General features: G+C 43.3%; 6 protein-coding genes, 1 long non-coding RNA gene and 1 pseudogene across 19 annotated transcripts; 2 read left to right on the top strand and 6 right to left on the bottom strand.

The window, feature by feature from the left end:
- Nucleotides 1-29,957: 29,957 nt before the first annotated feature.
- Nucleotides 29,958-30,318, bottom strand: LOC108392156 (transmembrane protein 230 pseudogene; annotated as a pseudogene).
- Nucleotides 30,319-40,082: 9,764 nt separating this feature from the next.
- On the top strand, nucleotides 40,083-55,442 carry GAREM2 (GRB2 associated regulator of MAPK1 subtype 2). 2 transcript variants are annotated; one of them, XM_036990631.2, is made up of 6 exons: nucleotides 40,083-40,307; nucleotides 43,213-43,353; nucleotides 48,246-48,376; nucleotides 49,165-50,190; nucleotides 51,165-51,334; nucleotides 51,860-55,442. In XM_036990631.2, exons 1-6 carry the CDS (start codon nucleotides 40,196-40,198, stop codon nucleotides 52,869-52,871), a joined length of 2,592 nt encoding a protein of 863 aa, XP_036846526.2. In that variant the 5' UTR covers nucleotides 40,083-40,195; the 3' UTR covers nucleotides 52,872-55,442. The 2 variants fall into 2 exon arrangements, with proteins under 2 accessions (XP_036846526.2, XP_073071714.1); XM_073215613.1 differs by lacking the exon at nucleotides 40,083-40,307 and having other exon boundaries at nucleotides 43,217-43,355.
- A 139-nt stretch (nucleotides 55,443-55,581) lies between these two features.
- On the bottom strand, nucleotides 55,582-115,723 carry HADHA (hydroxyacyl-CoA dehydrogenase trifunctional multienzyme complex subunit alpha). The gene is made up of 20 exons (XM_036990632.2): nucleotides 115,433-115,723; nucleotides 103,628-103,669; nucleotides 103,465-103,535; nucleotides 101,806-101,939; nucleotides 98,301-98,439; nucleotides 97,203-97,322; nucleotides 95,768-95,870; nucleotides 74,453-74,575; nucleotides 73,879-73,997; nucleotides 71,736-71,792; nucleotides 69,912-70,021; nucleotides 66,020-66,154; nucleotides 63,825-63,996; nucleotides 61,695-61,781; nucleotides 58,879-59,019; nucleotides 58,390-58,458; nucleotides 57,471-57,666; nucleotides 56,659-56,773; nucleotides 55,983-56,128; nucleotides 55,582-55,888 (listed from the first exon to the last, which is right to left on the bottom strand). Exons 1-20 carry the CDS (start codon nucleotides 115,497-115,499, stop codon nucleotides 55,743-55,745), a joined length of 2,292 nt encoding a protein of 763 aa, XP_036846527.2. The 5' UTR covers nucleotides 115,500-115,723; the 3' UTR covers nucleotides 55,582-55,742.
- A 151-nt stretch (nucleotides 115,724-115,874) lies between these two features.
- HADHB (hydroxyacyl-CoA dehydrogenase trifunctional multienzyme complex subunit beta) lies at nucleotides 115,875-212,079 on the top strand. Of its 3 annotated transcripts, none has more exons than XM_073215623.1 (16): nucleotides 115,875-115,897; nucleotides 185,015-185,089; nucleotides 185,195-185,239; nucleotides 194,190-194,289; nucleotides 196,554-196,598; nucleotides 198,389-198,488; nucleotides 201,625-201,712; nucleotides 202,675-202,862; nucleotides 203,195-203,375; nucleotides 203,926-204,047; nucleotides 206,183-206,262; nucleotides 206,341-206,388; nucleotides 207,091-207,178; nucleotides 207,531-207,605; nucleotides 207,999-208,163; nucleotides 211,519-212,079. In XM_073215623.1, exons 2-16 carry the CDS (start codon nucleotides 185,023-185,025, stop codon nucleotides 211,552-211,554), a joined length of 1,428 nt encoding a protein of 475 aa, XP_073071724.1. In that variant the 5' UTR covers nucleotides 115,875-115,897; nucleotides 185,015-185,022; the 3' UTR covers nucleotides 211,555-212,079. The 3 variants fall into 3 exon arrangements, with proteins under 3 accessions (XP_073071724.1, XP_036846529.2, XP_073071723.1); XM_036990634.2 differs by lacking the exon at nucleotides 115,875-115,897 and adding an exon at nucleotides 171,715-171,852; XM_073215622.1 differs by lacking the exon at nucleotides 115,875-115,897 and adding an exon at nucleotides 172,148-172,326.
- Nucleotides 134,803-171,549, bottom strand: LOC118966969 (adhesion G-protein coupled receptor F3-like). 10 transcript variants are annotated; one of them, XM_073215627.1, is made up of 11 exons: nucleotides 171,387-171,549; nucleotides 143,330-143,550; nucleotides 142,350-142,410; nucleotides 141,811-141,951; nucleotides 141,270-141,488; nucleotides 139,473-140,938; nucleotides 139,007-139,175; nucleotides 137,904-138,150; nucleotides 136,307-136,348; nucleotides 136,155-136,217; nucleotides 134,803-135,388 (listed from the first exon to the last, which is right to left on the bottom strand). In XM_073215627.1, the coding sequence occupies exons 2-6, from the start codon at nucleotides 143,342-143,344 to the stop codon at nucleotides 140,490-140,492; spliced, it is 885 nt and encodes a 294-aa protein (XP_073071728.1). In that variant the 5' UTR covers nucleotides 143,345-143,550; nucleotides 171,387-171,549; the 3' UTR covers nucleotides 134,803-135,388; nucleotides 136,155-136,217; nucleotides 136,307-136,348; nucleotides 137,904-138,150; nucleotides 139,007-139,175; nucleotides 139,473-140,489. The 10 variants fall into 10 exon arrangements, with proteins under 10 accessions (XP_073071728.1, XP_073071738.1, XP_073071725.1 ...); XM_073215648.1 differs by lacking the exon at nucleotides 139,007-139,175 and having other exon boundaries at nucleotides 134,849-135,388; nucleotides 139,473-139,778; nucleotides 139,956-140,099; XM_073215637.1 differs by lacking the exon at nucleotides 139,007-139,175 and having other exon boundaries at nucleotides 142,350-142,550.
- LOC140844168 (adhesion G-protein coupled receptor F3-like) lies at nucleotides 136,355-137,886 on the bottom strand. The gene has a single exon (XM_073215655.1). The coding sequence runs from the start codon at nucleotides 137,695-137,697 to the stop codon at nucleotides 137,110-137,112; it is 588 nt and encodes a 195-aa protein (XP_073071756.1). The 5' UTR covers nucleotides 137,698-137,886; the 3' UTR covers nucleotides 136,355-137,109.
- A 671-nt stretch (nucleotides 212,080-212,750) lies between the features above and the next one.
- LOC140844174 (adhesion G-protein coupled receptor F3-like) lies at nucleotides 212,751-219,830 on the bottom strand. Its single transcript, XM_073215661.1, is given in 4 exon segments — nucleotides 212,751-215,162; nucleotides 215,252-215,293; nucleotides 215,751-216,700; nucleotides 216,703-219,830. Coding segments are annotated over 4 exon segments (1,623 nt in total). The 5' UTR covers nucleotides 217,178-219,830; the 3' UTR covers nucleotides 212,751-215,006.
- Nucleotides 219,831-226,478: 6,648 nt separating this feature from the next.
- LOC118966966 (uncharacterized) lies at nucleotides 226,479-227,771 on the bottom strand. The gene is made up of 3 exons (XR_012122387.1): nucleotides 227,707-227,771; nucleotides 227,169-227,309; nucleotides 226,479-226,649 (listed from the first exon to the last, which is right to left on the bottom strand). It is a non-coding gene; the product is annotated as an uncharacterized lncRNA (long non-coding RNA).
- Nucleotides 227,772-243,690: the final 15,919 nt, after the last annotated feature.

The following is a 243,690-nucleotide window of genomic DNA, read 5'->3' as shown; positions in this document are numbered from 1 at the left end:
TTTGTTGAAAGGATGTATGTAGGTTTTCTCATACTCTACTGCAGGAATCACCTGGGTTGGTTTTTTTTTTTTTAATGTTTCCCCATTCACTCCAATGTATTTCTATTTTGTGTGTCTAGGGTGGGGCTTATGATCTTGCTTTTGAGATTGGTATAGGAAAATAGAACATGTTATTGCCCTTAAATTTGTTTAGAAGGCAAAAGCAGTTAATAATCAGCTAAGCAGATAGAAGAGCCAAATAGTTGTGATCCAGATTTTAAACGCTGAATTTAATAGACGAGCAAGTTCAGTTGGTGAGAATAGTTCGGGTGGCTTCTTGAGGGTGGAGGGACCTGAATTGGTTCTTAGGCTTGTAGATGATTGGCTAAAACTGGAGAGGGTAAGAAGGGACCATGGACAAATCAGAACTAGCTTTGCTATGTGAGAAACCAGAAGTCTAACTGGAGATTGTGAGAGACAGTGGGGTGTGCTGGTAGCCCCTTAAGAGTGGTGAGAGCCATGTGAGGACGAGTCTAGAAGGATGGAAGAGGAGAAACTGAGGAAGTTAGAGATCCCGTAGGAGGCTGTGTTGAGATTTGAATTGGACCCAGCTAAAATGATAGCAGAGGGCAGCACGGTTAAATTTCAAATATGTAAATGGGGAAGAATGTTGCCAACTAGGAAGTCTGCCAGGTGCCCGTAGTGGTGTGTCCTTCTGGTTATGTCATCACCCTGGTAAAATAGTACCCACTTTACAAAAACTGCAGAGTCGTACTGTGCTTATGGTTGCACAGCCAGTTGGTGCTGGGGTTGGATCTCGAAACCAAACCCGGTACCAGTGCCCATTCTATTTTTACTTTCACCATGTAGCTCTTTCACAGGATAAGGTCCTAAGGTTTGGTTGTAATGACTATAATGGCGGTAATAAACATGTGCCAGAGCCAACAGAAAGAGAATGCTACAGTGTAGTCTTGTCTAGTTAATGTAACCATTTAGTCTAGTTTTGGTACTGTCTTGCCGATGGGTTTCAGCCCCGGGCAAGTTCGCTATGGATTCAGTGTGACCAAAGGAATCGACAGCGAAACGTTCTTGGGGTGAAAGGATTTATTTACCCGGCTTGTTCTGCGGTAGGTCAAGCACTAGCGTCTGCCTCCGCCCAGAGCACTGGGCCGAGCTCTATATATAGCGCAATAATAGCTTACTGCCTCCAGGTGTGGAAGCGGCAGCCCAGCAACAGGCCAGTTACATCATCAGGTGGTTTAAGTTCAGTGAGGATCCTGGCCCTAGGAACCCCAACTTCCCCACAGGTACCTTCTAACAGAGGAGTACCCTTGAAAAGTACTTATTTCAGTTTACTAGTTTTTACTTTAAACCCCTATTACCTCTACTACCCTGCTAATTTTGTATCCTACGTGAAACCATCTTTTGGCTGAAAGTAAGGCAGTTGCTTTTCACAATTCTCTTAATTGGCTTTCTGAGGCTAGACTTTGAGGGGGACTTTGTTGCTTATGAATGGCTACAACAATGAGTGATACTGATGAAATAACTCAAAATGTAAGGGAGAGGAATGAAGGTTGGATATAGTTTAGGAGAATTTGAGATATTTATTATAAAAAAAATTACAGTGTAGGTGTGTAAGATCAAGAGCCATGCAGGGGGTAGAGTGCTCCAAGCTTTTCTGGAACACTAAATTTAGGTCTGAGATTTCCAGTACTGAAGAAGGTAGTGTATTCTTGTTGCATCTAAAGAGAGCATAACAGTTGCTAAGGAAGGAAAATACCTAGCAGAAAATTCAGTAATTTTGCATAAATTTGTTTGCTGCTTACCACTATAATTTCAATAAAATGAGCAAATTGTAAATTGATGGTGACATTACTACAGGGAGCGTAAGTAATATCTAGATTTGTAGCTATCTAGATTTGTAGCTTTCTGATGATTTGCTAGAAAGTGTAATTAGCATTCTTAAAAGACTCTGAAATGGTCTCAATTGATCTTTTAACTGGAGCTAGAGAGCAGGCAATCTGAGCTAAGCTCTTTAGTGAGTGCTTAAAGGGCAGGGTTTGTGTTAAGTGAAATGGCCCTTTTGCCTCAGACCCCAGATGGTTGGGTAGCAGCTGATACTGCTTTGAAAATGATAGGACTCAAAGGAGAGGCCATTTCACCTGTGCCTCTTCTGAAGTGCCTGAAGATTCCATTAAAGCCTCTTAAATCTCACATGGTCAATCATAGGAACATCTGAAGGCAGGAAGATTTTGAAGGCAGGTGCTGCCATGGAATGGGAATGACCTGTGTAATAAAGATGCTAGCGGGTTGTACCTCCTCCAGGTGAGCTCACTGGGACGAGTGAGACCAATCTCAAGTAACTATCAAGTGCCAGCTGCTGTCTGTGCCTGCCTGTGCAGCTGCCAGGACACTGGAGCATGGACCAGTCACCCACCCCTTTTACCACAGGCTGGGCTCTGTTTTTCTTAACAGGCCACTTAAGTATTACCTAGGAAATACTAAATGTTTGAAGAGGATTGTTCAAAGAGAAAATCCCTAAGATAGGAATCACTTTTCCAGTTTAGGGCACTCGGTGGGAGGTACGTTAGCATGCTTTAACTTGTCTTACTTTCTAATACTGCTCTGATCCCCACTGCTGATGGCTTGTTCCTCACTGTCACCTAGCACCGTTCAGTTTTCTTACACCATCTCCCATCCTCTCCTTCACGTTCCCACTGCTCTAGGTTGGGTACTTGTACCTCTCTTCTGGACAACTGCATGAGTTTCCTAACTTACCACCTCTGTTGGTCTCCCTCACACATGCCTAGACCATCTGGTACAGATCAGAAGGTTAGTCTGAATGCCCCACTTTGCTGCTCAAGAATCTACTGTTGACCCCATTGTCGACAGCAAGGATCTGTCAAGGTCTGATCATAGCTTGTTACTGTCCAAGCTTCCAGGGAAATCAAACGGGTGACCTGACCCAACAGTCCAAGACCTTCTCTAGACCCCAATCCACTGTTACAGCCTTAACTTTGAACCAAAGTGCTACACAGATCTACTCAGCTATTTGTAGGCCTTAAAAAGGGTCAGACAAATTCATTGCTTCTGCCACCCCTTTGCTTAATTAACACCCCTCTGTATCAATTTTGGTTCTTCACTGCAAATGGTAAAAACCAACTATGGCTAATTTAAGAAGTAGAGGCCAGTTTATGAAAAGGATATGAAAGTGGTATTTTTATAAGGTGGTAACAGTGGCATGGTTTCTCATTTTCCACAATTCCTTCATGAAATCACAACAACTGGGAGAGCAAAACCCACAAACAAAATATATAGCAAAACTAGCCAGCAATATCCCCACAGCCCCCAAACAGTAAGTGGGTGGGGGCAAACCTTGATGGAAACAGGAGCTGCATAACATCAGCACTTGTGCAGAAGAAAACAGAAGTAATTGGGCATCTGAGGGACCTGAGAACCCAAAAGAACCAGCATATTCTTGAAGGCTGTGCAAGCCAGCTTCAGAGCAGTGACTGAACCTCAAGAGGTTCCCATACTCTAATAGCAAGTGAACGCAGGGGATAGCTACAAACTCTGAGACCGCAACAGTCCAGGCCCAAAGAAACTCCCTTTTCCACTAGAAGAAACCAGGGCTTTTTGAAGAAATGGCAGATTCTCATTTGCAGCAGGAAATGTTTAAGATGAGCTAGAAATACCTTGTCACATCAGACAAATTCTCCAAATATTACGTGTCTGTACAGCTTAGGCGCCAGCCAACTTAAAAGCAGCTCACTCTGGCCAAAGAGGACGTTTTGAACACATCAAATATATTTAAATCCACAAGTCCGTAATGATGCCACATGTACACCTCTAATAGGTCACTGCTGGGGGATGCCTGGAAAACATCTCCCCATCCCAACCCCACCCCCCTCCCATTGGTAAATAAAAGAATCAAGAATTTATCTTGACTTCCCTATACAGACTGTACCACTGGATAACTAAATAGTGAAGGAGGCCCGAATAAGCCACGTGGCATGAAAATTATCTTGAACTAAAGGCATCTGAGTTCCTGAAATTCTTTATCTGACTAAAAGCAATACAAACTGAGACTGCAACAGTCGAGGCCCAAGAAATTCCCTTTTCCCATAAAAGAACTCGTGTCATAATACTCACTAGGGAGTAACTCGAATCTCTTCTTGGAGAGATTTGTACCACACCCAAACACATTGTCACAAAACTAGCTTATATCCTTCCTCTCCTCTTAAGGGTCCATTCATCTTTACAAAATGTCATTTAAGTACCCTTTCCCTCCCTCCACCTTGTCAGAAGTCATTTGTTCTCTCAGAAGTGCCTCTCTAGCCTCCCCCATCCCCATTAAGGTGGTACATTAATCCCAAATTCCAGGAGGCACATTCTTCTGTTAACTCCCAGATACATAGTGAATAAAAATCTACTTTTCTATTGCTAATCTAATTTGCAAGCCTCTGAACAGTGAATGTAAGAGGCTAGAGGAAGTTTTTTCCCCAATAGTAAATGAGGTGAAGTTTTTCTATAGAGAAGCATTCCAACAAAGAAAGAAAAAGGATAGAATCTTACTATTTTGCAACTACTAATTTAATGGATCGTTAACAAAATTAATCTCAGTAAATTTGAAGATCTAATCGGCTTTATTATGTGATTCATGATTCGGGCAGCATCCCATCCGGCAAGCAGAGAGATGCTCTGAAGGGCAACAGAAGGGGAGGTTTTTAAAGGTAGGACAAAGAAGTCATAAATATAAAAAGGATTATTTCGGGTGAGGTCGCCTTCATCTGAGCACAAAGGGGTCTTACTTTGGGGGAATGGATAAGGCCCATGTGATGTTTTCTCACTGATAGCTTCTGCTTGCCCAGAAAATTCCTGAGTGGCTACATTTCTGGGGGAGGTTGAAAGTGCAGTGGAGGTTAGGCATTAAGCCCGGGTTTGCTGACTTGGCCTAGCAGAGGTGCTTGCCCGTGGGACCTGTGTCTATCTTTTTAACAGGGTCCAGGAATGATAAAGGCTACTAACATCACTAAGACAGAGCCAATAAAGTAGGGACATCCTGACATACACATCCATTCTCACCAAAAACATAAGACCTGGTCTAAATCCATCTACCAGTTTACAGGAAATTTGAGGACAAAAGGATATATACTAAACTACAACAACAGAATCCAGACTGGTCAATTTTATAGGACAATGGATCCAGTCTCTTTAACAATTAAATTTCAATGAGGAAAGAGAGAGATTGAAAATTAACAAAAGACAAAGAAAACAAAAAGGCTAAACCCTATCTTTAGGGACACGTAGAAGTAATATAAAGAAAATTAGGAAATGGTTTCCCTAAGAGTCAGGAGTACTCTTAACAGGGAGGGAGTGAGGAAGGAACTATAAATGGTGAGGGCACATGGAGAGTTTCTGGGATAGAAAAGTCCTATCTTCTGGCATGGATGCTGTTACAAGGGTGTTTGCCTCAGCAATTCATTTATCTACACATTAATTTTATGCGGGTTTTAACTTGTATTATATTTAACCGTGAAGGGCTGTGTGTGTGCAGGTAAATTACAGTGGGTGGCTCACAATCTCCAGGACAAAGAACCAGTTTCAAAGGCTGTATAGCCAAGACCAACGCCTAAAATCAGGCTTAGCAGGATTGGTCTAGCGCTCTGTGGGCCTGCCGTGGAACATCGTGCCCCTAGAACTGTTGCTGCTGCCTCTGTAAACAATAGAGCTGCCACCAGTGCCAAATCCTTGCTAAGGCTGATACTGTGGAGGCTCCACTTCTTTGTTTCAGTAGCTGCTTCTGCAAAGTCTGGGGTGGTTAAGTTAGTTGGGGAAGCCCAGAGTACATGCCTGTGCCCAGATGCCAGGGGATTGAGGGACAGAGAGCATCTCTCATCTTCATCTTCAACTGGGGGGCGGGGGGCTCTAACTCTGACATGGAGCATTCAGGTGATAGGTGGATAAAAAGAGTGACAAATGTGCCCTGCGGGGAAAACGGAAGTTCCTATGGCTAGGAGCCTCACTGGACCCTAAACTACTTGGTGATGTATTGTGACTGGCCTACTGCTAGGCTAATGCTTCCCCATCTGCAGGCAATAAGCGATATTGACTGAGCCACTACATAAAGAGCTCTGCCCAGTGCTCTGACAGAGACAGAGAGGGTTTCAGACCTGTGGACTGGTGGATGCAGATGCAATTCTAGTAGTCGACCTACTGCCGTGAGAATAAAGCCAGGTAATAAATCATTTTACCCCAAGAACATTCCATTGCCATTTCTGGTCTCACTGAATCCATAGCGAACTTGCCTGTGGCTGAAACCCATTGACAAGACATCCCCTATGCCAGAGATGCTCAAACCTTATTTACTGTGCTTAGAATCACTTGGGAAGTTGTCTTGCCAGTGGGTTTCAGCCCCGGGCAAGTTCACTATGGATTCAATGACACTAAAAAAATGACAATGGAACGTTCTTGAGGTGAAAGGGCTTATACCCAACTTTATTTCCACAGTGGCAGGTCAATCACTAGAATGTTGTCTACTCAGAGCAAGTCTGTGTGCAGCAAGCCAGTCTCTGCCTCCTGGCCTCTCTGCCCACACAGCCATCTCAGTCTCTGTCCTCAGCGCTGCCACCACTCCAGTCTCTGCTCTCCTGCAGCCGTGCCACTGTGTCACCCAGAGCACTGGGCAGGGCTCTTTAATATATAGAGTCAATAGCAACATATTGCCCACATGTGTGTAGTGAGCTAGCCAACCAGGGCCAGGTGAGAACCCTGGCCACAGGAACCTTCATTTTATCCATAATCCACCCCTCCAGGATTCTTGCCTCTCAATCTGTGTGCCCTCAATCCTCTGCAATGGTCCCTGTGCGAGGAAGCTGGAACATTGTAACCACATTCCATAATAACTTAATACAATATACAAATAAAAATTATAATAATCCTCAAGCCTGAGGAGATCCATTGCCACCAAGTGGTCATCATGGCTGTAGTCAAACCAGCTCTACTCAGATGAGTTAACCAAAAGGACCATGGGTGGGCCTTACACTACCCACCTTCTCCAGCCTCTCCAGCAGAAAGTCTTGCAGACACACAGGCTGATCTTGTTGCTTTGTCTCTGGATTCTGCTGCTTCGTTCTCAGCGGCTGGAACTGCTGCTCTGGTTTCAGTTGTTGCCACAGCTCCAGTAAGAGTCTATTTGTCTTTCCATCCAATTTCTTCCTGTGTGCTCCCGCCTTTATCAAATCAACCCACATCTGGGTGCTCGAGACCTTCATGGGACTCTTTAAATTCTTCCTTCAAGTAGCAGACATGCTCCACGACCTGGGGAGGGGGCTGCACCTCTCCTGGAGGAACCCGCCATTGCCGAGTCTTTTCGGGCTTCCCACCAGCTTTCAACCAGACGGGGTTTCAACTGAGGAGGGGCTGATGCCTCCGACACTGGCAGGGCCTCCCCACTGACCTGTTAATCAAACCTCCGCTCCTCCATTTCCCGGGCTGATGGCTCCACCACATCCTTCACCTGCCCCGCTGCTCCTTCTCGGGCTGCTTCCTCTTGGCTACCACAACATCCTTTACCATTTCCATGGCACCTTGTAATAATGCCATTTCAGTCACCAACAAATATTTTACCTCCTCAGTGGCACCTCACAGCTCACGTTCTCATGCTGCCTCTTCTCGTGCTTCCTGCAGGAGGGCGCCTTTCTCAATATTGTAAGAAAAACCTTCCCACGGCTCCCGCTGCCTCACAGGCACTGTTTTTCTATGGAATACCCTGTTTTGCTGAGGGCCAACTTTACTGCCTCAGGTGTGGCCTCCACCCCTTCCCAGTCTTGGATGGGGCCCAGTCCTCTAGGAGGCAAGCCACTTAGGACCACACTCCACTGGGGGACACTCCAAGGTCTCCCTGTCCATTGGGGCAGCCCGCTGAAACACTCCTCCCATGAGGGCAGCCTGTGCTTTTCCTTGGTCAACAGTGAATCCTGCCCACATCGCCAATTGTCTTCCCAGTGGGTTTCAGCCCCAGAGAAGTTCACTCTGGATTCAATGAGACTGAGAAATGACAATGGAACGTTCTTAGGGTGAAAGGGTTATACCCAACTTTATTCCTGTGGTGGCAGGTCAGTCACTAGAGTGCCATCCACTCAGAGTGAGTCTGCACACAGCATGCCAGTCTCTGCCTCTGGACTCCTCTGCCTGCACAGCCATCCTCTGGGCCTCTCTCCTTGGTGCTGCCACCACTCCAGCCTCTGCTCTGCCCTACTGAAGCCTTGCAGCCTCCTTACCACCGTGTAGCCCACAGAGCTTTGGGTGGAGCTCTTTATATAGAGTCAGTAGCAACATATTGCCCACACGTGTGTAGTGAGCTAACTGGCCAGGGCCAGGTGAGAATCCTGGCCACAGGAACCTTCCCTTTATCCACAGAAGTACTCTTAAAAACACCAACATCAAGGTTGTCCCCCAGCCCAATAAACACAGAATCTCTAGGGTAAAACTGGAGAGTTAGTGGGTTTGTTTGTTTTAACTTTTCTATGTGATGTGCATGTGCAGCCAAGTTCATGAACCAATGCCCACACCCTTGCTATTCAAGTGGGATTTTCAAATCAGCTGCACTGGAATCACCTGGAAACTTGTTAGAACTGCAGCCGCTCAGCACACACTCACCGCACACACCCTACCGGACTAAAATCTGCCTTTAAACAAGAGCCGTAGTTGAGCTTATTATGCACATTCCAATTTAAGAAGGGCTGATCTACACCGTTCTTCCGAAGCCAGCCCAAATCAAATCCTACCAGCAAGGCTATTTATTCCCCACTCCTAAGAGCGAAGTGACCTTTACCTTCTCCATACTAGGAAGAGCACTTCTGACCTACTTTCTGTTGGGCATTTTCTCAGACTTCCTTGGCTGTGATTTGTCTCCTGTTGGCTGTCTCCTTACCAGCTGTAAACTCTGGTGGGCAGGGACTCTGTCTTTGTGTCTTCACAGCACCTCATGCACTACTGCCAAGTAGTGGAAGCTCAGGACCTGTGATAAGTGAGCCAGTGACCTTTCCTCCCACCATGTTCAGCACGGGCTGCATGGACCTCGTTGTTCCCACCTGCTTTCATACACTCACATATGTATTCCAATGTAAAGGCAACTTCAAATACAGCTTAAAAAACTTTTTAATACAAGCCCAAGTCTGTTTTACTATCCACCTCCAGATATAGGATAAATTGTAGACACCTGTGGCTCTCTATACCTGGTCTGCAAAGGGAGGTAATGTAATCAGCACTCCGAGACTCAGGCCAGAGTAAATATTCTGATTCTGTGGGTCCCCTCTGCCCGATTAGTCAAGACTCACCTTACTCCTAACTTGCAGATTGGCAGAGGTGGTACTGAGAAACTGTAAATTAAAGATAGAGTCACTGAGCCACCTTGTGACCATTCCTGGGAACTGCACTTCCTCAGTGCGTCACAAGAAACCTCCCAGGACCAATGAATCTGAGACCCCATCATCAAGCTGCACAAAATTAAATTCTCTCCCAACCCCACTAAGATGGAAGAAAAGGAATTCAAGAAGTGTTAAAAGAGTTTTTTTTTAAATCTCTTCTTTTATCCGTGGAGTGTTTGCTTACAAAAAAAACAGGAAAAAGGCAAGAGATGTCTGTGATAATTAAAATTTTTATTCATGTAAATAATGAATTAAGTCTTTTAAAAATGGAAGACAGTAAGCAGAGTTACCTTCCTAGAGCAGAAGTTATAACCTAAATGTTTTCAAAGGGGAATGCTGATAAAAAGTGGGCAGATTTTTCCTGAATCCCAAGAGTTGCAGAATTTAGAGGCCCCAGGTACCATGGAGAAGTCCGGCCTGTGGCAGTAAGTTAAAAATGGGGATGGGTAGAAAGACTGTGTAAGAAATGGGATACCCAGGTGTCCCTTCCCACCCCTTGCAGGCAGGAGTTGCTACCACCCCTCTTAGAGGTTTATTATCCACAGAAAAGGAACGATAGAACCTCTAGGCTTGAAGGCACCAGGTACAGGGCAAGGTGGAGATGAGTCATCAGATCAAAAACACAGAATTTAGTGAATGGTTGCACCTTGAATGATGGGTCCCTCAGATTTCCTCCTTCCTTCTCCTATCCCTCCCCTGAATTTTGGCAGCCAGACATATATGTCCAGGTAGAAGATTAGGAGAGTCTTCTCTGGAAAACCTGGCCAAAGGGAAAAGACTCAGATACTGTCACTTGGAGGTTCATCAACCGAAAAGGCCAGGTCAGTGCAGGTTACCCTATGCTGAGAGTCTCCTGTCATCAAGACAAGACGAACGCACATAAAGCTTCCAATATACCTAAAACATGCACATGAAATCACTTAAACATATCAAAAAGTATAGGAAAATGAATAAAATCCCCTACCTGAAACACAGATTGAAGAGATATTTGCATTCATGTAAACATAGAATAAAGCAACCAACTAACACACACAAACAGAAAACAGAAATAAGAAAAAATGCAAAAAAAAAAAAAGAAACCAACAAAGAAAAACCCCAAACTCACTTTAATTAATATTCTTGGATGTGATGTAATACTACATCCATAAAGCAAGAATAGGATGCTCTAAAAAAAGAATGAGAGAGAACTCACTCAAATAAAAACTGTCAACTAAAATGAAAGATTCAAGAGAAGGGTGAGAAGATAAAAGCCAAAGGAAATCTAGACAGTAGAAGACACAAACCAACAAGAGAGAGATGAGAAAGAGGAGGAAATGATGTGAAATTTAGAGGGCCAATCCAAGGCCAAAGTTGGTTAGAGGTCTGGAAAAAGAAAACAAAGGAGAATAGAAGGTGATTTCAGAGAATACTGGACAACTTCCCAGAACTGAGAGATATTAATCTCCACCTGAAAGAGTCCGGCACAAAAGAACAAGAAATTATTACCTGCACCAAGAAAGGTCATCAAGGTGTTTCAGAGCTCCACGGATAAAAGAAGAGATTTTTTAAAAAAGCATATATAGAGAAAAAAATGGATCATACACAAAGAATCAAGGCCCTGAACAATATACATTTTCTTAAAGTAACACAGAGATCTATAAAATAGCTTCAAAATCCTGAATGAAAAGGATGTTTGTGTAGAATTGTATACTTGTTCAATTACCTGTCAAATATGAAATGATGTATTTGGATATGGAAAGAGCTCAGTTTTTTCTTCCCTGGCTTGCCTTCTCAGGAATCTATTAGAGGATATACTCCAGCAAGATGAAAAAGTACACCAGGAAAGAGGGATACCTGAGCTCCAGGAAACCAGCCCAGGAAGGCTGTGCAGCTGGCCTAGAAGCAGTCATTCCGAGTGGAACCAGAGCACACGGCCTCTGCGAGGACCAGTGGGAGAAATCTTATTGGCAGGCATGTTGTATTGCCGTTAGACCATCTGACAAGAATGAAGAAAGCCTTCCTATGAACTGGGCAGCAGGCTTTCTGAGAGCAGCGATAAAACCTGCCTTCTTCATGACTTGCTCCCCAGTGCCTAACTCTTCCTGGCACATAGTAGGTGCCCAGTAAATCATGTTGAGTGAGTGAATGCATGCACAACTGTGAGTTGATCAAGCTTCCCGTACATGCTTTAAGCCAGGCTATAAAGCAGACCAGGCCCCCTTCCTCACTGCAGACACCTAGAAATAAATGATAAATATCATTTTAAATGCATGGCCAAATTCTCAAGAAAGCAAGGACAGTCTGATAAGACTCTTAGAAATCATATTACCCTGCTTAATGTACAGACTCCCAGAAATGCACGATGACATGCTTCTGGTCACGTAGCTCAGAGTAATGGAGTTGGTGGGTGGGGAGCCCTGTTCTCTGGCCTCCCCATCAAGACTGTTTTCACTTTCTCCTGGTGCCTCTGCACTTACTTGAGAATTGTGCAAAGTACTGGCATTGGTGATAAAACCTTCACTTTGGGACCTTGCTAAATCCTTACACTCAGTGATATGCACAAAGCAGGAGTGAAAGAGTCCCTTGAGTTTCCCTTTTTAAACCTGCTACATCAGCTAAAGAGGAACTTGTTACTGTGGGCAGATTTCACTATTGACAAAACTGATAGAGGAATTCTGAAAGAAAACGTTTTCCAAGGCAGTGGTTCCAAACCTATTTCTAGATCGGGGAAATCTCTCCTGAAGGCACACTGTCTCACGGGACAGCAGGCGAAACAAGTTGAAACCTTCTGAAATACCTTTACTACTTTACCAAAACAGAAAACCTCCTCCATGATTCCGGCTCCACATCCTCCAGCTCCCACCCATTTCCCTGCTCCCCTTTATGGCAAAACCCCCGGCACGAGCTGTCTGTCCGTCTGCAGGCCTTCTTGCCTTCCCCCTTGAGCCAGCCTGAACCCGGGCTTCGTGCCCGCGCCCGTCAGGGGAGCCCTCGCCGAGGCGCGGGCGCCGCCCGCCTGGGACGGTGACTCGGCCGCTCCGTCCTGCACCTGCTTCCCGGCCGCCGGGCCCCCGCGCTCCCCGCCGCGGCTTCCCGCATCTTCCCGACCTCCAAGTGTTGGCTGTCTCAGAACTCGGTCCTTAGACCACTTCTCTCCCCTTCCTCCGCACTCAGGCCCCAGGGAACTCCAAGCTCGGCGCTTTAGACTCCATGTCTGTCCCGATGACTCCCGAGGGACATCTCCACACCTGATCTCATCCACCTGCTTCCCCACCCCACTGCTGTAATTGTCTGAAAACACAACCTCTTCTCCCACCCGCCGCTCGCCATGGCCTTCCCCAGCTCAGAAAATGGCAGCGCCAGCCTTCCTGTTGCTCCAGCCACCCCAGATCCTCTTTGCCTCGCACTCACACCCAGCCCTTCAGCAGATCCCCCTGGTCGCACCTTCGCAGGACACCCAGAACCCACATCTCAGCACCGCCGCAGCTCTAACGAGTCCCACACCACCCATCCTTTCCAGCAAATAGGAACAGAAGTGACCTGCCAGGTCTGCTTCCCCGTTTGTCCACAGGCTTTTCTCAGCACAGCAGACAGAATGACCTCTGACAACATTTAGATCATGTCACGGTTCTTCTGAATATACTTTGAAGGCTTCCCATCTCACTCTGAATAAAGACTTTAATCCTTAGAATGTTCCCATTGGCCCTGCTCCCATTCTGACCCCAAACAGGTCATGCTTTGCTTCAGGACCTTTGCACTTACTGTTCCTTCTGTTTGAAATCTCCTCCATATATCAGAATAGTTCATACTGTCACTTCCTTTGGCTCTGTGCCCAAATGCCACGTCATCATCAGGCCTGCCTTGGCCATTCTACATACAACAGGAGCGATACACCCACCCTGGATTCCCTATCCTTCTCCCCTGCTTTCTTTTCTCTCTGTAATTCTTCCCACCACCTGACATATAAAAACTTAATTGTTCAGTAATTCATTGCCTGCCTTCCCACTGGGATAGAAGCTCCATATGGGCAGGGCCTCTGTTTGTCTACGTCACAGCTGTGTCTCCATCCTCTACAACAGCACAAGAACATGGCAGGCACTCAGTAAGTATTTGTCGAATTAATGAACCTGATCTCTCATGTCTTTACTTCCTACATGGAAATTCTCAATGGGGAAAGGGGAGAGCAAAACAGCATTTTCCCAGGGACCTGGAGGGGTTCCTTTTATTCTTGGTACAATTTATTTCTGGTTTTATACCTTTGTGGTCTGAAAAGTTGGTTGGTAGGATTTCAATCTTTTGGAATTTACTGAGGCTCTTTTTGTGGCCTAGTATGTGGTCTATTCTGGAGAATGTTCCATGTGCAGAGTTCTATAGATGTCTATTAGGTCCATCTGTTCTAGTGTGTTGTTCAGTGCCTCTGTGTCCTTACTTATTTTCTGTCTGGTGGATCTGTCCTTTGGAGTGAATGGTGTGTTGAAGTTTTCTAAAATGAATGCATTGCATTCTATTTCCTCCTTTAGTTCTGTTAGTATTTGTTTCACATATGCTGGTGCTTCTGTGTTGGGTGCATATATATATTTATAATGGTTATATCCTCTTGTTGGACTGAGCCCTTTATCATTATGTAATGTCCTTCTTTATCTCGTTACTTTCTTTGTTTTGAAGTCTATTTTTTTTTTTTTTGAGAGGGCATCTCTCATATTTATTGATCAAATGGTTGTTAACAACAATAAAATTCAGTATAGGGGGGACAACGCTCAATGTACAATCATTAATCCATCTCAAGCCTAATTCTCGTCAGTCTCCAATCTTCTGAAGCATAACAAACAAGTTCTTACATGGTGAACGAATTCTTACATAGTGAATAAATTCTTACATGGTGAACCATACAAGGGCATTCATCACAGAAACTTTCGGTTTTGATCATGCATTATGACCTATAAACAATCAGGTCAAATATGAATATTCGTTTGATTTTTGTACTTGATTTATATGTTGATCCCACATTTCTCCTATTATTATTATTATTTTTATTTTTAATAAAATGCTGAAGTGGTAGGTAGATGCAAGATAAAGGTAGAAAACATAGTTTAGTGCTGTAAGAAGGCAAATGTAGATGATCAGATGATCAGGTGTGTGCCTATGGACTAAGTATTAATCCAGGATAGACAAGGGCAGCAAGACATCCACGGATGCAGAAGATTTCTCTCAAAGTAGGGGGGGTGAGGTTCTGAGCCTCACCTCTGTTGATCCCCAAATTCTCACCGTATGGCCCCCCTGCGACTGTGCCTGTCTTAGGTTGTTCCTCCCTTGAGGAATCTTACCCGTCTCTGGCTAACCAGTCATCTTCCAGGGCCATACAGGGAAATGTAAAGTTGGTAAGTGAGAGAGAAGCCATATTGTTTGCAAAGGTTAGCTTTTTACTTCTTTGCAGATTTATGCCCTGTGGCTTCTATGCCCAGCACTTGTCTCCAGGTATCTTTACCACCTGGAGGAATTATGATACTCGGTAAATTCGATATGAGGCACGAATTCTATTTAAGGGTTGTAATTAGGAAGGAAGAAGAAAAGCTATAGATGTAGCATATGAAGGAAACATGGGAGGATTGATTATTTCTTTGACATATCTTCTTGTATAGTACCTTAAGTATGTATAGGTTTTAAACTACTAACTAATTTGCACACACATATTAACATAATAGGAATACGGTGACATAAACAAAGCAAATCTATAATTACCATCCATCTCCAGTGAAGCCAAGAAAACCATTTAGGCACCCTAGGCATTTGTGAAAAATTTTCTATGATATGATGGATATTGTCCAACTGTACTTGAACCATCAGACAAATTAAAGCAGCCCATTTCTGGGATCTGTTCACATCCCATATGTTCTTTTAACCATAGATAGTCTATAGTCATGAGATTTTGGAGTGCTACAACTTGCACCCCTCCCAACTCCTGGTTGAGTTCCAACAGTACAGATCTGGTCAAATTCGTTGTCTCATTGTATGCACATGCCAGCCTAGACATCTCCCTCCTCATTCCTATGGCAAGTCCAGGAGACGGTGGGCTGGATGCAGCCACAACCGCAGCATCGTCCGGATCCCTGTGGAGGCTTTTTGATGATCATCCCCCTGCACAAGTCCTCCAGAGAGTGCTGATGCCGGAAGCTCCTCCTCATATCGTATCTTAGTTCATTTTCTGGGTATCCAAGCTAGGCCTTGATCTTGAAGTCTATTTTGTCTGATACTAGTACTGCAACTCCTGCTTTTTTCTCCCTATTGTTTGCATGAAATATCTTTTTCCATCCCTTGACTTTTAGTCTGTGCATGTCTTTGGGTTTGAGGTGAGTCTCTTGTAAGCAGCGTATAGATGGGTCTTGTTTTTTTATCCATTCAGTGACTCTGTGTCTTTTGATTGGTGCATTCAGTCCATTTATATTTAGGGTGATTATTGATAGGTATGTACTTATTGCCATTTCAGGCTTTAGATTCGTGGTTACCAAAGGTTCCAGGTTATTTTTCTTACTATCTAAAAGTCTAACTTAACCCACTTAGTATGTTGTTACAAACACAATCTAAAGGTTCTTTTCTATTTCTCCTTCTTTTTCTTCCTCCTTTCTTCTTTATATATTAGGTATCAGATTCGATACTTTTTCTCTATCCCTTAATTGGCTTTGGGGATAGTCAATTTAATTTTGCATTTGCCTTGCAATTAGTTGCTCCACCCTCCCTACCGTGATTTTACTACCTCTGGTGACAGCTATCCAACCCTAGGAACACTTCCATCTATAGCAGTCCCTCCAAAATAAACTGCAGAGATTTTTTGTAGGAGGTAAACTCTCTCAGCTTTTGCTTATCTGGAAATTGTTTAATCCCTCCTTCAAATTTAAATGATAATATCGCTGGATAAAGTAATATTGGTTCCAGGCCCTTCTGCTTCATGGCATTAAATACATTATGCCACTCCCTTCTGTCCTGTAAGGTTTCTGCTCAGAAGTCTGATGTTAGCCTGGTGGGCTTTCCTTTGCATGTGATCTTATTTCTGCCTCTGGCTGCTTTTAACAGTCTGTCCTTATCCTTGATCTTTCCCATTTTAATTACTATGTGTCTTGGTGTTGTCTTCCTTGGGTCCCTTGTGTAGGGGGATTTGTGGATCTCCATTGCCTGAGAGACTATCTCCTTCCCCAGATTGGGGAAGTTTTCAGCAACTACCTCCTCAAAGACACTTTCTATCCCTTTTTCCTCTCTCTTCTTCTTCTGGTATCCCTGTAATGCAAATATTGTTCCGCTTAGATTGGTCACACAATTCTCTCAATATTCTTTCATTTTTAGAGATCCTTTTTTCTCTCTGTGCTTCAGCTTCTTTGTATTCCTCTTCTCTAGTTTCTATTTCATTTATTGTCTCCTCCACTGTATCCAACCTGCTTTTAATACCCTCCATCGTGTTCTTTAATGATTGGATCTCTGACCTGAATTCATTCCTGAGTTCTTGGATGTCTTTCTATACCTCCATTAGGATGTTGATGATTTTTATTTTGAACTCCCTTTCAGGAAGAGTCACGAGGTCCGTATCATTTAAATCTTTCTCGGGAGTTGTATTAACAATTTTACTCTGGACAAGGTTCCTTTGGTGTTTCATGTTTGTATATGGCGCCCTCTAGTGTCCAGAAGCTCTATTCTGGAGCTGCTGAGCCCCTGAAGCAATGTCAGGAGTCGCAGGGGAGCAGTACTGCGGGTAGGAAAGAGCTGTTCCCTGCCTCCTGGCTCCTGTGCCTGTCTCCACTGCCTGAGCCAGTAGGCCAGGCACACAGGTATAAGTTTTTGTCCCAGAGCAGCCAGATATGGATCCCTGCTTTCCACAAGCAGCCAGAATCCCAGTCTCCCCAGGAACTCCGCCTGTATTAACTTTCCAACCCAGTAGTCATGCGAGTCTCATGAAAGCACCATGAAGTGTAGGTTTGTGCTCCCAGAGCAGATCTCCGGAGCTAGGTATTCAGCAGTCCCAAGCCTTCCACTCCCTCCCTGCTCCGTTTCTCTTCCTCCCACTGGTGAGCTGGGGTTGGGGAGGGGCTCAGGTCCCACAGAGCCACAGCTCTGGTACGTTACCCCATTCGCTGAGGTCTGCTCTTTTCTCCAGGTGTGTGCAGTCTGACGCATCCTCTTTCCTGTTGCTCTCTCAGGAGTAGTTGCGCCAATTAAATTTTCTAATTGTATCCAGTTTTAGGAGGAAGCCTCTGTCTCTCCTCTCACACCCCCATCTTTAATCCTCCTCGAGGGGTTCCTTTTTCACCAGAGATGCTTGCCTGACCTCTCAAAGGGAAGGGGCTAGGCAAAATGGAGTGTAATTCCCTATTATGGCACCTACTTTTTATAGTCTGATTTCAGTGAATCCTGACCTAGGATACATCCTCCATGAGATATGTGACATTGTCCCCAGTTGGCAAATGAATAAATACAATCTGAGGAAAGTCCTGTGACTCACCAGGCTCATGCAGGTGGGAGGGAGAGAAGACCAGGTGCAGTCCCATGTGGCTCTGACTCCCAGACCCAGGCACTCACTTCCCCTCTGAAGTCTGTGCCTTACCCAAGGGCCCCTTTTCCTCTTTGATATTTGTAGTAAAAACAAAGCAGTACTTTAGAAAATAATGTAAGAAATGTATATACTACAACATTATCACTGAACATGGGACTTGACTTTGCATTACACAGAGATATTTTATACAACTGATTAGAGTCTATAATTCCTTTTTTCAGGACTGTCTTTATTAATATGTAATTTCTAATAATATCATATGTTCACATAAAAAACCACACTCTCATCATTTATAAAATAACATTAGATGAAACAAATCTCAATAAATTTTAAAAGATTGAAATCATAACAAGAATCTTTTCAAAATTACAATCAGAATTCACTTCATACACATTAAGATGGCTATAACAAAAATAAACAAAAACAATAAAACACCCCAGAACATAAGTGTATATAAGGATGTGGAGAACCTGGAGCCCAAATGCCTTCTGGCAGGAATGTCCAATGGTCTAGCCATTGTGGGAAACTTTGGTGGTCATCACTAAGTTAAACAGAGTTACCATATGGCCCAGCAATTCCACTCCCAGGTAGATACCTAAGGGAATTAAAAGCAAGGGTTCAAACAAAAACTTGTATAGGATTGTTCATAGCACTTTCACAATAGCCAAAAAATAGAAACAATCCAAATGTCCATCAATAGATGAATGGATAAACAAAATATGGTATATCTATACATTAGAATATTATTCAGCCATTAAAAGTAATGTAGTGATAACATGCTACAATGTGGATGATCTTAGAAAACATCATAGTAAGTGAATGAAACCAGACACAAAAGACCACATTTAGTATGATTCATTTATATGAACTATTCCAAATAGAAAACTCCAAAACTCCATAGAGATACTGAGTAGATTAGTGGTTAGCAGGGGCTGGAGGAAGAGGGAATGGGGAGGGATGCTTAATGGGTCTGGAGTTTCCTTTTGGGGTGGGTGATGAAATGTTCTGGAACTAGATAGCAGTGATGCTAGCACACCACTGTGAATGTATTGAACGCCACAGAGTTGTACATTTTAAATGTTGAATTTTATATATGTGAATGTTACCACAATTGAAAAAAATAACATTACATTATTTTGTCAATGGTTCAGTAGTAAATCAACCACTTTTAACTTAGTAGAATTCCATTCCACAAACACAAATAAATTGAAATATATAATTTGCCAAAAACATAGAAATTCTCAAGTTATGGAACAGCCAGTGATTTCAAAGTGAGTTTTAAGTTTCTGCATTGAATCTGCTTGTGAGGTCAAGATCATAACCTCCAAGATAATTTTAAGTCACCAAGAAAGCCATTCACTCACTGTGTAGGCAACTGGGTGGGAATTCCCCCACAGGTTCCAAAAACTTTGTGGCTTGAGGAGGTCAGTCAGCACAGAGCTCTCAGTTGCTGTTTTCCAACCCTGTTGTCCAGAAGGCTGTGCAAACAGCTGCAAAGCAGGTGGTAATGGTGAATTGGCAGTTATCAAGGAAATAACTCCCCTTTTTCTGTACTGATTCAGATGGTATTCCAGTACGTTAACTCCTGTAGTTAACGTACTGGAATAACAAGATTTGTTGCTGTCTTCAAAATGTCAGATATTGAATCTGGAGAAGGAAGTTGATGCTCTTTTGGAACCATGAATATTATCTGGGTTCTATCTATTTGCTCAGATGGGTAGAACAAACGTCTTTTGAAATGAAACCCAACTTAGCAGTTTTTTCTCTCATGGACTGTGTTTTTTAGTGTTGTATCTAAAAAAATCATCACCCAACCCCAGGTCACTTGATTTTCTCCTATGTGATCTTCTACAAGTTCTATAGTTTTGTATTTTACATTTATGTCTATGGTCTGTTTTGAATTAATTTTTGTAAAGGATGTAAGTTTTGTGTCTACAATCTTTTCTTTTTTCCTTTTTCTTTTTGCAAGTGGATGTCCTGTTGTTCCAGCACCATTTGTTGAAAAGACTATTTTTTCTCTCACCATTGAATTGTCCTCGCTCCTTTGTGAAAGGTCAGCTGACTGTATTTGTGTGTCTATTTCTAGACTCTCTATTTTCTTCCATTGATTTATTTGTCTTACTACTCAGATTGGAATTTCAGTGGGATTATTGGATGATCTGTCTCAGCAGACAAAAGCAAAGCTGTTAAAACCTCAGCCAATTCATCGATTTGATTCACACAAAAGATGTTGGGCAATTTCTACAGCTTTGCCTCATTATTTGCTGTTACTTGGGCCCAGATGATGCCAAGTCCATCTGAAATGTTTATTCAGGCAATGGTGCTTCTGAATGGTATGAAAGACAACTAGCAAAAATCTCTCTTTTGGAAAACAATTTGAATAAAGTCATTTTTAAAGGATCCTGAAACTCATCATGTTGTGAAAATGAATGCCACCATTTAAAAGCAAGAGATAAAAAGGATAATGAAGCTTCAGTTTAAAAACATCTTAGTGATGGTGAAGCTTAGAAGAAATTTTACAAAATAGAAAATATAGAATAATGAACTATTTATTACATTTTTTTTCTTAAGCTTAAGATACTCTTTAGGGTCAAAACATTTTATTTGTTTTGAGTAAACATGCCTTATTTACTTGAAAAGAAGTTGGTGGTGGGGAAGCATATCACTAAAAAAATACACAACTTATAAGAGGCACAGTCTGATTTACCATGTTCAGTGCTATTGATCAAAACTTTAAATTCTGGCTTCCTAGAATAAATATTTTATGAATTAATTCATTTTTACGAAGGAGCATTTCAGGAACAACTGCAGATAAGGATTGGGTTGCCAGTCCTCTTTATCCCTGTAACATTCTCTTTTTTATGATAAAATATAAACATGCAAAAAAAATCCCCTTGGATAGGCTCCTTGCTACATTTTCTTGCATAATGAACTACATCAGATAAATTACAAAGGCAGCAGTCAAATTGTGATTCCTTCCTACTTTTCAGAATTCTAAGACATTTTATAATTCACACCACAGAAATAGGAAAGAAAATCTTAAATGAACTGCTCTTAATTGTAGAGGACTAATTGAAGGCAACTACCCCTATATTATACCCTGATTTTAGTGAGGGCTGAATGTCAACAAATTGAACTCATTTTTTTTAATGGCTTTATGAAATGTGTCAGCCCTTTATAAGAAGGCATGACAAAATAGACTTCAAAATAAAGAAACAAGAGACAGAGAAGAACATTACATAATGATAAAGGGGTGAGTCCAACAAGAGGATATAACCATTATAAATATCTATGAACCCAACACAGGGTTCACATATGTGAAACAAATAACAACAGAATTAAAAGGGAAATAGAATGCAATGCATTCATTTTAGGAGACTTCAACCCTTCACTCACTCCAAAGGACAGATCAATGAGAGAGTATATAAGTAAGGAGACAGAGGCACTGAACAACACATCAGAATAGATGGACCTAACAGACATCTATAGAACACTCCACCCAAAAGCAGTAGGATATACATTCTTCGCAAGTGCACATGGAACATTTTCCAGAATAGGCCACATACTAGGCCATGAAAAGAGACTCAGTAAATTCAAAAAGATTGAAATTCTACCAACCAACTTCTCAGATCACAAAGGAATGAAACTATAAATAAATTGTACAAAGAAAACAAAAAGGCTCACAAACACACGGAGGCTTAAGAACATGTTCCTAAATAATCAATGCATCAATGACCAAATTAAAGCAAAGATCAAGCTACATATGGAGACAAATGACAACAACAACACAAAGCCCCAACTTCTGTGGGACACAGCGAAGGCAGTTCTAAGAGGAAAGTATGTAGCAATCCAGGCCTATTTAAAGAAGGAAGAACAATCCCAAGTGAATAGTCTAAATTCACAATTATTGAAACTGGAAAAAGAAGAATAAATGAGGCCCAGAGTCAGTAGAAGAAGGGACATAATAAAGATGAGAGAAGAAATAAATAAAATTGAGAAGAATAAAACAATAGAAAGAATCAATGAAAGCAGGAGCTGGTTCTTTAAGAAAATAAACAAAACATATAAACCCCTAGCCAGACTTATCAAGAAAAAAAGAGTATCTACACACATAAACAGAATCAGAAATGAGAAAGGAAAAATCACTACAGACACCATAGAAATACAAAGCATTATTAAAGAATACTATGAAAAATTATATACTAACAAACTGGATAACCTAGAAGAAATGGACAATTTCTAGAAAAATACAACCTTCCAAGACTGACCCAGGAAGAAGCAGAATATCTGAACAGACCAATTACCAACAATGAAATTGAATTGGTAATCAAAAAAGTACTCAAGAACAAAACCCCTGGACCAGATGGCTTCACTGCTGAATTTTGTCAGACATTTAGAGAAGACATGATACCCATTCTCTTAAAGTTTTCCAAAAAATGGAAGAGGAGGGAATACTTCCAAACTCATTCTATGAAGCCAACATAACTCTAATACCAAAACTAGGCAAAGACACCACCAAAAACGAAAATTACAGACCAATATCCCTGATGAACATAGATGCAAAAATACTCAACAAAATATTAGCAAACCAAATTTAAAAATACATCAAGAGGATCATACATCATGATCAACTGAGATTAATCTCAGGGATGCAAGGATGATACAGCATTTGAAAATCCATCAATATTATCCACTATATCAATAAAAAGAAGGACAAAAATCACATGATCATCTCCATAGATGATGAAAAAGCATTTGACAAAATTCAACACACATTCATCACAAAAACTCTCAACGAAATAGGTATAGAGGGCAAGTACCTCAACATAATAAAGGCCATATATGACAGACCCACAGCCAACATCATATGTAACAGTGAGAAGCTGAAATCTTTTCCTTTAAGATCCAGAACAAGACAAGGATGCCCACTCTCTCCACTTTTATTCAACATAGTTCTGGAGGTCCTAGCCATGGCAATCAGACAATACAAAGAAATAAAAGGCATCCAGATTGGTAAGGAAGAAGTCAAACTGTCATTATTTGCAGATAACATGATACTGTACATAAAAAACCCCTTAAGAATTCACTCCAAAACTATTAGATCTAATATCTGAATTCAGCAAAGTTGCAGGATATAAAATTAATACACAGAAATCTGTTGCATTCCTACACACTAACGATGAACTAGCAGAAAGAGAAATCAGGAAAACAATCCATTCACAATTGCATCAAAAAGAATAAAATACCTAGGAATAAACCTAACCAAGGAAGTGAAACACCTATACCCTGAAAACTACAAGGCACTCTTGAGAGAAATTAAAAAGGACACTAATAAATGGAAACTCATCCCATGCTCCTGGCTAGGAAGAATTAATATTGTCAAAATGGCCATCCTGCCCAAAGCAATATACAGATTCGATGCAATCCTTATCAAAATACTGACAGCATTCTTCAACGAACTGGAACAAATAGTTCTAAAATTCATATGGAACCACAAAAGACCCCGAATAGCCAAGGCAATCCTGAGAAGGAAGAATAAAGCAGGGGCATCTCACTCCCCAACTTCAAGCTCTACTACAAAGCCACAGTAATCAAGACAATCTGGTACTGGCACCACAACCCACAGACCAATGGAACAGACTAGAGAGTTCAGATATTAATCTAAGCATGTACAGTCAGTTAATATACGATAAAGGAGCCATAGATATACAATGGGGAAATGGCAGCCTCTTCAACAACTGGGGTTGGCAAAACTGGACAGCTACATGTAAGAGAATGAAACTGGATTACTGTCTAACCCCATACACAAAAGTAAATTCTAAATGGATCAAAGACCTGAATGTAAGTTATGAAACCATAAAACTCTTAGAAAAAAACATAGGCAAAAATCTCTTGGACATAAACATGAGTGACTTCTTCATGAACATATCTCCCCAGGCAAGGGAAACAAAAGCAAAAATGAACAAGTGGGACTATATCAAGCTGAAAAGCTTCTGTAGAGCAAACAACAACAAATGTGGAGATGTGGAGAAGAATGTAAATTAGTTCAACCATAGTGGAAAACACTATGGAGTTTCCTCAACAAACTCAAAATAGAAATACAATTTGACTCAGGAATTCCACTCCTAGGAATTTACCCTAAGAATACAGGATCCCAGATTCAAAAGGACATATGTACCCTTATGTTTATCGCAGCATTATTTATAATAGCCAAGAAATGGAAGCAACCTAAGTGTCCATCAGTAGATGAATGGATGAAGAAGAGATGTACATATACACAATGGAATATTATTCAGCCATAAGAAGAAAACAAATCCTACCATTTGCAACGTAGATGGGGCTAGAGGATATTATGCTCAGTGAAATAAGCCAAGCAGAGAAAGAAATACCAAATGATTTCACTCATCTGTAGAGTATAACAACAAAGCAAAAACTGAAGGAACAAAACAGCAGCAGACTCACAGAACCCAAGAATGGACTAACAGTTACCAAAGGGAAAGGGACTGTGGAGTGTGGATTGGAAGGGAGGGATAAGTGTATTAAGGGGAATTATGATTAGCACACATAATGTAGTGGGGAAAAGGGGAAGGAAATATAGCACAGAGAAGACAAGTAGTGACTCTATAGTATCTTACTATGCTGATGGACAGTGACTGTAATGGGGTATGTGGTGGGGACTTGATAATGGGGGGAATCTAGTAACCATAATGTTGCTCATGTGATTGTATATCAATGATACCTTAATTAAAAAAAGAGAATGCATGATGACAGTATCTATGAACATGGTGCTTCAAACATTAGGAGTAAGAGAGACTTCCAGACCCCAACTTCAAGTTCTACTACAAAGCCACAGTAATCAAGACAATTTGGTACTGGCACAACAACAGACCCATAGACCAATGGAACAGACTAGAGAGCCCAGATATAAACCCAACCATATATGGTCAATTAATATATGATAAAGGAGCCATAGATATAAAATGGGGAAATGGCAGCCTCTTCAACAACTGGCATTGGCAAAACTGGACAGCTACATGCAAGAGAATGAAACTGGATTTTTGTCTAACCCCATACACAAAAGTAAACTCAAAATGGATGAAAGACCTGAATACAAGTCATGAAACCATAAAACTCTTAGAAGAAAACATAGGCAAAAATATCTTGAATATAAACATCAACAACTTTCTCCTGAACACATCTCCTTGGGCTAGGGAAACAAATAAAAAATGAATAAATGGGACTACATCAAGCTAAAAAGCTTCTGTACAGCAAAGGACACTATCAGCAGAACAAAAAAGCATCCTACAATATGGGAGAATATATTTGTAAATGACACATCCGACAAGGGGATAACATCCAAAATATATAAAGAACTCACACACCTCAACACCCAAAAAGCAAATAACCCTTTAAAAAAATGGGTGGAGGATATGAATAGACACTTCTCCAAAGAAGAAATTCAGATGGCTAACAGGCACATGAAAAGATGCTCCACATTGCTAGTTATCAGAGAAATGCAAATTAAAACCAAAATGAGATATCATCTCACACCAGTAAGGATGGCCAACATAGAAAAGACTAGGAACAATAAATGCTGGTGAGGATGTAGAGAAAGGAGAACCCTCCTACACTGCTGGTGGGAATGTAGACTAGTTCAACCATTGTGGAAAGCAGTATGGAGGTTCCTCAAAAAACTAAAAATAGGAATACCATTTGACCCAGGAATTCCACTCCTAGGAATTTACTCTAAGAATGCAGGAGCCCAGATTCAAAAAAGACATATGCACTCCTATGTTTATCACAGCACTATTTACAATAGCCAAGATATGGAAACAACCTAAGTGTCCATCAGTAGATGAATGGATAAAGAAGAGGTGGTACATATACACAATGGAATACTATTCAGCCATAAGAAAGAAACAAATCCTACCATTTGCAACAACATGGATGGAGCTAGAGGGTATTATGCTCAGTGAAAGAAGTCAGGCAGAGAAGGACAAATGCCAAATGATTTCTCTCACTTGTGGAGTATAACAACAAAGCAAAATTGAAGGAACAAAATTGCAGCAGACTCACAGACTCCAAGAAGGGACTAGCGGTTACCAAAGGGGAGGGGTTGGGGAGGGTGGATGGAGAGGGAGGGAGAAGGGGATTGTGGGGTATCATGATTAGTTCACATGGTGTGGGGGTCATGGGGAAGACAGTGTAGCACAGAGAAGACAAATAGGGACTCTGTGTCATCTTACTACATTGATGGACTGTGACTGCAATGGGGTATGGGGGGGACTTTATAATAAGGGTGAATGTAATAACCACATTGTTTCTCTTATGAAACCTTCATAAGAGTGTATATCAATGATACCTTAATAAAATAAATAAATAAATAATAGACGTGCAAAAAAAAGAAAAAAGACTTCCAGACTATTCTCTGGGCTGTTCATCCTGCTTGCAGAAAGAGCAGTGGTTATGGGGTCCCATCCGGAGATATGCAGCAAGTGGACAGAATTATGGACATGTTTCCCTCAGGCAATACAAACTTGTTCCTTGTTTTCCGCTCTGACAGGCATGTATCACATGGACTTGACAGATGGTGCTGCCAGAGTACAGTCCACAAACCACTAAAAGGAAGCAAAAGAAATGGTGGATCCCAGGGCTGGGCAGGGAAAGTGCAGAACAAACCAGGAATATCCTATTGCTCCAGGAAGTAAGGAAAATTCCAAAGAATCATGGGGCTGTGCCAATCGGACATAGGAACTAGCTGAAAGATGCTCCCATTGGTCCAATATAGGACAGTTTGAGCATGAAAACAAATATAAGGAATTTAAAGGAATTCATTAATTGAACAGGGAGGCAAGCCCCTCTTTACAGTAGAATGCCATCTGTTACACATATCAGCAATGAGAGAATTAGAAAATCGGCATTTTGCTATCATCAGAGTAATAACTGACTCAGGCAAGAATCAGCAATGGATGCTATCACCAGATGCAAGTGTGCTGGGGAGCAGGATGCTTACCCAGCAGCAAACATCTTCCCACCCATTCTTTATTACTCACAAAGGGAAAAAGAGTGCCTTTACAGTGGAGACATGTGGCAGACGCCACCTGAACCAGGTGATCCAAGTTAACATGACCAAAAATGGGACAATCTGATGCCATGTGTCTCCTGATGTGAAGAGCTGAGTATTCCTGACCTAGAAATGCATCAGTCCAGACTGATCATTCCACAGAACAAATGGTCTCCTCTTCAAACACATCAACCTCTTAAAAGACAAAAAGACAAAAGACAAAAAATGGCTGAAAACCTGTCCTAGATTAGACTAAATGAGAGACATAACAACAAAATACAATGCACTATCCTAGATCCCAAATTAAATTTTGTAAAAGATGATAAAAGGAAATGCTGCAGAATAAAAAATTGAATATGGACTGAATATTCTGTATAGATATTAAATTCCCTGAATTTAATATTGAACTCCAACTCTGTAAGAGAATGTCCTAGTTCTTAGGAACCACATACTGAAGTATTTATGAGCAAAGCGACATGATGCCTGGACCCTGCTTTCAAAAATCGTCCAGCAAAAGGAAGAATAAAATATATCAAATTGTGAATCTAGGTGAAGGACATATGGGAGTTTGTTGTAATATTCTTCCAACTTCTCTATAGATTGAGTTTTTTTTAAAAAAAATAGGTTTATTTGAGAAATAAATTTGGGGCCCTTCTACTTCTGGTAATGGTTGATTTAGATCTCCCCAGAGCACATCTGCAGGGGGAAAAGAAAAAGATAAACTCTGGACTTAATACAAAAAAAGCAGCTAAGTAGAGCCCCTAGAGAGAGAACTATAGATACCAAATAAAAGTGAAATGATATCTTTAAAGGCTGGAAGAGAAGAAGTGTCAACCCAGAATTCTATATTAAGTGAAAACATCCTGCAAGAATAAAGGTAAAATAGACATTTTCAGATAAAAGAGAAGGAAGAGAATTCAGCACCAGCAGATTTACAGTACAACAAATGCTACAGGCAGTCCTACAGGCTGAAGGGATATATGCCAGATGGAAACTTGAATCCTCAGAGAGGAACAGAGACCATCAGTAATGGTAAATATGGGGTAAATATAAAGGTCTATGTTTCCCTCTTCATTTCATTACAGTATGTATGGCTTTTTAAAGTAAAAATGACAACACTGTCCTGCGGGGTTAATAAAATATATGTAGATATAATACATATAACACTGTGGTATATTGGAGAGGGGATAAATGGACCACATGAAGACTTCTACACTGAACACGAAGCAGTACACCAGGTGAAAACTTAAGAATGCACAATGTGAACCTTAAAGCAACGCAAGGGAGAGAAAAGAAAGAGTGGAAAGGAGTTTAGCTAACAAACCAATAGAAAAAATAAAATAGATTTCTTTAGAAAGAAAAAAAGTTCAGGAAAGAAAGAACCAGAGGAACAAAAGACAGCAGAGATGAACAGAAAACAATAAAGTACTAGGAATAGCAACTTCCTCAGCCTGATAAAGTTTATCTACAAAACCCTACAGCTAACATCATATTCAATGGTGAAAGGCCGAAGACTTTTCCTCTAGGATCAGGAAAAGGCCAGGATGTCCACCTTCACCTCTCCTCTTCAAGGTAGGACGGGAGCTCCTAGCCAGTGGAGTTAACACAAAAATCAAACGCTTACAGGCTGGAAAGGATCAAATAACACTGTCTTTATATGTAAACAACATGATCATATATCTATAAAATCCTGGGGAATCTGTAAAAATTAGTAAGTGAATTTAAGAAGATTGAAGGTCAATATATAAATATCAACTATATTTCTATACAGTAGTAATAAGCAATTGGGAAAAAATTTAAACTACAGTTGTCATTGCACAATCAAACATTTAGAAGAAAATTTAGTGAAAGATAAGCAGGACCTTTAAACTGAAAACTACAAAACATTGCTGTTGGAAATTAAAGACCAATGTAAATAGATATATCATATTCGTGGGTTACAAGAATCAATATTGTTAAAATACGAGTTCACCCCAAATTGATTTATGGATTCTGTGCAATTTCAGTCAAAATCCTAGCAGGATTTGTTTTTAGATTTTATCATTTTAATTTCTTTTGACTATAGGACACCTCTTGCAAGCTAGGCAAGGAATCAAACTAAAGCAGTCAGTCCTCCAGAGATCCGGATTAAATCTTGAGATCTTTAGCAGAATGGCATCATAGTGCAAGGTGCTAACGATGGGGTTATTAACAAACACTTATCTGTATTTTTCCTTAGAAAACAGCCACAAGTCCAGTCCTTAAAGGCACGATATATAGAACATCTTGATCCATAAAGGACAGAATCACCCAAATTATATGCTGGCCAACCTACTAGTGAATCAGATCAGAGTTGGCAAACGACTGGTGAACAGAGAAAGTGTTGACTTTTAAAACAACTTGCTCTGAGGTTTAAAAAAGTCCTAGCTGCTATGAATGATAAGACAGCAAGCAAAAAAATATTAACAGATATACCCACACTGATACTTAACTTGCCAAGGTCTTCCACTAGAACATAAAGTTAGAGATGCATGTAGGGGATAAGATACTTAAGCATTTTCAAAATAAATTCCTTAGTATATGAAATTTGACACTACATTCTTCTATTTGCCATGAGAACAAATTACAATGTGGATTACTGACAAGAAATGCTCAGCTGTAAAAAGGCTGGTGGCAGCAATGCTTTCCACTGTAGAAAGAACTGGCTTTCCCATATCATTAGCATCGGTACTCTTTCATGATTCGTATTCATGTGGAAAAACTTGTCAAGAGCTTTTGCCAGGGCCAGGAGATGAAAAATAGAGCATGTCCTAATTAGCTAATTGTAAGCTCAGTTAATGTCTTGAGGATGGACCCATAAACTCTGGCCATTGTTTTAACATCTGCAAACTGCAAACATCCTTAGCCCTAAGCTACAGTTTCTGCTCGGTGTCTTAAAGCTGGGCTCAGTCCCACCTGTGACTCTCCTCCTCGGGGCTGAGGGTGGGTGCTAGTCATCAAAGTCTGGAAGGTCATTGAAGGAGGAACCTCGGTAGCCTTTGCATGCATAGCCGGCGATGCGCAGGTGGTGAAACCCTGGCAGACACACCAGAATGCCGAGATCAGGAGGAGAACAGCCCGGTCTGCCCCCACCTTTGCTGATATGGCCCGCCAGCAGGAGGGAGCCTATGCTAACGAGAAAGGCGCCAGTCAAAAACAGCACTGCAGCAAGCGCAGTGCTGGGATCTTAGGAGGGATCTTAGGAGGGCTTTTCTTGAACTGAATGTAGCCATCGCCTGTGCTGGGGAACCTTGGGTATTTCACTTTACTTCTGGGATTCCAGTAGCCAGGGTGGTATGGGACGGCATCATAACACTCTGACAGGGCGCCTGCGTGCCGACACCTTGCTCACGGCTAGAGGCAGAGCTACCTGAGGCCTCATGGCAAGCCTCACCTAACTCCACGATTAAAAAAAAAATTTTTTTATTAAGGTATGATTGTTATACACTCTTATGAAGGTTTCACATGAAAAAACAATGTGGTTACTACATTTACCCATATTATCAAGTCCCCACGCATACCCCAATGCAGTCACTGTCCAGTGCAGCAAGGTGCCACAGATCCACTATGTGCCTTCTCTGTGCTACACTGTTCTCCCCGTGATCCCCCACACCATGTGTACTAAACATAATACCTCTCAATCCCCTTCTCCCTCCGTCCCCACCCAGCCTCCCACACCCCTCCCCTTTGGTAACCACTAGTTCATTCTTGGAGCCTCTGCTAACTCCAGGATTTTTTTTTTTTTTTTTGGTATCATTAATCTACAAGTACATGAAGGACATTATGTTAACTAGGCTCCCACCTTCACCAAGTCCCCCCCACATAACCCTTCACAGTCACTGTCCTAACTCCAGGATTTTTAAACAAAATTGACATGCTGATTCTCAAATTTCTGTAGAAAATACAGATAAGCAAAATTTTGGTGTGTCTCCTTTAGTCTTGTGTGTGTGTGCACGCGTGCATGCGCATGCATGTGCATAAAATCATACTGTTCAGTAAATTTCTCTTTTTACTTAAGTATGGTGAAAAAAATTTTTTTAACAGGGCTAGGACTTAAACTCAGATTTACTACTTACAATAATATAAACAGCTGCATAGTATTCCATTGAATGGATGTATTACAACCATTTCCCTGTTGAACAACACATAGATTGTTTCTGAATTTCAGTTATCACAAGCAACACTGTTATCAACATCACTTAATGATATCTTTGAGCAAATTCATGATTACATACTCAAGAAAAATTCCTGGGTTTTTTGGGAGGGTGGGTTCAGAGGCCAAACCCATTACAGTAGTCATTAATGCTGTTCACTGACAGTTCCAGTTCTTCTGCCAACACGTGATAGAGTTGATATCAACACGTGATATCCCTGCTTGATAGGAATCCCATGCCCACATTCCTACTGCACCCTGATGAAGATGTTCTAGGCTGAAGTTCTTCTATTAGCCTGGGAGTGAAGATGTCTGAGGTCAGATCCCCAGGTGACTTGCAGTGAGCATGTAGTATAAGTGAGAAATAAAACTCTGTTGATTTAAGCCACTGAGTTTTTTATGTTGTTTGCAACTCCACCACAGTGAGGCTCATTCTAAATTATGCACATGTTTTAAAGGCTACATTATATATTATTACACTGCCCAATGGGGAATAAATAGATGATGTCCTCTATATGGGTACTAATGCCACTGGAATAAATAACCATGATGTCAGTTAACTGATGTCCACATATGATTCCTTATAAAACTGGTACATTTTCTGTTGTACATTGCAGGCAACTGCCATGGGAATGGTGTGACCACAAGCCTTGGCTGCTGACCCCAAGAATATTCAGCTGATACACATCTGAAGTCACAGTCACAATCCTGAGTCTGTATAATGCATAGCCAGAGTTGCTTGTTGAGACAAATAGTTATTATGTTATTTAAATCACATACTTCATAAATTGTCTGGCTCTTGATATTGCAAAAGACCACCTGAAGAATGGTAAACACAGTTTGAACAACAGATTGGAACTGTATCCATGGAAATGACTTAGTGAGTATGAGTGAATGGAAGACAAAGGGTTATGTATGCTTAATGCAAGTAATAAATGCCTGAATTTGAATAAAGAGGGAGTGAAAGAATTTCTGTTGTCAAAGAAATAGTTTGGATGCGGACACAGGGTGGTAATCCTCCCTATGAGGAGGGAAGTTGGCTGTGGCTGGCTGTGGAAGACCTGCTCCCCAGAACCCCTCACTTTGACCTGTCCCTCTCTCCCAGGGCTGGCAGCCCAGAGGGGACTAGCTTTGCTGAGAGCTGCTCCCTCTGGTGGGCAGCAAAATGCCTGCTGGGAGAACATTGAAATATTACAATGTTGGAGGCCCATAGGGCCTCAGACACCATCAACTCCCATTCCCTCATTTGTAAAGTTTGCACTGTCTTCTAATTATCAAATAAATGCCTCTTCACTACATAAAACTTTGGAAAATACTTAAAAAGTAGAGAAACAGTGACTGTATTGGGGTATGTGAGGGGTACTTGATAATAGGGGGAGTCTAGTAACCATAATATTGTTCAAGTAATTGTACATTAATGATACCAAAATAAAAAATAAAAAATAAAGTAGAGAAACGATATCACTATTCCATGACCCAGACACAAACAGTTTTAACATTAGAGCATGTTTCTTTTGGTTGTTCCTTTTTTTTATTGTTCATTCATTCACGAAATGTTACCTGACTTTTCACATAACACTGTACTGTGAGAATTTCCCCAAGTCATTACAGTTCTTCTGTAAGTATCATTTCTAATGGGTGTGTAGTATTCCATGGTGCATTTGCCTTAGAAATGCCTCGTGACAGTACAGCCACCCTCAGCTGCCTGGTCCAGAGATGAGGAGATACCAATAATCATAATGATCACTATTTATTTAGATGTGTACCTGACACTGTGCTTTATGTACATCCTACATGAAGTGGGCACTATTTTTATCCCATTTAGCAGTGAAACACAATGGTGTACTGGTAAATGTTTACAACCACTCTCCAGGAAAAAGAAAAATCCTGATTCAAAGCATTTGCCAAATTCTGTGGTGTAAATATTCCCACCGTGGCTGATTTGAAGCTATCAACATGACGTTACTGCACACAGAGCAGGGAGAAGCTGAACAGTCACAGCACACCATTATAGTTTTCCACCATACAGATGTACTAGACATAACTTCAAGGACATTAAGAAATAGTAAAATGTAATAAAATAATGAGGAAGTGATAAGTTTTAAGTTTTATTAGGGTTGTTTAATATAATTTATTTGTAACTGTTTACAATTTAATTTTTAATAAAAGCTGTGTTTAATAACCCACTTGCAGACCCAGTAATTCCATTTCTAAGAATTACCTGAAAAAAACAAAATCTTTGATTTGAAAAGATATATGGACCCCTATATTTATTGCTCCTTCATTTGCAGTAACCAAGATATGGAAGCAACCAAAGTGCCCATCAATAGATGAATGGATAAAGAAGAGGTGGTACATATACACAATGGAATATTCAGCCATAAAAAGAAAGAAATCCTGCCATTTGAAACAACATGGATGGACTTAGAGGGTGTTATGCTATGTGAAATAAGCCAGGTGGAGAAAGAAAAATACCATATGATTTCACTTATATATGGAATCTGAAACCAAACAAAACAAAATGTGCAAAACATCAGTGGCCTCATGGACACTAAGAAGTGACTGGTGGCTACCATGGCGGGGGTTAGGGTGGGTGGGTGATATAGGTGAAGGGGATAAAGAAGCACAAAATCTCAGTCATAATATAAATTAGTCACAGGGATGAAACTACAGCACAGGGAATGTAGTGAATAGTTTTGGAACATCTTTCTATGTTGACAGTAACTACACCAGCTGGGGTAAGGATTTAATAATGTATATAACTGTTGATCACTATATGTATACTTGAAACCAATATAATATTATGTATCGATTATATTTGAGCTAAAAACCAATAACAAAAAAAGAAATAACCCACTTGTATAATTTCTGAAATTTTAAAGTTGGCTCTTAACTACCAATGGAAAAATGTTTAAGTAACTTGCACAGCCACTGGATTTCAAATGCATCCTTCTAGCCCTAGGGCCATTTTGCTTTATCTGTTGATGCCTACTATAAGCTAGACACCATGTTAGTCCCTGTGGGAAATAAAATGTGATAGATACAATGGGGGAGGTGTATATCAGTAAATGTCTACAGGACAATTTAATAAACTCTATGGCAGTGGTGTGGTGTGCCAGAAATTAAGTGTTTTAAAGGAAAATGACACTTAAGCAATGATCACAATGGACTGCTGCCATCATTAAAATAGAGACAACCTGGCATTATGTGCCTCTTGATGGAAGAACCACCATCTCCTATAATACAGCTATGCCAAAAAACAAACCTCAATTGGAATTTGACTTACTACCTACATTCTACTACCAATTTAGAGAAAATTAGAAGACAAAACAACATGTTAAGTTGCCCTAAGGAACTGGACCAACAAAATCCAGACTTGGGAAACACTACAGAACAATTAATCCAGTTTTTTCTATAAATAAATGGCAAGAAAAAAAATGTATGGATCTTATTGGGACCTTGGTGCAAGTAAATTGTTAATAAATTCCTCAACAAGATAGTTAGGGAAATATGAACACTGACTAAATATTTATGATATTAAGAAAATATTGTTAGTTTTATGGTTGTGTAATATTATTGCCATTTTATATATATATATATATATATATATTTGGGGGTGTATCATTAATCAACAATTACATGAAGAACATTATGTTTACTAGGCTCCCCCCTTCACCAAGTCCCCCCCACATACCCCTTCACAGTCACTGTCCATCAGCGTAGTAAGATGCTGTAAAATCACTACTTGTCTTCTCTGTGTTGTAGAGCCTGCCTCATACCCCCCCACATTATACATGCTAATTGTAATGCCCCCTTTCTTTTCCCCCCCTTATCCCTCCCTTCCCACCCATCCTCCTCAGTCCCTTTCCCTTTGGTAACTGTTAGTCCATTCGTGGGTTCTGTGATTCTGCTGCTGTTTTGTTCCTTCAGTTTTCCTTTGTTCTTATACTCCACATGTGAGTGAAATCATTTGGTACTTGTCTTTCTCTGCCTGCCTTATTTCACTGAGCATAATACCCTCTAGCTCCATCCATGTTGTTCCAAATGGTAGAATTTGTTTTCTTCTTATGGCTGAATAATATTCCATTGTGTATATGTACCACATCTTCTTCATCCATTCATCTACTGATGGATATTTAGGTTGCTTCCATTTCTTGGCTATTGTAAATAGTGCTGCGATAAACATAGGGGTGCATCTGTCTTTTTCAAACTGGGCTGCTGCATTCTTAGGGTAAATTCCTAGAAGTGGAATTCCTGGGTTAAATGGTATTTCTATTTTAAGCATTTTGAGGAACCTCCATACTGTTTTCCACAATGGTTGAACTAATTTACATTCCCACCAACAGTGTAGGAGGGTTCCCCTTTCTCCACAACCTCGCCAACATTTGTTGTTTGTCTTTTGGATGGTATAGTGCCATTATATTTTGTAAAAAAAAAAAAAAAAAAGCAGTTCCTATCTTTAAAGATACATGTTTGAATACTTACAGATGAAATTATGTCTAAGATATGTTTCAGAGTTCTATGAAGACATTTATGTTTAACTGATCTTTGATAAGGGTGCCAAGACAGTTAAGTGGGGGGGAAAGAATAGCTTTTTCAACAAATGGTGGTGGGATAACTGGATATCCACATGCAAAAGATTGAAACTGGACTCCTACCCCATACCATACACAAAAATGAACTCAAAGTGGATCAGAGACCTAAATGTAAGCACTAAAACTATAAAATTCATAGAAGAAAACAGGAGTAAATCTCTGTAATCTTGAGTTAGACCATGGTTTCTTAGGTATGACAACAAAAACACAAGCAACAAAAGAAAAAAGAAATTGGACTTCATCAAAATAAAAAACTTTTGTGCTGCAAACCATCAAGTAAAAAGACAACTCATAGAAGGGGAGAAAACATTTGGAAATCATATCTCTGATAAAGGACTTATACCCACAATATAAAAAAGGGCTTTTGCAACTCAACAATAAAAAAACAAAGGATTTAGGTATTTCTCCAAAGAAAGTATACAAATGTCAATAAGCACATGAGAAGATACTTAACATCATTACTCATGAAGAAAAATCAAAAGCACAATGAGAAACCACTTCATACTACTAGAGTGGTACAATTAGAAAGACAGACAGTAAGTGTTGACAAGGATGTGGAGAAATTGGAACTGTCATACACTGCTGGTGGGAATGTTAGATGGTACACTCACTTTGGAAGACAGTTTGGCAGTTCTTCAAAAAGTTAAAAGATAGAGTTACCATATGGCCCTGCAATTCCACCACTAGGTAGAGAAATGAAAACATGTCCACACAAAAACTTGTATACAAATCTTCATAGCAACATTATTCATGATGTCAAAAAAGTGGAAACAACCCGAATATCTGTCAACTGATGAATGGATAAACAAAATGTATGTCTGTACACTGGAATGTTATTTATCCATTAAAAGTAATTACATACTGATACATGGTACAACATTCATGAACCTTTAAACTTATGCCACTGAAAATGATATATTTTATTATTCCATTTATATGAAAATGTACAGAATCAGCTAGGGACAGAAAATAGATTCATGGTTGTATAGGGAAAGGGGGATGGCTGAAGAAAGGGACTGACTGATAATGGGTAGGGGTTTTCTTTTTATTGTTTATTGTTTTTTTATGTTTTTTGGGGGAGATAAACATGTTTGAAAAGTAGATCGTGGTGATGGTTGTACAATATGGTGAATATACTAAAAACTTTGAATTATACACTTTAAATGGATGAATTGTGTAGTATGTGAATAGAAATAAGATCAACCATGGGATGGTAAGTGTTGAAGCTGGAAGATGAGTACAAGAAGGAGGATTCATAAGACTATTACCTCTACTTCTGTGTACATTTGGAATTTTCTGACCTATAAAGTTGGACACAATATTTTCTAGAATTTCTGGAGGTGCTTACCCAAATGTTCCCTGGCCTCCCCTAGTAGTTCACTGGCTCAGAGAAGGCCATCTGTCTACTAGATGGGGTGGAGTTGATTTACACATAACCTGAGCCACTGCTGGCCTCTTCTGCAGTCTTTCTACTGCACTGACCACTCTATCCACTCACGGGAAGCTTGGCCAACCTCTGCTATGGCTGGACGTCTGGGCTAACAGTGGGCCTCTGCCAGGGCTATGACCCCTCCCTGGCCCCTTCCCCAGACCACTGACCTCTCATGTGTCCTCCCCTACAGCCGGTAGGGAACCGTCTGCTATTTGTGTTCCAGTGACCCCGTTCTTCCTCAGCCCCTCAGCTCTTTTTGCCCCTCACAGACTTCCAGAGGGTGAAGCTCAAGTATGGTGTTGGACAGCACCTAGGCCCCCAGCTCTCTCTCTTCCAGACTTAGCTGCTCAGTCTGGCCTCTGCTGAACATCTTCCTCCCTTAGGGTGCTTCCTGGCACTCCGGCTTGCCAGCTGTCTTCCAGCAATCTCAGTCTAAGATCTAAGATCAAAGCAGTTCTGACTCTAAGCGAAGCTGAGTTCCTGCTTACATGGCTCCTGAGCCCCAAGCAAATCAAGGGATGTATGTGTCTGGGCAATTTCACCACTTGTATCAGGTCATTGGAGTTGTGCCAACAACTAAGAAGCCCTGGAGAAGCTCTGGAACATTCTGCAATAGTTAGGAGGTGGGTCCAGCAGTTGGAGGGTCTCTGCCTGATACCTCACACCTGTGTGGTCCCTGACTCAGCAGGAATCCAGAGTTACAGGGGCTGTGGTGTGAAATATGAAAGGTGGTTTGGGGAGAGAAGATGGGAGGAGGAACTGAAGTCAGGCTGGACAGCTGCCTAGGAAAGGAGGAAGGGCTACACCACATCTGGTGGAGGCAGAATTACCAGGGCTTGGTGACCAGTGTGGATGTAAGTGCTAAGGAGATTTCCAGGTTGAGGGACTAGGTGAAAGGTGATGTGCTTATCTAGGGTAGGAAATAAAAGATGGACAAGTTCAAGTGTGCTTGTTGAAATGGAATGCCTGTGAATGTTTGATTGTGGTGGAGAGGCACATCTGGAAACTGAGGTCTTGAGCTGAGGTGAGCCGGTGATGATGAGCATGCGAAATCCCTGTAGATGAGGTGTCCCTTGGAGAGAGGTTGGCCACTTGGCCCTAGGCCCTGTTTACACCTGCTGTCCCAGAGTCTGGTTTATGCCTGTTGTCTCAGCACCTCCTTGACTCTCCACAGCATCCCAGTTTGGATGACAAATTGTATGGTCACCAAGTAGAGCAGTCCTGCAGGGCAGGAAAAGAAAAGTGACTCTAAGTAGGCCCCTTTTCATTCACTTGCTCCTCTTGGCACCCTCATCCTCCTACCTGAGACCTTCTGTTATTGGACTCCTGCACTTTCTTTCTTCTATTTTCTTCCTCCCTTCTACCATGTTTCTCTTACCTACTTCTTAGGGAAGAACCCCCAACCTTCACAGACCCAAGAGGGCTTCTATCCATCTGAATTACCCCCAAGTCCCACCTGTGTGCTGGCTGAAGGAAGGGAAAGCCTGAGTGGCCTCGCCTTCCCCGGGGGACGTGGGGTAGGGGGCTCCCTGTGCTGGGCCAGAGGGTCTTTGGAGTGGGCACTGGCTGGGAGGCAGGACGCCTACCTTCTATTCACAGCTCCTTTTCTGTCATGCGGTGTGGCCTGGAGCAAAGCATTTCTGCTCTTGGAGTCTCCCTTCCTTTCCTCTGCAAAAGATGGCAATCAAACAAGTAATCTCAAATGTCTCTTCCTGCTGAGCTGTGCTCATCTTACCGGGTGCCGTTTCTCTTGGGGTTCAGATCCGATGATGCGGATGTCACCCACCTTGGAAGAGAGGGTTTGTGCGTGGGCGTCTCTCTAGAGTACCAGGCTGAGGACCGGGCCCATAGAGCCCTTTAAGCCCCAGCCTGGGAGCTAAGGCCCAATTGTTGGTTTATGCACTGCCCCTCGGCAGAACTGCGCCAGCCCCTGATCACCTGCAGGGGGGCGCTGCAGACATATTGAGGGCAAAGGAAGCCCTCTGGCGGGGTGGCCCGGTTGAAGCCACCACAGCTTCCGGGCAGGGCTTCCCAAGAAGAGCTTCGGAGCTGTAGCCAAGAGGCGTTGGAAGGAGGAGATGAGGGAGCAGAAAAGGAAGAGCAAATTAAGAGAAGGGAACGAGAGGTCCGGTAGCCCCCGGAGACAGAGGGAACTCCACTACCCGCTACACGTCTGAACCTGTCTCATTTAGCGTGAGGGAGCGTTCACACAGCTGTGAACGTGGGGAGCTATCTGGCTCTCGGGACTTGTGAAAATCGGTAAGAGGGCGCCGGGATCTTGGAAAGAGGCAAGGTCTGAGAGGGCGATGATAGGCTGCGGCGACAACCAGGCAGGGCAACAGGATTCGCAGTCAAACCCGGGTTCAGGTCCAAGCTGCCACGTGACCTCTCTGAGCCTCAGTTTGCTCATCAGTAAAATGTGGCTAATGAGGCGGCCCCGCCGAATTGCGTGAAGCTGGAGGTGATAAATGTCCTGGAGGCAGCGACGCTCCTGGGATGCAACGGCTGACTCGGGGCAGGAGCTTTGGGAAGCGCAGCAGACCCAGCGCGGGGTGGGCGGTGGCTCCGGGAGGCCGGCGCACGAGCAGGCGAGGAGAGGCGCCGCTCCCGGGGGACCAGGAGGAGTCCAGACACGTTCGGCGGGGAGGCGAGGTTGATTCCACCCCCGAGCCCGCAGATGCCGCCTCGCGTCTTCCATTCCCCCCAGGCCCCCGCCCGGGCTCCTCGGTCCCCGGCTGTCACCTGGGCGCTCCGGGAGGGGCGGGCGAGCGGCTGGGCGGGAAGGCGGGACTTGGCGGCGACTGGGGCGGGGGCGCGGGCCGGGAGGTGGGGCGGGGGCGGGGTTCGGCGCCCCGCCGGGAGGCCGGCCACGTGACTCCCGCAGCCGGCCCGGCCTCCAGGCTAGGAGCGCGCGGCGGCCCCGGGAGGTGGTGGCGGCCGCGGGAGCCCGGGCCGCGCGGGACTGGCCGTCGGGGCCCCGGGACGGCGGCCCCGAGGGCGCCCATGCCATGGAGAAGCTGGCGGCCGGGCTGGCCGGCCTGCGCTGGAGCATGGGCGCCTTCCCGCTCGACCTCATCGTCAGCCGCTGCCGCCTGCCCACGCTCGCCTGTCTCGGGCCAGGTACCGGGGGTGCCGGGAAGGGCGACTGGGGTCTGTGGGGAAAGCAGGGACTCTCCAGGCAGGTGCTAGCAGGGCCGTGAGCATGCGGCCCCTGCCTCCCGCTCCCGGCGGCTCCTGGAGCGCCTCCCCAGAGACCGGGGACCCACGAAACCAGGGTGCGCGTCCTCCTGGGTCCCGAGAACAGGCATAGGGACAGAAACTTGGGACAGGGACTGAGGCCGGGCCCAGGACAAAATTTCCGGCTCCGCTGGCGCCCCGAGCGCGGCCGAGCCACGGCGCCCGCCCCGTCGGTGCACGCCTGCTCTCCTCTGCCCTCCTCTGCCCTGAGACCCCCGCCCGGGCCGCACCCCTCGCTGTCCTTTTGTTTCACTCTTCTCACCTCGGTGCTCCCGCATCCCTTGGGCCTCGGACTCTGTCTCCCCCCATGCCCCTTGGCCCCTCTTGGGACTCGTCTCGCACCCTCCTTTCGCGTCCCCAGGAGCAGCCTCGGCTTCGGGCGGACCAGCCACCTCGGGGAGAGGCCGGAACGAGCGGGCCCTCCCGCCGGGCGTGCCCCAAGCCCCCGGCCCTCCCCCGCGTCTCGCCCCACTTCTGCTTCGGGCCCGGGAGCCCGGGCCGCTCTGCCGATGAGACCATGCGTGGAGGCCCGACAAGGGACGCCTGGTGGCTGCGTGAAGCGAGGGGACCATTTGGGGGAAGAGGGGGCTGCTTGACTGGGGGAGGGGCGGGAGCCGGGGCTGGCAGCCAGGCCGGGGGTTTTGTGTGTGAGAAGAATAGGGGTTTGGCCTGAGTTGGCACACTCGCTTCCCAGAATGCTAATGGGGCCCGCGGCCACAGGCTCCTCTCCTCTCCCTGGGGCCCGGCAGCCCCTCCTCCGACCCGCCGCGGCGAGGAGTGAGCGCAGTGAACGTCAGCGTGTCCTAGGAGCCTGGCTCTGTGGTAGCCTCCAAGCACCGGGCGTCGGGCAGGGGTGCCTGGCTGCTCAGCGTCCTGTTCCTGACATTGTCCGCGTCAGCAGCAAGGCTGTACGTGTCTGCGTGTGAATGGGATATGCTGGCCCTAGGTTCAGCCCGGCCACTTCGTACACATCTCTTTCGGCATCCCCCGTCCTGAGGGCTCTTCTCTGAGCTCAGTCAGGGCAGCGCCCCTTTAAGCTCCCTTAACACCTCTGGCACCCCTGTTTTGTCTCCTACTCTGCACCTGTTTTAATAGTTTGTTGTCTCAAGGCTGGGCCGCAGGATGCTTGAAGGAGGGCTTCCTGCTTAACAAAGATTATGGATTGAGTAAATAAATGAGTGAATGAGCAACTGGTGTGATGGCCGAGCTCTCTGTGTTATGGTGGATATGACGGTGGTCACTTTGAGTGTGAATATGTAATCAAAAGTGTGTCCTGAAGTCTCAAAGCTCCCTGTGTGCCTATGCATTTGGAAGGAGCCCCTTAGGGGGCCATGGGACTGAGTTGTATCATTTGGGTAACAAACCCCTGTCACTGGGCGAGGTGGCTGTGCTGACTCAACTGCTGGTGACCATGGCCCATGGCTGTCGGTGTGTGCCCTGAGAGGCTGTGGCCTGGGTCCCTGTAGGAAGGGGGCTCGGGCTTAGGAGAGCCCTAAGAGGAGGCTGCAGAGTGAGGGTGCTTCCTCTGCTCCAGGAGGTGAGGGGGTGGGAGGAAAACTCAGACTACCCCTTACCCCTCAAAGACAGTGGGAGCCAGGCCCTCCCTCAAGTTCCCCCCACCCCCCACATACATACACAAGCACACACTTCATGGAGCCCCCTGTCATCAGAATAATCGGAATAAACCATTTCCCGTTTGGTTAGGTGCAAGAAATTAAGTTGTGTGTGAGACGGCTGGGAAAGAGGCTTCTTTCCCCCACCCCCACTCTGCCCACCAGCTGCAGCCAGGAGACGTTCCACTGGCCTCCTGGAAGCTGGGCCAGCCCCTCCTGCTCCCCTGGAAACCGTTGCTGGGGTTGGAGCCTCCAGGGCCCAGGGCCCTCCCAATATCTCTGCCCTAGCGCTGCTTCCCCCAGGACGAGGCCCCCACTTTTAAATCCACCCCCTCCTCCAGCCATCATTAGTGTGTTCCAGAGCCTGGGCGGATGAAGGGCTGATGGAAGGAGAGCCAGGAAACAACTTCTGTGAGATAGGGTATGGGGGTGTCTGAGACCTTCTCCCCTCTCCTTCCAGGTCCCCTGAATTCAGGAGAGGGCCCGTGGCAGTGGGTGAAAAGGGGCTGCCCGTGACAGCCAGGAATCAGCTCCTCTAAGCCCTGCCATTCCCCTGCCCTGAGTGATCAGTGGCTCTGGGGGAGCCCTCCAAGCTGGGACCCACAAAGGACAACCCCATCTCAGCCTTCTCTGGGCCCCCCACAAGGCCCTCCTTGCCTGTTTTAGGTACTGACTTGGAGGCTGGGAATTCTGCTGGTGGTCCTGAGGCCCAGCTCAGTGTAACACTCCACCACCCTCCAGTTTGTAGCTCCCCTGTGTGAGTGCCCAGACACCCTGCATTTCGGGCCTCACAGACAGCCTGTATTCTCTGTTCATATCTCTCCCCACCTCCCCATGTGCTAAGGGCTCCTGGAGGGCAGGGGCTGGGCTCATCCCCTGGGAGCCCTCAGCCCCAGCACAGGGCCTGGGACAGGGCCTCCAACCGAATGATGAATGAAGGGCAGTGGCTGGGCTGGTTGCTGGGTAGCAGAGCCCTGAGAGATGGGACATGACTCCCTGCCCTGAGGTCACAGCTGGCATCCTGTCTGCCCCTTGAGCATTGCTGACCTGGACAGGAATCATGGGAGCTGTCCCCTGGGCAGGGTTTTGGTGAGGAGGTAAGCCTGCCTATTCTTTCTATCCCTACTAATGTTCTCCTTGCCTTCCCCTCCTCCTTTCCTCCCTTTGCCTTCCAGGGGAGTATGCTGAGGGCGTCAGTGAGAGAGACATCCTGCTCATTCACTCCTGCCGCCAGTGGACAACAGTGACAGCCCACACCCTGGAGGAGGGCCACTATGTCATTGGTCCCAAGATCGACATCCCTCTGCAGTACCCAGGTGTGCTCAGCTAGGGACAGATGGCATAAAGCCAGCAGTGGGCGTAGGCTGGATGGAAGGGGTGGGGAAAGCTGTTGGTGACCAACCTTTCCTTGGAATGGCAGGGGTGTGCAAGGACATGGCTAGCAGGGTGGTGATTGGGGTTAGGGACCAGTGGGTTTCATCCTGTTCTGTGAGTCCTCATTTCTGGGGGAAAACCTTCAATTCATATTTTATTTTAAGATGGATTGTAAACTAATGATTAAAAAAATAGCTACACCCTCAAATTGATGCACATCAAATGTTAACCCAAACTACAGATCGGTGTGTACCTTGAGTGGTCTGATTAACCAACCCTGTTTTGCATTGACCCTCAAAGAACATCTGCCAGAACCTCCTCCATAGTGTGCAACCAGAAAGCTTCAGGAACAGAGAGGTGCTGCATATGTCAGCTCTAATTCTGTGCTTCCCAATTTTTGTGTTAAACTCATTATTTTCATTGATTGACTTTATGAGTGAATGTTTAAATTTTAGACTTTAAATTACGCTAATGAGCTACTTTTATCAGTTGTATATATGATGTTAAGGTCCTATATAAGATTTTGTTTGAAAAAAGAAAGTACAGTCCTTTCATTTGTTTTGCACATGATGAAACAGAGGGCATAAGAGGGTAAGTGACTTGCCCAGGGTCACACAGCTAATAAGTAGCAGAGGAGAGCTAGAACCCAGGTGTCTTCATTCCTGGGCTCGTGCTGGGCTTGCTGTGCTACACCAGGAATGCAGAATCATCCCCTGTGTGGGAGGGGTGGGAGTCTGCGGGCCCCATCCCAGGGATGCCCCCATGTGGGCCAAGCTCCCACAGCTCTTGCATGTTGACCAGGTGCTCTGTTCGAGATACTGAGCTGAGCAGTTTCATCATTTCATATGCCCAGTGACCCTGTCAGAAAGTCCTACCAACTCTTTAACTCACAAGAAAACCGAGGCTCCAGGTGCTCCAGTAGCCTGCCCAGTTCTGTGTTTTTATTGCTAACACCCACCCTCCCCTCTGAGGTGGGAAGGCTCACAGCCTCTTCCTCACAGGTACAGCCTTGGCCCTGCCAGGGTCTCCTCTGAGTCAGCACAACAGGACTAAGGCCTTTCCATGGCTTCTGCTCTTTACAGCAACCTGTGATGTTGGTGCCCCTACACCCCATTTAAAAGATGAGGAAATGCTCTCAAGTATCTCTTAAGATGGGGCTCTGTCCTGGGCCTTGTGCCCCTGAGGGGCCCACCCAAGCAAGAGGCCTCCCAGCCTGGGTATCTGGCAGTGGTCCAGGAAGAGGTCGCAGGGATTCTTCCGGGGATAAAAAAGCAGATTGGAAAAAGCCCTCACTGATGGAAATGTGACTTCAGGGCCTGTGCCACTTCAGTTGTGTGATTAAAAATCTGGGAAACCAAGGTCCAGAGCCTCCGAGGGAACTGCGGGTCCAGGAGGCTCCTAGCCCTTTCCCCATCTCTGTTAGTGCCCCCTGAGTGCCCGTGCATGGTGGTGATGGTGGTCACAGGAGGCAGCTGGCCTGCAGGAGTGTGGCCTCCCCAGCCCCAACCCCATCTTTCCGGTGGGCGGCTCCGGCCTGCCTGGATCGGGCGAGGAGGCCGAGGCCCCGAAGGAAGCTGAGTGCACAGCCCTACGCTGGTTTCTCCTGATGAATTAATAATAGCGCAGGCGCAGGCGGCTGCGGACCTCCGAGAGAGCCGCCGGACCTGCGAAGGCCGAGGGCAGCAGGGCGGCCATGCAGAGTGCGTTGGGGGCCCAACCCGTGACTCGGGGGACAGGCGTGGCCCACCACCTGACGTCCGGAGAGCTGCTGCCCTGAGCCCCGCTCCTCCTGCCCGAGGGGGCAACGGCTGGTCAGCGCGGGGTGGCTGCCCAGCGTTGGCCGCGGGCCCTGCGGAGCAGTGGGCAGACGCGCCCTGTGTACTCAGTAGTGTGTTTCCATTTTACAGATGGGAAAACCGAAGCCCAGAGAGACGAAATAATTTGCCCAAGGTCACACAGCTGGTTTGGTGCCAGAGCTTGGAGTCAACCAGGTCCGGCAGACTCCAGGCTGTGCATGTGCCCCCAGTCTTTTTGGAGTGCCGGCCATGGGTCAGGGGCTGGGAGCACGTGATAAACGCGACTGCTGGCGCTGGGGGGGCGTGCAGGACGGCGCCTGAGTGACCTGGGAGGGAGGGCAGGCCGGAGAGGCAGGCCGGGGTGGGGCAGGTCCCTGGAGCCGCAGGGGACCTCGGGTCTCACGTAGGGAGGGCAGGAGAGGACCGGGCTTGCAGGGGGGAGGAAAGGGCTTCCAGCGGCCGGAGCATCACTCCCGGGAGGTCTCCCTTCCTTCCTCCCGGCAGTAATGACCGGCGCTGGGCTCAGGCTGCAGCGGAGGGGGTGGTGCTGGCTACCATGGTTACATCGATCTTCCCCACCGCATCCTCCCCGGGCTTCAGTCCTGCCTCGGCTCCAGCCCTCCGCACAGGGGGCGGCCGGCATTTCTCCCCTCGCTGTTGCATGTGCCTGGGGCTCGTGTGTGGATATGAGGAGGAGACGGGGTGAGGGAGGCGGCCGCTTACTGTTGGATGGTAGCAGACCTGCAGCTGCTGCTTCCTGACCCCCAGACGACTGCTCTTGCCAGACCTCCTCCCCAGTTTATCCCTGCTGCTAGGGCTGTGGCACATCTGAGACCTCTTTCTTCTAGGGGCTCACCTCTGAGCTTTCTCCTGGGCATTTTCCCTTCTCTTTCCTGGCTCTCATTTCTCCTTCTGCTCCTAGAGGGTGATGGGCTCTGCCCTTGGCCCTCTGTTCTTCATACCCTGCACTGGGGGAAGGGGGAGATTCTCACTCCGGGTTTCTGCTGGGCTTTGGGGGCTACAGGCCCCTCAGCACTGTGTACAGACTGGTGTGTGTTTTCATACTACGAGTACACTGTGGACATTTTTCTGGGAAGAAGGTCCCCAAAGGACTAAGATCCTCTGCTCTTCCTTTCCCTTGAGCCGTTTACCTGCCTCACAGCGCTCCTCTGGGCGGCGCTGTTCAGCCTGTACTTCTGACTAGGTGCCTCCTGGCCCCTCACCCACATGCTCACCTGCCCTAGGAGCACCACCTGGAGGGCCTTGGCCTCTCCAGCATCGCTCCTGTTCCAAAATGTGTTACTTCTAGGTTCCCAGTTTAACCCCTCTGCCATCTCCATTTCTGACCAGGCTGGTGGCTAGAGTCTCTTCCTTCCCCCTTCTCCCCCTCTGCTGCCATACCAGCCTGATGAGTCAGTCTTGCTTCCACATAGTGCCTCCTCTGGCCACTGCACCCCAGACTGTTCCTGGGTTGTTATTGAGAGGCCTCCCTGTTATCTCTAGAGAGGTCCACTTGGGATCTTGCTATTTCCTTGCTCACAACTCTCCAGCGGGTTTCATTTCTCACAGATCAGAGTCCTGCTGCCTGGGCTTGGCATGTGGGCCTTTCATAACCTGCTCACCGTCCGCTTCCTTTCTGGTCATCACCCTCCCCAAGTCCCACCCCCAGGCACTCGCCATTTGGGTGGACACTCTGCTTTGGTGGCTCTGCGTCTTTAGGTTCATGCTGTTCTTCCATGTGGAGTGTCTGTTCTGTAAATTCTTTCCATTCTTAAGATCCCCTCAGACTACCAGGCGGGATTCCTCTAACTCAGTGGTCCTCTAGCTCTTTCCATGAGTCTGTTGTAGCACCTGTCTCATCCTGTCATCACTGGGTGCCCACTGTCACACCTACTATATCTGGATTTCCTTGAGGGCAGACTGTTTTACCCAGGTTTACACCCTCTGTTGGGTCTAGCCCTGTGTCTGGCATGCAGTGGGTGCTCCACAAATGTTTGTGTCGTGAAAGTTGTGTGGACTGTGACCGGAGCAGCCACCAGGAAGACCAAGGTTGTTAAGCAGTCACTGTGTCTTCTCTTGGTGTGTCGTCCCTTCACCTAGACAAGACTCTCTTCTTTCTCTGTGAAGCCTGAGAAGAGGCCATCCTTCCCAATGCTGGCGAGGTTCTCAACCTGTTATTGTGCTCATGTAGGTGGGCACATAAAAGGTGTGCGGTTGGTGAGGTGAGATGGTTTACACGGGAGTGTCAGCACCAAGAACTGTCATCATTCTTTAAAGTCTGTGTCTGCTGGGAGCATCTGCTGTGCCCAGCAGAGCCCTGGACAGCAGGCTGGGAGGTCTTATCTGAGGAAGGCGCCTCTGCTGGGCTTAGGTCACAGGCCTGGGGGGCTTTAGGGCTTGATGTTGGACCAGGGCAGGGTCTGGGAACAAAGCTGGTATCTGAGTGGCCCTCCCAGGGCCTCCAAGGTGTGGGGCTGAGCCCCTGGTCCACCAGTGCATTCAGTGTGGATCAAAACAACCCAAGGCAGAAGCACTGGGTGCCAGATCCAGGCAGGGCCAAGGTTGTCTGGTCCAGCCCCCGCAGATGAAGACCCAGAGAGCAAAAGAGACTTGTTTAGGGTCACAGCAAGTCAGAGTCGGTCTGGAACCAAGCCAGGAGACAATATCTCCAAAGCCACTCTGATACTTGGTTAGAGGCCTCTTGTACGTCCAAGTGTTTGGGTGCCAGTTTGCACCTGAGTTTCTCTGGGCAGGCAGCGAGTAGCCTCATCACACACCCACAAGCTCTCCAGAGGGGGAGGGCTGGGCCCTGGTGCTAGGGATCTGTGCCCACCTCCCTACTGAGACGAGGTAGATGAGGAGCCCCTTTCACCCCATATTAGTACAGACCTGCCCTTATCCTCCCGAGTTCTAGAAGGGACAGCTGAGATGAGAGTAGCAAATAGTAGGGACCATGAAGCTTCTCAGTATGCAGGTTAGGCTCCCGGCAAGCAGGCCCTCCACAGTAGCCCTAGCAGCCTCTGTTCCCTCCTGTGCAGGGAAGTTCAAGCTCCTGGAGCAGGCCCGAGATGTGCGGGAGCCAGTGAGGTACTTCAGCAGTGTGGAGGAGGTGGCCAGCGTCTTCCCTGACCGCATCTTTGTGATGGAAGCCATCACCTTCAGTGTCAAGGTCAGTTCTTCTGGCACCAGGCATGGTGCCCCCACACTACCCCTTCCCCTAAGGGCAACTCTGACCCTGGTTGGAGCATTGCCCTTAGGGTTCAGGAGGCAGAAGGTGTCCCAGTGTGGCTTTTGGAAGCCCCTTGAGGGCCTTTGGCACAATTGGTCCATGTCAGAAGAGCTGGGTGTATGAGCTACTGGATTGACGAACTTCCTGGAAAAGGTGTTCAAGCAGGAGGAAGTGTGTTTGGAAGGTCATGCCCTGACTTGGAGACCTTCCAAGGTAGTCTGTCCTGGCATCCGCTGAGAAGGGTGGTGGTTGGGTGGGGTATACAGTGCAAACACCCTCCACTTGTCTACAGATCTTTGCCGTTTACAACCCTTTTTTAATCCACCAATTCATTTATCTCCACAGTAGCCTTGTTGAATGGATAGAACATTATTATCACCTAAATTGTAAAGATAATGATAATAAAAGTTGCCATTTATTGAATATTGTCAAAGTATGTCTACTTAATCTTTACAGAAACTCTTGCAAATAGAGGTGACTAAGGACCCAGAGGTAACTTGTTAAGGTTGCACAACCACCACCATGTGGCTTCTCCAGAATGGAACGAGGGTTTCCTGACTCCACCCCATCCCCAACCCAACTAGTCCAATGAGTTCAGCTCTTGAACTGGTCTCAGTCCCGGGAAGTACCCAGGAGGAGGGCTGTCCTCCCAGACCCCAGAAGGCCTCACAGGGATGACTTTCCCTGGAGCCTTGGCTAAGGCCTTGCCTTGTTTCTGGGCTCCCTAGGTGGTGTCGGGCGAGTTCAGCGAGGACAGCGAGGTGTACAACTTCACACTGCACGCGGGCGACGAACTCACCCTCATGGGCCAGGCGGAAATCCTGTGCGCCAAGACTACCAAGGAGCGTTCACGCTTCACCTCCCTGTTGCGCAAGCTGGGCCGCGCCGGGGCTCTGGCCGGGGTGGGCGGCAGCAGCCCGGGGGGCGCGGGGGCCGCGGGCGGCGGCGGGGGCGGCAGACCCACCAAAGGCAAGATGCCCTGCCTCATCTGCATGAACCACCGCACCAACGAGAGCCTGAGCCTGCCCTTCCAGTGCCAGGGCCGCTTCAGCACGCGCAGCCCGCTGGAGCTGCAGATGCAGGAGGGCGAGCACACGGTGCGCACCATCATCGAACGTGTGCGGCTCCCCGTGAACGTGCTGGTGCCCAGCCGGCCACCGCGCAACCCCTATGACCTGCACCCGGTGCGGGAGGGTCACTGCTACAAGCTTGTCAGCATCATCTCCAAGACGGTGGTGCTGGGGCTGGCACTGCGCCGCGAGGGCCCGGAGCCGCTGCACTTCCTGCTGCTCACAGACACGCCGCGCTTCGCGCTCCCGCAGGGCCTGCTGGCCGGGGACCCGCGCGTCGAGCGCCTGGTACGCGACAGCGCCTCCTACTGCCGCGAGCGCTTCGACCCCGACGAGTACTCCACCGCCGTGCGCGAGGCGCCCGCCGAGCTGGCCGACGACTGCGCCAGCCCGCGCCGCGCGCGCCTCTGCCTGCCTGCGCCCCCGCGCGGCCCCAGGCCCGCCCGCGCTCCCGGCCCGCCCGGCGACGGCGACCAGGAGTACGTGAGCCCCGACTGGGCCGGCACGCCCGAGCCCGCCGCGCTGCCCGCTGAGATCCCTTACGAGGAGCTGTGGACGCACCAGGCAGCCGAGGGCCGGGCCCGGCAGCCCCCGGGGCCCGACCTCATCTCCTTCGGGGCCGCCGGGCCGCCCCGCCAGGAGCCCGAGGCGCCGCCGCCTCCCGTCCCTCCCAAATCCGAGGCGGTGAGTGGACGCGGTGGGCGAGAAGGGTGGGAGGCCGGGGACCGGGCTCTATCGACTCTGTGCTCCAAGGCCACAGGGCACGGTTGGGCCTGAAAACAAAGTTCTGCCCCCCAGCCTTGGCATCTCAGCCTCCAGCCCCGGGAGTGTGTGACAGATGGGGGCTGAGGTGTGGGGGAAGGGGAGAAGAAAAAGGGGAAAGAGCATTTGTACTAAGGGATACGAGGACGGTGACATTGGGAATCGGGACAGAAATGCCAGTAGGTCTCCATCCTCAGAATCTGAGGTGAGCCTAGATAGAACAGCGTTACCCAGAAAGTTCCACAGAACAGGAGTCCTTTAAGTTGTCCAGTGAAAACGTTTCATGGTGAAATAAGTTTAGAAAATGTGGTGATTCCCAGCCCTCCCTTTCCTCAGTCTGGAGCCACAGAGCGTTGGTCTATTAAAGGCTTTGAGAAGTCCTGCAGTAAGGAAACCCATTTATCTGTATTTAACACAGTTTCCCAACCGTACTTGTGCACGAATGTGCATCACACCTATTAACATGCTATGTGGGAGGCTGCTTTAAGTATGTGCCCAACAAGGGATACTGATGGCAGATATTTTTCCTTCCCTTTCTTCTTCCTGTTGCACCTTTATTTTCTCCATCATTCCTTTTCCTTGAGGAGGGAATATATTTACTTAGTGTTTTTTTTAATCTACTTATGTATTCTTTTTCTTACACTCATAGGGGATTTCCAAGGTCATGGGGGACAGTGTATGTGTTGTGGGCTCTGGATGAGAAAGGGCTGGAGAGACTAGAAGGGGTGGGGGGGGTGGCTGGGTGTGTAGCTGGGGTGTAAAGCAAGGTAGCCTCTTGGTGAAATGGGGCAAAATGTCATTCCCAGACACCCCCCTGGCCCAGCTTCTGTCGAAAGGGAAGCTAAGGGCATTGGCTGCCTGGGGACGGAGGGTGGAGTCACGGCTTCTGCTTGCAGGTGAAGGAGGAGTGTCGCCTGCTCAATGCCCCGCCTGTGCCTCCCCGGGGAGGCAGTGACAGCAGCAGGCTCCCGGGCAGCCCCCCGGTGCCCCCACGCTTCCCTAAGCTGCAGCCTGTCCATTCGCCCAGCTCCAGCCTCTCCTACTATTCCTCTGGCCTCCAGGATGGGTGAGCCCCCTCCTTCCCTTGGTCCTGGGGCCTCCTGAGGTGAACTGAGGCTGGGGAGGGCAGGGCAGGGAGCCAGTGCTGAGGAGGAGGAACACTTCAGGCCTGGGATTCAGAGGGTGCAGCTTCCCTCCAGGGGAGAGGGCCTGGGACCCAGCCCTTTGTGCTACATCTTCCTGCTGCTTTGCTCCTTTCCTGAAGGAGGAGCATTGAATGGGAGCAGTGCTCTCGTTCCTTCCAGACTGGGATCTGCCACAGGATGGAGTGCTCCTTGCTATTTTAAACTTTTTTATGTAATTCGGTTCAGTTTAATTTTTCCTGGCATGGGGGACGCCGGATGAAAAGACAGTCAGAGAGGGTCTCAGGCCTTTGAGGGCTGGGGTGCCTGCCAAGTGTTGCTGAGGTCAGAGCGGTGGCCTCTGTGACCTGGCAGAGCAGCGGTTTGCTGTGTCATGTGTGTGACTGGTGCGTTTCCCTCCTGCTCTGCCTTACCCTTTCGTCTATGTCTGTCTATCTCTCTGCCCACAGGGCGGGCTGCCGCAGTGGCAGTGGCTCTCCGTCCCCAGATGCCTACTCCCTCTATTGCTACCCTTGCACCTGGGGGGACTGCAAGGTGGGCGAGTCCTCCAGCCGCCCACCCTCAGGATCCCTGCCCTCGACCACACAGCCCAGCCAGGCCTCCCGGTCCCTGGCAGAGCCCCTGAGCAGTCGGGCTGCCCCCGCTGTCAAGGCCTACCACAGCTGCCCACCTCTCCTCAAGCCCTCTCACCCCCAGAAACGCTGTGCTCCGTTTGGAACTCTCAACCCCTTTTCTGGGCCTGCCTACCCCTCAGGCCATTCAGTGACCTCCTCTTCTGGGCCCACAGCCACTTCTGCTCTCCTGGCTACCTCCAGCCCTGCTTATTCCCCAGGCCCGGGCTCACCAGGCCAGGCCTATTCAGCAGCTCCCACCTCCTCCTGTCCCACCTCCTCCTCCTCTTCCTCTGAGTGGCAGGAACCAGCCCAGGAGCCCTTTGATCCCTTTGAGCTGGGGCAGTGTGGTTCTCCGGAGCCTGAGCTGCTGCGCTGTCAGGAACCCAGAGCTGTGGGGGCACCTGGGCCTGGACCCTGCCTTTCGCCACTTGGACCCCCCAAGGCCTTTGAGCCTGAAGGTTTGGTGCTGCGGCAGGTCCCCTCTCCACTGTCACCAGGGGTCCTGCAGGGGCCAGAGGCAGGTGGGGCACGAGTCCTTCTGACCCAAGGGCGCCTGGAAGGGCCTCCTGCTAGTCCCCGGGATGGGGCCACAGGCTGGGGAGGCCGGGAAGCCTCCTCCTGGCAGCCCCCTGCTGACCTGTCTGCGCTCTCCCTGGAGGAGGTCTCTCGAAGTCTGCGTTTCATTGGGCTCTCAGAGGACGTGGTGAGCTTCTTTGCCCGAGAACGCATTGATGGCAGCATCTTTGTGCAGCTCAGTGAGGACATCCTAGCAGACGACTTCCACCTCACTAAGCTGCAGGTCAAGAAGATCATGCAGTTCATCAAAGGCTGGAGGCCCAAGATCTGAATTTCATAGCTTATAGCTGCACAACTGGAATGCTGGGGCAAAGGCCCTGGGGGCCAGCTGTGGGTCTGCAGGGGGACAGCACTCCTAGGGGGTAGGTCCTGCCTGCAGGGACCATCTATGGCAACACTAAGGCAGCCAGGCAGCCCCTCCAGGGGAGGGGTGTGGAGTCCAGGGAGTTAACACTTGGAAATGGGGTCCTCTAGGGTCAGATCCCTGCTTAGAGATGTCTTGCCTTTGAGTATATGGGGTGGGGGTGGGGGGCTGGGCCTGGTGACACACTGCTGCAGTCCCATGGGGTGCCAAAAGCTGGGCTTCATGGCCTTCACATCTTCCCATGTCCTGCTGCAGAGCTTCACAGATGTCTCATGCTTCTCAAGCTTGTGGCTCAGGTTAGAGACAAAGGTAGAAGATGGTCTATCTTAAGCACAAATTCCCCAAGTGCCCTCTCTGCTCTGTAGGCTTTTGGTCTAAGCTGCCCCAGAGTCAGGGTGCCAATTTCTGTACCTGTGGAACGCTCTTCCTTTCCTCTTCTGCTCATGAGTTAGGTCTCTGGCCCTGAGCACAGGTTTATTATCCAGCATGTGCTGTACCACTGCACCTCAGGGGTTCTGGTTCATGGGTGACAACTTTTGAAGAGCACAGCTCTGCTGTTGACTTACTTACCTGGATAGGGAAGCCGACACTCCCCGGACGTCCCTAGTACCCTGGCTTCTGCCCTGAGCTCACTGCAACTAGCCCCCCATCCTTCAGGGTTGGGTCCAGTCTGAAGACTGACTCCATGAAAGGGCAGGTAGATTGAGGTCAGCCACTCCTTTATTTTAGAGGCACGTGGCCTTCAATCACTCATGCTTCTGTCCATCCCCTGCCCTATCATTGGACTCTGGTGAGCACATGGCATCCTGCCCTGGTCTTCTGTCACTGGCACAGATGGGGTGGGTGAGAAAGGGGAAGCACAGTAGCTTGGGAGACCGGCCTTTTTCCTTTCTCTTCAAGCTCAGGCTTCCTGTCCTTGTTCCCAGGCTTCACGTCTTTGTGTCCTGGACCTTAAGCAGTGACCTGCTTGGCACCCAGAGCACCTTAGCCACTGTGGACCACCACCTGTCCCCTCGTGCTCTTCCCTAGCTCACCCACCTGGAACCACACTGATTCTTTTTCTCCTGATCTGTGTCAGGCCCCAGAGGTACCAGCCTTCTCTTCTGCCTTTTCTAGCCTACCTATTTATTTCTTCCATTTTTTTGTTTTTTACCTTAAAAGCATCAGAACCATGTTGGTACTCATGCCCCAAGCAAGCTGCCTCAGCCCTGCAGGGAGGGGAGCCAGGAAGTAGAGCACAGAAAGTGTGATGCTGAAGCATTTGGTTTCCTTGCCAATCATGTGGTGAATCCTGAAGAACTAGTGGAATAAATGCTAGTCCACTGAAGAACAGTGTGAGTGGATTTCTGGCAGTCACTTGCTTTTTTTGAGAGCCATGGGGACCAACAGGCACAGTGAATATATATGCCTCTGGGCAGAAGACTTTGGAATGATGCGTGCATGTGGCCCATTCATCTGTGCCCCAGGCAGCTAGTAATGCCAGCCCTCACTCCCTTCTGAAAGCCCCTACCCTTCAAGAACATTCCAGCTCCTGCTATTTCACCATAATTTACACCTACCTAATGCTGCTAAGTGGAAAACCCGGGTTTCAAAGCTCCATGTCACCAGCCAAGGCCCAAGTTTAATTCTCTGTGCTAGCCAATTTTAAGGGTTCTCCCAGAGCCTGCATGCAGAAGCCTGTGGGTGGCCTTGGTGGAAGAATCAGTTCTCTACCTTCTACTGGTCATCTGAAAACCCCAACTCAGAAGTCACTTGGTTTTAGCTTCCTAGCAACCAACTGTGTTCAGTAAAGCCAGAGCTCATCTTCCTTCCTGCCAGTCCCAACAACAGGGCTGGGGCCGGGGGAACAGTGCAGCACTCAACTGGAACTGAAGCAGAATTGGTAGTATCTCAAAAACTTCAGAAGGCTTGATGTGGTGGGATGTGAATTATGACCACATACTCAGGGTGGATCCTTCTGCCAGACCACTAGGAGCCCCCAAACTGTTTACCCAAACAGGAGACTGCTGCTGCCAGACCAGGAGTGGAAGGCTTCCCCATGGAGGGTGGGAGCTGAGGCCAAGTTGGGTGGACTGTCCGCTGCAGCCCTTCCACAACCCTGCTCCTGCGTGGCTTCTGATCACTGTGGGTGTATCTGCCATCTTCCATGCTCTGGGGCAGCCAGGACATGCAGGATATGCTGAGCAGAAGGCAGAAGCCCAGCCACAGCAGTTAAGCACCGTCAGGAAAAGGCTTTAGGCTTATCAAGCCCACTTTCTATCCTTACAGTCTTGCTGCCTGCCTAGAGCTCTCCCAACACAGTCCTTCCCTAGAAGCACAGGGCTTTATTTAGCTCAGCTCACTCCTAGAAGGAAGGGTTTAAACCTGAAGGGAAAAGACAGAAGAAAAAGGAAGAGGCAGGCAGAGAGGCTGACAGTTTGGTTTTCATTGTTACCATGTATTTGGCTGGCTGCAGAACTGCTCGCACCACACTGGCTGCCACTGGCCCCCAGGAGGAACAGGCAACAAAGACGCCTCCAGAGATGCTGCCACTTTGGACCTTGAGGCTTCGTGACCAGTGAGTGTTCCATCAGCCAATATGAAGTGCAAACTAATTCACAGCCAGACTTCACCAAGAGACAGTCGTAGCTGAAGGCACTTTAATCAAGGCACACACCCAAAGCCAGAGTTTGTGTTCCTTCTGGCCACTCTGATAAACCTAGATGCCACTTTGTGGGGAGAACCAGCATAGCCAGCAGCTGGAGTTAGTGTGTGGGTGAGCAGGATGTGAGGGCCTTCTCACTGGTAGAACTTCTTGTTGGGGCTGTTAGCATGGTCAATTAGCAGCTGGCATGGGGTGAACGCTTTTCCATAGGTAGCCTCATACTTTCTGAGCCGGTCCACTGTCTTCTGAGCACCATACAGATCCACAAAGCGGAAGGGCCCTAAATGAAGAAATAGGACTTTGCTGAAGAAGACAGCAAAACAAATCCTGTAAGATAAAGGGAGCTAGCTGCCTTCCCGACGTGCAAGACCAACCTCCAAGACAAGCAGGGAAGCCGAGCCCAAAGACCGCTCCGATGTCTCCCTCTGCAGGTGTGGCCAAGATCCCTTCCTGCAGGCACATGATGGCTTCATTCACAAATCTTGTTAGCAGGCGGTACTGGAGGTCTTCATCAGAGGAGCTGCCAATGGGGAAAAATACTTGGGTGGAGGACAAGTAATGGGAGAGCTGCAGGTGCAGGACGTGAATGAGCGCCAGCCAGTACTGAGCCTCCAGCTCTGCAGAGGTGGTGCGGCCAGGAGACCAGCCTCTCTCAGGAAGACCGTGAACGACTGGCCCTAACTAATCAGAAACTGAGCACCAGGAACAGGATTGGGCAGAATGGATGATCTCTTGACATCAGCAGCTGTCAATTACAAATGATGACCAAGCGTTTGGGGGTTGAAGGGGTTTAGGATAACCGTCTTTCTAGTTGCTCTCTGGGACCTTCAGAGTGAAGGCTGGAGCAGGGGTCTCCCGAGGCTTGGCTACAGTGCTAACCCTGATGCTCAGCAGGGAATGAAGGGGCACATGGTAGGGCAAAAAGTATGAAGCCTTAGGAGTTCTTTCTGGTCAAGTATGGTGATCATAACAAAGATGGAAGAGGGGCAAGAAGCTTTGGGCTGATGAGAAACATGTTTCCATGCTTAACAGCCACTCAAATTAACTCACACATCAGACTTAGGAGGCACCTTCAGGCTTGCCAAAATACTATCCATGTCAGAATTCAAATTCTTACTCTTCACACCCTCTTGGTAGATGTAAAAGCCCTTCCCAGACTTGCGACCTAAAAGAAGCCAGAAAGGGGAGAGTTACAAATTTCCAGAGCCCTGGCCTGAGAGGTCTCTTCTCTGCTCACCTGCTGTAAAGCTCTGGCCTGTCAGCTATATTCCTCATTTTGTACACCTAGTAACCCTAGAAATTCAGTGTTTGTCCGAAGAGTTGGCAGAGAAGGAAAAAAGATCTTGTGTTTCCTGGAGCTTGGGAATCTGTGTATCTGATGGAAAAGGATATTTGGGTGACTTTTAATGTCCAGACATGCGACAGCGGCCCTAGGCTGCCCAGGTCCTAGCGCTGACTCTGCTGTTCCTGCTCCGGGAGTACGCAGCTGGCCAGCTCAGCTATATACTCTGTATTCAGAAGTTTCACCTTCTCCACACAGGTGAGCAGACAATATGGTAAAGCTTGGGTGCAGAGCTCACTCCTGCAGTATCACAGATGTAGTGGAGGCCTTGGGTGGGATGAAAATGCCTGTCAATCTTGCATAACATGGACAATGTCAGAGCCTCAGAAGGCCCGAGCTCTGTCGTTTGTCCATAATCTGCAGACTCAGCCTAAGAAGAGGTTGTTATGAAGTCATTTTCGAAAATCCCTAAGATATGGGCTGTTTAGGAAATAGTCCTTTACATGGGCCTTCTGTAACTTTTTGGTCTCAGGGAACTTTTAACTAATGGTGCTGGTTACATTTCTTTGAGGCAGCTCACCCAGGAAGCCCTTGGACACCATCTGCTTCAGCAGTTCTAGGCTTCCACCTTCAAACCGCTCCCCAAAGGCTTTGCCTAGATCTTCTGCCACGTGTTTTGCTACGTCCACGCCAACTTCATCCACCAGTGTGGCCGCACCCACAGGAAAGCCAAAGCTTGTGGTGAGGGAGTCCAGCTTCTTAGGGTCAACTCCTTCCTGAATGGGAGGTAAAGCAAGGACTTCAGGGGAAGGACATCCCACATTCCCCACAAGGGGTCCTTGTACTGGCCCTCAGAAATTGCCTGTGCAACGCACACCTTTCTTCTGGTGCCTTCTGGCCAGGCCCAGACTTGGGACTAATTCACTCAGGGAAGCACAAAGAGGTCTGGGAGCCACACGGGTAAAGTCTGAACCTTCCCTAATCTATGAACAGATTATCCATTTCCTTCATGGTTGCAATTCTGAACCTCAATAATAACAAGATCCCGCAGAAGGCAGGGCTAAGTTTCCCATGACTAAGAAAAAAAATACCACCAAGGCACAGTGCTGCTGAGCCCCATGGTTCCTGTGTCAGTTAAGTGTCTGGTAAAGAGGGGCCACCCACTTTCCAAGTGGTGAATAGCCTGCACAGCCACTGCAGGGGTCTCCATGCAGCAGAAGCAGATGCAGCAGTCAGACCAGGTGGGCTCTGTTCTGGATGGTCCCTGCCTCAAAGGGGATGCAGAAACAGCACAGAAAAGCATGTCGGGAGACCTTGGGCCTAAGGAAGCAGAGCTAAAATCCGCCCACAACTTCCCACCACTGTACAGAAAGGGAGAGCACAAAAGTGCCTTCTTGGAGAAGAGCCAGAAGTTAGTATATTAGAAGAAAGCTTGTTCATTACCAGTTTGGAAAACAAGGAGCAGAGGATGCCTCAAAGATTCCGAGAGCAATACCAACCTGGAGAATTCTGATGACTTCAGACATCATGGGTGCAAGACACCTGGTAGTATAGAAGCCAGGTCCGTCCTGCCAAGGGAGAGAATGTGAACTCACTGGCCCCTCCGCTGAAGGTCCCAGACAGAGCAGTCTCCCCTCCCCAGGCATCATTTCAAAGTTCAAGGAGATTTATAATCCCAATCAGAATCCTTGTAATTAAATTGCAGGGGAAGCTACAGCCAGGGGCAGCGTGGCTTGAGCCGACGAGTGCAGCAGAGTTTCAGTCACCCAGAAGGTCTGGAAAGGCTGGGAGAGCTGCCATGTCACAGATATGCCCCACTCTGACACTGACTCAGCAGAACAGCCCATACTCCTGTCCACTCTGCAAACAACCATGGGATATCACCTTGGGTATGCTGGTGTGCCTGCCCCACAGCAGTTACAAGCCTGGAGGCATAAAGAGTTTTAATAGAACTTTCCCAGATCTGCCCCTTTTATACAGCTCCTTACCTTAACGACAATGATGATCTTCCCCTGCTTGAGACCAACTGCTACAGCGGAAGCACTTGTGTCCGTGGAAGTTTTCTCGGTTGTGATAATCTCCAGCAGCTGCATCTTGTCCACAGGGGAGAAGTAGTGCATGCCGATCACCTGGCAAGGGGAACAAAATGCCAAAAGCTTTAAGCAGGCCGAGGAGAGCCCTCAGAGCACCCCTAATTTGCTAGGAAAGCAGTGAAGAGAAGGGCAGCTGTGATGCAGGAGTACTGCTGGATACAGTTGAGTGGTTTGGTTCATGGTTCCTTGATAAAAAGTTCATAGTATGTTCAGGGACAGCTTATGGAATCCTTGTTCATCTGCTTCTCAGGCTTTTCACTAAGGGCAACTGATTCTACCAAAAGTTAGTGCCAAAATCACAGCTAAAGGCTAAATTAGATTTATCAGGGAAGAATGGAGGGCCCACTTATATTAAGGATGCTGATGGTTTAGGTGAGAGATCCACTTTTCTGCGGGGAGGTGGGGTAGGCAGAAGAATTGGTTTTTATGTTGGATTGTCACAGATGTATCTCTCGCTGGCAGATGGGTCTCGCTGGCAGGATTCTGGGTTTAAATACTGTTTTCAACACTCAAGTGCTCCTGAAGACTCATAAAACCAATGATCCTCAAAACAACGTACTCAGACCAGCATCATTAGCATTGCCTGAGAATCTTAGAACTGCAGATTCTCAGGCCCGTCCCAGAGCCACTGAATGAGAAACTCTGGGGGAGGGCCCAGATCTGTGTTTAAGAGGCCTTCCAAATGATTCTGATATATGCTATGGTTTGAGAACCACCTCATTAGCTAACACAATTAGAGCCTTCACAATTGACTTGTGAAAGAAGTTTAATTCATTCATTAGTTCTGCTCCCCGCTAGCTATAACTAATACCTATCATTTATTATTGACTACTTATGATCCACTCTTTAATGTATTTATCATTTATGCCTTACTTTAGTCTGTTAATACTCTGTGAACTAGTCTAAGATGAGGACAAAAGACATCAGGAGGTTAAAATTAGTAACTCAGAGCCAGTAAATGGTAGAGTGGGATTTCCAACAAAGTGGGAATTCCAACACAGGTTAGCCTATCTCCAAAGCCTGCCTACTTACCATTATGTGATACCCACACAGGCCACTTAAATGTGCCGTAATTTATTAATCCAAAAGTTGCTTCTAAACCCCTAAGTTATCCTTTAATTTATGTCTAAGATATTTAAAAAGACAGGACCTGATTCAGACTCAGTATTTCTGAGCAAAAGGAATTAACCTTTATTAACATGTAATATATATATATACAATAAAATGCACAGACCTTAAAGTGTTTATTTCATTGAGTTTTGACAATTGTGTATGCACCAACGTAATCACCACCTCAAGTAAAATCTATTTACATCACTCAAGAAAGTTGTGCCAAAGGTGACCAACCTATGCTGGAATTCTGGGACTTTCTCAATTGTAGCACTGAATGCCCTGTGTCCGGGAAAGCCTCAGTCCTAGACAAACTGAGAAGGTTGGTTACCCCACTTGTGTCCCTTTGGCCCTACTTTTATATGAATGATATAAAGCAAGCAGGTGAGAGAAGCTATCCCAGACAACTGGAGGCTACAGCTGCCTGTTCCACTCCACTGGGGAGAATGAGAGGTCAGCATCAGCCCAACAACAGACTCTCCTTTGCTGACTTTATTTTTTTATTTTTATTTTTTTTAATTTAAAATTTTTTATTAAGGTATGATTGATATACACTCTTATGAAGGTTTCACATGAAAAAACAATGTGGTTACTACATTTACCCATATTATCAAGTCCCCACCCATACCCTGAAGCAGTCACTGTCCATCAGTGCAGCAAGTTGCCTCCTTTACTGACTCTAAATGCTGCAGAAGTGTTTCAAGTAATGTGACATGGCCACGCTGTCTGCCTGACTGTGTCTTCCCTCAGGGTCACACTATCAGCTGCCACTTCTCTGTATAACCTTTTCCTGCTGTCACTGAACCTGCCTCTATCAGGCCCCACATACTTCTAATCTGCTGTGTGCCACGAAACAAGACTACCCTGCATTGGAAAGCTATTAGAAAAGGAATAAATAGGCTTTTGTGTTTTTAGTACATAGACTTTGTATTAACAATTTCAGTTGCCTAAAGATCTTTTATATTTCCTGCCTACCTTTGTCTGGTTCTGGTTAGTCAAAGCTAACTGGTATTCTCTGGAGAGGTGAGGTGTTTTATTTTTCCTTCGGTGACCTCACTTCCCCTTGATTACTCTAGTAGAGGCCCAAAGATATATTTCTAGGCATCATTCCAAATACTGAACGTGCTTTAACACCCACCCATCTATTTCATGTCTGGGGCGGGTCTAAGGGAACCCACAGGTGGACACATCCCACCACACCCCCGTCTGCCATTCTTGGATCTGGAGTTGGAACCAAATCTATCCTAGGCAGTCACCAGTATCTGCTCTGGAGCTGACATGGTATTCGGGAGTATCCCTTCTTATTTTAGGGCCTATCTTTCATACCTAACTGCAATAAAGTTATGTTTTATAGTCTGAATTTAGAAAATAATACCCATTAGAAATGCAAATCACCTTTAAAAGGTATATGCTCATTGTATTTCACTTATTCTTGTATCCAATAGTGGTTGTGGGATTACTTTCCTGTGCCCAGTTTTAGGGACTACATCATCACCCCGATCCACTTCATAATCCACAGCAGCCCTTCTCATGTTCTAAGCCTTCATCAGTGAGCCTGAAGGAGTAGAACATTTCAGGGTTTTCCTCTGTTCAGGATTTACCTTCTCAGGCCTTTTGCTAACAGCAGCAATTCTACTGATCGGGAGAGCAGATGTGTTACTGGCAAAGACACAGTGATCCGGAATCACCTGCAGGGAGAAAAGCATTGAAGAACGTGTCGTGTACGCCTGGGCGATGACTAGAGTCCAAAGGGAAGCTAATGAGTGACACCCGCACCCAGCCTGCCCTCTCACTGAGAGCTGCTCAGATAGTAGATACCGTTCTCTCAGACCTTTATGATCACTTTGGGCTTTTTTGTGAGGAATGTGTTGGCCTTGTTCTCTTTCCCATTTAGCCTTTTTCTGGTTGTGCCCAGCATAAGGTCCTCTTAACCTGGGGACATCTAACCTGGAGACTGTACCTCAGTAGTTAGGTAAATAAGACACCTCAGATAAATACTGAGAAAATGGCTTTGAATCAAGTCTCGTTCATGTTCGGCATGGGTGTCAGTCCTCTTCATGTCTAGATCTGCCCTCAGGTCAGAAAGCTTATGATAACCCAACCCTTCACCTTTGTGAGAAAACAAGCTATAACACATGCCATGTCATTTTCTACAGTGTGCTTCTAGGAAATGGTACACCACTGTGATTTCATCTGCACTACATGAACACCATTAGCTTTCTCTCTCCAGGTTGAGCTTTCACAACCTGGAGAATAGTCTCTGATGTAGACTATCTCAGGATTCTGTCCATGAGCCCAAGTTTTTCATGTTTTTATTCAGATGCTTGCATGAAAAATGTGGAAGGCACACCTGTCAAGTCAGGGCAAACCTGGGACAGGCAGAATCCTAACATCAGAGGTGAGAATCAAGATAGATTCAACACACTGAAAAGCAGAGTGTAAAATAAGATCAATTGCAATGGAAATAAAGGTAAACTACTGCATTAACTTTTTTCTAAAAAGACGAAAAGAAAAAGGAACTGGAGAGGCACCTGGTGTGAACAAGATCTGACTTGGCAGTAAACTTGTGACTTCTAAATGTGAGTTGATAGTAGAGCTGTCAGAATGCTCGCAGAGTCCTCAGTTGCATTGTCAGTGGAAAACAGCGAAAGTGACTGGCAATTCCAGGCCTGGCCTTGAGCAGCCTGGCAGCTTGGCCTTTGCCCTGGTGGCAGCAGAGTCTGCACTTCCCATGACCTAAGCTCTCCTCTTCTTTTCCTTCGTCACTGGCTTCCCAACTGCTAAAGCCAACACACTCTTTTCCATTCTGACACTCCTCAACCCAGATTTTCTGAGAGCAAATACTGTCACCTAGCCAGTTCGTAAATGCTCTTCTCTCCACTCTGGCTGTGTCTGCTTTTGCTGCTCCTCAGAATTCACCTCTGCACAACCTGCAAGGCCTACAAAGCCCAGGGAGCATCACCTACGTATGTAAGCTGAAGTGCCACCAGGCCCAGATGGAATACAAGCTTTTGTCTTTGGTTCCTAAACCTACCTAGGTTCGGTCTGCAGTACGGCAGAGATTGCCCCCACATGGGAGGATATCTTAAGAGGAAAGCCCACCACTCAAGATACTGGGAGTGTTGCCAAGTCAGTGCCATTTCATTTGCACCATTTACTATCCCACATTCTGTTCATTTAACTGTAGGCTGTCAAGGCCTTGGTTCTATCTCATCCCTGCATTACTGCCACTTCTTTTCTGGGCTCTTTCTTTATATCACCCACTTCAAGTAGTTGTTTTGTTCACATCATCCCATTCCAAGAATTGGCTATTTGGAGTATCTGGATCATGACCAAAGCAGCACTTCCACATACCGGGCATCTGACACCTGCCTGGAGAAACTTTCTCCCCTATTTTCTTTGCTGCCTAGACCTGAAATTTAGTTACAGCTGTGGCCAACCAAAAATGTGAAGACTTCTAGCTGAACTCTCTGAGGTTATCTCTACGTGTGGGTGGCTGAACTCCCACAGGAGGCTAACGAACCCTATGCTTAGGTTAATAATCTGCTTGATTTTCTTCCCTTAGAACTTAGATTTGACCTGTAACATGTACATTGCGCATGAGCTCACCTAAAAACTTACGGTTAGAAACAAAGTTCTATAAAAACAGCCATGACTTTCCTATAGCTCCTTAAAGAAGCCCATGCCTGTGCCCTCCACTTGCTGCAGTAGGGCGCAGGCCTCATACTCACCGCCTCTGCTTCCTCCAGCACTCGATGCTTGAGACTAAGGTCCTCAAAAACAGCCTCAATCACCATGTCAGCCTTCTCAAAACCCTGGTAATCGAGCTGCCCAGTCAAGTTGCTGAAAATGGAGTCCCTTTCAAATGATGTTATAGCTTTCTTCTTCACTTTATCGTTCAATCTAGAAAAAACACATTCCTAGTCAGAAAGGAACAGAAAACAACCATTTATCGAGTGTCCATGGGTGGGCAGTATGCTACGTTTTTCTCACCAACTCTGTGATATCGTCTGTTACTCCCATTTTGAGGGAGCTGAGTTGCCCAAAGACTCAGAGCAACTCTAAGTACAAGGGTACCCAGAGTACTAAGATCCAATGACAGGTTGAGCCCCAAGTCCACATTCTTTCTGCAAGATGCCTCTAAATGCCCAATTTATATAAACTACCATTCATAAAACAGTTAAGTTTGCCAAGAGGGCATGAATAGAATGGCAAAACAAAAGAGAAGCTCTGGTAACTCTCTACCTACAGCAAAGGAAACCCAACACGTGTCCCAGACCACACGATTTACACTTGCTTACATATCATTCTGTTAACCTGTAATTGTAATCTTCTGGAGGACAGAGACCAAGTGGTATTTCTTATATTCTTAATCCACTTCTTAGCACCTCAAAGCATATTGTATTGAACACATAAATATTAACTCAAGGTTTCTTCTTTCCCATAGACAGCTCAAAAGATTCCTGCTAATCAGACATTTAACTGATTATTTTTTATTGCCAAGGAAAACAGGCTTCCTTAGATTTTAAGCTGGCCCCATTTTCAGAATAAGTAACCTAGAGTTTTCCTTTGAAGAATGAAGCTAAACCCCATTCACTAATTTCCTTAACCAAAAGAAATTTAGACCTGCAAGTTCAAAATATTCAATTATATGGGTTCTAACCTTCTGGTTTCTGGTAGACATTACTGACATGTCAGCAGTTGGCACAACAAGATGTTTGCCAGCATTCAAGATATTATATGCTGCTCTAATTCTAATGCCTAATGGAACTATTTCCAAGAGAGGACGGGAAACATGCATGTCCCAAGTCAGCTGTGTGGTAAGGGGCACTCACCAGAGCCCGATGTTTCTCAGGCACAAAGGGGAACGTGGGACACCCGTGTTCAGACTGAGGGGAGGAAGCTGTTTTAGAGCAAGGGCAGCAATTTCTCTTCTGGTGACTGTATGAAATGCTGATGGAGATGCTTGCATGCTCTCCTTGGGGTGATGCTGTCCTCTAGCACATGGCTTTTTTTTTTTTGGTCAGAATCTTTTACTGCAACTCTGGTATTATGTAATTATTATTATAATAATCTGTCAAAATTACTGAACCTGCCAGACCCTAGAGAGCATTATGATAGCAATATATGAGCTTCTCTTCAGAAAAGAGGTAAAAACATGTGTAAGCTACATAACCCATTTAAGAAACAAAAAAGAAGCTCACTCAGCTCAAAGTCACATGCAGGACAGTCTAAGTACAGCCAGCTTATCCATTACACTGAAGAGGAGAGCTGAGCTGAAAACACTTCTCCATTTGGCCAGTCGGCTGCTCCATTTTTCCCTCTGCAAAAACAGGCAGATATGTGTGCAGGGAAGGGGAGCAAGCAGGCAGGAGGGAGACTAATATCTACCCTTTATTCATTCAGAGGTAGAATGGAGACACAGTCTCTAAAGCCTCAGACACTGTGGAACCAAATCAGTTAGCTGCTTCTCTGCAGCACTGCCATTCAAGAAATACAAGGTTCAGGACCTCTGAGGCCAGCTGCCTTCAACCTGCACGTGCTGCACAACTCCTCACACCCTACATTCAGTTCTCTCCACAAAGACACAAAGCCATGCCATCTCAATGTTCCATAACAATACAGCAACTAATGGAAATTACCAAATTCACAGTCTGATGCCCAAACCTAAAATAAACAGCATTTACAAATACCTAATAAAGTTTTCTCTTCTGTACTCAAAAGATTATAGATTCCAGTGATGTCAATGGTTTATAATATCTGTAACAAAATGAAGTGAAGGAAGCAATTAGTATTCCTAAAAATCAAAGGAGATGTGGTTTAACTAAGGAGTGTCTAGTACTCATCACATTCAGGAGAAAAGGAACCTGTAAAGGCTAAAAGCAAAACGATTCTAACTCCTGGCAGAGGCGGAGTGCAGGCTTACCCTCTGAACACCTGCTGCTGTCCTCGGCCCAGTCCGGCTAGTGTAGTATCTTTAAGTATAGTTTGCAGGCCCTTATCCACGGAGACTTGGGCAATGCCGGCTCCCATCAGCCCAGCACCAAGAACAGCTAGGTGCCTGAAAGGAAAGGATGAAATGACTTTTGGTGGATAACTCCTAATCATTTCAGTAAAAGGGGGAGATCACCCAAGTTATCATCCAATAAACCAACTAAAGCAGGCACAACAATAAGGTGTTTCAAGTAATTTTTTATTTTTTTAATTTTGTTATCAAGTAATTTTTATCTATAAAAATGCACCTTTTAATAAGTGAGAGATTTTTCAAAGTTAAATGCAAAAATCCATCAGGTATAAGAACTGCTCTACCCAAGAAGAATTACAGTGATCTTCAGTTGTGCTTAGAGATCACTGAGAACAAACCAACAAATTTATACGTAAGTCAACATGAATATTTGTTTTCCAAACACAAGTCAACTTACAGTGATATACCTGAAGGTAACCTCTCATCTTCCAACTACTTACTAGCAAATTTACCAACTTCAAGTCACCCCTTCATTTCTCCTGAAATCTGTGCCATTATTTCTCTTTATGTGGATTAGATCCGAAGTCTCCTAGGGAGGAGCTTTCAGACCACACTCCTCCCTCACAGTGCCTCCAGGCCTGCACATCCTGCCTCTTCCGCCTCTGAATTCCTCTGGAACTTGTCAGGACCATTTGCCTTATCCTACAGTATTCTGCAGCAGCTTCACATACAGCATTTTTGTCTAAATTGGAGTCAAAGCTTAGAGGACCAGAGATCATATCTGATTACCCTTTTTTAGTTTTCCAGAGTTCTGGAACAATATGCTATATTCACATAGTAAATAACTAAAAAAAATTTTTTCAGAACAACTTCTTTTATAAAAGAAGCTCAAGTTTACAGCATTGTAGATCTAAATTAGAGCTGTAATGCAAGATAAGGTTTCATTCCTAACAATTCTGATTATAATGTTTAAAAATCATATTCAAAATCTGGTAAGGAAACCTCATAATTTCAAGTCCTGGGAACATCTTTCAAATGGAGCTTTGTAGTAATATCCATATTTATATGGTGCGTGTTATGGAATTAGAGAACAATAAGAAAATAGGGTGGAGAAATACAACGAATAGGAAAATTGACCAAAGACTGATACATTTATTGCATGAAAATCAAGTTTCTTTTTGACAAATGACCACACAAAATTAGGACAAACATTGCATAGGAAGAAATCTGTAACATACATAGCAGCAAAGGATGATGACTATTGGGGAAATATGAAGAACACATATGTATAATTAAAAGAAAACAATAAAATGGGTGAGGATTTATATAAAGCAATTCACAAAAGAAGAGAATACATTGCCAATAAAGATGCTCAACTTCCCTAATAATCTGAGAATTGCAACTTAAAATGAGGTATTCTCTCCTTATCAGAATGGCAAAAAATTTTCAAGTATCAGCAAGGATGCACAAAAATTGTCCCTTTCATATATAGCTGATGGAAGCATACTTTGCATTCCACAGGAGGGCAAACTTATTAAAACCCCAAATCACATACTCCAGGACCCAGTAATTCTACTTCTCATTATCTACTCTAGAGAAATGCACATATGCACAGGATGACACACTGTGATGAACAGTCGTACAATGTAATAACGAAAAACTAGAAACAGCCACCAGTCTATCAGTAGAAGATGAAAAGGAATGAGTTAACTGATATGTACCAACACAAAGTCTCTTAGCCGTATTGAATAAAAAGAGCAAGTTACAAGATTCATATGGAAGGATTGCTTTTATATTACAACATTCAAACAATAAACACAAAACAGGATCACCTAGTATAACAGCTTTTTAAAAAGAATAAGAATGCATCCTTTGTATAAAAAATTAATTTATAAAAAGAGAAAATAAAGAATTCAAATTACTATCCAAAGCAAAGAGGAAGAGGCCTAGTGAGACAGATGTGGAGGCACCACTGACAACTGAACATGTAGGAAGGGGGACCTCTTCCATCAATGATCTTTACGCAGTTTTGGTTCAACCTATTCAAGCCTTGGTTATCTTATAACACTTATTTCTAAGATGATGTTACCTTTTTCATCAATTTATTTCCCAAGTTAGGTCAACTCTTAAATCATTCTGTTTTTCTGTCCCTTTAGTTTTTGAATTTTTGATTCAAGGTGATTCTTATCTACAAATATTTATTTAAGGATATTTAACTCAAGTTTGGAGGTGTTCTGTTTTCTTCTGCACTGTGGTTGTTTTCTGGGGTGGGGGGGGAATTTTCATAAGCTCAAGTATTTTGATTCTCATTTTCTTTTTTCTTGCATGAGCTTTACGTGGATGTTGCCAGTCTTTTTTGTGCATTTGGTTGGTATACAGAAAATCCTTCTCCAGGAAATAGTATCAACTATCTGCATATAATAGTAAGAGGTATTTGCAGACCAGAGGAGGAGTCCAGAGTGGCTACTTAGGTTTCTTAATTTAAGAGTACCATCTTCCACTGCAAAGTACAGTCTCTTTAACTGACAGCATTTCTTTGTAGGTAGAGGGATGGTAGTGAAGAGATTGGATGGGATAGGAGTTGGTATGTCTTACGGTTCTGTGATTTTGTAGGACTCTTAGTATTTTTCTCTCTTGCTTCCTTTCTTTCCTATTACAACAAAGTTTTCCTCTTACAGTTAGAAGTTAGAAGCATCATCTGCCTTCTATTTATGCTGTACATGGGACGGTGGCTTTTTGTCCTTGTTAAGCTGTGATTTTTGTAGAATGTGTGAAGAGATGAAGATTTAAGTGGCCATCATTATTCTTCTGCAATACGGAGGTGCCTTACTTCACTCACTGAATTCAAGACACTCAGTATCAGGTGGAACAATGCAGTTGGACTGATGCTGATCATTACTGTGCTGGAAAAGTAGCTATGGATGTATTTCACATTTTATTAGGAAACCGGCCCTCTTGGTTAGAATCTTATCTGTCTCACACAGATTTCCCATTTTATATTCTACTTTGGATTATAATTTCATTAAAGGTGAAGGAAAGGAGAAGGTAGTAACAGTAGCTTCTCTTAAATTCATCACAGTAGTTCACCTAGAGCTGTTTCTCAACCTTGGCACTACTGACGTTATGGATCAGACAGCGCTTTGTGGGGGGCCTGCCCTCTGCACTGTAGGATGCTTAGCAGCAGCCCTGTCTCCACCTACCAGAAGCCAGGAGCAGCCTTCCCTCGCAGTTGTGCTAACCAAAAATGTTCCCAGATATCCTCAAATGTCCCGTGGGGGGCAACAGTGGCTAGACTGAGAACCACTAAGCTAAAAGGTGAGCTTCAGGGCCTTATTAAACTTAAGATGCAGAACAGTGACTTAGGTGGTGTAACATGGAAAGGCTTGCTGGAGAGAAGAGGTATGAAAACAGGAAAGTAGAATCTCAAATGCTTAGGTTGTAAGCTTCAGGACAATGAAGCTTTATGATTTTAAATGAGGAAGAAGTGTGAGTTCCCAGAGATGGTATCTTAAGTTACAGGGAGAGACAAGATCACTGAAGAGTGCACAGTGCGTATGTTTGCTTTAGGAAGAGAGGACCTAAACCAGTTGTCTGGGGGATGTCAGCAGCGAGACAGGAAAGCCTCATAGGAGCCATTGGTGAAGTCTGGAGAAATCTCAGTACATGCAGAACTCTGAAAGCCAAGGAGTTCTTGGTAGGAATAGGGATCTAACGGGCTCAGGACAGAAGAGATTTATGGCAAGAGTGAGGGTATAAATCTAGCTCTGCAGATCTTCAAAGACATCTACAAAGCATCTTACAACCTTAGCTTGTATGAAATCCACAAAGACTTCCTAGGTAGAGCTTAACTTACTTAACTTCCTTCTGTGGAGCTCCAAATTTATTCTTCTTGCACAGGATCTGACCATGGTAAAGTCCCATCAAGGCCTTTGATTCTTTGGTCATTGCTAGCTCTCCAAATTTCTGAAATGTAAAGGGGGACATGAACAGGTAGAACTGCACAGTCTCGGTGATGCGGATTTCTTCAGTTCAATTTCTCTGCAGAGCAGAGATAACACATGCAAAAGCCTCAGGTCCTCGGGGTCTCCGTGGTGCCTACGCTGCAGAAGTCTGTCTCCAACTGGTCTGTCCTCTCTTTACTCTTCTTATCTGCAGCACTTTCCAACTGCTGCTTTGAAAAAAGGTTTTGGATATAACTGAGCTCTCAGATTCTTTACACCAGAGCTTGTGGTAGGTAACCTTTTTCATGGAATTAGTGTCAGAGCCAAAATGGACCTGCACAATCTCAACCAACCCTCTTATTTTAAAGATTGGGAAGAAGAGGCTCAGAGAAATGAAGTTACTTGCTCAAAGCCACACTGCTTCAAAGTGGCAAAAATGGACCTTGAGCCCAGGCAGTTTGATGCCCAACTCTAATTCTCTGTTCACTATAGCAGGCTGTCCCCCAGGATACCTACAACTTTAAAAGTACTTTAACACTTTTGGAGAACAAGTCTCAACTTAGTGGTTAACAGCATGAGAGTTAGAGTCGGGGGTTGACAGAACTGGGTTTGAATTCTGGCTCTGCCATTTCCCAGTTGTGAAGCTTTCTTCACCCTTAAAATGGGTAAAATAATACCTGTTTTACAATATTGCTGTGGGAATTAAGTGAGAATAATAGTAAAATAACTAGGGTCTCAATATTAGCTATTAATAATATCAACATTACTAGAATTTACTGGAACAATTAGATAAGGAGCATTTCAAAGAAGGAATCCCTCTTCTAAAGTTGCTTTCATGTCCCAATAGAACTTGAAACAATGCTCTACTAATCTTGATACATAGGTTCTACTCAATAAACCAGTGATTTTCAAACCATGGGTAGAGACTCAGCAGTGGTCATGGATTTACTGGGTTATGATAAGGAGAAAAGACAGAAAATACTGGGTATAATGTACACAGTGAGGACAATGATTTGTGAAACTTATGCTTCAATTTTTCTGTACATGTGTATGTGTATATCTGGTTAAGACATAAAAGAAAAAATCAGAAGTGCACTGCGATAAGCAACCCAGTATAACAAATGTTTTCTCTGGAATGTGTCCCGAGAAAAGGGACTTTTGTCCTGTTATCAAAAAACAATCATGATTGCTTAAAACTTAAAAGCAACCCAATCTGCTTAAATCTGTAATACCACTAGCTCATTAGAAAATGGGAAGAGAGGAGTCTGGTTCATGCGTCCCTTCTGTCTTCTTTTAGTGGGTACAAAACATTCCCTTTCATCTTCTAATTTGCCAAGGAGAGGCTGGGCTTCAAAATCTTATCTCTAGGCCCTAGCAAGTGAGAAACATTACTTTTCTATTGGTGCTTTCATTTTATCACAACACAGTCAGCCCAACTACAGAATAATGTCCAGGTGATTCATTTTGAAAGGACTGTATAATTCTACCCCTGCTTTTCCTCTTTATACCCTCATTATTGACAGCAAGTTCAAGTATTTGGGGATATTCAGGGTTTTCTTAGTATCTACTCTCTCACTGAGGTTAATCATAAGAAATGAAAGAAAATTTCATTAATTCACTAGAAGAAAAATTTTACTAGGCTTTGGATACTTTTTCTTTTTCTATCTTTATACAGAGTTTTTTAAATCTTGGTTTTCCTGTATCTAATAATAAAAACTGAAAGGACATAACTTTACCTGAGATTCAGAGAGATAGCCAGCGTCATTCCCTTGCTCGATTCCAGTCTTTACCACCTAAAAAACGTATTAATGCACCTGTTCATTGTTGGAATGGATTGGCAAACTGTACAATAATGCTGAGTAAAACCACTAGCACTGTTAGTGTTCTGCGAGGAAGTCAGAAGTCTAGACTGAAGTAAGGAAAAGAAGGGCACTGAGTGCCTGGTTGTGTAAGACTGACTGAGTTCTCTCATCTTTGAGACTACTGCGATAGCTAGCATGAACTGGGAGGAAATAAAATACAATGAAAAAGTCAGAAGAGGAAAAGAACAGCGTTCACAGCTCAAACTCCACTTCCTTATCCACCTCTGAATCCTATTATTTGTCAGAGAAAGAATTCTCATCACACATTTCCAAGTCTAGTAATAGGTTTACTTTTTCCTCTTCATTACCTTCTCTCCTGCTTAAATTACTCTTCCAACTTCTCTTCTGTTCTCCAAATGTGGGCAGATCCCCAAAGTTCCACTTTCAGCCCCTCTCTCCCTCAGGCACATCATCTACTTTATCACATTAATCATGAACTCTGTGAAATTCAATTTAACATTGGGGTACTAAGTACATGACAAGTATAAAAGATGAAAAAATGGTCCTACATTTAATCACCATAATTTATGGAAATGATGAATTAAAAAAAAAATCAAACAAATCTACATCCTTAATTGAATTCTCTATCTAGACCACAGTTGCTTTAATTTCCTGAAATACCTAAACTCAACACTTCTATAGCTCAACTCAAAATCTTTCCATGGCAAGTTTCTCAGTATCTTCATATTTTTAGTTTTCCTATTCTATCTCAGGGTCTTACTCAAACTTAACAAGAAAACTTCCTAAGTCATTGCTCTACTTTGTTTTCTAATCCATTTTTACTCTCATGAAAACGGTTCTCTGTCATGACCTATACAGGACAAAGGTCCAATTTCTTATTACTGTCAACCTTTTGAAATCTAGCTTCAATCTGCCTTTCTTTAGGCATTTCATTGTCTGATCTCATTAAATGTTCCTTCAAGAGCCTCATGCCTACCAGCTTCTATACCTATGCTCAAAATGCTCATCCTACCTAGCACCACTTTTTCTTTACCTAGTCTTCACCCACTTTTTCATGGCTCAGGTCAAATGCCACAAGGCTCTTCCTAATCCCTCTGTTCTCTGCTCTTGTACTTAGCAATTTTCCTGTGCCCCAATTATCTGGCATTAATCCTATGTGGCTCTACAATGTCTCTCATACTGTTATCTGTGTTACCACATATATATCTAACCTCCCCAGCCCAGACTGAGATGGACGGAGGCAGGTGATCATATTTCGTATTTTATGTATTTTGGTTTCTTCTGCTTAAAATATATTTGTTGCCTAATTAATTCTCCACTTTTGAAGTCTTTAACTATTATGCTTTTCCTCCCCAACTTTATTGAGATATAACTGACATATAACATTGCATGATTTAGGGTGCACACTGTGATGATTTGATACACATATGTACTGTGACATGATTAGTTAACACATCCTTTACCTCACATAATTACTGTTTTGTTGTTGATGTTATGGCGAGATGATTATATGCTATCTCAATCTTGGACTTTTCAGAATGAAGAGTTTCTCAGTTTTAAAGTCTATCTTTAGAGAGAAGTTTCTTCAACTTTGTGATCATTTTAATTATCCTCCTTGATCTTTTTTTGAACTTTTCTATATCATTACATCTTTTTCTAATTATGGCTATGGGGAAGCAAATCAGACAGCTTAGTATGGACAATGGTTTTGACTGAGGATAGAATACAACACAAATTCTGTTTCAACCACCTCTTAATTAATGCCCAATTTTACTGGCCTTATTATACTGATATGACATAGGTTCCTTTCCTGGTTTTTAACTGTTAGTTTTATACTCACCAACTATTAAGTACGCCTGGCACTAATTTCCCCAAATGTATCATTATATGAGTCCCTATAGCTTGATATATGCTCTTCCTTTATTTTTCTTTAAGTACTTTGATGGCAGAATTAACTTTGGTACTGGCATACATGGTTCAGAATGGCAATAAAGAGTCCTGCTGTATACAAAGGGAAGAAATGTTAGAAATGTGGGCATATAGGGTGAAGACTCACATCAATTATTTTCAGAGGTGCAGGATAAAGGCCTTTGGTCTGCTTTCGTACTTTTTCTTCCACCTTTTTGTAAATCTGTTGCCTGACAAATGGAATACTCATGGCGAATGATGTCAATTCTGTAAGGTAAAATGTTTTTAGAAACTTACTGGAAAAAGCCTAGCTTCCCTTGTGAGTTTGCTCTGTAAACTCCATAACAGTGCAGTAACCCTAGCTATCTGAAAGAACTGCTCTTTATTCTGATATACAAAAATCTGAATTTCAAGTTGAACACTTCTCTAAACATGGTTTCCTTAACTGATAAATGCTAAAGCTGGGTATTGGCTACATACCTGCTTATTACACTATTGTACTTTTGTATAAATGTCTAAAATTTTCCAAAATAAAATGGCTTTAACTAACCAGTGTAAGGTTCAGGACTTGATCCTACATCAGAGTTGTTGCACCACTTAAGACTGACTTTATGGTTACAGAAATTCATGCATATACCTCTTCCTCACTTCACATTTATAGCAAGTAAAATTGAACTCCCTGGAAAGAAGCTTTGCCTTTGTTCTTTAAGAATGGCACTCACTTTCCACCAATCCCTTGTCTCTCTTTGGAGAGATTTTCTTATCAGCTAGTCCTTTGGCAAAAGTAATCGCAACTTCCTCTAGGTATTCAACTGTCTGTTCCTCTGGAGGTTTTAATCCTGGTCCTGTAAAAATGAACACAATAGACTAGAATGAAAATCAGGTAGATCAGTCATAGGTAGGCAAAAACCTAGGCATGTCAAAGCCAAAGGTTCTGTGCGCCCACTTTCAGCACAGCTTTCCATGTCAGACTAGAGACTGGTAGGTGGCAGAGCTATGAACTTGAAGAAGAGAAGTAATACTGAGCAAAGGTGCAACAACGTTCTCCAGACAGAAAACAAGGACTTAAACCATATCAGTTTGGCTTCCACTTCTGAGTAGGATATAATGTCTCATGAGGCCTGCACAGTTGCTGCAAAGCTGAGGAGAAAATGAATAAATTGAAAACCACATTTGTAAAGACAGTGGAGAGCTGTCAAAGCTATGAGGACTATAGGAACTTAAATTCCAGAGAGAGAAGAGACTGTCCAGGTGAGCTGACCGCTGGACATTTTCTCTTCTGGGAGTATATGATGCTTTTGGGCATGAGGCTAAAGACTGGCCTTGGCCCAAGCAGAAGGATACTATTGGGGGAAAGCAAAATGATTAGTTTTTGTTGGTCACATACAACAGATCAGAAGCTAGAAGAAACCAAATGCAAAGCTAGTTCTCCCCATTGAAGATTTGTGGAGTTCTAAGGCAGTAGAGGAGGCTGGAGGGGATGGGTCAGAAAGCTCGAGTGAAATCTCTCTAGTGTCATGATGTTTAGTACATGAAGTACTTCCCTATAGAGAAAGGGGCATGTCAAAAACATGAAGATGATTTTCTACCTAAGGCACTGCCTGGTATTGAACTTGCTTAAGGCAGGGGACTAAAAAGCTACACTCAAAAAATCCAAAGGCTGTCTTTTTTTTAGGGCTGTGAAAGGATACCTACCAGGTTCTCAATCAAAAGCCTGAAGAGCCACACTGGAGGAGGAGGAGGTGGTTGGGGCTGAAAGGCAATCTTGTGTAGTCTTATGGTACATAGGAAACAAAATCCCAAAGGAAGGAGGGGCCCACAATGAATATGCAACTAATCTCTCCCTTAAGACATCTGCCTTATTTTGAACCTGTGTGGAGGAAGAACTAAGCCCCAAACTTCCGAATGGCAAAAATGCATAGGGCTCTTGAAAGTCATCATACTTCCTACATGACCTGTAGGAAGGCCAAGGAAGCTGGATTTTGTCAAGTAGAAAACTGAACAGCAGTTCCTACACAAAAGGAGAGCCCTAGAATCTAGAGAGGCTTCTTGAAACTCTGGCTGAGTATCCACTGCACATGCATGAGAGGAAAGTATCTGAAGCCAAGGAGAGAACTATCATAAATGCATGAAAAGAAGAAAAAATAGCCAAGAGCCAGGAGATAAACTGACTGATAGAAACACCTGCAGAAATGAAAAGGCAGAATTAGAAGACATGATGTTAGAAAGGCTGTTGTAAATTCATGCCTTATGTTCAAGAAGGTAGAGTAAAACAGAGGCATAATGAAGAGAAATTTAAGACATGTAAGTGAATCAAATGTTACTTCTGGATACAAAAACCCACCAATATCTGGAATGAAAACTACATAGGATTGGATTAATAGCAGATTATATACTGAAGAAGAAAAGACCAGGAAACTTGAATACATGGCAATAAATACAGGCTTTAAAAGAATAACAGACCTACAATCAGTTACTAAAGGTAAAAGTTACCAGTGAAATTTAAATGGCAGTAGGCCCAACTCCTAAGGAGTTGGCCCACTGGATGTGTAAGGAAATGCAAACTATTAAGAAGCAGGCTAACCATACCGTTCCTGGTTATTATTATCTGAAAATAAAAGAAAGCACTGGGTCAGGGTTTGATGCTGAACTTGGCTCATTTGGTTGGATCGGTATCACCAGCTTCCTGAAGAACCTTTATTAAAATGGATTGTGAGAGTAACTTAGGGGCTTTGTCTTTGGTTTTGAATGCTTCAGAGTAGAAGAGCATGCTTGGACTGATGATGTAAGACCCACAGCTCACTACTGAACAATCACAGATGGCTGCAAGTGATCCACACTAGAACTGCCTGAGCCCACATGGGCGGTTAACTTGAAGCAACAGAGAATACCTAGTGGAAAAAAAGAGCTCACTTTGTGATATGCTAGAGGCTGGAGGGCTGGTGCCCATGAATTCGCTGCACAGTGGTCCTGTGTGACAGGCAGATGGCTCATGGAGACTAACACTAGACTATTGAGGTTTAAAGTTATACGGCCCATAGCCTCAGCAGTCCCAGACCTGGTCTCAACGATACAGAAAATACAGCAGGCTGAAGGAGGCTGGTGCTCACGGATGGACCTTGCAAATGTTTTCTTCTGTCTTTCCATCTCTGAGAAGAGCCAACCACAATCTGCCTTCACATGGGAAGGACACCAATTTATTTTTACTGTGCTGCCCACTGGATCATCTGAACTCACCAGCTTATCATCACAACTTGGTCAGGAGGGATTTGGACCCGATGCAGGTTTCAAGTGTAATAATACACTATACTGATGATTTTATGATAATGTCAGAGACAGAAGAGCAGGCTAGGACTGATTTTAATGGGATAGTGACACACATGACCAACCTGGACTGGTTAATAAACCCAGCAAAGGCCCAAGCGCCTGTTCCTACAGTGAGATTCTTAGGCATAACGCAGGCAAGAGCTACCTGGGATATTCCGCAGGTGACGAAGAATAAACTGCTGTCACTGCCCAACCTTAGAACCAAACAAGATGCCCAGCATCTGGTTGGTTTATTTGGATATTGGAGGATGCATATTCCACAGCTGGGAATATTGTCGGGTCCCATCTCTGACTACAGGGAAGAAAGCTACATTTAAGTAGAGACCAGAACAAAAGCAGGCCATATCTAAATGAAAAAAGGCAGTCACACTCTTGGCACCTTTGGGCCCTTCTGACCCCCCACTCAGATGTGATTTTGGAAGCATCTGCCTCCCGGACCCATGCAGACCGGAGCTTGTGGAGCTTGTGGCAAAAGCCCATGAGTGCCTCCCAGCAGTGCCCATAGAGATTTTGGCCCAGAAAATGCCCAGATGCTGCTGCCCAGTACACACCATTTGAGAGACAATTATTAGCATGCTATTGGGCATTAATTGAGACTGCCTAGATGACTGAGAGACATAAAGTAATCTTGAAACCTGATACCCATAATGTCATGGGTGATGTCAGAGAAACACTCTAATAAGAAGGCGGTGCCCAGAAGAGCTCCCTAATAAAATGGAAGTGGTTCTGACAGGAGCAGGCTGTGGCGGAGGGGGGGAGGCGCGGGGAGGGTTATGCACAGAGGCCTACATGGTATCCATGAGCAGGTGACCTCTTTTCCTGTAGGACTGGCTGTGGAGCCATCTGAAGAGCTGCCAGAACCGATCACTATGTGGGCTGTGCCCTGTGAAGAGCCCTCAGCTGAGCAGCCAAGAGCTGCTTGGTTTACTTCCAGGTGGCAGCTCCCAGGTGAATGGACAGTGTCCTGTACGGAAAGCTGCTGCATTAAGACCCACGGATGACAAGAGTCTGGTTGAGGAAGGCAAGAACAAACCAGCCCAGTGGGCTGCAGTGCATGCTGTGTTCCAGGCAGTGATGGAACAACTGAATTATGATAAAAGGCTCTATGGTTGGATTTTACTGACTTGTGGGATGTAGCCAATGGCCTGGCTGTCTAGTCAAATAAATGGGCAGTGGAGAAGTGGATTATTAAAGGAATGCCCATGTGGGGTTCAGCCCTATAGAAATCACTCTAAGAATTTAAGGGGCACATTAAAGTAGGACATTGATGCCCATCAGAAGAACCTGCTTCCGGGATCAGAAGGTCATTGGAACCACCAAGCAGCCCAGCTGATGTGCTCCCTTGAGGAGGCCACCTGTGTCCATGACGTGAGTGGACATGGGGGAGCTGCAGCAACGCAGAGATGGGCTGAATCTGAACATCTTCCTCTTGCATCCTGTGAGGCACACAATGTCAACAAGAACTATTCTGTCTGTCAGCGGGAGAGACAAAGACTGCAGGTAGCTATGGGGAAAATTCCCTTGGGGGGAAGGCCCCCCACATAGCTGGCAAGTGGATTACACTGGACCAATGCCAGTAGCCCCTGGGGGTCCTAACTGGAATAGACACTTATTCTGGACTGGGCTTGCACACCCGGTGGTAGATGCAAATGCTCAAAATACCATAAAAAGATTAGAACAAGAGATACTGTACTAGTTTGCACCACCAAGTTACATCTCTTCAGACCAAGGGACACATTTTACAGTCCATGACGTCCACCAGTGGGCTGAGAAACATCCCATCAGACGGTGTGCCATGCTGCATGTCATCCTCAGAGCAATGGTTTAACAGAATTGGAATGGGCAGTTGAAACATTTGCTGTCTAAAATTGGGGGAGATAAAGGCATGAGGGGCTGGCTTACATACCTTCAAGAGTGTCTCCTCACACTTAACATGAGGGGGCTAAGGTAGGGCCCCCACTGGATAGATTCCTCCACTTTTCAGGGGACCTGGGGGAGAGGGGGTGGCAGAGTATGCTGGTGTGACTATACAGTTCTTCCCCACATCACTGCAACTTTCCTGTTTCCAACCGGATGCAGTGGTTCCAGGACCAGGGCTGCAACTGTGGGTGCCAGAAGCAGGGATGGTTGCCAAGCAAGAAACTGTAACCATGCCCTCAAGCCTTTAGGTCAGAATTCCCAAGGGCCTGATGGAGTGGATTGTGCCTTCCCCCAATTTGGCCAAGTGGGGGCTGACAGGAAGCGCTGCTGGGCCGCCTAGCGACAGGGACAGCCCGCTCGCTCTGCAACCGTGTAACCCTGCCCTCCATGAGTGGGAGTGGACTGGGGGGAAGGCACTTGCTAGACTGGTAGTGCTGCCAGCAATCTGGACTAGCACAGCAGCCAAACCTCATGTCCCTTCCACAGGTGGGGAAAGTCTGGGTAAAGATAAATGACAAATGGAGGGAAGGAGAAATATAGCTGAGGATAAAGGGATGAATAAGTGGGTTAAACAATGAGGGAAATACAACATTTTATAAATGTCTTGAGAGAGGCTCAGAGTAGGAGAATAATATCTCTTAGGAAAAGCATGCCAGATGTTCTGAAGGTGAAGCTATATGTTTGCCAAGAACTCCTCCATTTTTGGAACCTGACAAGGTTGAATGACAGCCTGTAAGGCAGATTTATATTGCTCTGAGAGAAACTCTTGTCATGACGCTTTATAGGACTAATGAGTTGTCTCTTTAAGTCTGTCCCCACCCCACACTGGCTTCTCCAAATGTTAGGCCTATTTGCATTAATACTATTGTTCTGTTGTATAAATGTCATACCAGATGTAAGTAATGTGATAGGTAGATTGTTTTGCTGTAAGGAATCTGTGTTTGAAGACCAGCGGGTAGACTGAGATATATATAATGAGTCATAAGAGATATTCATATGACCAAATAAATATTTCCCAGGTATCTTTGTTCTTCATCCACAGTTCCTGAAAACACTGCTGAGTCTTAAAGGTGAAATGGGTGTCTTGTCATGTTAATGAGACTTCTGGACCTCCACCCAAGGGCAGGGGCTGGAGTCTGAATCAGCCAATGGCCAATAATTTAGTCAGTCATGACTATGCAACAAAGCCCTCACAAAATCCGGAGAAAAGCTTATCCCTCTCTGCTCTCCTGGATCCTGCTTCTTAGTAGTAGAGAGCTTTTACGAAGCATAACCAGAATGCCTCCACTTGCCACCAAGCCAGGCTCCAAGTTCTACCAGGATAGAAGTTCCTTTATATGGGGACCTTGCTCTATGTGTCCTTTACAGTATCCTTTACTAAACTGGTCACTGTAAGTGTTTTGTTGAGTTCTGTTGAGCCACTCTAGCAAATTAATCAAACCTAAGGGGGAGGTCGTTGGAATTTCCAATCTGTAGCGCAGAGGTCAGAAGCACAGGTAACAGCTTGATCGGTGTCTGGAGTTGGGGCATGGAAGGCAGTCTTGTTGGGTGGAGCCCTAAACCTGGGGAGTCTGCTGCTGTCTCTGGGCAGATCGCATCAGAATTGACTTGGGTTCTTGGACACCCTGATGCTGTTCGAGAATTGCTTGATGTTGTGTGTGGGAAGAAATGCGCCCCCTGCCCCCAACACACATTGGAATCAGGTCTGGGAACCTGAAAGGAGTTAAGCGCACCATTGCAGAAGACAAATGGAAAATTAGTGACAAGGTGTTATGGGCAGAATTGTGACCCCTAAAATTCCTATGTTAAAGCTCCAATCACCAGTACCTCAAAGTATGACTATATTGGAAACATGAATTTTGCGTGTGCACAAAGACCACACGAGAGCAGTGAGAAGGCGCAATCTGTAAACCAAGAAGAAAGGCCACAGAAGAAACAAACTTGCTAACATCTTGATCTTGGACTTTTAGTCTCTAGAACTATGAGAAAATTAATTTCTGTGGTTTAAGCCCCCCAGTCTGTGGCATTCTGTTATGGCAGCCCTAGCACACTAACACATAATACTAATACCTGGGGAATGTGTATGTGGACAGGCCTCTCTGAACAGGCAAAGAATGTGAAATACTTTCACCACAGGGTCATCTCAGTAGAGAATTTTAATGATCAAGTGGAAAAAACAACTCATTCTGTGGATATCACTCAACTTCTTTCCCCAGTCACTCCTGTCACTGCCCAAACGGCTCATGAGCACAGTGGCCACAATGGAGGGATGAAGGTTTGCATGGGCTTAGCATGATGAGCCACTACAACTCATCAAGGCCAAGCCGGCTCCAGTCACTGCTGAATGCCCAGTCAGTTAACAGCAGAGAGCAATACTGAGTCCCTCATATGGGGAGTCCCCGAAGGCAGCTACCTTGTGTCAGGTTGATTATACTGCACTGCTTTTGCCACAGGAAGGGCAGTGCTTTGTTTGAGGGAATAGGCACTTGTTGTAGGTAAGAATTTGCCTTCCTGGCATGCAATGCTTCTGCCAAAACCACCATCTGTGGATTTACGGAATGCCTTACCCACCATTACAGTATTCCACACAGCACTGCTTCTGATCAACGAACTCACTTCACAGTAAATGAGGTGTGGCAAAGGGCCATGCTCATGAAATGCACTGATCTTACCATATGCTCCATCATCATGAAGGAGTCGGCGGGACAGAAGGTGGAGTGGACTTTCAAAGACTCTGTAATAGCACGCGTCATCCAGGATGCTGTGTATATTGTAAATTAGCCTCCAATATATGACATTCCTTCTTCCAAAGTGAGGATTCATTGGTCCAGGAATCAAGAAGTACAAACAGAAACGGCTCTGCTATTACCTCTAGTTATCTAACACCAAAAATTTTACTTCCTTTCCCTGCAACTCTAGGCACTGTTGGTCTAGAAGATTTAGTTCCAAAGAGAATAATGCTTCCATTAGGAGATATAACAATGACTTATCAAACCAAACCACTGGAAGTTAAGATTACCATATGGCCAGTTTGGGCTCCCCATGTCTCTGTAATACAGGCAGAGAAGGGAGTTACTGTACAGGCTGGGGGGATTAACCCTGATTACCAAGGGAGAGCTGTGTTTAGACCACACAATGGAGGTAAGGGAAAGTATGTCTTGAATATGGAAGATCTCTAAGAGTGTCTTTTAGTGACACCATGCCTTGTAACTTAAGTCAATAGAAACCTGTAACAACACAATTCATGTAGGACAGTTAATGGCCCAGACCATTTAGGAATGAAGGTCACCCCACCAGGCAAAGAACTATGACCAGCTGAGGTACATTCTGAAACCAAAGGGAATATGGACTGGGTAATAAAAAAGGTAATTTATAAACACTTGCTATGGCCACATGACCATTTGCAGAAATTGAGGAGTCCAGCCCCTCGCCAAAAATCAATGTGTCATTTATCAGGCCTAACCATAGGAAATTACAAAGGCTTTTTACCTTACAGGCCACATGGGGAAGGTGTCCTTCCCACACTAAATTTGGAGCACAGCCAGTGCACTGCAGTCCCTAATAGGAGCTGTAGTCGAGGACTCAGGTCTTCCTGGCTGCCTTTATGCTCTTACACACAGTCTAGCTTTGGTACCTTCATTCTTGTCTGTCTATATGGGACCTTCAGCCAAGGTCATCTTCCGGTGCCTCTGGTGAGGCCTCCTTATTGGGAGAGGAAGGGGAACCTTGAAGACAATCTCCCAACCCTGATTCTGTACTTTTCCACTCCTAGTTTTTGCCATTTTGAATGGTTGAAATCACAAACAAACAGCACAAAAATGAGAAAAATGTGGCACTAAATAGATCATGAAAGGATATTTGTTGGCTGTATGAGAGCTGAAATAGGAAGGCAGACCACTCAGGATAGAGAGTCCAGATATTAACCAAAACATATATGGTCAATTAATGTATGATAAGGAGCCATGGACATACAATGGGGAAATGACAACCTCTTCAACAGCTAGTGATGGCAAAACTGGACAGCTACATGTAAGAGAATGAAACTGGATCACTGTCTAACCCCATACACAAAAGTAAATTCGAAATGGATCAAAGACCTGAATGTAAGTCATGAAACCATAAAACTCTTGGAAAAAAACATAGGCAAAAATCTCTTAGACATAAACATGAGCAACTTCTTCATGAACATATCTCCCCGGGCAAGGTAGACAAAAGCAAAAATGAACAAGTGGGATTATATCAAGCTGAAAAGCTTCTGTACAGCAAAGGACACCATCAGAAGAACAAAAAGACATCCTACAGTATGGGAGAATATATTCATAAATGACAGATCCGATAAAGGGCGGACATCCAAAATATATAAAGAGCTAACGCATCTTAACAAACAAAAAGCAACTAATCCAATAAAAAAATGGTCAGAGGAACTGAACAAACAGTTCTCCAAAGAAATTCAGATGGCCAACAGACACATGAAAAGATGCTCCACATTGCTAGTCATCAGAGAAATGCAAATTAAAACCACAATGAGATATCACCTCACACCAGTAAGGATCGCCACCATCCAAAAGACAAACAACAACAAATGTTGGGGAGGTTGTGGAGAAAGGGGAAACCTCCTACACTGCTGGTGGGAATGTAAATTAGTTCAACCATTGTGGAAAGCAGTCTGGAGGTTCCTCAAAAAACTAAACATAGAAATACCATTTGACTCAGGAATTCCACTCCTAGGAATTTACCCTAAGAATGCAGCAGCCCACTGTAAAAAGACAGATGCACTATTTACAATAGCCAAGATATGGAAGCAACCTAAGTGTCCATCAGTAGATGAATGGATGAAGAAGAGGTGGTACATATACACAATGGAATATTATTCAGCCATAAGAAGAAAACAAATCCTACCATTTGCAACAACATGGATGGAGCTAGAGAGTATTATGCTCAGTGAAATAAGCCGGGTGGAGAAAGACAAGTACCATATGATATCACTCATATGTGGAGTATAAGAACAGGAAAAAGTGAAGGAACAAAACAGCAGCAGAATCACAGAACCCAAGAAAGGACTAAGAGTTATCAAAGGGAAAGGACTGGGGAGGATGGGTGGGAAGGGAGGGAGAAGAGGGGGGAAGAAGAAAGGGGGCCTTATGATTAGCATGTATAATGTGGTGGGGGCATGGAGAGGGCTGTGCAACACAGAGAAGACAAGTAGTGATTTTACAGCATCTCACTATGCTGATGGACAGTGACTAATGGGGTATGTGGGGGGGACTTGGTGAAGGGGGGAGTCTAGTAAACATAAGGTTCCTCATGTAATTGTAGATTAATGATACCAAAATTTAAAAAAAATTAAAAAAAGGGGGCATTATGATTAGCATGTATAATGGGGGGGCACGGGTGGCGGTCCAACACAGAGAAGACAAGTAGTAACTCTATAGCATCTTACTACACTGATAGACAGAGACTGTAATGGGGTATGTGGGGGGTACTTGGTGATGGGGGGAGTCTAGTAAACATGTCCCTTAAAAAAAAAAAAAAAAAAGAAATACAATAAAATGTCATTTTAATACTAAAAAAAAAGAAGGCAGACTACTGCCCTGTCTGACCTCAGCTAGGAACATGTGGAGAATTAAATTTTTTGTCATTGTGTACATGTCTATGAATGGCTATTAAAGTATGACAAATATTTTTGGGGTTACAATACATTTTAGTTGAGTAGGTGAATTCACAAGTAGGGAAACCACAACTACACAAATACTAAGGATCTACTGTACTCTGGTCATAACAGTAGAAATCAGTAACAGAAAAACATGTGACACATCCCCAAATATCTGGAGATTAAACAACACACTTCTAAATTACACATGGGTCAAAGAAGAAATTGCAAAAGAAATCTGAAAATATTTTGACTTTCATGGAAGTGAAAATATAACATTAATATGCAGATAAGGCAATGCTAAGAGGTAAATTTACAGCTTTAAATGCTTATGTTAGAAAAAAGAAAGGCCTAAAATCAATGATCTAAGCTTCCACCATAAGAAACTAGAAAAAGAGCAAATTAAACCCAAAAGCAAAGGTAAGGAAATGATAGCCAAAATCAAGAAAATAGCAAACAAATAAAACCAAAGAAAATCAATGAAACTAAAAGCTGGTTCTTAGAAAAGAGCAATAAAATTGATAAATTTCTAGCCAGACTGGTCAAGGGAAGGAAGAGGGAAGACACAGAATATTAATATCAGGAATGAAAAAGGAGACATCATTACAGGGAATCAAGACATTAAAATAATAATAATGAAGTATCAACAACTTGATTGTAATAAACGTGGCAAGTTAAATGAAATGGACAAAATCTTTGAAAAACAAACTGTTATAGCTCACCCAAGAAATGGAGAACCTGAATAGTCCTATATCTATTAAGGGAATTAAATTTGTAAGTAAAAACCTTTCCAACAATGAAAACTCCAAATCCATATGACTTCACTGGTGATTTCTATCAAGTATTTAAGAAAAAAACAAAAATTCTTTACAAAATATTCCAGAAAATAGAAGAGAAGGGAATATTTTCCAACTCATTTTATGAAGCCAGCACTGCCCCAATACCAACATGGGGCAAAAATATCACAAAAAAATGAAATTATCCCTGAGAGACCATTATCTCTCATGACAAGACATAAAAATCCTTTACAAAAGTTTATCTGATCAGCAAGCAATTTATAAATAGGATAATACATCATGACCAAGAGGAATTTATTCCAGGAATGAAAGTCTTGTTCAACAGTCAGAAATCAGTATAAATGATGTCACTAATAGACGAAAACGACAAAGATACACAATCGTCTCATTGGATGCAGAAAAAGCATATGACAAAATTTAACATCTGTTGTCAGCAAACTTTAAGTAAAAGAATAATTTCAATCTGATCAAGGACACATATGAAAAACCTACAGCTAACGTCATACAACTTATTGCATCAGAGTGAATGCTCTTCTCCTAAGATTGGAACAAGTTATTGTCTGCTTTCACCACTTTTACCCAATATTGTACTAAAGAGCTTAGCCATTGCAGTTAGTCAAGAAAAAGACAGAAACACCAACCAGAAGGGAAAGGAGACAAAATACCTTTATTTGTAAATAACATATTTATTTATGTAGAAAATCCTTAGGAATCTACAGAAAAAGCTCATAGAACTAATAATTATTTAGTAAAATCACAAAATAAAAATTCCATGTACAAAAATCAACTGTATTTATATACACTAGTAATAAGAAATTTAAAAATGTACTGGCCTATAAATATAAAATACTTAGGTATAAGTTTAACAAAATTTGTGCAAGGTATGTTCAATGAAAAGTATAAAACACTGATAAGAGAAATTAAAGATCAGCTAGACAAACAGTTATACCATGTTCATGATGAAGACACAGTACTTGAAAGATGTCAATTCTTCACAAACTGATACATTGATTCAATGCAATTCCAAGCAAAATCCTAGCAGATATTTTTGTAGATATGAATGATTATAAAATTTACATGTAAATGCAAAGAAATCAGTATAGGCAAAAAAATTTTTAAAGAAGAGAACCAAGTTGGAGGGGGTCACACTAACCTGATCTCAAAATTTACTACAAAAACACAATAATTGAAACAGTGTGCTATTAGCTTAAAATACACAACTAACAGGAAATGAGAATTCCAGATACAGACCCAAACACATAGGGTCAATGAATTTTCAAATAAGGTGTCAAGGTAGTTCAATAGGTAAAACAACTTCTCAATAAACTATGCAATGAACAACATTTGGATATTCATATGACAAAACAAAAAGTCTCAATTTTTACCTCACAAAAGTTAACTTGAAATGGATCATAGACCAACTATAATAGCTACACTATAAAACTTCCAGAACAAAACATAGTAGAAAATTTTTGTGATCTTCTTAGGAAAAGATTTCTTAGATACAACACTAACAGCTGATTCATACATATAAAGAGGATCTTGATACACAGTAGACTTCATCAAAATTAAGAATTTCTCCTCTTAGTATGTAATAAAAAGACAAGCCACAGACAGGGAGAAAATATTTGCAAATCACAAATCTCATGAATGACTCATACCTGATTTATAAAGAACTCTGAAAATCCAACAAGAAAAAATACCTCAATCAAACAGAATGGCAAAACACCCGAAGAGACTCTTAGCCAGAAGATATACATAAGGCAAATAAAAATGTGAAAGAAACTCAATACTTTTTGGTCATTAGGGAAATACAAATTAAAACCAGAATGAGGCACTACTACATTCCCCTTAGGATATCTAAAATTAAAAAGACTGTCCATGCAAAGTGGTAACCAGAACTGTTATATACTGCTGGCAGGAATGCAAAATGGTGTAACCTCTCTGGGAAAACAGTTTGACAGTTTCTTAAAAGCTAAATACACACCTATCATATGGTCCAGTCAATCCACTACTAAGTATCTGTCCAACAGAAATGAAATATATGTCCACATAAAGACTTGTGGATGAATGTTCACAGCAACTTTATGCAGAACAGGCCCAAATTGGGAACAACTCAAATAACCATCATTTGGTGAGTGGATAAACAAATTATGGTATCTATATGATGGAGTAACACTCAATAAGGAGGAAGAACAAACTACACTGCTGATATATGTAACAATAAGGATCAATTAAGCTGAATGAACGATGGCACAAAAAGCTACATACTAGAAATGTTCTTTGTATCTTTAGGTGCTCTTCACACAGCTATATGCCTTTGTCAAAACCCAACCTGTACATTAAAAACTGGTAAATTTCTTATGCACATAACATCTCAATAATGCTGATTCTTAAGAAATACAAGAGAGTAATGAACACTTATTCTAGAAGAGTGAATTCCTTGAGTGAGGGGAGGCAGAGACAAGAGGGTGATGAACACCTGATCCACAACCATGCTCCCCTTCAGCAGGGAAGGCAGAGAAGTTGAATGGGGAAGAGTAGTGTATCAGTAGGTGTCAGTTACTGTTATACTTTCAGGTTGGTTGGTTCACAAGTTTATTGTATTATTAAAACAGACACAAAAAATTAAAGGAAAAACAGCTTAAAGGTGGTGGCGTGAGAGGTGAGACAGAAACCTCCTCCCAAAACCACATATAATATGAAAATACAGCAAATCTAATCCTGAAAGAGTAATAGGAAAGAAAGCTGCAGCTCACTGCCTACACCTGGGGAAAACAGCAGACCTCAAGGAAAAGGGTAAAGTACAAAAGCTGTGATCTGGAGGGACCTAAGCCCTTCCCCCACCCCAGTTCACTGGCAGGAGGAAGAGAAATGGAGCAGGGAGAGGGTGGAAGCCTAGGACTGCTGAACACCCAGCCCTGGAGATCTGCTCTGGAAGCACAAACCTACATTACATGGTGCTCTGGAGATTAGTGGGGTTGGAAAGCTAAGACAGGCAGAAGATGTGGAGAGATCAAGATTCTAGCTGCTTGTGGAAAATAGGTATCCACAACTGGCCACTCTGGGACAAAAGTAAGTTGGGCAGTCTGAGAGACTTCTTAACAGCAAGAGGGTTGCTAAAGGGGCAAGGATTGCACAGAGCTTGCTGCTCAGGAGAAAAGACAAGTGGACATAATTGTCCGGTGCACTCTGCCCAGCAGACTGGGAACTTTCAGGAAGTTCAGGTGCTCCATCCCCCTGACTGACGAGACCTTCCACCATGATATGTAGCCTGCAATGCCTTCCTCCTGGCGGGCACCAGCTCACAAACCTGCTGCCCCAGCCATTGTGCCAGGTCAGCTAGATGGTGGCCCTGCCTCACCTACAGCAGCTACAAGTGTAAAACATAGAGGCTTCTCCCTGCATACTTGGATCACTAGCCCTGGCAGTAGAGGCAGGTACTGCAACCAGGAAGCAGGGAAGAGTTCTTTCCTCCCAAAAGGCACCAGCGTTGCTCACCTGCAACCCCCGTAATCAGTCCAGGGGCTGAGCAGCTCCAGAGAGTAGAGCTTCTGGGCACTAGAGGGTGTTACCTGCAAATATGAAACATCAAAGGAACCGGTTTAAACCACAACTACAGAAAATATTCAAGACCTCAGGGAGGAATTCAAGAATGAGATATGAACGTTGAAAGATACAGTATTTGAAATGAAACAATAGAGGGATTTAAAAAGCAGATTAGATGAAGTTGAGGAGGCTGTAAATGGAAGAGAAATTAGAGAAGAGGAATACTGAGGCACAGAGGGGAAAAAAGGATCTCAAAAGAGAAAGAACATTGAGAGAACTGTGTGACCAATCCCAACAGAACAATATTTGCACTATAGGGGTACCAGAAGAAGTAGAGAGAGAAAAAGGGATAGAAAGTGTCTTTGAGAAGGTCATTGCTGAAAACTTCCCCAATCTGGGGAAGGAAATAGTCTCTCAGGCCATGGAGGTGCACAGATCTGCCAACACAAGGGACCCAAGGAAGACAACACCAAGACATATAATAATTAAAATAGCAAAGATCAAGGATAAGGACAGAGTATTAAAAGGAGCCAGAAAGAGAAAAAAGATCACATACAAAGGAAAGCCATCAGGCTATTATCAGACTTCTCAAAAAAATCTTACAGGCCAGAAAGGAGTGGAATGATATATTTAATGCAATGAAACAGAAGGAGCTCAAACTAAGAATACTCTACCTGGCAAGATTATCATTTAAATTTGAAGGAGGGATTAAACAATTTTCAGATAAGCAAAAGCTGAGAGAATTTACTTCCCACAAACCATCTTGACAGTGTATTTTGGAGGGATTGCTCTAGATGGAAGTGTTCCAAAGGCTAAGTAGCTGTCAACAGAGGTAATAAAACCACAGTAAGTAAAGTAGAACAATTAATTACTAAGCATATGCAAAATTAAATCAACAATCCCCAAAGTCAGTCAAGGGATAGACAAAGAGTACAGAATATGATACCTAATATATAAAGAATGGAGAAGGAAGAAAAAGGAGGAGAAATAAAAAAAAAAGAACCTTTAGACTGTGTCTGTAATAGCATACTAAGTGAGTTAAGTTAGACTCTTAGATAGTAAGGAAATTAACTTTGAACCTTTGGTAACCACAAATCTAAAGCCTGCAATGGCAATAAGTACATACCTATCGATAATCACCCTAAATGTAAATGGTCTCAATGCACCAATCAAAAGACACAGAGTCATTGAATGGATAAAAAAACCAGACCTGTCTATATGCTGCCTACAAGAGACTCACTTCAAACCCAAAGACATACACAGACTAAAAGTGAAGGAATGAAAAAAGATATTTCATGCAACTAATAGGGAGAAAAAAGCAGGAGTTGCAGTACTTGTATCAGACAAAATAGACTTCAAAACAAAGAAAATAACAAGAGACAAAGAAGGGCATTACACAATGAAAAGGGGTCAGTCCAACAAGAGGACATAACCATTATAAATATCTATGTACCCAACACAGGAGCATCTACATATGTGAAACAAATAGTAACAGAATTAAAGGGTGAAATAGAATGCAATGCATGCATTGTAGGAGACTTCAATATACCACTCACTCCAAAGGACAGATCAACCAGACAGAAAATAAGTAAGGACACAGAGGTACTGAACAACACATTCGAACAGATGGACCTAATACACATCTACAGAACACTCCACCCAAAAGCAGCAGGATACACATTCTTCTACACGGAACATTTTCAAGAACAGATCACATACTAGGCCACAAAAACAGCCTCAGTAAATTAAAAGACTGAAATTGTACCAACCCACTTCTCAGAGCACAGAGGTATGAAGCTAGAAATAAATTATGCAAAGAAAATGAAAAAGCCCACAAACACATGGAGCCTTAACAACATACTCCTAAATAATCAATGGATTGATGAACAAATAAAAACAGAGATCAAACAATATATGGAGACAAATGACAACAAAAACTCAACACCACAAAATCTGTGGGACGCAGAGAAGGCCATGTTAAGAGGGAAGTATACTGCAATACAAGCCAACCTCAGGAAAGAAGAACAAAACCATATGAATAGTCTAAGCTCACAGTTAGCGAAACTAGAAAAAGAAGAACAAATGAGGCCCAAAGTCAGTAGAAGGAGGGACATAAAGATCAGAGCAGAAATGAATAAAATCGAGAAGAATAAAACAATAGAAAGAATCATTGAAAGCAGTAGCTGGTTCTTTAAGAAAATAAACAAAATAGATAAACCCCTAGCCAGACTTTTCAAGAAAAAAAGAAAGTCTACACACATAAACAGAATCAGAAACGAGAAAGGAAACACCACAGAAATACAAAGATTATAAGAATACTAAGAAAAATTATATGCTAACAAATTGGATAACCTAGAAGAAATGGACAACTTTCTAGAAAAATACAACCTTCCAAGGCTGACCCAGGAAGAAACAGAAAATCTGAACAGATCAATGAAATTGAACCAGTAATCAAAAAACTACCTAAGAACAAAACACCTAGATGAAATGGCTTCACTGCTGAATTTTATCAAACATTTAGTGAAGACCTAATACCCATCCTGCTTAAAGTTTTCCAAAAAGTACAAAAGAAGGGAATACTTCCAAACTCATTCTATGAGGCCAGCATCACTCTAATACCAAAACGAGGCAAAGACATCACAAAAGAAGAAAATTACAGACCAATATCCTTGATGAACACAGATGCAAAAATACTCAACAAAATATTAGCAAATCTAATTCAAAAAAACATGAAAAAGATCATCCAGCATGATCAAGCAGACTTATTCCAGGGATGCAAGGATGGTACAATATTTCAAAAATCTATCAACATAATACATTAAATCAACAAAAAGAACAAAAACCACATGATCATCTCCATAGATGCCGAAAAAGCATTCAACAAAATTCAACATCCATTCATGATAAAAACTCTCAATAAAATGGGTATAGAGGGCAAGTACCTCAACATAATAAAGGCCATATATGAAAAACCCACAGCCAACATCATACTTAGAAGCTGAAAGCTTTTCCTTTGAGATCGGGAACAAGACAAGGATGCCCACTCTTCCCACTTTTATTCAACACAGTACTGGAGCTCCAAGCCATGGTAGCCAGATAACACAAAGAAATAAAAGGCATCCAACAATTCATCAATTCAGAATATATTCATAAATGACAGATCCGATAAAGGGTGGACATCCAAAATATATAAAGAGCTCACACACCTCAACAAACAAAAAGCAAATAATCCAATTAAAAAATGGGCAGAGGAGCTGAATAGACAGTTCTCTAAAGAAGAAATTCAGATGGCCAACAGACACATGAAAAGATGCTCCACTTCGCTTGTCATCAGAGAAATGCCAATTAAAACCACAATGAGATATCACCTCACACCAGTAAGGATGGCTACCATCCAAAAGATAAACAACAAGTGTTGGCGAGGTTGTGGAGAAAGGGGAAACCTCCTACACTGCTGGTGGGAATGTAAATTAGTTCAACCATTGTGGAAAGCAGTATGGAGGTTCCTCAAAATAGAAATACCATTTGACCCAGGAATTCCACTTCTAGGAATGTACCCTAAGAATGCAGCACTCAAGTTTGAAAAAGACAGATGCACCCCTATGTTTATCGCTGCACTATTTACAATAGCCAAAATATGGAAGCAACCTAAATGTCCATCAGTAGATGAATGGATAAAGAAGATGTGGTACATATACACAGTGGAATATTACTCAGCCATAAGAAAAAAACAAATCCTACCATTTGCAACAACATGGATGGAGCTAGAGGGTATTATGCTCAGTGAAATAAGCCAGGCAGAGAAAGACAAATACCAAATGATTTCACTCATATGTGGAGTATAGGAACAAAGGAAAACTGAAGGAACAAAACAGCAGCAGAATCACAGAACCCAAGAATGGACTAACAGTTACGAAAGGTAAAGGGACTGGGCAGGATGGGTGGGAAGGGAGGGATAAGGGCGGGGAAAAAGAAAGGGGGCATTACGATTAGCATGTATAGCATGGGGGGTGGGGAGCATGGGGAAGACTGGGCAACACAGAGAAGAGAAGTAGTGATTTTACAGCATCTTACTATGCTGATGGACAGTGACTGTGAAGGTGTATGTGGAGGAGACTTGATGAAGGGGGGAGCCTAGTAAACATAATGTCCTTCATGTAATTGTAGATTAATGATACCAAAATAGAAATAATAAATCAAAAAATAAATAAATAAATAAATAAAATAAAATAAAAGGCATCCAGATTGGCAAGGAAGAAGTTAAACTGTCCCTGTTTGTAGATGACATGACACTGTACATAAAAACTCCAAAACTACTAGATCTAATATCTGAATTCAGCGAAGTCACAGGATACAAAATTAATATACAGAAATCTGTTGCATTCCTATACACTAATGATGAACCAGCAGAAAGAGACATCAGCAAAACAATTTCATTCACAATTGCATAAAAAAAATAAAATACCTAGGAATAAACCTAACCAAGGAAGTGAAAGACCTATACCCTGAAAACTGTAAGACACTCTTAAGAGAAATTAAAGAGGACACTAACAAATGGAAATTCATTCTATGCTCTTGGATAAGCAGAATTAATATTGTCAAATGGCCATCCTGCCTAAAGTAATCTACAGATTCAATGCAATCCCTATCAAAATACCAACAGCATTCTTCAATGAACTGGAACAAATAGTTTTAAAATTCATATGGAACCACAAAAGACCCCGAATAGCCAAGGCAATCCTGAGAAGAATAAAGCAGGGGGGATCTTGCTCCCCAACTTCAAGGTCTACTACAAAGTCACAGTAATCAAGACAATTTGGTACTGGCACAAGAACAGACCCATAGATCAGTGGAACAGAATAGAGAGTCCAGATATTAACCCAAGCATATATGGTCAATCACAGAATCAGAATCACAGAACCCAAGAATGGACTAACAGTTACCAAAGGGAAAGGGACTGGGGAGGGAAATGGGTGGGAGGGGAGGGATAAGGGCGGGGGAAAAAGAAAGGGGGCATTACAATCAGCATGTATAGTGTTATATACGTGTAATGTATACGATTAGCAATGTGTATCATATTAATATGATAAAGGAGCCATGGATATACAATGGGGAAATGAGCCTTCTCAACAGCTAGTGTTGGCAAAATTGGAGAGCTACATGTAAGAGAATGAAACTAGAGTACTGTATAACTCCATACAGAAAAGTAAACTCAAAATGGATCAACATCTGAATACATGTCATGAAACCATAAAACTCTTAGAAGAAAACATAGGCAAAAATTTCTTGAATATAAACATGAGTAACTTTTTCCCGAACGCATCTCCTCAGGCAAGGGAAACAAAAGCAAAAATGAACAAATGGGACTACATCAAGCTAAAAAGCTTCTGTACAGCAAGGGACACCATCAGTAGAACAAAAAGGCATCCTACAGTATGGGAGAATATATTTGTAAATGACATATCTGACAAGAGGTTAACATCCAAAATAAAGAACTCACTCTTCAACACCCAAAAAGCAAATAACCCTATTAAAAAATGGGTGGAGGACATGAAGAGACACTTCTCCAGAGAAGAAATTCAGATGGCCAACAGACACATGAAAAGATGCTCCACATCACTAATTATCAGGGAAATGCAAATTAAAACCACAATGAGATATCACCTCACACCAGTTGGAATGGCCAACATCAAAGACTAGAAACAACAAATCTGGTGAGGATGTGGAGAAAGGGGAACCCTCCTACACTGCTGGTGGGAATGTAAATTAGTTCAACCATTGTGGAAAGCAATATGGAGGTTCCTCAAAAAAACTGAAAATAGAAATATCATTTGACCCAGGAATTCCACTCCTAGGAATTTACCCAAAGAAAACAAAATCTCAGATTCAAAAAGACATGCACCCCTGTTTATTGCAGCACTATTTACAGTAGCCAAGATATGGAAGCAACTTAAGTGTCCATCAGTAGATGAACAGATAAAGAAGAGGTGGTATATATAGACAATGGAATACTATTTAGTCGTAAGAAGAAAACAAATCCTACCATCTGCAACAACATGGATGGAGCTAGAGGGTATTATGTTCAGTGAAATAAACCAGGTGGAAAAAGACAAGTACCAAATGATTTTTCACATTTGTGGAGTATAACAACGAAGCAAAACTGAAGGAACAAAACAGCAGCAGACTCACAGACTCCAAGAAGGGACTAGTGGTTACCAAAGGGATGGGGGAGGGTGGGTGGAGAGGGAGGGAGAAGGGGATTATGGGGTATTATAATTGGTACACATGGTGTGTGTGGGGTCACTGGGAAGACAGTGTAGCACAGAGAAGACAAGTAGTGGCTCTGTGACATCTTACTATGCTGATGGACAGTGACCTTATTGGGGTATGGGGGGGACTTGATAATATGGGTGAATGTAGTAACCACAATGTTTTCATGTGAAACCTTCATAAGATTGCATGTCAATGATACCTTAATAAAAATAAAGTTAATACTAAAAATAACACACACACAAAAAAGGAAGGTTATCATGGATAATGATACAGGTAATATAAGAACTAAAAATAATGACTTGATTCAGTTCTGTGTTCCTGATGTCCAAATTATAAATAAAGTAAAATAAAATTTGGGATCATGTTGAAAATGATTTAGCATTAGCTATTTTTAGAAAACTTCACTCTTCAGCATGACTCATTGCTTAATAGTTTGAGTTTCACTCTAACCAATATTAAAGATACTAACTATTTATGAAAATAAATCACTTCATAAGACACAAACTGAGGCTAACACTTACCCAAGGGGTCCACCAAATGGTCAACCAGTCCCATTTTCTTTGCTCTGTCTGCACGAATGTTTCTACCAGTCAGCATCATGTCAAAAGCAGCAGGCACACCCACCTGACATGCGAGTAAGGATTAGGGCATAGGGGAAAAAAATAGCAGAGTGACAATTATAGTTCACAAACCTATCAACTGAGCAAAATAAATATTAAAATGAGAAAAGTCAGACCAGACTTTTATGCTATTGTCTATCACTGAATTTCACAAACTGATATAAGTTTTGGTAACTTTTGGGATCAGAAAACTCCAGCTGAATTTGCATTTAATTTGCATATACTCATATTTGGCTTCTAAATTCTACAACGAATACCCTTATTATGCCGTTTGTACAAGAGGAAACAAAAGGAAACAAAAATGTCTTTATACCTCTCAATATGTAGGATTTCTGTCTTGTGGAAGTGATTAGGTGGAGAAATTATTTCATGTTTCCTGAAATTGTGCACTCACGTCATTCTGAGTTTCTTCTCTATCATTTGTGTAATATTTAAATTTCTACATTGGAACTAGTGGAGAATATGAAAAACCTGACAGTTTTGACAATGTCTTTCAGGAGAATTTTAGGCTTAACAAAAATAGGACTCAGCCAGGGTTTCTTATGCAGGTAAAAGAAGAATGGTTCTATCAACATTCAAATACCAACTATGATGGAGCAACAGAAACTCAGCAATATTTTCTATACACATATAGGTTTATTTGCTCTTTCAATAAATCTTCTTGACAATTTCAATGAAGGATTATCAGAAAACTAACACCATAAACCTTCCTAGTTTTCTGTGCCCAGTATAATTCAACTTCCCTCCAGAGAGTATTTCTGATGAGCCTTGTTTTCATTGAGGAATCTATAATGCTAGGAGCTATGAGGTTCAGTGGGCGTTCATGTTAGATATAAGATTGCTTTCCAGTCTCCAGGTCTGACTGTCCTTCCTATCTCCTTAATTATTTAAAAGCCTCTGATTCTACAGACAACAGCAATGAGATCTTCTGAATCAGGGGAAAGGAAAGGTCTGCCTCTTATATTTATTACAAAACATGACCCAATGACCCAAGGATTTGAAATACTGACTTAGGATGGTGCCATGCAGGTAAGTAACAAACACTAAGCTCTGGAAAGGTAAGGCATATATCTTACTAATCTTTATCTTTTTTCAGGGACTAACAAAGAACCTTTATCAATAATTTTGATAAAGGAATTAAAATAAATAAAAGGTGGAATTGAAAAAATAAACAAGTACCAAGAATAAACAGTTGTTATTTATCCTCTATACTCATATTTGGCTTCTAAATTCTACAATGAATATCCTTATTATGCCGTTCATACAAGAGGAAATAGATGCAAAGGGGTACATAGATACTGAGGTTCTAAACTTCACAAGAGTGTCTTAAACTTACCATTTTGGGCAGCCTTTGTGTGCCTCCTGCTCCTGGTAAGATGCCCAGCAAGACTTCAGGGACACCTAATACGGTTTTTTTATCTTTTGTTGCTATTCTGTATTGGCATGAAATGGCAAGCTTCAAAACAAATGAAAGAAAAGTATAAAGTTAGAAAATGTAACTTTATAACATCTTAGAATCTGTGAGGGTCTAAAGATTACTTAGAAAAGCAGGAATATGCCCACAGAAAAAAATGATATTCCTTAGGCTGGCACTTGATGCTTTCTACAATTTACCGTTCCAGACTTATTTCATACTTTTTGCCTAACTCATTAACCTCTTTTGGGGTTGCAGATCTCCTTAAAAATCTGCTTAAAGCTATGGAAGCTCTCAATAGAAAAATGCACCCGAGGTTAAGAAGCCTTGCACCCTATTACACAGACTCTCCTGTTCGATCAAGGAGGCCTACTAATGAGCTTTGAGCATTTTTACCACATGCTGTCCTATAGGCTTTGCTTACCCTTGTCTTTGCTCACACACCATGCCATATATTAAATGCCTTTTTCCACTCTTTTCTGGGTAAATTCTGCCCATATTTTAGCACCAGGCTTAAGTATCCTTAATTGGTATATGTGAAAGCGTCTATCTAGCATATGGCCCAGCACGTGGTAAATGCTCAATATTGTTATTTTCTTTCCCCCTTCTTTTCCTATATGCTCCAGTCTAGTAAGCATCTCATTTCTAAAAATCTTATTTTACTATTCACAAATATATATTGTTTTGTGTGTCTCAAGTAGACTTAAGAAGCTCAAGAACATGATCACACTTTTGAATCTTTGCCCTACAAAGTTGAACCAGGCTTTCAGAACTGAAAAAGATCTTAGAGAGCTAGATCAAATCTTCTCAATTTACAAGTGAAAACATCACCCTTTGGTTCACTTGCTCAGTGTCAAGAGAATAAGTATTAAAGCCTATCCAGAAGTTTGATAACTAAAAGGAAAGCTGATTCTCCTCCAAGAACTTTCCTCAGGAAAAACAGTAGCCGAAGGGTTTACAGCAGGTGAATCCCACAAATAAGATGGAAAGTGTCTCCATGACTTTGGAGTGCATCTATACCTCAAGGCCTCCTCCTAAGCAGGATCCACTGATGGCAGCCACAATAGGCTTTGTGGACTTCTCAAGTTTCTCAAATATTCTCTGTGCTTCCTGTGATATTTGCATTATCTCTTGATTGGTCTTGCAAGCGGCTAACATGCTGCAGTAAATACGAACACAGAGAAACAGAAAAAAACGAAGATCAAATTCAGCCTACTTTATTCAAGGTCTCATCCACTACGTTCTTTCTTATCCTGTCATATATTGGTATTTGGTAATGAGTTGTCAAATACTCAGAAGTTTAAGAATGGTTTTGCCTCTAGAAGCCACAGGGCATAAATCTGCAAAGAAGTAAAAAGCTAACCTTTTCAAACAATATGGCTTCTCTCTCACTTACCAACTTTACATTTCCCTGTATGGCCCCGGAAGATGACTGGTTAGCCAGAGACGGGTAAGATTCCTCAAGGGAGGAACAACCTAAGACAGGCACAGTCGCAGGGGGGCCATCAGGTGAGAATTTGGGGATCAACAGAGGTGAGGCTCAGAACCTCACCCCCCCTGCTTTGAGAGAAATCTTCTGCATCCGTGGATGTCTTGCTGCCCTTGTCTAGCCTGGATTAATACTTAGTCCATAGGCACACACCTGATCATCTGATCATCTACATTTGCCCTCTTACAGCATTAAACTATGTTTTCTACCTTTATCTTGCATCTACCTACCACTTCAGCATTTTATTAAAAATAAAAATAATAATAATAATAAAGGGAGAAATGTGGGATCAACATATAAATCAAGTACAAAAATCAAACGAATATTCATATTTGACCTGATTGTTTATAGGTCATAATGCGTGATCAAAACCGAAAGTTTCTGTGATGAATGCCCTTGTACGGTTCACCATGTAAGAATTTATTCACTATGTAAGAATTCGTTCACCATGTAACAACTTGTTTGTTATGCTTCAGAAGATTGGAGACTGACGAGAATTAGACTTGAGATGGATTAATGATTGTACATTGAGCATTGACCCCCCCATACTGAATTTTATTGTTGTTAACAACCATTTGATCAATAAATATGAGAGATGCCCTCTCAAAAAAAAAAAAAAAAAAAAGAATGGTTTTGCCTCAGACAGCTAACACCAGCTACATCATCTCTGTACAAAGAGTGTTAAACTTCTGGATCCAGAGAACATGAAACAAAATGTGTTGGATAATTTATTTCTGCTTCTATAACAAATTATTAGAATGCAAAGCTCTGAACATGAGAAAAAGCATCTTCTGGTGAATATTTTCACGATCAGTTACCTTTCAGATTAAACAGCAATCAAAATGATAGGGAAAAAAAAAACTTTAAGGTTGTTTAGAGGCATCTCAAACTTTTAAACAGATGCCCTAAAGATTAAAAAAGATTTGCTATAATAACGTACTCAATGTCATTTAATTTCAGTTTGTTTTATTTGCTTTGTTTCTGAACATACTTAAGCTCTGGATTTTGTACCTGTGACCAAATATTAACTAGGTTTTTGTCATTTCATATGCTGGGAATGGCTCAGCTAAAGCTCATGGAAGCTGTAAGTATTTTCCTATGGACACAAGTAGCTATTGCCAGGTTTGTCAATGTCTTGCTAGGCTCAAATAATGAGCTAGAAGAAAAAGCACTTGCTAGAGATAATTTTGCTTCTCCTAAAAGTAAATATTAAATAAATAGAATATTTTTAAATTTCCCATTACTATACATAAAAAAAAGGTATACAACATGGAGTTTATACTCCAAAATATGCAAAAACTTTTAAATATAAATGATTAAGCCTATAATGCCAGTTATTATTGCCTAAAGTACAATATAAAAGATACCAATATTTTGACAGAATTAACTTCCATATTTTAACCCATTAAACTAAGATATCACTTCTCCTTCTTATATACATGCATTAATTGTAAACAAATTATATACATGCATAGATTCTACCATATGAAAATGGGAAAAAAGAAAGAAAATATTAGCTGCATCAGTAAAGTTCCCTTTGACAAACTCCTCTAGTCTTACCAGCTACTCCATTATCCTGAAATAACCATTTTCATGTTTTTAGTCCATCCTTCCAGATCAACGATATATTTGTACCCATAAATATTATAAAAAAGTATTTTTATGTATGGTTCAAAAATGTTTACATAAACTACTGTAAAAAACAGTCTACAACTTAAAAAAAAATGTAACATTTTGTTTTTGAGCTGTAACATTGTACTGTGGATCTAGTTAATTCTTTTGAAGTGTTTTATAGTATTTTATCAGGTAAATTTTCCACATTTTACTTATCTATTTCCCTATCAACTGACATTCAGCTTGTTTCAAATTCTTCACTATTTTAAACCACATAGAACTGAACGTCCTTGTACATGGGTACTTAAAAATGAAGGGGGGTGATTTCTCTAGCCTAAGTAACTGTAAGAGGAATCAATGGATTATATGATACATGCAATTTTACTTTTTACTAAATACTGCCAATCTCAAAAGTAGCTGTACCATGAAATAAGCCAGGCAGAGAAAGACAAACACCAAATGATTTCCCTCACTTGTAGAGTGTAACAATGAAGCAAAACTGAAGGAACAAAATAGCAGCAGACTCACAGACTCCAAGAAGGGACTAGTGGTTACCAAAGGGAAGGGATGTGGGAGGGTGGGGGAAGAGGGAGGGAGAAGGGAATTAAGGGGCATCATGATTAGTTCACATGGTGTGGGGGTCACGGGGAAGACAGTATAGCACAGAGAAGACAAACAGGGACTCTGTAGCATCCTACTACACTGATGGACAGTGACTGCAATGGGGTATGGGGGGACTCGTAATATGGGTGAATGGAGTAAGCACATTGTTTTTCTTATGAACCCTTCATAAGAGTGTATATCAATGATACCTTATTTAAAAAAAAAAAAAGTAGCTGTACCAATTGGCACCAACTAGTAATACACTGACTTTCTCATTTCTCCAGGTCCTGGCTAATATAGTATATCCAAAATTTTTAAAGTTTGTAGTGTGATGGGTAAAAAAAAATGCATCTCATTGTTAGTTTAATTTTATAGTATTTTTTATTCTAGTCAAATATTCCTCTTCGAATTGCTTTCAACTTCTTTAAGGGAAGTCTATATTTACTCTTACCTGGTTTAAGCAATAAGCTCCTTTTTTTTATTTTAATTTTTTATTAAGGTATGATTGATATACACTCTTATGAAGGTTTCACATGAAAAAACAATGTGGTTACTACATTTACCCATATTATCAAGTCCCCACCCATACCCTGATGCAGTCACTGTCCATCAGTGCAGCAAGTTGCCAGAGATCCACTATGTCCCTTCTCTGTGATACACCAAGCAGCTCCTTTTTACTATCAACTTTATTATACTCATAAAAAGAACTTAAAAAAAAAAAAAGACTTTCCGAGAATTTACTTCTATCTTTTTTTAAAAGGCCTAAGAAACATACTATTAGCCAAGGCAAAAGGTAACTTCAAATATCCTAAAACTTACTTGACATCAGCACCAGCAATAAAGCAGCCTGGCTTTGATGAGATAAGGATGGCACTTCTGATTTGATTGCTAGTCCAGATTTCATTCATTACTTCTAGGAACTCTGAATGTAGTTCTTTATTCAGTACATTTACCTGCCGAAGAAAAATACACACGGCTAAGGGTTTAAATTCGAAGTACGAAGTGTGCAAATAAGCATCAAATGCTATTTTGATTGTAGAAAATATGCTTATCTGACAGAAATACACTGTTAGAAGCAAGAATGAAAGGGAGGGGGTAAAAAACCAACCTAGTATTTTTCTGTTCAGGCAGCTGCAGCTACCTATAGGTACCCCTCCCCTCAAAAACAGATCTCGTCAAAGAAGGAATTTAGTTAATATTTTAAGTGTTTCATGGTGTGGGGGATCACGAGGAGAACAGTGTATAACAGAGAAGGGACATAGTGGATCTCCTGCAACTTGCTGCACTGATGGACAGTGACTGCACTGGAGTATGGGTGGGGACTTGACAATATGGGTAAATGTAGTAACCACATTGTTTTTCCATGTGAAACCTACATAAGAGTGTATATCAATCATACCTTAATAAAAAATTTTTTAAAAAAGTGTTTGAATCATACACAGGGTTTACATGAGTCTACAAACATTTGTGGGCATGGAAAAAATGTGGATAGCATTAAGAAAAAAAAAGGAATCAAAACTGGACATATAGTATGATCTTAAATTTGTAAATGTTATTTGTTAAAACTGGATTAAATGTTGAAAGTGGTTATCTTTGGGTTAGGAGTATGAATGATTGCTATTTTCTTTTTTATAGTTTTAAAATTTCCTGTCATAGGCATGTGTTATTTTTGTGTTCAGGAAAAATGCTCAACTTACAGAATTCTGAAAAAATATCTTAAGTTTCAATCACTGGTGAGTGGTTGCCAAGATTTACTCTAGTGAGGGGGACAGGCTCTTCTTTTCTTCATTTGTGATAGTTATGTGCTTCCATCCAGATCCTCCTATTTCACCTGGGCCTCTGGTAACAAGATATCTGAGCTATGAAATCTTTATTCCAATTTTAGATGGGGAGAAAGCATGAGCTCCTGCAATAAAGCTCTTTTTGGCAGAAAACTGGATTACTGATGCATGCTTTGTTCATGTTGCCAAAAATGAATGAAGCTCCACTTTGAACTGAACCCGAATTCCAATATGTGAAGTACACTGCATCATTCAGGTCCCTCAGGAAGTACTTACCACACGCATTTAATCCAGCCACCTTACTATGAGTAAGACGAGTAAGACTATGTCAGGCAGGTAACAAAGAAAGCAGATTTAACCACTCACAATTAGGATGGGTGGGTGAGTTTTGATTCCTATAAACAAAGCTTGTACTTTGGTTGTTCCCTAACAATTCACCTCACCACTCTACACTGTTAGACAAGGATAGTTTTATTGATCCTTGATGTTAACCGGACACCTGAGGTCAACTAGAAGAAACCCTGCAACTAGGACCTCTATTTCAGAAAACTGCATTCCTTAGGCAATTTGTCAAACATCACTTTAACTATCTAAACTCAGATTGCGGCTTGATTGGTGGCTTTCTTTCTTTCCCATTTTGGCTTGGATTCATGAATGCAGTTAGGAAAGACAGTCTGCAACAAGTTAAATTAGGTACCTTTGAATTGGGTGAGTTAATTCGAACAACTGCCACATCCCCTTTGACTCCATAGTTAATATGCGTTCTGGCTAAAAAAAGAAAGAAAATTTATTTGTAAACATGTCTACTGCTGAGTAACATAAAAAGCAATGTAAGCACACCAACAAGAAATTAAACTTACTCAGCAAAGCAGAGGACCCTTTAAAGTTGCGGCAAATATAACCTGTTAAGAAAAAGGTATTTCAAAATTAATTATTTTGCAAACAGAATTTCTGTAGTACCTGCTATTTATAATGAAGCTGGAATTTACAACAACAACAACAACAAAAATGTGTTTTAGGTCATTATTGCGACTACTACCATTATCTCTTTTGTTTCAATTATTAGGTCATGTGATTATTTTGGTATTAAATGTGGTAGGTAGAAAATATCCCACCAATGATGTCATGTCCCCAGAAACTGTATGTTAGGTCATATGGCACAGGGGACTCAAGGTTGTAAATGGAATTAGGATTGCTAATTAGCTGACCTTAATAATACAGGGAGATTATCCTGGCTTATTCACGTGTGCCCAGTGTAATCCTAAAGGGGAAGACAGGCAAAGAAAACCAGAGAGATGGCAGCATGAGAAAGACTTGGCCCTATTTTGCTCACTATGAAGAAGTCCAAGAATGCAAGCAGCCCCTAGAAGCTAGAAAAAGCCAGGAAATTCATTCCCCTTAGCCATCATCCCCTTTAGAGGATGAACCAAGCCCTGCTGACACCTTTGATTTAGCCCCAGTGAGAAACATTTCTGACATCCATAACTGTAAGATAATTCATTTGTACTGTTTCAAAGTTTCTGGAAGTTTATTATGGCAGCAATAGGAAATGAATATGCCAGAAATAAGTAATCTATAAAGCAATTCATCATGTCAGTTCCAAATATATCTTAAGCATGTTCTTCAGCCATGTCCTCTTGCAATCAAGGGGCACCATTGGTATTATAAATGAAACAGACTATGTCATACTTTGCTGTTCTAAGTATTTCCAACTGAAAAAGTCTATATTGTACTCCTACTCTGGGGACAACAAAGACCAGCTATGCCTCCCTCTTTCCTAATCATTTTACTACTTAGGCTCTACAGCATAATGATGATGAGATGAGCACAAGCCATCCCATGAGAAGTCCCCAAAAGGGTCTTTCAATGTGGACTATAGACAGAAATAAGGAACACTGGGGAATTTCATTCTGTGCACTACTCTACTTCCTAACATTAAAGGCTCCCTTTTGTCCAGCTCTCATCCAAGTATTTCACTGAAGATAGTAGCCAGGTTGCTCTGGAGGCCAGCACAGGGTCAACATTCCTTAATTAGAACTTCTAATCTTTAAAAGCACCTTGTGTTTCCCTTTATCTTTCATATTGATGGCTCACCTCAAACTATATCTCTATGCACCATCTTTAACTCCTTACCCATATCTTCCAAATCTTGTCCAATTACCTCAGGAACAAGTTTTCTTTCTTTGGTTTAAAAAGTGAAAACAAATCATCCTGTAAAAACTGATAACTGCAATAGCAGTACACATGAAACACTTGGACCCAGGAAAAGGCATAAGTTTTTTTATTTTTTTTATTTTGGTATCATTAATCTACAATTACATGAGGAACATTGTTTACTAGACTCCCCCCATCACCAAGAACCCCGCACATACCCTATTACAGTCACTGTCCATCAGCGTAGTAAGTTGTTGTAGAATCACTACTTGGCTTCTCTGTGTTGTACAGCCCTCCCCGTGTCCCCACCCACATTATCCATGCTAATCATAATGCCCTCTTTCTTCCCCCACCCCGTAACCCTCCCTTCCCACCCATACTCCCCAGTTCCTTTCCCTTTGGTAACTGTTAGTCCATTCTTGGGTTCTGTGAGTCTGTTGTTTTGCTCCTTCAGTTTTTTTCTTTGTTCTTATACTCCACAGATGAGTGAAATCATTTGATACTTGTCTTTCTCTGACTGGCTTATTTCACTGAGCATAATACCCTCTAGCTCCATCCATGTTGTTGCAAATGGTAGGATTTGTTTTTTTCTTATGGCTGTGTAATATTCCATTGTGTAGATGTACCACATCTTCTTTATTCAGTCATCTATTGATGGACACTTAGGTCACTTCCATTTCATGGCTATTGTAAATAGTGCTGCAATAAACATAGGGGTGCATATGTCTTTTTCAAACTAAACTGCTGCATTCTCAGGGTAAATTTGTAGGAGTGGAATTCCTGGGTCAAATGGTATTTCTATTTTAAGCTTTTTGAGGAACCTCCATACTGCTTTCCACAATGGTTGAATTAGTTTACATTCCCACCAGCAGTGCAGGAGGGTTCCCGTTTCTACACAACCTTGCCAATATTTGTTGTTGTTTGTCTTTTGGATGGTGGCAATCCTTACTGGTGTGATGTGATATCTCATTGTGGTTTTAATTGGCATTTCTCTGATGACTAGTGATGTGGAGCACCTTTTCATGTGTCTGTTGGCCACCTGAATTTCTTCTTTGGAGAAGTGTCTGTTCAGATCCTGTGCCCATTTTTTAATTCGATTATTTGCTTTTCGTTTGTTGAGGTGGGTGAGCTCTTTATATATTTTGGATGTCAACCCTTTATCAGATCTGTCATTTATGAATATATTCTTCCATACTGTAGGATACCTTTTTGTTCTATTGGTGGTGTCCTTTGCTGTACAGAAACGTTTCAGCTTGATATGATCCCATTTGTTCATTTTTGCTTTTGTTTACCTTGCCCGGGGAGATACGTTCATGAAGAAGTCACTAATGTTTATGTCCAAGAGATTTTTGCCTATGTTTTTTTCTAAGAGTTTTATGGTTTTATGACTTACATTCAGGTCTTTGATTCATTTCAAATTTACTTTTGTGTATGGGGTTAGACAATGATCCCGTTTCATTCTCTTACATGTAGCTGTCCAGTTCTGCCAACACCAGCTGTTGAAGAGGCTGTAATTTCCCCATTGCACGTCCATGCCTCCTTTACCGTATATAAATTGACTATATATGTTTGGGTTAATATCTGGACTTTCTATTCTATTCCACTGGTCTATGGGTCTGTTCTTGTGCCAGTAACAAATTGTCTTAATTACTGTGGCTTTATAGTAGAGCTTGAAGTTGGGAAGCGAGATCCCCCCTGCTTTATTCTTCCTTCTCAGGACTGCCTTGGCTATTCGAGGTCTTTTGTGGTTCCATATGAATTTTAAAACTATTTGTTCCAGTTCATTGAAGAATGCTGTTGGTATTTTGATAGGGATTGCATTGAATCTGTAGACTGCATTAGGCAGGATGGCCATTTTGAATGCCACAGATTTCTGTGTGTTAATTTTGTATCCTGCAACTTTGCTGAATGCAGATATTTGTTCTAGTAGTTTTGGACTGGAGTCTTTAGGGTTTTTTAGGTACAATATCATGTCATCTGCAAATAAGGACAGTTTCACTTCTTTACCAATCTGGATGCCTTCTATTTCTTTGTTGTGTCTAATTGCCATGGCTAGGACCTCCAGTACTATGCTGAATAACAGTGGGGAGAGTGGGCATCCCTGTCTTGTTCCCGATCTTAGAGGAAAAGTTTTCAGCTTCTCACTATTAAGAATGATGTTGGCTGTGGGTTTGTTGTATATGGCACTATTATGTTGAGTACTTGCCCTATATACCCATTTTGTTGAGAGTTTTTATCATGAATGGATGTTGAATTTTGTCAAATGCTTTTTCAGCATCTATAGAGATGATCATATGGTTTTTGTCCTTCTTTTTGTTGATGTGGTGGATGATGCTGATGGATTTTCTAATGTTGTACCATCCTTGCATCCCTGAGATGAATCCCACTTGATCATGGTGTATGATCCCCTTGATGTATTTTGGAATTCGGTTTGCTAATATTTTGTTGAGTATTTTTGCATCTATGTTCATCAGGGATATTGGTCTGTAACTTTCTTTATTGGTGGGGTCTTTGCCTGGTTTTGGTATTAGAGTGATGCTGGCTTCACAGAATGAGTTTGGAAGTATTCCCTCCTCTTCTATTTTTTTGGAAACATTAAGAGAATGGATATTATGTCTTCCCTATATGTCTGATAAAATTCAGAGGTGCATCCATCGGGCCTGGGGGTTTTCTTCTTGGGTAGTTTTTTGATTACTGATTCAATTTCATTGCTGGTAATTGGTCTGTTTAGATTTTCTGTTTCTTCCTTGGTCAGTCTTGTAAGATTGTATTTTTCTATGAAGTTCTCCATTTCTTCTAGGTTTTCCAGCTTGTTAGCATATAGGTTTTCATAGTATTCTCTAATAATTCTTTGTATTTCTGTGGAGTTTGTCGTGACTTTTTCTTTCTCATTTCTGATTCTGTTGATGTGTGTAGATTCTGTTTTTCTCTTAATAAGTCTGGCTAGGGGTTTATCTATTTTGTTTATTTTCTCAAAGAACCACCTCTTGGTTTCATTTATTTTTTCTATTGTTTATTTTTCTTAATTTTATTTCTTCTCTGATCTTTATTATGTCAACTTTCTGCTGATGTTCGGCCTCATTTGTTCTTCTTTTTCCAGTTTCAATAATTGTGACTTTAGACTATTCATTTGGGATTCTTCTGCCTTCTTTAAATAGGCCTGGATTGCTATATACTTTCTTTTTAGGACTGTATTCGCTGCGTCCCACAGAAGTTGGGGCTTTCTGCTGTTGTTGTCATTCGTCTCCATATATTGCTTGATCTCTATTTTAATTTGGCAATTGATCCATTGATTATTTAGGAGCATGTGATGAGCCTCCACGTGTTTGTGAGCCTTTTTGTTTTCTTTGTACAATTTATTTCTAGTTTTATGCCTTTGTGGTCAGAGAAGGTGGTTGGTAGAATTTCAGTCTTTTTGAACTTACTTCTGTTCTTTTTGTTGCCTAGTATGTGGTCTTTTCTGGAAAATGTTCCATGTGCACTTGAGATGAATGAGTATAGAGTTCTGTAGATGTCTGTTAGGTCCATCTGTTCTAGTGTGTTGTTCAGTGCCTCTGTGTCCTTACTTATTTTCTGTCTGCTGGATCTGTCCCTTGGAGTGAGTGGTGTGTTCAAGTCTCCTAAAATGAATGCATTGCATTCTATTTCCTCCTTTAATTGTGTATTTCTTTCACATATGTCGGTGCTCCTGTATTGGGTGCATATATATTTATAATGGTTATATCTTCTTATTGGACTGACTCCTTTCTCATTGTGTAATGTCCTTCTTTATCTCTTGTTACTTTCTTTGTTTTGAAGTCTATTTTCCCTGATATAAGTAATGCAACACCTGCTTTTTTCACCCTATTGTTTGCATGAAATATCTTTTTCCATCCCTTGACTTTTAGTCTGTGTGTGTCTTTGGGTTTAAGGTGAGTCTCTTGTAAGCAGCATATAGATGGGTCTTGCTTTTTTATCCATTCTATTACTGTGTCTTTTGATTGGTGCATTCAGTCCATTCACATTTAGGGTGATTATTGAAAGAAATGTACTTATTGCCATTAAAGGCTTTAGATTCATGGTTACCAAAGGTTCAAGGGTAGCTTCTTTACCATCTAACTTTCTAACTTAACTTGCTTATTGAGCTATTATAAACACAGCCTGATGATTCTTTATTTTTCGACCTTCTGAAAACTCCTCCTCCATTCCTTATATGTAAGGTATTTTATTCTGTACTCTTTTGTGTTTCCTTTGACTGCTTTTGTGAATAGTTGTAATTTTTTGCCTTTACTTAGTATTTCGTTGGTCTGCTTTCTTTGCTGTGATTTTATTTTCTCTGGTGACATCTATTTAGCCTTAGGAGTTCTTCCATCTAGAACAGTCCCTTTAAAATATCCTCTAGAGGTGGTTTGTGGGAGGCAAATTCCCTCAACTTTTGCTTGTCTGGGAATTGTTTAATCCCTCCTTCATATTTAAATGATAATCATGCTGGATAGTATTCGTGGCACAAGTCCTTCTGTTTCATTGCATTAAATATATCATGCCATTCTCTTCTGGCCTGTAAGGTTTCCTCTGAGAAGTCTGATGATAGCCTGATGGGTTTTCCTTTGTATGTGATCTTTTTTCTCTCTCCAGCTGCCTTTAATACTCTGTCCTTGTCTTTGATCTTTGCCATTTAAATTATTATATGTCATGGTGTTGTCCTCCTGGGGTCCCTTGTGTTGGGAGAACTGTGGGCTTCCATGTTCTGAGAGACTATTTCCTCCCCCGGTGTGGGGAAGTTTTCAGCAATTATTTCTTCAAAGACACTTTCTATACCTTTCTCTCTCCTTCTGGTACCCCTATAATGTGAATATTGTTGTGTTTGAATTGGTCACACAGTTCTCTTAATATTCTTTCATTCCTGGAGATCCATTTATCTCTCTCTGCCTCAGCTTCTCTGTCTTCCTGTTGTCTGATTTCTATTCCATTAACAGTCTCTTGCACCTCATCCATTCTGCTCTTAAGTCCTTCCAGAGATTGTTTTATTTCTGTATTCTCCCTCCTAATTTGATCCTTTAGCTCTTGCATATTTCTCTGCATGTCCATCAGCATGGTTATGACCTTTATTTTGAATTCTGAAAAGGTGTGAATTTTAAATTAACATCACATGCAATAAAGAACTAGTAGTGAAATAGTCAGAGAAAGACAAATACTGCCTGATTATATGTGGAATGCAAAAAATAAACAAAACCAAACAAAACCCAGATTCATACAGAACAGGCTGGTGATTGCCAGAGGGGAGCAGAGAGGGAGGAATGAAATGTGTGATGCAGATTAAAGTACAAACTCCTAGTTATAAAATAAGTCAGTCACAGGGAAGTAATGTACAGCATGGGGAATATGGTCAATAATATTGTATTAACTTTGTATGGTTTCAGATGATGACAAGACTTACTGCACTGACCATTTTCCAGTATATTCAAATGCCAAACCACCATGCTATACACCTGGAACTAATATAGCATATAGCATGTCAATTTGATCTCAAAAAAAAACAAAAACCAAAACTAATATAAAGTGGTTCCTTCATGTAGCTCCTCTAATTACACTAGCTTTCCTCAAGTATTATTTTAATTCTTAATTACTAGTATTAAAACTTTTTATTTCTAATTTTCATTGCCGTATACTGCATTGGGGTTACCATATGGGCTAAACGGTCTTGGAATCCACAAACGTAATTTAGGAATGTGGAATGTCTGCCTCATTTAAGAGTGCTAGTATAAAAAAAAAAAGTTAAACTCCCTAGCAATATCAGTGGCTAAACCTTTTCCACCAGCTTGTGAACACCTGCTCTCTCTGTGCTTTCTGTCTCATTCTGTAAATCTCCTACCTTTCTTTATCTGGACCATATTTTGAGGGATGTCAAACAAGCCTACAACTTTGCCTAAGCATGCAATCATAATCAAGGGCAATGGACAAGAAATCAAACCACTTTGGTAATTTTATATCATGGTGGTATTTCAAATACAATTTAAAACATCAACTCAATTAAAAAGACTTTCTGTGTGATTTATAAACAAACCCTAGAACCACATCCAGTTCCAAGTTAAGGATGGTCTGTGCTTGACCAAGAAGCAAGAACTCTTCTGGACTGGGGAATTATTCCATACCACCAAAGCAGGACCCAAGAGAATATCCAACATACCCAGACGGACTGTGACTCTCATGGCAGTACTGAAAAGTGGCAGGACTGTGCTGGGCATGGGAATCAGTTGGGGAGGCTCAAATACACCCACAGATCCCTGAGTGACAGACAACCTGGGACAGCAGGATCAGAATCAAAGTGGCTGGGCCTCAGAATCTGTACTTTTTAAAAAGGTAACTGAAGTGGACAGCTATCAAATGGGCATGTGAGAACATTAATCTGGAGAACCCACTGATGGTGGAATGAAGAAGGAGAGGCCCATCGGTAGTAGCTAATGCTCACTCTTCCTCCATCTTTCTCTGTCAAGCAGTTCTTAAAGGGGAAAAGCAAGCACAGAAAACAGCAGATTTATACTGGTTTGAAAGGCAAAGCAACCTATTATTAAAAAAAGAAAACCATGTAGATGGCAGCAGAAACAAAGTGGGTGATCTCGAGTCCTGACTGCATTTTTCATTAAGCAATCCAAGTCAAGCTGTCTTAGCGCAAAGACAAAGGACCTAAGAGTCAAAAGACTTGGGCTGAAACATCAAAATTATCATTTACTACCTGTATGACCATATAAGAGTCTCTTAGTGCATTTCAGTGTTCTCATAAACACTGAAATAAAAGTGATGTCATGATTGTAAAAGTAGCTGTAAGTCAAGGTGCTACACCAAAGTAAATTATAATAGAATCCAGCTATCTCCTCAATCGCAGGTGCCTCTACTTCACCAATGATATATTTCCCTTCTTCCCTTTTCCATCACTGGAAATCTGTATCATCTACACCTATCACTCTTTCTTCTTTATATTTGTGTCATGACTCCAACCTTTCCTAAAAGCCTGATCTTGAGATCTACAATGGCCTTTCCCTTCCCTGCCCAAATTTTGATTTTTATTATTCACTGTTTTGTCCTCTAATCGCTGGATCTGTATCAGGTATTTCCTGCAACTGTAATCTCTTCCAACATCAACTCACAGTCATTCCTTCAAGAACAAAAATTTATTGTGACCTACGGTATGTCATGTACAGTTCTAGGTTTGAACTTGGAATGAACAAAGACAAAATTCCCTGTCTTTATGGAGTTTATATTCTATGGTGACAGAGGGATAGAACCTCTGGGAAGAATTAGTTCCTATTCAGCAGAGATAAATGAAGAAGGAAAAATAGGCCTGGCATAAAAAGCAGTTTGCCTGTAATGTAGAAATGCCAGTGGAGGGGAGCCAGGGAATAGGCAATTCTTGCTACCAGGGTAAAGCGGATTAGAGTAGGAATGGACTGATTGGGAATACAGTGTGGGAGGGATGGAGCAGGAACACAAAAACCAAGAAAGAAAATATGTAAATTAGTCTCTTAGAAGATAAGGTCTTAAGCAAAAGAGAAAATGGAACAGGTGAGGGAGCTTAGGAAGGGGTTGCAATTTTAAAGACCAAATATTTGAGACAACAGGTGGGTGCTCATTAGCTTACAGTTAAAATCATTTTAAAGTCTACCCCATTAAACGACCTTTGCTGCACCCACATCTACACAAAACTTCTTCTAAATCAATAGAGACATAGAAACGACACGAAAGTTAGTAAATGTGCAAACATCTGGAAAAGAATCCTAAACTAGTCAACAAAACCAAGTTGGAGTACAAGGAAGCTCTGCTGTTGGCATCTAGCCTTAGGATGCTTTACGTAATCAGGAGAGCTTTAGAGCACAGGGTGAACTTTAGCCTACATCTACTGTGCCAGCAATAGTGAGAGAAACCTTTGTCCTACTTTTTAATCATTTAATAACGGTAACTCAGTAAGATACCTACATAACCGAAGAGCACAGCATGGGGAGGGGTGGATTATGCTGATACAAATTTTAAATATGAACATGTAACTTCCTACATTGGTTGTAACAATCAACAACTTTTCCCAATATTCAATTATGGAGAAGGGACAGGATTAAGGGATTTGAGAGTCAACCTTAAATGTACAGCCAGCATGGGGAATAGAGTCAGTGGTTCTGTAACACCTTTCTATATTGACAGACAGTAACTGCATTAGGAGTGGTGATATTTTAATAATACGGGTAACTGCTGAACAACTGTGTTGTATATTTGAAAACAATAGGATTGTGTAGTAACTATACTTCAATTAAAAAAATTTTCATGTACATGATCTACTAAGGCATGAATAACTAATTCATTTCCTGGGAAATTAATTTACTACTTGCATAATTAGCAATTTAGATGTAGGGTAGGAATGGAGAACAAGATATTTTGGCTGAAATAGGTGATTTTCATGTGACAGCCATATTTAGAAGCATAGCACTCAGAGACAGAATGGGTTAAAACATCAAGAATTACAAAATAGTTTCAAGAGAATTTAATCATCCACTGGTAAATGTCATAATCTCATTAAATGGTTGGCAATGCCTTGGCACAGATTTTCAGGGTGAAGGATGATTATTCAGTTGAGTCTAAATGGCAATTCAGGTGTGCAGGTATTTTACATTCACTTTCTGGAGTTTCTTTGAATATTTACAAATAGCTATTAAAAGGGGCCATAACTATACTAAGGCATATTTTCTTACTGGTGAAAACAATTCAAAACATAGATATCATTTTTATGTGTGTATATATATTTCTATACAAAAATATAGAAAAACTAAGCTTCTCACTTTTTATTATACATGTAAAATGCAAAAATTACTTCCAGAATATTCATAGTCATGCTTCTTTAGGGCAGGGAAGACTTAACGATGACGGACTGACTTCATGAAAAAACTGCTGTACACCTAAAATAACTCCTTTAAACCTCACAAGAAGGTATTATTCCCCATCTCACAAAGGAGAAAACATACATAGAAATTAATTGCCCAAGGTCAACAGAGAGTAAAGGCACAGCTGGACTGAAACCTAGAAGTCATAGTCCAACTTTAATTCTTTTAATTGCTGTCATTCTATTTTTAATGTCAAAGAAAACCCAAAGTCTCAACGACTTATTTTACTAGTGAGAAAAATAAAGCCCTGTTAGAATTAGAATAAGATATTTGTTCAAAATCACATAACTAGTTAGTGACTGGAAACCATAGGGCCTGATTACCAGCTCAGTGTCACACCAACTGCTAACACATAGAAGTACCTTAAAACAAATGCAGGGACAAGTGTAAAAAATACACATTGGACTTTTTTTAAAGCATTAAACCATAAGTGTGGAAAAAAAGGAAAACAAAACAAAACCGTATGGTTAACATGACCAAATGCTAACTAACAGTAGTTATGAGTAGTAAGATAATGGGTGGTTCTTTTTTCTTAATCCCTTGCCCCAATTATAAAACATTTCAATATTTTTGTAATATTATAATTGGAACACACACACAGCATTCTTGTGGAGACTAAAAACATGGGCTGAAATAAGAAAACAGATAAACATTCATTCACCTAAAATTAATCCCTTACAGGAAAGGGAGACTCCAGCTACTTGTCTTAAAAACAGCATGCCATCCTAGCAGTTCAAGAGAAAGTCATATTACAAATCAAATTTCTGATTAAGTAACCGGCTTTAAGTACAACGTGCATTAAAAAGTTGGTCCCATTTCACCTTGCAGATTTGAGTGAGGCAGAAAATGCTTGATTTTGCACAACCACCCACTTTAACCCTTTACTGGCAGCTCGAAAGATGGCTAATGCGAGCTAACAGCGTATCGTAAGAAATAAGTAGTTCGTAACATTACGCAAAATTTTATGTTTAATATAAAGGTTTTGACATCTAAAAAATTTTATCGAGTTGCAGAACCTCCCTTTAAATTTAATATACTATGCATTCACGGAATTATTGGAACTGCAAAAGTTGACCTCTCTACTGAATCGTGTTAACATGCACAAAAACGGTTTCGAGGGAAAAGCTGGGGGCGGCGTAATGCGGATGGTTCGTTAATGCCATCTAACTTTTTAAGCTAGCTTTTGTTGCAGGCAAGGTGCTGTGGAGGGATGTATGTGACAGACTGGACTTCTGCCAGTCCTCCTGCAACTCCTGATCTAGTAGTGATAAATGCAAGGTCATCATGAAAGGAAATAAAAGGGGCGTTGGCACAGAAGTGCGACAAGGAGGTCGGCGGCAAGTGCCAGATCAAGTGGACAGGACCCAAACACGTTAGGGATCACAGAGCCTGAAATCGCTGCAGGAGCCGGGGTCGTGAGAGAGTAAGTGTCCGTCCCTGCGCAAGAACAGAGCAGTCCGGTTCCCAGGACAGCATCACTCCAGCCTCCCCAATACCGGGCCGGGTTCCGGGGCAGAGACCGGAGGCGGCAGCGAAGGGGCTACGGGGCCGCCCCAGTTTCCACAAGAAATCCACCCAGGCTGCGCGGCGCCCTTAGCAGGGCCTCACCTGGACAGACCAGCGTCCTGGACGCTCTGAAGCGGATGAGGCTGCCAACCGCCCTGGAAGCCACCATCTTGAGATGAAAAGGACGAACGAGGAAAGCGCTTTGAATGGGGGCGGTGGGCAAAGGACTTTTCCTCCAGCAGCCAGGCCCCAGCCAGGCGTCCGACGTAAAGCCTGACTAAAACACCGATTCCAAGTTGCCACCGGCCCACTAACTCGGCCCTCGCTTGCGGCTAATACGGTGGAAAGGACTCTTTCTCCGGTGGAACGAAGGAGGCTCACCGAGGAGGTGGGAAACAGTACCGGGTTCTCCAGTCAGGCGGGCGGCGGGCAGCCCGAGAGACCGGCGAAGCCCGCGGATTTAGGAAGGACCTAATCCTAGGCAGGACCCGCCTCCTAGTCGGGACGCGTCCCGTGACTTGCGTCTGAACCTAGCTTGGAAGCCGGTCTCTGAGCAGTCTTCTTTAGGTGAGACTGTGCTTGCGCTCGGCTTTCCGCCTGGCCTTTCCCCCAGCGAGAGCTGCGCATCCGTTCCCAGCTTTTTCGCAGTGCCGGCGGCCGCCCCCCTCCACGGGGACTGGAGTTGGAGAGAACACAGCCGAAGAAAGCTCTTCCGGTGAGATCCTCCAGTACCAACGCGTTCGGCGCTGTGACGTGGACTAGCTTTCTGTGTAGCTCCATAGCGGTATCACCTGTAGTTTTACTTTATCGCCGCAGAGTAACGAACTGTTTGCTTGTCTGTGGGTAGACAGTGTTTGTTGTTCACCTGCTGTTCCTGTAGCCGGGTTAACAGAGATTTAGAACCGGCGTGGGTTTACCCCATTCCTGCTACTGGGAGTGGGACTCGATCATGTGATCTTTTGGGACTTGAGTTTGGGTGAGTTGAGATATTCCAATTTACTGCTTGGTGAACCAGTGCTCCAGAGGATCTAAGAACCGAAAGGTAACTGGCGATTGTCTGGTTACGTGTCCCCTTGACTTCCTCGGTGAGGCGCTTGAATCAGAGTGATTTTACCCATGATCACAGGTGGTGGAAATAGGACTTAAACCTACACCTACTAACTTCTAGTCTAGAGCTAGCTCCACACCGCATGGTAGCTGTTCTTGTGCGGGGAAGATAGTCTCGAGTCCTCGAGTAAAGGCATTTGATTTCAAAAGGAAGTAGTGTTGAGAGCCCTCTAGGCACTTTCACGCAATCTCTTTTAATCCTCCTGATCACAAATTGTCACTCGCATTTTCTAGCTGAACTTTGGGAGGCTCAGAGAGCTTATGTTATTTTTCTGGTAGGTGGCAGAGCCAGGAATATGACTGCTCACCACATTGACTGTTCCGCGAGAGGGGGATCAAGAGTAGCCAGAGGGAAATGGCAGGAAGTAGAGGCTGAAATGAGAAGTACAGAAAGAAAGAAGAGAGGTTTCTGTTTGAAGCTCCAGTGAAATAGGGAGTCCTCCACTGCTGTAAGCACTTTACAGGAACTGGATGACTAGTGATAATTTCACTTACCAAAAAGGATTCTTTATGACTTTCATAGGCCCTCCAACTCAGAATATTTTTACAATTCAGAGCTTTCCTCCTGTCCACCTCACGCTCTCTTCTGCTCCTAATTACATATAACACTTATTATTTAGATCAGGGGTGGCAAACTTCTCTTAAGGGCCAGATAAATAGTTTAGGCTTTGCAAACCCACATTGATCTCTGCCTTATATAAAGTCTTTGTTTTGTTTTACTCAGCACCTGATTGAAATGTAAAAAGTATTGTTAGCTCAAGGCCCAGGGGTTGTCCTTTGCCAACCCTTAATTTTGATGACTCTTTTGGCTCATAACTTTTTTTACCCTGTGCTCTTATCAAAATCATAAGGCTCTGTCAGGACGGAAATGTTACGTTTCTTACTGTGGCTTCCACAGAGGGGAACTAAGTACAGTTATACCACCACCCGCTGTTATGAATAGTAAATACATGTATTACCCTTACTGTGTATCAGGAACTGTTCTGAGTGCCTTAAGGATATTAATGTAGTTATTCCTCACAAAAATCCTATGAGGTAGGTACTGGAATTTTCTACATCTTACAGATGAACTGAATTACCCGGTTACTTAATCTTTCTCTGTCTTGGTAGTAACTTAAGCTTAAACTCATACAGCTAGGGTGGAGCCAGGGTTTGGTTTTGGACAGCCTGGTTTTAGAGCCTGTACTCTTAACCGTTACATTGTGTCTTAATATTGTAAAGATGAGCTGTTAAAGACTCTCCATGCTGCTTTCATTATTTGGCTAGCCCGTTTTTTCGTAGGTGTCTGCAACTACATCCAACTTTCCGTAGTTCCGCACCCTACTCAAGCTCGTGCTACTTAAGAGTTTCCATGCCCACCTCCTCCCCCAAATCCTTGAGTCAAAATGTCTATTTCTTAAAGCTTAGAGCAAATGACAGTAAAGGTCAACCTTCCCATAGAGTAATTTGCTAGTCCCTCTTTGTTTTGAAATCTACTTTAAAAAAATTTTTAAAGGAACATATATTTTATGTAATTTTTTTCAGAAACTACAGGAGAGTCTAAAGAATATAAATATACCTGTAATTCCACCATCCAGAGATGACTATCATTAACATTAAGCTTCATATTTTTCCAGACTTTTTTATGCATTTGATATTTTTATATATATAAAATGTTAATATATGTAGATATTAAATAAAACTAGAATTATATTGTACATAAAAAACAAAATGCACATAAAAAAATTTAAGAAAACAGAATAAAATTATCCTTTGCAGGTATGACTCTTAACTTTATGGACTTTATTTTCTCTTTCATAAAATGCGTCTCACTATACATATTCTCCATCTTAATATATATTTTTCACTTAGTATGTATTATGGGCATCTTCCATGTCAGTATATACATGTATGTCATTATGTTTCATTTTTCTTTCCAAACTGCTGCACGGTATTCCATGGTTTGTTGTACTATAATTTTTTTAACCATTTCCTACTGATGTGCATTTATATTAGTTTGTTTTCCAGCAATGTAAACAATGCTACCGTGCACACCTTGAGTATTTCTATAGGCCAGAGATCTATGTATGCTACACATACCCCTTGAGTATTTATAGGTTAAAGACCAGTAAGAGGAATTAATTACTGGTCTCAGAAATTCACAGTTCAGATTTTGAAAGGTAACTGAAAATTGTCTTTCAAAAAGATCTCAGCACTTTATGCTTCTGTCAACTGCCATGCAGATACCTAAATAGATCCCTTCTTACTAGAGTTGTATATTAACCAAAATTTTTTTTTGTCCAGTCTGATAAATCCCCAAATGGTGTCTTGTTTTACTTAAATTTTTTTTATTGTTAGTGAGGTTGCACATTTAAAATTTGTTTGACATATTAATTTCTAATGTGAATTTTTCATTTTATTTTTTCCTTTTGGTCATGTATTAGGAGGGAGCCTTTCAGTTTCAAGTAACAGAAAATTCAACGCAAATTGGCTTATTGCACGGAATTTAATGAGGAACTGAAAAGCACAACAGGATGGTGGGTTTCAGATATGATTCAATCAGGGCTCTAGTTTTTTTTTTCTGAAATTCTCTTCTCTTTCCTCTTTTGGTATTAGCTCTATCCTTAGATTAGCTTTTTTTCACGTTTGCAAACTGCTGTGGTTGTGCAAAACCTTAGAAGGAGAGATTTGTGGTCCAGAATTCCAGGCAGAAGATTTCAATGTCAGACTGACTAGACCACCGCGAAATCAATTCCAGTGGTCTGGCAATACCATCCATGCCCGATAGGTTACCTGAACCAGTGTCCTTGGCAAAGAGAATGAGATTTTTCTGATTGGTTTAAACTCTGAAGTTGGGCTAGATTCAATCCTATGTAAATCACACATGGCAGCTACATGATGGGTTGAAGTGGGTATTGGGCTAAAAATCAGATTCCATTAAAGACTGTTCCTCTTTTTCCTGCAATGTAGAGAGCTCTTCATGGATTATGGGTATTAATCCTGTGTCTGTTTGACATGTTACAAATATTTTTGTGAATGTATTGTTTACTTTCTAACTTATTTTAGTATCTTTTGCTGTGTAGATATTCATTATTTATTCTTTTCCATTATGGCCTCTGGGTTTTGTGTCATATGTAGGGAACCTTTTTCCCACCCAAGATTTAAAAAAATTCAGATGTCTTCTAGTATTTTTGTGTTAAAAAAATATGTATTTAGATAAATCCATCTGGAATTTACTTGTACTTACTGTATGGGTTATGTACCTACATTTTTTCCCAAATGGTTAGACATTTGCCCAGCAAATCTATTGCATAATTCATCATTCTCCCACTTACTTGAAGTGCTATCTTTATTATATACTTAATTCTCATACACATGAGTCTGTTTCTGAACTTGCTACATCCTCTTCTGTTGATTAATTTCTTCCTGTGCCAGAATTGCACATCTAATTACTAGTGTTTTATAGCAAGTTTTGATAACTATTAGAGCAAGGTCCCCCTTTTTCTTTATCAACATTTTCTCAGCTATTTTCATGAATTCTATTTCAGGATGAACTTTATTTTCTTAAGGGAATTTGTATGCCAGACTCATGTGGCATCCTGTGTAGCTTCTAGAGACAGTGGTGCCCGTCTCATGACCACTTTTTGTCTCCCTGGCTAAAGGCCTTTGAGTATCCCTAGGCTGGTGAACCCAGAGCTTGGATTCGTTCATCTCTTTCCAATCCACATATTTGGAGAACAATGATTTTGTTTTCCTTTTTAGCCATAGGGTCTTTTTAGTCTATAAAGACCCAAGAGAAGTTAAACAAGGCTTTTCTGTTATCTATTGTATTTGTGTAACAATTTATCCAGAAATGTGACATTTTAAAGCAATAAGAAATGTACTATCTCATAAAGTTTGTGGGAGCTACTTGGCTGGGTTGTTCTGACGAGTTTCCTGCAGGATTGCAGTGAGATGGTTGGCTACGGTTGCTGTCACCTGGAAGTTTGCCTGCTTGCCTTCCTATGATAGCGGTTTCTCTTCCAGGCTCACTGAAGTGGCTGCTGGCGGGAGACAGGAGTTCCTCACAACACGGTCCTCTTTATAAGGCTGCTCCAGACATGCCAGCTGCCTTCTCCTGGAGTGAGGGACCTGAGAGAGACTACGACCGAAACTGCAGTATTTCCTGTAGTCTAAGTGACATACAATTGCTGCTGACACATTTTGTTTGTTTACACAAACCAACTGTGGTAGAGTGTGGGAGGCAACTGTGCAAGGGTGTGAATACCAAACTAGAGATTATTGGGACCATCTTGGAGGCTGGCTACCACGGCCTTCAATGGCAAATCTCACCAGTTTATTCTTACCATTTTTTTTTCTTAAGTTAAAATGTGTTCCAAAATTAAGAAATTGTAAAAGATTTACACTGAGAGATCTTCCCTAGCCCCCTCCCCTTAACTGTTTCCTTCCTTCCAGCCAGCCTTTAACATCTTATTTCTACTTGCAGGAATATTTTATGCACGTACAAGGAAATGTATATATCACTTTTTCTCTTATGAACATGAATGATAGCAGCTTACACACTATTTTGCATGTTCTTTATTCACTTAATACAGATCTGAAAGGGTTACACATTGGCATATAATTTATGTATCTTTTATAGCTGTATAATATTTCACTGGGTGGTTATAGCATGGGTGGTTTATGTCTTATGTTGGAAGCCTTTTACTTAGCCAGTTCTCTGTTGGTTGTTCTAATCTCTTCTTATTATAGTGACAACAAAGGTCATGTCCCATATGTGTAAATAACATCTATGAAGTAAATTCATGGAAGTGGAATTGCTGGATCAAAAGTTAGGTGCACTTGTAGTTTTGACAGTTGTTAAATTGCACCCCCTAGAGGCTGCTCCAGTTTACACACTCAGCTGCAGGATATGAGAGTGCCTGTTTGTGCATACTCTCAGCACACGTCTAGCAAACCTTTGAGTCTGTGGTTTGAGAGTTCAAATATTGTATCTCTGTGTGTTTTTAATTTGCATTTCTCTTACAAATGACTTTGAACATCTTTTTATGTATCTAAGCCATTTTTATTTCCATTTCTGTATGCAGTCTGTTCATATCTTTTGTCCATTTTTTTCCCTACTAATTTGTGGGAACTCATTTTTAGGAATTTAGGGCAGTGGTTAATATGTTTTGAACATTTTTTAATATATGGGGTTTTAACAGTTTTTATTATTTTGGAACAGCATCAAGCTAATAAAAACAGTAGCAAGTGCAGTACACAGCTTTTTCTTACAGCTGTTGAGAGTAAGTGGTTGATACATCGCATTCTTCCTGAATACTTTGCTGTGTATTCCCTTCAAATACAAATATTCCATTAGGCATTCTACATAATCACAATACCATCTTCAAAATCAGAAAGTTAACACTGGTGGCTTCATTTTCCTGTTCAGCAATCTCTCAACTTCTTTGACCCTAGAGAAGAGCATAAACTCTGGAGCTAGACTGTCTGGCTTCAAATCCCAGTTCCGCCTCTTACTAGGTATGGATCCTTGGGTAAAGCCCTCAGTCCTTGTATGTCTCAGTGTTGTCATCCCTTATGAAGGGTGTAATAGAACAGTGATTTCATACTGAAAGCGGTTTCAACATTGTTAGAATAATATTAGAAGAAAGATGGTTGTAATAGATTAAATTGTAAGTATTTTATAGTAGCCATGAATGAGGTTATCAGAGATCATATATAAAATAAGCTACACATTCAAATAATCCAGGGTGTATTTCTCATCTTCTCCTTTTAGATTTCACAATAGCTAAACACTTTATTTTTGTCTACCTAAGACCTCTGAGCTGTTCGTCCCAGCTACAAGCTGCCACAGGTACAATACTGTGTAAAATGAACATTTCTGATTTAAATGTTAGATTGTAGATTCTAGGTTTATGAATTCTTAATAAAAACCAAAACTAATTTGTTAATTCACCTTTTTTATGAGCAACATGAACATCTCTGTTGCCTTCAAATTAAAACAACATAGGGCCAGGCAATAATGATATTACGTGGTGTTGGGTTGGGCTGGAGGATTTTGACAGGAGGCTGCTTTCTGGAATTTGGAGCCAGATAGAGTTGGATGTTCATGTACCTTGCTGATCAGTTTATTCACCCACTGGCTGTCAGTCCGGGAGATGATTAGCTCACAAACACTCTTTAGAGTATTGTGGAGCCACAAATTAACTTCCAAACTTGACATTACTGATAGGCTTTTCTATTAATAAATACCTTCTTCTCTGATAAACGAGAGGATCCATTCCTGAAGAAGAGGTGAGTGGGTAAGTAGATAATAAAAGAAGGTTGTTTGGTCAATATGAAATGAAAACGTAAGGAAATTTGTAGATTTTCTATGGTCATTTAGTCCCTTGATAAAGTCAATGACTTCACTGTTGACTACCTATGTTTACAGAACATGCTGTTCGTATGTATTTTCTCTGGCCTGCCTCAGGAGTTCATTGTTCTCCTCGCCCAGGTCCTGTATTGACCTATGACTTCCGGTTTTGATTTTATTGTGGTGTTCCTACTTGGGTCATGACTTAACAGAAAGAGCACCTTAGTAGGATTTAGAAGACCTCTACTCTGTTCCAGTTCTACCTGTTTCTGGGCAGTATGGCCTTGAAGTGGTCATGTCACTTCCCTGTGCTTTAGTTTCTTTGTCTAAAACAGAATAACAGTTCTAGTCTTGTTAACTTCAAATAGTTGCAGAGATAACTAGAAGCACTTTTGAAAACTCTGTAAACTCAGTATCAAGATGATATTTTTATATTGTTTTACAAATAGTATATTTTCAGAGATCTGTTGCCTAACTCCACCTTGTGAAAGTTTCATGTCCTATAACAAATGTATTTTCTGTGAGCTTCTAAATGGTAGCTAGAGTGTAGATTTGGATTAGCCGTTTGAAGAATAATTCCTTTCTGTGTCATTTCACCTTTTCCCTAATTCTAGTGTTTGTCCAGGCCTTTGCTTTGCAGTCACAAAAATAAACCTGATTCTTGCCAGCTGGGTGAAGGTCATACTGAATACCAATGAGGGAAAGCATTAATCTAGCATTTAGAGTATTCTTCTGTGTACTGTTCCTTATCTGTTCTTGTGTGTCTGTTTCCCCAGCTATATTGTAAACCTTTTCCTATTCCTACTGGCTAACACCCTACAAGTGATTTGTGTTGACACTGATAATGATAGTGGTGCAAGAAGATGATGGTGAGACAAAAGAATGTCAGCTGATTTGAAGGGAGGTAGCGGCCATGTGCACCCTTGCTAAACAGGTTTTAGGTTGCAATAATTTTTTAACTAATTCCTCCTGAAGCTCGTGTGAATATTCCTGCTTGACAGAGCTCTTAGGATGAAGGCATTAGAATAGAGGGATACAGGATTTACTATATTTCAGTCATCAGATGGACCAGAAATGTAAGCGTCTTAGGGAAATTCTGATTGATTCAATGGTTATATGTGGTGTAACACATGCTACAGTGGTATGATACATGATACATCTTTTATCTGCTTTGATGTTATTGTATATATAAAATACAGAATGTCCAACTGTCACCCATAGACTCCTAGGTTTTGAAGTTGGGAGGAGGAGCATTCGAGGTCATCTAGTCCAGCTTCCATGTTTGCAAATGAGAAAGTTTTGGCAGGCAGGAACTACAACCCACATATTCAATTGAGATTCTTATATTGTCTTGCTAGTGTGTGCGTATAGCTCCATAAATATATGAAAAGGAGCCTTTGAGAATATTTCAATGTGGTTAGGAACCAATGTTCATATGATGGAGAATGAGAGTCTTTTGAGTGACTGTTTAATACATAATGAATATTATTTTAAAATGTGGTTGTAGCATTAGTTTAATTAGTTTATAATGTGCTAAATTGTTTGGAAGAAGAAATTTTTGACCCAGAGATTGCCATAGATGTTTACATGCATGAACTATATATCACTGTAGTTATCAGGGAAGGCTTTACTTGGAGGTGGGATGTGAACAAGACTTTGTGGGACAGGTAAAAATTAAATGGACAAACGGGCCAATAAGAAGAGAGGATGCGTGAATGAAGGCAAGGAGGATGTAATGAGCAAGGTTGTGAGGGACTGGAGCTTGTTCGTCTGTTACATGTTGAACAGCAGTGGGAAATACTTCTGTATAGTTAAGTGGAACAAGGTAAAGCAGGGAATTTGTTAGAAGAGTTAAGAATTTGAATTTTATCTCAAAGTGTATAAAAGTGATGTGCGTTCAGTTCTTTAAAAGTAGAATGACATGCTGGCATGTCATCTGACTTTCCTGGCCATCAGTTTCTCTCCCAGGTCAGTCATGGTTAATCTGCCATCTACAAATTTAGTGGCCTTTTTCAGTCCTCTTTCTCCTTGAGCTTTGATACTTTTGACCACCTTGTACTCTTTGATACCCTCTTGCCTTTGCTCTCATGCACTGTTCTCTCCTGATTCTACTGCCTCTCAGGTTTACCTTCTGTCCCACGTCTTCTCTCAGCCTTGACATGGAGGGAAATCACAAAGCTAAGTGTCTCTTATTATAAGTAATGGACCCATTCAATTTAAGATAAGAGGCCTTGAGAGAAGTTATGAAACAATAAAACTCTTAGAAGAAAACATAGGCAAAAATCTCTTGAATATAAACACAAGCAACTTTTTCCTGAACACATCTCCTTAGGCAAGGGAAACAAAAGCAAAAATGAACAAATGGGGCTATATCAAGCTGAAAAACTTCTGTACAGCAAAGGACGCCATAAGCAGAAGAAAAAGGCATCCTACAGTATGGGAGAATATATTTGTAAATGACTTATCCGATAAGGGGTTAACATCCAAAATATATAAAGAACTCACACACCTCAACACCCAAAAAGCAAATAACCCAATTGAAAAAATGGGCAGAGGATCTGAACAGACAGTTCTCCAAAGAAAAAATTCAGATGGCCAACAGGCACATGAAAAGATGCTCCACATCACTAATTATCAGGGAAATGCGAATTAAAACCACAGTGAGATATCACCTCACACCAGTTAGGATGGCCAACATCGAAAAGACTAGGAACAACAAATGCTGGCAAGGATGTGGAGAAAGGGGAACTCTCCTATGCTGCTGGTGGGAATGTAAAGTAGTTCAACCATTGTGGAGAGCAATATGGACGTTCCTCAAAAAACTAAAAATAGAAATACCACTTGACCTGGGAATTCCACTCCTAGGAATTTCCAGGAAGAAAGCAAGACCTGAGATTCAAAGAGACACATGTACCCCTATGTTTATTGCAGCACTGTTTACAGTAGCCAAGATATGGAAGCAACCTAAGCGTCCATCAGTAGATCAATGGATGAAGAAGAAGTGGTACATATACACAATGGAATATTATTCAGCCATAAGAAAGAAACAAATCATACCATTTGCAACAACATGGATGGAGCTAGAGGGTATTATGCTGAGTGAAGTAAGGCAGAGAAAGACATACCAAATGATTTCCCTCATTTGTGGAATATTAACAACGAAGAAAACTGAAGGGGAAAATCAGCAGCAGACCCACAGACTGCAAGAAGGACCTAGTGGTTACCAAAGGGGAGGGGTTGGAGAGGGAGGGAGGAGGGGATTGAGAGGTATTATCATTAGTTAACATGGTGTGCTTTGGGGTTCATGGGGAAGACAGTGTAGCACAGAGAAGACTAGTGACTGTAGCATCTTACACTGATAGACGGTAACCGCAATGAGGTATGGGGGGTCTCGATAGTATGGGTGAATGTTGCAACCAAACTACTTTTCTTGTGAAACCTTCATAGGAATGTATATCAATGATAACTTAATAAAAAAAAAAAAGAGGCCTTGAGTGTACTACAATTGGAGAAGTACCAGGAGCTAAGCAACGTTCTCTCCTGGCCACATGGTATATTGCTTCCTGGCCTTTCTGCTTCTCTGTATATCCTTTCCACTTCTTGCTGGTTTCTTTGCTCACTCAGTTTTTGCTGCCCCATAACTCTGGCTTACAAATAACTTCAGTTTACCATCCCCCTGTTTCTTCCTCATGACATCTTCTGAGCTTCAACTAATTGGTATTTCTATGCTTCTTTACATTCCTAAGAGAGAGAATCTGACTGGCACTACTTATCACTTGTAGGTAGATGACATGGGTTACTGATTGATTGGCCACTCTGGGGATTAACTTTTGGTTGTCCAGTGCCTACCCTGAATCTAATCAGCTTTGGCTGTGGGTTTAGGGACAAGGTGTCTGTGGCAGGCACTCCAATCAGGGTAGCCCCTTTAGAAGGGATTGTAGGTGAGCAGGCACTACAAAATATGTCTGTTCTTTTCTCTGTATTCTAAACTGCAAAATCTCGTAGCTCTCTCACCTACACCTCACTTCTCTTAAGGGTGCCCTAGTTTTGCATCTCTAGCTACCTGTCAAATGAACGTACCCACCGACGTGTCTCTGTCAGCTCAAAATCAGCATTTTTAAAAATGAAGTCACCTTTCTTCCAAAAGCAGTTCTCATTCTGTGTAGAGTAGGCAGGTTTTCTTAGTCTCTAAGCTTCCTTTATAACTTTGTTTTCCTTTCTTTCCATTTCTGACTGGGCACCAAGATACCTCATCTTCCTTTATAAAATCTCTTGCATTGGTCCCTTCCTTTCCTTTCATGTCGACACTGCCTTACCCTGGCCTTTAGCCACATGTTTGAGTTTGCCCCATTCTCCTTACTTACTTTCCTGTGCCTTTATCTCCTTTAACACATTTCTGTTAAAGCTGTCAGGAGAATCTTTGTTCCCTGTTTTATCATGACTCTTAGCTTGAAAATAGCGACAGATCGAGTCAAACAAATAAAGAAGCATTGTAGGTTTTTACAGAATGACAACAGTCACCCAACAAATGGCCTTTATTTCTACATAGAAAGGCAAGAATATTAAGCTATGTGGAGAGTAAATATGAGCTATGGGCGACTTCTAATCTGAAGGACAGACTTATGTGTCAGATCAGTTGCATTCAATGTTATAGATTGTCAAACATTTGAAAACAAGAATCTATTCATTTATGCATTTATTCATTCATTTATTTTATTTTTTTTGGTATTATTAATACATACATGAACAAAATTGTGGTTATGAGATTCCCCCAATTATCAAGTTGTCCATCAGTGTAGTAAAATGCTATAGAATTACTACTTGTCTTCTGTGTGCTATACTGCCTTCCTGGTGCCTGCCCCATACATTCTGTGTGGTAATTGTAATGCCCCTTTTTTTCCCTTATCCCTCCCTTCCCACCCATCCTTCCCAGTCCCTTTCTCTTTGGTAACTGTTAGTCCATTCTCCGGTTCTGTGAGTCTGTTGCTGTTTTGTTCCTTCAGTTTTTTCTTTGTTCTTATACTCCACAGATGAGTGAAATCATTTGATACTTGTCTTTCTCCGCCTGGCTTCTTTCACTGCGCATAATACCCTTTAGCTCTATCCATGTTGTTGCAAACGGTAGGATTTGTTTTTTTCTTATGGCTGAATAATATTCCATTGTGTATATGTACCACATCTTTATCCATTCATCTACTGATGGACAGAAGAAACAACTTTGTTAATGGCATAAATACCCTTATTATTAGGTGTAATTATCAGGTGTTTTCCTGAAATATTGTTTGGGAACTTATAAATGATAGTCAATTTCTTAGCTCTCAAAAAATTTTTTCTTTGAATTGGTTTAGTAAACGGGAATGCAACTTGGCATTGAATCATGTGATTCTTCCTAGAATGCCTATTTTGAAAAATGTTAAAGGTCATTTAACTTCGAATTTTTAATTGATAGTTCTTTGAACTTTATCTTAAACCTGTCCAGACCAAATCGAAGAAAACCTTAGCCAAACCCAGTATAAGGAATATTGTGGTGGTGGATGGCATTCGCATTCCATTTTTACTATCAGGCACTTCGTAAGTATGGAATGATTGTGTCCTCACTCCCTCCCTCCCTCCCTCCGTTCCTCCTTCCTTCCTTCCTTCCTCCCCCGGCCCTTTCCCCCCCGGCTTTTAGTAAGTATGATTGATATATAAAAACTTGTACATATTTAGATTGTACAATGTGATTTCCTTTAAAGGTATGCAATGTGAGGATTTAATATGTATATACATGGTGAAGTGATTACCATGATTGAGTTAATAAGCATATCCATCACCCTACATAGTTTATTTACTCCTTTTAAGGCACTTTTGAAAGTGGTCTTTGTGTAACCCAGTAGGTAATACTGTTAGTAGACTAATATATGGATAACATTTTCATGAAATGAATAGAGTAAGTCAAATAATATGATAACGTTTGTTTTTCATCCTTTTTCATGAGCAAGCCTAGTGTAATGTTAGATTGAACCAGCCCTGTTTTGAAAACCTAGTGTGGCTCTGGGTAGTGTAGTTCCAACAGGGATATCCTTTCCTTGTCTTGAGATAAATACATTGTTTCTGGGCCTCTTCTGAAGTCTGAATGCAGTGCCCATGGTTATTGTGAAGGGCGTATAATCCACTGCTTTTGCCTTATGGAAAGTAGTGGAATTGGATTTGATGGGCTGATCCAAACCTTGGCACAGTACAACGCCAAGTGTGTGCATTCAGAATGATCCTAGACCTGCACAGAAATTCCCTAGAATCAAACTGCAGTTCTTAGACTTTTCTGCTACTTTTTGTCCCCAAGTAAGGCCCAGTCTCTCCAAAAGCTGATAATGGACTTTGGTAATTAGGTTCAAACTCAATGAAATACTAGTTCTCTTCTGTTTAGATTGTTTTGGTGTTTATATTTTGAACAAGTCATTAACCTAAAAATATACTGGAGAAATGTTTGGTATCTGCTAGAAATAATGAGACCTGTCTTTACATACGAATATGGAAAGATCTAGAAGATATGTTAAGTATAAAAAGCAAAGTGCAGAGCAGTGTGTAAAATGCCATCATTTTTGAACAATGTGTATGTGTGTGTGTATACAAATGTACAGAAATAATAAATGTTTATTTTTAAACAGATGGTTTAAGGCTTGCAGAGTATTTTCTTATGGAAATAATGCTGTAAATAAATGGTAGTGAAGTTTCTTCATTCACCTTCTTTTCTGAATACGGTGTAACCCATTTCTTTCTGTAATCTCTTTCCTATACTGACGCTTCAGCAGTAAGAGTAAGAATCTGAATCTTTAGCAGCAGGAGAGTGAGGACAGAGGATCCTCCTTGTACTTAGCAGCTGCACAGTAGGAAGAGAAACTTCCATGAAGTACGCTACCTTCCTTTTGTCTAGGAGGATGGATCTGTTGCCGGCTCCTCAAAGATCTGTGCTGAACAACTGGATGGATCACTGTCTCTGGGCCACCCGTTTGGAGCCACTGGCTGTCGGCTGGTCATGGCAGCTGCCAACAGGTTACGGAAGGAAGGAGGCCAATATGGCTTAGTGGCTGCCTGTGCAGCTGGAGGGCAGGTATGTCACTGCAGCTTCATAGGTGCCTCTTGGAAAGTCATTTTCTTAGAAACAAAAGAAGCTCATCCAAGAAGGTTTGATTTTGTTGTTTAAAACTTAGAGCAGTATTTCTGCTGACAGACAACCAGAAAATTATTTTGGCAGGGGGTTAGAAGGTACAACTTTAATTCTGATAGTACTTTGGAAGGAAGATGCCATTTAAATCCAAGCTAATGATGGGAGGAGCCAAGATGGCGGCATGAGTAGGGCAGTGGAAATCTCCTCCCAAAACCATATATATTTCTGAAAATACAAGAAATACAACTACGCCTAAAAGAGACCAGAGGATACAATACAACAGCCAGGCTACATCTACATCTGCGAGAACTCAGCATCTCATGAAGGGGGTAAGATAAAAGCCACGGCCCGGTGGGACCTGAGTGTCCCCCCAGCCCCACCCCAGCTCACCGGCGGGAAGGAAGGAGTCTGATCGGGGAGGTAGTGGAAGCACAGGACTGATAAGTAACCAGCCTTAGTGATCTGCACCAGGATTGCAGACACATTGCATGGTGCGCTACATATTAGAGAAAAGGAAAAGCGAAATCTGTGAGTGCGTCCCTGCAGCTGCCTCCCCTGGGACAAAAGAAAAGCGAGTGCTTTTTTAAAGTCTTAAAGGGACAGGGGCCTCACATCTGGACAGCATGATCCCAGCACACTCAGCCCAGCAGCCTGGGAATCCTGAGGAGCTTTGGGAACCCCAGACTCCTGGGAGGGCGCACTGCTCTGAAGCCCCTCACAACAGTAAACAACTTGCTGTCCACTCCCCCACAGGCACGACCCTGCCAAAGCGGCTGAGCAGCCGCCCACAGCGCAACTGCCCAGCGCAAGCAGAGGAAGCCGGGGCAGGACACGAAGGGGTGCCATTCTCGCAGGAGAGCACATCCAGTGTGGCTGCCTCTTCCCGCAGGGCTCTGGGCTGCCCCGAGGGCTGCTCCCAGTGTGCGGGTAATGGACGCAGGCAGCAGAGAGGGGCAGTGCGACCAGCAAACAGGAAAGGACTTCGTCCTCCCAGCTGACACACACGCTACCTGCCTACGACTACCTCTATTGCCATGAAAATACAGAAGAATTTGGTCCAGTCCTGAATCACCCAGACAATGCCCGAGAGAGGGCTTGGGGAAACAGATATAACCAATCTTCGTGAAAGAGAATTCAAAATAAAGGTCATAACCATGCTGATGGACCTGCAGGGAAATATGCAAGAGCTGAAGGATCAAGTTAGAAGGGAGAATACAGAAATGATCTCTCAAAGAACTTAAAAGCAGACTGGATGAGGTACAAGAGATCGTTAATGGAATAGAAATCAGAGAACAGGGATACAGAGAAGCTGAGGCAGAGAGAGAGAAAAGTATCTCCAGGAATGAAATAAAAATATTAAGAGAACTGTGTGACCAATCCAAATGCAACAATATTCCCATTATAGGGGTACCAGAAGAAGAAGAGAGAGTAAAAGGGATAGAAAGTGTCTTTGAAGAAATAATTGCTGAAAACTTCCCCAAACTGGGGGAGGAAATAGTCTCTCAGACCATGGAAGCCCACAGATCTCCCAACACAAGGGACCCCAGAAGGACAACACCAAGACATATAATAATTAAAATGGCAAAGATCAAAGACAAGGACAGAATATTAAAGGCAGCCAAAGAGAGAAAAAAGTCACGTACAAAGGAAAACCCATCAGGCTATCATCAGACTCCTCAGAGGAAACCTTACAGGCCAGAAGAGAATGGCATGATATATTTAATGCAATGAAACAGAAGGGCCTTGAACCAAGAATACTGTATCCAGCACGATTATCATTTAAATATGAAGGAGGGATTAAACAATTCCCAGACAAGCAAAAGTTGAGGGAATTTGCCTCCAACAAACCACCTCTAGGCGATATTTTAAAGGGACTGCTCTAGATGGAAGCACTCCTAAGGCTAAACTGATGTCACGAGAGAAAATAAAATCACAGCAAAGAAAGCAGACCAACCAAATACTAACTAAAGGCAAAAAATAAACTATTCACAAAAGCAGTCAAAGGAAACACAAAAGAGTACAGAATAAAACACCTAACATATAAAGAATGGAGAACGAAGAATAAGAAGGGAGAGAAATAAAGAAACACTGCGTTTATAATAGCTTCATAAGTGAGTTAAGTTAGACAGTTAGGTGGTAAATTAGCTACCCTTGAACCTTTGGTAACCAAAGCCTGCAGTGGCAATAAGTACATATCTTTCAATAATCACCCTAAATGTGAATGGACTGAATGCACCAATCAAAAGATACTGAGTAATAGAATGGATAAAAAAGCAAGACCCATGTCTATGCTACTTACAAGAGACCCACGTCAAACCCAAAGAAACTCACAGACTAAAAGTCATGGGATGGAAAAAGATATTTCATGCAAACAATAGAAAAATGCAGGTGTTGCAGTACTTGTATCAGACAAAATAGATTTCAAAACCAAGAAAGTAACGAGATAAGGAAGGACATTACATAATGATAAAAGGGGTCAGTCCAACAAGATGATATAACCATTATAAATATATATGCACCCAATACAGGAGCACAGATGGATGTGAAAGAAATACCTACAGAATTAATGGAGGAAATAGAATAAAATGCATTCGTTCTAGGAGACTTCAACATACCACTCACTCCAAGGGACAGATCCAGCAGACAGAAAATAAGTAAGGACACAGAGGCACTGAACAACACACTAGAACAGATGGACCTAACAGACATCTACAAAACTACACCCAAAAGCAGCAGGATGCACATTCTTCTCCAGTGCACATGGAACATTTTCCAGAATAGACCACATACTAGGCCATAAATCCAAGCTAATTTTTTCCTAAAACAATGTTTATGATTTGCATTTTTAAAAGTAATATACACTCATTATGGAAACTACAAAATCACTTTTAATAGAAACCATTCATAGAGCATCTACTGGGAATCAGACTCTGCTAGACAGACTCTGATGTGTGTATGTATACGTATGTGTACATAAATACATGTCTATGTACACACAGCACGGTAACTTAATGCTCATAAACCACTATGATATAGGCACCATGAGCCCCATTTTACAAAAGAAATTGAGGCTCATAATGGCTAGTAACTTCTCCAAGATCACACAGTATTTGAATAGCAGAGCCAGAATCAAACTCCAGAGCTGTATTTTCCTCATGTTCTTTGGTGCCTCTGTTGGCTGGATTCATCTCCTTTCATTGCTCTCACTGAACTTTTTTTCCTTTACAGGGCCATGCTATGATAGTAGAAGCTTATCCAAAATAATAGATCAAGAAGAGGTAACCTGAATTTCTGTGTAACATTCACGCTAGGCAATGCCATTTCAGTGCAATACTAAAGGAGATCTATAGTTTCTAGCTCCTCTGAGGAAAACAAATTTATGGCCTTCTGGTAAACACTCTGCAGTAGCTTTGCTGGTGTTCTGAACTTTCCAATAATCACAGCTTACTGCTTTCAGGGATTTCTTAGTCACTGGAATCTCACCCAGTGGTATGCTGAAGCAATCGCTTTTGGTCTCTCTCTTCATTAAAGGCTTAGTGAGTGGTTGCAGCTTGGGAAAGAAGTTAATTAGATTTGGAATCATCTTTGTAACATTTGCAAATTATGCTCATTCCTATTTATTACCTAAAGATAAGTGTTTTCTAGAAAATGCACACCAGTGTGCCTACATGAACTTAAGTATCGAAAGATAATTTAGAATCTAAACGTCACCGAAAACTTAACAGTAAATGTTTAGATACATAAATACCATGTTTGTTAACCTTAATAAAGTAGAAAAGTATTGGAGAACTGTTTGCTTTATTTTTTATGAGAGGTAAAAAATGTGGTTCTCAGCTTACTGGCAGATTTTGCCTTCATTACTCATTTGTAATCAAACCATATTTGTCAACCATGAGTCTGCTAGGAATATAAAGAGGGTCCTGCTTTAAAGAATGCCTTTTTTCCCCATTGCTCCGTTGAAGTGAGCTTATTGTTCTGTTTGAAGATGCTTCTGTTTTCCCGGATTTAAATGAAAATAAATGTAAAATTTTTGATCAACGTAATAAAAATCCTCACTTTTTATCAACCAGCATGCACTAAATACGTATGCTTAGTGCTTTGATGAAGCAAAAGTCTCAATTGTGACCATTTCTGTGAATGTTGCTTAGGTCTATGAATTTTGTTGGCAATAGAGCCAAAACATTTTTCCATATTAGATGTAGCTATACATACTTTTTAAAGACCACATAGCATTCCTTTCTATGGTTATCCTAAGTTGTTAGTTATTAAGTGCATCTATTTTAAGGGTGTAAACATAGAATGCATATCCTTTATCCATTTATCTGTTCACTTGCCTACTTATTTCAGCCATCTGTTTAGAAATGGAATCACTGCTGAATCTCACTTTCTTATATTTGCCTCTATAGCCTCCCTCCTTTCATAGTCCTTTTTTTTTATGATGAGGGCCAAGTGAACAAAGGCTTAATATTATTTCATTTATCAATTCTAAAGTATTTTTGCAGCTGAGCATGCATTGATTATGTGCTCACAGTTGAGAAGGAAAATGAGAACACATTTTTATAAAAAAGCATATTCAGGAAAGCAGTCTATGCTGCTTCTAAAGTACAAGTGCATTATTTGAATTGTTCAAAAATAATTTTATAATTTAAAATATTGAGACTAAATAAGGAAGTGAAATTGCAATGTGACTGTGTCATCAAGAAAACCAGCAAGGCACAGTCCCCACTGTTTCAGCAGCTGCTTGGCACACACCGGGGCTGGAACAAGTACAAGGGAGGCATAGAAACATTGCTGTTGCCCGGTGAGTTGGTAACTTCTTGATTGAAACCATTTAGAGAAACACTTGGGCCAGTTTATGTGTAATTAAAATATTCACACAAATGGTTTAAGTGAAGGTATAGCTTTTGTAAGAGAAGTGTTTTCAGTGGCATGTGGTAACACATCTTTATTTCAACAACGTGTTCCCATTCTATTTTATAAAAATATCCATAAGTTTTGTAATTAACAAAGACCCACTCAGAATATTTTCATTTATCTAAAAGGTTTTTAGAATCCTGTTGTCATCCTCTTGTGGATTCTGTAAGTTAATTTAGCTGGACATCTTGGCGTCCTCGAAAGGCTTTTCTTAAGTATTTCTTCTTTTCGTGTAGTCATAGCTTGGTCCCTTTACTTTTAACTGTCAGCATTTGTCATCTTTTCTCCTGAATTCTGGGCAGTCTGCAGTGTCTCCGACTACTTTAAAATGTCTGATACATTCTTAACAAATGTGCTCTTACCAGTGACTTTTGGTCTGCATGCCTACGTCCATGAAACTCTCATGTTATGTTAATATTTTTTTAAAGGTTAAAGAAATAGGGATCTATTAATTTCATCTTTTCCTAAACTTTAAAAAGAAGCAAACCAATTTCTGTCCTTCGCCTCCGTTTGGAACATCAGAATTCCTGTCAGTTAAGTCATCCTTTCTTTGTACCTATAAAGAAGAAGTAATCAGAAAAGAAATCACTGAATAGTTGAAAGCTTTTGATCAAATACATCTGTAATATGAGCTGTTGAGTAGTTAAAAACTGGTTGAGACTGTTTTACTAGCACTTGTTTTGAATTTTCATATCTGTTCATTATTCTTATAGCAGAGGCAGGCTTATTCCTTAGGCAGCTTTCGCTAGGTTTTTTGCTGTTCTTGTTTGGGTAATTTACGGGTGGGGACCCGGGAGTTCCAAGAGAAGGGATTATGACTAATGGAAACACAGCCTGTCTTTCCTGCAGCCTGAGCTTTGGGAGGCGGGAAGGGCTAGGAGCATGGGGCCAGGGGCACTGGTGGATTCACACACTCCCTCTACTCCCTTGGAGGAACAGGCTGAGCATGTAGTTTGTCTGTAGCTTCTGCCTCCCCGGGAAAGTGCTCACCCTGAAGGTCTGGGCTGGTGAAAGGAGACCACCGGTCCTACCGTTTCCCTTCAGATGGTAACTGGAGGCAGATTTTCAGATGGAGAAACCAGGGACAAGAGAGTTAGCAGGAGTCCCGGTTGTGATCAGGAACCCAGGAACCTGATTCTGACTGCCCTGACGAGGCTGCTTTCTCCACTTCTGGAGAAAAGCACTGAGAAGTGCTCATTCTAAAAACAACCCCAATCTACTTTTGGCTTCTAAGCTGTGCCCATCTCCTCTGAGGAAGGCTCTGGAACACCTGCTTCTGACATGCTCTTGAGAGAACTGGGGATTCAAAGCCAGGAACTCACCAGGGAGATGGTGGAGTTGGGAGGTTGGGTGTGGCACAAGCGTTTGAGTAAAGCCTCCTGTACCTGCAGCAGAAATAAATGCCTGGGTTATGCTAGCCCAAGTTCCAGCCTTGGCACCACTAGTCAGGCAGAGGTTAGGTGGCCAGACGCACCTTCTTGTCCATGAGGCAGCCGAAGAACAAGATGAAGACGCCCTGAAAGGACGTGGGGATGAGTTAGGCAGAGGAGGAAGGAATCAACTGAAATCAGCCCTTTCCCTCTCCCTTCAGCTTCTGTCCTCTTGTCTAATTCACATCCTGAAGCGTCCCATCTCGAGTTCTGTGTCAACATTGTTTGGTGCACAGGATCCATTTTAGGTGCTTTTCTTAACCGTTAGGATTACCTCAGCAATATCACAGGATTCAGTACTGACAGTTCCCTGACTTCTCTGACAAAACCAGGTATTATTTCACAGATAAGAAAACCAAACCTCAGAGAGGTTTGTCCACAGTTACCTAGCTGATCAGTGGAAGAACTGGGATCCAAACCTGAGCTTTCTAAAGTTCCCAAGCGTATGTTTCTGCTCCACCACCATGCCTCCCTGAGAAGGGACTGGCAGAGACTTAGACCATCTAAAAGGGCGGAAAGCACAGCCACCACGTTTTGACCCACCTGGGAGGTGTTAAGAATCGTGAAGGTGTAGTGAGGGACTACGGAGACTTCTAACAAAGTAGGCAGCCCCAGCCCCCAGGTGAGGCTGAAGATGGGTGTGAGAATGAGCAGGGCTTTGATCACCCCCAGAAGAGCATGGCGCTTTTCCACCTGGGGCCCTTCTGACAACGATCATCTCAGCAACTTCAGCACAGCCATAGTACCAGCCCGTTGACACCCACAATAGCCAGCAGTGGCCCCACGAAGATGTAGAGTGCCCCTCCCCTCCCTTCAGCCAGCATGCCCCCTCCCCCAGGTATTGCCCTCAGGGTAGGTAAAGGCCCAAGGCAATACCCGCAAACCCGATGGGGCACAGGTAGCCGAGTACCACCATCAGGGAGAGCACCCTGTGCTTGGACAACTGATGGAAGACAGAGCAGCTGGTGGGCCACATCCGGACCTGAGCCAGCATCCAGAAAAAAGTGGCCAGGTAGAGTGAGCTTTGGGGCCCTGGAGGTAGCAGTGGGCTTCCCAGGAAGCAGGTGTCTGCAGCCAGCAGGCAGAGCACCACGTTGAGCAGGGCCACGTGAAGTAGGTAGGCAACTTTGTTCCGGACCACAACTCTCCATACCAGCCTGTACACACCCAGGCACGCAAGCAGTGCCCAAATGGAGGCTCCCAAGCCCACCTGGGTCAGCAGCTCCAGTGTGGGGTTTTCTGGAACAGTGTACTGGGACATGAGGTTGGAAAAGGCAGTGAGGTGCCGACAGATGCACTGAGTGGTGGGGCTGGTACTGGCTGCCTGGACCTGGCACCCTTCATCTGACCAGCCCCCCTTGGGGATCTCTTCTGGGGAAGAGATCATGGTCCCAGAAGACACAGTGGGGGTGCCATCTGTGTCCCCAAAGTCCATGATAACTTCTCTCTGATTGAAGGCCTGGCCACCTGCCAAGATGGAGATGGCAAACAGCAGTCCAGGAGTGGCATAGAAGGAGGCCCCTAGCCCTTATCCAGTTTGAGGGTAGAAGGCGGTCTACTTTTTGCAACATTAGGCTAGTAATACTGATGTTGGTTCCAACACGGCCCAGGGGGGGCCAGTGAGTGCCCGGGAATCTGTACCTGCAGTGGGGGCTGAATGGAGAAGGAGACTCTAGTCAGCAGGAAATGTGGGTCCCAGGAGCTGGGTCTGCAGCTGCACACTGGACAGGCTGAAGGAGAAGAGGTGATCCGGTGGGCACAGGCTGCGTGCCAGGGTCTCCAGAGCCAGCGGAAGATCTGAGCCCACCGAGGGCCTCTGGGCCTGGACTGGGGTCCACAGAGAACTGCTGTCCATGTCTAGGACCTTGTCTGTGGTTCTCAGGAGAGCCTGTGGTACCCAACAGAGAAATGAGCCCTACTTTCCTAGCCAGGGGCATTGGGAACTACAGACCCCAAAACCCACCCTTCCTAGTCCAGTGGGGAGACAGGGGCAAGGTGGGCAGGCCTGTGAAGGGAAAGTTTCTAGGTAGGAGGAACGGGGAGCTGCTCAGCTAACCGCTGGGCATCTTCAAGCAGGTGGTCTCCTGATGCACATCAAGTCCCTGCATCTGACAACCTTCTTCCCATCCATCCCTAAGGAGATGCACTCCAGTTCTGTGACCTCCACAAGTCTGTTAAGCTAGGCACAGTGCCCAGAGGTCGAGGGCACAGTGTTCTGAAGTAAGGGCCACATGCATGTCTTTACACCCATATGTGTTGCATATTCCCAGACAGGAATGGTGTATAGTGTCATTGCCCCACTTATTCTTCTGGCTGCAGCCTTTGAATCACCGGCTGATGCCAATACTGAGAACTGATTTAGGTGAGTCCTGCAAAGCCAAGTGTCATTTCAGTATCTCCATATAGCTACCTACCCTGCATATGGAGGGGTCGGGATGAGGGGACTCATGTCATAGCCACACATCTGCATGTGCATGCCTCTGAACTCCTATCTTAACACCGCTTTCTGCCTTCCCCCAATCTTCCATGTGTTTCCTTCTTTACATATCAGGCCTTTTCCACATTCCAAAGCCTTGGACACTGGTATCCAAGAGCAGAGATGGACCAGGATTTGGAGAGCAGATTCTAAAACAGTCTGCCATCTGAGAGCCCACAGTGATGTCTAAGGGACAGATGTGCCCAGAGGTTAAGAGCTGCTGGTCCCCACTACCCAGGTGGCTCCTGCTATGGCTCAGAGATCTCACCTCCACGGCACTGTACTCTGGCATTCACCACCACCTTGGCCACAAGTGTCATGGTGCCCAGCAGCGCCAATAAGTCTGAGGGCAAGTCCACCACCACCACCTGCTCCCGAAGCTGTGCCAGGATCTGTTGCACCTCATAAGCAGGCCAGCCCTGGCCTGCCCGCAGCAGCTGAGACAGACAGGTGGCAGGAAGGGAATGGCGGGTGAGTCCTCACGAAGGAGGGCACCCTCCTAATGCATCCAGTCTCTTCCTCCCCATGTAGCACCCCACCCCAGAGGAACAAGAAGTACAAAGCAAGGTGACCATGTGGAAGGAACTAACACCAGTGTTAGTGGAACACACACTTGATGGTTAAGGTTTGGAAATAACGCCCTCCCCCCCGGGAGAGAGCTAGCCATGCCAAGGCTCCCACACCTCCTTCCTGGTTCTGCGCAAGGCTGCTGCAGTTCAGAGGGGCATACTAACCTTCACGCTGGGTCTCAGGGGCAAACGATTCTAAAGCTGGGTCCTGGGTGAGGAAGGGGTAGGTCACCGAAGGCAAGGCATGTGGGCAGCAGGGCCAGAAGCTTTACCCGGGCTCTATGAAGCAAGGCCAGGAGCCCCGTGTCTGTGCAGCTGCTGTGGGTGGGTCCCCAGGCCCCGCTGGGCCCACAGGTCCTCTTCACCATGCCCATCCTCTTCATGGGACATGGGGCCTGTGCAACGTGGCCAGCCTTGGTGACATTCCAGGCAATACGTGAGGAGTCCTCGGGGCAGGTGGTGTTTCTCCATCTATACAATGGTATCAGGGAGGGCACAGAGACCACAGTCTAGCCTGGGCTCTTCCTTGGGCAAAAATCCAGGCAGGCTCTGGAGCCCCACCCTGTTGCCCAGTGCAGGGAATGTCCAGGAGGAGCTCCCAGGACAGGCAGGTGGGGGGTTGCCAGCTGTACCCCAAGTCCCACATACCCTGGATGATGGTGACAGAGACAGGGACCCTGCGAGGGGTTAGTCCTGGGCTCTGCAGGTCACAAGTGTACGTGGTGTCAGCTGCCGGGCAGTGCAAAATGTGTAGCACAAGACACTGGTGGCCTGACGTGTTGAGTAAGGAAGCTGAGGGTGAGGTGAGACAGGAGACAGTCACTGGGCCTGGAGCACACCTACATCCCAGCAAGCCCAGGGATGCTCTTCCAGTCTTTCTAGCAATTTCAGAAGCAGATGCAGCAGCGGGGAAGAGCTGAGTACATGGGCATCAGACTACAGGAGGAAGAACCCGGGTTTTGGTGAACGGCACCCCGGGGGTCTCTGACTAGTCCCAGAACTTGAAGCCACAGTTTCCTCATTTGTGAAATGCACACTGTCACCAAACGACCCTCGTGAAGTGTCTTCTGAGAATTCAGCGAGACTGTGTGGATGGAACGTTTTGCAAAAAGTTATCTGTACTTGTCGGTTATTTCTGTATCAACACAGCTGGGATTGCCCTGTGGACTACAAAGAGTTGGACTAGGCCCCAGACTCCAAGGTGAATTGCATCCTGTGTCCTGTGAGCTGGAAGACCAGCTCCTGACCCCCAAGCACTGGCCCCTCTCCAGACCTTTGCTGCCTTCTCCAGATCCAGGACACCACATAGGTCGGGTGTGTACTGGGAACACAGCACCTTAGCTGGAAGCCAGGGGACGTGGCACAGGAGATGAACAGCTGGTCTGGAAGCCAAGCCACGTCTGTTGTCTCCAGGGGCACTCTCACCACGTAGTACAGCTCCCACCTGAATCCCTGGGCCTCAAAGTAGCACTGGTACTCCCCTGCAGACACACAGCTGCTGCAAGTCCCGCTGCTCTGGCCCCACCCCTGCCAATCAATCTGCTGCTTCCCAAGCCACGCCCAAGGTCTGCCTTCTTGGTCCAGCCTCTGCTGAACCCCAGCAAGAAAGATCCCTGTCCCCAAGAGGATTCCTTCGAGGAAGAAGATCTGGACAAGGAGCTCCTGACCCTTTTTTACTATTAGCCTGTCGCCTTGGATTCTGAGGTGAACCTCCCTCCTGCCAGTAGAGGTCCTTCCTGCACCAGCCTCTCCAGTTCAGCCTCTTGAAAGAAACACATCTGCTCTCAGGCAAAATTGAGCCCAGATTTTCAGTATTTTCTCATTATAATTTTTCACATCAATGGGCCCCTAAGCCTTCGTTCCCCATAATGAATAAATGGAAAGATGAAGAGGGCAGGAAGAAGAGACAAAAGTAGAGGGAAGGAGAAGAGAGGGAGGAGGAGGGAAGGGCTGCCCAGCTACCTGCCCACTCATGGGAGATGTTGAAGATGCTGAGGACCACCTGGCCTGGATGAGAGGTCAGGGACACCCGGGACCCTGGTTGCAGGAGGACGGGGCTGCGGTTCCCTGTGTGCCACAGGAGCCAGTTCAGGTCGGTGGTCTCATGGCTGGTGAGGAAGGTCAGGTTCAGCGTGTTGCCAGGCATCTGTAGCCAGGAGTTCAGGAGCAGGGTTCTGGGGACTGCAGGGTGGCAGGAGACAGTGGGCCCTTGGCAGGTACAGTGGCTCTCCGGGCAGCTGAGTCTCACCCCTTCCTCATCATCTGAGCCTGTTTCTCCTCACCCCTCTCCCCTCCTAGCATGATTTGTTTGTTTTGTTCCTGGGTGAGTGCGGCTACTGCAGCCCAGCCCGGAAGACCCTATCTGTCACTGGGAACCAAATGCCACCTTTTTGGCCTATCACTCCCTGTCCCCCCGGGTAACATGGGACCGCTGGGGTCAAGGGCCATGTCACTACAGCACTTTCTCTCTCCGAGAGGCAGGGGCAGTAGAATTTCCCCCTACCTGTCATGAGGCTGAGGCTAGTCAGAGTTCTTGATGGAGAAGAGGCCAAGGCGGTGGGGAGAGTCGGGGTTCTGGAGAGTGCCAGTAGCCAGGCCTCATTTGCAAAGTCCAGCTCTACATGGACCGAGACCAGGACTGAGTCTATAAGAGCAGAGGGCACAGGTGGAGAGGAGAGGCAGCAAGGCCACATTTGCCTTGCACACCTGGTTGGTCACGGCCAGGAAGCTGGAGCAGACCCCTACACCCTCACCCCCGAATAGCCTGCCGAGGAGCCGGCAAGGCTCAGTGGGGAAATGGCCCCCCCTGCTGCAGTTCACTCAGACTACTGCCAGCCTCCCAGCAAGACCCATATTATAGACAAGGTTTTCATAGACGGATGGCTTTCTCACAGCTTCACAGCTAGAGAACTGGTGTCTGGACCTGCTGGACCTGTGCCAAGTCTCTTGCTCTCTCTAATCCCCGCTGCCCCCGGATCCCTCCTGTCCTTTCTTCCCACCAGTACCCCGCTCCCGCTCTGCCCCTCCTGTCTGTCCACTCACCACCTGCTCCACTCTCTTGGTCTAGTTGCTTCCCAGATTCCCCTCCAGCCTGACTCTGTCCCTGGAACAGAGCACAGAGGAGAGCCCTCTGAGTAGAGCCTGACCCCAAGTTTCTCCAGGGACACCTTCTTCCCCAGGTGGCTCAGGGCTCAGCATGGCCAATTTGGCATGACTCCATCTCTCTGAAGCTCATCTTTCTGCCTGGTATCAAGCGGACACAGCAAAGGGGAGACATTAGTCTTCTGGTAGTAGGTGCCAGGGATGCAGCCCCAGGGACTCCATCAGGGCCTGCAAATCTCCTCTGAACCCAGGAACCAGGCACACGCGGCAGAGTCAATATGTTTTGCTTAATTCCTTCCTGACTTTTCCTGTCCCCGGGCCTCTAGGCTAATTGATGCAGCTGGGTCTGGAGCTCCCGTGGGGAGGGCTGGGCAGAGCTGGCTGGGGCCCAGGGACTTGGGGACTTCTATTCCCCCAATAGGAATTTCCACGAGGGTGAACAGAAGGCAGCACATTCCTTTAGTCTCCCGTTCCCATTATTTCCTTACCACTACTTCCTTTCTCAAAATTGCATGTGCATGTGGGTATGTATCTAAAAACAGATATGCACATAGATAAGGATATGGTATAGACAGGAGACAGATAGACACACCTGAGAGAACATGTAAATCAGTACTAATCTAGACTCCATGCCTGTCTTCAGATTCTTTCCTGTCCTCTACACCAGTGGGTCCCAAATTTGGAAAGTTTTTCTTTTAATTTTTAAATTGCAAGCTTGACTGGAAAAGCCTTTATCCAAAGTGTAGCTGGCGTCCCTGGAGTTCACAGGGACTCAAATAAAGAAACAAAAGCTGTTCACCAAACCATAGAAAATAACACTGAAGTCTCGAGATCTTATAACAAACCAGTCTCTTTGTTTTTTATGCAATTCTTCCTCTCCCTCTATCCATTACCCCTTTACCTGTCCTTTCATTACACACCTTGCTGCCCTTCATACTGAGAGACCACTGCCATTGCCGCTTGAACACCCCTGTCTTCACTCCAGGATTACTCACAGGTTGGGCTGCTCAGGCAATTGGTGACCGACCTTGGACAGAGTCATGGCCAGGAGGAGCATGGAGGCAGTCGCACAGGCCATGGCTCAGTGAAGCCGTCCTCAAGTGCCTTCTTCAGCGGCATGATGCAAATTTCTTGAGAAGAGCTGGCAGAGCACAGATAGGATGTGGGGGAAGAGTGGAGGTGAGCCAGGTCGCATCTATAGTCTGTGACTGAGTCACATGAGCATCCAGGTCACATGGAACCCACATGCCCCAGTGAGAGTGAACTGCCCATTTCCTCCTTGGGTCTGGACCAGAAATTCAGTGAGCAGAAGAGGACTTAGGGGTCCTGGGCCACAACCAGCAATGTGTCATTAAGCCACATTCAGTCACTTATTGAATGTGACAGGGAAATCTAGATCTCTGGAACGCACAGGAAAGCGAATCATGATCACAGACCCAGGGTTAGAAAACACATCAGAGCTGATTGCTATCCTAAAACAATCTCCAAATAGACAAGAGTGTTAAACGTAACAGAGAATCTGGAAGAAGACCAGAGAAATTATCAAGTAATTTCACAAAATAATTTTGAAAGGAGGACGGCTTTGCCAAGCATGGTACAAAACAGGAAAGCCTAAAAGGAAATAAATTAGACTATCTAAAAAGTTTTAAATTTGAAATTTAAAAAAGGGTAAAAGGCAAAAGGAAACATACTTGTAGCACTGTGACGGAATAAAGGGCTAATCGTAACATAAGAATTTTTAAAGCTACACATCAATAAACAGTAAATGGGCAAAAAATAGGAATGAAAATATCAATAGTTTGGTAAACATATGAAGACATCCAACTTAGGATTGGAGAAATGCAAACTGAAGTAAGAAAATACTCTGTCACCTACCAATTATCAAAAGACAAGATACTGATTATATGCAGTGTTGACAAAATGTACTTGCACGTGCGTACAAAATTATGTAGCACGACGTTCAAGGGAGAGTTCTTTGTGATAGCGAATGAGTTAAACAACCAAAATATCCATTCAAAAGGGATGGGTTCAGTAAATTATGGGAGTTCCTGACCACAGAACATTGTTGTGGAAAAATAAAAAGCAAAGTAGCTCAGTGGTGCAAATTTCCAGAGAAGGGCTGGCAAGACACAAAGCAACCCCAATATATATGGTGAAGTTTAAAGTGTATATTTTGATCCCCTTCATGTATAAAAAGGGAATCTATATTGGGTGCCTGTGCGTTTTATACATAGAACATTTCTGGAAGAATATGTCAGAAACTTGGCAATTGTTGCTTCTGGGGAAGGAGATTAAGGGTCTAGATAGGTTTGTGTGCTGTTTGAAAGGTTATTTTTCTAATGTTGGGCATGTATTTTTTGAATTGAAAAAGCAAAGTTGATTGAACTCTGTGCATGCATGTGCACTCCCATGCTTGACACATACACAGAGTACTTAGAGCAGAAAACCAGCCCCATACATTTTACTGTCCACCACCGCCTCCAATCCCCTCTTCCTAGGATAGCTGCTAAGGAAGAGCAGCCACACAGAGCAAATATATGCATGGCAGCAAAGACTTTGTAAATAACTGATTTCAGAAAACATGAAAATGGTGAAGAATCAGGTTTGAGAACCAGTCAGGAAACTCAAGTATCGGAAGTGCGGTGCTGTCAGCATCTGGAAGCTGTCTATTGCAACTGCAGGGGTCTCAGATAGGCCAGGGCATAGGGGACAACAAGAGCATCTGCCACAGCCACCCAAGGGAGTCAGTCAAAGCACAAAGTGGTCCTGGACATTGCTCTAGAAAGTCTCGAGGAGCAGGCAGTGCAGAAGACAGAGGCAGAATTGAGAACCGCAGTGGCTCTAAGTATAAGTGGTAGGATTTGGTATGCTTTCCTACTTTTCTATACTTTAAAATGTTGTATTCTATAATGGAAAGAATTCCTAACTGTAAGGCTGGAGGCCCCTGAGGGAGGGGTGAGCACTTCGGGTACTGATGGCATGCTATCGTTTCTGGCTGCTGCCCCTTTCCACATCAGACACTGATGACGTGCCAAAGTCCCCGGCTGTTGCCCCCTCACAACCAGAAAAATGTTCCTTAGGCTAGCCAATTGTCACACCGCTGTAAATCGAAGCTCTGCCTACCCTTACCTTCTTTAAAAACTCCCCACGTGTCTAGTTGCACACAACTTCCCCTGCCTGTAACTAGCCAGACTGGAGAACATCACCCGGGATTGCGCTCAAATAAACTGCCGGGCCCTTTGTTGCCTTCGTTGCCTGCTTATTTTCGTTAGAATTTATCTTACACTACCAGAAATATTAACACTCAGTGAAGGGTCCCCACCAGTAAAATGGCAAACTTCCGGCTTCTTTTCGGGGTCCTCGGTTCCCGCCGGCGCCACCTGAGGCCCAATCACCTCTCGCCCCCTTCCCAATCCCAGCACCTAGCCAACAGCCACCAGCCCCGTAGAAGTAACACCACAATCACCCTATGCCCCTTCCTATATAACCCAGCACCTTTCCCTAATAAAGCGGAACTCTCCGGTGAATTGCTGCTGTGTGTCGCTCCTTTCCTTTCATTGGTGCCGAAACCCGGGAGACGGGACACCCCAACTGGGCCCCGTCTTCCCCCAACACCAGCAGCAGCTTGCCCTCGTCCTCTTTTCGGGTGCTGGCTCATCACACTCACCACTCCTCTCTGGCCTTTAGGTAAGTTTTCCCCCCGGGGTGGGCCACTCTTCTCCGAGCTATTGCAGTGCCATTGACCGTGATCGTCCAGCAAGGCACTGACGCTCGGGGACGAGGAGGGAACGCTCCCCGCCTCAGGCCTTCACGGCTGTGGCGGACCCTCAGGCCCCTCCCCCGACAGCCATAAACCCCCGCCTCAGGCCTTCACGGCTGCGGCGGACGCTCAGGCCCCTCCCCCGACAGCCATAAACCCCCGCCTCAGGCCTTCACAGCTGCAGCAGACTCTCAGGTACCCCCCCTCCCTCCAACAGCCATAAACGAGGTGACTCCTTTGCAGATGAGAACGCTCCCTTTCCCGCCCCCTCCTCCTTCTGTTCCATCCGCGGAAACCTGTTCGGTCTGCCGAAAACGCCTAGCGCTACATACCTTGTGACTCCAGCACTCTGCCTTCCTAGGGAAGCCTGGGTGACGACCCACACTTCCCAAGAAATTCCGACTCGTATACAAGTTTCCGCAGACCACCAAGGATCATCGGGGACGCCCTTTGTCTCCTTGTGGTCTGCCTCCAGTCCGAGGATCTCCGTTCGTCTTCCCCTGTTTGTCTCCTTCTCTGTCCTTTAGCCATGGGAGCCTCCTCATCCCTCCCTGAAAGTTCACCTCTTGAATGCCTGCTTAAGCATCTGGCTACCCTCTCCCTGACGCCTGATATAAAACCAAAACTTCTCTGTAAATATTGCTCCCAAGATTGGCCGACATACCCCCTAGACAATAACAACCAATGGCCTGCAGGGGGAACTCTTGATCCTAACATCACTCGCAATCTCTTTAACTACTGCCAGCGCCTGAAAAAATGGAAGGAGATTCCCTATATCGAAGCTTTTCGCCTCCTAGCTCAAAATCCCAGCCTCTGCTCCCCGCCACAAGTTCTCCTAGCCTGCAAGCTGTCTCCCTCCCCTCCACACACTCCCAGTCCCTCTTCAATTACCTTTGACCCGGCCGAGGAGCCTCCGCCATACAGACTTCCCCTTTCGGCCCCTTCCCCTCCTACAACCCCTCCACCCTCTGCCGCCGCTGCCACCTCTTTCCCCGTGGCAGAAGCCTCCTGTCCTCTCCCTTCCCCTTCTTCTCCTACAACAGCCCCTCCCCCTTCCTCTACCGCCGCCACCGCTGCCGCTTTCCCCGCGGCAGAAGCTTCCCATCCTCTCCCTTCCCCTTCACCGCCGCCACCGCTGCCTCTTTCCCCGCGGCAGAAGCTTCCCATCCTCTCCCTTCCCCTTCTTCTACTACAACAGCCCCTCCCCCTTCCTCTATCGCCACCGCCACCTCCACCCCCGCAGAAGCCTCCCATCCTCTCCCTTCCCCCTCCTCCACCATCTCCTCCTGCACCCCACCACCTCCTCCTCCGTCCCCCTCACCTTCCCCCCTCCTGCAAATCCAGCCTGAGCCTTTCAGCCCCCCTCTAAATAAGTTCCAAGAGCCTCGTCTGTCTTTGCCCCCTCAGATTCGGTCCCGAGGGCCTCCCAAAATTATCGCGGCTTTGCCCCCATCACCTGTTTCCCCCGCACAGACTGAGCCAGAACCCTTCAGTCCCCCTCAGACTTGGTCCCAAGGGCCTCCCAAAATTATCGCCCCGCTCCGGGAAGTAGCAGGATCCGAAGGCATCATGCGGGTTCACGTCCCTTTCCCCTTAGGAGATTTAGCCCAACTAGAGAAACGCCTAGGTTCCTTTTCAACAGATCCCACGACATACATCAGGGAGTTTCAATGGACCCTCCAGTCTTACAGCCTCACGCATCATGACATTTTCATGCTCCTGGCCAATACTCTCCTCCCTGAGGAGCGTAGATGAGCTTGGGACTTCGCCCAAACGCATGCTACCGAAACCCACAGGACTGAGCCCACCTGTCCCCCTGGTCCCACTGCTGTCCCCGAACAAGACCCACACTGGGATTATACCACCACCGTGGGTCTCCACTCTTGAGATATTTTTGCCTCCTGCTTAATAGCAGGTCTAAAAAAGGCAGCTCGTAAAGTAGTCAATTTTCAAAAGCTCCAAGACATAATTCAAAAGAGAGACAAAACCCCCTCCGAGTTCTTAGATAGACTCACTCAAGCCCTATTACAGTATACCAGCCTGGACCCAGAAACACCTGAAGGAAGACAGGTCCTTATGACATACTTCCTAGCTCAAAGCTACCCCGACATTAAAGCTCAACTCAAAAAGTTAGAACAGGGCCCCACTACCGCACAGACTGAGATCCTAACAGTGGCCTTTAAAGTCTTCCATAACCGGGAGGAGGAGAAAGAACGCCGTAAACAAAAAGCTGATCAGGCCAATTTCCAGATGTTGGCCCAGCTGATAAAACCACAACCTGGGCGCCCCTCTACAGACAAGCCCCCCCCCAGGAGCTTGTTTCAAGTGCGGAAAAGAGGGACATTAGTCAAGGGCGTGCCTCTCCCCCAGATCTCCTACCACCCCATGCCCCAGATGCCACAAAAAGGGCCACTGGGGGTCTGATTGCCCAACCACCCAAAGGGGAGGCTGGACGAACAACCCCCATCCTAAGCCCGCCGTAGTGGGGCTGGCAGAAGAAGATTGACGGGGCCCGGGGGCTTCTCGCCCGACCATTTCCATCACCAAACAGGAGCCCAGGGTTACTTTAACAGTAGATGGTCGCCCCATCTCCTTCCTCCTAGATACAGGAGCCACCTTCTCAGTCTTGCGAGAATACTGGGGCCCTACCACGCCAGCCATTACTCCTATAGTCGGGGTAGGAGTTAAACAGATTTTCCCATTAAACCCCCCCCCTTTTATGCACAATCCTAGACAGTCCCATACCTTTCTCCCACTCCTTCCTAGTTATGCCCCAGTGTCCCATCCCTTTACTAAGATGGGACATCTTTTCCCTCCTCCACATTTCCATAACTATATCCAATCCCACAGCCCCCAGTACTCCCTTTCTGATGGCCCTCATAGCCGACAACCCCCCTCTACCCAATGAAAGCTCCGGTTCCGCCCTTATTCACCCTGTAAATCCCAAAGTTTGGGACATTACAAGCCCCTCCATGGCCCTGTGTCCCCCTGCCTCTATCAAATTACGTGACCCCTCTCAGTATATCTGTCAGGCCCAATACCCCCTAACCACTTCAGCCCTCATAGGCCTCCAACCCATCATTCAAGATCTCTTAAACAAAAACTACCTCAGACCACTCACTGCCCATTTAATACCCCCATATTAGCTGTTAAAAAAAAAAAACAGATCTTTCCGCCTTGTCCAAGACCTTCGCCTCATCAACATAGCCATTGTCCCTATCCATTTCTTAGTTCCAAATCCATACACCCTTTTATTGCAGATCCCTGCTTCCGCATCCCACTTCTCAGTCCTAGATCTCAAGGCCGCATTTTTTTCTATCCCTCTAGACCCCTACTCCCAAGATTTTTTTGCCTTCACCTGGACAGACCCATACACCAGACATTCTGTACAACTTACTTGGACAGTTTTACCACAAGGCTTCCGAGATAGTCCTCATATTTTTGGACAAGTCCTAGCTCAAGACCTCAAACAGTTTCACCATGATCACCCCGAGTCCACTTTATTACAATATGTAGATGATCTTCTGCTCTGCAGTCCCTCGTGGGAACAGTCTCAACTTGACACTGCGTCTCTACTTAACCTTCTAGCTTCCAGAGGATACCGAGTATCCCCCGTCAAAGCTCAAATCTCTTCCCCTTCTGTCACTTACCTTGGATTCCTTCTGTCTCAACAAAGAAAGTCCATTACCTTAGACAGAAAACGACTCCTCTCTGACCTGCCCGTTCCCAAAACCAAGACAGAAATCCTTTCCTTTCTAGGCCTGGCTGGGTATTTTAGAGCGTGGATCCCTAACTTCTCCCTGTTGGCAAGACCCCTATACAACCTCAGCAAGGGCCCCCCTGAAGAACCATTATCATCCTCACCCCGACACTCCTTCATTAAGCTCCGCCAAGCCGTTGTAGAAGCTCCGGCTCTCCATCTCCCTGATTTGTCAAAACCCTTCTCATTATACATTCATGAGAAGTCCAGTCAAGCTCTAGGAGTCCTAGGCCAATATTATAGCCCATCCTTTGCCCCAGTAGCTTATCTCTCCAAGCAATTAGACCCCACAGTTCGGGGATGGGCCCCCTGCCTACGGGCATTAGCCGCTGGACAGCTCTTGCAGAAAGAAGCTCATAAACTAACATTCGGAGCGCCCCTTACCATTCTGTCCCCACATCACCTAAAAGATCTCTTAACCTACAAAAGGTTACAGACTCTCCCTCTCTCCAGACTCCTGACCTTACTGTCCTCTTTCCTTCAAAATCCAAACATTTCTTTCCTCCCCTGCCCACCCCTGAATCCGGCCACTCTTCTTCCTCTGCCCTACTCTCCTCATACTCCCTCGCATGATTGCCTGGAAGCCCTTCACAACTTCCTTCCGTGCCACTCCACCATCTCCGAAGGAGCCCTCTCACACTCCGACCTCATCTGGTTTACTGATAGGTCCTCCTTTAAACATGAAGGCATCCACTACTCAGGATATGCAGTAGTCTCCCTCGAAGATGTCATTGAAGCATGAGCCCTACCCCCTGGTACAACCAATCAGCAGGCTGAACTCATTGCAGCCACCAGAGCTTGCACTCTGGCCTGGGACACGTCTCTCACATTGTACACTGACTCCAAGTACGTATTCCACATTCTCTTGTCCCACGCGGCAGTATGGAAAGAACGAGGCCTCCCCACCACAAAAGGGAATCCCATAACTAATTCAGCCTTAATTACTAAACTTCTAGAGGCTTCACAACTCCCACACCGACTAGGCATAGTCCACTGCAAATCACATCAAAACGATGACTCTCCCATTGCAAGAGGTAACAACAAAGCCGACAGAGTAGCCCGGTCAGTTGCCCTATCAGAAAACGCACCAGACAACAATCCGTCTGCCCTTGCGGTTTTAGCCTTATCACAAGACGCCCTCTGCTCTCAAGACAAAGAGTCTCTCTTCCACCTCTTACATGACCTGTTCCATCCCAGCCCCCAATCCTTGATCCATTTTTTACAATCTTTTTTTCCTTTCTCTCCTGAAGACAAAACCCTACTTAGCCAAATCACCTGCAAGTGCACCATCTGCCAAGCACTAACCCTAATACCCCCCTCAAAGCCCGACCCTTCCCGGCTCGTCAAGCAAGGGGTAATGTCCCCACTGCAGATTGGCAAATAGACTTTACTACCATGCCCCCTGTACGACATACCAGATACTTACTCGTGCTAGTAGATACATTTTAAGGATGGGTCGAAGCTTTCCCCACCACTAACAAACGAGCGTCCATAGTTGCCTCTATCCTCCTCACCCAGATCTTTCCTAGGTTCGGGATGCCCACTTCCCTCCAATCAGATAACGGCCCTGAGTTCACTACCCAAATTATCCAGAACCTCTCCAAGTCGCTCTCGCTCCACTGGCATTTACATTGTCCTTATCGACCACAAGCTTCAGGAAAAGTAGAAAGAGCCAATAGGACTCTAAAAGACATCCTGACCAAACTATCTCTAGAACTACACCTTGACTGGGTTTGCTTACTTCCCTTAGCTCTACTCCACATTCGAGCCCTCCCAAAGAAACCTTCCTTCTTGTCGCCCTTTGAGATCACGTACGGCCGCCCGATTCTACCCCCGGGGCGGTGGTTTTCGGGAGGAGCCTTGGGTCACTCTCTATGGGCAGTCAGAGATCTCGACGCCAAACTTGAGGGAGCCCTGACATCCACTGCCGATTCCCTAGCCTCTCTCCAAAGACAGGTCACTTCGCTAGCTAAAGTCACCCTTCAAAACCGGCGGGCCCTAGATCTGCTTACAGCCGAGAAGGGCGGCACCTCCGTCTTCCTCTGGGAAGAGTGCTGCTATTCCAGCATTGTAGAGACTAACATTACCAAACTCACCGACCTTGCCTCCAGCCTCCACTCTGCTTCCAATTCCAACCCATTCTCTTCAATACTAACAAACCCCCTCCTCACCTAGCTCTGGCCCATTGCAGGCCCCATAATAATCATTCTTCTTGCCTGTCTCTTCTTTCCCTGTATAATAAAGTTCATCAAATCCCAAGTCGGAAAAATCTCTAATCAAGCTTTCAACCAGCTTTTACTCAGGAACTACCAGCTTCTGGCCACAGAAGATCCCTCACCCTCAGGTGACCTCCTCACCACATGCTGAGATGGACCCTTCTCTCCGCTAGAAACTGTTCCTGTTAACAATGGCCGCAGACGCCTGGCTCCTGACACCCATATCCTCTTGGCACCATTGGAATCAACAGGTCCTCAACCTATGGTTACAGGGAACCTTCCTTGATTTCCAACCTGAAGAAGTCCACATCTACTCATCCTTACTGTAGGGAGTCCTATTAACCCTTTCCTCCCAATCCTCAAACCCTCACTCCCTTCTCCGCCCCTGTTCAGCAAGAAGCAGTCAGAGAAAGCAACGTCCACGAACCCATAGAGGAGAAAGGGGGGAATGAAGTGTCCCCACCAGTAAGATGGCAAACTTCCGGCTTCTTTTCGGGGTCCTCGGTTCCCGCCGGCGCCACCTGAAGCCCAATCACCTCTCGCCCCCTTCCCAATCCCAGCACCTAGCCAACAGCCACCAGCCCCGTAGAAGTAACACCACAATCACCCTATGCCCCTTCCTATATAACCCAGCACCTTTCCCTAATAAAGCGGAACTCTCCGGTGAATTGCTGCTGTGTGTTGCTCCTTTCCTTTCACATAGTCTCAACTCCTTTTTTTGGACGAACCAGGTTCAGAGGCCTTCATTTGCTCAAGTGTTGCTTTTTGTCAGGAAGCACCTGCGGCTGAATCAGGTCTCAGACTTAGGGTGGAGTTCAGACAAACAAGTCCTTATGGCTTCTACCTTGCTACTCCCAAGACCAAGATCAACCATAAGGCTGTTGGGCTTTGTCCCCCTCTCATATAAAGGTTTTTTGAAACCAGTAACTTTTCGCTCTTGCAGACAGCTTCTCTGAGGTTCTAGGTTGTACCCTGGGCAAAGGAGTTGGCTTTGCATTCCTTTGTGCTTTGAGCCCTCCAGGCCATGTCAGAAGTGTCTTTGATAACAAAGGTTTGCAATCTGGCCTTCTCTTATGTGTATCCACACAGGTTATTTTAAAAGCCCCTTACTATGTAAACTACTAATAGATTACTAAAGAATGAAGGTAGCTTGGACCTTCATCCCATATGACTCTTAACTTCCAATTCTCTTTCTCACTGACATGGCATTCATTAAGTTTTTAGAACTCTTAAATGATAGATTGTTGGAATGGGAGGGACTTCAGCTGAGGTATCTACTTCAGCTGCCTCACTTTGCAGAAGAGGATAAGGACCTAAGAGAGAAACTGTTTTGCTGGAGATCACATAGCTAGTGGATGGCAGAGCCCTGCTTAAAGCCAGGTCTTCTGACTTTGAATCTAGGAAATCTTGATGGAGTTAAGATAGATCAATTTAAATATAGACTAATAGGACTTTCTGGCAACAGCAATGAATTAAAAATAAGATAGAATCTGATTCCACAAGGAAGGCACATCTTCAAGAACACTTTCCTAAGGAGAAGAAATGAATATAATATGAAAAGAGGTGGTTATGAAAAGTATGTGCATAAGAATCAAGCAGTTCTGTGAAAGTCAGCTCATGACTACCCTACCTATCTATGTAGAGGTCCTTAATTTAGCAAATACAACCATTTGGAACGTGGTTGAGATCTACAAGGAACCAAAGAAGGACTATGAGCAGCCAAAACAGGTTGTAGAGATTGTTCTGGAAGGTCTAGCTGGGTCCATTAAGCAAGAGAAGAACTAAACGGTATCCAGATGGGAAAGGAAATGTAAAATTATTCACAGATGACATGGTCTTTTAGAAAATCCTAAGGAATCCACTAAAAACTATTAGAGCTGAAAGAAGAGAGGGGATGCGAACTCAACAGTCCAAGGAGGTTTATTGCTGAACGTGAGAGGCACCCCTCTGTCCTGGCCAGCAGAACAAAGAAAAGAGTTTCTCTAACAGGTCAAGAGGCTTTTTATGGCCAGGGTTTTGGCGAGCTCTTTCATGGGAGGGGTCAGGGGAAGGTGGCTTGTGGCTTGCTGAAGTGTCCTCTGGAAGATGCTTGTAGCCTAAGTAAGATGAAACCTAGGTCTCTCAGAGATGGTGGGTGGGCTTATTCAAAGGCAGTACTAAGGTCCAGATTCTATGAAGAGCTAATTAAACAAGTTTGGAACATTGCAGGACATAAGATCATAATGCAAAAGTTAATTGTATTTTTATACATTCGCAATGAGCAATCTGAAAATTTAGAAAATAGTTCTATTCAGAACAGCGTCAAAAAGAATAAAATGTTTAGGAAGAAATTACACAAAAAAGAGTGAGATTTTCACACTGAAAAGTAAAGAAAATTCTGTTGACAGGCATTAGAGAGGATGTAAATATGTGGAAAGACATTCATGTTGGTGGAGCAGAAGATTTAAACTGTTCAGATGGCATTACTTCCCAAATTGATCTGTAGATTCAATACCATCTCTATCCAAATCTCAGCTGTCTGATTTTGCAGAGATTGACCAACTGATTCTAAAATTCATTTGGAAATGCAATGGACCCAGAAATAGCCAAAATATCTCAAAAATAAAGAATGAAGTTGGAGTAATTAGACTTCCCAATTTCAAAACTACTATAAAGCTATACTAAGTAAGACAGTACTTGAATAAGGACAAATGTATAGATCAATATAATAGAATTGAAAATAGAGAAATAAACCTTAGCATTTATGGTTAATTGATTTTGACAAAGGTGCCAAGACAATTGAGTGGGGGAATAGCATAACTGGATATCCACGTGAAAAAGAACAAATTTGGACCCCTGCCTCATACTATACACAAAAAGCAACTTTATATTTATCTTGATTTCCACCTTATAAGATTCATTTCAGACTTCTGCCCTCAGAAGTGTAAGACACTACATTTCTTTTGTTTTAAGCTACTCTGTTTGTAGTAACTTGTTAGAGCAGCAGTAGGAAATGAATAGAGATCATGCCATGATTTTAAAACTTTTGGTTACTGTAGTTTTCAGTTCTAATATTTCCATCTGGTTCTTTATATTTTCTATTTCTGTACTGAGACTTTTCATCTTTTCATTCATTGAAGTGTGTTCATACTTATGACACTTTCCTAATTGTTGCTTTGTTTTCTGATCATTCCAACTTCTGTATCATTTCAGCATTGATGTCTATTGATTATTTTTCTCATATGAGTTGAGACTTCCTGGTTCCTCATATGCCAAAACATTTTGGGTTGTATTCTGGACATTCGAATATTATGTTATGAGACTATGGATCTTGTTTAAGTTCCATGGAAAATGTTGATATTTTTGTTAGCAAGCAACTGATCTGGTTTGGTTCAGGTAGTAAATTCTGACCAACGTACTGTGGATTATGTTTTCATCAGTTCCCTTTTCAAAGTCTTTGTAGTTTTATTCGTAATGCATACATGTGCCACACAGTGTCCCGCCAGATACCTGGGTGATGGTCTATCTTTTAGTGCCATTCTAAGTCTATGGTACGCTGCTTAGTGTCAGATCCATGCATTTACAACTGGAAGATAAGATGATCCTTGTAGCTCTTTAAACTCCATGGAGTTGTCTTCCTATGCTCCTTCTCTCTTAAATTACTCAAGTTTCCCTGAAATAATACTCTTGTCCAAGTAGCATGCACATAGCACTTACAATTGTCTTTATTACACGTGTTTTAAAACACACCTCTTAGTGCATTAGAGAATGCTTATCACACCCGTTCCCTTAACTAACACTCTTCTCAAAATAGCATCCACATGGCACTCTTAGATTAACTATCTTTATTACGTGTGTTTTTAGACAATTCATATGTGAACTACAGAATGGCAATCGCATCCATTCCCATAAAACTCTGTTCTCTTTGTAGCAAGTGGGTAGCACTCTTCCAATTATTACACTTTTTTAAGTATGTCCCTAAATGAATTTCAGAAACACCTAAGAATATTCTCAAATATTCTTAGAACACTCAAGTGACTCCTTTAAAAAATATCCTTAAAAGGTAAAATCAGCTTCCTCAAGTTAAACTGGTATAATGTGACAGGCAGAGGCCACTTAGGATCACAATGGTCAAGGGGAAGTGAATTGATCACATGATACTAGGTGAAACAGAAATGAGGGTTGGTACCAACCTCTCCAAATTTGGGGTAGAATAAGTGTGGACTTTTATCTCAGAGCTAAAGAATAAATCCCACCAAAGTGGAGTTTGCATTCAATTAAGACCTCACTGTGTTTGGGCAACAGCTGATACTTATATTAAAAATATAAAAGCAAGCAAATAAATGATTTATTGAAAAAGTAAAAGCATTTTGATATCAGATTATCACAGCCATGCAGTCATGTTGCAAAAAGCTTTTTTTAAATTGAGAAATGTGTAGTTTAGAAACTGAAGTACATATGGCTCCCTTTCTGGTCATAAAATGAGCCAACTGTTTTCAGTTGTTTATTTAAAAATTGTTTTGTTTCCTGTTCTTATTTTTAAAAACAAAATGACAACTTTTCATATTGCTCTCACACATACAAAAGAAATACACAAAGAAGTTGTTATTTACTTGAATGTGGTTCTCAGATAGTTTCTTCTTGTGTCTCTGAGTTTAGAATAAATTTTAGAAAAATTTATCAAAGAATGGCCAAAGAAGTGGAAATGACTTACTGTCCCTCAGAAGAATGGTTAAACAAACGGTAGTTAGTTCTACAATAGAACATGCTTGAAAACCAGGCAGAAATGAAAATGAACTAGCTATGCATATTGATATGGATCAACCTCAAAACAATGTAAGTATAAAAAAGTGTAAGAGGTTTGGAATAGTGGCATACCATTACACACACACACACTTGCACACATGTGCACAAAATAATACTGTATTGATTCTGGATGTGAACATCTGTAATAAAAGTATAAAAATATGAACAGGAATAATAATAACTTCAAAGAGTGGTTAACTCTGGGGACAAAAGGGAAAGAGATGGGGTAGAGCTGGAGCGTTAGCTGAGACAAACAAAAAAAGATCTGAAGCACATCCAGTAAAAGATGATCATGTTTCAATTCGTGGTGTTGTACATGGAAACTGCGTACATCACTTTCTATATGTTATAGTTAAAATGAGTGATGCTGCTGCTGCTAAATAGAGCGACGAGGAACCTTTCCTTGTCTTGACTATTAAGAGCATTGACTCATCCTTATGCCTTTTCTGCTAAAAGATAAGTTTATGGATGCAGTATATAGCACATATTTAGAGACACAGTTTTCTTTTTTCTTCCAGTTTGAACCGTCTTAATATTTAACGACAAAGAGTGAGCACTGACTTTTTTTTTTCTGATTTTTAAAAAAAAAACACACACAGAATCTAACAATCAAAATGCATAGAGGAAATGAGCTCGTCTCTGATGCCCCCAGTCCCATCCTGTGGCTGACCCTGTCGTGGGCCCTCCCACCTCCTCTCCAACACACAGGAATCCAGTGGCTGCTTTATATTGCAGTTCTTATGTGTACGCTCTGATTCATAAAGTGCCCATGACCCTCCTTAAGATCTTCACTCTAAAATAACAACCAAACAGTTGTTACTGGTCAGAGATCTTCCCTCCTAGTGGCATCAGTTTCCAAGTTTCCATCCTACAATGGGAGAGTGAGGGGAAATCTGATTAGGAGCAGCTTGGTGAAGGGCTGGGGGTGACCAGAGCTGGAGTAAGTCTACCTTGAAGCTCTCTGGAAGATTGAAGGGAGGACAGATAGGGTTGGGACTCTGAGACAAAGGAGGGAGAGCTCTCACCAGGTTTAGATAGATCAATGCATCAAATGTAAAATAAAAATGAAAGTAATAAAAAAATCAGTGATTCAAACACTAGTGAATTTCAACATTTACCCACCAAGTCAGCTCAACTAGAGCAGCAACTCTAGATTGGTCCAGAGAAGGTAGATCCCCTGGCATTCTTCCCAAGGGTTGTGTGTTGAGCCCTACAAGCATCTGCTGTTGCTGGAGGTACAGCATCAACAGCTTTTCAGTCTCGAAGACAACAGGAAGAGCCAGGGCCATCCAGGAGAAGTAACCGCACCCAAGGCTGTCCTGGAAAACCTGCACGTATTGAACTTTTATCACGTTGATTTACCAGTTTACCATTTGGGTCCTTATTTCATTGGGCATTTTGATTGCTTGCATTTTTCTAGTGCAGTGACAAATATGATTCCTTACAAATCATTGTAACAAACATTCTTTTCTTTTAGATTATTTCCTGGAAGTATAGTCTCCCAAGGTGGGAATACTGGATCAATGAATATGAAGTTTTATAGCACTTGGTGCCAGCAACATGTATTTCTTAATTTCCTCACAGTTCAATTTAATTCAACAGAAGCTTACTGAGGGCTTATTGAGTATGAGGCATTATGCTATGTACAGATGTAGGGTATCCAGATGTGGTCTTTACCTTCAAGGCACTTATAGTCCAGTAAGACAGTTAGGATAATTTCATAACATATAAGTATGAAGAAAGAGGTATACACAGGATGCTGTGGGAGTACAGAGGAACAGAGTGGACTGTTACTCGAGGAAGTGGAAATGGGACCAAAGTTTTCTTGGAAGAAATGAAACAATGAGAATCTTGAAGGCTCAGAGGGAGTTAGCCGGGCATGAACAAAGGAATAGAAACTATAAATACAGTCTGAAGTGATTGAGGATTTATGAATATTCTTGTATTCCTGTGAGGTCAAGCACGTGTACGTGTGGGTATACAGGTGTTGAGAAGAGGAATCAGAGATGAAAGACAAAAGTAATTCAGAGCAATTGAGGGAGTATGGTGATCCAAGGACACATTCCAGGTACTGTAAACTAATAAGTCAAATAAGAAGCCTAAAAGTGTCAATTCGTATCGTAACTTAGTGGAGGATCCTGGAAGCAGACAATCCAGTGGAGTCGATGCCATTGGAAACCAAACTGAAGATGGCTGAAGGGCGAGAGGGAAGTTTGGATGTAAGAGATGGCCTCTGGTGGCTGAAAAAGGCCTTGTGATGGGGTTTTTTTACCACTTCAGTTTGTTTTGACGTTCTGTTTCTCCATACCTTAAAACAATTAAAGTGTAACTTACTGGTTTCCAAGTCTCCTCCTAAAGCGGTTTGCTTATTCCCTTGTCATTGAGTTTTAGCATCTAATCTCAAGTGGTAGATTCTGTGCAAATATGGTTGCAATAATTCCTCCCATCCTTCTGTGCAGGTTCCATGCAAGGGAACTTTGCCATTCTATCCACTAAGAGGTGAAATCTGTTTTGCCTTTCCCTGAATCTGTGCTGGCCTGTGATTTGCTTTGACTGGTAGAATAAGACAGAAGTGACATTGTGTGACTGTGAACCTAGGCCTTAAAAGGCCTTACAGCTTCTACTTAAGACTTCTCGGAACAGTAATAAGACCAGCAAGACTGGCAGAGCTGCCCAGTTAAGCCCAGTGCAAATTGCTGCCCCACAGAATTATGAGCAAATAAATGGCTATTAGTGTAGGCTGCTGTTTTTTGTGATTTGCTATAAGGCAACAAGCAATTTTTATGTTTATTTTGGTATCATTAATCTACAATTACATGAGGAATATTATATTTACTAGACTCTCCCCAACACCAAGATCCCCCCACATACCCCATTGCAGTCACTCTCCATCAGTGTAGTAAGATGCTGTAGAATCACTACCCATCCTTTTTGCTGTACAGCCTTCCACGTACACCCCCCCAGACATTATACATGCTAATCGTAATGCCCCCTTTCTCCCCCCCCATCCCTCCCTTCCCACCCATCCTCCCTGGTCCCTTTTCCTTTGGTAACTGTTAGTCCATTCTTGGGTTCTATGAGTCTGCTGCTGTTTTGGCTCCTTCAGTTTTTTCTTTGTTCTTATACTCTACAGATGAGTGAAATCATTTGATACTTGTCTTTCTCCACCTGACTTATTTCACTGAGCATAATACCCTCTAGATCCATCCATGTTGTAAATGGCAGGATTTGTTTTCTTCCTATGGCTGAATGTTCCATTCTGTATATGTACCACATCGTTATCCATTAATCTACTGATGGACACTAATGTTGCTTCCAATTCTTGGCTATTGTAAATAGTGCCACAATAAACATAAGGGTGCATATGTCTTTTTCAAAGTGGGCTGCTGCATTCTTAGCGTAAATACCAGCATTGGAATTCCTGGATCAAATGGTATTTCTACTTTGAGTGTTTTGAGGAACCTTGATACTGCTTTCCACAATGGTTGAACTAATTTACATTCCTACCAGCAGTGTAAGAGGGTTCCCCTTTCTCCACATCCTCGCCAACATTTGTTGTTGTCTTTTGGATGCTGGCCATCGTGACTGGTGTGAGGTCATATCTCATTGTGACTTTAATTTGCATTTCTCTGATTACTAGTGATGTGGAGCATCTTTTCATGTGTCTGTTGGCTATCTGAATTTCTTCTTTGGAGAACTGTTCAGTTCCTTCGACCATTTTTTGATTGGATTATTTGCTTTTTGTTTAAGGTGCATGAGCTCTTAATGTATTTTGGATGTGAACCCTTTATTGGATCTGTCATTTATGAATACATTCTCCCATACTGTAGGAACCCTTTTCGTTCTACTGGTGGTGTCCTTTGTTGCACAGAAGCATTTCAGTTTGATGTAGTCCCAGTTGTTCATTTTTGCTTTTGTTTACCTTGCCTGGGGAGATATGTTCATGAAGAAGTTGGTCATGTTTATGCCCAAGAGATTTTTGCCTGTGTTTTTTTCTAAGAGTTTTATGGTTCCATGGCTTACATTTAGGTGTTTGATCCATTTCAAATTTACATTTGTGTATGGGGTTAGATAATGATCCAGTTTCATTCTCTTACATGTAGCTACCAAGTTTTGCCAACACCAGCTGTTGAAGAGGCTGTCATTTCCCCACTGTATGTCTATGGCTCCTTTATCATGTATTGACTATATATGTTTGGGGTTATATCTGGACTCTCTATTCTGTTCGTCTGTGGGTCTGTTCTTGTGCCAGCACCAAATTGTCTTGATTACTGTGGATTTGTAGTAGAGCTTGAATTTGGGAAGCGAGATGCCCCCTGATTTAGTCTCCCTTCTCAAGATTGCTGTGGCTATTCAGGGTCTTTTGTGGTTCCATAAGAATTTTAAAATTATTTGTTCCAGTTCGTTGTAGAATGTTGCCGGCATTTTGATCGGCATTGCATTGAATCTGTAGATTGCTTTAGGCAGGATGGCCATTTTGACAATACTAATTATTCCTAGCCAATAGTATGGAATAAGTTTCCATTTGTTAGTGTCCTCTTTAATTTCTCTTACGACTGTGTTGTACTTGTCAGTGTATAGGCCTTCCACTTCCTTGGTTAGGTTTATTCCTAGGTATTTTATTCTTTGTGATGCAACTGTGAATTGAATTGTTTCCCTGATTTTCCTTTCTGTGAGTTCGTTAGTGTACAGGAAAGCAACAGATTTCTGTGTGTTAATTTTGTATCCTGCAACTTTGATGAATTCAGATACTAGTTCTAGTAGTTTTGGAATGAAGTTGTTTAGGTTTTTTTTGTAGAATATCATGTCATCTGCAAATAGTGACAGTTTGACTTCTTCTTTACCAATATGGATGACTTGTATTTCTGTTTGGCCTGATTGCTGTGGCTACGACCTCCAGTACTATGTTGAATAATGGTGTGGAGAGTGGGCATCCCTATCTTATTCCCATCTTAGAGGAAAAGCTTTCAGCTTCTTGCTGTTAAGAATGATGCTGGTTGTCAGTTTCTCGTATATAGCCTTTATTATGTTGTGGTACTTGCCCTGTATACCCATTTTCTTGAGAGTTTCAATCATGAATGAATGTTGAATTTTGTCAAATGTTTTTTCAGCACCTATGGAGATGATCATGTGGTTTTTGTCCTTCTTTTTGTTGATGTGGTGGATGATGTTGATGGATTTTCGAATGTTGTACCATCCTTCCATCCCTGAGATGAATCCCACTTGATCATGTTGTATGATCCTCTTGATGTAGTCTTGAATTCAGTTTGCTAATATTTTGTTGAGTATTTTTGCATCTATGTTCATCTGGGATATTGGTCTGTAATTTTTTTTGGTGGGGTCTCTTCCTGGTTTTGATATTAGAGTGATGCTGACTTCATAGAATGAGTTTGGAAGTATTGCCTCCTCTTGTAGTTTTTGGAAAACTTTAAGGAGAATGGGTATTATGTCTTCTCTATATGCATGATAAAATTCAGAGGTGTATCAATCTGGCCTGGGAGTTTTGTTCTTCAGTAGACTTTTGATTACCGATTCAGTTTCATTGCTGGTAAGTGGTCTGTGTAGATTTTGTTTCTTCCTTAGTTAGTGTTGGAAGGTTGTATTTTTCTAGGAAGTTGCCCATTTCTTCTAGGTTTTCAAGCTTGTTAGCATATATGTTTTCATAGTATTCTCTAGTAATTCTTTGTATGTCTATGTAGTCTGTCATGATTTTTCTGTTCTCATTTCTGATTCTGTTGATATGTGTAGATTGTCTTTTTCTCTTAATAAGTCTGGCTAGCAGTTTATCTATTTTGCTTATTTTCTCAAAGAACCAGCTCTGGGTTCTATTGATTTTTTCTATTGTTTTATTCTTTTCAATTTTACTTCTTCTCTAATCTCTATTATGTCCCTCCTTCTGCTGACTTTGGGCATTTGTTCTTCTTTTCCCAGTTTCAATAACTGTGACTGTAGCCTATTCATTTGGGATTTTTCTTCCTTCTTTAAATAGGCCTGGATTGCTATGTACTTTCCTCCTATAACTGCCTTCAGTGCGTCCCACAGAAGTTGGGGCTTTGTGCTGTTGTCATTTGTCTCCATATATCGCTTGATCTCTATTTTAATTGGTCATTGATCCATTGGTTGATTATTTAGGAGCATGTTGTTTCACATCCATATGTTTGTGAGCCTTTTTATTTTCTGTGTACAATTTATTTCTAGTATCTACCTTTGTGGTGTGAGAAGTTGGTTGGAAGAATTTCAATCCTTTTGAATTTACTGAGGCCCTTTTTGTGGCCTAGTATGTGGTCTACTCTGGAAAATGTTCCATGTGCACTTGAGATGAATGTGTATCCTGCTGCTTTTGGGTGTAGAGTTCTATAGATGTCTGTTAGGTCCATCTGTTCTAGTGTGTTGTTCAGTGCCTCTGTGTCCTTACTTATTTTCTGTCTGCTTGATCTGTCCCTTGGAGTGAGTGGTGTGTTCAAGTCTCCTAAAATGAATGCATTGCATTCTATTTCCTCCTTTAATTGTGTATTTCTTTCACATACGTCGGTGCTCCTGTATTGGGTGCATATATATTTATAATGGTCATATCCTCTTATTGGACTGACTCCTTTCTCATTATGTAATGTCCTTCTTTATTTCTTGTTACTTTCTTTGTTTTGAAGTCTATTTTGCCTGATATAAGTAATGCAACACCTGCTTTTTTCACTCTATTGTTTGCTTGAAATATCTTTTTCCATCCCTTGACTTTTAGTCTGTGTGAGTCTTTGGGTTTGAGGTGAGTCTCTTGTAAGCAGCATATAGATGGGTCTTGCTTTTTTATCCATTCTATTACTCTGTGTCTTTGGATTGGTGCATTCAGGCCAGTCACATTTAGGGTGATTATTGAAAGAAATGTACTTATTGCCATTGCAGGCTTTAGATGTGTAGTTACCAAAGGTTCAAGGGTAGCTTCTTTACTAATTGTCTAACTTAACTCACTTATTAAGCTATTATAAACAGATTCTGATTATTCTCTATTTCTCTCCTTTCTTATTCTTCGTTCTCCATTCTTTATATGTTAGGTGTTTTATTCTGTACTCTTCTGTGTTTCCTTTCACTGCTTTTGTGAACAGTTTATTTTTTGTCTTTACTTACTATTTGGTTGGTCTGCTTTCTTTGCTGTGATTTTATTTTCTCTGGTGACATCGGTTTAGCCTTAGGAGTGCTTCCATCTAGAGCAGTCCCTTTAAAATATTGCCTAGAGGTGGTTTGTGGGAGGCAAATTCCCTCAACTTTTGCTTGTCTGGGAATTGTTTAATCCCTCCTTCATATTTAAATGATAACCGTGCTGGATACAGTATTCTTGGTTCAAGGCCCTTCTGTTTCATTGCATTAAATATATCATGCCATTCTCTTCTGGCCTGTAAGGTTTCCTCTGAGAAGTCTGATGATAGCCTGATGGGTTTTCCTTTGTATGTGACCTTTTTTCTCTCTCTGGCTGCCTTTAATATTCTGTCCTTGTCTTTGATCTTTGCCATTTTAATTATTATATGTCTTGGTGTTGTCCTCCTGGGGTCCCTTGTGTTGGGAGATCTGTGGGCTTCCATTGTCTGAGAGACTATTTCCTCTCCCAGTGTGGGGAAGTTTTCAGCAATTATTTCTCCAAAGACACTTTCTATCCCTTTTTCTCTCTCTTCTCCTTCTGGTACCCCTATAATGCGAATATTGTTGCGTCTGAATTGGTCACACAGTTCTCTTAATTTTCTTTCATTCCTGGAGATCCTTTTATCTCTCTGTGCCTCAGCTTCTCTGACTTCCTGTTGTCTTATTTCTGTTCCATTAATGATCTCTTTCACCTCTTTCAGACTGCTTTTAAGTCCTGCCAGAGATTCTTTTATTTCTCTAAATTCCCTTACAACTTCATCTGTTATCTCTTGCATACTTCTCTGCAGGTCCATGAGCATGGTTTTAACTGTTATTTCGAATTCTGAAAAGGCATAAGTTTTAAATTAGTATCACAGGCAAGAAAGAACTAGTAGTGAAATAGTGAGAGAAAGACAAATACTGCCTGATTATATGTGGAATGCAAAAAATAAACAAAACCAAACAGAACCCAGACTCATAGAGAACAGGCTGGTGATTGCCAGAGGGGAGCGGAGAGGGAGGTATGAAATGTGTGATGCAGATTAAAGTACAAACTTCTAGTTATAAAATAAGTAAGTCACAGGGAAGTAATGTACAGCATGGAGAATATGGTCAATAATACTGTATTAACTTAGTATGGTGAGAGATGATGACAAGACTTACTGTAGTGAGCATTTTCCAGTGTATTCAAATGTCAAACTACCATGCTATATACCTGAAACTAATATAACATACACTATGTCAATTACATCTCAAAAAAAACAAAAAACAAAACTAATATCCAGTGGTTCCTTCATGTAGCTCCCCTAATTACACCAGCTTTCCCCAAGTATTATTTTAATCCTTAATTACTTGTATTAAAACATTTTTATTTCTAATTTTCATTGCCATATACTGCATTGGGGTTACCATATGGGCTAAATGGTCTTGGAATCCACAAACGTAATTTAGGAATGTGGAATGCCTGCCTAATTTAAGAGTGCTAGTGTTAAAAAAAAAAAAAGTTAAACTCCCTACCAATATCAGTGGCTAAACCTTTTCCACCAGCTTGTGAACACCTGCTCTCTCTGTGCTTTCTGTCTCATTCTGTAAATCTCCTACCTTTCTTAATCTGGACCATATTTTGAGGGATGTCAAACAAGCCTACAACTTTGCCTTAGCATGCAATCATTATCAAGGACAATGGACAAGAAATCAAACCACGTTGGTTATTTTATATCACGGTAGTATTTCAAATACAATTTAAAACATCAACTCAATTAAAAAGACTTTCTGTGTGATTTATACACAAACCCTAGAACCACATCCAGTTTCAAGTTAAGGATGGTCTGTGCTTGACCAAGAAGCAAGAACCCTTCTGGACCGGGGAATTATTCCATACCACCAAAGCAGGACCAAAGAGAATATCCAACATACCCAGCCGGACTGCGACTCTCATGGCAGTACTTAAAAGTGGCAAGACTGTGTTGGCCATGGGAATCAGTTGGGGAGGCTCAAATACACCCACAGATCCCTGAGTGACAACAACCTGGGACAGCAGGGTCAGAATCAAAGTGGCTGGGCCTCAGAATCTGTACTTTTTAAAAAGGTAACTGAAGTGGACAGCAATCAAATGGGCATGTGAGAACATTAATCTGGAGAACCCACTGATGGTGGAGTGGAGAAGAGGCCCATCGGTAGTAGTTAATGCTCACTCTTCCTCCATCTTTCTCTCTGTCAAGCAGTTCTTAAAGGGGAAAAGCAAGCACAGAAAACAGCAGATTTATACTGGTTTGAAAGGCAAAGCAACCTATTATTAAAAAAAGAAAACCATGTAGATAGCAGCAGAAACAAAGTGGGTGATCTCAAGTCCTGACTTCATTTTTCATTAATCAATCCAAGTCAAGCTGTCTTAGCGCAAAGACAAAGGACCTAAGAGTCAAAAGACTTGGGCTGAAACATCAAAATTATCATTTACTACCTGTATGAAAATGTATGAGTCTCTTAGTGCATTTTTTTTTTTGAGCGGGCATCTCTCATATTTATTGATCAAATGGTTGTTAACAACAATAAAACTCTCTATAGGGGACTCAATGCACAATCATTAATCAACCCCAAGCCTAACTCTCAACAGTCTCCAATCTTCTGAACCATAATGAACAAGTTCTTACATGGTGAACAGTGTAAGGGCAGTCATATCACAGAAACTTTCGGTTTTGATCACGAATCATGAACTATAAACAATCAAGTCAGATATGATTACTCATTTGATTTTTATACTTGATTTCTATGTGAATCCCACATTTCTCCCTTATTTTTTTTTTAAATAAAATGCTGTAGTGGTAGGTAGATGCAAGATAAAGATAGAAAGCATAATTTAGTGCTGTAAGAGGGTAAGTGTAGATGATCAAGTCTGTGCCTATAGACTAAGTATTAATCCAAGCTAGACAAGGGCAACAAAACATCCATGGATGCAGAAGATTTCTCTCAAAACAGGGGTTGTGAGGTTCTAAGCCTCACCTCTGTTGATCCCCAATTTCTCACCTGATGGTCCCCCTGTAACTGTGCCTGTCTTAGGTTGTTCCTCCCTTGAGGAATCTTACCCGTTTCTGGCTAACCAGCCGTCTTCCGGGGCCATACAGGGAAATGTAAACTTGGTAAGTGAGAGATAAGCAATATTCTTTGAAAAGGTTAGCATTTTCCTTCTTTGCATATTTATGCCCTGTGGCTTCTATGCCCAGCATTTGTCTTGAGGTATCCTTACCACTTGTAACAATTATGATACTTGGTAATTTTCTATATGAGGCACGAATTCTACTAAAGGGCTGTAATTAGGAAGGAAGAAGAAAAGCTATAGGAGTAGCAGATGGAAGAAAACATGGGGCGATTGATTATTTCTTTGACATAACTTCTTGTAGAGTAACATAAGCATGTATATGTTTTAACAAACCACTAATTAAATTGAGTACACACATTAACAGAATAGGAATGCAGATACATATCAAAAGCAGACCTACAATTACAGGCCATATCCAGTGAAACCAAGAAAACCAGTTAGGTACCCTAGGCATTTGTGAAAACTTATCAATAACCTGATGGTCTTGGTGCATTTTAGTGTTCTCATAAAGACTGAAAGAAAAGTGATGTCATGATTGTAAAAGTAGCTATAAGTCAAGGTGCTACACCAAAGTAAATTATAATAGAAGCCAGCTAGCTCCTCAATCCCCAGTGCCTCTACTTCACCAATGATATATTTCCCTTCTTCCCTTTTCCATCATTGGAAATCTGTATCATCTACACTTATCACTTTCTTCTTTATATTTGTGTCATGACTCCATGATCTTGAGATCTACAATGGCCTTTCCCTTCCCTGCCCAAATTTTGATTTTTATTATTCACTGTTTTGTCCTCTAATCGCTGGATCTGTATCAGGTATTTCCTGCAACTGTAATCTCTTCCAACATCAACTCACAGTCATTCCTTCAAGAACAAAAATTTATTGTGACCTACAGTATGTCATGTACAGTTCTAGGTTTGAACTTGGAATGAACAAAGACAAAATTCCCTGTCTTTATGGAGTTTATATTCTATGGTGACAGGGGGATAGAACATCTGGGAAGAATTAGTTCCTATTCAGCAGAGATAAATAAAGACGTAAAAATAGGCCTGGCATAAAAAGCAGTTTGCCTGTAATGTAGAAATGCCAGTGGAGGGGAGCCAGGGAATAGGCAATTCTTGCTAGCAGGGTAAAGCGGATTAGAGTAGGAATGGACTGATTGGGAATACAGTGTGGGAGGGATGGAGCAGGAACACAAAAACCAAGAAAGAAAATATGTAAATTAGTCTCTTAGAAGATAAGGTCTTAAGCAAAAGAGAAAATGGAACAGGTGAGGGAGCTTAGGAAGGGGTTGCAATTTTAAAGACCAAATATTTGAGACAACAGGTGGGTGCTCATTAGCTTACAGTTAAAATCATTTTAAAGTCTACCCCACTAAACGACCTTTGCTGCACCCACATCTACACAAAACTTCTTCTAAATCAATAGAGACATAGAAACGACACGAAAGTTAGTAAATGTGCAAACATCTGGAAAAGAATCCTAAACTAGTCAACAAAACCAAGTTGGAGTACAAGGAAGCTCTGCTGTTGGCATCTAGCCTTAGGATGCTTTACGTAATCAGGAGAGCTTACTTTAGAGCACAGGGTGAACTTTAGCCTACATCTACTGTGCCAGCAATAGGGAGAGAAACCTTTGTCCTACTTTTTAATCATTTTAATAACGTAACTCAGTAAGATACCTACATAACCGAAGAGCACAGCAGTGGGGAGGGGTGGATTATGCCGATACAAATTTTAAAAATGAACATGTAACAATCAGCAACTTTTCCCAGTATTCAATTCTGGGAGAAGGGACAGGATTAAGGGAATTGAGAGTCAAACTTGAATGTACAGCCAGCATGGGGAATAGAGTCCGTGGTTCTGTAACACCTTTCTATGTTGACAGACAGTAACTGCATTAGGAGTGGTGATATTTTAATAATACGGGTAACTGCTGAACCACTGTGTTGTATATTTGAAAACAATGTAGGATTGTGTATTAACTATAATTCACTTTAAAAAATTTTCATGTACATGATCTACTAAGGCATGAGTATCTAATTCATTTCCTAGGAAATTATTTTACTACTTACATAATTCGGAATTTAGATGTAGGGTAGGAATGGAGAACAAGATATTTTCGTTGTGATATGTGATTCTCATGTGACAGTCATATTCAGAACTATAGCCCACTCAGAGACAGAATGGGTTACAACTTCAAGAATTAGAAACTAGTTTCAAGAGAATTTAATCATCCACTAGTAAATGTCATAATCTCATTAAATGCTTGGTAATGCCTTGGCACAGATTTTCAGGGTGAAGGACTATTCAGTTGAGTCTAAATGGCAATTCAGGTGTGCAGGTATTTTATATTCACTTTCCAGACTTTCTTTCAAAATTTACAAATTGCTTTTAAAAGGGGCCATAACTATACTAAGGCATATTTTCTTACTGGTGAAAACACAATGCAAAACATATATATATACATTTTTGTATGTGTACATATATTTCTATAGAATAAAGTATAGAAAAACTAAGCTTCTCACTTTTTATTATACATGTAAAATGCAAAAATTACTTCCAGAATACTCAGTCATGCTTCTTTAGGGCAGGGAAGACTTAACAATGGCTGACTGACTTCATGAAAAAACTGCTGTACACCTAAAATAACTCCTTTAAACCTCACAAGAAGGTATTATTCCCTATCTCACAAAGGAGAAAACATACAAAGAAATTAATTGCCCAAGGTCAACAGAGAGTAAAGGTACAGCCAGACTGAAACCTAGAAGTCATAGTCCAACTTTAATGCTTTTAATTGCTGTCTTGCTATTTTCAATGTCAAAGAAAACCCAAAGTCTCAATGACTTATTGTATTAGTGAGGAAAATAAAGTCCTGTTATAATTAGAATAGGATATTTGTTCAAAGTCACATAGCTAGTTAGTGACTAGAAACCACAGGACCTGATTAACCAGCTCAGTGTCACACCAACTGCTAACACATAGACGTATCTTAAAACAAATGCAGGGGCAAGTGTAAAAATACACATTTGACTTTTTTTAAAGCATTAAACCATTAAGTGTGGAAAACAGGAAAACAAAACCGTACGGTTAACATGACCAAATGCTAACTAACAGTAGTTATGTGAGTAGAAAGAGAATGGGTGGTTCTTTTTTCTTAATCCCTTGCCCCAATGTATAAAACATTTGAATATTTTTGTAATATTATAATTGGTACACAAACACAGCATTCTTGTGGAGAATAAAAGCACCGGTGACATAAGAAAACAGATCAACATTCATTCATCCAAAATTAAATCTGCAAGTGAAATGGGACTAACTTTTTATTGCACGTTGTACTTAAAGCCAGTTACTTAATCAGAAATTTAATTTGTAATATGCCTTTCTCCTGAACTGCAACTGCTGGGATGGCATGCTGCTTTTAAAACAAGTAGCTGGAGTCTCCCTTTCCTGTAAGGGATTGAGACAGGCGGAAAATGCTATATTTTCCACAAGCACCCACTTTAACCCTTTACTGCCAGCTTGAAAGCTATCTAATGCAAGCTAACTGCGCATCGTCAGAAATAATATTAGAAGCGGTTCTTAACATTATGCAAAATTTTATCTTTAACATGCAGGTTTTTGCGTCTAAAAATTTTTTTTATCAAGTGGCAGAACCTTCCCTTGAAATTTAATGTACTATGCGTTCACAATGGGATTATTGGAACTGCAAAAGTTAAGCTCCCTACTGAATCGTGTTAACGTGCACAAAAATGGTTTCGAGGGAAAAGAGCTGAGAGCGCCGTAATTCGCAAGGTTCGTTAATGCCATCTTAAATTTTTAAGCTAGCTTTTGTTGCAGGCAAGGTGCTGTGGAGGGATGTATGTGACAGACTGGACTTGTCTCAGTACTGTAACTCCTGATCTAGTAGTGATAAGTCCAAGGCCATCATCAAAGAAAATAAAAGGGGCGTGGGCACAGAAATGCGACAGTTAGACCTGCGCCAAGTGCAAGATCAAGTGGACGGGACCCAGACACGTTAGGGATCACAGAGACTGAAATCGCTGCAGGACTCGGGGTCGTGAAAGAGGAAGTGTACGTCCCAGCACAAGGACACAGCAGCCCGGTTCCCAGGAGAGCATCACTCCCGCCACCCCCATCCCAGGCCGCGTCCCGGGGCAGGGACGGGAGGCGGCAGCGAAGGGGCTCCGGGGCCGCCCCACTTGCCGCAAGAAATCCACCCGGGCTGCGCGTTGCCCTTCGCAGGGCCTCACCTGAAGAGCTCAGCTCCCTGGACTCACTGAAGCGGCTGAGGCCGCCAACTGCCCGGAAAGCCACCATCTTGAGATGAAAAGGACGAACGAAGAAAGTGCTTCCTGTGGGGGCAGCGGGCATAGGACTTTTCCTCCAGCAGCCTGGCCACAGCGAGGCGCCCGGCGTACTGCCTGACTAAAACTCCGATTCCGAGTTGCCACCGGCCCCCTAACTTGGCCCTACGCTGCGGCTAATACGGTGAAAAAGACTCCTTCTCCGGTGGAACTGAGGAGGCTCACCGAGGTCGGGAGAAACAGTACCGAGTTCTCCAGTCAGGCGGGAGGCGGGTAGCCCGAGAGACCCACGAAGCCCGCGGACTTAGGAAGGACCTAAGCCTAGGCAGGATCCGCCTCCTAGTCGGGACGCGTCCGGTCACTTGGCGTCTGAACCTAGCGTGGCAGCCGGTCACTGAGCAGTCTTCTTGAGGTGAGACTGCTTGCGCTCGGCTTTCCGCCTGGCCTTTCCCCCAGCGAGAGCCGCGCTTCCGTTCCCAGATTTTTCGCGGTGCCGGCGGCCATACCCCTCCTCGGGGACTGGAGTTGGAGAGAACACAACCGAAGAAGGTCTTCCGGTGGGGTCCTCCAGTACCAACGCGTTCGGCGCTGTGACTTGGACTAGCTTTCTGTGTAGCTCTCACAGCCGTATCACCTGTGTTTTTAGTTTACCGTCGCAGAGTAACGAACTGTTTCCTTGTCTGTGTATAGGCAGTGTTGTTCACTTGCTTTTCCTGTAGCCGGGTTCGCAGCACAGAGATTTAGAACCGGCGTGGGTTTACCCCATTCCTGCTACTGGGAGTGGGACTCGATCATGTGATCTTTTGGGACTTGAGTTTGAGGGAGTTGAGGTATTCCAATTTACTGCTTGGTGAACCAGCGCTCCAGAGGATCTAAGAACCAAAAGGTAACTGGCGATTGTCTGGTTACGTGTCCCCTTGACTTCCTCGGTGAAGCTCTTGAATCAGAGTGATTTTACCCATGATCACAGGTGGTGGAAATAGGGCTTAAACCTACACCTACTAACTTCTAGTCTAGAGCTCCGCACCGCATGGGAGCTGTTTTTGTGCTGGGAAGATAGTCTCGAGTCCTCGAGTAAAGGCATTTGATTCCAAAAGGAAGTAGTGTTGAGAGCCCTCTAGGCACTTTCACGCAATCCCTTTTAATCCTACCGATCACAAATTGTTACTTGCATTTTCTAGCTGAATTTTGGGAGGCTCAGAGAGCTTATGTTATTTTTCTGGTAGGTGGCAGAGCCAGGAATATGTCTGACTGCTCACCACATTGACTGTTCCGCGAGAGGGGGATCAAGAGTGGCCATAGGGAAATGGTAGGAAGTCGAGGCTGAAATGAGGAGTACGGAAAGAAAGAAGAGAGGTTTCTGTTTGAAGCTGCAGTGAAATAGGGAGTTCTCCACTGCTGTAAGCACTTTACAGAAACTGGATGACTAGTGATGATTTCACTTACCAAAAAGGATTCTTTATGACTTTCATAGGCCCTCCAACTCAGAATATTTTTACAATTCAGAGCTTTCCTCCTGTCCATCTAACGCTCTCTTCTGCTCCTAATTCCATATAACACTTATTATTTAGATCAGGGGTGGCAAACTTCTCTTGAGGGCCAGATAAATAGTTTAGGCTCTGTAAACCCACATTGATCTCTGCCTTATATAAAGTCTTTGTTTTGTTTTACTCAGCACCTGATTGAAATGTAAAAAGTATTGTTAGCTCAAGGCCCAGGGGTTGTCCTTTGCCAACCCTTAATTTTGATGACTCTTTTGGCTCATAACTTTTTTTACCCTGTATTCTTATCAAAATCATAAGGCTCTGTCAGGACGGAAATGTTACGTTTCTTACTGTGGCTTCCACAGAGGGGAACTAAGTACAGTTATACCACCACCCGCTGTTACGAATAGTAAGTACATGTATAACCCTTATTATGTATCAGGAACTGTTCTGAGTGCATTAAGGATATTAATGTAGTTATTCCTCACAAAAAATCCTATGGGGTAGGTACTGGAATTTTCTACATCTTACAGATGAACTGAATTACCCGGTTACTTAATCTTTCTCTGCCTTAGTAGTAAGTTATGCTTAAACTCATACAACTAGGGTGGAGCCAGGGTTTGGTTTTGGACAGCCTGGTTTTCGAGTCTGTACTCTTAACCATTACATTGTGTCTTAATATTGTAAAGATGACCTGTTAAAGACACTCCATGCTGCTTTCATTATTTGGCTAGCCCGTTTTTTCGTAGGTGTCTGCAACTACATCCAACTTTCCGTAGTTCCGCACCCTACTCAAGCTCGTGCTACTTAAGAGTTTCCATGCCCACCTCCTCCCCTAAATCCTTGAGTCAAAATGTCTATTTCTTAAAGCTTAGAGCAAATGACAGTAAAGGTCAACCTTCCCATAGAGTAATTTGCTAGTCCCTCTTTGTTTTTTTAATCTCTACTTTAAAAAAAATTTTAAAGGAATATATATTTTATGTAATTTTTTTCAGAAACTACAGGAGAGTCTAAAGAAAATAAATACACCTATAATTCCATTATCCAGAGATACCTGTCATTAACATTAAGCTTCATATTTTTCCAGACTTTTTTTATGTATTTGATATTTTTATATATATAAAATGTTAATATATGAAGATATTAAATAAAACTAGTATTATATTGTACATAAAAAACAAAATGCACATAAAAAAATTTAAGAAAACAGAATAAAATTATCCTTTGCAGCTGAAAGGAAAGAAGCGACACATAGCAGCAATTACCGGAGAGTTCCGCTTTATTAGGGAAAGGTGCTGGGTTATATAGGAAGGGGCATGAATTGATTGAGGTGTCACTTCTACGGGGCTGGTGGCTGTTGGCTAGGTGCTGGGATTGGGAGGGGGGCGAGAGGTGATTGGGCTTCAGGTGGCGCCGGCGGGAACTGAGGACCCTGAAGAGAAGCTGGAAGTTTGCCATCTTACTGGTGGGGACCCTTCATTCCCCCCTTTCTCCTCTATGGGTTTGTGGATGTTGCTTTCTCTCTGGCTGCTTCCTGCTGAACAGGGGCGGAGAAGGAAGTGAGGGCTTGAGGATTGGGAGGAAAGGGTTGATAGGACTCCCCTCAGTAAGGACGAGTAGATGTGGACTTCTTCAGGTTTGGAAATCAATGAAGGTTCCCTGTAACCATAGGTTGAGGTCCTGTTGATTCTAATGGTGCCAAGAGGATATGGGTGTCAGGAGCCAGGCGTCTGCGGCCATTGTTTCCATGAACAGTTTCCAGTGGAGAGAGGGGTCCATCTCAGCGTGTGGTGAGGAGGTCACCTGAGGGTGAGGTATCTTCTGTGGCCAGAAGCTGGTAGTTCCTGAGTAAAAGCTGGTTGAAAGCTTGATTAGAGATTTTTCCGACTTTGGATTTGATGAACTTTATTATACAGGGAAAGAAGAGACAGGCAAGAAGAATGATTATTAAGGGGCCTGCAATGGGCCAGAGCTAGGTGAGGAGGGGGTTTGTTAGTATTGAAGAGAATGGGTTGGAATTGGAAGCAGAGTGGAGGCTGGAGGCAAGGTCGGTGAGTTTGGTAATGTTAGTCTCTACAATGCCGGAATAGCAGCACTCTTCCCAGAGGAAGACGGAGGTGCCGCCCTTCTCGGCTGTAAGCAGATCTAGGGCCCGCCGGTTTTGAAGGGTGACTTTAGCTAGCGAAGTGACCTGTCTTTGGAGAGAGGCTAGAGATCGGCAGTGGATGTCAGGGCTCCCTCAAGTTTGGCGTTGAGGTCTCTAACTGCCTATAGAGAGTGACCCAAGGCTTCTCCCGAAAACCCTGCCCCAATGGCTGAGGTGATCAAAGAGCTACTGACCATGATGGGAAGGAAAGCAGCTCTTTTTGTGCGCGAGGGCAAGGGAGATTGGAGCTCAAGGAATTCTGCCATGCTGTAAAGTGTAAGCTGTGGGATTAGGGTGACGAGAATGCAGGGTGTATCGGAGTTGAGAGGCAGTGAGTTGAAAAGACTGCCATTACACCAAAAGAAGTGTCCCGGTTGCGTAAAAGTCTTAGAGCCGGAGGTAGGGGTGTAGATAGAGAGGCAGTGAAGTGCGCTGGAGGGGGCTGGCGTTGGGCTTACACAGTGGTGGATGGTGAGATTATCTGCGTATTCTGGTTCCCATAGGGGTATGTCTGCCAGGGGGCAGAGGGGTTGTCTTTCTGCATGGAAGGAGTAGTTGGAAATATTAAGGGGCATGGCGGCCAGCAGTGGGCTCTGTAGTGATGCGCACAAGAAACAATTGGCTGTGTTAAGGGTGTGGTTGAGAAAGATGGTGGTGTCCTGAATGAGCTGTAATGAAGAGTAGGAGAAATGGGAAGAGGGGCGGGGATAAGAAGATGAAGAGGCGCGGTCAAGAGTTTGGATAATGACTTTTTCGGAATGTCTGATATCTGATGCAACTTGAGAGATCTGGGAATGAGAGGGAACATACTTTTGAGAGATATGAAGGGTACTGTGGGGGTCGAGGACCCCCCCCCATAGTAAACTGAGGCTGTGACTCTGGCAGCCCATCGAGAGTCCCAGGTATCTGGGATTGATAAGGAGAATGAGCCGTTGGGATATTTCATGAAACGGTTGGAGGAGTAATACTGTGGGTACTGGAAGTTACTCATGTAGTGAATTGCACAAGACCAGTAGGGACATCCCCCGTAGGTGTCTGGCTATCGCCTGCAATAGGCTTGTTTTTGGTCGTAGAGGAAGCAGAGGTAGGGAGAATAAGGGTAGCTGCTAGTGAACACTTCGGTGGAGGGAGGAAAGTGGAGGTATAAAGGCTCAGAGCAGCTTTTCAGAGGGCAGTCTGGTGTGGCAATGAGGGCAGTAACTTTTGTTTGATGCTGTGTGTAAGTCTCTCTGACTTTGAATCGCTATACAAAGGAGGCTGGGGTGGTGGGGAAGACAATAGGAATGAGGGGAAAAAAGCGAGAGAGCAGTAAAGGAGGAAAAAGTCATGATTCGGGTATGGATGGCAAAGGGGGTGAATGGGATTTTGGAGGAAAGAGGACAGTAAGGTCAGGAGTCTGGAGGGAGGGAGAGTCTGTAAACTTTTGAAACTTTTGTAGGTTAAGAGATCTTTTAGGTGATGTGGGGACAGAATGGTAAGGGGCGCCCTGAATGTCAGTTTATGAGCTTCCTTCTGTAAGAGCTGTCTAGCGGCTAATGCTCGTAGGCAGGGGGCTCATCCCCGAACTGTGGGGTCTAATTGCTTGGAGAGATAAGCTACTGGGGCAAAGGATGGGCCATAATATTGGCCTAGGACTCTTAGAGCTTGACTGGACCTCTCATGAATGTATAATGAGAAGGGCTTCGACAAATCAGGAAGATGGAGAGCTGGGGCTTCCACAAGGGCTTGACAGAGCTTCATGAAGGAGTGTCGGGGTGAGGAGGATAATGGTTTTTTAGGGGGGGCTCTTGCTGAGGTCGTATAGGGGTCTTGCCAACAGGGAGCAGGGAGAAGTTAGGGATCTACGCTCTGAAATATCTAGCCAGGCTTAGAAAGGAAAGGATTTCTGTCTTGGTTTTGGGAATGGGCAGGTCAGAGAGGAGCCGTTTTCTGTCTAAGGTAATGGACTTTCTTTGTTGAGATAGAAGGAATCTGAGGTAAGTGACAAGAGGGGAAGAGATTTGAGCTTTGACGGGGGATACTTGGTAACTTCTGGACGCTAGAAGGTTAAGTAGGGAGGCAGTGTCAAGTTGAGACTGTTCTCACGAGAGACTGCAGAGTAGAAGATTGTCCATGTATTATAATAAGGTGGACTTGGAGTGATCATGATGAAACTGTTTGAGGTCCTGAGCTAGGACCTGTCTAAAAATATGGGGACTATCTCGGAAGCTTTGTGGCAAAACTGTCCAAGTGAGTTGTTCAGAATGTCTTGTGTATGGGTCCGTCCAGGTGAAGATGAAAAAATCTTGGGAGCAGGGGCTTAGAGGGATAGAAAAATGGGTCCTTGAGATCTAGGACTGAGAAGTGGGATGCCGAGGCAGGGATCTGCGATAAAAGGCTGTATGGATTTGGAACTAAGGGATGGATAGGGACAACGGCTATGTTGATGAGGTGAAGGTCTTGGACAAGGCGGAAAGATCTGTTGGTTTTTTTTAACAGCTAATATGGGGGTATTAAATGGGGAGTGAGTGGGTCTGAGGTAATTTTTGTTTAAGAGATCTTGAATGATGGGTTGGAGGCCTATGAGGGCTGAAGTGGTTAGGGGGTATTGGGCCTGACAGATATACTGAGAGGGGTCACGTAATTTGATAGAGGCAGGGGGACATAGGGCCACGGAGGGGCTTGTAATGTCCTAAACTTGGGGATTTACAGAGTGTATGAGGGCAGAACTGGAGCTTTCATTTGGTAGAGGGGGATTGTTGGCTATGAGGGCCATCAGAAAGGGAGTACTGGGGGCTGTGGGAGTGGATATAGTTATGGAAACGTGGAGGAGGGAAAGGATGTCCCATCTTAGTAAAGGGATGGGACACTGGGGCATAACCAGGAAGGAGTGAGAGAAAGGTATGGGATTGTCTTGGATTGTGCATAAAGGGAGGGGGGGTTTAATGGGAAAATCTGTTTACCTCTTACCCTGACTATAGGAGTAATGGCAGGTATGGTAGGGCCCCGGTATTCTCGCAAGACTGAGAAGGTGGCTCCTGTATCTAGGAGGAAGGAGATTTGGCGACCGTCTACTGTTAAAGTAACCCTGGGCTCCTGTTTGGTGATGGAAATGGTCGGGCGAGAAGCCCCCGGGCCCCGTCAATCTTCTTCTGCCAGCCCCACTACGGCGGGCTTAGGATGGGGGTTGTTCGTCCAGCCTCCCCTTCGGGTGGTTGGGCAATCAGACCCCCAGTGGCCTTTTTTGTGGCATCTGGGGCATGGGGTGGTAGGAGATCTGGGGGAGGGGCACGCCCTTCACCAATGTCCCTCTTTTCCACACTTGAAACAAGCTCCTGGGGGGGGCTTGTTTGTAGAGGGGCGCTCAGGTTGTGGTTTTATCAGCTGGGCCAACATCTGGAAATTGGCCTGATCAGCCTTTTGTTTACGGCGTTCTTTCTCCTCCTCCCGGTTATGGAAGACTTTAAAGGCCACTGTTAGGATCTCAGTCTGTGCGGTAGCGGGGCCCCGTTCTAACTTTTTCAGTTTAGCTTTAATGTTGGGGTAGCCTTGAGCTAGGAAGTATGTCATAAGGACCTGTCTTCCTTCAGGTGTTTCTGGGTCCAGGCTGGTATACTGTAATAGGGCTTGAGTGAGTCTGTCTAAGAACTCGGAGGGGGTTTCGTCTCTCTTTTGAATTATGTCTTGGAGCTTTTGAAAATTGACTACTTTACAAGCTGCCTTTTTCAGACCTGCTATTAAGCAGGAGGCAAAAATATCTCGAGAACAGAGACTCATGGCAGTGTTATAATCTCAGTGTGGGTCTTGTTCGGGGACAGCAGTGGGGCCAGGGGGATAGGTGGGGTCAGTCCTGTGGGTTTCGGTAGCCTGCGTTTGGGCGAAGTCTCAAACTCGTCTACGCTCTTCAGGGAGGAGAGTATTGGCCAGGAGCATGAAAATGTCATGATGTGTGAGGCTGTAAGACTGGAGGGTCTATTGAAACTCCCTGATGTATGTCATGGGATCAGTGGAAAAGGAACTTAGGCGTTTCTCTAGTTGGGCTAAATCTCTTAAGGAGAAAGGGACGTGAATGCGCATGATGCGTTCGGATCCTGCTACCTCCCGGAGGGGGGTGATAATTTTGGGAGGCTCTCGGGACTGAGTCTGAGGGGGACTGAAGGGTTCTGGCTCAGTCTGTGAGGGAGTGACGCGGTCTAGCCGTGCTTAGTCGAGCAGGTCTCCCTACAAACGTGAGAAGACAAAGGCGGTCCCTAACAGGGGAGAAACAGGTGATGAGGGCAAAGACGGAGGCGGCTCCTGGGACCTAGTTAAAGGGGGGCTGAAAGGCTCAGGCTTAATCTGCAGGGAATGAACGTGGAGGAGGTGAGATGGGGGAGTAGATGGTTGGGGAGGAAGGGAGAAGGGCTGTTGTAGGAGAAGAAGGGGAAGGGAGTGAATGGGAGGCTTCTGCGGGGGCGGTGGCTTGCAGGCTAGGAGAACTTGGGAGGGGGCGGGGAGAGGAGGAGGCAGAAAGCTTCCATATAGGGAATCTCCTTCCATTTTTTCAGGCGCTGGCTGTAGTTAAACAGATCGTGAGTGATGTTAGGATCAAGAGTTCCCCCTGCAGGCCATTGGTTGTTATTGTCTAGGGGGTATGTCTGCCAATCTTGGGAGCAATATTTACGGAGAAGTTTTGGTTTTATATCAGGCGTCAGGGAGAGGCTAGCCAGATGCTTAAGCAGGCATTCAAGAGGTGAACTTTCAGGGAGGGATGAGGAGGCTCCCATGGCTAAAGGACAGAGAAGGAGACAAACAGGGGAAGACGAACAGAGATCCTCGGAGTGGAAGCAGACCACAAGGAGACAAAGGGCGTCCCCGATGATCCTTGGTGGTCTGCAGAAACTCGTATATGAGTCGAAATTTCTTAGGAAGTGTGGGTCGTCACCCAGACTTCCCTAAGAAGGCAGAGTGCCGGAGTCTCGAGGTACCTAGCGCTATGCATTTTCAGCGGACGGAACAGAAGGAGGAGGGGGGGAAAAGGGAGCGTTCTCATCCACAAAGGAGTCACCTCGTTTATGGCTGTTGGAGGGGGGTGCCTGAGAGTCAGCCGCAGCCGTAAAGGCCTGAGGCGGGGATTTATGACTGTCGGAGGAGGGGCCTGAGCGTCCGCCGCAGCCGTTTAGGCCTGAGGCGGGGAGCGTTCCCTCCTCATCCCCGAGCGTCAGGGCCTTGCCGGCCGATCACGGTCAATGGCACTGCCATAGCTCGGAAAAGAGTGGCCCACCCCGGGGAAATTTTGCTTAAAAACTTTCAGCACTGATGGAAGGGACGGTGAATGCATTTATGACTGTCGGAGGAGGGGCCTGAGCGTCCGCCGCAGCCATAAAGGCTTGAGGCGGGGATTTATGGCTTTTGGAGGAGGGGCCTGAGGGTCCGCCGCAGCCGTGAAGGCCTGTGGCGGGGAGCATTCCCTCCTCATCCCCGAGCGTCAGGGCCTTGCCGGACGATCACGGTTAATGGGACTGAGATAGCTTGGGGAAGAGTGGCCCACTCTGGGGGGAAAACTTACCTAAAGTCCAGAGAGGAGTGGTGAGTGTGATGAGCCAGCGCCGGAAAAAGAGGACGAGGGCAAGCTGCTGCTGGTGTCAGGGGGAAGACGGGGCCCAGTTGGGGTGTCCCGTCTCCCGGGTTTCGGCACCAATGAAAGTAAAGGAGCGACACATAGCAGCAATTACCGGAGAGTTCCGCTTTATTAGGGAAAGGTGCTGGGTTATATAGGAAGGGGCATGAATTGATTGAGGTGTCACTTCTACGGGGCTGGTGGCTGTTGGCTAGGTGCTGGTATTGGGAGGGGGGCGAGAGGTGATTGGGCTTCAGGTGGCGCCGGCGGGAACTGAGGACCCCCGAAGAGAAGCCGGAAGTTTGCCATCTTACTGGTGGGGACCCTTCAGCAGCTATGACTCTTAACTTTATGGACTTTATTTTCTCTTTCATAAAATGCGTCTCAGTATACATATTCTCCATCTTAATATGTATTTTTCACTTAGTATGTATTGTGGGCATCTTCCATGTCAGTATATACATGTATGTCATTATGTTTCATTTTTCTTTCCAAACTGCTGCACGGTATTCCATTGTTTGTTGTATTATAATTTTTTTAACCATTTCCTACTGATATGCATTTATATTAGTTTGTTTTCCACCAATGTAAACAATGCTACCGTGCACACCTTGAGTATTTCTATAGGCCAGAGATCTATGTATGCTACACATACCCCTTGAGTATTTATAGGTTAAAGACCAGTAAAAGGAATTAATTACTGGTCTCAGAAATTCACAGTTCAGATTTTGAAAGGTAACTGAAAATTGTCTTTCAAAAAGATCTCAGCACTTTATGCTTCTGTCAACTGCCATGCAGATACCTAAATAGATCCCTTCTTACTAGAGTTGTATATTAACCAAATTTTTTTTTTTTGGCCAATCTGATAATCCCAAAATGGTATCTTGTTTTACTTAAATTTTTTTTATTGTTAGTGAGGTCGCACATTTAAAATTTGACATCTTAATTTCTAATGTGAATTTTTCATTTTATATTTTCCTTTTGGTCATGTATTAGGAGGGAGCCTTTCAGTTTCAAGTAACAGAAAATTCAACGCAAATTGGCACATGTACAGGATTTAGTGACTCATGGAACTGAAAAGCGCAACAGGATGGTGGGTTTCAGATATGATTAAGTCAGGGCTCTGGTTTCGTTTTCTGAAATTCTCTTCTCTTTCCTCTTTTGGGATTAGCTCTATCCTTAGATTAGCTTTTTTTCACGTTTGCAAACTGCTGTGGTTGTGCAAAACCTTAGAAGTAGAGATTTGTGGTCCAGAATTCCAGGCAGAAGATTTCAATGTCAGACTGACTAGACCAGTGCGAAATCAATTCCAGTGGTCTGGCAATACCATCCATGGCCGATAGGTTACCTGAACCAGTGTCCTTGGCAAAGAGAATGAGATTTTTCTGATTGGTTTAAACTCTGAAGTTGGACTAGATTCAATCCTATGTAAATCACACATGGCAGCTACATGATGGGTTGAAGTGGGTATTGGGCTAAAAATCAGATTCCATTAAAGACTGTTCCTCTTTTTCCTGCCGTGTACAGAGCTCTTCATGGATTATGGGTATTATTAATCCTGTGTCTGTTTTACATGTTACAAATATTTTCTCTGAATATATTGTTTACTTTTTAACTTAATTTTAGTATCTTTTGCTGTGTAGATATTTTAAATGTTTGTTTAACCAGATTCATTAGTTATTCTTTTCCATTATGACCTCTGGGTTTTGTGTCATATGTAGGGAGCCTTTTTCCCACCCAGGATTATAAAAAATTTCAGATGTCTTCTAGTATTTTTGTGTTAAAAAATATGTATTTAGATAAATCCATCTGGAATTTACCTGTACTTACTGTATGGGTTATGTACCTACATTTTTTTCCAAATGGTTAGCCATTTGCCCAGCAAATCTATTGCATAATTCATCATTCTCCCGCTTACTTGAAGTGCTATCTTTATTATATTCTTAATTCTTGTACACATGAGTCTGTTTCTGAACTTGCTACATCCTCTTCTGTTGATTAATTTCTTCCTGTGCCAGAATTGCACATCTAATTACTAGTGTTTTATAGCAAGTTTTGATAACTATTAGAGCAAGGTCCCCCTTTTTCTTTATCAACATTTTCTCGGCTATTTTCATGAACTCTATTTCAGGATGAACTTTAGTTTCTTAAGGGAATTTGTATGCCAGACTCATGTGGCATCCTGTGTAGCTTCTAGAGACAGTGGTGCCCGTCTCATGGCCACTTTTTGTCTCCCTGGCTAAAGGCCTTTGAGTATCCCTAGGCTGGTGAACCCAGAGCTTGGATTCATTCATCTCTTTCCAATCCACATATTTGGAGAACAATGATTTTATTTTCCTTTTTAGCCATAGGGTCTTTTTAGTCTATAAAGACCCAAGAGAAGTTAAACAAGGCTTTTCTGTTATCTATTGTATTTGTGTAACAATTTATCCCTAAATGTGACATTTTAAAGCAATAAAAAATGTACTATCTCATGTAGTTTCTGGGAGCCACTGGGCTGGGTTGTTCTGACGAGTTTCCCGCAGGATTGCAGTGAGATGGTTGGCTACGGTTGCCGTCACCTGGAAATTTGCCTGCCTGCCTTCCTATGATAGCGGTTTCTCTTCCAGGCTCACTGAAGTGGCTGCTGGCGGGAGACAGCAGTTCCTCACGACACGGGCCTCTTCATAAGGCTGCTCCAGACATGCCAGCTGCCTTCTCCCAGAGTGAGGGACCTCAGAGAGACCAAGACCGAAACTGCAGTATTTCCTGTAGTCTAAGTGACATACAATTGCTGCTGACACATTTTGTTTGTTTACACAAACCAACTTTAGTACAGTGTGGGAGGCGACTGTGCAAGGGTGTGAATACCAAACTAGAGATTATTGGGACCATCTTGGAGGCTGGCTACCACGGCCTTCAATGGCAAATCTCACCAGTTTATTCTTACCATTTTTTTTCCTAAGTTGAACTGTGTTCCAAAATCGAGAAATTGTAAAAGATATACACTTTGAGATCATCCCTAGCCCCCTCCCCTTAACTGTTTCCTTCCTTCCGGCCAGCCTTTAATATCCTATTTCTACTTGCAGGAATATTTTATGCAGGTACAAGGAAATGTATATATCACTTTTTCTCTTATTAACATGAATGATAGCAGCTTACACACTATTTTGTATGTTGCCTTTTTCACTTAATACAGATCTGAAAGGGTTCCACATTGGCATATAATTTATGTATCTTTTATAGCTGTATAATATTTCACTGGGTTGTTATAGCATGGGTGGTTTATGTCTTACGTTGGAAGCCTTTTACTTAGCCAGTTCTCTGTTGGTTGTTCTAACCTTTTCTTATTATAGATAATGATAACAAAGGTCATGTCCCATGTGTGTAAATAACATCTATGAAGTAAATTCATGGAAGTGGAATTGTTGGATCAAAAGTCAGGTGCAGTTGTAGTTTTGACAGTTGCTAAATTACACGCCCTAGAGGCTGCTCCAGTTTACACACTCAGCTGCAGGATATGAGAGTGCCTGTTTGTGCATACTCTCAGCACACGTCTAGCAAACCTTTGAGTCTGTGGTTTGAGAGTTCAAATATTGTATCTCTCTGTGTTTTTAATTTGCATTTCTCTTACGAATGAGTTTGAAGATCTTTTCATGTATCTAAGCCATTTTTATTTCCATTTCTGTAAGCAGTCTGTTCATATCTTTTGTCCATTTTTTTCCCTACTAATTTGTGGGAACTCATTTTTAGGAATTTAGGGCAGTGGTTAATATGTTTTGAACATTTTTTAATATATGGGGTTTTAACAGTTTTTATTATTTTGGAACAGCATCAAGCTAATAAAAACAGTAGCAAGTGCAGTACACAGCTTTTTCTTACAGCTGTTGAGAGTAAGTGGTTGATATATCGCATTCTTCCTGAATACTTTGCTGTGTATTCCCTTCAAATACAAACATTCCATTAGGCATTCTACATAATCACAATAGCATCTTCAAAATCAGAAAGTTAACACTGGTGGCTTCATTTTCCTGTTCAGCAATCTCTCAACTTCTTTGGCCCTAGAGAAGAGCATAAACTGTGGAACTAGACTGTCTGGCTTCAAATCCCAGTTCCCCCTCTTACTACGTATGGATCGTTGGGTAAAGCCCTCAGTCCCTGTATGTCTCAGCGTTGTCATCCCTTTTGAATGGTGTAATAAAATAGTGATTTCATACTGAAAGCGGTTTCAACATTGTTATAATAATATTAGAAGAAAGATGGTTGTAATAGATTAAATTGTAATTATTGTATAGTAGCCATGGATGAGGTTATCAGAGATCATAGACTACAAAATAAGCTACACATTCAAATAATCCAGGATGTATTTCTCATGTTCTACTTTTAGATTTCACAATGGCTTCCATCTTGACTTACACTTTTAAAAGTCTTCCCAGTACGTCAAAATGGGCCCACAGATTTTGTAAGTTTAATTTGGTTTTTCTTTTGTAAGATTAGATTTGGATTTATAAGCGTTTTACTTATTGACTTGTATTGCTTTTGTAAACACTTTATTTTTGTCTTACAGCTCTAAGACCTCTGAGCTATTCATCCCAGCTGCAAGCTGCCCCAGGTACAATACTATATAAAATAAACATTTCTGGTTTAAATGTTAGATTCTAGATTCTAGGTTTATGAATTCTTAATAAAAACCAAAACTAATTTGTTAATTCACCTTTTTTATGAGCAACATGAACATCACTGTTCCCTTCAAATTAAAACAAAATAGGGCCAGGCAATAATGATACTACATGGTGTTGGGTTGGGATGGAGAATTTTGAAAGGAGGCTTTTTCTGGAATTTGGAGCCAGATAGAGTTGGATGTTCATGTACCTTGCTGATCAGTTTATTCACCCACTGGCTGTCAGTCTGGGAGATGATTAGCTCACAAACACTCTTTAAAGTATTGTGGAGCCACAAATTAACTTCCCAACTTGGCATTACTGATTGGCTTCTCTATTAATAAATACCTTCTTCTCTGATAAAGAAGAGGATCCATTCCTGAGAAAGAGGTGAGTGGGTAAGTAGATAATAAAAGAAGTTTGTTTGGTCAATATGAAAGGAAAAGGTTAGGAAATTTGTAGATTTTCTATGGTCATTTAGTCCTGTGGTAAACTCAATCACTTCACTGTTGACTGCCTATGTTTACAGAACATGCTGTTGGTATGTATTTTCTCTGGCCTGCCTCACAAGTTCATTGTTCTCTTTGCCCAGGTCCTGTATTGACCTATGACTTCTGGTTTTAATTTTATTGCGGTGTTCATACTTTGGTCATGACTTAACAGAAAGAGCACCTTAGTAGGATTTAGAAGACCTCTACTCTGTTCCAGTTCTACCTGTTTCTGGGCAGTATGGCCTTGAAGTGGTCATGTCACTTCCCTGTACTTTAGTTTCTTTGTCTAAAACAGAGTAACAGTTCTAGTCTTGTTAATTTCAAATAGTTACAGAGATAACTAGAAGCACTTTTGAAAACTCTGTAAACTCAATACCAAGATGATATTTTTATATTGTTTTACAAATAGTATATTCTCAGAGATCTGTTGCCTAAATCCTCCTTGCGAAAGTTTCATGTTGTCCTATAACAAATGTATTTCCTGTGGGCATCTAAATGGTAAATAGAATGTAGACTTGGATTAGCTGTTTGAAGAATAATTCCTTTCTGCCTCATTTCACCTTTTCCCTAATTCTAGTGTTTGTCCAGGCCTTTGCTTTGCAGTCACAAAAATAAACCTGATTCTTGCCAGCTGGGTGAAGGTCATACTGAATACCCGTGAGGGAAAGCATTAACCTAGCATTTAGAATATTCTTCTGTGTACTGTTCCTTATCTGTTCTTGTGTGTCTGTTTTCCCAGCTATATTGTAAACCTTTTTCCTATTGCTAGTGGCTAACACCCTACAAGTGATTTGTGTTGACACTGATAATAATAGTGGTGCAAGAAGGCGATGGTGAGACAAAAGAATGTCAGCTGATGTGAAGGGAGGTAGCAGCCATGTGCTCCCTCGCTAAACAGGTTTTAGGTTGCAGTAATTTTTTATCTAATTCCTCCTGAAGCTCGTGTGAATATTCCTGCTTGACAGAACTCTTAGGATGAAGGAATTAGAATAGAGGGATACAGGATTTACTATATTTCAGTCATCGAATGGGCTGCAAATGTAAGCGTCTTATGGAAATTTTGATTGGTTATATGTGGTGTAACACATGCTACAGTGGTATGATACATGATACATCTTTTATCTGCTTTGATGTTATTGTATATATATAATACAGAATGTATATCAGTCACCCATACACTCCTAGGTTTTGAAGTTGGGAGGAGGAGTATTTGCGGTCATGTAGTCCAGCTTCCATGTTTGCTAATGAGAAAGTTTTGGCAGGCAGGAACTACAACCCACATATTCAATTGAGATTCTTACAATGTCTTGCTAGTGTGTGTGCATAGCTCCATAAATATATGAAAAGGAGCCTCTGAGAATATTCCAATGTGGTTAGGAACCAATGTTCATATGATGGAGAATGAGAGTCTTCTGGGTGACTGTTTAATATATAATGAATATTACTTTTAAATGTGGCTTGTAGCATTAGTTCAGTTAGTTTATAATGTGCTAAATTGTTTGGAAGAAGAAATTTTTGACCCAGAGATTGCCATAGATATTTACATGCATGAACTATAGATCACTGTAGTTATCAAGGAAGGCTTTACTTGGAGGTGGGATGTGAACAAGACCTTGTGTGACACTAAAAAATTTAATGGACAAAAGGGCCAATCAGAAGCGAGGGTACGTGAATGAAGGCAAGGAGGTTGAAATGAGCAAGGTTGTGAGGGACTGAAGTTTGCTTCTGTGCTACATGTTGAAGAGCAGTGGGAAATACTTCCTTATATTTAAGTGGAACCAGGTAAAGCAGGGAATTTCTTAGAACAGTTAAGAATTTGAATTTTATCTCAAAGTGTATAAAAGGGATGTGCGTTCAGTTCTTCAAAAGTAGAATGACATGGTGCCATGTCATCTGACTTTCCTGGCAATCAGTTTCTCTCCCAGGTCAGTCATGGTTAATCTGCAGTCTTCAAATTTAGTGGCTTTTTTCAGTCCTCTTTCTCCTTGAGCATTGAAACTTTTGACCACCTTGTACTCTTTGATACCCTCTTTTCTTTGCTCTCATGTGCTGTTCTCTCCGGATTCTACTGCCTCTCAGGTTTACCTTCTGACGCACGTCTTCTCTCAGCCTTGAAATGTAGGGAAATCACAAAATTAAGTGTCTCTTATTATAAGTAACGGACCCATTCAAGTTAAGATAAGAGGCCTTGAGCGAAGTCATGAAACCATAAAACTCTTAGAAGAAAACATAGGCAAAAATCTCTTGAATTTAAACATGAGCACCTTTTTCCTGAACACATCTCCTTAGGCAAGGGAAACAAAAGCAAAAATGAACAAATGGGATTATATCAAGCTGAAAAAGTTCTGTACCTCAAAGGATGCCATAAGCAGAACCAAAAGGCTTTATACAGTATAAGGGAACATATTTGTAAATGACTTATCCGATAAAGGGTTAACATCCAAATATATAAAGAACTCACACACCTCAATACCCAGAAAGCAAATAATCCAATTGAAAAATGGGCGGCAGATATTAACAGACAGTTCTCCAAAGAAGAAATTCAGATGGCCAACAGGCACATGAAAAGATGTTCCACATCACTAATTATCAGGGAAATGCAAATTAAAACCACAGTGAGATAGCACCTCACACCAGTTAGGTTGGCCAACATCAAAAGACTAGGAACAACAAATGCTGGCGAGGATGTGGAGAAAGGGGAACTCTTCTCCGCTGCCCGTTTGGAATGTAAAGTAGTTCAGCCGTTGTGGAGACCAATATGGAGTTTCTTCAGAAAACTAAAATAGAAATACCTTTTGACCTGGGAATTCCACTCCTAGGAACTTACTTGAAGAAAGCAAGATCTGAGATTCAAAGAGACATAGGTACCCCTATGTTTATTGCAGGACTGTTTACAATAGCCAAGATATGGAAGCAACCTAAGTCTCCATCAGTAGATGAATGGATGAAGAAGTGGTACATATACACAATGGAATACTATTTAGTCATAAGAAAGAAACAAATCCTACCATTTGCAACAACATGGATGGAGCTAGAGGGTATTATGCTGAGTGAAGTAAGTCAGGCAGAGAAAGACAAATACCAAATGATTTCCCTCATTTGTGGATTATTAACAATGAAGAGAAACTGAAGGAACAAAACGGCAGCTGACTCACAGACTCCAAGAAGGGACTAGCGTTTACCAAAGGGGAGGGGTTGGGGAGGGTTGGGGGAAGGGATTGAGAGGTATTATCATTAGTTCATTTGGTGTGTGTTGGGGGTCATGGGGAAGACAGTGTATCACAGAGAAGACAAGTAGTGACTGTGGCATCTTACACTGATGGACAGTGACTGCAATGGGGTATTGGGGGGTTCGATAATGTGGGTGAATATAGCAACCAAATTATTTTTCTTTTGAAACCTTCATAGGAATGTATATCAATGATAACAATAAAAAAAGGGGGCGTTGTGTGTAGTACAACTGGGGAAGTACCAGGAGCTAAGTAACTTTGTTTCTCTCCTGGCCACATGGTACATTGCTTCCTGGCCTTTCTGCTTCTCTCTATATATTCTTTCGGTTTCTTGGTGGCTTCTTTGCTCACTCAGGTTTTGTTGCCCCATAACTCTGGCTTCTAAATGACTTCAGTTTACCATCCCCCTGTTCCTTCCTCATGACATCTTCTCAGCTTCAACTAATTGGTATTTCTATGCTTCTTTAGATTCCTAAGAGAGAGAATCTAACTGGCACAAGTTATCACTTGTAGGTAGATGACATGGGTTACTGATTGGCCAGTCTGTGGATTGACTTTTTTTAAAAATTAATTTATTAATTTATTTTGTTGTCATTAATCTACAATTACATGAAGAATAATATGTTTACTAGGGTCCCCCCTTCACCAAATCCCCCCTGCAAACACCATTACAGTACTGTCCATCAGTGTAGTAAGATGCTGTACAATCACTACTTGTCTTCTCTGTGTTGCACAGCCCTCCCCATGCTAATCGTAATACCCCTTTCTTTTTCCCCATCCTGATCCCTCCCTTTCTCCCCAGTCCCTTTCCCTTTGGTAACTGTTAGTCCATTCTTAGGTTCTATGATTCTGCTGCTGTTTTGTTCCTTCGTCTTTCCTTGTTCCTCTAGTCTTTGGGTTTGACGTGAGTCTCTTGTAAGCAGCATAGAGATGGGTCTTGCTTTTTTATCCATTCTATTATTCTGTGTCTTTTGATTGGTGCATTCAGTCCATTTATATTTAGGGTGATGATTGAAAGATATGTACTTATTGCCATTGCAGGCTTTAGATTCGTGGTTGCAAATGTTCAAGGTTAGCTTCTTTAGTATCTTACTGTCTAACTTAACTCACTTATTGAGCTATTTTAAACACTGTCTGGTCATTCTTTATTTTTCTCCCTTCTTATTCCTCTTCCACCATTCTTTATATGTTGGTTGTGTTATTCTATGCTCTTTTGTGCTTCCTTTAACTGATTTTGTGGGTAGTTGATTTTATTTTTTGCCTTTAGTTAGTATTTGGTTGGTCTGCTTTCTTTGCTGTGATTTTATTTTCTCTGGTAACATCTATTTAGTCTTAGGAGTGCTCCCATCTAAAGCAGTCCCTCTAAAATACCCTGTAGAGGTGGTTTGTGGCAGGCAAATTCCCTCAACTTTGCTTGTCTGGGAATTGTTTAATCCCTCCTTCATATTTAAATGATAATTGTGCTGGATACAGTATTCTTGGTTCAAGGCCCTTCTGTTTCATTGCATTAAATATATCATGCCATTCTCTTCTGGCCTGTAAGGTTTCCTCTGAGAAGTCTGATGATAGCCTGATGGGTTTTCTTTTGTAGGTGACCTTTTTCCTCTCTCTAGCTCCCTTTTAAACTCTGTCCTTGTCCTTGATCTTTGCTATTTTAATTATTATGTGTCTTGGTGTTGTCCTCTTGGGTCCTTTCTGTTGGGAGTTCTGTGTACTTCCGTGGTCTGATCGATTATTTCCACCCCCAGTTTGGGGCAGTTTTCAGCAATTACTTCTTCAAAGACAATTTCTATCCCTTTTTCTCTCTCTTCTTCTTCTGGTACCCCTGTAATGCGGATATTGTTCCTTTTGGATTGGTCACACAGTTCTCTTAGTATTGTTTCATTCCTGGAGATCCTTTTATCTCTCTCTGCGTCAGCTTCTATGCATTCCTGTTCTCTGGTTTCTATTCCATCAATGGCCTCTTGCATCTTATCCATTCTGTTTATAAATCCTTCCAGAGATTGTTTCATTTCTGTAATGTCCTTCCGGACATCATTCCTTAGCTCTTGCATATTTCTCTGCAGTTCCATCAGCATGGTTACGAGCTTTATTTTTAATTCTTTTTCAGGAAGACTGGTTAGGTCTATCTCCTTCTCAGGGTTTCCCTCTGTGATCTTGGTCTGTATCAATTTCTTCTGCCTTTTCATGGCAATAGATGTATTTGTGGGGAGCTGGCGCGTGTGTTGGGTAAGAGAAAGTTTCTTCTTGCCAGTTTGTGGCCTTCCTCTCCTGGGAGAACAATGGCCTCTAGCAGCTTGTGCTGGGTAGCTGCATGCAGATGGGGCTTCTGATCTTGCCTGGCTGCTATGGAGTTTATTTAGGTCTGCAGCAGCTGTGGGTGTGGCCTGCCTCAGGCTCCTTCTCCAATATGGCAGAGCTGTGTCGGAGGGGGAACAGGCGGGAGGCTGTTTATCGTGGCGAGGGGCCTCTGAGCTGTGCTATGAGGGTTCAGGTGCCCAGAGTTACCTGGGATTCCTAGTGGTTGGGCTAAGTGTCTTGGGGCACTTCCGTCCAGCTGTGGGGTCCCTTTCCCTTGAAGACTTTCAAAAAGCACTCACTTTTCTTTGTCCCAGGGGAGCCGGCTGCAGGAACCTGCTCACAGGTCCTACTGTCCTGTTTCCCTAGTTTCCAGCACCCCACGCACACACTGTGTATCTGCGCTCTGGTGCGGATGGCTAGGGCTGGTTGTTAAGCAGTCCTGGGCTCCCTCTCCCTCCCCGCTCCAACTCCTCTCCTCCTGCCGGGAGCTGGGGTGAGGGGCGCTCGGGTCCCACCGGGCTGCGACTTGTATCTTAACCCCCTTCGCGAGGCGCTGGCTTCTCGTGGGTGTGAATATAGTCTGGCTGTTGTCCTGTGTCTTCTGGTCTCTCTTTTAGGATTAGTTGTATTTGTTGTATTTTCAAAAATATATATGGTTTTGGGAGATTTCTGCTGCTTTACTCATGCCGCCATCTTGGTTCTCTCACTGGATTGACTTTTGGTTGTCTAGTGCCTAACCCGAATCTAATCAACTCTGGCTGTGGGCTTAGGGACAAGGTGTCTATGCCAGCCCCTCTGGCAGGCACTCCAATCAGGGTAGCCCCTTTAGAAGGGATTGTAGGTGAGCAGGCACTACAAAATATGACTCTTCTTTTCTCTGTATTCTAAACTGCAAAATCTCGTAGCTCTCTCACCTACACCTCAGTTCTCTTAAGGGTGCTATAGTTTTGCATCTCTAGCTACCTGTCAAATGGACGTACCCACCTGTGTGTCTCTGTCAGCTCAAAGTGAACATTTTTGAAAATAAGTCACCTTTCTTCCAAAAGCAGTTCTCATTCTGTGTAGAGTAGCCAGCCAGGTTTTCTTAGACTCTAAGCTTCCTTTATAATTTTGTTTTCCTTTCTTTCCATTTCTGACTGAGCACCAAGATACCTCGTCTTTCTTTTTAAAATCTCTTGCGTTGGTCCCTTCCTTTCCTTTCCTGTTGACACTGCCTTACCTTGGCCTTTAGCCACATGCTTGAGTTTGCCCCAGTCTCCTCGCTTACCTTCCTGTGCCTTTATCTCCTTTAACACATCTCTGTTAAAGCTGTCAGGAGAATCTTGGTTCCCTGTTTTATCATGACTCTTAGCTTCGACTACTATTTACTTCAAGTTACTGTAAATATTTGTCATAATTAGTTCTCTGTGACATTAGTGGGTGTGGAAAGGTGGCTTAACATTTTATGCCTAATAATTTAGGATTAATTATCCATCTCTGATAATAAAGAAGTGATGGTAGCAGGTGAATTTCAACATTAACAACAATGGAAAAGAATGAGATAGATTTAAAAGTACTAACAGAAAGATCTTCAAACTGTATTGTTAAGTCAGAAAAGTATATGTAATACATGAGTATATGCCTGTACATACATTAAAAGAAGAAATGTTTGAATGCCTGTACACTGAATTAACATTACCTACCTCTGGGAAGAAATAATATGGAGGAGGAGGACATAAAGAGGGAATTTTAGTTTTTGCTTCCCATATTTTCTCTTTTTTTAACCATAAGCATATAGTCTCATTTGTTTTAATTAAGAAATTAGGAAATTTGTTCTTTTAATATAGAAAATAGCAACAAAAAGTCAAACAAATGAAGAAGCATTGTAGGTTTTTGCAGAATGACAACAGTTACTCAACATATGGCCTTTATTTCTACATAGAAAGGCAAGACTATTAAGCTATGTGGAGAGTAAACAATGTCAGCTATTGGCGACTTCTGATATGAAGGACAGACTTATGTGTTAGATCAGTTGCGTTCAATGTGATAGATTGTCAAACATTTGAAAACGAGACTTTATTTATTTATTTATTTATTTATTTAAATTTTTTGGTATCATAAATATATACTTATATTAACAACATTCTGGTTACTAGATTCCCCACATTATCAAGTCCCCACCACATACCCCATTACAGTCACTGTCCATCAGTGTAGTAAAATGCTATAGAATTACTACTTGTCTTCTCTCTGGTATACTGCCTTCCTGGTGCCTGCCCCATACATTCTGTGTGCTAATTGTAATGCCCCTTTTTTCCCTTATCCCTCCCTTCCCACCCAGCCTCCCCAGTCCCTTTCCCTTTGGTAACTGTTAGTCCATTCTTGGGTTCTGTGAGTCTGCTGCTGTTTTGTTTCTTCATTTTTTCTTTGTTCTTATACTCAAGAGATGAGTGAAATCATTTGATATTTGTCTTTCTCTGCCTGGCTTATTTCACTGAGCATAATACCCTCTAGCTCCATCCATGTTGTTGCAATTGGTAGGATTTGTTTCCTTCTTATGGCTGAATAATATTCCACTGTGTATATGTACCACATGCATCTTTATCCATTCATCTACTGATGGACAGAAGAAACAACTTTGTTAATGGAATAAATACCCTTATTATTAGGTGTAATTATCAGGTGTTTTCCAGAAATATTGTTTGGGAATTTGTAAATGTTAGTCAATTTCTTTGCTTTTTTAAAAAAATTTTTTTAATTGAATTGGTTTAGTAAATGACAATGCACCTTGGCATTGAATCATGTGATTCTTCCTAGACTGCCTATTTTTTGAAATGTTAAAGGTCATCTAACTTCAAATATTTAATTGATAGTTCTTTGAACTTTATCTTATCTTAAAGCTGCCCAGACCAAATCGAAGAAAACGTTAGCGAAACCCAATATAAGGAATATTGTGGTGGTGGATGGCGTTCGCATTCCATTTTTACTATCAGGCACTTCGTAAGTATGGAATGATTGTGCCCTCCCTCCCTCCCTTCGTCCCTCCCTCCCGACCCCTTTTTCAGCTTGGCTTTTTTTAAGTATGATTGATATATAAAAACTTGTACATATTTAGATCGTACAATGTGATTTCTTTTAGAGGTATGCAACGTGATGATTTAATATGTATATACATTGTGAAGTGGTTACCATGATCGAGTTAATGAATATATCCATCACCCTACATAGTTTATTTACTCCTTTTAAGGTACTTTCAAAAGTGGTCTTTGTGTAACCCAGTAGGAATACTGTTAGTAGACTAAAATATGGATAGCGTTTTCATGAAATGAATAGAGTAAGTCAAATAATATGATAAAATTTGTTTTTCATCCCTTTTCATGACCAAACCTAGTATAATGTTAGACTGAACCAGCCCTATTTTGAAAACCTAGTGTGGCTCTGGATAGTGTAGTTCCAACAGGGATATCCTTTCCTTGTCTTGTAAATACATTGTTTCTGGGCCTCTTCTGAAGTCTGAATACAGGGCTCATGGTTATTGTGAAGGGCATTTAATCCACTGTTTTGGCCTTCTGGAAAGTAGCAGAATTGGAGTTGATGGGCTGATCCAAACCTTGGCACAGTACAACGCCAAGCGTGTGGAATCAGAATGATCCTAGACCTGCACAGAAATTCCCTAGAATCAAGCTGCAGTTCTCCTTAGACTTCTCTGCTACTTTTTGTCCCCAAGTAAGGCCCAGGCTCTCCAAAAGCTGATAATGGACTTTGGTAATTAGGTTCAAACTCAATGAAATACTAGGTCTCTTCTGTTCAGTTTGTTTTGTTGTTTATATTTTGAATAAGTCATTAACCTAAAAATATACTGGGGGAATGTTAGGTATATGCTAGAAATAATGAGACCTATCTTTATATACTAATATGGAATGATCTAGAAGATATGTTAAGTGTAAAAAGCAAAGTGCAGAGCAGTGTGTATGATGCCATCATTTGTGGATGATACACACACCTGTGTGTATGTGTGTGTGTATACAAATGTACACAAATAAATGTTTATTTTTAAACAAATGGTTTAAGGCCTAGAGAGTGTATTCTTATGGAAATAATGCTGTAAATAAATGGTATGAAGTTTCTTCATTCACCTTCTTTTCTGAATACAGTGTAACCGGTTTCTTTTGTAATCTCTTTCCTATACTGACACTTCAGCAGTAAGAGTAAGAATCTGAATCTTTAGCAGCAGGAGAGTGGGGACAGAGGATCCTTCTTATACTCAGCAGCTGCACAGTAGGAAGAGAAACTTCCATCAAGAATGCTACCTTCCTTTTGTCTAGGAAGATGGATCTGTTGCCAGCCCCTCAAAGATCTTTGTGGAGCTTGACTCTCCTCCCCTTGAGTGAAGGTCAACTAGTGACTGACTTCTAACAGAAAGGGAAAGACAATAGGGAAAACTGTCAGACTTCACTTTAACCAAGTGATCAAGTTGACATTGTCAGTAATCAGTCATGTGACTACCATATACATCTTATATGAAGCGATGAGAAGGGTATTTTACCTCTGTGGTATTTTTTTCCTCAAATCCATGACCTAGTCTTCAAGTGTCAAGGTCACAAAAGGCAAAGTCAAGCTGAGAAACTCATAAATTGGAGAAAACAGAAGGCATGACAACTAAAGGCATGGACTAGATCCTGGACCAGTAAATAGAGCATTGGTAGAAAACTGGTGAGATCCAGATAAAGTTAGTAGCTTAGTGAATGATATTGTGTCACTGTTAATTTCTTAGCTTTGACAAGTGTAACTGGTTATATAAGATATTAGCAGTAAAGGAAGAAGGGTAAAGTCTATACAGGAACTCTGTTCTATCTTTCCAGTTCTCTCATAAGTCTCAAATTACTTGAACAAAAAGTTCCTCTAAAAGTCCTAATCCCTCATGTCTCTTTAGGTGTCACAAAATAAGTGTATTTTAAAAGGAGAACTTAAAAGATAGGATTTGGTTTTAAAGAATATTTAACATGTCAAGCTGAACAGTAAGATACTGGTTTGTTAGATCCTTTAGGAGTTAATTTAAGGCTTGCCAGGTTTTTAAGGATACACTGTTAGCAAAGTTGCACTAGTTCTTCATTTGAAACTATGTAGTGCCTTAGATAGTAAAATTAAGTATATTCTCAGTGTTGTATGTTACATGGTATCTTCAGGTATTTCAAGTAGAGTGAAAAGCATTTTTTATTAAAGCTCTAGGCTTTTGGTTTAAATTACTTATTTTCTTTCTCCAGATACAAAGAACTGATGCCACATGATTTGTCTCGGGCAGCACTTTCGTAAGTAAATAAAGTTTCATTTTAGTTCTTGATTCATGTAAAGCACTTTTCTACAGGTTTTACACTTGAAATAGCATGCAATATTAACCTTTATGTGGTAAGAAAAACACACATTAGCTTTTACAGTATCATTTATTCTTCATTTTAGCCATTTGTGCTACACAAATTCAAGCAGCTGGTAAATGTCGATGATCTTTATTTTGTAGGCTTGACAGTGTCCTGACATGACAGTATTCTTTAATAAGTACTGTAGCTAGCCACAAGTTATAAACAACATAGGTCTGGATTGATGAGGCTAAATATAATCCATATATTTGATGATTATTTTAGGAGCTTAATTACAGTACATTAAGAAAGCTGAAGAGATTTTGCAAATACTTAAAAAGAATCCTATAATGAGACCTGAATATTCATATGCAAACCAAATAAAAATGTAAAATTACATGTGGTTACATGAGATTGAGATGGATGAATAATTTGATGAGAGTCGTAAGAATGGGTGGCTGTTTCTGTTGTGGAAATAACTTGTGAGGGATTATCTCATTCATTTGCTGTTGATGCTTTGCCTTTTTGTTTTCAACCAGTCACAGGTCTTTCTTGGTTTGAAAAACCCTTTAGTTGACTTTTCTGACCACTTGGTTCTGTTTCTTCTCTTCCTGTCAGATTTTAAGAATGAGTGAAAGCAGCAGTTGCTTCTCTTTTCTAACTATCCATTTATTCTCCTCAATCTCCTAGTAATTGTTTCTATTCCCATGGCTCTACAGTAACTGAAGTTTGGAAGCTTCTCTTAATAGTGACTTTGTGATCACTTAAATTCATCAGTCCTTTTCAGACCTTAGTCTCTGTATTCTGTGGCATTTGATGCTATCATCTGTACTCAAAGCTGTCTTCCTTTGACTTCTGAATATTATGCCTTTATAATTTTCCTCCCATCTCCTGAATGATTCTTCTTTCTTTTTAAAAAACTGATCTCTTTCTCTTTTGCTTTCTTAAAGGTATTTTGTAAGTTTTAGAGTTAGAGGTTTGCATTTTAATGTGTGTGTGCTTTTCATTAAAAATCTCATCTCCTTTGTCTTTATTTTTTATGTAGAAGACTCCCAAATCTAAATTTGTCCTCTTTTCTTAGACACTTCAAGTTCAGCATATAAAAAATTCTCTTTTCCTCAAAGCCAGCTTATTTTCCAATTTCTGTTAATGGTGCTATTTCTGATTTTGGCTCTGGGCTGGAGATTTAGACAGTTCTAAAAAAGTGTCAGGTGTACAATAAAATTAAAAGAATAATAACACTGTGAGCACCTAAATAACCCTCACCTAGATTTAGTAATTGTTAACCATTTTGCCAACTTGCTGTATCTATGTGGTTTGGATATATCCATGATACCATTACCATAGCTAAGATAATAATAATGATTCTGTAACTTCTAATATCCAGTTCATAGTCAAGTCTCCCGCAATTGTTCCAAGAATCTTCTTTTAATAGTTTTTTTCCCCTGAAACCAGGACTCAATCAAGGTTCATATTATTAATATATATATATATAAATGGATATTTCATATTTTTTATTCTTCCATTCAATTTCTCATTGCCAATTGAGCATCAAACATTGACTTTTAAGTTATTTATTTATTCTTTGATAAGGTGCCATATGCTTGTCTAATTAAGGAACGAGTACACTCTCTGCTCTTTTAAATTCAAGATTAACCTTTTTAAAGATATGCAATATTTTAATACTATCTATGGCACTGTCTTGATATGTGAAATATGCCTTTGCTTTGGACTTTTGCTCTCAGGGGTTTGTTGCATCGGACAAGTGTCCCCAGGGAAGTAGTTGATTATATCATCTTTGGAACAGTTATACAGGAAGTGAAAACAAGCAATGTGGCCAGAGAGGTGAGTAAATGAACTGTGTATTGTTTGTAGAGATTGGTAGGAGAATCGATTTGGATTTCAGTGAATAGAGTTTTCTATTTATATAAGCTACCAAAACTTACTAAGTAAAGTTAGATTTGACTGAAAGTGTGATTTTACAACTTGAAGAATGAATGTTGTTTAATATTTGAAAGAACTATAGTATAAGTCAAATAATGTATGCTAGTATATGTTGATACTGTAATATAAATCAAACCAGTTATTTGAACTGGTTTGGGATATATTGTCTCTTAGGATAACAGAGATTGTGACGAAGTATGGCTGATGTGACTTTTAGCAATGTTAGATATCATAGCTTCTCATTAACTAAAAATTTTAACATTGTGCAAAGAACTTATTTCATAACATGGTTTTTATTAGAAGTAGTCTTGCTTATTCCTTCATTCCCATAGACTAGGTGACATTTAAGACAGTTTTTTTTAAACTATTTTATAGGCATTTATTTTTACCCTAGTTGGCATAGCTCCATGTGATGTTGATTGGGCAGCTGAGACAATGACAGATCTTGGAACTTCTGTGACATGCGCTATAGGCATTTCATAATGAATAGTCCAAGCACATCTTCTGGGCCTTGTTTCACTTTGAAAGTCATTATTTGAATAAAGTTGACTCAAAAGCACATTTCAGTGTGCTAAGCATTTTCTTTATTTCTAGCTTTATGCTTGCCATATTACTGTGTTTGTTATCGTTGGAAGGGCAGTAATTTCCATCACTGTCAAGCCAGGAAAAGGAAATGAGCAGGACTGATAGTATTTGTTCTGCCCCAGCTTTTTACCTGTCATTAATTGTTAAAATTGCTGAAAGCCTGGCAGTACTGAAGCTCACAAAAATCAACTGTATATTGCTAGGCAGGCAGGAAAGAATTAAGACAAGAAGAGGTCTTTTTCTCTTCCTGATTTTTTTTGTTTTTCTCTGGACCTCACATTTCTAAATGTGTCAGATATGAAAATTTTATGAATTCAGCAAGCTATGCATAATACGTTTTCAAATTCCATATTATAGAAAAAAATTTGGCTCTTACAAGAGCACTTAAAAAGTAAATACTAAATGTTTCAATTTTCTATATTTCTGTTCTGATATCCTAATACTGAAGCCATCATGTTTTTTCTTGAATTTTTTTCCTGAAATTTTATATCCATATGCACATCTCAGTTATGAATTGACATGAGGTAGCTTCCCTTTCCCTGCCCTATACTAATACCAGTTGCATTGTACTCCAGGTAGTTTTTGCAGTGGCCTCAGGAAAAGGTTGAGTTGAGGGGATATGTTATAAGAATGTCTCTCTCAGGTTGTAACCTAAAAGCTAACATAACTTCCAGCTAGAGAATTTTTTTTTTAAGGACCTATTGTCTATGTTAATAATGTTAATATGAAATCCTAAATGGCTTCTGGTGCTGAGAACCTCACTTTACTGAAAGTATATTTCCCTACTGTTCATCTTAACTAAGAGGCATCTTCCTCCTTTTCCCTTAGTGTACTATCTAGAGCCTGTTTGTGGTGAGAACTAGTCAAACTTTAAATAGAATCATGCGGACAAGGTTCACCAGCAACCACTTCTATTTAAAGGTCCTCCTGTCCTGTGAGTCAGCTGGGGCCAAAGGTGTAATACATGCTAGAAAGGACCTTGTGAGGATCAGGCCATATGACCTGAGTGCCCTTTACACTTGCCCCACTGACAGCTCTCCTTTCCTCCCCACTAAAGACTTGCATCCTTCTTACTTTTGGATTGGTTTATAGTGAGAGGCTGATACGCAGTTTTCAGGGCATAGTTTTTAGCAAAGTAGGTCAAGCAGTTATTATCAGGCCTACCTGGAAAAACCAGAATAAGGTCATGTTGCATGCATGTAACGCATTTATATTTCTGTAGACTATAATAAACAGTGTACAGGTAGTGTAAGTGTAAAAGTAGAAATCATTAAGAAGCATTGAACCCCTTTACACTTTGGAAACATGTTTATTTTACCAAGTTACAGGAGATCCCATATTGTGAGGATAGTTTAATAGTTTCAGAAAAAGGCCACTAAAAATGAATTTCCCTAATGGGAACCAGCATTTCATAGTAAACAGTGATAAGTGGTGGTAGTGGAGCAAGAGCTTTATTTTTTAGAGTGGAACTTTAGTATTACAAATACAGATATTTTATTACTGTGCCTCTGCAGTAATTCTTTACATAAAAATGTAGTCAGGCATTAAATGGTTTTTTTGACAGCGCAATTTTGCCAATAAGTAATATGGTAAAATAAGAGATGTCCTCAATTCCTGTATGACTTTCACTGTGCCATCACAATAGAGGCCGTTTTTGCAAAAGTAGTGGAGGGCCTCAGTTTTTTTCAAGGTTTGAAGCACCTATTGTGCCATCATCCTGGACAGTTTTTTCTTTCCCACTGGCCTAACCGTTATTCATCAGAGGCTCACTTGTGGCTCAGACAGTTTTCCAGAGTTTTCTTTTGTCAACTGAAACTCCCGCATATTTGGCAGGATTTCCACTTTGATTGCGTTGGGTGTGCAGTGTGCTGACTGAAGTATCAGCCAGTTGGTGTGCTGAGGGACTCTGACAGGCAGCATGGGTAGCGATCAGTAGAACATGTGTGGGGATCTGAGTGGGAACTCTGTTTAAGTGGTCAATTCTTTAGAAGTTATTTTCATGTTTGATTGCTTTTGTTTTGCTATTAAGCCTTTTAACTGCAGGCAGGAACACAGCTCATGAGGACCCTCCTCTGTCAGACATTCATCAGTCCATCAACTGTATCTACAGGTTTACTTTATTTGAAAATTAAACAACTTAAAATCAAATTACATATGGATATCCTTAAAGGCTCAGAGCAAAACATTACTAAGAAAGTAGATGACATAGAAGAGTGTTGTAGCCTTGATACCACACTAGAATGTACCTACCAAGAATTTTGCAGCCTGCTTGTCAGCTAATAGCTAGATGAAAAATTAGCATGAGCTTAGTTTTATTTTAAATATTAATCTGTAGAACATTTACCCTCAAACCCTTTCCTGATTTACCACACAGAAGAGTAGTGCTCAACACATCATTTACATGTAGCATTTCCTATATAAGTGATCATTTTATTCATTGTATTTCCTGAAGGCTGCTCTTGGAGCTGGCTTCTCTGATAAGACCCCTGCTCACACTGTCACCATGGCTTGCATCTCTTCTAACCAGGCCATGACCACAGGTATGTTTACTTGAAAGCGAAAGGTGCATACATGTTAATTCTCTTTTATATAATCATAAAGAACTACTCTTAACAGAAGTAAATGATGAGCACAGATCTCTGAATTTGTTGTACCGGGGGTGTGTTTCTAAGTAAGGTAACATTTAACATTTGCTTTTTGGCAGTAATTCTGAACCTTAGTCTTGCTCTCTATATCCCAGGGACACAACCATTCATGTAGTTTCTCCATCAGTAATGTGGCTGGCTCCAGTAGGGATTATCAGCTGGAGGAATATATCTCTAGGAGCGTGCTTCTGAACTTGAGCATGAATAATTTATGACCTGCTAGGTTTTGAAGTTAGGGGATTCTTACATGATGTTCCCCCATGAAGAGTATACACCATCACCGTGATGGTACCTTCCTGCTTTACAGGGTACAACTTTTTCCTCTACTTCCCCACATCCTTGGCATTTTTATATTTAGTTACATACTCTCCAAGAAAACGAGCAAAACTGTGGGACATTTTGTAGCATCAGCCCCTATTGTGAAAGGACAGAAAACCAGAGAGATAGGCTTATGTGCTCTGTTAGTAACATCAAGGTCAGGTTGGGCAGCATCACGGCAGGGAATGATGCCAGAGGCAATGGCGGGTCATTCACCACTCTGAAGAATGTGGCTTCTCCCAGCTAGAGCAACAAAATTCATGCCAGTGCCATAGGAAGGGAGGGAGGCTGCCTTACATCTCAAAAGCCAGACTTTATCTAGCTTGTAGTAGAAATTGAAATTCCCATTACTGTCTAGTATACTGATTAATAATTTTTAAAATAATCTTAATCTCCCTGAAAAGAGGAAAAGCTTAATTATAGATGTTGTACTATGCTGATGACTGTCGTACAGTGTTTTAGTCAGGAAGTTCTAAATTATCAGTGGTCTGTTAATATCTGTAAAATATGTTCACATCCATATGACCTGTGCCCTATAGGTGTCGGCTTGATTGCTTCTGGCCAGTCTGATGTGGTTGTGGCAGGTGGTGTAGAGCTAATGTCTGACATCCCTATTCGTCATTCAAGGAAAATGCGGAAAATGATGCTTGATCTCAATAAAGCCAAGACTCTGGGTCAACGACTGTCTTTACTTTCTAAATTCAGATTGAATTTCCTGTCACCGGAGGTAAGACTTACATAAAGACTTGTGTTTCCAAAGCATCCCTCTGCAGAGTTCCAGAATTAGGCAAGAGAGTATGTGTTCAGTTATGCTCTAATAGTTGTAGATTCTGTTAGTTACCAGGGAAGGTTAATTACTGGGTCAAGAAGAAGAAGAAAAGATAGTGGTTAGCAAATTTGACTTTATAAGCCCTCTTTAGAGATGACCTGCTCACAAAAAGCTCGCCTTGTCTTGGCCTTGGTTGATAGTAGATTTTAGCTTCCCCAGATAACCCTAGGTATGGTACAGTGCCTGTAGCCTGTTAACATTGTTCTTGGTCCTGTGAATCTCCTTGCTAGCTCCCTGCTGTGGCCGAGTTCTCCACCAGTGAGACCATGGGCCACTCTGCAGACCGTCTGGCTGCCGCCTTTGCTGTTTCACGGCAGGAACAGGATGAGTATGCACTGCGCTCGCACAGCCTGGCCAAGAAGGCACAGGATGAAGGACTCCTTTCCGATGTTGTGCCCTTCAAAGTACCAGGTAAAACAGTGTGCTCCACTTCATAATGGGGACTGCTTCCTGATCCTTGTTAGGGAGTTCTGACTGAAGTGCTTCTAAAACACCAAGAACCCTAAATGACTTTTCAATAAGTATGTTAGTTCTGCTTCCCAATACTCATTCTTAAATGTGGATTCAGGTTTCAATTTATGTTTTAAAATAGGTAAACATTTTAAAAAGAGTTTATAAGGGACTCCTTTTATCTTCCTGATGTATTTTAGTTCTATGTATATACCTATTTTTAAAATTCATAATTCCTATGACTTCTGTATGGAATAGCCAAATGTGGATAAACATCTTAAGAAAATAGGGTATCCTTTTAAAATTAAATTCTTCAGATTATTTCTCAGCTGTCTTAAGAGTTTAGTTTAAAATTTGGTAATATCTTGGTAAGTATAAAAGCTTTCTTTTTAGTGAGTAAGTATGGTTTACACTGAATTTGTCTTGTACTTTCTAAAACATACTTCTCTAGAGAAGATATAAAAAGTTTGTATTGCAGTTCCCTAGAGTTAAAATGTTCATGTTTTCACAGGAAAAGACACAGTTACCAAGGATAATGGCATTCGTCCTTCCTCCCTAGAGCAGATGGCCAAACTTAAGCCTGCATTCATCAAGCCATATGGTACAGTGACAGCTGCAAACTCTTCTTTCCTGGTAACTATGCTGTGTGTTTTACTAGTGACTTTTCTGTTTGTGTGTTTACTAGTGACTTTTCTGTTTGTGTACTTTCAGTAGAAAAGTCTGCAGTTGATTTACTTGTACTCATTATGAGTAGGACAAAAATAGTAGTTACTCATTATAAAGGCAATATTAAAATAGAATCATTGAAAAAAATAGAATCATAGTCTTAAGAAATTACAAGTCACCTAGTCTAGTCACCATTCTGTTATGAAAAGATGTTCTCTTCAGGCACCGAACCAGTCCAAAAAACTTCGACTGCCTCTGCTAGGCACTGCAGATAAAAAGAATAGATGATTGTCATATAGTGAGAAAGTGCTGTGATGGTTGTAAGCACAGGCCGTGGGAGAAGATATATAAATGGTGGGAGTCAGGCTCCTCAGAGGAGGTAACATTTGAGCAGCAAGTCTTGAAGGAAGACTGTAAGATAATTTAAGAAGTATAAAAAAAGCTTTCTAGGCAAATGGAACAGCAAATGTAGAGTCAAAGGTAGGAGAGCAAGGCCTCTGTGGAAAGGCTTGCTTGGAGCATAGGATATGAACTTGGGAGTTGTATAAGAGAAGGAAAGTAGGCAGAGAGAGAGAGTGAAAAACTACCTCTTTCAGCTCTGATTGTTAGAAAATGATGCTTTATACTGACTCCCAAATTATGTTTTTTATAAGCATCACAGAATAAATCTATCAACATTTTTTGTTGTTGTTTTACTTAGTCTACAGCTTCATATCCTTTCTTGTTTTTTTGGCTCTTCTTCAGTTAAACATCCCTATTGATTCTGCTTCTGCTTATAGGGTTTCTCTTCTACCACCTTGGGTGTAGTCTTCTGCATGTAGTCCAGCTGGTCTGTGTTTCTTTTATAGTATAACTTCCTTACCCACACTAAAGACTGGAAACATAGGCAAATGTTGGCATATTTGACCTTGTTAGGAAACAATTTAATGCCTGCTCTTGGGCTAGGGGAAGAGGGCCTGGGTGGTTCCTGCCTGAGGATACACCACCCCATTAAGCCTGAGTGGCAGAGGACTGGGTAGATGATCATTTCTGAAACCAAATGGGATGACAGGGCCATATGGCATGAGCTGCATTTTTGCCATATCTGAACCCCATTGATTTCTTGGGTGTGCTAGAAATGCAGGTTATTCATTGAAAATCAGAAATTCAAATCATCAGTGGGAACACATCACAGATAATGGAATTTCGGAAGTGTGTTAATATTTCACAGTCATTGGAATTTTGCACAATGGCATATTGAACTTACTATTAATGTAATGTCCATAAACCATTTTTATGTATAGTCACCTATGTTTCCAGACTTTATGGTCACTCTATTGGTGGTGGCTGTTGGTCTCTTCTGGGTTATTGAGTTATAAAAATAAGATAGAATATAATATAAACTGTTTTGATTTTGCAAACTACAGAGTAGTTTTCTTTGGGATTTTGGATTTTATTTATCTATTTTTGTGTGCTTCCTTTTGAGTCATGGTAAAGGGCCGTTTTCCAATGATGACTTCTTGTACCCCAGCTTCTTGATTGTCAGTTGGGAAAAAGCATATGGGGTGTGTCCAAAGATGGAAGACTGTGGTTCTAATGTTCTTAGCTGTTTCTTCTCCCATTGGTTTGCTTGTTATAGAATCTACTGTATAAATGGAAAAAAATCACCTAGAAGCCACAGGGAGGAAAAGCAGCTGAGAAATAGTCTAGAAAATATAAAAGTAAGTAAATAGGGATTGTTTTAATTCATCAAAATTCCACATATTCTGTGCCAAAAGCAAAAAATTTTTGGTTTAAGTTTACTTATGAATACATATTTCTAAAGTTCCCTATTCTCTTTATCCATTTTGATAATTATGTACTTTTTGAAGAGGTTCATCTACCCTTGTTCTTCCAGAATGAGTCAGTGTGTGTGTTTGAATTGTGACTTACTGATGGATAAAAAGAAAAGGTTTTGTTATAGAATCTCTGTGACTGATTGGTTGATAGATTCAGGAACAGTAAGAGAAGATGGTTGTACAAAGACCAATAGACAAGCTGAAGATTTATTATTTTTTGAACCTGGTGGGACATGAACAGACTGAAGAATTTAATTGTCGTTCTTGTTCTTGCTAACATTGCAGACTGATGGTGCATCTGCAGTGCTGATAATGGCAGAGGAAAAGGCGCTGGCTCTAGGTTATAAGCCAAAGGCGTATTTGAGGTAAAGTAAATGTTCAAGTAAATTGCCTCTGGTTTCTTTATTTTATTACTGGAGCTAACCCCTCTATTTTTTACCTAGGGATTTTGTATATGTGTCTCAAGATCCAAAAGATCAGCTTTTACTTGGGTACGTAGCAGTGTATTTCCTTGGATTATAATCAAAAGCATTTGATTAACCACATTTATTACACATATTTTAAAGTGCTTTAAATTCTTGAGTTCATAATTACTTTTTGTGGATTTTTTAAAAATAATAATAATGATAATTCTTTATGTTAGTATTTTATAGTTGTGGATTGTTTTCCATTTTTTTCCTATACATTTCTACTTAACAACTACAATTTTGTATTCTTGTTTTCATTAAGATGTCACAGCATTTTTTCATATCGCTACACCCTTTGCTACACAATCCTCACAAAAGCCTTATATAAAAGCCTTCAAATGTTTAGACTATCTCCTCCCACCTCACAAGGCTCTACCCTCACTGGCCCCTGTTATAACTTCCAACTAGCCTTACCCTTGCCTGTATGCTTTGCCCTCTCAACTCTTTGTTCTTCTAGCTCTTCACATTGTCAGTTTGTTCTTCTCTTTCATTGTTTACTTGTTATCTATTTCCCTGACTCAAGAATATAAACTTTGTAAGGAATGGAGACCATGTCTGTTTAGTTTACTATTATATCTCCAACACTTAATTAATATTTGTACAGTAGAATCAAGGAATGAGTGGAGGACATTATAGCACCTTATGTAAGACTCAGTTTGGGGAATATGAAGGTGGTATTAGGTAAAAAATTAAAATTTTAACCTATTACTTTTTTTTTCTTTTCAGACCAACATATGCTACTCCAAAAGTTCTGGAAAAGGCAGGATTAACAATGAATGACATTGATGCTTTTGAATTTCATGAAGCCTTCTCAGTAAGTCATTTCAAAAGACACATGTCAAAGAACTATAGTCGTTAAAAATAATTTGTTTGTGGGAGACAGTAAGGTGTGGTTTATGATATGAGTAATCAGGAGTGGAGGTTCATATAAGTATTGACCTACACTGTTGGAAGGGGTGTGAGGAGAGGCAATTCAGTGGTATGGTGTCAAAAATATACCTTTTGAGCCTCTTGGAAGACTTTAAAAAGTAACAGAATGTTTCTTTAGGAAATATTCACCAAAAACAGATTCAGAGATTTTCTCAACTTTAAACGAGGTCATGCCTAATAGAAAGCATCAAGAGACATTAATAACAAGGTCCTTATTCAATTATTTTCCTTTCTAGGGTCAGATTTTGGCTAATTTGAAAGCCATGGATTCTGATTGGTTTGCACAAAACTACATGGGTAGAAAAACCAAGGTAAGTTTCTGATTAAAAATATGCTTGAACTCCCAAAGCTTTTTATTATTTGGAACTTAGTATCTGCTAATAAAAATATGAAGGGAAAATCTTCTTAGGAAGAATTTTATGTTTCATTAAATATATTTATTTATTAGCTAAAAAAATAATTCCTGGAAATTCTTAAAAAAAAAAAAAGAAAGTAAAGTTCTAGGTTATCTATCTTCTTCCTATTCTGGTACTATATGAAAAAAAAATGGACTGTTGGCTAGAATTCTTTCTTTTGAAGTAAAATAATTTGTGATATGTCTTAAGTTAGTTATTTCTATCTCTCTTACTTCCTGTTACTAAGAGCCTGGACTGATGCTTAAGTAAACTCATCTTTATATTTGTGTCCGCTTTTGTGGGAGCCAGGTTGGATTGCCTCTTTTGGAGAAGTTTAACAACTGGGGTGGATCACTGTCCTTGGGCCACCCATTTGGAGCCACTGGCTGTCGGCTGGTCATGGCAGCTGCCAACAGGTTACGGAAGGAAGGAGGCCAATATGGCTTAGTGGCTGCCTGTGCAGCTGGAGGGCAGGTATGTCACTGCAGCTTCACAGGTGCTTTTTGGAAAGTCATTTTCTTAGAAACAAAAGAAGCTCATCCAAGAAGGTTTGATTTTGTTGTTTAAAACATCCTTAGAGCAGTATTTCTGCTGACAGACAACCAGAAAATTATTTTGGCATGGGGTTAGAAGGTACAATTTTAATTCTGATAGTACTTTGGAAGAATGATGCCATTTAAATCCAAGCTAATGAAGGGAGGAGCCAAGATGGCAGAGTGAGTAGGGCAGTGGAAATCTCCCAAAACCGTATATGTTTCTGAAAATACAACAAATACAACTACGCCTTAAAGAGAGACCAAAGGATACAACAGCCAGGCTACATCTACATCTGCAAGAACTCAGCATCTCACAAAGGATGTAAATACAAGCCGCGGGCCGGTAGAACACGAGTGCTACCCCCCTACCCCAGCTCACCAGTGGGAGGAAAGGAGTTGGAGTGGGGAGGGAGTGGAAGCGCAGGACTGCTAAGTAACCAGCCCTTGTAATCTGCACTGGGAGCGCAGACACACATTGCATGGTGCGCTGAATATTAGGGAAAAGGAAAAGGAAAATGTGCGAGCGGGTCCCCGCAGATGGCTCTCCTGCAACAAAAGAAAAGCAAGTGCTTTTTGAAAGTCTTAAAGGGACAGGGGCCTCACATCTGGACAGCATCGCCCCAGCACACTCAGCACAGCAGGCTGGGAATCCTGAGGAGCTTCGGGCGCCCCAGCCCCCTGGGAGGCAGTGCAGCTCTGAAGCCCCTCATGGCGATAAACACCCTTCCGTCCATTCCCCCTCCGGCGCGACTCCACCAAGGTGGCTGAGCAGCTGCCCAGAGTCTCCTCCCAGCACGCAGTCACCCTGGCCAGACCCAGGGACTGCGGTGGTGCGCAGCTGCCCGACGCAGATAGAGGAAGCCAGGGCAGGGCGCGAAGGGGCGCTGTTCTCACAGGAGAGCACACCTGGTGCGCCTGCAACTCCCCACAGGGCTCTGGGCTGCCTGGAGGGCTGCTCCTGGTGTGCGGGTAACCGACACAGGCAGCGGAGAGGGGCAGTGCAACCAGCAAGCAGGAAGGAACTTTGTCCTCCCAGCTGACACATGCACTACCTGCCTACTACTACCTCTATCGCCATAAAAAGGCAGAAGAATTTGGTCCAGTCCAGAATGACCCAGACAACCCCGGAGAGAGGGCTTGGGGAGACAGATATAACCAATATTCCTGAAAAAGAATTCAAAATAAAGGTTATAACCATGCTGATGGACCTACAGAAAAATATGCAAGAGCTAAAGGATCAAGTTGGGAGGGAGAATACAGAAATAAAACAGTCTCTGGAAGGACTTAAGAACAGAATGGATGAGGGAGGGACAAGAGACTGTTAATGGAACAGAAATCAGAGAACAGGAATACAGAGAAGCTGAGGCAGAGAGAGATAAAAGGATTTCGAGGATTGAAAGGATATTAAGACAACTGTTGAACAATCCAGATGCAACAATATTTGCATTGTAGGGGTACCAGAAGAAGAGAGAGAAAAAGGGATAGAAAGTGTCTTTGAAGAAATAATTGCTGAAAACTTCTCCACACTGGGGGAGGAAATAGTCTCTTAGACCTTGGAAGCCCACAGATCTCCCAAAACGTGGGACCCAAGGAGGACAACACCAAGACACATAATAATTAAAATGGCAAAGATCAAAGACAGGGACAGACTATTAAAGGCAGCCAGAGAGAGAAAAAAAGGTCACATACAAAGGAAAACCCATCAGGCTATCATCAGACTTCTCAGAGGAAACCTTACAGGCCAGAAGAGAATGGCATGATATACTTAATGCAAAGAAACAGAAGGGCCTTGAACCAAGAATACTGTATCCAACACGATTATCATTTAAATATGAAGGAGGGATTAAAGAACTCCCAGACAAGCAAAAATTGAGGGAATTTGCCTCCCACAAACCACCCCTAGAGGGTATTTTAAAGAGAATGCTCTAGATGGAAGCACTCCTAAGGCTAAATAGATGTCACGAGAGAAAATAAAATCACAGCAAAGAAAGCAGACCAACCAAATACTAACTAAAGGCAAAAAATAAAATCAACTATTCACAAAAGTAGTCAAAGGAAACAGAAAGAGTACAGAATAAAACACCTAACATGTAAAGGATGGAGGAGGAGGAATAAGAAGGGAGAAAAATAAAGAATTATCAGACTGCATTTATAATAGCTTAATAAGCAAGTTAAGTTAGATAGATAGATGGTAAAGAAGCTACCGTTGAACCTTTGTTAACCATGAATCTAAAGCCTGCAATGGCAATAAGTAAATTTCTTTCAATAATCACCCTAAATGAATGGACTGAATGCACCAATCAAGAGACACAGAGTAATAGAATGGATAAAAAAGCAACTTCCATCTATATGCTGCTTACAAGAGATTCACCTTAAACCCAAACACACTCACAGACTAAAAGTCAAAGGATGGAAAAAGATATTTCATGCAAACAATAGGGAGAAAAAAGCAGGTGTTGCAGTACTTGTATCATATAAAATAGACTTCAAAACAAAGAAAGTAATGAGATAAAGAAGGACATTACATAATGATAAAGGGGTCAGTCCAACAAGACGATATAACCATTAAAAATATATATGCACCCAATACAGGAACAGCGACATATGTTGAAGAACTACTAACAGAATTAAAGGAGGAAATATAATGCAATGCATTCATCCTAGGAGACTTCAACACACCACTCACTCCAAGGGACAGATCCAGCAGACAGAAAATAAGTAAGGACACAGAGGCACTGAACAACACATTAGAACAGATAGACCTAACAGACATCTACAGAACTCTACACCCAAAAGCACCAGGATACAAATTCTTCTGAAGTGCACATGGAACATTTTCCAGAATAGACCACATACTAGGCCATGAATCGAAACTAATTTTTTCCTAAAACAATGTTTATGATTTGTGTTTTTAAAAGTTAATATATGCTCATTATGGAAAATACAAAATCACTTTTAATAGAAACCATTTATAGAGCATCTACTGGGAATCAGACTACTGGACAGACTCTGATGTGTGTATTTATACGTATGTGTACATAAATACATGTCTATGTACACACAGCATGCTAATTTAATGCTCATAAACCACGATGACATAGGCACCATGAGCCCCATTTTACAAAAGAAACTGAGGCCCAGAATGGCTAATAACTTCTCCAAGATCACACAGTATTTGAAGATCAGAACCAGAATCAAACTCCAGAGCTGTATTTTTCCCATGTTCTTTGGTGCCTCTGTTGGCTGGATTCATCTCCTTTCATTGCTCTCACTGAACTTTTTTTCCTTTACAGGGCCATGCTATGATAGTAGAAGCTTATCCAAAATAATAGATCAAGAAGAGGCAACCTGAATTTCTGTGTAACATTCACGCTAGGCAATGCCATTTCAATGCATTACTAAAGGAGATCTATAGTTTCTAGCTCCTCTGAGGAAAACAAATTTATGGCCTTCTGGTAAACACTCTGCAGTAGCTTTGCTGGTGTTCTGAGCTTTCCAATAATCACAGCTTACTGCTTTCAGGGATTTCTTAGTCACTGGAATCTCACCCAGTGATACGCTGAAGCAATCGCTTTTGGTCTCTCTTTTCATTAAAGGCTTAGTGAGTGGTTGCAGCTTGGGAAAGAAGTTAATTAGATTTGGAATCATCTTTGTAACATTTGCAAATTATGCTCATTCCTATTTATTACCTAAAGATAAGTGTTTTCTAGAAAATACACACCAGTGTGCCTACATGAACTTAAGTATCGAAAGATAATTTAGAATCTAAACGTCACCGAAAACTTAACAGTAAATGTTTAGATACATAAATACCATGTTTGTTAACATTAATAAAATGGAAAAGTATTGGAGAACTATTTGCTTTATTTTTTATAAGAGGTAAGTGTGGTTCTCAGCTCACTGGCAGATTTTGCCTTTGATCACTCATTTGTAATCTAACCATATTCGTCAACCATGAGGCTGCTAGGAACATAAAGAGGGTCCTGCTTTAAACAACACCTTTTTTCCCCATTGCTCCATTGAAGTGAGCTTATTGCTCTGAAGATGCTTCTGTTTTCTCGGATTTAAATGAAAATGAATTAACAATTTTTGAACAACATAATAAAAATCCTCAGTTTTTTCTCAACCGGCATGCACTAAACATATATGCTTAGTGCTTCAATGAAGCAAGCGTCTCAATTGTGACCATTTCTGTGAATGTTGCTTAGGACTATGAATGTTACTGGCAATAGAGCCAAAACATTTTTCCATATTAGTAGGTGTAGCTATACATAATTTTTAACGACCACATAGCATTCCTTTGTGTTGTTACTGTAACTTGTTATTAAGTGCATCTATTTTAAGGGTGTAAACATGGAATGCATATTCTTTATCCATTTATCTGTTCACTTGCCTACTTATTTCTTTCAGCCATCTGTTTAGAAATGGAATCACTGCTCAGTCTCACTTTCTTGTATTTGCCTCTATAGCCTCCTTTTATAGTCCTTTTTCTTTATGTAGACAGCCAAGTGAACAAAGGCTTAATATTATTCCATTTATCAATTCTAAAGTATTTTTGCTGCAGAGCATGCATTGATTATGTGCTCACAGTTGAGAAGGAAAATGAGAACACATTTTTATAAAAAAGCATATTCAGAAAAGCAGTCTATGCTGCTTCTAAAGTACAAGTGCATTATTTGAATTGTTCAAAAATAATTTTATAGTTTAAAATATTGAGACTAAATAAGGAAGTGAAATTGCAATGTGACTGTGTTGTCAAGAAAACCAGCAAGGCACAGTCCCCACTGTTTCAGCAGCTGCTTGGCACACCTCGGGGCTGGAACAAGTACGAGGAAGGCATAGAAACATTGCTGTTGCCCGGTGAGTTGGTAACTTCTTGATTGAAACCATGTAGAGAAATACTTGGGCCAGTTTATGTGTAATTAAAATATCACACAAATGGTTTAAGTGAAGGTATAGCTTTTCTAAGAGAAGTGTTTTCAGTGGCATGTGGTAACACATCTTTATTTCAACAACGTGTTCCCATTCTATTTTATAAAAATATCCATAAGTTTTGTAATTAACAAAGACCCACTCAGAATATTTTCATTTATCTAAAAGGTTTCTAGAATCCTGTTGTCATCCTCTTGTGGATTCTGTAAGTTAATTTAGCTGGACATCTTGGGGTCCTCGAAAGGCTTTTCTTAAGTATTTCTTCTTTTCGTGTAGTCATAGCTTGGTCGCTTTACTTTTAACTGTCAGCATTTGTCATCTTTTCTCCTGAATTCTGGGCAGTCTGCAGTGCTCTCCGTCTACTTTAAAATGTCTGATACATTCTTAACAAATGTGCTCTTACCAGTGACTTTTGGTCTGCATGCCTACGTCCATGAAACTCTCATGTTATGTTAATATTTTTTTAAAGGTTAAAGAAATAGGGATCTATTAATTTCATCTTTTCCTAAACTTTAAAAAGAAGCAAACCAATTTCTGTCCTTCGCCTCAGTTTGAAACATCAGAATTCCTGTCAGTTAAGTCATCCTTTCTTTGTACCTATAAAGAAGAAGCAATCAGAAAAGAAATCACTGAATAGTTGAAAGCTTTTGATCAAATACATCTGTAATATGAGCTGTTGAGTAGTTAAAAACTGGTTGAGACAGTTTTACTAGCACTTGTTTTGAATTTTCATATCTGTTCATTATTCTCATAGCAGAGGCAGGCTTATTACTTAGGCAACTTTAGCTAGGTTTTTATGCTGTTCTTCTTTGGGTAATTTAGGGGTGCGGACCCGGGAGTTCCAAAAGAAGGGATTATGACTAATCGAAACACAGCCTGTCTTTCCTGCAGCCTGAGCTTTGGGCGGAGAAGGGCTAGGAGCATGGGGCCAGGGGCACTGGTGGATTCACACACTCCCTCTACTCCCTTGGAGGAACAGGCTGAGCATGTAGTTTGTCTGTAGCTTCTGCCTCCCCGGGAAAGTGCTCACCCTGAAGGTCTGGGCTGGTGAAAGGAGATCCTGCCCCGCCTCCTCAGCTGCCCTCTCCTCCAGACACCAAGCCCAGCAATTGCAGTTCCTTCAAAGCAAGGGCTTTACAGGATAATTAAACTTGATAATATGAAAAGGAATTCTCAGTGAACAGAGTCAAGGGTTGGTGGAGAAGAAATTCCCTGCAGCTTCCTGGGAAAGCAATTGAAGATGCTATACCATTTGCTCTCTTGAGGCCTCCACCTTCACCAGCCCACCTGGAAATATCTGTCCTGATAGTCTGTTTCCCACTCTTTGCGCTGGGACAGGTATATGAGGATGAACCTCAGCCAAGAGCTTTGCCAGGAAAACCTTCGCTGCATTCCTCACCCTGTGCTGCTCACACTGCTCCCAAGAAAGCTTAATTCTCACCTGGCATTTTCACTTCTTTCTTTGTTGTGTTCTGGGATGCAGGTGTCACTTGTGCCCTAGGAAGGGGTGAGGTGGCCCAGTTGCAGGGCATTTATTATATTGTCAGCTCTTGCAGAGGCTGTATCCAGTTTTCCATTATCACCTGCCCTCCTATTGTGATCTAGGTACTTTGCTCTTAGCTACAGTGACTCCCATGCACACCTGTCCTACCGTTTCCCTTCAGATGGTAACTGGAGGCAGATTTTCAGATGGAGAAACCAGGGACAAGAGAGTTAGCAGGAGTCCCGGTTGTGATCAGGAACCCAGGAACCTGATTCTGACTGCCCTGACGAAGCTGCTTTCTCCACTTCTGGAGAAAAGCACTGAGAAGTGCTCATTCTAAAAATAACCCCAATCTACTCTTGGCTTCTAAACTGTGCCCATCTCCTCTGAGGAAGGCTCTGGAACACCTCCTTCTGACATGCTCTTAGGAGAACTGGGGATTCAAAGCCAGGAACTCACCATGGAGATGGTGGAGTTGGGAGGTTGGGTGTGGCACAAGCGTTTGAGTAAAGCCTCCTGTACCTGCAGCAGAAATAAATGCCTGGGTTATGCTGGCCCAAGTTCCAGCCTTGGCACCACTAGTCAGGCAGAGGTTAGGTGGCCAGACGCACCTTCTTGTCCATGAGGCAGCCGAAGAACAAGATGAAGACGCCCTGAAAGGACATGGGGATAAGTTAGGCAGAGGAGGAAGGAATCAACTGAAGTCAGCCCTTTCCCTCTCCCTTCAGCTTCTGTCCTCTTGTCTAATTCACATCCTGAAGTGTCCCATCTCGAGTTCTGTGTCAACATCATTTGGTGCACAGGATCCATTTTAGGTGCTTTTCCTAACCATTAGGATTACCTCAGCAATATTATAGGATTCAGTACTGACAGTTCCCTGACTTCTCTGACAAAACCAGGTATTATTTCACAGATAAGAAAACCAAAGCTCAGAGAGGTTTGTCCACAGTTACCAAGCTGATCGGTGGAAGAACTGGGATCCAAGCCTGAGCTTTCTAAAGTTCCCGAGCCTATGTTTCTGCTCCACAACCATGCCTCCCTGAGAAGGGACTGGCAGGGACTTAGACCATCTAAAAGGACGGAAAGCACAGCCACCACGTTTTCACCCACCTGGGAGGTGTTGAGAATCGTGAAGGTGTAGTGAGGGACTACAGAGACTTTCTCTAACAGAGTAGCCAGCCCCAGCCCCCAGGTGAGGCCGAAGATGGGTGTGAGAACGAGCAGGGCTTTGATTAACCCCAGAAGAACATGGTGCTTTTCCACCCGGGGCCCTTCTGACAGCGATGGTCTCAGCAACTTCAGCACAGCCATAGTTAGTACCAGCCCGTTGTCACCCACAATAGCCAGCACTGGCCCCACGAAGGTGTAGAGTGCCCCTCCCCTCCCATACAGCTAGCATGCCCCCTCCCCCAGGTATTGCCCTCAGGGTAGGTAAAGGCTCAAGGCAACACCCACAAACCCGATGGGGCACAGGTAGCCGAGGACCACCATCAGGGAGAGCACCCTGTGCTTGGACAGCTGATGGAAGACAAAGAGCAGCTGGTGGGCCAACATCAGGGCCTGAGCCAGCATCCAGAAAAAAGAGGTCAGATAGAGGAAATGGCAGAGAAAGGCAGCAGCCAGGCAGAGTGGGCTATGGGGCCCTGGAGGCAGCAGTGGGGTTCCCTGGAAGCAGGTGTCTGCAGCCAGCAGGCAGAGCACCACGTTGAGCAGGGCCACCTGAGGTAGGTAGGCAACTTTGTTCCAGACCACAACTCTCCATACCAGCCTGTACAGCCCCAGGCACACAAGCAGTGCCCAAATGGAGGCTCCCAAGCCCACCTGGGTCAGCAGCTCCAGTGTGGGGTTTTCTGGAACAGTGTACTGGGACATGAGGATGGAAAAGGCAGTGAGGTGCCGACAGATGCACTGAGTGGTGGGGCTGGTACTGGCTGCCTGCACCTGGCACCCTTCATCTGACCAGCCCCCCTTGCTCCAGAAGACATCATGGTCCCAGAAGACACAGTGGGGGGTGCCATCTGTGTCCCCAAAGTCCATGATGACTTCTCCCTGATTGAAGGTTGGCCACCTGCCATGATGGAGATGGCAAAGTGCAGTCCAGGCGTGGCATAGAAGGAGTCCCCTAGCCCTTCTCCATAGTTTGAGGGTAGAAGGCTATCTAGTTTTCGCAGCATCAGGCTAGTAATACTGATGTTGGTTCCGAGACGACCCAACGGTGCCAGTGAGCGCACGGGAATCTGTACGTCCAGAGGGGGCTGAGTGGACAAGGAGACTGTATAGTCAGCAGGAAATGTGGGTCCCAGGAGCTGGGTCTGCAGCTGCACACTGGACAGGCTGAAGGTGAAGGGGTGATCCTGTGTATACAGGCTGTGTGCCAGGGTCTCCAGAGCCAGCGGAAGATCTGAGCCCACCGAGGGCCTCTGGGCCTGGACTGGGGTCCACAGAGAACTGCTGTCCATGTCTAGAACTTTGTGGTTCTCAGGAGAGCCTGTGGTACCCAACAGAGAAATGAGCCGTACTTTCCTAGCCAGGGGCATTGGGAACTACAGACCCCAAAACCCACCCTTCCTAGTCCAGTGGGGAGACAGGGGAAAGGTGGGCAGGCCTGTGAAGGGAAAGTTTCTAGGTAGGAGGAACGGGGAGCTGCTCAGCTAACCGCTGGGCATCTTCAAGCAGGTGGTCTCCTGATGCACATCAATTCCCTGCATCTGACAACCTTCTTCCCCTCCATCCCTAAGGAGATGCCCTCCAGTTCTGTGACCTCCACAAGTCTGTTAAGCTAGGCACAGTGCCCAGAGGTCGAGGGCACAGTGTTCTGAAGTAAGGGCCACATGCATGTCTGTACACCCATATGTGTTGCATGTTCCCAGACAGGAAGGGTGTGTAGTGTCATTGCCCCACTTATTCTTCTGGCTGCAGCCTTTGAATCACCGGCTGATACCAATACTGAGAACTGATTTAGGTGAGTCCTGCAAAGCCAAGTGTCATTTCAGTATCTCCATATAGCTACCTACCCTGCATATGGAGGGGTCGGGATGAGGGGACTCATGTCATAGCCACACATCTGCATGTGCATGCCTCTGAACTCCTATCTTAACACCGCTTTCTGCCTTCCCCCCATCTTCCATGTGTTTCCTTCTTTACATATCAGGCCTTCTCCACATTCCAAAGCCTTGGACACTGGTGTCCAAGAGCAGACAGGATTTGGCGAGCAGATTCTAAAACAGTCTGCCATCTGACAGCCCACAGTGATTCTAAGGGACAGATGTGCACAGAGATTAAGAGCTGCTGGTCTCCACTACCCAGGCGGCTCCTGCTATGGCTCAGAGATATCACCTCCACGGCACTGTACTCTGGCATTCACCACCACCTTGGCCACAAGTGTCATGGTGCCCAGCAGCGCCAATAAGTCTGAGGGCGGTTCCACCCTCAGAGCTGTAGCTGTAGGGCCAGGAGCTGTAGGCGCTGAGCTGTAGGCCCAGGAAGGGTGGTGTCTAGGAAGCAGGCGCCATCTTTAGGGCGTTGTCCAGCTAGAGTGGGGCTCAGCCTCGGCCGTAGGCCGGTCCCCCACATCTCCCCCTTTATTGTTTTATAACCAAAGGGCTGTCGGGATCATGCCTGTCTTAGGTCATCCGGAGTCTGAGGTATTCTTACCCGTCCTCAGGCAACAGCTGTGCCAGGATCTGTGGCACCTCATAAGCAGGCCAGCCCTGGCCTGCCCGCAGCAGCTGAGACAGACAGGTAGCAGGAAGGGAATGGTGAGTGAGTCCTCACAAGGGAGGGCACCCTCCTAATGAATCCAGTCTCTTCCTCCCCATGTAGCACCCCACCCCAGAGGAACAAGAAGTACAAAGCAAGGTGACCATGTGGAAGAAACTAACACCAGTGTTAGTGGAACACACACTTGATGGTTAAGGTTTGGGAATAGCGTCCTCCCCCCTGGGGGAGAGCTAGCCATCCAAGGCTCCCACACCTCCTTCCTGGTTCTGCCCAAGGCTGCAGTTCAGAGGGGCATACTAAACTTCACGCTGGGTCTCAGGGGTAAACGATTCTAAAGCTGGGTCCTGGGTGAGGAAGGGGTAGGTCACCGAGGGCAAGGCATGGGGGCAGCAGGCCCAGGCTCTATGAAGCAAGGCCAAGAGCCCCGTGTCTGTGCAGCTGCTGTGGGTGCGTCCCCAGGCCCAGCAGGTCCTCTTCACCATGCCCGTCCTGTTCACGGGACATGGGGCCTGTGCAACGTGGCCAGCCTTGGTGACATTCCAGGCAATAGCTGAGGAGTCCTCAGGGCAGGTGGTGTCTCCATCTGTAGAATGGTATCAGGGAGGGCACAGAGACCACAGTCTACCCTGGGCTGTTCCTTGGGCAGAAATCCAGGCAGGCTCTGGAGCCCCACCCTGTTGCCCAGTGCAGAGAATGTCCAGGAGGAGCTCCCAGGACAGGCAGGTGGGGGGTTGCCAGCTGTACCCCAAGTCCCACATACCCTGGATGATGGTGACAGAGACAGGGACCCTGAGGGGTTAGTCCTGGGCTCTGCAGGTCACAAGTGTACGTGGTGTCAGCTGCCGGGCAGTGCAGAATGTCCAACACAAGACACTGGTGGCCTGACGTGTTGAGTAAGGAAGCTGAGGGTGAGGTGAGACAGGAGACAGTCACTGGGCCTGGAGCACACCTATCGCGTCCTGCCATCTAGGGTGACGGCAGGAGAACGATCACCGAAGGTCTGGTTTGTTAGGAATCTTTATTATGGGCGTCCGAGCATCCATCTAGCGAAAGGCAAAAGCAGAAACAACAACCACCACTTCTTCCAGGGCAGCAGCTAATATAGCATATCCCAACCAATCAGCTGACTGATCACGCGCCAGGTTCATTCTTATTGGAAGCATGTGAAAAGCATGCTATGAGCACGAGCATGGAAATGGGGACAAGCCAATCATGGAGACTTCCTTATGCGCTGAGCTGTAGGGCCAGGAAGGGTGGTGTCTTGGAAGCAGGCGCCATCTTTAGGGCGTTGTCCAGCTATAGTGGGGCTCAGCCTCGGCTGTAGGCTGGTCCCCCACATCTCCCCCTTTATTGTTTTATAACCAAAGGGCTGTCGGGATCATGCCTGTCTTAGGTCGTCCGGAGTCTGCCGCATTCTTACCCGTCCTCAGGCAACAGACAACTTAGGTCTGCGCCCTGTCTTAGGTTGATATGCGCAGCTCCTGATTTTACCCGTCCTTGACTACTGATCCAGCATATTAAGCCATACTCTAGGGGGAGATGCCTTCCTCTAGCGCTGCCATGGCCTGCAACAGGACCTTCCGTTCTCCCCGTTGCTGTTTTTGTATGGAACAGACTTTCCTCCCAAGCAGGAGGAGGCCACAATTAGCAATATTCCTATGACACCTACACCTGACCAGGCTTTGGTGGCCTTTCCTAACACACTTCATCCCTATTACTTTGGATTTCTTGGTACCCAGAGGGTCCACTGTGGTGCATATCAACGTGCGGCGTTACTATTTAAATAGCACTGGAATAGACTCCAGACTGCCGCACGGTATTGACAACGTTAACTCAGCACGGTGGTGGCTGCAGCTGCAGCTCGGCTCCGCCGTCGCCTGCTGTAGGATCCATGGCAGGAGCAGAAGCAGTGTGATCATCTTGTACCTCCGCTCCGGAGTTTTCCACTCTGCGTATCAGACGTTCAGGCACCCAAACGGGGTTCTGCTGGTCCTGTGGAAAAACACAAACCGAGCCTCAGGTCCAGATTATCACTGGGTCCGGGCCTTTCCATGTTCCTCCCAACACATCCTTCCACAAAACTTTAGGCATGTGTTTTGGATTGGATTGTTGGCCGTGCTGCTCTGCTGCACTGTGGCCATTTTTATCTAGTGTTAAAAAGTTTAAAATGAATAATATGATGTTTAATTTGTCTCTGGGGGATCTAAAGTCTTCTCCTATTCCCCCTTTTTGTTTATATAAGGCATTCTTGAGGGTGAGGTGGGTGCTTCCACCATACCCTGACCCTGAGGGTTGTCTCTAGCTCCCTGCTGCTCTCATGACACAAAAGGATGTCATCCATATAATGATAGATGCCTTAGGCAGGGCCATGGGCAGTGGCAAACCCAGTTGTATTGAGCCCATAAGCACCATCTGCTTATTTACAGCTCTAACGTCATGTAAAAGCCTCCACTTTCCTGTTTTCTTTCTTATCACAAAAATAGGTGTGTTCCAGGGGGAGGTAGAGGCCTGAATATGCTTGGTAGCAAGCTGCTCCTGTACTCAAGTGTGGGCTGCTTCCTTCTTCTCTTTAGTAAGGGGCCACTGAGGAACCCACACAGGACTCTCAGATCGCCACTGAATCTTTATTTGCTGTTCTCCTTCAGTGGCTCTGAGGAAAAACCCAGCCCGGGCCCTCCAAATCGACTGGGCGTAATGTTAGACAAAGGAATGGGCTTTTCTTGACCCAACAAATTCTTCCCAAGTCCACCTGTCCTGGGGTAGCCCTGTCTTTTCAGAATGCAGTTAGACTGTTCGCTGTAGAAAGTTTCCGTGGTCAATTTGAGATTCATTTGGGTTAGTATATCTCTTCCCCAGAGGGACACAGGTATGTTTAGCACGAAGGGTTGAATTATCCCCTCGTGCCCTTCTTGGTCCATCCAAGACAGTGAAGCAGCACTACATAGGGGTGCTTGGGCTATCCCTAGTCCTCTTAAGGTTTGTGCAGCTCGATTTAAAGGCCATTCCTTCGGCCATTCATCTTCCTTTATGATACTACGGTCTGCTCCTGTGTCCAGCAATCCTGAGAAATGCCTACCTCTGATCTCTAAGGTGTGCATTGTAAAGGAGTGCAGAGAGCATTAAGAGTCAGGAAAAAGAACTAATAAAACTTAGCTAAACCTTAACAGCAGACCATTCCGGAATAGTAAGAGATTCAATGTCTAAACTTAGAGAGAGGCCAGATCAAAGGAAGAGAGAGCGAGAGGCCAGCCAAGGGCTATTTGAATCCTGGTTTACTAAATCCCCATGGTTTACAACCCTGATATCCACCCTGGCAGGGCCCTTGCTTATTTTTATACTGCTTCTCACTTTAGGTCCCTGTATCTTAAACCGGCTAATAGCCTTTGTTAGAGAAAGAGTGAGTGCTGTTCAGGTGCTAATGCTGAGACGCAGTATCATTCACTCACACAGCAGGAAGAAACAAACATTCCATGATTGGAATGGTCAAAGGAAAGTGGGGAAATGTAGAATCTAAGCATTAGTAAGATTAGTAAATTAGCATAAGCATAGCCATCTTAGAAACCTAGAAACCATTTTCTGAGGGTGTGACTCAGGAAGAAGAGAAAAAAACAAAAACAAAAAAAACCTGGGCTTGGGTAAGGCCTTGAAAAACAAGTTAATCATGAGCACCGGGTGGTGGGCAGCTGTGACCCTTGGTCAGCTAACCTTGGTCAGTTAATCTTACATACCAAGCTTATCGTGCAGAACCTCCCTAACCATTGAGGAGTAGTCTTACCCTGCCCTTGCTTAACCCCAGGATGTATGTCTTGCAAGAATAATGTATAGTTGTGGAAAATTACTATGAGTTAAGTGCTTTGAAAATGCTATATAAACCCTTGGCTCTGAGTGCTCGGGGTCCTTGTTGAGACCCGCTGCGTCGGGCTGACTTGGACCCCAGCTAGCTGGCTGAATAAAGACTTTGCTTGAATTTACATCTCTATGCTTGTGTAGTTTGTTCTCTGGAGAAGCCTCGGAAGCCTGGACCCTAACAGCATGGGCCTGGTTCCCAAATCCAATGTAAGACAAGCCAGCGGAGCCCCAGAAGACCCAAACCCTTGCTGTCCTCCAACAGCATTTTTATGAGCATACAAATCATGTTTGCTAGGAAGCATAAGAATTTGAGCAATGCGATCTCCTGGGCTAATAGCCATGATTACTCGTGGGGAGGAGACCATAATTTTAACTATTCCTTCATAGTCTGGATCTATAACTCCTGGGTGTACTATTAACCCTGCTTTAGTAGTGGAGCTCCGGCCCAATAAGAGATCCACTACTCCTTTTGCCAAAGGTCCCTTAAAATCTGACTCTACAACTTGAACTCCCATCTCAGGGGTCAATACGAGTCTGGTGGCGGCACAGATGTCCACTCCTGCGCTTCCTGCTGTTGCTCTCCGTGATCCCTCGGTGCTGGGTGAACTCCCTGATCTGTCAAAGGGTGGTGAGTTCTGGGTATCTGTTGAACCACCCCATACATTTGTGGGCCCTGAGGTGGAGGGCCCCTCCTCCCGTTTTTTGGCTCTTGAGGGGGCAGCGGTCGGCCTTCCACATCCACCACTGACCTACACTCACTGGCCCAGTGATTTCCTTTTCTACATCTCGGGCATAATCTTGGTTTGGGCCTGCTAGCAAGTTCGTTGGCTTCCTTCAACTTGGGACAATCTCTTTTCAAATGACCCATTTGTTTGCAGTAGAAACAGGCCCCAGGAGGGGTTGACCTGCCACGAGCATCTCTCAATCCCTGAGTTATGGCTGCGGCCATAACCTGTCCTTGCACCATGCTGTCATTAATGTCCCTACAAACCTTAATATAAGTACTCAGATCTTTGTTCTTCCAGGGTCTTATGGCCTCCCTACACCATTTGTTGGCCTGCTCATAGGCCAGCTGCTTCACAAGGGGCATAGCAGTATCAACATCACCGAATATGCGACCGGCTGTTTGCATCAGTCTGGCTAGAAAGTCTGCATATGGCTCATTAGATCCTTGCAACACCTTTGACAGCTGACCCTGTAGGTCACCTGTGCCTTGCAGCATCTTCCAGGCCCTCACTGATGCCGTGGCTATTTGCATATATACCGCTGGGGGGAATCCTACCTGATTCTGTTGACCCAAATATGGACCCTTGCCCATCAACATGTCTGTAGATCCTCCTCGCTCGGACCCCCTCTCTGAGGTCCTAGCGGAGGATCTTTCCTCCCGGACATCTTCCAGGACTTCATCCCCCCTCTCTTATAGCCTCTCTGCAGCTTGGCTTATCCTCCTTAAGGCACCCCCTGACTAGACTCCATATAGGAATTGTCCCTACCGGGAGCGGTTCCGCTTGATATGCTTTGCACAGATCGTTCAATGGAGTTCCATTAGCCCTTAGGAGTGCCTGGAGTGGTTCCTCCGCCCGCATCCTAGACACCTCTGAACCCATAGTGCAGAGGAAAGGAGGTTGACTCTATTCTAAGTTGAGGTTATGTGCGCCCGCGCTCGTACCCCTGAATTGAGTCTCCTTACAGCATGAGAGTCCTCGCTAACTGGTTTTCGTCGCTTTCCGCGAACTTTAGTCTACGTCACTTTACCTGCGAACTTTCCACAGCGCTCTTATTCTTTCGTGAGGAAATGCAGAAACATATACAGACTAAGACAGAACAAGACAAGGAACACAAAGGCTAGACACACACACCACAATTGCTTGCATTCGCACGACCTAATGTTGCTTTCACTTTGTCCCTGACCATACTCACCACTCTCCAAAATGTCAGTCACTTGTGTAACTCTTCCAAACGGTGTCCACTCGGATCGCTGCAGGGTGAGAAGTTCCACTCCGTCCTCGGACACCAGGTTTTAATCCCGGGTTTCGACACCAGCTATCGTGTCCCGCCATCTAGGGCGACGGCAGGAGAATGATCACCGAAGGCCTGGTTCATTAGGAATCTTTATTATGGGCGTCCGAGCATCCATCTAGCGAAAGGCAAAAGCAAAAAACAACAACCACCACTTCCTCCAGAGCAGCAGCTTATATAGCATATCCCAACAAATCAGCTGACTGATCACGTGCCAGGTTCAGTCTTATTGGAAGCATGTGAAAAGAATGCTATGAGCACGAGCATGGAAATGGGGACAAGCCAATCATGGAGACTTCCTTATGCGGTGAGCTGTAGGGCCAGGAAGGGTGGAGTCTAGAAAGCAGGCGCCATCTTTAGGGCATTGTCCAGCTAGAGTAGGGCTCAGCCTCGGCCGTAGGCCGGGCCCCCACACACACCTACATCCCAGCAGGCCCAGGGATGCTCTTCCAGTCTAGCAATTTCAGAAGCAGATGCAGCAGCAGGGAAGAGCTGAGTACATGGGCATCAGACTCCAGGAGGAAGAACCCGGGTTTTGGTAAACGGCACCCCGGGGGTCTCTGACTAGTCCCAGAACTTGAAGCCACAGCTTCCTCATGTGTGAAATGCACACTGTCACCAAACGACCCTCGTGAAGTGTCTTGTGAGAGTTCAGCGAGACGGTGTGGATGGAACATTTTGCAAACAGTTATCTGTACTCGGTTATTTCTGTATCAACAGAGCTGGGATTGCCGTATGGACTAAAAAGAGTTGGTCTTGGCCCCAGACTCCAGGGTGAATTGCAGCCTGTGTCCTGTGAGCTGGAAGGCCAGCTCCTGACCCCCAAGCACTGGCCCCTCTCCATACCTTTACTGCCTTCTCCGGGGCTCCAGGACACCACGTAGGTGGGGTGTGTGCTGGGAATACAGCAGCTCAGCTGAAAGTCAGGGGACGTGGCACAGGAGATGGACAGTTGGTCTGGAAGCCGAGCCACGTCTGTCGCCTGCAGGGGCACTCTCACCACGTGGTACAGCTCCCACCTGAATCTCTGGGCCTCAAAGCAGCACTGGTACTTGCCTGCAGACACACAGCTGCTGCACCTCCCCCTGCTCTGGCCCCACCCCTGCCACTCAATCTGCTGCTTCCCAAGCCACGCCCAAGGTCTGCCTTGTTGGTCCAGCCTCTGCTGAACCCCAGCAAGAAAGATCCCTGCCCCCAAGAGGATTCCTGCGAGGAAGAAGAGATCTGGAGAAGGAGCTCCTGACCCTTTTTTACTATTAGCCTGTCGCCTTGGATTCTGAGATGAACCTCCCTCCTGCCAGTAGAGGTCCTTCCTGCACCAGCCTCTCCAGTTCAGCCTCTTGAAAAAAACACATCTGCTCTCAGGCAAAATTGAGCCCAGATTTTCAGCATTTTCTCATTATAATTTTTCACATCAATGGGCCCCTAAGCCTTCGTTCCCCATAACGAATAAATGGAAAGATGAAGAGGGCAGGAAGAAGAGACAAAAGTAGAGGGAAGGAGAAGAGAGGGAGGAGGAGGGAAGGGCTGCCCAGCTACCTGCCCACTCATGGGAGATGTTGAAGATGCTGAGGACAACCAGGCCTGGACGAGATGTCAGGGACACCCGGGACACTGGCTGAAGAAGGACGGGGCGGCAGTTCCCTGTGCGCCACAGGAGCCAGTTCAGGTCGGTGCTCTCATGGCTGGTGAGGAAGGTCAGGTTCAGCGTGTTGCCAGGCATCTGTAGCCAGGAGTTCAGGAGCAGGGTTCTGGGGACTGCAGGGTGGCAGGAGACAGTGGGCCCTTGGCAGGTACAGTGGCTCTCCGGGCAGCTGAGTCTCACCCCTTCCTCATCATCTGAGCCTGTTTCTCCTCACCCCTCTCCCCTCCAAGCCTGATTTGTTTGTTTTGTTCCTGGGTGAGTGCGGCTACTGCAGCCCAGCCCGGAAGACCCTATCTGTTACTGGGAACCAAATGCCACCTTTTTGGCCTATCACTCCCTGTCCCCCCAGGTAACATGGGACCGCTGGGGTCAAGGGCCATGTCACTACAGCACTTTCTCTCCTTGTCCACATGTCTCCAGAGTCTTCTTGTCCATTAGTCTCACTACTCAGGTCCCGAGCTCGGGTCCTGTGATTTTCTCCCACCAAGTGGAGCTGCTGGGCTTGTACCAGCTGGCAGAATACAGGGGTCAGAGGGGAAAACAACACAGAGAGGGGTTCTCTCGCTCTTGGTATTGGTTTCCAAGTCCCCAACCTTCCTCACCAGGTGGCAGCAGCTGGCAGTACCCGGCTTCAGGACGGCTGAAGACAAGACAGCTGCAGGGCTGGTGGTTGTGGGAGGATTGGCAGGGACGGTGACGGGAGCAGACACTGGTGTTCCACTGCTACCCAGAGAGGCAGGCATAAGAGGTCCCCCTGCCGTGGTGGACGTTACACTCTGTGACAGGGGGAAGGGGATGTGAAGGGGGCAGGCAGTACGAGGCAGGCAGGACCTACAACTCCCTACACCTGAGAGGGTGTAGGACTGGGCATCTGGGACAACCCCAAAGTCACAGGTGACCCAGTCACCCCACCACGACCCCATCAGGGACTGCCTCCTCAGCCAGGGTTCAAAGCTTCCGAGGTCCTACCGGGCAAGTCATCAGGGGAGGGGATAGAGAAGTCCAGCCCACCACTGTCTGCCCCTGGGGACTCTGCCAAAGTTTAGAAGATGGGGACGTGGAGCAGGAGAGGAAAGGTCTGTAGCGTGGGGAAGGGAGGAGAGAACTGGGCCGTGCAGATGCTCCAGGAAATAGGAGGGACTCTCGGGGCTTCAGGAGAGCTGGCCTGAAAAGGGCAGTGGAGGGCAGTGGGTGGGACACCTGGGAAGCCTTGTTCCCTTCTCTCTGACCCCCACTTCCTCCCAGATGTGGTGTAAGAGCCGCCGAGAAGCAGGGGCAGTAGAATTTCTCCCTACCTGTCGTGAGGCTGAGGCTAGTCAGAGTTCTTGATGGAGAAGAGGCCAAGGCGGTGGGGAGAGTCGGGGTTCTGGAGAGTGCCAGTAGCCAGGCCTCATTTGCAAAGTCCAGCTCTGCATGGACCGAGACCAGGACTGAGTCTATAAGAGCAGAGGGCACAGGTGGAGAGGAGAGGCAGCAAGGCCACATTTGCCTTGCACACATGGCTGGTCACGGCCAGGAAGCTGGAGCACACCCCCACACCCTCACCCCACAATAGCCTGCCGAGGAGCCGGTAAGGTTCAGGGGGGAAATGGCCCCCCCTGCTGCAGTGCACTCAGACTACTGCCAGCCTCCCAGCAAGCTTCATTTTATAGACAAGGTTCTCAGAGACGGATGGCTTTCTCACAGCTTCACAGCTAGAGAACTGGTGTCTGGACCTGCTGGACCTGTGCCAGGTCTGGTGCTCTCTCTAACCCCCGCGCCCCCGGATCCCTCCTGTCCTTTCTTCCCGCCAGTACCCTGCTCCCGCTCAGCCCCTCCTGTCTGTCCACTCACCACCTGCTTCAGTCTTTTGGTCTAGTCGCTTCCCAGATTCCCCTCCAGCCTGACTCTGTCCCTGGAACAGAGCACAGAGGAGAGCCCTCTGAGGAGAGGCTGACCCCAGGTTTCTCCCAGGGACACTTTCTTCCCCAGGTGGCTCACGGCTCAGCATGGCCAATTTGGCGTGACTCCATCTCTCTGAAGCTCATCTTTCTGCCTGGTATCAAGCGGACACAGCAAAGGGGAGACATTAGTCTTCTGGTAGTAAGTACCAGCGATGCAGCCCCAGGGACTCCATCAGGGCCTGCAAATCTCCTCTGAACCCAGGAACCAGGCACACGCGGCAGAGTCAATATGTTTTGCTTAATTCCTTCCTGACTTTACCTGTCCCCGGGCCTCTAGGCTAATTGATGCAGCTGGGTCCGGAGCTCCCGTGGGGAGGGCTGGCAGAGCTGGCTGGGGCCCAGGGACTTGGGGACTTCTATTCCCCCAATAGGAATTGCCACGAGGGTGAACAGAAGGCAGCACATTCCTTTAGTCTCCCGTTCCCATTATTTCCTTACCACTACTTCCTTTCTCAAAATTGCATGTGCATGTGGGTATGTATCTAAAAACAGATATGCACATAGATAAGGATATGGTATAGACAGGAGACAGATAGACCCACCTGAGAGAACATGTAAATCAGTATTAATCTAGACTCCATGCCTGTCTTCAGATTCTTTCCTGTCCTCTACACCAGTGGGTCCCAAATTTGGAAAGTTTTTCTTTTAATTTTTAAATTGCAAGCTTGACTGGAAAAGCCTTTATCCAAAGTGTAGCTGGCATCCCTGGAGTTCACAGGGACTCAAATAAAGAAACAAAAGCTGTTCACCAAACCATAGAAAATAACACTGAAGTCTCGAGATCTTATAACAAACCAGCCTCTTTGTTTTTTATGCATTACTTCCTCTCCCTCTATCCATTACCCCTTTACCTGTCCTTTCATTCCACACCTTGCTGCCCTTCATACTGAGAGACCTCTGCCATCGCCGCTTGAATACCCCTGTCTTCACTCCAGGATAACTCAGAGGTTGGGCTGCTCGGGCAATTGGTGACCGACCTGGGGGAGAGACATGACCAGGAGGAGCATGGAGGCAGCCACACAGGCCATGGCTCAGTGAAGCAGTCCTCAAGTGCCTTCTGCAGCGGCATGATGCAAATTTCTTGAGAAGAGCTGGCAGAGCACAGATGAGATGTGGGGGAAGAGTGGAGGTGAGCCAGGTCGCATCTATAGCCTGTGACTGAGTCACATGAGCCTCCAGGTCACATGGAACCCACATGCCCCAGTGAGAGTGAACTGCCCATTTTCCTCCTTGGGTCTGGACCAGAAATTCAGTGAGCAGAAGAGGACTTAGGAGTCCTGGGCCACAACCAGCAATGTCTCATTAATCCACATTCAGTCACTTATTGAATGTGACAGGGAAATCTAGATCTCTGGAACGCACAGGAAAGCGAATCATGATCACAGACCCAGGGTTAGAAAACACATCAGAGCTGATTGCTATCCTTAAACAATCTCCAGATAGACAAGAGTCTTAAATGTAACAGAGAATCTGGAAGAAGACCAGAGAAATTATCAAGTAATTTCACAAAATAATTTTGAAAGGAGGACGGCTTTGCCAAGCAGGGTACAAAACAGGAAAGCAAAAAAGGAAATAAATTAGACTATCTAAAAAGTTTTAAATTTGAAATTTAAAAAAGGGTAAAAGACAAAAGAAAACATACTTGTAGCACTGTGACGAAATAAAGGGCTTATCGTAACAAGAATTTTTAAAGCTACACATCAGTAAACAGTAAATGGGCAAAAAATAGGAATGAAAATATCAATAGTTTGATAAACATATGAAGACATCCAACTTAGGATTGGAGAAATGCAAACTGAAATAAAAAAATACTCTGTCACCTACCAATTATCAAAAGACAAGATACTGATTATATGCAGTGTTGACAAAGTGTACTTGCACGTGCATACAAAATTATGTAGAAGGACGTTCAAGGCAGAGTTCTTTGTGATAGCAAATGAGTTGAACAACCAAAATGTCCATTCAAAAGGGATGGGTTCAGTAAATTATGGGAGTTCCTGACCACAGAACATTTTTGTGGAAAAATACAAAGCAAAGAAGCTCAGTGGTGCAAATTTCCAGAGAAGGGCTGGCAAGACACAGAGGAACCCCAATATATATGGTGAAGTTGAAAGTGTATATTTTGATCCCCTTTATGTAAAAAAGGGAATCTATATTGGGTACCTGTGCTTTTTATACGTAGAACATTTCTGGAAGAATATGTCAGAAACTTGGCAATTGTTGCTTCTGGGGAAGGAGATTAAGGGTCTAGATAGGTTTGTGTGCTGTTTGAAAGGTTATTTTTCTAATGTTGGGCGTGTATTTTTTGAATTGAAAAAGCAAAGTTGATTGAACTCTGTGCTTGCACGTGCACTCACATGCTTGACACATACACAGAGTACTTAGAGCAGAAAATCAGCCCCATATATTTCACTGTCCACCACTGTCTCCACTCCCCTCTTCCTAGGATAGCTGCTAAGGAAGAGCAGCCACACAGAGCAAATATATGCATGGCAGCACAGACTTTGTAAATAACTGATTTCAGAGAACATGAAAATGGTGAAGAATCAGGTTTGAGAACCAGTCAGAATTCTCAAGTATCAGAGTGGCGGTGCTGTCAGCATTTGAAAGCTGTCTATTGCAACCGCAGGGGTCTCAGATAGGCCAGGGCATAGGGGACAACAAGAGCATCTGCCACAGCCACCCAAGGGAGTCAGTCAAAGCACAATGTGGTCCTGGACATTGCTCTAGAAAGTCTCGAGGAGCAGGCAGTGCAGAAGACAGAGGCAGAATTGAGACCCACAGTGGCTCTAAGTATAAGTGGTAGGATTTGGTATGCTTTCCTACTTTTCTATACTTTAAAATGTTGTATTCCATAATGGAAAGAATTCCTAACGGTAAGGTGGAGGCCCCGGAGGGAGGGGTGAGCACTTCGGGTACTGATGGCATGCTATCGTCTCTGGCTGCTGCCCCCTTCCACATCAGACACTGATGACGTGCCAAAGTCCCCGGCTGTTGCCCCCTCACAACCAGAAAAATGTTCCTTAGGCTAGCGAATCCTCACGGTGCTGTAAGTCTGCCTCCCCCTACCTTCTTTAAAAACTCCCCACATGTCTAGTTACATGAGACTCCCCCGCACCCCCCACCTGTAGCTAGCCAGACTGGAGAACATTGCCCGGTATTGCGTTCAAATAAACTGCCTGGCCCTTTGTTGCCTCTCATTGCCTGTTTATTTCGGTTTGAATTTATCTTACACTAACAGAACTATTAACTCTCATAGTCTCAACTCTTTTTTGGAGCAAACAGGTTCAGAGGCCTTCGTTTGCTCAAGTTTTGCTTCTTGTCAGGAAACATCCGCAGGCTGAATCAGGTCTCAGACTTAGGGTGGAGTTCAGACAAACAGTCCTTATGGCTTCCACCTAGCTACTCCCAAGACCAGGATCAACCATAAGGCTATTGGCCTTTGCCCCGTCTCATATAAAGATTTTTTGAAACCAGTAAGTTTTCACTCTTGCAGGCAGCTTCTCTGAGCTTCTAGATTGTACCCTAGGCAAAGGAAGTTTGCTTTGCATTCCTTTGTGCTTTCAGCCCTTCAGGCCATGTCAGAAGTGTCTTTGATAACAAAGGTTTGCAATCTGGCCTTCTCTTATGTGTATCTATCTTAAAAGCCCCTTACTATGTAAACTACTAATAGTTTACTAAAGAATAAAGGCAGCTTAGACCTTTATCCCATACGAATCTTAACTTCTCGTTCTCTTTCTCTCTGGCATGGTGTTCATTAAGTTTTTAGAACTCTTAAATGATAAATTGTTAGAATGGGGAGGGACTTCAGCTGAGGTATCTACTTCAGCTGCCTCACTTTGCAGAAGAGGATTAGGAGCTAAGAGGGAAACTGTCTTGCTGGAGATCGCATAGCTAGTGGATGGCAGAGCCCTGCTTAAAGCCAGGTCTTCTGACTTTGAATCTAGGAAATCTTGATGGAGTTAAGATAGATCAATTTAAATATAGACTAATAGGATTTTCTGGCAACAGCAATGAATTATAAATAAGATAGAATCTGATTCCACAAGGAAGCCACTTCTTCAAGAACACTTTCCTAAGGAGAAGAAATGAATATAATATGAGAAGAGGTGGTTATGAAAAGTATGTGCATAAGAATCAAGCAGTTCTGTGAAAGTCAGCTCATGACTACCTTACCTATCTATGTAGAGGTCCTTAATTTAGCAAATACAACCATTTGGAACGTGGTTGAGATCTACAAGGAACCAAAGAAGGTCTATGAGCAGTCAAAACAGGTTGTAGAGATTGTTCTGGAAGGTCTAGCTGGGTCCATTACGCAAGAGAAGAACTAAAAGGCATCCAGATGGGAAAGGAAATGTAAAATTATTCACAGATGACATGGTCTTATATTTAGAAAATCCTAAGTAATCAATTAAAAACTTAGAGCTGAAAGAGGGGATGTGAACTGAACAGTCCAAGGAGGTTTATTGCTGAACGTGAGAGGCACCCCTCTGTCCTGGCCAGCAGAACAAAGAAAAGAGGTTCTCTAACAGGTCAAGAGGCTTTTTATGGCCAGCGTTTTGGCGAGCTCTTTGAGGGGAGGGGTCAGGGGAAGGTGGCTTGTGGCTTGCTGACGTGTCCTCTGGAAGATGCTTGTAGCCTAAGATGAAACCTAGGTCTCTCAGAGATGGTGGGTGGGCTTATTCAAAAGGCAGTACTCAGGTACGGATTCTATCAAGAGCTAATTAAACAAGTTTGGAACATTGCAGGACATAAGATCAGAATGCAAAAATTAATTGTATTTTTATACACTCGCAATGAGCAATCTGAAAATTTAGAAAATAATTCTATTCAGAACAGCGTCAAAAAGAATTAAATGTTTTAGGAAGAAATTACACAAGTGTGAGATTTGCACACTGAAAAGGAAGGAAAATACTGTTGAAAGGCATTAGAGAGGATGTAAATATGTGGAAAGACATTCATGTTGGTGGAGCAGATTTAAACTGTTCAGATGGCATTACTTCCCAAATTGATCTGCAGATTCAATACCATCTCTATCCAAATCTCAGCTGTCTGTTTTTGCAGAGATTGACCAACTGATTCTAAAATTCATTTGGAAATGCAATGGACCCAGAAATAGCCAAAATATCTCAAAAATAAAGAATGAAGTTGGAGGAATTAGACTTCCCCATTTCAAAACTACTACAAAGCTAGAGTAATTAAGACAGTACTTGAATAAGGACAAATGTATAGATCAAGATAATAGAATTGAGAATAGAGAAATAAACCTTTACATTTATGGTTAATTGATTTTGACAAAGGTGCCAAGACAATTGAGTGGGGGAATAGCATAACTCGCTATCCATGTGAAAAAGAACAAATTTGGACCCCTGCCTCATACTATACACAAAAAGCAACTTTATATTTATCTTGATTTTCACCTTGTAAGATTCATTTCAGACTTCTGCCCTCAGAAGTGTAAGACCCTGCATTTCTTTTAAGCTACTCTGTTTGTAGTAACTTGTTAGAGCAGCAGTAGGAAATGAATACAGAGATCATGCCATTATTTTAAAAAGTTTTGGTTATTGTATTATTCAGGTCTAATATTTCCATCTGGTTCTTTATATTTTCTATTTCTGTACTGAGACTTTTTATCTTTCCCTTCATTGAAGAGTGTTCATACTTATGACACTTTCCTAATTGCTGCTTTGTTTTCTGATCATTCCAACTTCTGTATCATTTCAGCATTGATGTCTATTGATTATTTTTCCCATATGAGTTGAGATTTCCTGGTTCCTCATATGCCAAAACATTTTTGGGTTGTATTCTGGACATTTGAATATTATGTTATGAGACTATGGATCTTGTTTAAGTTCCATGGAAAATGTTGATATTTTTGTTAGCAAGCAACTGATCTGGTTTGGTTCAGGTAGTAAGTTCTGACCAACCTACTCTGGATTATGTTTTCAACATCAGTTCCTGAAAGGAAAGGAGCGACACACAGCAGCAATTCACCGGAGAAATCCGCTTTATTGGGGAAAGGTGCTGGGTTTTATAGGAAGGGGCATGGGGTGATTGTGGTGTTACTTTTACGGGGCTGGTGGCTGTTGGCTAGGTGCTGGGAGTGGGAGTGGGGAGAGACGTGATTGGTCTTCAGGTGGCGCCGTCGGGAACTGAGGACCCGGAAGAGAAGCTGGAAGTTGGCCATCTTACTGGTGGGGGCCCTTCATTCCCCCCTTTCTCCTCTATGGGGTTGTGGACATTGCTTTCTCTCTGACTGCTTCCTGCTGAATGTGGGTGGAGAAGGGAGTGAGGGCTTGAGGATTGGGAGGAAAGGGTTGATAGGACTCTCCACAGTAAGGATGAGTAGATGTGGACTTCTTCAGGTTTGGAAATCAATGAAGGTTCCCTGTAACCATAGGTCGAGGACTTGTTGATTCCAATGGTGCCAAGAGGATACGGGTGCCAGGAGCCAAGTGTCTGCGGCCATTGTTTCTAGGAACAGTTTCCAGCAGAGAGAGGGGTCCATCTCAGCGTGTAGTGAGGAGGTCACATGAGGGTGAGGGATCTTCTGTGGCCAGAAGCTGATAGTTCCTGAGTAAAAGCTGTTTGAAAGTTTGATTAGAGACTTTTCCGACTTGGGATTTGATGAACTTTATTATACAGGGTAAGAAAAGACAGGCAAGAAGAATGATTATTATGGGGCCTGCAATGGGCAGGAGCCAGGTAAGGAGGGGGTTTGTTAGTATTGAAGAGAATGGGTTGGAATTGGAAGCAGAGTGGAGGCTGGAGGCAAGGTTGGTGAGTTTGGTAATGACAGTTTCTACAATGCTGGATTCGTTGATGTAATAGCAGCACTCCTCTTGAAGGAATATGCAGGTGCCACCCTTTTCAGCTGTAAGCAGATCTAAGGCCCACCGGTTTCGAAGGGTGACCTTAGCTAGCGAAGTGACCTGTCTTTGGAGAGAGGCTAGAGAATCGGCAGTGGATGTCAGGGCTCCCTCAAGTTTGGCGTTGAGATCTTTAATTGCCCATAGAGAGTGACCCAAGGCTCCTCCTGAAAACCCTGCCCCAATGGCTGAGGTGGTCAAAGAGATACCGACCATGATGGGAAGGAAAGCAGCCCTTTTTGTGCACGAGGGCAAGGGAGGTTGGAGCTCAAGAAGTTCTGCCATTCTGTAAAGTGTAAGCTATGGGATTAGGGTGATGAGAATGCAGGGTATATTGGAGTTGGGAGGCAGTGATTTGAAAAGACTGCCATTACACCAAAAGAAGTGTCCTGGTTGCGTAAAAGTCTTAGAGCCAGAGGTAGGGGTGTAGATAGAGAGGCAGTGCAGTGTGCTGGATGCAGGTGGAGTTGGGCCTACACAGTGGTGGATGGTGAGATTATCTGCGTAGTCTGGTTCCCATAGGGGTATGTCTGCCAGGGGACGGAGGGGTTGTCCTTCTGCATGGAAGGAGTAGTTGGAAATATCGAGGGTCACGGCAGCCAGCAGTGGGCGCTGTAGTTATGCGCACAAGAAACAATTGGCGGTGTTGAAGGTGTGGTTGAGAAAGATGGTGGTGTCTTGAATGAGCTGTAACCAAGAGTAGGAGGAATAAGAAAATGAAGAGGTGCCATCAAGAGTTTGGATAATGACTTTTTCGGAATGTCCGATATCGGATGCAACTTGAGAGATGTGGGAGTGAGAGGGAACATACTCTCGAAAGATATGAAGGGTACCATGGGAGGTTGAGGACCCCCCATAGTAAACTGAGGCTGTGACTCCAGCGGCCCATCGAGAGTCCCAGGGATCTGGGATTGATAAGGAGTATGAGCCATTGAGATATTTCATGATGCGGTTGGAGGAGTAATACTGTGGGTACTGGGAGTTACCCATGTAGTGAATGGTGCAAGACCAGTAGGGACATCCCCTGTGTCTTGCCATCGCCTGCAAAGGCTTGTCTTTGGTCATAGAGGAAGCAGAGGTAGGGAGAATAAAGGTAGCTGCTAGTGAACACTTTGGTGGAGGGAAGAAAGTGGAGGTATAAAGGCCCGGAGCAGCCTTTTAGAGGGCAGTCTAATGTGGCAATGAGGGCAGTAACTTTTGTTTGATGTTGTGTGTAAGCCTGTCTGACTTTGAATCGCCATACAAAGAAGGCTGGGGTGGCAGGGAAGACAATAGGAATGAGGAAAAAAAGCGAGAGAACAGTAAAGGAGGAAAAAATCATGATTCGGGTATGGATGGCGAAGGGGGTGAATGGGAGATGTGGAGTTTCAAGGGATCAGAGGGATGAGGCATGGTAGAGTAGACAGCGTTTTGGGCTGTATCCGAAGGACTCTGGATTGTGACTGATGGGTCTTGGGTGTCCAGAGAAGGTGGGTCCTGGGTGTTTTGTTTCAACCTGGAGATATGAATCCAAGGGGTGACAGAGTTATCAGGCAGTGAGAGCTTGGTGGCCGAGGGGGTGCAGAGAATAACTGGGTGTGGACCTTCCCATTTTGGGGCGAGAGAGGGCCAATCCTCTGGCAGCTTATAAAACACTAGTTGGCCGGGCTGTAAGACAAGAGGATTTTGTGAGGCGGATGGATCAGGAAGGAGCCAATCCTGCTATTTCCACAATTCAGTGCAGAGCAGAGAGAGTAGCAGAAGGGCCATATTGGGAGGAAATGGTCCTTTGTGGGAAGGGAGCCCCGGGGGTAGAATCGGGCGGCCGTACATGATCTCAAAGGGCAACAAGAAGGCAGGTTTCTTTGGGAGGGCCCGAATGCGGAGTAGAGCTAAGGGAAGTAAGCGAACCCAGTCAAGGTGTAGTTCTAGAGATAGTTTGGTCAGGATGTTCTTTGGAGTCCTATTGGTTCTTTCTACTTTTCCCGAAGCCTGTGGTTGATAAGGATAATGTAAATGCCAGGGGAGCGAGAGCGACTTGGAGAGGTTCTGCATAATTTGGGCAGTGAACTCAGGGCCGTTATCTGATTGGAGGGAAGTGGGCATCCCAAACCTAGGAAAGATCTGGGTGAGGAGGATAGAGGCAACCACGGACGCTCATTTGTTAGTGGTGGGGAAAGCTTCGACCCATCCTGAAAATGTATCTACTAACATGAGTAGGTATCTGGTACGCCATACGGGGGGCATGTTAGTGAAGTTTATTTGCCAATCTGCAGCGGGGACATTACCCCTTGCTTGATGAGCCGGGAAGGGTCGGGCCTTGAGGGAGGTTTAGGGTTAGTGCATTGGCAGATGGTGCACCTGTGGGTGATTTGGTCAAGTAGGATTTTGTCTTCAGGAGAGAGAGAAAAAAAGGATTGTAAAAAATGGATCAAGGATTGGGGGCTAGGACAGAACAGATCGTGTAAGAAACGGAAGAGGGACTCTTTGTCCTGGGAACAGAGGGTGTGTTGTGATAAGGCTAAAACCACAAGGGTTTTGATAGGGCAACTGACCGGGCTACTGCCATTTGTTGTTACCTCTTGCAATGGGGGAGTCATCCTTTTGATGTGACTTGCAGTGGACTATGCCCAGTTGGTGTGGGAGTTGTGAAGCCTCTAGGAGTTTAGTTATTAAGGCTGAATTAGTGATGGAATTTCCTTTTGTGGTGAGGAGGCCTCGTTCTTTCCATGCTACCACATGAGACAAGAGAATGTGGAATATGTATTTGGAGTCAGTGTACAGTGTGAGAGATGTGTCACGGGCCAGAGTGCACGCTCTGGTGGCTGCAATGAATTCAGCCTGTTGATTGGTTGTACCGGGGGGGTAGGGCTCGTGCCTCGATGACGTCTTCGAGGGAGGCTACTGCGTATTCTGCATAGTGGGTGCCCTCATGTTTAAAGGAGGACCAATCAGTAAACCAGATGAGGTCGGAGTGTGAGAGGGCTCCTTCAGAGATCGTGGAGTGGCACGGAAGGAAGTTGTGAAGGGCTTCCAGGCAATCATGCGAGGCAGTATGAGGAGCGCAGGGTAGAGGAAGAAGAGTGGCCGGATTCAGGGGCGGACAGGGGAGGAAAGAAATGTCTGGATTTTGGAGGAAGGAGGACAGTAAGTTCAGAAGTCTGGAGGGAGGGAGAGTCTGTAAACTTTTGTAGGTTAAGAGGTCTTTTAAGTGGTGTGGGGCCAGAAAGGTAAGGGGTGCCCCAAATGTCAGTTTATGAGCTTCCTTCTGCAAGAGCTGTCCAGAGGCTAATGCCCGTAGGCAGGGGGCCCATCCCTGAACTGTGGGGTCTAATTGCTTGGAGAGATAAGCTCCTGGGGCAAAGGATGGGCCATAATATTGGCCTAGGACTCCTAGTGCTTGACTGGACCTTTCATGGATGTATAATGAGAAGGGTTTTGACAAATCAGGAAGATGGAGAGCTGGGGCTTCCACAAGGGCTTGACGGAGCTTAATGAAGGAATGTCAGGGTGAGGAGGATAATGATTCTTCAGGGGGGCCCTTGCTGAGGTCGTATAGGTGTCTTGCCAACAGGGAGAAGTTAGGGATCCATGCTCTAAAATAACCAGCCAGGCCTAGAAAGGAAAGGATTTCTGTCTTGGTTTTGGAAACAGACAGGTCAGAGTGGAGCCATTTTCTGTCTAAGGTAATGGACTTTCTTTGTTGAGATAGAAGGAATCCCAGGTAAGTGACAGAAGGGGAAGAGATTTGAGCTTTGACGGGGGATACCCGGTAACCTCTGGAAGCTAGAAGGTTAAGTAGGGAGGCAGTGTCAAGTTGAGACTGTTCCCATGAGGGACTGCAGAGTAGAAGATTGTCCATGTATTGTAATAAGGTGGACTTGGAGTGATCATGATGAAACTGTTTGAGGTCCTGAGCTAGGACCTGTCCAAAAATATGGGGACTATCTCAGAAGCCTTGTGGCAGAACTGTCCAAGTGAGTTGTTTAGAATGTCTTGTGTATGGGTCCGTCCAGGTGAAGGCGAAAAAATGTTGGGAGGAAGGGTCCAGAGGGATGGAAAAAAATGTATCCTTGAGATCTAGGACTGAGAAGTGGGATGCTGAGGCAGGGATCTGCGATAAAAGGGTGTATGGATTTGGAACCAAGGGATGGATAGGGACGACGGCCATGTTGATGAGGCGAAGGTCTTGGACAAGGCAGAAAGATCCATTGTTTTTTTTTAAGAGCTAATATGTGGGTATTAAACGGGGAGTGAGTGGGTCTGAGGTAATTTTGTTTAAAAGATCTTGAATGACGGGTTGAAGGCCTATGAGGGATGAAGTGGTTAGGGGGTACTGGGTCTGACAGATATACTGAGAGAGGTCACGTAATTTGATAGAGACAGGAGGACATAGAGCCACAGAGGGGCTTGTAATGTCCCAAACTTTGGGATTTATAGGGTGTATGAGGGCGGAACTGGAGCTTTCATTAGGTAGAGGGGGGTCGTCAGCTATGAGGGCCATCAGAAAGAGGGTACTGGGGGCTGTGGGAGTGGATATAGTTATGGTAAGTGGAGGAGAGAAAGGATGTCCCGTCCTAGTAAAGGTATGGGACACTGGGGCATAACTAGGAAGGAGTGGGAAAAAGGTATAGGATTGTCCTTGATTGTGCATAAAAGGGAGGGGGGTTAATGGGAAAATCTGTTTACCTCCTACCCCGACTATATTAGTAATGGCTGGTGTGGTAGGTCCCCGGTATTCTCGCAAGACCTGGAAGGTGGTTCCTGTATCTAGGAGGAAGGAGATGGAGTGACCGTCTACTATTAAAGTAACCCTGGGCTCCTGTTTGGTGATGGAAATGGTCGAGCGAGAAGCCCCCGGGCTCTGTCAATCTTCTTCTGCCAGCCCCACTACGGTGGGCTTAGGATGGGGGTTGTTTGTCCAGCCTCCTCTTCGGGTGTCTGGGCAATCAGACCCCCAGTGGCCCTTTTTGTGGCATCTGGGGCATGGGGTGGTAGGAGATCTGGGGAGGGGCACGCCCTTGACCAATGTCCTTCTTTTCCACACTTGAAACAAGTTCCTGGTGGGGGGGAGCTTGTTTGTAGAGGGGCGCCCAGATTGTGGTTTTATCAGCTGGGCCAACATTTGGAAATTGGCCTGATCAGCCTTTTGTTTACGGCGTTCTTTCTCCTCCTCCCGGTTATGGAAGACTTTAAAGGCCACTGTTAGGATCTCAGTCTGTGGGGTAGCGGGGCCCTGTTCTAGCTTTTTGAGTTTAGCTTTAATGTTGGGATAGCTTTGAGCTAGGAAGTATGTCATAAGGACATGTCTTCCGTCAGGCGTTTCTGGGTCCAGGCTGGTATACTGTAATAGGGCTTGAGTGAGTCTGTCTAAGATCTCGGAGGGAGTTTCCTCCCTCCTTTCAATTATGTCTTGGAGCTTTTGAAAGTTGACTACTTTACGAGCTGCCTTTTTTAGACCTGTTATTAAGCAGCAGGCGAAGATATCTCGAGAGCAGAGACCCACGGCGGTGTTATAATCCCAGTGTGGGTCTTGTTTGGGGACTGCAGTGGGGCCAGGGGGATAGGTGGGGTCAGTCCTGTGGGTTTCGGTAGCGTGCATTTGGGCGAAGTCCCAAACTCATCTACGCTCTTCAGGAAGGAGGGTATTGGCCAGGAGCATGAAAATGTCATGATGTGTGAGGCTGTAAGACTGGAGGGTCCATTGAAACTCCCTGATGTATGTTGTAGGATCAGTGGAAAAGGAACCTAGGCGTTTCTCAAGTTGGGCTAAATCTCCTAAAGAGAAAGGGACATGAACGCGCATGATGCCTTCGGATCCTGCTACTTCCCGGAGGGGGGCAATAATTTTGGGAGGCCCTCGGGACCGAGTCTGAGGGGGACTGAAGGGTTCTGGCTCAGTCTGTGGGTGGGAAACAGGTGATGGGGGCAAAGACATGATAATTTTGGGAGGCCCTTGGGACCAAGTCTGAGGGGGCAAAGATGGAGGAGACTCTTGGGACTTAGTTAGAGGGGGGATGAAAGGCTAAGGCTTGATCTGTTGGAGGGGAGAATGTGAGGGGGATGGAGGCAGAGGGGGTGAGGTGGGGGAGGAGACGGTGGTGGAGGAAGGAGAGGAGTGGGAAGGGAGAGGATGGGAGGCAGCAGCGATGGCAGTGGAGGGTGGAGGGGTTGCAGGAGGGGGAGGGACTGAAGGGGGAAGCCTGTATGGTGGAGGCTCATCGGCCGGGTCAAAGGTAATCGAAGAGGGACTGGGAGTGTGGGGATGGGAGAGAGATGGCTTGCAGGCTAGGAGAACTTGGGGCGGGGAACAGGTGGTGCAGAGGCTGGGATTTTGAGCTAGGAGGCGAAAAGCTTCGATATAGGGAATCTCCTTCCATTTTTTCAGGTGCTGGCAGTAGTTACAAAGATTGCGAGTGATGTTAGGATCAAGAGTTCCCCTTGCGGGCCATTGGTTGTTATTGTCTAGAGGGTATGTCGGCCAATCTTGGGAGCAGAATTTACGGAGAAGTTTTGGTTTTATATCAGGTGTGAGGGAGAGGGTGGCTAGATACTTGAGCAGGCATTCAAGAGGTGAACTTTCAGGGAGGGATGAGGAGGCTCCCATGGCTGAAGGACAGAGAAGGAGACAAACAGGGGAAGACGAACGGAGATCCTCAGACTGGAGGCAGACTGCAAGGAGACAAAGGGCGTCCCTGATGATCCTTGGTGGTCTGCGGAAACTCGTATATGAGTTGGAATTTCTTAGGAAGTGTGGGTCGTCACCCAGACTTCCCTAAGAAGGCAGAGTGCCGGAGTCACGAGGTACCTAGTACTAGGAATTTTTGGCAGATGGAATGGATTTCAACAGACAGAATGGAAGGAGGAGGGGGGAAAAGGGAACATTCTCATCCGCAAAGGAGTCACCTCATTTATGGCTGTTGGAGGGGGGGCCTGAGGGTCCTCCACAGCCATGAAGGCCTGAGGCAGGGAGAGTTCCCTCCTCATCCTCGACCATCAGGGCCTTGCCAGATGATCACAGTCAATGGCAGTGTGATAACTTGGGGAAGAGTGGTCCTCTCCAGGGGGAAAACTTACCTAAAGGCCAGAGAGGAGTGGTGAGTGTGATGAGCCAGCGCCGGGAAAAGAGGACGAAGGCAAGCTGCTGCTGGTGTCAGGGGGAAGACGGGTCCCAGTTGTGGTGTCTCGTCTCCCGGGTTTTGGCACCAATGAAAGGAAAAGTATGACACACAGCAGCAATTCACCAGAGAAATCCGCTTTATTGGGGAAAGGTGCTGGGTTATATAGGAAGGGGCATGGGGTGATTGTGGTGTTACTTCTACGGGGCTGGTGGCTATTGGCTAGGTGCTGGGAGTGGGAGTGGGGAAAGAGGTGATTGGTCTTCAGGTGGTGCTGTCAGGAACTGAGGACCCAGAAGAGAAGCCGGAAGTTTGCCATCTTACTGGTGGGGGCCTTTCAGTTCCCTTTTCAACGTCTTTGCAGTTTTATTCCTAATGCATACATGTGCCACACAGTGGCCTGCCGGAGACCTGGGTGATGGTCTATCTTTTAGTGCCATTCTAAGCCTATGGTATGCTGCTTAGTGTCAGATCCATGCATTTACAACTGGAAGATGATCCTAGGAGCTCTTTAAACTCCATGGAGTTGTCTTCCTATGCTCCTTCTCTCTTAAATTACTCAAGTTTCCCTGAAATAATACTCTTGTCCAAGTAGCATGCACATACCACTTATGATTGTCTTTATTACACGTGTTTTTAAAACACACCTCTTAGTGTATTACAGAATGCTTATCACACCTGTTCCCTTAACTAACACTCTTCTCAAAATAGCATGCACATGGCACTCTTAGATAAACGATCTTTATTACATGTGTTTTTAAACAATTCATAAGTGAATTACAAAATGGCAATCACATCCATTCCCTTAAAACTCTGTTCTCTTTGTAGAAAGTGGGTAGCACTCTTGTAATTATTACTGTTTTTTTTTAAGCATGTCCCTAAATGAATTTCAGAAACACCTAAGAATATTCTCAAATATTCTTAGAACACTCAAGTGACTCCTTTAAAAAATATCCTTAAAAGGTAAAATCAGCCTCCTCAAGTTAAACTGGTATAATGAGATAGGCAGAGGCCACTTGTGGGTCACAATGGTCAAGGGGAAGTGAACTGATCATATGATACCAGGTGAAACAGAAATGAGGGTTGGTACCACCCTCTCCAAATTTGGGGGAGAGTAAGTGTGGACCTTTATCTCAGAGCTAAAGAATAAATCCCACCAAAGTGGAGTTTGCATTCAACTAAGACCTCACTGTGTTTGGGCAACAGCTGGTACTTATATTAAAAATATAAAAGCAAGCAAATAAATGATTTATTGAAAAAATAAAAGCATTTTGATATCAGATTATCACAGCCATGCAGTCATGTTGCAAAAAGTTTTTTTAAATTGAGAAATGTGTAGTTTAGAAACTGAAGTATATATGGCTCCCTTTCTGGTCATAAAATGAGCCAAACTGTTTACTTGATTTTGAGTTGTTTACTTAAAAAATGTTTTGTTTCCTGTTCTTATTTTTTAAAACAAAATGACAACTTTTCATATTGCTCTCACACATACAGAAGAAATACACAAATAAGTTGTTATTTACTTGAATGTGGTTCTCAGATAGTTTCTTCTTGTGTCTCTGAGTTTAGAATAAATTTTAGAAAGGAAATTTACCAAAGTGCGGGGAGTGGGCTATGCCCCTTCCCCCACTTGCTGATGTGGTGGGAATGGAGAACAAAGAACATTCTGTTCACACATTCCAGGAGCAACTGAAGGAGCCCTGCTGTGCCTACCTTTGCCTGGCTGCCACTGACATCAATACTGTGCTTGACTGTTTATTGGATAAGGCTATTTTCTGAAATCGTGTATGTGTTTGCTGTATAAATACCCTGGTACCCAATAAAGCTTTGCTGGCGATGCGCAGGAGCGTCAGCCCTCCCAGTTCTTTCTGTCTTTCTTTGTTTTCTTCACCCCCCTTCTGCACTTCA

This window comes from Manis javanica, chromosome 1 (assembly GCF_040802235.1).
Source record: "Manis javanica isolate MJ-LG chromosome 1, MJ_LKY, whole genome shotgun sequence".
In the NCBI taxonomy this organism is placed as follows: Eukaryota; Metazoa; Chordata; class Mammalia; order Pholidota; family Manidae; genus Manis; species Manis javanica.
Note: the sequence above shows the minus strand (reverse complement) of the source record. Positions and strands in the feature narration are given on the sequence as shown.

What these genes read in the sequence shown, in the direction of transcription:
- GAREM2 (XM_036990631.2), top strand. Translation starts at nt 40,196, where the DNA reads ATGGAGAAGCTGGCGGCCGGGCTGGCCGGCCTGCGCTGGAGCATGGGC. An exon ending in GCTCGCCTGTCTCGGGCCAG is followed by an intron (nt 40,308 to 43,212) that starts GTACCGGGGGTG and finishes TTTGCCTTCCAG; the next exon opens with GGGAGTATGCTGAGGGCGTC. An exon ending in TCCCTCCCAAATCCGAGGCG is followed by an intron (nt 50,191 to 51,164) that starts GTGAGTGGACGC and finishes TTCTGCTTGCAG; the next exon opens with GTGAAGGAGGAGTGTCGCCT.
- HADHA (XM_036990632.2), bottom strand. Translation starts at nt 115,499, where the DNA reads ATGGTGGCTTCCAGGGCGGTTGGCAGCCTCATCCGCTTCAGAGCGTCC. An exon ending in CACAAAGGCTGCCCAAAATG is followed by an intron (nt 95,871 to 97,202) that starts GTAAGTTTAAGA and finishes CTCGCATGTCAG; the next exon opens with GTGGGTGTGCCTGCTGCTTT. An exon ending in CTTCCCTGCTTGTCTTGGAG is followed by an intron (nt 55,889 to 55,982) that starts GTTGGTCTTGCA and finishes TTCTTCATTTAG; the next exon opens with GGCCCTTCCGCTTTGTGGAT.
- LOC140844168 (XM_073215655.1), bottom strand. Translation starts at nt 137,697, where the DNA reads ATGGACTTTGGGGACACAGATGGCACCCCCACTGTGTCTTCTGGGACC.
- LOC118966969 (XM_073215627.1), bottom strand. An exon ending in TAGCCTCAGCCTCATGACAG is followed by an intron (nt 141,489 to 141,810) that starts GTAGGGGGAAAT and finishes GCCACCCTGCAG; the next exon opens with TCCCCAGAACCCTGCTCCTG. An exon ending in CATCTCCCATGAGTGGGCAG is followed by an intron (nt 140,939 to 141,269) that starts GTAGCTGGGCAG and finishes TCTTCCTCGAAG; the next exon opens with GAATCCTCTTGGGGACAGGG.
- HADHB (XM_073215623.1), top strand. Translation starts at nt 185,023, where the DNA reads ATGGCTTCCATCTTGACTTACACTTTTAAAAGTCTTCCCAGTACGTCA. An exon ending in CCAGCTGCAAGCTGCCCCAG is followed by an intron (nt 185,240 to 194,189) that starts GTACAATACTAT and finishes CTTATCTTAAAG; the next exon opens with CTGCCCAGACCAAATCGAAG. An exon ending in CTGCAAACTCTTCTTTCCTG is followed by an intron (nt 204,048 to 206,182) that starts GTAACTATGCTG and finishes CTAACATTGCAG; the next exon opens with ACTGATGGTGCATCTGCAGT.